Source organism: Lissotriton helveticus, chromosome 4_1 (assembly GCF_964261635.1).
Source record: "Lissotriton helveticus chromosome 4_1, aLisHel1.1, whole genome shotgun sequence".
Taxonomy (NCBI): Eukaryota; Metazoa; Chordata; class Amphibia; order Caudata; family Salamandridae; genus Lissotriton; species Lissotriton helveticus.
The window spans coordinates 553,077,890-553,340,946 of record NC_136063.1 but is presented as its reverse complement, the minus strand read 5'-3'; the positions used below and the strand labels follow the sequence as shown (position 1 = coordinate 553,340,946).

Here is a 263,057-nt window from a genome sequence, read left to right as displayed (position 1 = left end):
GTGGTCTGCTTAATTCAGGCACTCTGTTCATCACCACCCCCTTTTCTGAATCATTTTGTCCACCATAAGCGTGGAAGGGTATACTCAGATGTGAGTTCCTCAGCTCATTGCACCATCAGGATTCAAGCAAGCCGGGCAGACGACGCCTGAAATGGCAGAAACCGGTCCCCGGAAGCTTGTTTCCTTCCCAGTATAAGAATTGGCTTGGTAGTTTGGTTTGCCCTGTTCCCATCATGCACTGGGACAGGAACAGACTAATTTGCATATAGCCAAGTTCTGAGCTGGGATGGTGCAGTGAGCTAAAAAACGGTGATGGATCAAGCCCTGATCTTTGGACTGGGTAAGAGTGGTCTGCTTAATTCGGGCACTCTGTTCATCACCACCCCCTTTTCTGAATCATTTTGTCCACCATAAGCGTGGAAGGGTATACTCAGATGTGAGTCCCTTGCTCATTGCACCATCAGGATTCAAGCAAGCCGGGCCGACAACGCCTGAAATGGCAGAAACCGGTCCCCGGAAGCTTGTTTCCTTCCCAGTATAAGAATTGGCTTGGTAGTTTGGTTTGCCCTGTTCCCATCATGCACTGGGACAGGAACAGACTAATTTGCATATAGCCAAGTTCTGAGCTGGGATGGTGCAGTGAGCTAAAAAACGGTGATGGATCAAGCCCTGATCTTTGGACTGGGTAAGAGTGGTCTGCTTAATTCAGGCACTCTGTTCATCACCACCCCCTTTTCTGAATCATTTTGTCCACCATAAGCGTGGAAGGGTATACTCAGATGTGAGTTCCTCAGCTCATTGCACCATCAGGATTCAAGCAAGCCGGGCAGACGACGCCTGAAATGGCAGAAACCGGTCCCCGGAAGCTTGTTTCCTTCCCAGTATAAGAATTGGCTTGGTAGTTTGGTTTGCCCTGTTCCCATCATGCACTGGGACAGGAACAGACTAATTTGCATATAGCCAAGTTCTGAGCTGGGATGGTGCAGTGAGCTAAAAAACGGTGATGGATCAAGCCCTGATCTTTGGACTGGGTAAGAGTGGTCTGCTTAATTCGGGCACTCTGTTCATCACCACCCCCTTTTCTGAATCATTTTGTCCACCATAAGCGTGGAAGGGTATACTCAGATGTGAGTCCCTTGCTCATTGCACCATCAGGATTCAAGCAAGCCGGGCCGACAACGCCTGAAATGGCAGAAACCGGTCCCCGGAAGCTTGTTTCCTTCCCAGTATAAGAATTGGCTTGGTAGTTTGGTTTGCCCTGTTCCCATCATGCACTGGGACAGGAACAGACTAATTTGCATATAGCCAAGTTCTGAGCTGGGATGGTGCAGTGAGCTAAAAAACGGTGATGGATCAAGCCCTGATCTTTGGACTGGGTAAGAGTGGTCTGCTTAATTCAGGCACTCTGTTCATCACCACCCCCTTTTCTGAATCATTTTGTCCACCATACTAATCTGTGGTTTTTTCTTTAGAGGAAGAACCACCGCTTCTTTCCAAGTTAACGGCACAGTACCAGATCCAAAAGACAGCTCTAACAGGTATCTAATGTACGGTGCTAAGATCTCAAAGTTACCTCCCAGGATTTTAGCTGGAGCGGGATCTTTAGGTGAGCTGGATTTCACGCCCTCGCAACTTTAAGCAGCAGGTCAGCGTCAGGGACCCTGAACACCTTCAGACAATCTTCTTCCATTAACCCACCCATGGGTATCTCCTCACTAACAGATCCAACCCTAGGCTCCCTAGGGAAGGTAGAGTAAATATCCTTCACTTTGGTGGCAAAAAATTCTGCTATCTGATTGCAGGATTCCGCAGAGCCAACCTCTGGTTCCCTAATAGAGCCAGAGAGGATAACTCCTTATATACCAGGAACAATTCTTTGGCGGAACAATCCGCCTTATCAATCCGCTCTGCATAATAGGCCGATCGAGTTTTCCTTATCAAGGCATGGTACTCCTTGAGGTAGGATTTATATACCCTCTCCGGTGCAGGCGGATAACCATTTCTCCAGCTTCTCTCCAGACGCTTACAAGTAGTCTTAGCCTCCCTTAATTTAGCATTAAACCACACGTACGATTTAGTTTGCCGTGTGGGGCCCGTACTAGACCAAGGCGCTGTTTTATCCAGAGCGAGCTGAATACGATGGTTCAGAGCCTCACACGCACCATCAATCTGAAAGCCCAAACTTCCCGGGGACCCACCCTGAGCCAAGGCAGTGCAAAAGTTCTCAGAAGAGAACTTAGCCCATTTTCTCTGCCTTTTATTAGTGCCTCCCGCTTTTCCAGCGGTGCTACCCGGAATATAATTAATTTGGATCGGAACCACAAAATGGTCCGTCCAGACCATGGGTGTAGGAGGTTCAATTTTGGGAGCTTCCCAATTGCAAAAAATAGGATCCAAAAGGTGTCCCATCCGAGGTGTAGGAAGCTCAGATTTTAATAATAATTGCAGGGTTAGCAAGTCCTGTCGAAGCTCTTGGGCAGGTACATTAGAGGCATCCTCGAAGTGCAAATTCAGATCACCCAACAGAATGAACTTCTAATATCGCATGACGGGGGGGCATTAAATTCTGAATGAGGCTCGCGGTAAATTGAGTATTTCCTCCCGGCAGTCTATAGACTAAAAGGCCCTTAATTATATAGTTATTCGGCAGTGTTATGGAAAAGGTACCTGCTTCACTGTCAGACATTATCGCTGGCACGAAGGTACACTTTATGTTGCCCTTGTGTATCATAGCGATCCCTCCCCCCCTTCTGCAGGGTCTATCCAGCCTACATATCCCATACCCTGAAGGTAATGCATCCAATATTTCTGGAGCCAAATCCTCATCCAGCCAGGTTTCAGTAATCAAAAATATATCTAGCTGACTATCGACTAAGTAGTCACGTATTTCCACCCTATGTTTCTTAAGTGACCTGCAATTGATCAGGGCGCATCTGAGCTCTTTATTGGTCTCACAGCTCCCTAAAAAAGGATTAGTAGAAAACCGGCAGTACCTACACTCCTTAATTTGATCAGCCCCGCTAGGGTCCATAACATGTCTACAATTAACCATTGCCCCAGTACGGAGAGCCAGCAGCTCCTGTTGCGAATAAGATATGCTTACCTGAGCTCCTCCAGGGGTCCTGGCCCCGGGCCCCGGCCGGGGGCGGCCGGGCGCAGACGGGCTTGCCTTGTGCGTGCCTTCGGTGCGCCAGCTGGGTGGACGCTGGGGCATGTGGAATTTATGCAGGATTCTCCCCTGCAACTAGAGCGCTAACCTGCTAAAGCGGAAGTGGAGACGGTAGTGACTGTCTCTACCTACCACACCCTCCGCGCAACGGTACTAGCTACCGCGTCGGACCAGGGCGGGTAGGACAGGTCACCGTTCCACCCAGGTAAGTGCTGAGAGCCCCGTTAAACAAAAACCCATTGATTGAACTAAACAAAAATGAAACGTATTAAAGTCCCATCCTCTTCTCCCACAACCTCAAAGCACCTTGTCTTCAACTGTCCTTCCCACCTTCTCCTCCAACAGCAGGCCCACCCTCTCATCCAAATCCAACTTACTCCAAAAACACCCTGATCCTAACTGTCCTTCCTTATAAAACAAGCATTTGCAATGCAACAGGTCGCACATTTATGAGAGTTTGAGCTATTGGCATTGTAATTGACAATGTCTTTTATTTATGTGTTCTTTTTAAACAGTTAAATAAAATACATTGTCGTTTAAAATGCCAATAGCTGAAACTCTCGCAAATGCTAGACCTATTGCATTGCAAATGTGTGCTAAGAATTAGGAGAGAGTGTCCTGCCTGCAACAGCAGGCAGGACAAAGCTATTTGAGAAAATAGTACTCTGAGGCAGTTATTAAAGCCTACCGAGCAACAACAGTGGGTGTCGCCATGAGAGGGTACAAAATGAGACAAGGCAGTACTAAGGAGGGACTACTAAGCCTTTTGACCAATGAACAGCCAATGATAAATGTGGGCGGAGCTTCGAGTCCCTATCTCAGTACAGCATGCCTCGCAGAGCAGAGAACGCGCAACCCATGCTCGACCTAAAATAGGCCTCCATAGCCTTCACCTGGTGCAAAGGTTTCTGCTGGCCTCGCTTTACCTCGTCCAGGTTCTGCACAATGTTGTCGAGGATGGTAGAGTTGATGCGATGGTGATGGTGGTTGGGGGGTGGTTTGGGTGGCTGGGTACCTCGGCTACCTGCAGTGGTGGCAATAGCGTGGCCGGTCGTCCTCCGGCTGCTTGCAGGGTGCCTCATCAGCACCACCAGCCTCACCTCCTAGAGCACTGCCAGCCTGTGGTACTCCACTGCAGTAGGCTCCATTTTGTTGAAGAAAAGAACATGAATTGTAGTACTCAACCCATTGTACAGTAGCACATCATTGCTTTTCCCCTAGGGCCATACATATACGTTTTCCTTTGGCTATAGGACAGTGTAGGGTAAGGTTAGGGAAGATAAACAGCAAGACTTGGGCCATTCATATACTAGTAGGCTTATTTGCATGATTAATGGCCGGTATAAGAAAGAACAATAATAAAGCCACAAAAGTAGTCAGTTAGGCAGAAACTATGGGAGAAATGTGGCACATGGCGGGATGGGATTGTAATTTATAGGCTGGGTGGAACAGGATTAATGGGGTTTGTTATACACAGGCACCCTCTCGCCATCTTGTATAGGCAATATCTACACTCAGAGCAAAGAATGGTTTCAGTGACTGGAGGGGTATATCCTCCTCAAAGAGGGCCCTGAGAATTAGTTAACAAACCACTCTTTACCACATCTGTTCTTTTAAGGACAGTGGCAACTGGGGACTTTTGAAAGTTGTGGGGCATTATAGTTGTTTCCAATTTTCAGAGGAGGGTTTAGTGCACTGGAAGGCAGGTAGTTCACCGAGATACGTTTGGTAAAGAATTCATGTAAAAACCTAAAGCTTGAAAATACAGTTTGGATTAGAGAAAATCCAGGACTGTGGCAGTAACTTAAAGTCAGTAGGAGAAGTAAATGAAAACCTATGGCTCCAAGATGGTGAAGAGGAGTGAGCAATGAAATTTTAGACTGGTCTCAATATATTTTTTTATTGTGGCACTCTGTCTGATTGTAATACTTTAGGCAGAACAAATAGACTATTTCCAAAGCACATTGTTTCCCATTCACCAGGCAGGCAAATGTAAATAGATTTATTTTATGAGTGGCTACATGAGTCTAACTATAGGATAGTAATTTGACGGGATGGGAATGCAAATTATTAGTGCTTTATTAAACATCATGAAATAAATTAGGCATACATTTAGCCTTATGCAACATTCACCATATACTATGTGCAATGCACTACTTTATACATATTCACGGAAAGATCCAGGTATATATTGTAAAAGTGTGTGAGTGAGTAACAGGCCTTTATGCACAAAGGTATTTTTTATCAACAGAAAACTCTAGCTCTCAACCTCTATGCAGCGTGATGCAAGTGCTTCAGGTAATAATTTAATAAAAGGAAAGGGTATTATCCCTGCATTTTAACCATAAAACAACGGAGCACTCCAAATGTTATAAAACATTTACTGTTTACTCCAAGCCCCCTAGTATGACTATTGATGCAACCCAGGGTCATATGCAGAAACTATTTTTTCCTTACACAATGTGTTCAGGCTGAAAATCATTCAGAACTCCATCTACTTTGATGGACGATGTTTTTACTTCTTAGTACCACAAAAATCAATCAATATCATTGTTGTAATAATAATACTTCATGTACAATTTAAACCACCAAACAATAACTACAGATGTATTGATAACAATACTTCATAGATGATTTCAGCTGACACAAGTATCGTCCCTACTTGGAACTTTTTCAAGGCTATATCTGTATATCTCGAAAAATGAAATTGGTGGGGATATATGTTATTCTTCTTATATGATGATATAAATCACAAATGCCAAAAAGTCTCAAGCTCATATAAAGTGAACAAACTAGTAATGCTGGGGTACAAGTTTAGTTCATTCTTTCACGATCTGACGAAAATGTGCTTAGTTCATGAACAACGGCTGCCAGTCCCATTTATTAGGTAATGACGAACATGAAACATACTCAAAATTGCCTAGGACCTTGATACGTCCTTGTGAAGGCCGTGTCTCGGCATTGGTGTGCTATAGATCTTGACCTCGAGAACCAAAGTTTTAGGCCTGGTGAAATGTTTACTTTGCAGGGTCGAATTGACAGTTTAAAACTGCACACTGGCTGCATTGGCAGGTCTGAGATTTTGAAAGGTTACTCAAGTGTCTGGCACAATATGTGTTCCAGGCCCACTAGTAGCTTTTAATTGACAGATCCTGGGTATTGTTGTACCACTTTACTAGCAACATAGATGTAAATGAATGTGCCAATCAGGTGCAGGCCAATTTTACCAGGTTTTAAGGAGAGATCACAAGCACTTTAGCTCTGGTTTTGTCCCTGCACTCACTCGGCAAGGAAGTATATAGATAGGTCCTTCAAATGTTGTGTGCACAGTGATGCGTCATTTTCATTTCAGTTTACACTTTACTTAACAGTATTATTTTACATTTGTTGGATTACTTTTTGCCCGTTTGTGATATTGAGACAGTGCATTTTTTTCTACAGATTGCAGGAGTACTTTTGGTTTATTTCCAGATGATAGTGACCAGTGTTATGCACTGTGGAATTAGATTACAATGGCCCGGCTATGAAGAAATTGGGTCACAAGCCTCCTAGGAGCAGTTTGTCCATGCTGGTGTACACTAAGGGCCATATTTATGACCCGGTTTCTGTCACTCTTGCACCATGCGACGTCGTGCAAGAACAACGCAAACTTTAAGTCAGATTATTGAAGCCACGTAAAGCCACTTTATGTGGCTTTGAGTGGCTCAAAACGTATCGAGTAATGCAACGAAGCGCAACGCACATGGTTGTTGACGCATTCCCAAATTTACCTTCTAAACCTCAGAATGTGCCAAAGAGACACCTCCCCATGAGAGGCGTAACGAGGAGAAATATCTTTATTTCTCCTTGTTTTTTCCTCTTTTTATGTGTGCTGCAGAATGCAGCACACATAGAATGAGGACAAAGCCTCTCAGTATTGTTTTTGTGTAGGAAGTTCCCCCCTTTCTTCACAAAAACAATACTAACTACAACACAGGCACCCTTGCACCATGGTGGACGGGTGCATGCGTTGACACTAGGCAGCGCAAGGGAAAAGGACAGGAATGTGTGATAATAAGCCTTCTTGTTTTCCTTTTATTCCTCTGTACCTTTAATTCTTGGAATCCTTCTAGGGGTTCTGCTCTAGAATGTAGACTTCCTCGGAAGTCAGTTGATATTTGAGACTTCGTGGATGAGGTTAATAAATACCCACTTACCTACATCTGATGTCTCCTGCTTCCTGATTTATGTGGTAAACACCACATTAATTTGGCGACGAGGATGGGAAAACCTCAACACGAAGAAGAAGAAGAATTAATAACACCCCTCCTCCAGCGGCTGAATTCAAAGAAGTGAAGCGGTGACTTCTCGGCGGCAGAAAGGACGTTAGACACGATTTCCCTGCGTGTCATCATATGGTGAGGAGAGCGGTGGGTTTAAACTAGTCTCGGCACAAATATATAAATGTATTTGTTATTTCACAAGCCGTGACAATTTAAAAGAGGGAAGCGGAGCGCGAGCAGTGACAGGCGCGAGCAGTGACTGGCGCGAGCAGTGATAGGCGCGAGCTGAGAAGAAGCGCGAGCTGTGAAGAGCACGAGCTGAGGAGAGGCACGAGCAGAAGAGCGTGCTACGCATTCTAACATCATCTGCGTTTCATCAGTGCGTTCCAGCTTTCAGGGAAACAGTACAATAGCGTGTTCCAGGAGGCAGTGGAATAGCGCAATCGTCACAATACCTCCGTTCCAAGTTATTGCAGGCTCTAAACAAGAGAGAGGGCATTGTTACCTGATATTTCTCTGCCTGTCTAAGACAATTAACCGTTCTAGCTGCGTGTAGACCATTTTTCTTCTTTTATTCTTTAGTGAATAAAGTTAAAGGCAATTGTTCTTTCAAAAAAAAAAGGGGGAGAAATTTATTAAAGAAACTCCAACATTTTACAGGAAGAGAGCTTGTATGTGACGAAGTACTTTAAAAAAAAAAAATTAATAATAATAATCAAATTAATTTTTGAAAAAGAAGAAAGCTAAAAGCATATAAAAAAAAAGAGAAAGAAATTTTTTTTAATTTAAAAAAAAAATGCAGAATGTTACTTAACCTGCATTTTTTTTAGTCAGCCCTGGAGAACCAAATGTAAAGTGGAAAAAGTGGAAAAAAATCTTTGCGAATTATGCCAGGGTATGTGGTACAAATTTGAGCGCGGAAAGGAAGCATTCTCTTCTTCTACATTGTCTTGGCGGTGAAGGACAAGATGTTCTAGAACACCTGCCAGATTTACCTGCAGCAGAGCAAAGAAATTTGAATGAATATGAGATTGCCATAGTACAATTAGATCGTCACTACTTGCCAAGGTTGAGCACTATAATGGAACAATATAATTTCGGTTTGAGGGAACAAAAGAAAGATGAGACAGTTGAGGAGTATGTATCTTCACTAAGAAAATTAGCTTCTTCGTGCAACTTTGGACAAACTCTAGACGAAAGAATACGTGATCAATTTGTTTTAAGGTGTGCACATGACGACATTAGAAAGGAGTTATGGTTGAAAGATGAACCTCCACTTGAGGAAGTTATTATGATTGCAAAACAAGTGGAACATATGACTAAGTGTGTAGGCGAATTAAAGAAAGGAAAAGAGAAGCCTGAAACAAAAGAAGAAACTAAGGTGGAAGATGTTGTATGTCAAGTAAAGAAGCAGGAGGGTGGTCTTGGGCATGAAAAACAGGGTTCTATGACAAATGTGATGAATCCTAATATGTCTGGTACTTTGTATTCTTCTCAAGCCAATACGTTTTCTTGTTTCAGATGTGGTCAAACTTCACATTTAGCAAATTCCTCAACGTGCCCTGCGTTAAAAGTTTTATGTAACTCATGTGGAAAGAGAGGGCATTATGCAAAGTTTTGTAGGACAAGAATGTTTAAAGGTGATGCAATGAAAAAAAAGTGGTCTCAACCTCAAGTCAGAACTGTGAGTTTTGAGATAAAATGTACTAAGACTGATCATCCTTCACATTTAGTGAAGGTAGAGAATAGGATGATAAATTTTACGTTTGATTCTTGTTCTCGCATTACCATAATTGATGAGAAATTGTTTAAGGAAACTTTTCCCCAAATTTTTTTTTAAATTGATGAGATCTGATATAACGCCTTTAGGATATAATGACAAGCCTATTAAAATCCTAGGGTATTTCTTGGGTGGGATAGAATTGGGAAGTCGTATAACTGTTGGCAAAGTATATGTAGCACAGAAAGGAGATGCATTACTGGGGTGGTTACATCAAAGGGAACTCGGTGTGAAACTTGATCCCAATGCCTCACCTCAAGTTCAAATTCAAGAGGTGCATGAGAGTGATGACAGTTGTGGGAGTGATGATTTGTGTAAAGTTTTTTTAGGAAAATTTCCAGATGTTTTTAAAGAAAACTTGGGATGTTTGCGTGGTTATAAACATCACATTAAGCTAAAAGAGAACGCTATCCCTGTTGTAGCAAAAGTGAGGAGAATCCCTTTGGTGGAACAAACGAAAGTTCAAGAAGAAATTGACAAACTGATTAGTAATGGGATAATTGAGCCAGTTGAGGCAACTGAGTGGTTGGCTCCCATTGTTGTTGCAAAAAAACCGACAGGTGAAATTCGGCTTTGCATTGATTTGAGGTCACTGAATAAGGAAGTTGTTGTGGATAGGTTCCCATTACCAAATATTGACGAGTTGGTTGGCACTTTGGGTGGAGCAAAATACTTCACCACTCTTGATCTAGCATCTGCCTACCACCAGGTAGAGCTGGATGAGTCCTCCCAGGAGCTGACGGCTTTCATCACTCCTATGGGAACTTTTAAATACAAAAGAATGCCCTTTGGTCTTGTTTCGGCGGCTTCTGTATTTCAAAGAATCATGGCTAAGATTTTGAAAGGTTTGTGTGGTGTCAAGTGCTATCAGGATGATTTGTTGATATTTGGGAATGATTTGTGTGAGCATAATGAACGTGTGTGTCTTGTTCTTAAACGTTTGGGTGAAGCTGGTATGTCCCTAAAGAAAAGTAAATGCAAATTTGGGGTACAAGAAGTAAATTATCTTGGACATAGAATTATTGGTGGGGGCGTTTTCCCCAAAAAAGAACTTGTAGAGACAATTTCAAAGATAAACGAACCTGTTAATAAGGATGAATTACTTTCTTTTTTGGGAATGGTTGAGTTTTATGGAAAGTTTATCTCTAATTTTGCGGAAAAGACACATAATCTGAGGAAGTTGACTGCTAAGAACATTGTTTTTGATTGGTCTGATGACTGCAGAAAGGAATTTGAAGGTATAAAGATGGAGTTAAGCAAAGCTCCCTCTCTGCATGCATTTGTTCCTGGTCTTCCGACTTTTGTGTTCACTGATGCCAGTGATAAAGGCCTCGGAGCTATTTTGCTACAAAGAAAAGATGGGCGAGATTTATTGATTTGTTGCTCATCAAGGTGTCTTAGGGGTGCAGAAACAAATTACTCGATAATAGAGAAGGAGTCTCTTGCCATTTTCTGGGCTTTGAAGAAATTCAGGAATTTAATTTGGGGATCCAAAGTGTGTGTTTTATCGGATCATAAGCCTTTAAGAGAGGTATTTTCAAAGAAAGGTTTGGATGCCATATCTTCAAGAATTAGAAAATGGGTGATCTCATTACAGGAGTTTGATTTTGAGGTAGATTACATTCCTGGTGTGGCTAACAAGTCAGCGGATTGTTTATCAAGACTAGTTTGTGTTGAGAATTTTCAAGAAGAAGATTCTTATGTAACAGATGACAATATCAGTGTATGTGAAGTCACTGAAGGAGCTGTTGATGAATGTGAGTGGAGGACTGAGTTAGAGAAAGATGAAGAGATTTCTAAAGTTATTTGTTCCCTGAAGAAGCATGGTCGTTTAGAGAAACCATGGTTATTGGTTTCGGATGAACTTTCTATTACTAATGATGGTCTTCTCACTCGTGGGACAAAGTTGATTCCACCAGGTGGTATTAGGAAAAAATTGTTATCTCATGCTCATTCTGGACACTTAGGGATTGTAAAGACAAAGGAAATTCTCCGTTTGCAGTTCTGGTGGCCTGGAATGGATCTAGAAATAGAGAGAATGATGAGAGATTGTCCTGAATGTTGTGCAAGTGATAACATTTTAAAGACTAGACAGATGCCTATGAAGAAAAGGACTTTACCCAATCATCCTTGGGATGAGGTTGCCATCGACATTGTTGGTCCTTTATCTGGAGTTTCTGATACACCATATTTAATTGTGTTGATTGACTTATATTCGAGATGGATTGAGGTTTCTGCTGTAAGAGACATAACTTCAGATGCGGTTATCAAATTCTTGGATGGTGTTTTTTTAAAGGAAAGTTTTCCCAATAGCTTACTTTCAGATAATGGGCCTCAGTTTTGCTCGAGGTTGTTTGAGGATTATTTAAAGAAGTGTGGTGTACGCCATCAGAGATGTTCGTTGTATCATCCCGAGTCGAATGGTGCCGTCGAGAGAGTTAACAAGACTCTCAAAGAAGCTATTCAGTTGGCAAGGTCATCAGGTTTGGACTGGAAAGTATCTCTTAAGGACAGAATTAATAGTTATCGTATGGCTCCTCATTCCACTACTGGAAGATCTCCTTTTGAGTTGTTCCAGGGCAGAGTTCCAAATACTCTGTGGTGTCCAGGTTGGATGAAGTTGAACAAAGATTTAGTTGATAATAGTGTTGGGGATTGGAGACGTAAAGAATTAGACAAACAGATTGCTAGGAAAGAATATTTTGATAGTACAAAGTCTGTATTGTTTCAAAAGTTAAAACTTGGCGATCTTGTTCGCATCAAAGCTCCTGTGGGGTGTAGGCCGTGGTCTAAATTTACTGAAGTTCATTCTGTGGTGAAAATCTTCAAGAATGCTGTCAAGACGGATGATGGAAGGATATGGAATAACAGTCGTGTGGTTTTAGTTGGCTCAAAGTTACCTGTTGTTGATATTGCTCATGGTGTTTGTGGTACTTCAGGCAATTTCCATTACTGTTCTCCTGGTTCTACTAGTTTGCCGTGTTCTTCTACTATGAGTCAGAGAGTACGTAGACCTCCTTCTTACTTAAAAGATTATGTTTAGTTTTTTTTTTTTCCTTTTTCGCTCCTTCTCTCTTTCTTTTGTTTTGTTAAGAAGGGAGATGTGTGATAATAAGCCTTCTTGTTTTCCTTTTATTCCTCTGTACCTTTAATTCTTGGAATCCTTCTAGGGTTCTGCTCTAGAATGTAGACTTCCTCGGAAGTCAGTTGATATTTGAGACTTCGTGGATGAGGTTAATAAATACCCACTTACCTACATCTGATGTCTCCTGCTTCCTGATTTATGTGGTAAACACCACAGAATGCACCATATTGGATAAATGCAGCGCATTCCTGCCCTTTTCCTGTGTTGCAGGACAGCGCAGGAAGTTCACTTGTTGCGCCACCCTGCACCACAAAAGTCATAAATATTCCACTGAGTGAGCTGGTTTAATTAAAGATAGAATCAGTGCCAATTAAACCAAAAGCGCACAACTGATGCTGGCTATAACCATAAACCTTTCTCCATGTGTTTTCATGTGCCTGCTGTCCTCTTGTTTATTTGGCGTCATTTATGTTTTGGTGGTTTGGGCGTGCACTGGTGGGTGTAATACAAGGATGTCCTGTTCTGTTGATGATGACCTTGAGTTATTACTGGTCGATGCTTGCAGTTTGTGGTGAGCTTGAGCATCAGACAGCTGGCTGGCGCAGTCGATACATGACTGCCTTTTTTAAAGCAAGTTCTGTGGAGGTCATATCAGGGGATGAGTGATTCAATTTACACTTAATTGCTCTGCATTAAAGATATAGGGGCTTATTTATGAGCCCTTGCGTCACGTTTGTGCCACCAGTGCATCACTTTTTGTGACGCACCAGCAGGGTAAAAAAATGCGCCAGGTTGCGTCATATTTACAAAGTGACACATCTATTTAGATGCATCACTTTGTAAACCCCTGCGGCACATTATACCTGCGCCAGGTATAATGTATGCAGGGTGGGCGTTTCTGTTGCAAGTGAGCACCGTAGAAGTGACGCAGTGAAATCTATGAGATTTCACTGAGTCACTTCTAGGACACAAATGCATCAATATCTTACGCCTGCCTCACAGCAGGCGTAAGACTGACGCAGGCACATTTGAAATTGGACTTGCCCATGTGAAATGACCCATTGATGGAGTTGCGTTACTTTCGTGACACACTCCAGCAATGCATCATGTTTGCGCCTATAGATACGTCAGAACTCCTTGCGACATGATGCATCTTACTGTAAATATGATGCATCCAGCATGTCGCAAGGAGGGCGTAATGAAAAGTGACGCATCACTGTTTTAATGCAGCGATGCGTCACTTTTCATAAATGAAGCCCATAAAAGTTTGTCTTTCACCTATTGCTACGACTTCACAACACATCATTGAATAACTCACACTGTGTTCTTTATGTGCAAGAGGTAAGATAAACTATTGTTTGTTTTTTGTTTTTGCTATTTTATAAATTGTAAACTCGACCTGAAGGTATTGCTTTACATGATCACTGCTTACATGGTCTACTTTGATGTAGGAAGAATGTACTTTTGCATTTGTATATCTGAATGTATTTAGCGATGCTTCACTTAGGCACTCTACCCAAGTCAAAGAACTCATTGAGAGCCATGCACAATCCATACCTGCCAACTCACACGGTGTCACAGTGTGACACACAAAATCAGCTCCCATCACACGGTCTCCCAGCGAGGAGCCGATATCACATGGTGGCAGGGAAAAAAAGCTGAAAACTACATTAAATAGTGTTTTTGTAGCTCCCTTTCTGAGGCTTTGAACTTCCGACTCCCATTTAGCGGTGTGAAAACACCACAGGACATGGGCATTGCCCCCAGCAAGCTTTTTTTTGGGGGGGGGTATTAGGGAGCTTGGGGTTAGGGTGGGGTTCAAAAGTGTCTCATACCTACTTCTCGGCCTGAGGCCCAGCCCCCTCAAGGCCCGCCTCTGCCTCACGCAGTGAAATTGTTCTTCACGTTTGCAAGTATGACAATGGAAAGATCAGACTTACACACCAACACACACACACACCTGCTCTCACACTTATATGCATATCAAGGCCATTGTGAGGCCCCTGATGAAGAAGCAGAATAAATCACCTACCGATCTTGCCAACATGCGCCCCATTTCACTACTACCTGTCCTTAGTAAGATCACGGAACAGCTAGTACATGGAGAGCTAAAATCATTCGTAGAAACCCACAACATCCTGCATCCTCAGCAGTCGGGATTTCGCTCCGGTCACTCGACCGAAACAGCTTTGATCGAACTAGCTGATTCAATCAAATTCCTGCAGGATGATGGAAGGCAAGCCGTCCTCATCCTGCTGGATCTAACAGCAGCGTTCGACACAATCTCGCATGTCATCCTGACTAATAGAATGCGAGAGATTGGCGTAACAGACACAGTCTTGGCATGGGTTAAATCTTTCCTATCTAATAGGTCCCAGACTGTGTCTTTGGGTCCCTATCTATCCAGCGAAAAATCTATCACATCAGGGGTGCCCCAGGGGTCTATACTAAGTCCTCTCTTTTTTAACATCTATATGGCTCCCCTCCTCGCTGTGATAGAATCCCATGGGATCCTCGTCACGTCATATGCTGACGACACACAACTTGTCGTCACCATTGATAAAAAGTGTACGGATGCTGACTTACGATTTCAAAATTGTCTTTCCGATGTATTTCAGTGGTTGAATAAAATTCATTTAAGATGCAATAGTGCCAAGACTGAAATTATACCATTGGGTAAAAATCTATCTTTCTGTCCGAAAGAATGGTGGCCCATAGGATCAGAGGCCCCACCCAATACAGTATCATCAGCACGGAACCTGGGTGTGCAATTCGATTCATCCCTCTCCTTCGACGACCATGTCAGGATTACTGCCGGCCGCTGCTTTGGACTCATTAAATCTTTAAAAAAAAAATTTGATTTCCTCCCCATTGCAGCCAGGAAATCAGTCGCGGTAGCCTTAATACTCTCCCGACTTGATTACTGCAATGGATTAATGGCTGGAGTGAAAAAGTCCACGCTAGACTAGTCTTAAAACTCCCCAGAAGGTCATCAGCCTCAGCAGCACTAAATTCCTTGCACTGGTTACCTCTACATAAGAGAATTCTCTTTAAACTTCTTCTTACAGTTTTCAAATCCACGAAAAACACAGGGCCCCATTATCTAGCAAACCGTCTCACGCGTTACAACCCCTCGCGATGTTTGAGATCATCTGGGACAAATCTTATTACAATTCCAAGATTTAAGTACAAAACCAAAGGTGGGAAAACTTTTAATGTTCTGGCAGCTAGGGCATGGAATAATCTACCCATCCACCTCAGACTTATTGAAAAGGAGAGTCTTTTTAGGAAACTCCTTAAGACATGGGTATACCAACAACCTGACACCTCTGTATTGGCAGCTATCTAGTTTCAGTTTTCACCATGTATCACCTCTTAATCAGTTACTGCATGCTTGCACAGCGCCAAGATGCTCCCTTTGGAGCGAACGTCTGTGCTTTATAAATACCCACAAATATCAAATATCAAATATCAAGGTCAGTTAGACAGCCGGCACTCATTTAGTCTACTGCATGGCAGGCTCTCTTCTCCCTTAACTGACTCTAGCACAGAGTTTGACGCCAGGTGTGACAATGGTCTTTCAGCCACTGCAATTTACAGAACAGTGTCATGCATGGTGTGCTCCGTGCTGTAGGCAGCTAAAGGGAAAATAGCCTACTGTGCAGCAGACACAAAAGAGGGCTGAATGGCACTGATTACATTCATACACAGCCCAGTTATGACACACCTGCTGTAAACATTCTGGTAAATCTCATGCCATGGATACATTTGGTTTTAAAAACAGCAGTCACATCAGCAGTACGCAAAGCACTCACGATCTGTGCACAGAGAGTGCCTACCAGTGAAAGGATTAAAAGATGCCGCACACGTGCACTACGGAAATCCCATGAGTGTATACCAACAGTGACTCCACCTAAGCCCTTCGCAAATCTAACCAGTAATAAATGCATAATAATGGGACAATTCCAGCAGCCATACTGATAAAATGCTCAATTTTTTAGTATTTCAAGAGCAAGTTTATTTGATGCAACCATCAACGGGATCTGTACTTCAACTGAATCTCTTTCCATTGGAATGTTTCATCTCATTCTATGATGTAGGCACTCCATGTCCCACAGGGAAAATAGCAAATCACAACACATCCCCCTCACATAGTAATCAATAAAACAAAACAGAACATAAACATAACTTAATAATGAAAGAAAAAAACAGGTTAAACAGCAAAAATATCAATACAGGACATAATCCTTGAACTTTCCAGGCAATTGTTTGTCTTTTTACCCCAAAGCTAGTGTTCAAGTTTGGAGAAATAACCGTGGAATCACCCTTAGGTTCAGTGAACTTTGTCAACCTAGACATGTTCCAGGTACAGCCATTGTCTAACGTTACAACATTCTTTCTTATTGCAACAATGATGAAAGGACCACAGAAATTGGAGGTAGCTTTGTGACCATGCTTAGGTTTTTTCACCAACACATGATCACCTAAGTTCCATTTCCTCACTTTGACTGCCATCCTAGCATCATACCGTTGTTTGTATTTTTGCTGATACCTAGCTAACACATACCTTCTCATCAAATCACCAATCACTCCATCCTCACTGGAAGCCAAGCTGGGTTGAGTTTGGAATTTGCTACTCTACCCCTCAAGGCCTCAAAAGGAGACTTCTGCATGATAGCATTAGGAACAGTGCGATGTGCCCACCACGTTTCCCTCAACACACTGCCAAACGTAACTTTAGATTCCAAAGCTCGTTGAGCACAACTCTTCACAACCCTGTTCATCCTCTCTGTAAGACCATTGGCCTCGGGCGAGTATAAAGCTGTCTTGTGATGAACAATTCTAAGATCCTTAAGAAAAACATCCATCTCATTGGAGGTAAATTGTACCCCGTTATCCGTGACTAAGTACTTGGGAATCCCTTCTGAAACAAATACATCTTTAAGAAACTCAATCACAGCCTTAGAATTGACCACACCTATGCACTTCGAGACCACCCATTTTGAGGTATAATCCACCAAAAGTATTACAAATCTCTCATGTGAAGGCATCAACTCAAAAGGACCGGCTATGTCAAGACCAACTTTGGTCCAAACTGCAGCAGGAACTTCCACAGGCGAAAGGGGAGATTGATTAGTGGTGCGTGATTTATCATTTGCAGCACATAAATGACAATCTTTAACAACCGACTCAACCATTCGGTCCATCCCAGGCCACCAATACCTTTCCCTGACTCGTGCCTTAGTGAGACTTCTTCCCAAATGACCGTCATGGGCCAAGTTGACAATCCTTTCTCTTAAATCACTAGGTGGAACTACCCTCTCACCTCTCATTAGATTATCTTGCCAAAAAGTGAGATCATCCTTCACTGTCCAGTACAATTCCAAATCACCATCAAGTTCTTCATAAGCAGGCCAACCTCTTGAAATGACACTTTTGAGGGATGGAAAGACCTTGTCATTCTTGACACACGACAACCATTCTTCTCTGGACACAGACGATTCAATCACCCAATTCAAGCTTTCAACAACTTCTAAGGTATGCTCTGTTTCAATGGGTAAGCGCGACAAACAATCAGCAGGTTTATTGTTCTGACCTGGAATATATTGCACAAGAAAATTAAATCTGGGAGTCATATGATCATTGTGATGACATGAAAATATCTGCACAAGAGGATGATGATCAGACTTCACAACAAACGGAATTCCCCACAGATAAAATTTTAAATGATGAATTGCCCAAAATACTCCCAAAGCTTCCCTCTCGATACAAGAGTAATTCGTTTCCGCTTTTCTAAGAGCCCTTGAAGCAAAGGCTACAACAATCGCCTCCCCATTCACCACTTGAGAAAGGCCTGCCCCAAGTCCCTTAACCCCTTCCACGCTCATGACGAGCTGGGCTCGTCATGAGGTAGCCTCCTCGCACGCACATGACGAGCCCAGCTCGTCATGGTACATGTGTTTTTGCATTTTCCAGCACACAGCGGGAAAATGCATAGCATTGATGTGGTTAAGACTGGCATCAGTTGTCAAGATGGTTTTCAACTTCGAGTCAAAGTGGCCTAAAGTTGGCATTTTCCCAATTTCCAATTTTATGGTGTCAAAAGCCTTCTCACAATCACTTGACCATGCAAATCACACACCTTTTTTTAAAAGAGCTCTAATGGGTTCAACAACACTCGCAAAACCTCTGACAAACTTAGAGTAAAACTCAGCCATACCCAAAAATGATTTAACTTGTTCCTTATCTCCTGGGGCCGGGGCTCTAAAAATGCTTTCAGCAAGTTCCAACTTCGGTTGTATCCCACTTCCTGATATCACATGCCCAAGATATGTAACCGATTCTTGGCCAATTCGACATTTTTCTTTTTTAACTGTGAGTCCACTTTCTCCCAACTTATCCAACACAGATCTCAACACCCTTTCATTCTCACACATATCTTTCCCAAAGATCAAGATATCATCTTGGAAAAACGTCACATTACGTAGACTTCCAAGGACCATCTTCATCACCCTCTGAAAACAAGCCGCTGCCGAGGCTAACCCGAAAGGCATCCTCAAAAACTGGTAAGCTCCCAGGGGGGGTAACAAAGGATGTTAAATGCCTCGAGTCTTTGTGGAGCACGATTTGGTGATACGCCGACGAAAGTTCAAGCACACTAAAGATTTTTGCTCCTTTCATAACACTGATAGACTCAGAAATGTTGGGAAGCGGCTGGCGATCAACCCAGATCCATTCATTCAATCCGCGCAAGTCCACACACATTCTCACTGACTTACCACCATCCTTGGGCGCCAAAACCACCAGAGCCAACCATTCAGAAGATTCGATCTCCTCAATCAGCCCCAACTTCAATAACCTTTCAATCTCCAACTTCAAGGGTTCAACCATCATATTAGGTACTCTTCGCACCTTATGAACGCAAGGTTTGGCAGATTTCTTAAGAATAATTCTGTGTTCAAACCCTTTCAAACAACCAAGTGTATCCGAAAACACATTGGGATAATCATTAAAATATCTGTTTGTGTCACACACCGTATCAACCGATGCAGATTGAAAACCACCAATTAACTCTTCCATTAACACCACTTGATTTTGAGGATTCTTAGCTCCTGGGTTGAGAACTATCCCCAAGTCATGTTGGTGTCTCCGGCCAAGGAGATTGTCACCCCTCACCGCTGCATATACACCTTTCCAGTTGTCTCCTTTCCTTTGAATGTGATCTTTGCTACTACATATCCCAGGATGTCAATTTTTGACCCACCGCAGCTTACAGGAGCAATGTCTGGAGGTAAGAGTGACACATTCTCCATTCCCACGACTTCATCCCAAATTTTGTTACCTATCAAGGTAAATGGGAGACCCTGAATCTGCCATGAGTTTAAATACTTTGTTATCTATTCCAACGTCACAGAAGGGCATACTGATCTGCTATGAATCAATCCTTTCTTCACTCACCTTCACATTTGATACCACTACTGTACGAATAAAATCTGAAACATCATCATTCACATCCTTTTTCCAAGATGACTTACAAACACGAGCATAGTGCCCCTTAACACAACAATTATTACATATGATGTCTCTTGCATAACAGTTGGGAAAATTCGAACTGTGTAAAAAACTTCCACATCTATAACATCGTATTCTTTGATGAACAGATGAGCGTTGTTGGCGAACATCACGTTCCTTAACCAGAGGAACTTCTCTACTAGAAGAAGGGCGAGATTGGCTGTCCGAAGCGTTCTTCTGAGAGTGAAAGTTTTTCTGCACAAGTTTATTCTTTGCACTAACAGTCACCTTGGCAACTCCTTAAGGAAACTATTCAATAATATCACTGTCTTCCAGAATATGCACATTATCCTGGCTTTTCTTCTTGCTATCACTACTAATGTGATTACCATCTTCCCTGTTTTTCCTTATTTCCTTGACCCAAGAGGAAGTATTCTCCATGCCCTCCACAATGGCCAATGCTTCTGACAATGTAGGGTTTTTAGGCAACAGCTTTTCCTGAACTCTTGAGCTGTTCGTGCATCTTACAAGTTGGTCTCTCACTAGTGACTCAGACAACTCTCCAAACTCACATGTACGTGCCAGAGTTTTAAGAGAAGCAATATACGTCCCAACACGTTCAGTAGGACCTTGTACACGTGTAAAGAACCTGTGTCGTTCAAGGACAACATTGATCCTGGGACCAAAGTAACGTTCCAGCATGGTCATGGACATCTCATATATGTTCGCAGGTTCTCCATCACCTCCACCAATGGGTATAAGGTCCATACTATCATAAGTATTCCTACCTTCCACACCCAAATTGTGTAACAAAATTGCTTGTTTCCTAAATGCAGAAAACTTCTCCCCCCAATGGCCACCAAATAAGAATCAAATAAATTCCTCCATCCCTTCCAAGGAAGAATTGGTTCTCCTTCTTCAGAGAGAAATGTCGAGGTTGCGACATACTAGTAGCTGTGGTCATTATGTCAACAAGTACAATAACAATAAAGAGAAATCAAAAGATCTGCTTCCGAGTTGTTGTTTATTCTTATCCTTGATGTGTATCCTCCTACTCTTCTTCAATTGGATTCCAACAATGGCACAAAAAGAATAAATGTGACTACCTTCTAATGATATGACGTAAAAATAAAAATATCTGCATAGAATACGTCAATGTACAAACACAAGTGGAAGTCTGACCGTAAGGTTGTTTGCCAGTTAAAAGCTGATCAGCGTATTTAGAAATGTTGAAAAGTCCGTCCGCTTCTTGTAACGTCAGATAGATGTCTGGACGAGTCCAAAACGTAACCAATATGGCCACTGTGTAGTCGGACGTCGTGCGCTGCGTGCGCATAAGTCGGGGTCAGAGTTGACACTGTGAGGTCACGCAGATTCTCCTCCTCACATCAACTCTGACACTCGAAGATGGAACGTTCTTCGCGAACCCTCCTGCAGTGACCAGCACACGCGGCAAAGTCAAATCATAACAATGCGCGTGTGAAGGCACGAGCGACACCAGCCATTACGAGTAAGTTTGGAATATACAAAAAAATACCAAAATTATGTGAGAGAAAATACATACACAGATCCTCTCGCATTGATCTTCTCAACTATTCCGCCGACCATATCTTTTCAAGCGTCTTCTGAAGTTTCTTATGCTCGGTACACACAGATTCAAACCCTTCCAAACCACATAGCATGGGTCGAAAATATGCGTGGTACCAGTACAAAAAGTCTCAAAAACATGTGTTGCCAATCTTCTTGTTCCAATGTTGGTAGTCTTCTTGTTCTGTAGATTCCTCTTCAAAATTAGTAAAGTCAATTGTAGTCCAATATCCAATCCAATTCACAGGGGAGTTGATGGTTGAGAGTGCTTGTCCTCAATCAAGCTTTTTCCTTCGTCGCCAGTGATAAAATGCTCAATTCTTTAGTATTTCAAGAGCAAGTTTATTTGATGCAACCATCAACAGGATCTGTACTTCAACTGAATCTCTTTCCATTGGAATGTTACATCTCATTCTATGATGTAATGCACTCCATATTCCACAGGGAAAATAGCAAATCACAACACATACCCAACCCGCAGAGGCCACCCACCCAAACCATAGCCCCGCCTCCTGCCTCCCACAGCGCTCTCTGCTCGTCATACGCTATGTTGACTATGCCCTGAGTAACAGCAGTCAACGCCACAGGGCAGACAAAATCAATAGAACTAAAAGAAAGACACACGCTACAGCTGACCTCACTGCCCTTGCTTCGGCATAGAGGGGAGCCCTTGCCTGAAAATGCCCATTAACACACCTGCACAAAAAATACATCTTCAACCCTTTTTGATACGGTACAGCAACCATTTTGCTGAGGTGCTCATGCGTTCCCACCTTTTTCCTTCTCACCTTCTATGAATAGTGGAGCTCTGCCCTCCATGCCCATACACACCAGCTGCTGCTGGTAAAGAGAATGAGGTACAGAAAATATTTTGGAGCACCTTTCCTCCATCACAAACTGGTCTGGAAGGGTGTATGGATTGTGCATCAGTGGCGGTTCGTCCATTGGGGGCGTTGGGACGTTGCCCCACTAGCCATGGACGACCGTCACTGCATACATACCAATTACCGAGTCATAATGCCTTTATTTTAAGCCTAGGTCGGTCGGAGTCACTAACTATAGTGACGTCATCGCGGAAGGGTGTGGGGGGCGGGCCTGGGACAGTGAGTGGCATGCTGGGCTAGCAGATTAGCAGCAGCGTGGCAGGGAGGGCAGGGGGCAGCAGCAGTGTGTGCGCATTTAGGACAAGTCATTTTTATGACTTTCCCACGCTTGCGCACACACGCAGTAGCCCCTTCCCTCCTCCTCCTCTCCTTTTACTCACACAGGCAGAGACCCGGGGGAGCCGGGTCTCATTATGGGCAATTTTAGCCCTGCTCCATGTAGTCAATGATTGGCCGGCGCTGTTGGAACGTCACCACGCCCTGGCGTGGACAGGAGGACTGCTACAACAAGAACACCAGAGTCACGAGGAGAGTGATGGCACGCGCTCCCCCTTGAACCTGATACGGCTGAGCTCTTAGTCAGACGGATGGAGCGAGGATTCCTCCTCATAGTCATAGTGAGTGAGTTTAGTTAATAGTTAGTATATACATAATTTATATTTTGTAGCTGGCAGTGACACAGAAACAATGTGGTGCACAGCGTTGTGATTGGTGGAGGGGAGGGAGGGAGGCTGTTCTATGACAAGGGCTGCAGGTCTGAATTAGAAAATGGTGAACGGCGGGAGCGGGAGTCGGACTTGGGACCCACCCAGAAGCAGGACAGTACGTTTTTTTAATAGTTTTCTTTAATTAAACCCCTCCCGCCTCCCCCAATCTCTCCCGCGATGACCCCCCAATCTTTCACCCCACCTCCCACCCGCCCGTCATGCCGGCAAATTGCATGCAGTCAAATATAAGCATTGTTGGCGCCATAACCATGCTTATATGTAACCAGCAGACTCCCTTTGCTGATGATATATGTAACAGTAATAGCAGCACCCGTGGAAATACATTATCGTGAGTGATGAGGCTTAATGTTATACAGTGCATGTGCGAGTTGGCATGCGAGTTCTTACCCACAATGCATGAATCAGTGCCTCCCCCGGCCAGGACTCAGTGTTCAAACAGTTTGCTTTTATGCATAAATTCAAACGTACATCCCCAGTCATAGCTTCACGTATTTTTCCATTACCGCGCCGATTAACCGTTTGGTTTGAGAAAGATACATTTTCAGTCTCAAAGTGTTAAATGGCGCTGCCTTTCATCTTATGCTCCGGCCTATGTGAAGTTCAATTCAGTGTAGGCAGCACCAGTAAAAGCATAAGTCACATTCAATCTGTTGGATCGTGAAAATACTCAAACGAAGGTGCAGCATTATTCAAAAATAAAAAGCAGTGCCCGAGCAGAGTCAATCATCTGTGTGTATTTTTTTATTTATCACTTTCAAGAACAAATGTTACATCAGCAAATAAGTGAGTGCGGAAGAGTTGGGTCACCGAGGGTCCTGCCAACTCTGCATTTCATCCTAATGGGCACATCAAATCGAAGCGTGTAATTAAAAATCAAGCATGCTAACGCAAAACCTGGCTTTCTCTTGGCATCTGGCTATTGCAGCACGAGCCTGGGCTCAGAGCAGTGAAAAGCTCTGCCAAGTCAGAGCCACAGTAGCGGGACAGAATTCTGGTCAGTGGCATGTGTCACCTTATGGAACTCACTGCACCTCGGCAGGGGCATGTGACACTAGCCAGATCGGGACACTGGGGCACTGGTCAAGGTCTTGTGTGCTTGTTATGGTCATGTGACACAGTCCAGGGCCCTGTGAGGTTAGTCAGGGAAGGTTATCTGAAACTGGCCATGTGCCACCAGCCAGGACCCTATGACACTTGTCATGTAACGATATCTAGGAGCCTGTGACACCAGTTCTGTGAAGTTGGAGTCTGAGACATGGCCATATGCTCAGGGGTCACCGAGTGCTGGGTTCTGACAGACAGGGAATCATCTCATTGTAGGCAAGCTCTCCCTAAAAAGAGAACCTGCTTTAAGGGATATCTGGGCCCTCCATGCTAGCATAGTGGTGTACCAAATTAAAAGAGGCACAAGGCAGGAGAACAATTAGCCGGGAGGTACTTGGAATGTTGAGGACTTTCTTGGTAGCATTAAAGTATACAAAGAGACAAGCAAGCCCTGACACAAGTTAACACAGATTTCTGTATGCTATTCATTTGCAAAGTGCAGAACACTACTACGTCTTGCATTTTTCAATCACACAGGCAACATTTCTTCACAGCCCCTAAAAGCTAAGTGCATAGTTCAAGGGCATGTCTTTGTAGTAGTAAAAGAAATGGGACACAGCTACCAAATAGCCTCATGAAATGTGCGTCATGCTAAACCAAGGACACTTTTCATGATGTTATTTTAAAGCCCATAAAAAAAATGCCTGTAAGAAATATGCATTTTCGTAATTTATTATAGACATTGAGCTGGACAATGCACCTTTTTACAACCCTTTTCCATAAAGATTCTCTGCGGGAGAAACTTTCCTAAAACAAATTCCAGCTTGCTCACATGTTTCCCAAAGCTCATTAATTGCTCTTACGCCCCACTAGTTTCAAATTCCACCAGCCGCCACTGTTGTGCATGTCTGCCAGAAGAGCCGTCTCCCATTTGGGATCATCATCAAACCAACTCACTGCATGTTGGCGCTGGATGGCTGCATAATACAAGAATAGGTCCGGGATGCTACAGGATGTCCAGTTTACTTTGCTTCTTTTAACAGCCCACACTGTACACGGCAATTCATCCAACTGATTAAATGTATTAGTTGGGATCAGGCATAGAAGCAATTTTCCACCTTGCTGTACCATTTCACACAATACCCAACTCAAACTTTCCTCGGGTTGTCTTGGATGTCACTTAGAACCTCATGGTGAAAAATATATAGAGATTTGGATGGGTGCCCTTTCAACAAAAGGTTTTTTTTCCACAAAGGAGTTCCAAGTGGCATCAGAGTTTGAGCTGTCTATGATATCTCTTAGAAACCCAAGGAGGAAAACTCTGCATCCTTGACAACTAACCCTGTACAATTTTATGTTATGTGTGGCCCCTTCCAAACGTTTTTTCACCTGCTAAGATTAGCAGCACAGGAGTATGGAAGTCTTGGGAAAGCCATGCACAACACCTCCCTCAGCTCACCAGCGTGTGCTATACTTTAAAAACACTTGGGGTCCTACTGCACCCCCACCATGCGCAGCTTTCCACTCCTCTCCCATTTAGTAAAAAAAAAAAAGAAAATCTTGCTTGGTGTCCTTCCAACATGCCCGTCCACCCTGTGATACCTTTCCCCACCCCAACAGAAAAACTGTGGTAGCCTGTCAACCACCCCATCACATTCAGTACATTTCCTCTCCTCTCTAGTCAAATCCACATTCTCAGGAGAGCTGGCATCGGGCTGACTGCGGATCCGTGATAGATGTTCATAATTGTTAACTGAATTTAATTTCTGCTGAGGGCCTGTGGCTAAGAGGGGGAAAGGTGACTGGTGGGCACTTGGGATTCCCCATTTAACTTGATTCTGCAGAAGCTCTGGAGAGAGCACTGGCTTTGGAGTCTGGGGTTTCACTGCTCTGACATCAGAACTGTGAATAACAAGGTTTCAAAACTTATGCTCATGAAATGGCTACATTCATACGCAACAACCTCATTATTAATAGCTTCTCATCTATATATTTAGCCGATTATGATATACATTAGGCATTCACCAGTGATGCCAACTTCGGTATTGTAGTAAATGCAAATATTTTTGTTGCACATACATAATACTCTTAAACAAGCCACCAATTAATTCTTCTCTAGTTTTTATCTTTCTAAGGAATCACTCCTAAAAGGATCGTACTGTGAGTCTTAGTACACTCTCAACCTTTAAAAAAAATGAATATAAGACAGGAGCGATGGAATCACACGTGGTCCAATGGAATTATTTCCAACCTATTCAAACTATAAGGAGAATTTATTAAGGTTCTATGTGAGAATGTTAACCTTTTTGGCCTAATCACCCCCATTTTTGACTGATACTGGTGGTTACTGACTCTGATTCGCAGATTGCGCCCTGGACCCTGCTAACCAGGGCCAGTACTCTGTTTAAAAGGTGTATGGTAATTACAATTGATTCTGACATCCTACCTGAAAGTCTCTAGTATATGGTAGGGCATGTAGGTTTGTGAGCCCAGCGGATTTAATGCACTTAAGTGTGCACTGTTGTGGTGCCTGATGTCATTTAAAAAGCAACTCTGCTTTAAAGGCTGCTTAAGAAAATGTATGTCTAAATTCGACGTTGTAATTAAAAGTACTTCCAAAGTCTTATATTACCTTATTTTCACTTATAACTCACTACATAGGTCTGCCCTAGGTGCCCATGGGTATGATGCATGGTTATCATACGTAGTGACATTATAAAATATGCTTTTTATACCCTGGTGAAGATAGAAACTGCAATTTTTGTGTTTCACCATTGTAGTGTGCTAGCAGTATGGGCTAACATGGGAAGGCGTTATTAAACTTTAACAGGAGTGAGTTAGAACAATAATTCAAAGTATTAAAATAATAGTTACAATAACTGTAACAACTTACCAAGGTTAGATTTACTATAACTATTGCAGGAAAGTAGTTTCAGAACTGCTTTCCCAAAATTACATAAAATCAGCCTTGTAGCAATCTCTTCTAATTGGCCTTCCTTTAACAGGCTGAGCCAAGCTCCCTTGATTAGGTGTAAAGTAGCCTGGGCTGAGACAGAGACCATCTGGTGGGAGGAGATCTGCTGCTGCAGATGCCAGGACAGGAAGTGGGCTGGGTATCCAAACTGGTTTTCAAAGGGAGAAAGACAATGAGGACAGAAACTCGCCGCCCAGTCCCGATGGGAGCCCCTTTAATTGAATTAGAAGAAGGGTTGGAAGGAGAGTGTAGGGAAACGTTAGCCACACCTGTGGGTTGGATTAGCCAGACCTGAACCTCCAGGAGACATTTTCTCCATTTTGTTTTTTGTTGAGAAGTGCTTCCTGGGGCAAAAATATTCCATACCTCTAAGGAAGTTGTTATCACCCCATTGGTCAGCGGTCCCCCCCGCCCCCCCCACCCCAGAAAATGAAAAAAATAATGGAGAACTGCCCAGCAGGACAGATTCCTGCCTTTAAACATCAATAGAAGAAGGAATGCCCTGCTGAACCCCTGGTCTGCACCAAGAAAGGACAGTACTCTAAAGGACTTCACCTGCAGAAAACTCTGGGCTTCAAACAAGAGGCCTTTGCCTTGTTTCAAACGTTTAAGGCGTAGACTCCCTGAAAGCAACAGGTAGAAAATAGCTTCTAAAAGTCCCCTGCATCAACTCCACCAAGACAAGCCCAGCTGACCAGCTTTACCTGGACTTTAAAGGATTAGACCAAGTGCATTTATTTATAGGTTTGTATAGCGCTGGAATCGACTCCTGGAGGAGTATCTCTGCGCTAAATTCAACTGACAGATAGAAGGCCAAAGCTCTTAAGATCTAGAGGAGGTGCTAAGTTTGAAACAAGAAAGTTTTCAACAGTTTCCTAAATGCAAGATGATCTGTGCAAAGCCTGAGGGTAGCAGGCAGTTTGTTCCAGAAGCAGAATAATAAATTGTAGTTGTTGAAATTGTAGTCTCAAAACTCCAAGAGCTTCTGGACCCTTGACTGGTGTTGTGGACCCTCAAAGACGCAAAGGAGACCTTCTGGAAGAAGATACAGATGTTTGGAATCTTTTGGGCAATTTAGTCAGAAAGCATCATAAGTTGACTGACCCCGATGATGAGAATGAAGCCGGCGACGTCAAACAGTGACTCGGTCTGAATTCCAGGTTTGCACTGCTAAAAGCTCCGGAGCTCTTTGCCATCGATGACGAAGACTAAGACCTACATGAGTCACCGAGGCATCATGCTGAAGCAGGCCTCTGTTGTCGAACTGAAAGGCGGTGTGCCGAAGAGGCTAGCTCGACATTGAGGGAAAAAGAACCAAAGAAATGACTATGTGAGAAGGGAAAAGTTTGACCGGCCCCAACCACCCAACGTATCTGACCGACACTCCATGGCGGTCGGGCGAAAACTTTGAGTTGGTCCCAGTCAAGTGCGACCAGTTAGCCGCGGATGCCGCTTTTCACTTATTGGCGCTGGAAAGCAGATCTTTAGATTTAATCTTTAAAAATTCATGTCTCCGATTCCCTGTTTGGATTTTTGGTTTTGTGGGGTCATTTTAATGATACAAATATTTCCTATTTTTATAAATTGGTGTTGGATCTTCATTGTGTGTTGTGTCTTACTTATTTACTGTTTTGATTGTTTTGAGTGTCTCCTAAGTTAAGCCTAAGGGCTCATGAACGAAGCTACCAAGGGTTGAGCAAGGATTCATTTAGTAAGTCTTGACTGGACCTTATTTGTGATTGTGGTGTTATTACTAGTTGTGGGCACCTACCTTCACCTACTAATAAACTACCTTCCAACATTCTACAAGCCCTGTAGTAAGACCAGTAATACATTACAGGTCCTGTGCAAAACTGATTGTAAGAGTACGAGGCAAATATATTTTGATCCTATGTAAAAGACTGCAGCATTTGTTTACACATAAGCTATGCAGTTAAATGGGTTGCAATTGCTTTATGTAATGTCCCATGTCAAAAGGCAACATTAAAATGGTTGATTTGACTTTTATGCAGTTTAGGAATATGAACTCATCCCACTTTCTGCTTTGAAATCACTTTTATTAAACATGACTATGTCCGGATAGACCCTAAAATGTCCTTACAATAAGAAGTACCCCATACTCCACCGAGGCCTAAACTGTGAATTGATTTCTTGACTTGGTTTGGAGTCTCGAATAAAGTCTTCTATTATTAAATCTAAGTAATCTAATGCAAGTACACTCTGAGTGCCGTGGGCACCTTGCCACACCACAACTTACCAGGCTAAACAGATGGTGTAGTGGCTATAGCCTGTTAACAGTAGCATATAGCAAGGCCAACATGGCCCTAATGCAAGCAAGAAATTTGGGCCCACAACCTCTGGTTTACTAGTCCAAAAAAATGTGCCACTAATTGAGGGTCTTTTGGCCCATCATACTAATAGTATTGCAAGTGGGGGCCTGATGAGACCTGTGCTACATTTGTAAATGTCATGTCCCACACCCCAGTCGTGCCCACTACCCGCGGCAGCCTGCAAATGAGACACTGTCCACTCAGCCTGGGAACAGCATTTTTGCTCCTGTTTACATTTCATGTTTTATCTACTCTTAACTTCTGTCAGAGTATTTGCTTTTTAGGTGGTGTGCTTGTGTATTTTTTCCATTCAACATATTTCTCATGTATTGTGAGTAGTGTGAAAAGAATTGCTCATATGTAGCTGTGTAACTTAAGACTGTGCATGGGCCAGCCAATCCTTGGCCTCTTTGCAGAGCGCACAGAGCAATCGTCGGGTGTGCGAATTATAATTGTGATTATATGAAAAAGTGTGTGAAGGAGGTACACAGCTGACAAAATATTGACAGGGCGATGGTTAAGGAAAACGCAGTGTGTACTATCTGAGAGGGTGCATTGAGTGTAGGGATTAGTGAAGTGAAGGAGCTGCAAAGAAGTGTGTGCAGGAGAGAGTAAAAGGGGTGATGAAGAAGAAGGAGAAGAGGTGTGAGACATACAGATTGAGTGTTTCAGAAAAATATAAAGAGAGAAAAGTGTAAATATCTAACAAAGAGACGACAGAAGAAGTGGTGTGAAGAGAACAGGAGTGATTGAGACACTCCGAAGACCTTGTACCTTCCACAGACCATAGGAACGTTTTATTAGCAATCTGCTTCAAAGGTTTAGGTTAGTGTGTTTGTCAATATATATCTATGTCACCACCATTGAATCTTCGGAGATCTAAGGAAAATTAAACATATGTACTTTACATGAACAGTGGGACATTGACTACTGTTGGACACTACGTATTTCATATGATTGATCAATGTAACAATGGCAAATAATTATTTAAAAAGATACTCTAAACCCTCAATATAATCATGGAAATAAAGGTCATTATGGGTTGATGGCAGTGGAATTCACAATATAACTGTGTCTCGCATCCCCCTTTTGACTGGCCATGAGCATTGAGACACTGGAGACATACGTAGCATTTTAAAGACATTTCCCTCCGCCAACATGGTAATGCGCCAGTTTAAACAGTTTGTGACATAATTGGTTCATACAAATAGAAAACAAAGGAAAAGAATTCAATAGCAATGGTGGTAATTGAAATCTCTCAAGTTTTGGTATTTGTACTTGTTTGTACGATCATAGATTAGCTTATATTCACCCTATATAGAAGGAGGTGATATTGTATGCGAATGTAAATGCAAATGTATTATTTGAGAAAAGGAAGTCATATAAAGAAGATGGTGGTACCATCTGGCCACATATGTATTGTGAGGAGGATGCGCTAGTCGTTGTAGAAATTGTGAAATTACTATTCACAAGCACTTTAAATGACTGATTTAAACCAAGAGAACTCTGTGTGGTCAATTTAAAAGTCATTGCCTTAACGCGTTGGCCAGTTTCATGCACAGAGATTCATAAAATAATTGAATACATTCTTTAATCAAACCCACACCTGTTGTCGTTATCGAAATTATATAACCCATGCTTAATTCTATGTAATCGCTAATTGTAGGTGGCTCTGTCAATTTTATATGTGGCCCCTTGTGTGCGTCACTAGGGACGTCACTGCCCCAACTGCACTATTGATAGCTTCGTCCCCGCCGTCAGGGTGCGGTAAGAGGATTGAGTCAGGACAGGAATTCATGGGGTTAGTGTGGGGTCTCTGGATCACATCCACTGATGCACGTGTGTTGCCCTCACATGGATCCACCTCCAGACACTATTTGTGTCAGCCACTTTCTGTCACTGGGAAAGGCTGCTGGGGACTTAGCCAGTGTTGAAGGAAACGTAACATATATTTTGCATATAAATGAGTCAGCAAGTGTAAATATCAGTTCATTTTATGGAAACACGTGTTGGAAAGCCCGTCCTATATCCAGCTCTGCTCTTCTTCCTACTAAGAAGCCATATGACCTTTTTCGCATTCAGTTGACTGGTTTAATTGTAAGTAACCAATATCTTTGACTCTAGCGCCCCTAGAGCCTCTTTGGTAAGAGCAGTAGCCTCCTCCAGTGCTTTCTTCTGGCCTGCAATGTTCGCTGGAATGTCAAAATAATAAATAGGAGAACTTTAAGACAACGGAGTTCATATGCACGTGGCCTTGGCATATAACTGCTGCATAATGTAGCCGTTCTGAGTATGTTTTGCAGACATCTGTGGTTTCCTCTGGTTCCTGTTGCTTGTGAAGTCACCTTAAAGTCTAACCAGATCTTATCTTTGCTGAAATGTTCTTGCATCTTTCATGTAAAAATGAAGCTGTGCACGACAGGACAGGAGCACTGCTCCACCCGCCGAACCTTTCTCCACGTCCCTTGACACCGGGAATTGCCAACTGCTTGCCAGTGGAGGACGCTGTTGCTGCGGAAAGACGAGAGTTACATTATTCACTGTGAAAAATGGAAGAAGGCAAACTTTCTTCTGTTTTCTGTCTTTGGAATAAGCCCCACTATATTTCATGCTAATTAAATCTAGGTTAACACGGCAACTCATACAACTGGAATGTAGTTCTAAACAGAACATTTTGGCAGAATGTCGATTCTCTTGTACCCAAAATGCCCATATATTGTGTGACCCACGGAGTCCAGCATACCCTCTTTTGGCTAGGGGCACACTTACCTTTACTTGAGAACTTGGAATGAACGTACATTAAATAGCCTCTGTTGGAAACTGGGACTTGGAAAACAGCAATAATGCCGCGGTCTTCTAGGAATTGGCACTGATACTCACCAGGCGTGATGGTATTAATGTTTACTCACACTGGCACACATTTTGGCTGATAGCACTGAGGAGCACTTGCGCGCTGGCACTACTAGGGCCGTATTACCGGTGTTCCCTGGGGGCACAACAAGCGTTTGTGCCCGCTTTGCCCTACCCCCCCACCCCCGGCACTTTAGTATTAAAGAAGGGGCCGCAGACGCTTGTTCATCCCCTTTTGTAATACCAGTAGTGCAGGCACACATAAAGCGACAGCACTATCATCAGAGGGTATTCCCTCATTTGAATGGGGGGCGTGGCCCCATGTAAATGGGGTGATCCCTTTGCCTATGCGCCCGTGCTGAGTTGCAGACGTAGGTGCAGAGGAAAAGAAGCTGTCAGGAGACGAACTAACAGTGTGCCACCTAAAAGGTGGTGCACTGTCAGTGTGCCCCCTGATGGCATCCCTCTGGAGGGGGAAAGGAGGTCCCAAAGACATCCCCTTGCAGGTGGGTGCAGTCATTCACTATACCTGCCTAGAAGGGGATCTCTAATCCCTCTTCAAAGTGCAAGCGGGTTGCCCCATGCACTGTGATGCACGGGCAACTTCAAAGCAGCCGCTCCATTTTTCACCTGAATGCGCTGCCCTGGAGGCTGCACATTCACTATGATGCTGCACATCTTCCTGGCAGCAGGTTTTGAAAGGTATGCCCAGCACTAACCAGGAAAATGCGCCCCATACGCAATACGTCTCCTAGTTGGTAAGGAATGGAAATGCAAAGGCAGAACTTAAATGGTAATGGCCTTCAGCATTGGCGCTGGAAAGTGCCATCTGACACAAATTTTGCACACACGGTGATAACAGATGTATTGTCACAACACTAATAATGTAAGGGCTGGCGGCGCTGTCGAGCACAGTCCTCGATGCAATAAATCAAGGGTCCTGCGTATCATTAGTGCTGCAGTACCGAAATATCACATTGGTGACGAGACTAGATGGGCCCCTAGTAGTCAAACATACACCTAACTATCATGCTACACATGGCCAGCCCAGGTGGACAGCTCGCCACTGAAACATCCTAGCTGCCCACCACCAAAGACAACCTAAGAAGAGACTGCAAGATATACAGCTCACACTTACCTGTGGCTATCGCATCCCTGCACCTCACCCAAGCAGTAAGTATCATGACCCAAAAAAGCATTGGCAATGCCAATAAGTCTGGCTTTAAAGGAATGTTTATGGTAATGTGAAGCAATACAAGTAAACAGCATGGGAATGGATATGTATTTGCTTGGAAGCAAGGAACTGCAGAATAATATTGATGTAGATTAAAAGGTCAGGTGACAGTTGCACTGTAAAGCTAGACCTTAAAATCTATATAGTTGAATTACTTAAGTCCTTCCATCTGTCATGCTGCTAGGGAAAAACAACATAAACGATCTAGTAATCTAAGATACTTTAATAGCATTGCAATGTAGAGTGTCTGCTCCTGAACGTTAAAGCTCAGACAGCTGGATAAATAAACATAATTATCACATCTCTGTGGAAGACCAGTAATATTTTGTGGAAGTACATATTCTCTGCCAACCCAAAACATTTACTCCTGCCTCCCAAAGTGGGCCCAAAAGCCCCTCTCCTGGTGATTTTCACAAACGTTTCTGATTTCAGCTGTGCTCTCAAACCAGACTATAGTTACCTGATGGAAAAACACCACACAACACACCCTTCCCTACTGTTGCGGAGTCCCGATTGAGCTAGCAGAATTCCAATCTTCCCATCAGCTGTCAGGTGGGTGAGAGCGATACGCACATACTCCCTAGCAGCTGTATTTAAGCACCACAATGTTTAAAATCCAGCACTCTGAGAATCTTCAGATGCCGGCAGAGAGAACAGCCCACCCAAAAAATCAACCAAAAGACAATATTTTGAAAGAGGCTCCAGATCACCAGGCATATGAAAAGGGTGAATCACTGACTGGAGCTTATTAACTCCTACTGTCCTCACTTACCACAGGTCTTCAAGCCAGCAAGTGAAGCCCCACCACACATGACTCTAAAAAAAACAGGTAATCCTGCTCATAAAGTTATTTCTGCGCACCCTTATTACACACCATTGAGTTATAGTTGATGTTGCCCAAGACAACAATGCTCCTGTTGAGGCAACTGCATCAGCACCACAACTTGTGCCTGTCCCAGCCCACCTCAGGCACTAGCAGCCGCCGCACGCCGCACAACAGATGTAGGCAGTGGGTTTTTCACTCAAACACCATTCAGTGAGCTATCTGCTGCAGCAACAGCTGTCCCCAACAGGCTGTCAGGATGGGTTGGCTAAATTAGACCCAGATTTACAAAGATTTTGCAAATGAGTTGCTCTGCTTTTTAACTCCGAACTGACAAAATACAAATTTATATTTATTAACCAATGCAAATAGTGAGGCTGGGATAGCGAGGATAAATATTTTTATTTCTACTTGTTTTTTCCTCTTTACATGTGTGCTGCCAAGCACACCAACATGAAGCCCAAAAATAAAATATGATTTTGAAGGCATCTACTGTGCTCCAAGAAGACCTCTCAGATGTAGAACAGAGTTAGCTATGCCAATTCAAGAGTCCCCTCACACTAATTCCCTGCACAACACTAAGAGTATAATTGCTACATAAATGCTCAGAGCAGTTGTTGGGGTTTCTCACCAAACCTGCCCCATGGACCCCTGTACTGGTCATGGTATTACAAGGGACCCGGATTGATCACAGGGGCCCTACTAGGCACAGATACAGAGAAATTGGTGTATTTCTCCTCCTGAGGCTAACTTATTTTTATAACAATTTCTAGAATCACAGTGCAACTAGAACTCAGGAAATAAAACAATATGCAATCTCGTATGTCTGCAGCAATTTAGTTTAAAATTATACATTTGTCATTCACTATTTTAGAGACAGATTTGCACTACGGAATCCCAAGAGATACAGGGGCAGATTTACAACTGCTGGCACATCTCTGCTAATCAGCAGGAATGCGCCAGAAGAGTTGCGACGCATCTGCCCACCCATGCGCCACCACTAATGCGCCGCATTTACAATGCGGCGCACCATGGCGCGCGGATAGGCAGATGCGTGTCGCATCCCCCGGCGGAAAGGTGGCGCATTGCTGGAGTCGCGTTGCAAGTGCGACGCAGCTCCAGCAAGGCTCAGGGTGCCCCTATTCCTAACATGCTGTGCCAATCCTTACGCCTGCTTCAAGCAGGTGCAGGGTTTTTACGAAACTTGGCTGTAAAAGTGACAGAGTGAAATCTTGTAGATTTCACTCAGCCACTTTTCGGAGGCGTTCCTGCGCCGGAACGCCCCCCCTGTACCGGAACGCCCACATGTGGCGCAGGGCTTTACAATGTGATGCATCTCCCTAGATGCGTCAAGTTGTAAATACCCGCAGCATGGCGCTGGCTTTGCGCCGCCGCTGCGTCACAAAAGTGACACAACGGCGGTGCAAATGTGGCATACAGGGCTTGTAAATCTGCCCCACAATGTTTATAGTACAAGTAAAAGTGAGACTCCGGTGCAATTGCTTGTAAACCTGGTGAAATATGAACAGAAAGTTTCTACCGGAAATGCTGTTATTTAACAACAAGGCAGGGCATTCAGTTGTAAGATGCAGAATAGTTACTTGTATCAGTGGTATTTCTGTGACCCCTAAATACTCCTCTGCTGTCACAAAGGAATGACTTCTACTGAAGTTTACCTACCTACCTTGCCTCTGTTTCTTCAACTGTTGGGGCCCACACCCCTTGAGATTAATGTTTGTGCCGTAGAGAAGGAACCACCATTAGGCCTATTGCTCTGAATGGTGGCTTCTCTAAGGAAAGCGACCTTATGGAGAAAGAGAGGAGCTGTGATGGAGAGATGAAAGTTCCATAGAAAGCACTGCAATAATTGAACTTGTTTGTAAACACAGTAGAAAACCGTCTCTGGAGACTTTTTGGGGTGCTGGAAGATATAAACAATGGTAACCACTGATTCCAAAATTATGAGAATACTGGAAAATATCCACTGCAGTTCACAGAGAATAAACACTGAAACAGGAGAACCTAGTCATGGACAAGGAGCATTTCAGAAACTCAAACTGAAGCCAACACTACTACCCACTGACACCTTCATCTATGCATACGGAGCGCCATTTCTTCTTCTTTCCAGAGTTTTCAAGTCCACAGTTCCACACAAAAGCAACCTGACCAAGAAAGGTCTTTGTTGAATACAGTAGTGCAAGAACCCTCATCAGCTGTGTCACGGCTACTATGACTCGTCCCATTCAACCACATTATCAGAGACCAATACGATATTTTAAATGTGTTCCAGGAGCTGTTTTACAGACTAAAGTGACTCAAGCCAAAGCCAGTGTAGCTACACATTGACGGAGTCATTCACAGTAGCGTGTTACTTTACTGTCACCCAAACGGCAATGTCAATTTTGCAACACTATAACAGGTGGGAGTTATTGCAAAAGTAACTAGCTCCATGCCGTGGATCTCACCCAAGGTAGTTGCATCAAAGACAAGACAACCTAATGTCATATGCTTAGGCATAGACATGAGACAGCCCAATTTGGCCTTAAGATAGAGAGGCACGACACCCGACAACAGATGAAATATTGCTGATATGGTTGTAACTAGATTTGTTCAAACACTTACGATGACGTTAGTTCATAGATAATTTATTATTATTCATTTAGGGGATAGTGCTAGGTTGGTGCTATCATATGGCATTTAATAATGCTGTAATGTGACTTGACAATTTGTTGATACATTTTCTAACCCTATGCTGACTGAATAATTTCCATTGCTTTCAATTGTAAAATTTATTATAAAAAACATGATTTTGGAGGTGAGCCAATTTGTTTTGGATCTCTACTAGGGATGCTGCCCATTTCTCTATTGATTTGATGCACACTCTGGACTTGGTCTATTTATCGTATTTGCCCAAAGCAGCATCTATTTTGAATACAAAGAGCCTTTATGGCAATTGTTTTCTGAGTCCTATGACTGATTTATTGAGACTAACTATATTTCGCCTTGTGTAATGCACTATAATAGATTAATAAGCCTTCATGGTTTTCTAATTTACTGATCTTGAGCCCTTTTTGAGTCAATCATTATTTCATTAAAGTTACTGAAATGCTGTTTTGAACGTTATCTATAGGGACACATTTCCTCATCTATTCTTGAAGACAACACTGTCCTGATCCCGCATAAGTGCGTAATCTTTTTTATGCAAATTATCTGAGATATAGCACAGACACTGGATACTACAAACTAAAGCTCTCTGAAAACAGTAGATACATCACAAAGTTTTCAAAACAAGTTTGATTAAGAAGATATAATAGCGTAAGAGTATTTGCATCTACCGATGTATTCCAGAACGCTATAAGTGAAACTTTAACTGGCCACATCAGCATCATCAAGTGAGGACATACTTATTCACGCTCTGATCCTTACACAACAATACCTGAGACTCTGCAGCACTCTGACAGAATAAAAGCTATTTAGACACGTTACTTTGGAAAATGCTAAATCTATGTATTCTTAAACCACTGGTTAGGTGTCAATCATCAGAAGGTTGATGACAGCCATGAAGCTTTTGCATCCAGAGGACGTCTCAGCTCCCACCACCAAGGATCAAAAATGGCCTCTTCAGCTACAGAAATATACATTTGTGGTACTGGGAAGACTATGTTCTGACAAGTTGGTGGATTACCTCTCATCACCTGGCAGACTACAGATCCAAAGATCAGGTTCTAACCTTCTCTAAAGAAGAATTTGTCTGCCTCATATCACAGACTTCATGTCCATAGATGAGATAGGACAGGCATCCAGAGAAGAGATGTGTCTACAACTCACAAGCACCACAATACTCTTTGGACAATACCAGGTGGTCCCTCTTAAAAATTATGGAAATCACAACATAGCTAAGCCTCGTTAAATGGCTAGTCATTCTTTGAGGTAACACGTTGTTGATCCCTAAGCCTTTCAAGATCAAATGGTCCAACTGGCCGTTTATATCGAAATGTATGGCCTGGTCCCAAAGGGTGTCCAGGACTCTAGCGCGCACTACAAAAACAGTTCAGATTATTCCAATTTTCTGGTTACGAATATAAGTTTATCAAGAGTTCAACAATATTACACTTTGCTCATCTGTGCATTATATTTTGAACATTTTCACATAAACAAATAAATGAACAGTTACATTATTTGTATCACAAATGCATATTTACAAAACAATACGTTAAAAAACCCAATGCATTTTGGGTCTGAGGCCCCTTCGTCGGGGGTCCGTTAAAGGAAAGAAAGAAACTTCGTTACTAATGATGCCGTGGGGGCTGTATGCTTTAGATTTATCTATAATTATAGGGATTCTTACCACTGACGCAAGGTAACTCGATAGCAATTATATCGAGAAGATAACAGTCAATCTAAAAATAAAATAAAGGCTTCTTATTCAAAAAATATTGGCAGAGATCTTGTGTGTCTCATTGCGAGCGTATACTGGAGAATAAAAATCATCTTTATAAGCTCACCTGCAAGTTTAAGTTGAGTCGCTATGAACGGTTGTCCTAAGAAGATGGAAAGTACAGGAGTGTGACTAAGTATGTTATCTAATCCGAATTTCAGAGGTTCGTGAAGTTACAAAAAAACGTCATTTACCTGCGAGCCTTCGTTATCGTTCTAGAGGTCTCGCTGAAAGAATTAAGACGGTGCAGCTGAAAATAAGAGATAACCGCTTTTAATAAACAAAGCACGCGGTTCACCGGCTGCAGATGCTCACAAATGAGTCTGTTTAAAATCTTACCTGCGAGCCTTCGTTATCGTTCTAGCGGTCTCGCTGAAAGAATTAAGACGGAATTAAGACGGAATACCAAGAGGTCTGAGGCTGGCGATTCGACCAATGCTCTATAGATTGAATAACAACCCACAATTTATGGAAAAATGGTTTGAAATATTGAACAAATGTTCTTTGGATTTAATATTATTATTGATTGAAGAGCTAGCCAAAACAATAAGAGATCTCGAGGAGGAAATATTTAATGTCAAAAAGGAATTGTCTGCCAAAATGGAAACAGAGCCATGGAGTAAATATCTAGAGGAAATAGAAATAAAATTGGATAAATATGGAAAGGAGCTTCAGGAAACAAAACTACGCAAGTTCAAACGCGATACAATCGATTATAAGTTAAACGAAACCTACACTTGGGCCGAAGTATATGCCACAAGAAGATACACTGGCAAAAAGCAACAAGCTTCTTCCTCACAAGAAAGTGTGGTGTCTGACAGCGATGTCAGTACCTCTAGACAACCTTTGATCCAACAACAACTTCGCAAACCAGGACAGCAAGTAACAACTAGTATAGATCTAGCATCCACATCATCATCTGATGCTTTTTTAGAGAAGGGCCAAGCACCAAGCAAACCCCCGGACCAACTCACAGAACAACAGAGCGACAAAAAACGCGAAGAGGAAAAGGAAAAGGAAAAGGAACAGGCCAAAAAGACGGGCCTGAGGAGCCAGAGCAGAACCTAGTGATTAACATCTCCAAATATTTGTTGCTCCCTAGCACACGTTTAGTATTCTAATTAGTTGTTAAGTACAAGTGTTTTCACAATTCAATTCATACAGCAGAAAAAATAAATTTCTTAATCCTTTTGTTCAGGGTTTTGTCGTTGTTTATTGAAGGAGACGTCACAGCCAACACGTGTTTCGTCGTTCTGGGGAATGTAACCCCCGACTTTTTCAAGGCTGTTTAAAGAAAATGGTAATGTTGTAGCACATTACTATAGAATACGACATTTGTTAAAATTTCATAAACAACATTAGATACTTGTTAAGATAAGGCGGTGGTGCAATAATCCATTTACATCTTTATAAGCATGGTGGTATTCAGTATTGTTGGTTACCACATTTGGTGCTTACTTATTGGTGTTGTTAAGGATTTGTGTACACGATGTTATTTCTTAACATCATCTAAAGTATGAGCCCATTAGAAGGTATGGAGATACCGGTGAGGGTGTAATTATCATTATCTTGGGGGTGACATGCAGAATCTTATCCTTGTGATTATTTTTGTGAAATTTATCGTGGGTTCATGCTTATATAAGAACCATGCCATTTGATACCTATTCTCCGATGCTGTAGCTCGTTCTGTGAGAGGGAATATTGAGGCAAGATATAAGCTTGAAGTCGTCCTGGTTGGAACAGCTTATTTACACAAAGGCAATATTTTTATAAAATTTATAACTCTACTCACGTTGATTGAGGTGATACTTCCAACCCTCAGTGGGGTTCTGGTGTTAATGTCGTTGGTATTACTCAAGCTTCGTTGATGTGAACACCAAATAATGGTTCACTCTCTGCAAGCTGTAATTAATGACAAACTTTAGTTGGTTGCACTTTAGACATTTCTGTTTTCACAGAATCCCACTGAGGGTTGGAAGTATCACCTCAATCAACGTGAGTAGAGTTATAAATTTTATAAAAATATTGCCTTTGTGTAAATAAGCTGTTCCAACCAGGACGACTTCAAGCTTATATCTTGCCTCAATATTCCCTCTCACAGAACGAGCTACAGAATCGGAGAATAGGTATCAAATGGCATGGTTCTTATATAAGCATGAACCCACGATAAATTTCACAAAAATAATCACAAGGATAAGATTCTGCATGTCACCCCCAAGATAATGATAATTACACCCTCACCGGTCTCTCCATACCTTCTAATGGGCTCATACTTTAGATGATGTTGAGAAATAACATCGTGTACACAAATCCTTAACAACACCAATAAGTAAGCACCAAATGTGGTAACCAACAATACTGAATACCAGCATGCTTATAAAGATGTAAATGGATTATTGCACCACCGCCTTATCTTAACAAGTATCTAATGTTGTTTATGAAATTTGAACAAATGTCGTATTCTATAGTAATGTGCTACAACATTACCATTTTCTTTAAACAGCCTTGAAAAAGTCGGGGGTTACATTCCCCAGAACGACGAAACATGTGTTGGCTGTGACGTCTCCTTCAATAAACAACGACAAAACCCTGAACAAAAGGATTAAGAAATTTATTTTTTCTGCTGTATGAATTGAATTGTGAAAACACTTGTACTTAACAACTAATTAGAATACTAAACGTGTGCTAGGGAGCAACAAACTTTTGTGGCATCGCCTAACTAGAAGAGGGAAAGTGGTTCTCTTCTCCTTTTAGCACCGTGAAAAATCATTGCCCAATTACTTGTATATAAGAAAAGTGCACATCTCCCAGTGGCGCCGTTAACCTAGTACAAACTACCACTATTCTAGCAATCTAACATCTCCAAATACCCACAATCTAATTTTGAAGAACGTTTGCTGAACAAAGGCAGATCTTTTGTAAGCACATATCGCACAAATGAACTTGAAACTGTTGAAAGTGGCAATGTATATGTACATAAGCGGCGTTCATTTGTGTTCCCTGTACCCCTTGTTGTAAGCAGAATGGATATCACTAAACACTGACTGTGTTATCCCGCCAGCATAGACCCATGCACACACGTACACGACAGCCATTTTAGACACCATGGCCTCTCTGCCCATCTGTTCCCGGCACCCCTCCCCGCGCGCACTGCTCATACATCGGCCACAAGACCCTCTCCCTCTGCGTGACCCTGCTCTAGAAGTAACCCTCCTGCTTGACCCACACCCCCCATTTCCTCCCGAGAACACCCTTCCCCTCAGCTGACGAGCCCCCCCCCCCGGCTGCACTTGGCCTCTCGACCCGGTCCCAAGTCCTAAGACCAAGCCTCGTGAATGTACACCCCCCCCTTTTCCCTGCCCAGCATAACAAAACCGTGATACACCAACCAACGTGCCCGATCTTATCGCCTGCCCAACCTTTGATCTGATCATCCCCTCGTGTCCGGTAGGAATGTCCGGCTGAGAGATCACAATCTCTTGTTACATTCAGGAGGGGAGGATGACATTTGAGCGACTGGTATGGGAATAGGCCTGAAGCTGGGATTCCAAGCATGTTTTTTCCCTACTTCAAAGTGTCTTTATTGTAATAAGGAATGTTTGTGCATCATAAACATGTGTATAAAAGACGAAGCCTCAGAGAAACTTGTTAGAGCACCTCCTGAAGACACTATGCGAGTGTCCGAAATGACAGGCTCTCCTCATGAGAAATAAACTCTGTTCTTGTTTTCCTGCTTCCAGCGCCCGTCTCTTTATTTGGTAATTGTTCAAGATGGGAACTAAGAGGCGTCCTGCACCAGCAGCCTGGGCATCAGGTGTGTTATGGGCTGACTTTTCCACAATTGGCGCCCAACGCGGGGTCCATCAGCGACATAAGGTCCGGTAAGAGAGGTCCAGACGATGGGGTGAACATCTAAACGATTGGAGTATACCTGCCTTGAGGGGGCCCTCGTCCGGCTGCCGATTGAATGAACTTCACCGATTCCGAACGGACCTCTCTCAAGTGACCTACTGTCCTGACTGGAATCCCACAGGAATGCTGCGGTAAAAACATGGAGAAAGAGAACGATTGGGCGCTGGAAAAAGGAAGGCGAAGAATTGCCCACACGGTCCGGTCCGGGTAAGGTTAAGTAGGACGTCTTTACGTCCGATTGGTAGGATGGCTTTATCCATCTGATTGATTGGTTGATTGTATTTGAAGTATTGGTTCTCTTTGAGACATTTTCCATTTGCAAACAGCGATGAATAGGAACGTTCCTCTCTCTTTGCAAATAGTTAAGGATAGGTAATGCAGACGTTTGTCCCCTATTGTAATCCGTCATGCCTATTTTTCTCCCCACTGATTGTTTATCGATTTTTATCGATTATTGCTCTTTGAGATATTCCCTGTCTACAAACAGGGAAGAATAGAAATATTCTGCCCCCTTTGCAGATAGTGAAGGATAGGTAATGCAGATTTTTGTCCCCGTTGTAATCCGTCATGCCTGTTTTTCTCCCCACTGATTGATTGATTGTCTGGACATTTATTGTTCAAGGAATAGTTCTTTTGAGGTATTCTCTGTTTGCAAATAACGTAGAAAAGAAATATTCTGTCTAATCTTTGCAAGAAGTGAAGGGTAGGTAATGCGGACCTTTGTCCCCCGTTGTAATCTCTCGGGCCTATCTACTCCCCACTGATTGGTAAACTAGTTCCACCCGGACCATTTATTAGAGGTAGGTCATCTGGCTCGACCAGAGGGCACCCCCTAATAAAAAGGACATATGCAACAATAACGAAGTAATAACCGTATCCTGTTAACAGAAACTTTAGCATGAAACACGCTAGGAAAAAAAAAAAGGGAAGAAAGAAATAAGAAAGCAAAATCAGTAGGCCACTGATGAGTTTTTGATTTCGCTACGAATAAGTAAACCTTAGAAATAGCTGACGATAAAACACATGATTTCGCTAGAAAAAAGAAACGTTAAGAAATAAGTCCGTAATACGAAACATGAAAATGGTGAGAGAAGCCAAGCTTGACATCACGACAGCCACAAGGCAACCAGGCTTCGCCACCCCTCACTGCTCCACACATGTCTGTCCCACCGCCTGCCACGCCCCAATAACGGTAACATGAGACAGATACAAGTTAACAGATACCTACCCCCATTCTGGAAACTCCCGAAGTGCAACAGGTTCGCGGCTACGCCCATCCGGAAGACGAGATCTTCGGCACGTATAGGGCGGGTCCTGCTGCCAGCCGCCGGCCGGAGGTCGTCGAGTAAGGTGGGCCAAAAGAGGAGCCGAGGCCGACGGGATCCGGGCGTCCCCTCTTCTTTCTTCAATAATGGCTGCGACAACACGGGGGGATGTCTTGCTCATGCCACCGACCCCCCCCCCCTCGCATCTCCTGGTCCAGCCACTGCTTGGTATGAGCTCCCCGTTCGGCCCTGAAGCGGCGCCTTGCAGGCCACCGGGGGGGGATGTGTTGCCTATGCCTCCGACCCCCCCCCCCCTCTCATCGCCTGGTCCGGCCATCATGAATATTAGCGCCGAGAAAAACGGCGTGGGGTGCGCTGGGAGGGAGAGGTGGCGCAAACGAGCCTCTCCCACCTCCCCAGGTGGAGGCCCCCAGTGGCACCCCCAACGCTCCACTCACCCGACGAGGGTTCGCCCACTCGTAAAATGGCGGTCGACCATGCTGGAGCGGGCCCGGCGTGAAGAGATGGCCCGGTTGCTTGTTGATTAAGAAATGAGTCTCACAATCAAAAGTGAGTCGGGGGTCCGTTAAAGGAAAGAAAGAAACTTCGTTACTAATGATGCCGTGGGGGCTGTATGCTTTAGATTTATCTATAATTATAGGGATTCTTACCACTGACGCAAGGTAACTCGATAGCAATTATATCGAGAAGATAACAGTCAATCTAAAAAGAAAATAAAGGCTTCTTATTCAAAAAATATTGGCAGAGATCTTGTGTGTCTCATTGCGAGCGTATACTGGAGAATAAAAATCATCTTTATAAGCTCAACTGCAAGTTTAAGTTGAGTCGCTATGAACGGTTGTCCTAAGAAGATGGAAAGTACAGGAGTGTGACTAAGTATGTTATCTAATCCGAATTTCAGAGGTTCGTGAAGTTACAAAAAAACGTCATTTACCTGCGAGCCTTCGTTATCGTTCTAGAGGTCTCGCTGAAAGAATTAAGACGGTGCAGCTGAAAATAAGAGATAACCGCTTTTAATAAACAAAGCACGCGGTTCACCGGCTGCAGATGCTCACAAATGAGTCTGTTTAAAATCTTACCTGCGAGCCTTCGTTATCGTTCTAGCGGTCTCGCTGAAAGAATTAAGACGGAATTAAGACGGAATACCAAGAGGTCTGAGGCTGGCGATTCGACCAATGCTCTATAGATTGAATAACAACCCACAATTTATGGAAAAATGGTTTGAAATATTCAACAAATGTTCTTTGGATTTAATATTATTATTGATTGAAGAGCTAGCCAAAACAATAAGAGATCTCGAGGAGGAAATATTTAATGTCAAAAAGGAATTGTCTGCCAAAATGGAAACAGAGCCATGGAGTAAATATCTAGAGGAAATAGAAATAAAATTGGATAAATATGGAAAGGAGCTTCAGGAAACAAAACTACGCAAGTTCAAACGCGATACAATCGATTACAAGTTAAACGAAACCTACACTTGGGCCGAAGTATATGCCACAAGAAGATACACTGGCAAAAAGCAACAAGCTTCTTCCTCACAAGAAAGTGTGGTGTCTGACAGCGATGTCAGTACCTCTAGACAACCTTTGATCCAACAACAACTTCGCAAACCAGGACAGCAAGTAACAACTAGTATAGATCTAGCATCCACATCATCATCTGATGCTTTTTTAGAGAAGGGCCAAGCACCAAGCAAACCCCCGGACCAACTCACAGAACAACAGAGCGACAAAAAACGCGAAGAGGAAAAGGAAAAGGAAAAGGAACAGGCCAAAAAGACAGGCCTGCGGAGCCAGAGCAGAACCTAGTGATTAACATCTCCAAATACCCACAATCTAATTTTGAAGAACGTTTGCTGAACAAAGGCAGATCTTTTGTAAGCACATATCGCACAAATGAACTTGAAACTGTTGAAAGTGGCAATGTATATGTACATAAGCGGCGTTCATTTGTGTTCCCTGTACCCCTTGTTGTAAGCAGAATGGATATCACTAAACACTGACTGTGTTATCCCGCCAGCATAGACCCATGCACACACGTACACGACAGCCATTTTAGACACCATGGCCTCTCTGGACATCTGTTCCCGGCACCCCTCCCCGCGCGCACTGCTCATGCATCGGCCACAAGACCCTCTCCCTCTGCGTGACCCTGCTCTAGAAGTAACCCTCCTGCTTGACCCACACCCCCCATTTCCTCCCGAGAACACCCTTCCCATCAGCTGACGAGCCCCCCCCCCGGCTGCACTTGGCCTCTCGACCCGGTCCCAAGTCCTAAGACCAAGCCTCGTGAATGTACACCCCCCCCTTTTCCCTGCCCAGCATAACAAAACCGTGATACACCAACCAACGTGCCCGATCTTATCGCCTGCCCAACCTTTGATCTGATCATCCCCTCCTGCCCTCGTGTCCGGTAGGAATGTCCGGCTGAGAGATCACAATCTCTTGTTACATTCAGGAGGGGAGGATGACATTTGAGCGACTGGTATGGGAATAGGCCTGAAGCTGGGATTCCAAGCATGTTTTTTCCCTACTTCAAAGTGTCTTTATTGTAATAAGGAATGTTTGTGCATCATAAACATGTGTATAAAAGACGAAGCCTCAGAGAAACTTGTTAGAGCACCTCCTGAAGACACTATGCGAGTGTCCGAAATGACAGGCTCTCCTCATGAGAAATAAACTCTGTTCTTGTTTTCCTGCTTCCAGCGCCCGTCTCTTTATTTGGTAATTGTTCAAGATGGGAACTAAGAGGCGTCCTGCACCAGCAGCCTGGGCATCAGGTGTGTTATGGGCTGACTTTTCCACAATTGGCGCCCAACGCGGGGTCCATCAGCGACATAAGGTCCGGTAAGAGAGGTCCAGACGATGGGGTGAACATCTAAACGATTGGAGTATACCTGCCTTGAGGGGGCCCTCGTCCGGCTGCCGATTGAATGAACTTTACCGATTCCGAACGGACCTCTCTCAAGTGACCTACTGTCCTGACTGGAATCCCACAGGAATGCAGCGGTAAAAACATGGAGAAAGAGAACGATTGGGCGCTGGAAAAAGGAAGGCGAAGAATTGCCCACACGGTCCGGTCCGGGTAAGGTTAAGTAGGACGTCTTTACGTCCGATTGGTAGGATGGCTTTATCCATCTGATTGATTGATTGATTGTATTTGAAGTATTGGTTCTCTTTGAGACATTTTCCATTTGCAAACAGCGATGAATAGGAACGTTCCTCTCTCTTTGCAAATAGTTAAGGATAGGTAATGCAGACGTTCGATTTTTATCGATTATTGCTCTTTGAGATATTCCCTGTCTACAAACAGGGAAGAATAGAAATATTCTGCCCCCTTTGCAGATAGTGAAGGATAGGTAATGCAGATTTTTGTCCCCGTTGTAATCCGTCATGCCTGTTTTTCTCCCCACTGATTGATTGATTGTCTGGACATTTATTGTTCAAGGAATAGTTCTTTTGAGGTATTCTCTGTTTGCAAATAACGTAGAAAAGAAATATTCTGTCTAATCTTTGCAAGAAGTGAAGGGTAGGTAATGCGGACCTTTGTCCCCTGTTGTAATCTCTCGGGCCTATCTACTCCCCACTGATTGGTAAACTAGTTCCACCCGGACCATTTATTAGAGGTAGGTCATCTGGCTCGACCAGGGGGCACCCCCTAATAAAAAGGACATATGCAACAATAACGAAGTAATAACCGTATCCTGTTAACAGAAACTTTAGCATGAAACACGCTAGGAAAAAAAAAAAGGGAAGAAAGAAATAAGAAAGCAAAATCAGTAGGCCACTGATGAGTTTTTGATTTCGCTACGAATAAGTAAACCTTAGAAATAGCTGACGATAAAACACATGATTTCGCTAGAAAAAAGAAACGTTAAGAAATAAGTCCGTAATACGAAACATGAAAATGGTGAGAGAAGCCAAGCTTGACATCACGACAGCCACAAGGCAACCAGGCTTCGCCACCCCTCACTGCTCCACACATGTCTGTCCCACCGCCTGCCACGCCCCAATAACGGTAACATGAGACAGATACAAGTTAACAGATACCTACCCCCATTCTGGAAACTCCCGAAGTGCAACAGGTTCGCGGCTACGCCCATCCGGAAGACGAGATCTTCGGCACGTGTAGGGCAGGTCCTGCTGCCAGCCGCCGGCCGGAGGTCGTCGAGTAAGGTGGGCCAAAAGAGGAGCCGAGGCCGACGGGATCCGGGCGTCCCCTCTTCTTTCTTCAATAATGGCTGCGACAACACGGGGGGATGTCTTGCTCATGCCACCGACCCCCCCCCCCTCGCATCTCCTGGTCCAGCCAAGGCTTGGTATGAGCTCCCCGTTCGGCCCTGAAGCGGCGCCTTGCAGGCCACCGGGGGGGGATGTGTTGCCTATGCCTCCGACCCCCCCCCTCTCATCGCCTGGTCCGGCCATCATGAATATTAGCGCCGAGAAAAACGGCGTGGGGTGCGCTGGGAGGGAGAGGTGGCGCGAACGAGCCTCTCCCACCTCCCCAGGTGGAGGCCCCCAGTGGCACCCCCAACGCTCCACTCACCCGACGAGGGTTCGCCCACTCGTAAAATGGCGGTCGACCATGCTGGAGCGGGCCCGGCGTGAAGAGATGGCCCGGTTGCTTGTTGATTAAGAAATGAGTCCCACAATCAAAAGTGTTCTCCTCGACTTTGAAGATTCTATAAAAGCCACGGGGGCCCCCGACCCCCGCAGACACCCCCGATGGGGAATGACTGCCATGATTACCCGCGGAACGATGAAAATGTAGCCGCGAGACGTCGGCGCTCCCATGCTGACGCCAGCCTCAGTTTGAATGACTAAAATCCTGCAGACTACAGTTCGGATCAGTTCCGGTGAAAAACCCAGTATGACCCGGTAGGAAAAAATTTGCTGCCTCCCTCCCCCTTTTTGACTGATGGTTCATACTGCCGATCCTTTCTGTTGCCCTTTAACGGAACTTTTGGACTGCCGAAAGAGCCTCTAGGCCAACCACGAATTGGTGGAGACTTTGACTATGCCTAGATCTGCCTGGCTGCTCCCAAAATGGCGCTGGTACAAATGAAACTTTCAACTCCTTGTTGTACCCCGATTGCTCAGCCTTGGTGTCATGAAATATGTATGCAGTTTTTAAACACAATGAATTGATATGGGATGGGTACTGATTATGTGTTCGGACAATGAATTGAAGTGAAATGGGTACTGATTGAACATTCGGACAATGAATTGTTGGTAAGTTTTGGCGCATCATGATTATTGAAAGTTTGAATTTCAACACTTATGATACTCGCTCACACTGAAGTTTCGATATGATTTTATTGCACCTGTCCCACTTTTTTATGAAATCAACGACCACCGACTCCATTAGGTTTTCCACTAATAAGTATCCCCACATGTACAGTTCTGGCCGGCCCACGGGGTTGTAGGCCCGTATTTATGCACCGCATTTGTATTAAAGATTTTTGGAAAAAGCAAACGTAGTTGTCACTCGTAAATTGGTAAGTTTCGAATAACTGACCACTATTTCCGATATAACCAGATTACAGGTGAAATGGCTCAGCTCGACTAGTTAAGGGTTAAAAAGTATTGTACGCAGAAATATTGCAAATATGAACGGTCCAGGTTTTTGTTGTATGTGTTTTGCATTTTACTACAGCCTAAAGCAACCGCTAAAAATCCTGGTATTTAGCCTATACGTTATATGCTACCTGTATCAGGAAAGTTGTTTTAAAATTGCTCCTAAGTCGCCCCAAAGGAGTGCCACCTGACCCCCCCCTGGTACGAACAACAAACGACCCCGTACCCCTGTAGGTTATCACTTTTCCTCAAAAGAGAGCACGAGCTCGCCCCCCCCCCACGTTGCACCGACTGCCCTTTGTTCTGACCCCCCCCCCCCTGCGCACGATCCGTAATACCACACTTGGGCGACCTATGCTATCCACAGGCTTCCGATAATCATCTCTCCCACACTGAATGGTCCACCTGGGCTTAAGTGCCAAGTTGGCAGGGACTGCGTCCAGTGGAGATAGCCCGAGTATGTAGTAAGTAAAAGCCTTTTCGGGTTTATGCGCGCTGATGTGTTTTTAAAATGATGCCCCCGCCCCCTTCTTTTCCCTCTTTCTGCAGGTCACATCGGAACGTCGACTAAAGAACGAAAAGGAAAATGGTGATCTAGCGGACAAAGATGGGAAAAAGGGGTTCGATTATGGTACCTACACACGACGAGCGAACCATGACTATTTCTCTCCCTGAACTTAGCGCTTGGGAGGACAGACTGAAGCGGAAACTACGAAATATGACTTCGCTTGGCACCCCGAATAATACAACCAGGAATGACGTGCACTAATGAATGAATTCCTACGTTTAACTAAATAGGGAAAGTTTAAGGAATATTCCGAGGTGAGGTTTACCCAAGTACCCTCCGTTCGGAGAACTAGGAATGTTGCCAGTGTTTAAAATCTACTACCTCCTTTCGCACCCTCATAGACATGAAACTCAAAGCTGCCCCGTTGTTCTCACAACTGACACCCACTGTTGCCTCAAGCCTGGAAACATCCTAGCCCGACAAGGTTAGTTCTTGACCAATTGCCAAAGGCATATAAGTGTATATAACTAAAGCCACCGGTAAAGGCAGCCGACGATAAAAGAGAAGAAATAAGTAAAAAGAGCTTAGGATGCTAAGGATGCGCAGCATACAGGCAGAGATCATTTTGGCCAATAACTGTTCTATGTTTTGTCTTGGATTTTTGTACATAATACATGTACTGTCTCCCCTGCCTGAGTTTGTGTGCACGTAATGTATGGGTCTACGTCGTCCCTCTGCCTGTGTTTCCGTATTACTTGACCCCTGCTGTTCTGTGTTGTGTGCGCACTGAATGGCCCATTATTGTACACGTTTCTCTCTCTCTCTCTCTCCCTCTCCCTCCATGTCATACGTGTACCGAATGGTTCGTTTAGAGTGCAGTCTCTCTCTCTCTCTCTCTCTCTCTCTCTCTCTCTCTCTCTCTCTCTCTCTCTCTCTCTCTCTCTCTCTCTCTCTCTCTCTCTCTCTCTCTCTCTCTCTCTCTCCTCCCCCCCCCCCCCCCCCCCTGTTCCCTCCTCCCTTGTATGGTAACGTTGTGCCCCACCGGCACAAACCTAATTGGGTCTCTTCGAACACAAAGGTGTTCGGCAAAATTGACAGAAACTAAAACGATTGTAACTTGCCATATTACTACCTCTCCTTTCTGCGAAACGATAGAACCCAAAGTTGGTAATGAAAGAAAGGACAGGTAAGACGACTGATGTCCCCTAATCTGGCCTTTTTATAGGGGGACTATAACGTCAATGGTCTTCTGTTTTTCAGTTTGTTAGAAATGCAATCCCCAATGCCCAAGCCTCACCCCTCTGCACTTAAGTGCGGATGTCCAAAGCGTCCTCGCTTCCCTCGATTGACCCCAGCTCCCTGTCCAAAGCGTCCTCGATTGACCCCAGCTCCATATCTGCTATCCCCGAAGCGTAATTGATGACCTTGATTAGCCGTCGCTCCCCAAGAAAAGCATGTTTAACCTCTGCCCCCCCCCCCCCTCATGATGATAACCCCTGCTTGCAAGAGTTAGCCGACCCCGAAGGGAAATGTAAGATTGTCAGTACTTGGGTTAGAAAAAAGGGCGAGTCTCTACCTAAGGACTCGATTTCGAGTTTGATAGAATACACTGTTAATGGGAGTCCGATTTCTGTCCACGTACGTCACGAATGAACGCCAAATAGGTATACGAATTCAATAGAAATGACCCTCCTACATACTCCATAAGTGATGACTTCTGACTGTGACTGATGAACATATCCCCCACCTACTTAGGATTGGGGACGGAATTGAGATGTATAAATGTCTTCTCCTGCCAGTTTTTCTAAAACTTGTTTTGTACCCATTCAAAGATACAATCACCGGAGGAGAGGAGCTGGACGTGACGCACAGCCTGGCCACAGATCATGAAGCACGTGTGACCTCGACCAAAGGTGGAATCACAGAGCAACGAGACGCGGGACGAGGCACCACTCTCAAACTCAGCAGATAAAGGAATGAAGGGCTGCCTTGAAGCCCTCGATTTGCTGACCCACTCGTGCCTGAAGTCCCCGTCCCTTTTGAGCCCGACTGATGGGCCTGCCTGCTCGTCATCCTTTGCTCCTTTGGTCCCTTGGTGTGCTCAAAGATCTGATCCCACTCCGCCCTCTCTTCTCTCGATTATTCAACAACATCACCCTTTTTCGCATAACTTTTGACTCAGAAAAGAAGAGCAACATTTAGATAGAATAAGGTTTTGCCACGGAAGAAGAAAGACACGCAGGTGCCCAGCATGAGGCACCCCTAAGAAGATCAGTTAGGAAACAGGACTGTGATCTAACAGCAGAGGACTGATCGCACCCTGCAACGCGTAAGGATGAATCCGAGCTGGACCTATAGCTCCACCGCCGGTGCTCAACAGCGCCAACGAAAGAAGACGGACTCTGTTAAAAAGACACTGTGACAAAGACCCCCCTTCCTGAACTTTCTGCCCACCCCTTCACTAATTGCTTGTATCGAACTGAATTCCTCCCTCAACCATTTTGTGTTGCTTTCAAAAATGTTTCATCGGTCACTCATGTATTTAGTTTTCCAAAAGTCTCTTATAGCACTGACAAGACCCGAAGGTATCAGAGCACTTTTTACTGTATGTTGATGTCACCGGAGAGAAAGTCTGAACTTGATTCTATAATGTTTCGGAACATTTTTCTTGATTGACCCCGACTAAGTATTATGCCGATCTCTAGACTTGTATGGAATAACCCAACAAATGTAAAATCATATGTACCGCATTCCGCCTATCGTATCGACTGTATAGAACTGAACTAGCTTATGTAAAAAAGCGGCGACTGTTGAAAGTGGCAATGTATATGTACATAAGCGGCGTTCATTTGTGTTCCCTGTACCCCTTGTTGTAAGCAGAATGGATATCACTAAACACTGACTGTGTTATCCCGCCAGCATAGACCCATGCACACACGTACACGACAGCCATTTTAGACACCATGGCCTCTCTGCCCATCTGTTCCCGGCACCCCTCCCCGCGCGCACTGCTCATGCATCGGCCACAAGACCCTCTCCCTCTGCGTGACCCTGCTCTAGAAGTAACCCTCCTGCTTGACCCACACCCCCCATTTCCTCCCGAGAACACCCTTCCCCTCAGCTGACGAGCCCCCCCCCCGGCTGCACTTGGCCTCTCGACCCGGTCCCAAGTCCTAAGACCAAGCCTCGTGAATGTACACCCCCCCCTTTTCCCTGCCCAGCATAACAAAACCGTGATACACCAACCAACGTGCCCGATCTTATCGCCTGCCCAACCTTTGATCTGATCATCCCCTCCTGCCCTCGTGTCCGGTAGGAATGTCCGGCTGAGAGATCACAATCTCTTGTTACATTCAGGAGGGGAGGATGACATTTGAGCGACTGGTATGGGAATAGGCCTGAAGCTGGGATTCCAAGCATGTTTTTTCCCTACTTCAAAGTGTCTTTATTGTAATAAGGAATGTTTGTGCATCATAAACATGTGTATAAAAGACGAAGCCTCAGAGAAACTTGTTAGAGCACCTCCTGAAGACACTATGCGAGTGTCCGAAATGACAGGCTCTCCTCATGAGAAATAAACTCTGTTCTTGTTTTCCTGCTTCCAGCGCCCGTCTCTTTATTTGGTAATTGTTCAAGATGGGAACTAAGAGGCGTCCTGCACCAGCAGCCTGGGCATCAGGTGTGTTATGGGCTGACTTTTCCACAAAACGGAAGTGGCATTCTATAAATTTATGAGAATCCTGAGATTAAAGCATTTCTTCACTATATTAAATCCAATTGCAACCATGGACAATACAACAGACCAGTTTAAACCCAAGAGTAACTTCATAGCTCCAGTGTCCCATAAGAGCCTCGACACATTTGAAACACTAGTCAAAGCTGACATGAATAAACTACAATATAAGAACAAGTTAAACAATTTGACACAAGCTGAACGCAGCACGATACAAGCTTTGGCTAACAACAAAACAATAGTTATCCAGAAGGCGGACAAGGGGGGAGGCCTAGTCATTATGGATTCAGAGTTTTATCTGCAAAAGGGAAATGAACATGTTCAAGATGCAAAAACATATGCTAAATTGGAAAATGACCCAACGGTAGATATTTCGCAAACTTTAGACAAGATCTTAGAAAAGGCAGAAGAATTGAACTGGATTAGTAACACAACGAAACGCTACTTGAGACAAATCTATCCAAGAAGACCAAGGCTTTACTTTTTACCAAAGGTACATAAACATCTACACAATCCCCCCATGAGACCGATAGTGTCCGGATGTTCATCGATTTTTAAAAATTTGGGTATCTTCATAGATGCACACATGCAACCTTTCATTCACCAATGGCCAACATATCTAGAAGACACGTCGGATTTCCTAAGAAGTCTATCCATGATTAAACTAGAAGGATGCATGGACTGGTTACTATGTACCATAGACGTTGTATCCCTATACACGTCATTTCCTCATAAACAAGGAATGGAGGCCATGAAATGGGCCCTACTCAGAACGGACAAACCAGATGAACTGAAATACCTGATAATGCAGCTCTTGGAATTCTGTTAGAATAACAGCTACTTTACATGGCAACATGAATACTACACCCAACTTAGTGGAACCGCCATGGGTTTTTCCCGGAGCATGTATTTATGCTAATATATTTATGGCGAAGTTTGAACTTGACTACATTCTAGAGGACAGTACCTGGCAAGAAGGCATCGTGTATTATAAATGATACATAGATGATATTTTCATCATTTGGAAACGATCTGAGTTAGATCTCAAGCGGAACATTGAAAGTTTGAATTTAGCAAATTCACGAATACAGTTCACAAGTAACATGAGCGCAACTTCAATACCATTCTTGGATGTTCTGGTAGAACTAACCGATAATGCAATTCAAACAAGAATGTACAAAAAGCCAACTGACAAGAATACAGCACTTTTATACGGTAGTTTTCATTCAATTAATCTAATCAACAACCTTCCGGTTTCACAATTCATAAGGATAAAGAGAATCACATCTGATGACGAGACATGCAAGAAAACTCTAGAAGTTCAGAAGCAGCGATATTTAGACAGGGGTTACCCCAAAAAACTTTTGGAAGCACACATTGAGAAAATAAAGGCAACACCAAGAAGTGAACTACTGCAAAAGAAAGTGAAAACTGTGAACAAGAGGATGGTTTTCGTGTCAAAATACTCGACAGCTTCGAGAGACATAAAAAAGGATTATACTGAAAAGATGGGAAATCTTGCAAGTTGAGAATGATTTTGGTTCACTGTTCATTGATAAACCCTTATTTGCCTACAAAAGAACACGGAACCTCATGGAACTACTCAACAAAGCAACAGGACAAGAGGAGATCAGTCAACAACACGAAACCTATAAAGGAACTATGCGATGTTACAATTGCAAAAATTGCAATAATGTAATACCAGGCGACACCTTATTACACCCTCGTACAGGAGAAGGAATCCATCTCAGGTACACCACCAATTGTAATTCAGAACACGTAGTATACTCAATTAAATGCCCGTGTGGACTATTGTACATCGGTAAGACCGATCGTAAAGTGAAACTACGACTTTCAGAACATAAGAGTCGCATTCGTAACAAACATTACACATCCCCACTTGCAAAACATTGGATGGAAATGGGTCACACAATAGCCCAATTACGATTTCAGATCATTGAACTTGTTCCTCAGCGTTTGGGAGTCGATAATGCTAGAACCTTGCTCCAAAGAGAAACCTTTTGGATACGTAAACTTCAGACACTGGCCCCGAACGGGCTAAATGACAAAATGGAAATGGTTTGTTTCCTTTGAATTTCTGAACTATGATTTCTTGTTCCTTGGACTCTCAAGGCCTTCCAACACACAGCGATATGTATATACACAATACATGACCCTCACACACACAAGCGCTTCAGCGAAATAGTGTTATCATTAGATTGTAAATAGGCAGAAAATTGCAATAGTATTGTCAAGAAAAATGTTACAACTCATTGAGTTTTTGATGTATTATCATATTTTATTGGCAAAACGATCTACTCTTTTTTAAAAAAAAGTCATTTGTTAAAGTTATGAGCTCCCAGTGTATCGCTAAAATCACACCGTTTTAGGGATAATCACCACTATTAGCCATAGAACCCCCATAAAAATATTAGGCTTTCACTTTTAATAATGGCGACCATTTAACATCCTCCATCAGTCCTTTGCCTATTGCGATTAGCCAAACTCATCAGCGCTAGCAACATAGAAAATAGACTACGAACGTAATGGTTGAATGCCAGAGAACGCATCAGTCGTTAACGCTGTACCCAGCACGATTATTTTCACTACCGGGGGGGGGCGCTAGAGGGCGCACGAGCGGAATGGCCGCTTAAACAAGTAGCTCCCGCGCCTTGGTACTAAATCCTCTCATAATCCTACACTACAGGGTGCAGAATCGCCAGCAAAACCCATCGCTGTGCGCAGGCCAACATCCTCTGCCCTCGTTCCGACTTTGGAGCCGCTGCAGGATTCAGGACCGGAGATATCGCGGCCGTCGTATTTGCCGAGGTTTTGCCCTGGAGCTAGCAGACGGTGACTACCGGGGTGACATCCTACGCGAGGCCGCGGTCGGCCACGAGGGGCTGGGCCGCACCTCCGGATGGCCGCCTAGACTCACGGAGGAGCCCTGCGCTGCAGCCTGTGCCGGAGGTGAGCTGCAATCGACCCGCTGCCAGTGCTGACCCCTCGTTGGTGTGGATCCCCGGCGCGAAGTCCGGGGGTGGGCCTTCCCCGCTCCGCCCGGTGGGGAGGCGGGTGTCGCAACGACCAGGAGCCGCCTAGAGGGGCGGCCGCCACGCTAACCTGCTGGTGTCGGTAGGGTGCACCGGGATTACCCTGGACCGCGAGCTGGACCTGCATGCCTGATGACCTGGGCACTGGGGGGTAGCACACACGAGGACGCCATCACTCGCATGGGCCCCATAAATGTCGCGGAGTGAGGAACTCTTTGCTGGCACCCCTCATGTGTTACACCCCCACAGGACAACACCACCCCCGGGGCCCGTGCTGACACACATTGGACACCACCCACGGAGAGGTACGTGACCACTCAGTGCCCTACCTGGTGGGCCGGCTGCGGCCTGGGTGCTGATCTCCTTACGCTGTGTTTTGTGGACTATTGCATGGCCATCTAGGCTACAGAGCCTCACTCTGCCTTTGCTCTTATTCCACTGACACGGGCATACTTGGGACCGTGGGGAGCGCGTCAGGCTCGCACCCTTCTCCTGATAATCACTGCGATATACCGTCCTGCCAGAAGCTGCCTCACCGAGGGCTGCCGGAGCTGACTAGGACCCCCCACTGCCTGGTGGCCTGCTCGTGGCCTCCAGGGACACATAGAGCTTCCCAGGCCCACAGTATTGACAGACTGCTCCCTTCTACGACCATGGGACGCCTTGATGGGCGGCAGGCGAAGCTGAGCTTTGATGGCGCTAAAAAGGGCGCGAAATCGGTGACTGGTAGCCCTGGACCCAGTGGGACACCTCCGACGGCCACTACACCCCCCCCATCGGACCTTGATTTTCAAGCCCTGTTCCAGGAAATGAGGCAGGGGTTTGCGACAGTGGTTGAAAAAGTTGATGGAGTCACTGCTCGTCTGGACGCCCTGGTCCATAAGGTGGATCGTCATGAGGAAAGACTGACGGCTGCAGAACAACGAATCTCCACTACCGAAGATACTGCCGCGTCACACACGACGCAGCTGGCACGGATGGACAATCTGCTCCGAATCATAGCGGCGAAAAATGAGGATTTGGAGGCTCGCAGCCGTCGCAGCAATATACGCGTCACGAATGTACCGGAATCTACGGACACGGGTAGGATGGAACTGTTTATTGAGAAATTGCTTAAGGGGTCAATCGGAGAAGATGCTTTCACTACCCAGTTCATCGTGGAGCGGGCGCATCGATCCCTTGCGCCTGTACCCAAGCCCGGATTGCCGCCTCGGCCTATTATTGCCAAACTGTTGAATTATCGCGACCGCGAGGCAGCGTTGAGAGCGGCCCGAACTCAACGTGACTTGCAGTACAACGGCATCAAGTTTTCCATCTATCCGGACTTCACGCCGATGGTGCAGGAGGAGCGCCGTAAATTCCTACCCGTGAAGAAAAAACTGCGAGAAGCCCAAGTGGACTATGCCCTTTTATACCCGGCGAAGCTGCGCATCACTCATCAGGGACGGCAAAGGTTCTTCACAAACCCGCAAAAGGTAGAGGTCTTCCTGAAATCACTCCGAAGAGCGCGACAGGAGGAACAGGGTGCTGCAGAAGAGCTGGGACGCGATGATCTGCCACCGGAACAGGACGAATGACACTGGCCTCCAGAGATTGCGTTGGCTGCTTTCCCTGCAATGTTGGAACATCGCTCATCCTGTGGCCCATGGTGCCTGCACTAGACACGGACACCGACCTCGCATGGCCTCTGCACACCTGTGGTAATGTAAACCAAGGCCCACTCTCTTGGCTCTAGGCTCCACCAAGGGTAGTACAGACTGGAGTTATGAGCCGAGAGGTGGCTGTGCGTACTCTATGTTTTACCCCCACAGGGTGCTCCCCTTCCAGCTGTTGCTGATTGTTTGGTTACTACGTGGGTTAGAACTGGTGGGGTGGGGTGGGAAATGCTGGGTGGGACTCATTGGCTACTGGCATGATTGGGATGCTGGGGTGGGAGGGGGGTTGGACTGTTATATGTTGAGGCTATACTTCCTTGGACTCTGTAGGCAGCTAGTACGAAGGTATGTGTGACCCTGGCGGGAAGCCGCTGCAGACCCGAGCTTATTACTCTGGCTGCTTCTCCTGTTTCTGTTGAGAACCGAACAATGGCCCTACCGACTGCTAATGTACATTTAAATTGCTTGTCCTGGAATGTCCGGGGGCTGAATGATGCTAGAAAATGTCGCAATGTTCTTGCTTACCTTGATAGACACCACGCTCAGGTGGTTATGTTACAAGAAACCCACTTGCCGCCACAAGATAGGATCACCTTTGCCAGTAGATGGGCTGGGGACAGAGTCTTTTCTTCTTATTCCACGTATGCGAGGGGGGTAGCTATCCTTGTGGCCCGGAATGTGCCGTTTCATAGATATGGGGACCTTGCTGATAGAGAGGGGAGATACGCACTTTTGTGGGGCAGACTAGGCCGGGACACTTACACATTTGTTGTGGTATATGCGCCGAATGTGGACACACCTACCTTTTTCACCACACTGTGGCACAAAATCCTGGCTGCGGGCTCCCGACACGTCATTTGGGGAGGCGATTTCAATTTGGCACTGGTACCACACTTAGATAGAGCTGATGGAGTGTGCTCCTATAAACCTAGGGCTCGAGAGGCGCTGGAGGGAGTGATTACGGAAGGGGAACTTCTGGATGCTTGGAGACACTTACATCCGTTGGGGAGAGAGGGCACTCATTTCACCTCGCACACGGGGACATGGGCACGTTTGGACTATTTTCTAATTACCAAAGGGGTTGCCGCGGAGCTGGAGGGGGTGTCTCACCTACCTAGGACGCACTCTGATCACAGCCCTGTTGTCCTCCACCTTCGTGTCCCTGGGTGGGATAACCAACGACCGCATTGGAGACTTCGCCCAGAAATTCTGCTAGACACTCTGTTTCGAACCGAACTGGGGGAGGAGATAGCTGCTTTTTTCCCCAGAAATAAGGGATCAGTTGACTCTGTGGAGCATGTTTGGGAGGCATTCAAAGTAACTATAAGGGGCTATTGTATTTCCAAAAGCTGTGGAGTCCTACGTGATATCCGTCGCACTATTAGCAAACTGGAGAATGAGCTGGGCGTTCTAGAACGCCGCATGGTGGATGATCCTGACCCTGAATTGCATGCTACCTTTAGGGAAACGCTGTCACAATATGAAGAAGAGGCTGCTAGGGAGTCTAAGTTAGTTCCGAGGCAAGCATTGGCAGGCCCGAAAATATTGTGAGGGAGACAGGCCTGGGAGGGTACTTGCTGCACTCACTCAACCAACACGTGATCGCAATATCATATTCGAACTTACTGATACCAATGGCGCCCCTCTCAGAAACTCGGATGAAATTCTCACCTCTTTCATGACACACTACCTGTCATTATACACTTCCACTGTGGGGACTACACCATCTTATACCGATTACCTGCAGGATGTAGCATTATGTTGGCTTAGCGATGGAGATAGGGCCTTTCTGGCTGCACCTTTCGAGCTCGAGGAGATCCGGGATGCCATCATGTCTCTTCACAATGGCAAGGCCCCAGGCCTAGATGGCATTCCTGCCGAGTTCTATAAAACATACATTGATATCATGGCCCCTGTTTTGCGCGAGGTTTACTCGGAGTCCCTTGATGAAGGCGTTCTGCCCTGCTCTATGCGCGAGGTTGTCATCACCTCCCTACTGAAGCCCGATAAGGACCCCAGCTCCTGCAATTCATATCGCCCACTTTCCCTCCTCAACTGCGATGTCAAGATACTTGCTAAAGTTCTGGCTACTCGGCTATCGCTGTTAATGACCAGAATTGTCCTGCCTGATCAGTCTGGATTCGTGGCTGGCCGATCCACATCGCACAACCTTCGTACCCTGTTCTCTCTCCTACGTACCGTGCATCCTGAAACGCCAGTCGCAGCGATTTTTCTCGACGCGACCAAAGCCTTTGACTCAGTTGAATGGCCCTATTTATTCTCTGTCTTGACAAGCATGGGATTCCCACCCTTGTTTATATCCTGGATCCGCCTGCTCTATACCCGGCCTACGGCGAGAGTGCTGATCAATGGTCGCTTATATCAGTCTATTGACATCACCCGAGGCACGCGCCAGGGATGCCCGCTATCGCCCTTATTGTTTGCCATAGCTGTTGAGCCGCTAGCCTGCCGCTTACGTCAGCTTCATCGAGATGGCGCGATTCAATGCTTGCAGCGACAGATTGATGTGTCCCTGTATGCAGATGACATGACACTATATGTCAAGCACCCTGAAATAAACCTTAACCCTCTACTCAGGGAGTTCCTTGTGTTTGGCGGCATGTCAGGTGTCCACATCAACTGGTCCAAGTCCCAATTTTTCCCCCTCACTGAGGCGGTGGGCGACTTTTCCCTTGATTATCCGTTGGAATGGTGCCGGACAGACCTTCGCTACCTGGGGATACGCATTTCCCGGGACAGGGAGGAGACGTTACGAGCCAATTATGGAGTGGCTATCACAAAACTAATCGCTTCCGTGGATCGCTGGCTTACTCTGCCGCTTTCTATGTCCGGTAGGGCGTCCCTAATCAAAATGGTTATCCTTCCTCGGTTCCTCTACCTCTTTATCAACATTCCTTATTTTCCCGGTGCTTTCTTCTTTAAGACACTAAAGGCTGCACTGCGCAGACTTTTTTGGGGAGGTAAGAACTCACGGCTTCAATGGTCCACGCTTACCTTGCCCTATGACAAAGGGGGATTCGATATACCGGACTTCGAGAAATATTACCAGTGCGCTCAGGCACACTTTGCCTACCACTGGATGGCTCCTACACCTTACATGCCGCATATTGCGGTTGAGGATTGGATAGTACGACCCCTCCCGCTGTCGGGACTACTCCACTGCCCGGAATCATCCATAACCACGCCGAATACATCTGTATCGTGCACGATGGATGCATGGCGGCGAATAGCCAGGAGCTTATTATGCCAACTACCATATTCACCGAAGTTGCCACTTACCTACCATCCGGAACTCACCCTGTTGCAGGAACAGGGATTCCGCACGCTGTGCGCAGCACTACGTATCTCCTGTTGGGGCGACTTGTTTGTCAATGGTCAGTTCAAAACGGCGGACCTTTTCTTCCAATCGCACGTCTACACTCCGCTAGAACTCTTTTATTACGTGCGCCTACGTGCAGGGATGCGGGCCATACTCCCCAACTTTCCTGACGAGCCTGAAATTTTGCCTCCGCTCCACTTCCTGTTGAACTCCCGAGATGGGACACATTTGGTATCTGGCCTCTACCGTCAGCTCAGGGCCGCTATGCAGATGCCGGACTCCAATGCTGGAGCACGCTGGGCAGCTGAATTGGCTACTGACATCACTGATGCGCAGTGGCAATACTGCTGTGCACTCACCTCCCGCCTATCTGCCAGCAGCAGATTTAAAATAATACATTATGAATACCTGCAACGAATGTACTATACCCCGGTGCGCAAACTCAGATTTGGCTTGGCGGAAGACGACCGATGCGTACGTTGCCATGCAAGCCATGCGGATGTTTTACATTTAGCGTGGGAATGCCCACAGGTGGCACGCTATTGGCAACAAGTGACAAATGCCCTTACGGACATGACGAACACTACGGTGCCTGTAGACCCCTTGGTCACGATTCTTGAATATACACAGCAGATCCCTAGCTCTAGCCGGAAATTTGTCGGCATTGCGTTGCTGTTGGCCAAACGTCGCGTGGCCTGTAGATGGGGCCGAGGCAGGGCACCCAAATTTAAGGACTGGCTAGCGGACTTGACCTACTGTCAAGATCAATATAACACATTTGCTGACTTGTTGCCTACATCCTGTAAACCTAGAGACATATGGGGTCCCCTAGTGTGCTACATGCTCCAGCGATCGGTTGAGGAAGACACGCCTGAGAAGGACACTGCCCCTATCTGAGGCCACATTATTACGACCCTAGAGCAGACCTGTACGTTAGCTGCAGCATCCACATGTCACAGGAATTGGCCCGGGTCGTGCTTTACCTACTGCGGGCGGGTTGGCCTAGTCAACTATCGTTACCGATGCCCCTGTACCTGCCACTGAGGCTCCCCCCCACTTGGTAGCGAATTTCTCCCCTTCCCTCCCCCCCCGGACTCTTCCCCCCCTGAGTTGAACCACTGCCCCCCACACCACACCTTGTATGCCCCCGGACACATCTTCCACTCTAAGGCGCTACATGCAACACACGGTACATATCATCGCCTCCGGACTTGCTGGAGAACCGTTCGAAGTGTGGAGCTATAGCCGCTGGGCACTACACTGCACTACTTACCTACACCACTGCCTTGCTGATTTGACAGGTTTTATTTCCTTTTTATTTTCAAGGGAGAACGAAATGCCTCTTAGTTTATTTTATGTTGGTAATTTTTTTTTTTTTTTTGTTGCTATTGTTCTATCACTGAATGTTGAAATGGATAACACTGTTCTACTGCTGCTGATCCTCTAAGGGCCCCACAACGCTGGCTGATTTACTATCATCTCTCATGCTTATACTTTGCCGCCGGGCCTCAGGGATGCCGGCTACAAGGCTGTGTTTAAATCACTATACCACGCTGCCAGCCTCCGGGTTGTGGGCTCGAAAAGCTGTGTATTCTAGCTTGTATTATGTAATAAAGCAGTGTTGAACTCAAAAAAATAAAATAAAATAAAATAAAACTATTTTCACTACCGGTAAGATTTTAAACAGACTCATTTGTGAGCTTCTGCAGCCGGTGAACCGCGTGCTTTGTTAATTAAAAGCGGTTATCTCTTATTTTCAGCTGCACCGTCTTAATTCTTTCAGCGAGACCGCTAGAACGATAACGAATGCTCGCAGGTAAGATTTTAAACAGACTCATTTGTGAGCATCTGCAGCCGGTGAACCGCGTGCTTTGTTTATTAAAAGCGGTTATCTCTTATTTTCAGCTGCACCGTCTTAATTCTTTCAGCGAGACCTCTAGAACGATAACGAAGGCTCGCAGGTAAATGACGTTTTTTTGTAACTTCACGAACCTCTGAAATTCGGATTAGATAACATACTTAGTCACACTCCTGTACTTTCCATCTTCTTAGGACAACCGTTCATAGCGACTCAACTTAAACTTGCAGGTGAGCTTATAAAGATGATTTTTATTCTCCAGTATACGCTCGCAATGAGACACACAAGATCTCTGCCAATATTTTTTGAATAAGAAGCCTTTATTTTCTTTTTAGATCGACTGTTATCTTCTCAATATAATTGCTATCGAGTTACCTTGCGTCAGAGGTAAGAATCCCTATAATTATAGATAAATCTAAAGCATACAGCCCCCACGGCATCATTAGTAACGAAGTTTCTTTCTTTCCTTTAACAGACCCCCGACGAAGGGGCCTCAGCCCCGAAATGCATTGGGTTTTTTAACGTATTGTTTTGTAAATATGCATTTGTGATACAAATAATGTAACTGTTCATTTATTTGTTTATGTGAAAATGTTCAAAATATAATGCACAGATGAGCAAAGTGTAATATTGTTGAACTCTTGATAAACTTATATTCGTAACCAGAAAATTGGAATAATCTGAACTGTTTTTGTAGTGCGCGCTAGAGTCCTGGACACCCTTTGGGATCAGGCCATACATTTTGATATTTACAGTGAGCAGGCACTAATCCAGCGCAGCACACCTACCGATTAAATATATTCAACTAAGTAAAAACCGAGTGCGGTACCCACACTCATTCAATTTATACAACTGGCCGTTTAGGCACATGTAGGAAGTGCCAAGACAAAAACATTGCTCTAAGAAAGGTCTAGTTTCCATGCATGGACTCCTCTGCGAAAATGCACCATGCCATCTGAGGGGCCTGTGGTCTGTCTGAATTCGGAATGGAGACCCAAACATGTATGGTCTCAACTTCTTCAGTGCAAATACCACAACAAAAGGGTTTTCTCTCGAGAGCACTCTGCCTCTGTGCCCAGGGAAGTAACCTACTTCTACTGAAGGCTACAGGCTGGTCTACTGCCCCTATACCATGCTCTGAGGTGTTATTTTGCACCATAAATGTCTTGGAAAAGTCAGGGGCCTTGAGTGCAGGGACTGTGCACATGGCCTGTTTGTAGGAGTCAAAGTCCTTCTGACAGGCTCTGTCCAGATCACCTTTCTTGGCTGCTTCTTTGAAGTCAGCACAGTCAAGTGAACAACATTGGTGCCGTACCCCTTAACAAACCTCCTATAGGAACCACTCAGGCCCAGTAAGGCCCTCACTTCTGTCTGCATGTTGAGAAGTGCCGAGGCCATGATAGTTTGTATTTTGGCCTGAAGAGGCTGCACCTTACCCATGCCTATCTGGCATCCCAAGTACACACCACAGACCCCTGCCTTATCTGCAACTTACTGACCCTAATAATCAGACCTGCCTGTTGCTGAGCCAGAAGCACCTCCTGGAGGTGAAACACGTGGTCCTCCCAGTTGCTATTGAAGACAGTTATGTCATCCAAGTAAGCAGAGCTGAAGGCCTCCATTCCAGGCAAAACCTGGTTCACCAGCCTGTGGAAGGTGGCAGGCACATTTTTCGGGTGAAAGGCAATTTCTGTAAAATTGGAAGTGGCCCTCTGGTGTGGTGAATGCTCACCTTTCTTTAGCACCCTCAGTTAGGGCAATCAGCCAGTATCCTGATGTTAAGTCAAAAGTACTCAGGAACTCGGCACCCCCCCCCCCCCCTCGATCAATGAGCTCATCAGCTTGGGGATGGGGGGGGGGAGCATCAATCTTTGTGACTGAGCTAACCCCCCTGTAGTCCACATTGAACTGAAGTTTTGATGTGGTGCCTGAAAGGGCAGCCTGTGTAACCAGCACCACTTGGCTAAACCAGGGAATATTGGAATGCTCAATCACTCCCAACTTCAACATCTTGGAGTACTCTGTCTTGATGCTGGTCCTCACCTTATCTGGCAGTCTGTAGATTTTGTTTTTGACAGGGGGACTGTCACCAGTCTTTGCTCTTCTTCGGCTGCCCGCCCGATCCGGCCTGGAAGTCTTGGTGGCCGTGTGCTATGTCTCCACCTAGCACTGTTTCAGTAAAGGCGAAAAATCTTGGCTTCTTGTGTGATGTCGACCTTTCCCTGAGACCTCAGATCATCGGGCTGACGGGGAAATGCTTCGGCATCCTCAAGATGCTACGGAAATTTCTCCCTTTGCTGTCCCTTCATCACAAAAAAATTACGGTGCAGGCCCTGATAGGATCACGTCTCGATTACGTGAACGCTCTCTATTTGGGCCTTCCTAAATATCTGATGGCCCGTCTGCAGGTGGTGCAGAATTCGGCGGCCAGAGCCATCTTTGGACTCCCCCGGAGGGCGCGGGCTTCGGAGCTTTTAGAGCAACTTCATTGGCTTCCGATCGCCAAGAGAGTCACCTTTAAGATCCTGACTCTGCCTTTTAAGGCGCTCCACCGAATTGGCCCTAACTATCTCCGCAGGCGGATCGCCTTCTATGTCCCCAGAAGAGCTCTCAGGTCTGCCTTTGAGGCCAAAGCCGTGGTTCCTTCCATCAGGCGCACTCGAATCGGAGATCGCTCCTTTCGGTACCTTGCTCCTCGGTGCTGGAACGATCTCCCTCGATCCTTAAGATTGGAGACCAATCTGCTTGCCTTTAGAAAGCAGCTAAAGACCTGGCTTTTCTCTCTGTAAATTCTGTCTTTTCTGGAGCACTGTCATGCTGTATCTCTCCTTGTCTCTCTCTTCGCCAAAGCGCCGGGACACTCCTCGGAGTAGCCGTGCGCTATAGAAGAGCCCATTTAACATAACATAACATAACCAGTGATCAATATCATGGGTATACAAGTTTGTAAGCCCAGGGGTGAGGGAGAACAGAGAGGCGAGCTGTCCCAGTAGCTGGCAACAGTCAATCTGTTGCTTGGGAGTCAGGCTTAGGCAATATAGAATCCACAGGCACTTTGTCCGAGAGAATCAGTTCCTCTTCCTGAACTGGATGAAATTTGGCCATAAACGTAGGCAAGAAACATATTGGGTCCTTCCACTTTCGCTGAATAACAGACCTCATAGAGTGATAAGAGAAGGAAATTGAGAACCTGTTGGCTGGTCATATTTAGCATAAATCCTCATCTGCAACAGGAAGACTCCTGGCTGAAGAAAGTCCCACATTGGCTCACACGTGCTCCAGAATCAATTTCACTGTTTCTTTGGGCATAAATCTAAACTGAGAAACTCTTTCAGTATCATAATCTTTGAACAAGGTATAGACTAAGTTGAGGAGGAATACTCCCCTGAGACACAACCTCTACCACAGCATCACTGATAGTAACTCTTAATTCCATCTGAGAGTAAGGCACACTTGGATCAAAATGGTTGGGAGAATGGAGGGCCGTATTGATAGTGAGAAGCGGTGCTGACTAGGTGATGGGGATCGAGACCTTCATGGAGAACTGCCCCATCTGACCCTTGTGGACTTTTGCAATGCTGTAGGCATCTTTGGATAAATCTCCATTTGAAGGAGAGAAAAACACCAAATAGAACGTTACCTACCATCCTGAGGACATTATTTCTCAGTCAAAGACCCTGAAGCAGACCGCCTTCTACATTCGCTCACGAGCTGCCTGACTTTCCTGTCTACTTCCAAGTGAGTCTCGAAAGCAGGAAAAAAGATCCACACCAGGAGACCTGGGACACCGTCCCCCTTGGCTTTCAGTGAGTTTTGCTTCGATTGCCAACAAAACCATAATCTTTCTGAAAGGACACATTAAATAAAACAAGAGATGTAGCTGTTCTTTCTTTTTTGTGGGAAAGCTTCCTAGGAGGGGAGAGGCAAGAGGAGGTGAAACGTAATTTGACAACTTAATCAGAAGTTGGGTCTTCAAGAGTCTGGAAGGAGTCAGAGCCGCACTATTTAATGGGTGGCGCAAGGAAGCAAAATGAGGAGGTAATTGGTGGTGCTGGGTTTGGAGATAGAAACAAAAATATTCTAAAGTTTCCGATGATCCCCAATATTCCATCAAGGCGTTTGTTGTGACCCATGTCTTGACCAGCTCCAAGTCTAAATGTGAAATAGCAAATACGTATCTGTTCACGTTGTATTACAGACAGGCGCCCCTCTCAAACAGTTCATTTTTTCCAAAGATGCCATGGCATATTTACTGTGGGATGCTGAGGTCAGGAGCTGCTCCTTTAACCAACTCAATAGCTCCTTTTAATAAGAGCTACCGGTTAATTTTGTCTTGAATTTACATTGAGGAAATTGACATCATACCCAATGAACCTCAGAGTCACGAACACTATCTAGACTTAACATGCTATTGTGATCATGAGAGCTGCAGGATTATCCGTTGATTTAGGTTTCAGTGATAATAAATCGTACATAATTTGCCACAATAAACATTACCACATGTTTTGCTGCAGTTACACATGCGGTATTACCAGAAGCCTTTTGCTGGGAGTGATTTGCCAATGTATACCCTAGGTGCAAAGCTAAGTGTACCTGGCTGCACACTACACATGCTTGTTGGAGTCCATCCGGCAAGTTTAGACAACATGTGTATGATGCCACCTGTTAGTAGTGTAAGGTACATTGGCGCCTCTTTATGAGCCCTAAAAAAAATGAAAGATTCACAGAAGGCACGGACAAGCAGGTTGGGTGACTGTCCCTTGCGGTATGGATCCAAGAATTATTTGCATATGTGTTCCACTGCCTGTAACGATACAGGTGTATTTAACTAAAATGAAACGCAGCTGAGCTATATTGTCATCAATGTAGCATTTCCCTACCAATTTGCGAGGTCCAACGTCCTTCTAGTGGACAAGTGACTATTTACTCCGTTTCTTATGTAGCCTAGAAGGAAAGTTTTGGTGCTGCCTATGGAGGAGGGGTGTTGGTGTGGTTTGTGATGGAGAAGGCAAGTGGTGAAACAGTGTGATGAGACTGCAAATTCCATAGACACACAAGTAAGATCTTGTCGGTTGGATCGAGATGATATTATACTTCAGGAAGCAGTCAGGTCTTTTAATGCCCTTCGAAATATTAACCCATTGTTGATTGTCCTCCTATCCTTTGAGAGCATGTTCCTTAATGTGCACCTTGGCACAGCAAATGGCTTCCTTCTCAATGTTGGAATTTTTTTAAATGCAGAGATGGTCAAAAGTTGAGCTATTCTGGATCTAAGGTTCCACTTTAGAAAGCAGAGCCTGAGTTTTGATTGAAAAGAAATATGCCCCGTACATGCATGAGGGCATTTGGTGGTACAGACAGTACTGAATGAGATTGTTTTACTAGTGGGCAGCCAGGGCAGGCATTGGCACAGGGAGTGACGTGCCAGCGGCTGCTCGGGTCATTTGGGTTACATTCTGTACTATGGTAGAATATAACAGGATGTTGGCGGCTGATTTTACATACGTTTTGGCTCCATTATTTGTGTTTAGTTTTCTACGCCTTTGTTAAAGCTCTACAAGCATTTCCTATAATTGATAAGTGTGATTGTAGCACTGCAGCCAGTTCTGTTCCTGAAATGTAATCAGGCCGCTGCACTGCCCTCATAAGATAGTGGGGCAGAATTAGCTGCTGTGTTTTCTTCAGCACACGCTTATGTGGGATAATTGGGAGGGCTACGTCAAGGGTGAATTCCAAAGATTTCACTGTTGTCACATGAAATTTAGGATGCAGAATTAGCAGTTTACCCTATGTTTATTAAAGTAGTCTCCAACAATATATATTATCAATTAATTAGTTGTGGGTCTGTAAAATTCAAAGATTTAATTGTGGGGCATATTACCAATAGACGGCTATAAACATCGCAAAGCACGCTTAGCGCTTATTTCCTTATCGCCGTCTATCGCTGGAATGTATCGCCCGGTTAGCACGTTATTACCAGCGCGTATCACTGAGGCGAAAAAAATTCCAACGATAGAGGGATATCGCCTTTTATCCATGGAACAACGTTGGTTTTCCAGTGATGTTCCATGGAAAACGGCGATATCCTTGCTGATACGGCCTGTTGTCTTAGCCACACAATCCACCCCCATGTCAGGTATGCCTTAGTCTGGAATTTAACAGACGTTCAATTCCAGCGTTAAGGCCCAGTTAGCGCTAAAGAAATCAGCGCTAAACCGGACGGGGCTTTGTTGTAAACACAGCGAAGCACCATTGGCGATATTTTATAATGTTGTTGTGAGCGGCACGCCTACCTTGCATCTCATTAGCGAGGCGAGGCGATAGGAAACCATGCCCTAAGGCAAGGAAACACGCACTAGCGTGTCCTTGTTAATAAAGCGATAAAATCATCGCCACTTTTCGCCCGAAAACGGAGGCTAAAGCGGCGATAATGTTATCGCCAGCACTTGATAATATGCCCCTTATTGTGTTCGATTCCTAAGATCAAAATGACAGAAGGAAAGTAGAAGCCATGGAAGAAATCATGAAATTGCACTTAAGTCCAGAAAATTAAATAATATGTGTGTGTTATCTTGAAGAGTATCCTGCTCATTCTCAAAGTTGAATGTTCAAGGTTATGTATGCATCAAACTTGGAATCTGTGTTTAGTAATTCATGTCTGCTATAAACAGGAAAATTCCCTACCATCAACTATTATCCATCAATACTAAAGCATGAAATAAAAAGAAATGTGACAAATATTTGGGTTAAATAAATGAATCGTCAACATGTTAAACTGTATATTACAGTGTCTAAAGGAAGATAATAATTCCACATATTACCCATCGGTGTCCAGTCCATCCCCTGTGCACCGCTGGCTTCCATCTTTCATCGCTGGGTACTGGCAGGCCACACACACGGTGTACCCCTCCCGCAGGTACTGCATCCAGCGAGCATAGGGCCGGCTTTCTCTTGTGCAGTAGACGGATAGGGACTCGATCTTAAATTCCACACAGAACCTAGTTTGGAGACAGGGAGACCAAAGTATTAAAAGCAATTCTAATTATAAAGAATAACAACCATTAACCATCTATTGTGAAGAAGAAGTGGTGGAAATTTCAGTCGACCATTTAGAAAGGGTTTCTACGGAATTTTAGTAATTGACATTGCAGTTTTGGGACATGTAATATATCACTGTAGAGAAAGTTCATGTTCATCCCAAATTAAACCTTTCAATCGGATAACGGTGAGTAATGGTGTCTCTTGGTTTCCGCTTGTCATTTTTATTTACCATGTAGATTGCAAATATGGGAATTGTTTAACTTTTCTATGAATCACAAAGCTCCCCTGAAGCATGGATGGAAATCATTGTGAGTCCTTGATTTCCCTTGTAATTCTGCACCCCCACACGTATTCCAGCATGTGGGACCATCCACCCGAAGAGTGCAGAAAGGCGTATTTGCAAATGTATCTTTTTTTTTTTTTAAACATATTTTATTAGGGTTGGTTCACATCCATACAATGTACAACTTGTCTTCATATCAACATTTACTGGTGTTTTGCTATACATCTTTTCAATTGTTATAGAGCCATTAGTGCAGCGGTTCTAAGGTTGTTAGTACAGTATCATTATAACTTACATGTGTTTTCTTTTACATATTTGAGCAAACAAAAGCATTTTGCACAATTTGTCATGTTATGCATCCTTGGTATATCTTGTAATCTCTATACCATGCCAAGCAAACTTTCCCTCATTCTATACTACCTAAAAAAAAAAACAACGATAACTGAAATAACTCATCACCCCTCCCACCCTTTCGGCCGTATTGTTAATTCATTCAATTGCAGCTAACACCATTTTCTGTACGTTACTTTGTAAATTCGGTCTCTTTAAGTTCTTCCATTAATAGATTCCAGTCCAATGAAATTGTTTTTTTTCCGCAGCCCACGCCTTTCTTCTCTTTAAATTTCTGTACCCTATACAGTACCCCAACAGAGTGCGTCATTATACCAATACTGGACCACTGGTCCTTTCCTCGCCTTCCAGCGTATTAATATAGTTCTTTTTGCTATTAGTAGCATTAGATTAAGAAAGCGGGTTGTGGGGTTCCCAGTTTCCTTATCTGTAAGATCCCTACCTATTTCTGTGGTCCACCTTTCTCTAAGAGACTGTAGTGATGTTGCCGTATGTGATTTGATCCCATGTGCCAGCCACTTTGTTAGATGGCTGCCGTTTCCCATTAGGTACAACATGTTCACTAATTTGTGCGTTGGGGGTTCTTGTCCATACGGCGCCCATCCCTTGCGTATAAATCGAAGGATATGTGTGTGCGTCAAAAAAAGTGTATTTGGTACTCCTTGCTCTCTTATAAGTATATCATGATCTACCAGTGTACCGTCCACAAAGAGCATGCCTATTGTATCTACTCGTGCTTCCAGCCAGACTGAGCTACGTCGGTGGGATACTACCTCCATAGATCAAGGGATACCCATCAAAGGAATATTCGGGGCGTACAGTCTTTGTTGGTTAGTATATTGTAGCGCCTTCATCCAGTAATGTAGAGTCACTTTAAGTAGTGGAGGTGTATTCGGTGGTATCTTTACGTTTGGCATCAGTAACTTATGTACCTTACCCCCAGCCCACTCCCTCTGTGACAGTCCTATTTCTTGTCAAATTCTGCCTGATAGCCAGTATGCCATCCACTGTAGCTGGCTGGCGTAACAGTATGTTTTGAAGACCGCTCACCTTAAAATCTGATAGACAGTGCCACAGTGTGGTAGATTGTCATTAGAACTTGTGTTAAGAATTAAAGGCCAGTGTCGAGCACGGAAACCACTGGCTCAAATTAAGCACTTGAACAGCCTCTCTTTCAGGCGCATTTTCAGCCTCCAGTGCTGAATTTAGCACAGCGGATAATTTACTGTACCAGTGCATTTTCTGTTATAATAAACACAATCTTCAAAGGCCCTGCTTCTGTGACTCAGTATCTTATAGTATGGACGGACACAGGTGGTCACTTTTTTAACAGAAAGCCCGAAATTCTGGCTCAAATAGCATAATGCCCAACAGTCCATGCGCATAACTAAATCCAGGAGAAAACATTTGTCACTGATGAACTGAAACTTCCACCAAGGGCTTCCTGTTCTTGAAATAAAATCTTACAACTCTTAACTCTGTCAGGACACTTATTTTTTAATGTTGAGAACATATAGGGTGGTGAACTAGCAGTTACAAGTCTTTCTACCTCAAAAGCAACAAATACTACATAGTCTTCAACTTAAATCATGCTTTGAGCTGTAAAGTTTATACATTCTCTGACAAACCCATTTTTCAATTCAGTGAATTATTGCGACAAAAGCATTGATTTGTGGTAATGTAGTATTCGAGGCATTTATTACATTCTGTTGCTCCAAATTTGGTGGTGGTCTAAGCAGCTACCAAGTACTATCTTGCAGTAGGATCACCTCTGCCACCACCCAATAACCTGTTGGCATGTTATCAACTTTTTCTAGTTTATGTTTTTTTACCAATCATAAAATTTCAGTGTTCTATGTGCTATGTGTCCAAGGCCTTAATCTATATGTCTCAGTATGTATATGATTCAGTCAGTCAGTAGATAACTTTATTTCGGCCATTCGGGTCATAAAAGTGCATTATTACAATCATAAAATCACCGGCGACAAGATAAAAATTAGATAACAACAGACAATACAATCATATGTTTACATTTGATACACTATAAAAATATTGGCTGGCGATTATCCTAAAATCTGATAAAATACAAATATACAATTCATTTAAAATTGCTGGTTAAGATGGAAAAAACTAATGGATAGAGCAAATGTGCTCATTGTGTAAACATCCATAGATTTATCAGAGGAGGGCACGATTATAGTTCTTTGCTTGATCACTTCAAAAAGCCCCTGCGCTTACACCACATTCCATTCAGGAAGCACGAAACAGAAAAAACAATGGGAGGATGTGTGTCTTGTTTTAATATCCTAAAGGCCTGGAGACAGCGCCTAAACCCGAGGTTTTTGCATATTGGGGCTAACCATCGTTTGCGAGGTACAGAATATGCAGGACAGATGAACACGTGAATTTCAGACTCTACCTTATATTTGCACGCCGGACATTCTTCCTTCTTCTCTTTGTCCCATTTACTGGTGAATAACATGAGTGGAAGTATCCCCATTCTAAATTGAGCCTAGAGTTTCCTAGCCAGGGGAGGATGGATCACATCCAAATACTCTTCTTTTCTATATTCGGTCTTTATTTGAAGAAACTCTAGTGTCAACCGGCCGCCGGTCGATCTTTCTTGGAGGATTGTCAATTTATAAAGTCTGTAGAGCCGCACAAGGTCTGCCCTGGTTATCAGTGGGCACGATAATTCAGGTGTTTTCCAAAGGTCTTGCCTTCCTATCTTATTACTCAAGTCCCTTATATGGTTAAGCCACAGGATTTTCTTGTTAGGTAAACAATGTAGGACCTCTCTAAGTTCGGCTCTATAGCAGGCCAGCTCTGGTGTTGCCCAGAGCCTATGCCAGAATGTGATAGGCCTGAGGGCGATCTTCTCATCGATATGTAACAAGCCCAGATCCAAGCGGAGGGGGACTAGGGGGGTACTACTAGGAAGGCCGACTATTCGTCTCATGAAGTTATGTTCTGTTTTCATGAGTTTAGAGGGCCTACAATGACCCCTTAAAATTTCAGTGTGATATGTGCTATGTGTCCATGGCCTTAATTTATATGACTCTGGAGGTATATTATTAATAGAGGGTAATTGGAAGTGTATAAAAGGAACCCCTTGATCCATGCGACATCCACTGAGGATTGGTGGGAACACTGATTGTCTCAAAAGAAAACTAATAAGAAAAGTGGAAAAAATAAAGGCTCAACATCCGATGATTCTGCAACGCTGACCAGTGCTAAAGTGCCTATGCTGTCTCCTTAAAACATGGTAACTTTGACCTATCCGCAACTGGCATATTTAATTTGCTTTAATTAAATGCTACTAGTGGGCCTGAAGCAGGGATTGTGCCACCTTCTTAAGTAGCCCTTAAACATGTCTCAGGCTTGCCATTGCAGAGCCTGTGTGTGCAGTTTGAAACTGCCATGTCGACCTGGCAAGTTAAACGTCTTGCCAGGTGAAAACCTACCTTTTCTATCCATATGTCACCCCTAGGTGAACCCCTGGAAAGCCCAGAGGGCAGGGTGCAATGCATTTAAAATGAAGGTCATGTACTTTTACATTTTGCATGTAATGGTAGTGAAAAACTCTTAAATTCGTTTTTCACTACTGAAAGGTCTATATCTCCCATAGGATAACATTGGGATTACCATATAACATTTTATAAGCATCATTTCCAAATGGGAAGATATCACTGATTCATGTTTGGTGTCTATGGAATCTTAATTTACAATACTAACTTATGGTGGAGTTGGATTTAAATTACAATTCTGAAAATGCCACTTTTATAAAGTTGGCATTTCTTGCCTTAATCATTTGGTGCCTGCAGCCTGTCTCTGGTCACATGACTGGGGGTAGTTGGCAATTGGGCTTTGTGTATTACACCTATCGGTGTAGCAGACACTTTCAGCAGCGCCAGTACGTTTGTCTGAATTCGTCCCGAGCAGCAACATGCAGGCCGGGTGGGGGCTTTCTTATTTCAAATTCCTACTGACCCAGGACAAAGGCCGAAGTTAAGAGGCCATCAGGCCTCCTTTTGTTTGATTATACTGGCTGAAAGCTATATGGAACCTCACACTTAGATTCATTGGAGGAAACAAAAGCACACAGATGATCACTTCACAGGTACTTAAGCATGGCATGTTTTTTTACTTTGTTCAGTCTCAGTATATAATGCACTGCAAGAGTGTCAGATGCGTTAGTCTGTCCCAGTGTTTACACAAATAACAATGTAAATACCACTGTTTTGTTTTTTTGCTTTTATAGCACTACTCATTCCAATGCAAGGTGTCAGAGCGCTTTAAATCATACGTAAACATTATACATTGACAATAATCAATGTGTGTATAATTCAATGTACAGGATGTGTTATATAAGACAGCGAGGGTCACAATGTGTAGGAGTCTCATGCTTCTTTTAGCTCACTGTGCTATATTAGAACGATTACAATTTACGAACTGCAAGTAACAAGGATCTTTGTGTTAAAAGCACTGACCCACTTACCTAGCTACATAAAATAAAAATCTGTCACCTGCATGTTACATGATGTGCTTTGCAGGAGATACATTAACCCACTATGCTATTTTGATTCAAAACTGGGGCTAGACAAATTACAGATCCCTCCAGAAAATGCATTAACTTCCAAAGTTATCTTACCATTATTATTGTTCCCTGGGATTTGCTGAGCACACAAAGATCTCTGCAGCAGGTGCCTTGAGCCCATAAGATATTTAAAAAGGCAGACTTTGCAACCAATTTAGCAGAATAGATATTCTTCCACATTTCTCCTTGTTGCCAATTTCTTGTGGCAGAGTTAAAAAAAATAGACATATAAGTTGAGGCCCACATTTTGCGTCAGGGTTGCATCCTTTTTTAGGCACAACCCTGACGCATGCGTTTGCCGCCCTGCGTCAGCTGCATGTAAGAGCTAGGGGGTGCTGGCGATTCCTGCATTTGCCACCGCCCACGACAGCTGCAGTTCAGAGTGGAGGGCAGGCGGCCGCCCCCAAAACTCATGCCTCCTGGGGTGAACCCCTCCTCTTGGTAGGCCACTGCCAAGTGGATGTTAGGCCATTTGTCCATGATCTGCCTCACATTTCCTGCCATGAGATGAAGTTGGCAGCATTTCTTAGCATGGAAAAGCATTGAGATGTGCTAGCAAGGTAACAATGCTCACGTTATCTAGCCAAGAACCCACACTGAGGTGAGAATTTGTACTTTTAAGTAACTTGGCGCCTGTAATCATTGTGAATGTTATCTTTACGTGTCTGTGTTGAGGTTCGAATATCAGCAAACTGCAATTTGTGTAGGAGTCATACCCTTCAATGATGCACAGTTTGTATATTTGATACCCAATTCTCATATAATAATAATAATAAAGGTCCCTCTTTTCGAATTGTTTAAGCACGCATGGTGTAATGGACTTGGGAGAGTGTGTACACAACGCTAGGGGCCTGGCTCCAAGGATCTGTGTGTTCCATCAGTGTAAGGCATGCATAAACCTTAGCGCGCCTTAAGCATGGGCTTAGTTTATATAATCCTGACAGATTTGCAACAAATCAAGATGTTGTATAAGCGTTTACTGCTCAGCTCGTGTGCCTTTAGGAATGCCTGCCCTGCTGGTATCTGCAGTAAGTGGTTGGCGAGACTCCCACAGCTGTAAACACACTGAAGGCTGAAATCAACGCCCAAACACCTCTGACAATAAATCACACATCTGAAATAAAAAAACACCTGTGAATCAACCTGCACCTGTTAACCGAATACTTAAAGGATAGTAATTCATTTTAAACAGTCTATAACACCCAAAAGTTGGAACCGAGGTAACAACACGAAAAGGCCGACAGAAGTCCTAAGGAAACAGTGTACTTACTGCGAATCCTCGTCAAGGGAAGACCGAATAGGAGATAAGGCGCGTCTTTTTCTCTCCTTGTTGTAATCAGAGGTTGTAATGAACGCAGGGACTGCAAACAGAAAAGTACCATGATGTAAATGAAACACGTGACCTGTGTCAACTTCACAGATAGTGGTGACATCTTTTGCTTTAAGCTCTCGGTAGCTTGTGAAAGAAAGTGTTTGTTATGCAATCACAGAGTATCACTGCATCTGGGACTAAGGGGCCATGCTGGACGGTTTTAAGGTTCCTATCTAAAAGGCCCTAGACACCAGAGGTATGTCCAAACGATGGCCACACCCCCGATAAACACAGCGCTGTGTGCATATTTACAAGGCGATCGGGAGAAACAATGATGAAGCGCAGAGAAACATTTCCCGTAAAAAGGACACAGCCTACTAAACCAAGAGCCATATGTAGGTAACCCAATTGCAATCGCAAATGCAGAAATTAGCAGAATTTCAGCGTTTGCGATCGCAATTTGGCCAGGGTGGTATGTAGCACATAAAAACCCACACGCAAAATAAGGAATCGCAAAATTAGCGATTCCTTATTTTGCAAATGCATTTAAGGAATCCCAAATTGCGATTCCTTAAATGCAATGTAGGAAGCACCCAAGTTGTGCAATTTTGGCTTAAGGAATCGCAAGTTACCACCAACTTCATACAAGTGTTTTGATTTGATTTGATAAACACTGTCACAGCTGATAGGTCTCTATTTGTGGTACTGTTTTATAATAGTTGGGCGACTATGTGTGTGTTGCCCCAACCGTCATAGAAGGAAAGTCCCTTTATAAAGTACCATCTCAGGCTATACTATATGAAAGCAGGGAGTGGGGTCCCTTTCCTAAACAGATTGCATTAGGAAGTTTTAGGTGTACCCTTAAAAAAGAGTGTTAAGAAAAGGAGTCAGAAGAGTAAGTAGTGAATTTAAAAAGCATACACAGAGTGAAAACCACTTACAAATTGTAAATAGCATAAACAGCAAAAAAATGCGTAGAATATACATTTGACAAAGGGAAGGTGATATTGTGCAAGTCTTTTCTTTGTGATAAAAAAAACTGTAATTCCAACAACATGACAGCAAATAAAAACTTATTGTTATGTCATGAAAGTAAATACATCGAAGAATACACACTTGCTCTGATGTTACATCAGTAGTCTAACAAAGGGACTACTTGATACCTCATCACCAAAACCAAATGGAAATACAGATGGCCAAATGTAACCATCTGCAAAATACCATGTCCTTGATGGACAGCCCATCCATTCAATGACAAGCCATGAAAACCACTCTGTGTAGGGGGCTAATTCAGACCCCACTTGTGGTTTGTGCTAGTACTTATTGTAATGTTTTGAAGTGTTGATGACAAAAGTGCCTCTAGGCAGCTAAACCTGTCAACTACCAAACCTAAAAATAAAAAAAGAAGCATAGGCAAAGCCAGTAGATTTGCTTTTTGCAAAGTAAAACATTTGGTGTTCTGATGGCTCTACCCCATTTTGGTAGGAACAACAATGGAGAACATAACTTTAAGGCCCAGGGTTTGGTGGATCTTCATTTTGGTCAATAACTAAAATGAAGAAAATGAATTTCCAGAAATTCCTAAAAACATGTCAACGTGAAGTCCTGGCATTGGAAATTAATTTTAGGTGTGGTATAAGATACCCAAACACAACATTTCAGATACTTGCTAAATCATTAGGGATTGCAAATACAATAAAAAGACGTGTATAGAAGCAGTAAATAAAAATAGGATGCAGTTGTGTTTTTGTCAATTTCTCCGGTGACCGAACAGGAAGGAGAACTGGATGGTCAACAGGAACAAAGAATAGGAGGGATGAAGAAAAATGTGGCAGACTTTAGCAGTGTCCATGATTAGGCATAGAGAGACAGGAATGAGAAATATAGACAAAATACAGAAGTAAGAGCAAGACGATAAAGATGAGACAAGAAAGAGGAGGAAGAAACAACTGCAGTGGAAGCAGTGGATGGGCTACGGTATAGTCCCCCTAACATACGGTTGAAATGTGAAAAATAAAGAGTAGCAGACAGGACAGCAGGCGAAGAAAGAAAATGAACCTGGACCAGGGCCTGGGAATGAAGAGGAATTTATTGGGTCCTACAGGGTCTCTGTTTTCACTCTAAAAGATATAAAGGGAGAGGAGATAAGTTCGAGTACAGGTGGGAATGCAGTTTGGCATCTAAAAGGTAAATATTTTCAACATTAATGGCATTCACACGTTTCCTGTCAAACACATGGTGAATGTCTTTCAGTTTGAAAAATAAAAGAGCCTTGTTACACCTGGCATCGTTGGTGTGGTTTCCCCTGACTTTTTTTGCTTTCTGACCTCCTGTTTTGCTGACTTCATTTTTGCTGACTATAGGATTCTGGGCTCTTTACCACTGCAGACTGGTGCTAAAGTGCAGGTGCTCTTTGCCTAAAACAAAGTAGCATTGGCTTATCCATAATTGGCCAAATTTAATATACTTATAAGTACCTAGTAAAGTGCACTACAAATGCAGTGGCTGTAAATTAAATGCTACTAATGGGACTGCAGCACTAATTGTGCGACTCACTACAGGAGCCCTTTAATACATGTCTCAGGCCTACTATTGCAAAGCCTGTGTGTGCAGTTTAAACTGCCATGTTGGTCTGACATGTTAGCCCACTGGCCAGGCCCAACCCTTCCTTTTTAATACATATATGTCACCCCTAAGGAAGGCCCCGGTGAAAAGTTGGAAATGTACTTTAATTTTTACATTTCCAGGTAGTGAAAAACTCTTACATTCTTTTTTTTACTATTATCTCGCCCATAGGTTAACATTGGGATTGCCTTATTTCATGTTACAAGTGTAATTTTCAATTGGGACAAGATGGAAATTTTGTGTTTGGTGTCTCTGGACTCACAATTTAAAATTCCAACTTATTGAGAAGTCGTATTTTAAATTGTAAGTCTAAAAATGTCACTGTTAGAAATGCGAATACTGACTCTACTTAACCAACACAATGATTTCTATTTGTGGTCACAAAACTCAATTACTGCGATCACCATTTATTTTCATAATTATTTGGGAAATACTTTTCATTTTGCATATAACTGTCATCAACAGAGGAACAACATTGTCAAGAAATGGATCAAATAACATTCATTATGTGTCCCACATCAAATAAAGAACATTATTACATTACCGCAAAAATGAATTATTACATAGAACACAAAAACAATATAAAACATGTACCAATAAATGTCATGAACTTCAAAACAGCCAAAGGAGCACTGAGTGGAATGCCTGTAGAGACCCTCGTTTTTTGGTTTTCAGTGACCACAAATACACATTGTGTTAGTTAAGTAGAGTCAGTATTGGCATTTAGATGTTCCAAAAATATGTAGTGGCCTAGCCTTGCTGAAGTTAAGTTGGCCCAACCCCTTGTTGCTGTCAAATTTCAAAAAGTTGCTATTTTCTTACTTTACCCATTCTGTTCCTCTGCCTGTCTCTGAATACACATCTGGGATGGGTGTCAGCTCGGCTTGGTGCATTCTCTCTGGACAGTCACACACAAAGAGAGCTGAGGTGTGACATTCACATCCTGATGGCCAGTCACCAGGCTGATGGGCATTCCTGAGCTAGATGGAGGGGGGATCTGACACTTGCACCTGAATAGGGTTGTGCCTGTCCCCACACAAAGAGCTGCATACCTCCCTGTAGTGAGTTTGGACCCAGGATAGGAAGGGCAGGGAGCTTGTGGACTTCAGAGGCCTCTCTTTGAATTACCCCCCACTTCAAAGGCACAGCTGGGTATAAGTACTGGACCCATGACACCACCAACTCAGCACAATCTGGACCTGAGGACACTCTGCCAGGATGGAGGACTGCTATGCTGCTGAAACAACTGACCCTGCTGACTCTGCTGGATTTGCTGGAGTGCTGCTCTGCTGCCTGCTGCCCCTTGCCTGGTGGTGAGAAGGACAGGACCCAAACCTCTACATCCCCAGAACCAAGTGACTCCTGGGGTTTTCTGGCTTGCCTCCTGTTCTGAAGTCTCAGAGACATCAAAGACTTCATCCAACCCTACTGCACCCTCTGGACTCTGCCACCTGTGTGTCCTGCCTTGCCAAGTGGTGCCAACCCAGCTCTGGACCCTTGGAGGTGTTTTTTTCTGGCTGCTTCTGTAAAATTTCACATATCACCTGCTCTGCCCCGGTTGAAACTGATGCATTTGCCTCCGACGCCGAGGCATCACCGCTTCAAGGACTCTGCAGCATCAACAATGCCGCTCAACAATCGATGATTACGCATTGCCTTCATCACCCAGAGCTCAACGGCGACGTGGGACCCGAAAACCGATGTATCTCCTACAATCCCTTGCATTGATGACAACGCATTGCCTCCTCCGCTCAACGCAGATCCCCCTTGATAACAACGCTTTCTCTCTGTGAATGTATTGTTTCAACGCGGCCTGCGTGGCTTCTGTATGTGACATGCACTCTATCATGGTCAGCTTGACTTTTTCAGATTTGATCTAGCCCAGTGTGACCAGATAGCCTCTGTAGTTGCTTTATGACTCTAAGCACTGTAATTCAAGATTTTCTTTAAACATTCATGACTCCGTTTCTACTTATTGGATGTTTGTTCTTTCATTAAACTAAGCTCTATTTTCCTAACCTGGTGTGGCTAATTGTTGTGTGGTGTTTTCCCTGTTTCATGGTATTAAGTGCCTCACAAATGCTTTACACATTGCCTCTTAAGTTAAGTCTGACTGCTCTGTGCCAAGCTAACAGAGGGTATGCACAGGTTAATAAAGGGTGTGTATATGACTTACCTTCACTAAAGAGGTGGTCCCCAGGGCCGGCTTTAGTGCTGGTGGCGCTCGGTGCGACAATCATTTTTGACGCCCCCACACCTTGGGACTGCCTCTTCAGATTCTCTCACCACCAGTGGGCTAAAGTACCCCTCATCTCTCCAATCATAAGTTATTGCTAAACACAGTGCTCCACCCAAGTTCAGCGCCCCTCCATAGGTCGGCGCCCAGTGCAGTCGCACCAGTCGCACTGCCCTAAAGCCGGCCCTGGTTGGTCCCTACTTGGACAGGGGGTATACCTCTGCCATCTAGAGACCCGATTTCTAACAGGTATTGAGAGAAAAGTTTCTCTAAAACAAGTCTTCACAAACTGAATGCACTGACGAGCTAGCACTGAGTTAGTCTGGGCCCACAGATACGTCCCACCGTCAGGTTTGCTGGAGGCTGTCAACGTTTGTAAAAACCCCTGGTAATAAGGGGATGGACTATTTCAGGTGCACTCCCAGACTGCAGAGTTTCACTATAAGATCCGTTCATGAGTCTCTCTTTCCTGGGGCTCAGTTTCCGTTAACAGCACTTGTTGCCCTGCCCAGTATTTGACACCCTGCTCAGGTGGGGAATTTATTCAGCAGACCTGCCAGCTCTAACTAGCAGGTGGAGCTTTAAGAGCATTCTGTTGCTCTTCTTTGCTTCTGGGGTTGTGTTATTCCAAACACCATGACAGATTAAGGGCATATGCTAGCAGAGTTATGCTTACTAGGTGCATACAGCATATCTGCCACTTGCCCACCTCAGCTACCTCTCACATTAACATGGGGATCCGAGCTCACCATTGATTGGCATAGTCAGCACAAGTATGAAGCAGAGCTATCTCTCGCTTGGCCAGGACAGCAGAGTTAACTCTGTCTCAGAGTGGACCGTCTAACTATCTTTCACACTGCACAGATCTAACACCTGGGGGTGCATAGATATTATGACAAAGGGAAGACTGTGCACAGATTATAATTTAACTTTGGGTATGTTTTTCATGTCTGATTACTAATGCCTTGCTCTTTGTGTATACTTTATGACTGAGTTGGTGCTGCACACAGTATATGCGATATCAATGCTTTCGTCAGAGAATATTCAGAGTGAGTGCAGACTATTGTGTGAGATTAGTTAAAATCATTACAAACAAGGAAATACAAAAAGTGAATCTGAATATCCCAGCACTGAAAACAACATGATTTTCCTATATAAATTGTGCTGCAAATACATATTTCAAGAGCATGGGAATAAGTTAAGTTTGTAAATTGATTTCAAAATAGGACAAATCTTTACTGAATTAGAAGACTAGATAAGGCTAAAACAACTCAAACGGTTATTAGGGAAAATTAGAACGTTTTCTAAAACTTTAGGAGCTGGACTTCATTCAGATAGTTCAGTGTTTTGGTATTATTTTAACATTATTATACATGTGAGATTCTGTTAGTAAGAAAAATCTGTTTTAAAAAAGTGTCTCTCAGTCTTAATCCCTAGGCAACAACATAAAAGATGCTACATTGTTTCATGTTCATAATCACACAGCTGGCATTGCTGATTAATAAAAGGTTGTTTATTCCACGGTGACATAAATTCTTCTATAAGGTATAACATAACATGCAAATGGACTGTAATTGTCGGCCTGGATTGTGTATTGGCTCCCTCAGATGATGCTGAGCAGACATAGGGTGATATTAATCAATAATTAGATTAGCATGTCGAGATTTGTTGAGCTCTGTGACATCGCAGCATGGCTGAGCAGCATCAGTCGTGATTTTGTTGATCACTTAAAAGCCATTACTGAAGGATAATCCTTCCAAATTATATTTATTTGAACTTCCTTAATAACAGCAGGCAGGTACTGAGACCGTTGGGGTATTATTTTAGATACTGCTTTTCAATATTTTGTAGGATAGCAATATTTCGGGAAGGCTTTCTACATGCTAACTCCTGTCTGTACAGTCCTAATTCCAGTCAAATGTGTGCTCTGTGTGTACTCTGAGGTAAGTGAAAGAGTTTCCTGAAACTGTTTGCACTGTACCAGGTGCAGTGGTGGCGAGAAACGACCAGGAAACGCTAGGGGGCTGTACATTCAGGCAAGCAAGAGTTTTGCATCTGCCACTTTAAAGATCACTCTATCTGACGGGATCTGTAATCTAGCATTGATTCTGGACACTACAAATGTTAGAGTAGCACCTCAGTGCGTTATGGTTGACAGGTCGTACCTCAGTAAAGCCATATGTCAACTAGGGGCCAGATGTATCAAAGGGTTTTACCCATTCTGTGTCCATAAGAAAATAAGTTTCTACATATGGCCCCAGGTTCCCAAGTAATCATACGCAGAAAAATAGCGCAGGGAGGAGGGGCTGAGACTCCACAATTTCTTAGTTTTTTTTTGTATATTTATGAAAAATCATGGCTTTGATTTATTCTGATTGGCTTCCAACTTGTTATCTAGTTTATATGCATATAATTCATGTAATGCTGTCCACACACAGATGTATGTTTGATCCAGCATGACGATGGCCTCAGCATTTCGTAGGATTTGTAGCTGCTGACTCGATATACTTGAATAAAAATGATCTGACCCTATAGAGAGCTGAACTGTCTAACCTCTAACGGATGAATAACAAGGGGTCTAAAACGCACCCCTTTCTGAGCTCTCCGTTGATATTTATTCGTTTTGATACACTTAAACCATTGCCAACATTAATGCTCATCCAGGTATGTGAGTACAGGGAAATTGCGGCACTCAACATGGGCGCGCGTTTGGCCGCAATTCAATCAATTATTGAAAGAACAAAATAATCAACTCTGTCGAACGCGGTGGAGTTATCGATGAACAGGCAAAGCGAGAACCTCCTTTGTGATCTAGAGCCTGGCAAACCATAAATGTGTTACATTGTGTTAGAATGCTGCTTGTAAAAATAAATTATTTTCTTTTCCTCCTCCTATGTTTCTAGTTCATCTAATAAATGTTTGGTGTAAACTTTCCATCAATATCTAAGTGTGCAATCAAACAACAGAAGACTGGACTGGCTCTGCTGCCCTTTTTGAAAAGAGAGAATTAAAATGTAGCCTCACCATGAGTCAGGTATAGTGGACAATAGGAAGTCAAGGGCCGAGGAAACTGAAGGAACCAGAAGGTAAAAACCAAACAAGCATTGGCATTGCCAATAGGTCTCGCTTTTTGGACCCTATAAGTATTTAGTTATGCAGCAGAATATCCTTGGTGCAACCACACCAACTATTGCATGACTAAACACTTATAAGTTCCCAAATGCGAGACCTATTGGCTATGCCTATGCTTGTTTCATGTAGCATAGGCTTGACCTTATATATATGGTATGATAAACTTTTGAAAAGTGTATACATCAGTATTCTGTCCCTTCCATCAATTCAACTCTCAGTATCCGGATTTGGCAATCAGGTCACCATGTAGGTGAAATCGAAAAACGGTCTAATGCATGGATGATGTATGACCTCAAAGTGGATATTCTCTGTCTTCAGGAATCTGTTATGTCTCTCTAAGGACAAGGATGAAAGAGGAGTTTACATGAGTGGAAGACATTTTTAGCAACTAAATAACAATATAACAATTCCCTATATAACCTATAAATAACAATTCCTTAAAAGGTTAATATTAAGACATGCTATCTTTAAAATTCAATTCGTCAAATTCTTTTCTACGTGCTCCCGTATTGTGGGAGCGTGTAATACAATGCTTTAGAAAGTGGCTGTGGTTAATCAATAATCACAAATAACCATCTAGTTAACCCCTTCGATGCTTGTGACGGAACCATTCTGTCATCAGTCACGGTTGAGCTGTGCTGATGACGGAATGTTTCCGTCACGACCACACCCTGTTCTGGAATGTCCAGCACCGGGGGGAAATCGGCACCGCACGCAAGGTGTTAAACATCGTCATAAACCCATCAGGAGGTAGCTGGGCATTACACGTCTCCTCAGACATGAAAGCTGGTCGACCTCGTCATGTGATCAGGGTCAGGAAGCTCATCACATGTTCAGAGTCTTGACGGTAAGGTCATGGTGCAACCCGGAAGTTGCCAAATCTCCAGTCTCCAGGACACGGGGTGAGCCTTCTTTAAAGGGACAAAGCTAAGCCCCGGACCCCGAACCGTAAACGTGAGTGACAGGAATACAACGTACGTCCACCTCCGGCCCCGTCTACATCAAGGGTGACTCGCTTTTCCACGCATCTTTTGGGGACAGCCTCGCAGTCTCGTGACCATATACAGTACTTATTGCTAGTTCATTTGCAGCCTTCATCTTCATTATACCTGCTGATGGCGTCCACAACTGTTTTCCGCTGAGAGCCAGTGACTGCCAATTGATGCTTCTCAAAAAAAGCAATGGAAGCGTGATAGCCACAGAGAGCCACAAACTGACATCAAACATAAATCTGCATGCTCCTGAGATAGCATAGTGTAGCGCTCCTGCTCAGTACACAGAATATTCCTGTTCAGCACTTTCCATCCAACTTTGCAGCTGTAAATGAGAAGTATAACTTGTTGAATGAGAAGTAAGGACAGTCCACGCACTGAAACAAGCAATGGCCACGTTGCCGTGAAAGTGGCACGGCCGGGTGGCGCGAAACTGAAACAAAAATGAAGAGCTGACGAGGAGGGAGTGGGAGACGCCAGGGGGTAGGAGATGGCATTCATGCACGCAATCAAAGAAACCAAATGGCAGCTGTGCATGTCGCGCGCGCTCTTGTGCGCGTAATAGCAAGCTGGTGGCCGGCAAGGTAGCAATTTTAAATGCAGCTACTAAATGTCTCGGCCAGAACATCACATGCGCTGGATCAGGCGAGACCTAAAAAGGTAATGGAAGGAGTAGGCCGAGTGCAAACTGAACCTTAAGTGAAGGAGTTGTAACAATCGCTGTTGCCAGACAGGCTGCCAGTGTATAAGGCAGATCTTTATAGTAACACTGCCTCTATTGACTTAAAAGAGTGACTTGCTATTTAAGGTTCTAGTGAGGCTGGAGCAATATAACTGATCTGTTTGTGTGTTTTCCCTTCCTATGCATGCGTGTATTCTCTATTGCCCTGTTTTCCATGTACTCTAAGTTTGATATTGTTGGGATCTTTTCTGTGCTACAGTGTCTTGGGAACTGACAAGAACTTCCTGGGGGTGTCCCCCATTATGATAATAGTAATATTGTAAATTAGACCTATATTTTTCTTTGGGGCAAAAAGTAAAAAAATTACTTGTTTGGGAGCGTGTTTTTTTAATGGTACTACTTAAGTGGAAGGTTACACAAAGTACATAAATTATTTTTTCTGTGCTAAGGTTCTAGCAATTTGTTTCCCATTGTAATGCATTGTAGTGAATGCCTGGTTGTGGGTGTCACTAGATGGAGCACAAGGAAAACCCGTTAATATATTTTTGTCAAAATAAAAATCCTTTATTGAGGGAATCATATTAATTATTGGAACTGTAGTGAGTACTTGATTTCACATGTGAAAGATGCTGATCATTTTCTGGAATTTCATGAACAATCATGATTTTCTCATGGAAATTAAGGTTGCTACTAACAAAGCTAAAATGAGGAGGTATTTAATATAAATATACAGATCTCTTCTTCACCCATGTGAGAGAAAAAAAAGTCTGAAATGCTGAGTAAAAGATGTGCTTCCACAAGCGGCAGCAGTCTGCCAGATTGGTTCCATATTGTTCTACTGCAACTTCACCGCTGCACTCTACTGAACAACTAGAGTGCTATCTTTCTACATTCATAACAAATGTAAGGCATACCCGAACGCCATGTTCCTTCCTGATTAGGAGCCGTTGAATTTATAGTTTTTTGCTAGAGTATTCTGAAGGAAATGAGCAGCGAATGCTTAATACAGATAGGAAAACAGCCATTTAAAAAATGTGAGGAGAAGTAAGGGGTTGTAATAGTTTTTGACATTATAATATATATTTTGAAGGCTTAAATAGTTAAAAGGAATATATTTGAACCCCCATAGCTAGTGAGTCATCCTACAAAGGGCTGTTATTTCGACATTTCATTTTTATTTCCTTTTACGGCTCAGACCTCCTTTCATTATTATTTGCGCTACCGTGCCTGAACATATACTGGCTTCAAACCTTTTTGAATTGTGAGCAAAAGAAAACAAAATAATTGATCATTTTTTAAAATTATATAGTCAATGTCTATAAAAACATATCTTAGTTTGAACGACTACATCAAAGTTAATTAATTAGAACATTTTAAAATGAGCTATTTACAGGTGTTGCCTATGAGTGTCCTTGGTAGACATTGACGAGCTTGAAGTTAATCAAAATGCATCATGATTTTGGTAGATTTCAGCTGCATGATTTAGAGTTTTAGGATGACATCTCTTAACACGACATTTCCGCAGGGCTGAAAGGCTATTCATAGTCAGCAGTCCCAGTGATTCTGACAGGGGAAACAGGATTTAAATGATCATTGCCCTGTCGCAACCAAGGTTGGAGTATTCATCACAAAGGAATGGATAAATACATTATTAAGTAATCAAAAGGCTGTGATGGCTCTAGAAGTTATCATTTTATTCAAATAAATCACAGAGGACCAAAGAAACTGGACATATTTTGAAAGTTGGTAAAGAAATAGAATTCTCTACACTATTGGTGTTGACAGTGATTCTTTCTGCTACTATGTAATCATCATTTATACTTTAGGGATGTGTCTGTCCATCTTGCAAGCACTTAGAAGAGTAGGGGTGCTAGAATGTTTATAACAAATATGAATATGAACATGTGTTAGCGGGCTATACCGGCTATTAAAGGCCCACTGAATCGTTAAAGGCCTGAGCCGAAGGCGAGGGACTTTAACGAGACAGCGGGACTTTAATAGCCGGTATAGCCCTGCTACAAAGGGCTAAAAGGCTATTAGAACATTCTGCCACTAGAGGGCAGAATGTTCTAACAAATTAAACAAAGGGTTCTCGAAGCTCGAGGGGATATAAATACCCTCAAGCTTCGAGAAGCCTTTGAAGAACATTGGAATGTTGCTCTGCGGGCCTTTACCGGCCCGTAGAAGCAGGGAGCACTCCATTGTCCGCAATGGAGCTCCCAACATTCCAATGTTCTAATTATGATTTCTCCCTGGCAATCAGTTTGCACCTGATCCCTGCCTTACTTATTGTATAGAAATGCAGCTCTCTTAAACTCGCCCTCCAAAAGTGTGAGATCCCTTGTCCTGTTACTCTGAACTTTGTTTTGGTAATACCTGCAGTGCGCATTGAAGGTAAAGTGTAGTGTTACAGCATTGGCAGCTACCCACTGCAGGGACAACACAGCTACGTACTCCTTGCTCAGTACAAACAGCTAAGCTGCTCCTCACCTCATGTTTACAGCAGAGCTATCATTCACCACAGACACCAGTGACAGCCCTCACAAAACATTCTGTAGACAGCGGCAGCATTATGTCTCATTTACTGCCGACAGTAGAGCTGCCACTCACTCTTCCAGCAGACATCAGAGCTACGCTTCACCCGCCAGGAGAGTTTGAGATCATTTCTTCTCTGGCATTAGAAGGCAGACCTATTCCATTCCTGGCACTGACAGTAGATGTATCCATCTCTGTGCCTTCATGCCCCTTGGCTATCCTGCATCCCTCACTCAGACTAGGTAGAAGACTTATCATTCAATTGCCGTAGGCAGCAGAGCAATCCCTGTCTAAGCTGACCTAACCCTTGCCTTGTTCGTGCAGCGGAGGTATCGTTCATAATCAGAACAGCAGATTTACCCCGCAGTCGTTGAATACAGCAAAACAAAACTATCTCTCGACGCCACACATATCTTTTGCTAAACTGATTTATTCTTCAATGATTGCAATCCCTCACTCACTGTAGGCAGAAGAGCATCCACTGTGTGGCAGACTGAGCTCTGACACTACACATATAGCAGAGCTTTTCCTGACTTTTGATGGAAAGAACAGCTGCACCTGGAGCAGAACTATCTCTGAACACCAGAGCTATGCTTTGATCAGCTGATTTTAATCTGAGTCTGGTGGCTTAGTGGACTAATGCATCCACTGCAGGGACATGTGTACGACCTCATGGTCACAGGTTCAAATCCTGAGGGGTCCACTCAGCCTTTCGACCATCTGAGGTCGACAAAATGAGTCCCATTGAGTTGGGTAACAATAAACATCTGTCCATTGTGACAGATATCAATGGACCTCCTCACCCCAACTTCAAACAGCAAAGTTATCCTATGTTGATCTGATTTACACCTCACTCAGTGCTGGTAGGACAGCTGTCACTCACTAGTTACAGGCAATTCCTCACAGCGAGGCTATCCTCCAGTGAGACGAGTTACCTCTTGATCATTGAACATAGCTGTGCATCATCCCATTGGCAGACAAGCCTAGAGTAGGATTGCCTGTTAGCATGCAGGTCAGAGTGGTAGGTTAGAACATTATTCCTATGCTCAACCCTTAGTAGCTTGGCTGAGAGCAGGCAGGCTTATCTTCCAAGACAGGTATGTAAAGCATTTTAAAATACCAATTCAGTAAATAATTAAGACACAATACACAATCAAATTCCAACACCAATTTATAAGAATAGGAAATATTTTTATCTTTAAAATGACACTAAACGACAAAAGTCCAATGTAGGGAACAAGAGATACGAATTTTAAAAAATGTAGCATTATCGAGCACATAGAAACATATAGCACTTTATCAGGACATCTGTTCGCGATAGACCAGGTCAAAGTCAAAGTTTCATGCTGACCGCGATGGAGCTCTGCGCGGCTACCCCTGGCGGTAGGTCTCGGTCAAAGGTTTTACCTTCTCACTTAGAAACTTTTTTGGAGCTTTTCTTCCCGGGGTATCTCTACTAGACCATTTGCTTGCAGGTGAAAATGTGTGGTGAACTTGTAGTTGACACCACACTCATCCCACATAGCAGTCACACAGTTGGACAGAATGTTTGTGCCCCTATCTGACACCACCTCTTTCGGAAAACCCACTCTGGTGAACACACAAGCAGTGCTCTAGCCACTGCAGGAGCATCAATGTTTCTAAGAGGGAATGCTTCAGGGTACCTAGTGAAAGTGGCCAAGCCCCGACAGGCGACCTGGGCTCACACGAGCACAGCATTAAAGGGTTAATACTAATGTTATTATCAACAATTCTCAGTATTTGACACAATTTTCAATCAAGAAGTACAGTAGTCGCTTCATAAAATTTTAATCATTGCATGATATGTAGTATTTTTCTTTTCGCTGAACATATTCAAAAGAAGCAACTATTATACATGTTTCATTACAATTAAAAACAATCAAAATACATTCAAAGCAATGTACAAAACAAAACAAAAAGCCCAATGCATTTCGGGACACCTGTCCCTTCTTCAGGGGCGAATCTGAAAGAATATTAAGACATCAATCATTGATACGTTTTCAAAGCACAGAGGAAAACTGTAAACAACATCCAAGACACTTATTCAAACGATGTGCAGGTCAAGTTAAACCAGAAACACCTGCAATCCAGCGTACCAAGCACAAATGCTGGAAACCCAACTCTGGCCCTATACTCATGAGATTACCATCACCTAGACACCAAACAGGTGTGTATCAACTTAAACTTGTGCCCAATAACCGCCATAGATAAGTACAAAGACTAGGGTCATAATGGAGGAAAACCTAGTGTGGTAAAAAGGTACCTTAGATAACATTCAGCGCGTAACAGCTCCAGACAACTAAATAGCATCAAGACTCTGTAATAACAGAAGAAAATACAACAAACTATGACTGAGTGCAATGTCTACAATCAGTAGGCTCAAGGAACTGAGTTATCACATGAAATGCCTACCTCTGTGTAAAGGGACATCCACAAGGGTACTCGTAATTGCGACCCCTGGAACCAATATCTAAAACCAACAGAAACTCTTATTGAATGACAACGATAAAAACAGTTTCGTGTTAGAACTCCTTGAATTCTGTTTGATGAGCAGCTACTTTGAATGGAAGGAAGACTTTTTCATGCAATTGAATGGAACGTCTATGGGTTTTCCGGGGGCAAGCGTCTACGCCAATACTTTTATAGCGAAATTTGAGGATGAGCACATTATGAACAACAACGAATGGCAAAAGGGCTTGGTTTTCCTGAGACGTTACATAGACGACATTTTCCTAACTTGGAAAGACAGTGAAAATACATTGAACCGCAACATCACATATTTGAATTCTATTGATGAGAGAATTCAATTCACGAGCATCATAAGAAAAAGCGGGATCGCTTTTTTTGGATACATGGATTGAAATAGAGGAACAACAAATCTCTACAAGAATTTATAGAAAGGAAACCGATAAGAACAACACGTTGGAATTCAGTAGTTTTCATCCACCTTCTTTCATCAAAAATCTCCCGTATTCCCAGTTCCTCAGAATCCAACGAATCACCACGAATCCAGTCGTAAGCATGGAATCCATGGAAGAACAGAAAAAGAATTACCTAGCACAGGGTTATCCAGATGTTCTATTGACACAACATGTCAACCAAGCCCTAAAATGCAAAAGGATGGAGCTCTTACAAAAACGGGCTAAAAAGACCAGCAACAGGATAGTGTTTGTGTCCAGATTTTCGACAGTCCTCTATAGATAGGTAAAAGTGATAGAAAAATGAAAACTCGCTTATCGGAACACAATAACAGAATCAGAAATAAGAATAGCACTTCGAGTTTAGTGGTCCATTGGGAAGAAGCTAGACATACTATTGCTCAGGTGCAATTTCAAATCATCGAGCAAACTAAGATACATCAGGGAGTAGACAATGTGAAACTTCTATTGCAAAGAGAGATCTTTTGGATCAAAAAATTGGACATGCTAATGCCGAACGGGCTTAATGATAAACTAGACATGGCATGTTTCCTGTAGAGAGTCACCACAAAGTACCGCCATAATACATTATTCTCTGGTCACTCCACACATTCATGGACATTAGTCGTCACGCCCATCAGTATGGCCACATACAACTGTTGAGTTCACATAAACACTTTATTCAATTATACAATGTAGCACTAGGATATGCAGATACCACTATGCGCGTATTCAGAATGAGGTTTGATGTTGTTTAACAGCATTTTCATGTAAACACCCAGACACTGAGGGTGGCACATGCGTGGGGGCGGTGGGCGCCGCTTCGCGTGCCGGCCACAGGCTGTGATTCCGGTCCTTTTACCAAGCACAATCATGCTAAGTTCTTTATGAGACCATAGTTATTGGATCACTTAGTTGCAGTCTTTTCGTTTGACGCACGAGATTTCCTATTCAGGGAATCTTATTTTCCGGGTATGATTGATTCTATTAGAAACCCTTGTAGGGATAGATCACCTTGCATTCAGCTTTATTGAGTGTCCACGAGCCTTAGGAACATGTTCTTCTTCTTTTCTTCTTTTTTCTAACCAGGATGAGTTAAAATGATGATCAGTTGCTTTACCAACTTAGCCTCTATCATTTACTAGTTTAATCGCTTAGTCTTTATTCGCACTAAGGAGTTGGGCATGTTAAAAATTATAGAGAGGTTTATACATACTTGTCCACGCTTGCTAATGTAGACGTTATTGGCTCCAAGAGGATTTGGGCATGTTAGAAATTATTGAGAGGTTTATACATATCGTGTCCACTCTTGCTAATGTATTTTAGGTTTGGAGTCCCAGTCCAACATGGCGGCTCTGGAAACTCGGATCCTTGCGTAGTCCTTCGTTGGTTTCTCTTATCCCGGACATGTTATTTTTAGTCCCGCGGTTGCGTTCCTAGAAACAAGCAAGACGAAAGAACGAGCACCTGGTAACCACATTAATAAGGTAAGAAGTAGGTTGTTATTTTTTAAACCGCAGGCCTCGTTTGGGTCTCTAGTGCGGAATACTGACCTCGCATTTCATTTTCGGCAGCACTACACGATGCGGAGTCCACTGTGTAACAGTCAGCTTGTCATGCAGCCGGTCATTGTACAAGCAGCGCAGTTAGGAGCATTAGGTAACAACTGGAGATTTTATTGGTTTAATGTATCACCAAGCCCCGTTGGTACGATCATTCAATGAGTGTCTGTTGGTTTTAGATATTGGTTCCAGAGGTCGCAATTACGAGTACCCTTGTGTATGTCCCTTTACATAGAGGTAGGCATTTCATGTGATAACTCAGTTCCTTGTGCATACTGATTGTAGGCATTGCATTCAGTCATAGTTTGTTATATTTTCTTCTGTTATTACAGAGTCTTGATGCTATTTAGTTGTCTGGAGCTATTACGCGCTGCATGTTATCTAAGATACATTTTTACCACACTAGGTTTTCCTCCATTATGACCCTAGTCTTTGTACTTATCTATGGCGGTGATTGGGCACAAGTTTAAGTTGCTACACACCTGTTTGGTGTCTAGGTGATGGTAATCTCATGAGTATAAGGGCCAGAGTTGGGTTTCCGGCAATTGTGCTTGGTACGCTGGATTGCAGGGGGTGGTTGTCCTGCGGGCGGTCAAACCAGTCCCTTGACATGAGCTATTTCAGTGTTTTGGGTTTAACTTGACCTATACATCGTTTGAATAAGTGTCTTGGATATTGTTTACAGTTTTCCTCAGTGCTTTGAAAATGTATCAATGATTGATGTCTTAATATTCTTTCAGATTCGCCCCTGACAAAGGGACAGGTGTCTTGAAATGCATTGGGCTTTTTGTTTTGTTTTGTACATTGCTTTGAATGTATTTTGATTGTTTGTAACTGTAATGAAAGATGTATAATATTTGCTTCTTTTGAATATGTTCAGCGAAAAGAAAAATACTACATATCATGCAATGATTAAAATTGTATGAAGCGACTACTGTACTTCTTGATTGAAAATGATGTCAAATACTGAGATTTGTTGATAATAATGTTAGTATTAACCCTTTAATGCTGTGCTCGTGTGAGCCCAGGTCGTCTGTCGGGGCTTGACTACTTTCACTGTTCTCTTACATGTTAGGTTAACATGATTCACACGATGCACGCAATATTTTTGCAAACAATTGAACATTGAGAACTCACATCAGATCATAGGTGTGCGCAATCCTCATTCGCTTTCAGGGTACCTAGTAGCATAGTCCACTACCACAAAGATATACCTATTCCCTGATGCAGTAGGTGGGTCCAGGGGACCAACAATGTCCATCCCCACCCTGTCAAAAGGAACCCCAACCACTGGCAATGGTATTAGGGGAGCCTTTGTCTTGCGCCCTGCATTGCCACTGGCCTGACAGTCACATGAGGCCAGTAGAAATGGTTGACCAACCGGTTCCATGTCTTTGTCTGTCCCAAATGTCCTGCCAAGGGGATATCATGATCCAAAGTCAGGATAAACTCTCTGTACTTCTGGGGCATCACCAACCTCTTGGTGGCACCCTCCTTGAGGGTTCTGACCTCAGTATAAAACAGTCTATCTTCCTAGTAGATTTTGTGAAACCCACTGTCATCCCCCTCCTCTTGCTTAGAGGCAATCGGCCTCACGCTCTCAATGGTGGGACAGTCTTTCTGTCCCTTACTGAACTCCTCCCTGGAGGGTCCACCTGCTGCTGTCAGTTCTGCCAAATGTGACAGCTCTAGCAGGGATGGAGTCCCTCCCTCAGAGGCCAGATCCTCCCCATCCGGGTTAGATTCTTCCTGTACCTCTGGAGTTCCCTGGGGTGGCTCACCAGGCCCAGTACCCTTGTCCTTGGATGCTTGGCCTTTTGTTCCAGGGTCCAAGTGTCCAGACCCTCCCTCTGGCTAGTCTGTGACCTAGTCACAGCCCATACCCACTCAGGGAGCTCCAATAACTCCATATGGAGTCCTATCTCCACCTCTGACCACTCAGAGGCTTCAAGATCCTTGCCCAGTAATCACTGGACTGGGAGCACCTTTGACACAGCTACCTTCATAGGACCTGTCACACCTCCCCATTCCAAATCCACCACAGCCATAGGATAGAGTTTGGTAGTGCTGTCTGCATAGGTCACCTGGTGAAACTCACCATCTAGCAACCTCCCTGGAGGCACCAGCTCATCCACAGCCATAGTTACACTAAAATCCAACACCAATTCATAAAAATAGCAAATATGTGTATCTTTAAATTACACCAAAACGACACAAATCCAATGTAGGGAATTTGAGATATGAATTTTCAGAGATTTAGCATTATCTAGCACATAGAAACCTACAGAGCCTAATCAGGACATCTGGTCGTGATAGACCGGATCAAAGTCAAAGTTTCAGGCCAACCGCAATGGAGCTTTGCGCGATTACCCCACACGGTAGGTCTCAGTCAACGTTTTTACCTTCTGGCTTAGAAACTTTTCTGGAGCTTTCTTTCCGGGGTCTCTCGAAGCTCTCAGCTGGTCCGGATTTGGTGAGGGATTGCCGGATTGCCTTGAGACAAGCTCCCGGTCAAACTTTGGGAAGTCTAACCTCAGGAGCGTTCCAGCTGGATTAACCAAGGATCCAGGCTGACGTGGTTGAAGGCAGGTGGCTTGGCTTTCGCGGTTGCTCCCGATCACCTTGTCTTCGTTTGGACTTAGAAACCTTTACGGAGCATTTTCTCGTGGGGTCCCTCGATGCTCTTGACCAGGCCGAATTTGGTGAGGGTTCTCCGGCCTCGGAGTTTGACTACTCCTGGTCAAACTCAGGAAGTAGGACCTATGGAACCTTTCAGCACGACAAAAATGGACGGCAGGCCAACTCTTAGTTGAAGGCAGGTGGCTTGGCTGGCCAGGTTGAGTCGGTCCCCTTATGTAGCTTTTTTCCAAAGTGGCTCCAAAGTTCTCCAAACTTCTGAAACTTCTTCCTGAAGTTCCCCAAAGAGTCCTAATGTGTCTCAAACTCAGTCAAGGTTCTGGAATCTCCAAGATGGTCCTTGAAAGTTTAGGACTTCAGTTCCCACAATCCACGTGGACAAAACCCTTACAAATCCACTAGAAGTTCTCCAGGTTGAGGATTCTTGGTGGCGATGTTCCAAGTGAACTCTGTTAACCTGTAGCCTTTAGGGAGTCCACTCAAAAGTCCTTTATCAGCAAGGTAGTCCACAGGGCAGTAGTTCTAGATGGCGCAGAAGGTGCAATCTTCAGAGTGCAGGCCTTAGTAATTACCCATCAAACTTCTCAGCATCGCCCGTCTTGCTTTTTTAAGTTTCAAGCAGCAGATATGAGTGGCTCTGCCCCTCTCAGATAGTTATTACACGTTCTCTGGGTCAAGCAGGAGGTCACTCCAGTCCAATGGGGTGTAGGGTACCGCCCCAAGGTATGCCCACTTCCTGCAGAGTGTGTCACTATTTAGTCCCAGAGTGCACCAATTCTTCCAAATTTACAAAGGCTGATTTTCCAGCAGGGAGAGAAAAGCTGGCTAAACACACCCCTAGGATGACTAATATCCATAGTCTCTCCCCCTTACATCTGCTCATTCCTTCCTTAAGCCTAGCATCTGTCTGGGTTCAAAAGAGTAGAGTTGTAAATGACACTGATGCCTTCCCCTTCCCTTGAAGTCAATTGTTTACAATGTCTCCTGGCATTCCTGTGTAACAGAACACTGCCCTCCCAGCAGAGCTGGTCAACCCCAAGGGCTCTTTATCACCTCTTCAAAGAAGCCTGGCTAATTCACTTAACTCTGACCAATCAGGACAGACTACTAGAAGGCTGAGTCTGGGCTTACAGACAAGAAAGTCTTACAACGTCTTGTCTGTACATTTTAGGAGAAATTCAACAATATCATATTGTTGTGTCTATTAATACTATTCTGGGAAGTCTTTGAATTGTATTTTTAGCCTTCTCCTTTCAATAGTTATTAGTTAATAACTTTTTGCCATGTTAACCTATGTGACAGGGGATTTGCAATGGTAAAATGACTTGGGCTATTTTTCCAGCACCAGGGCTTATAAAAACATATTTTATAAGTACTCTGCCTATATCTACATGACTCCCACCCCTGGAACACCTAGGAGAGACTTTAGGGGTTCTGAATAGGTAACAATATTGCATATCCAATAATCGCGCTATTGCCAAGACGCCGGTAACGCTGTATCGATAGGAGCAGGGAGGCCGACCCTGAACGAGAAGTGGGAGGTCAACCCCCAAAAAGTACGGTGCCCAAAGTGACAAGTCAGAAGTCTGCGGCTACATCGTTTTTGACATTAAACCATTTTGGCCTTACCCCGTCTTCCACAAGTACGGACTTTGGTGGCTCCTATCATACAAGCTCCAATCCGAGTTAACCTCGGTTAAGATATATGAACTCATAATTCACTGAGATTGAATCTATTCTTCATCTCAACGCCTAATATGCTGCTTGACTGATCCAAGTCAGAGGAATTTTTAATACCCTCAGAACTGGTCCTGAAGAAGGTTTTTTATGTAAACCCACAACCGAAACGCTGCGTCGACCTCTGTTCTGATGAACATTTTTAACAATTGCTTTTTTGATGTTTTTATAAATGTGTATCTTGAATGTATTTATTTTAAGTGATGATTTAACCAGTGATAGTAACAAAAACGATAATATGACTAAATAAATTTTGTACCAACTTGCACAACAAATCTCCCTTTTTATTATTTTGTATCATTTATTTGATTGTGGTATTTTGCCTCTATGTATAAATATGTATATAACCAGTTGATAACACAGTGTGTCTCCATTCTGGTGAAATTTTAATTCTCACATACCCCATCGTAGGTAACAAAATCTGTGTGATTGGTATTGTTTAGAACAACGAGGTACCGAGTGCTAGTAGAGATCTTTTTTGTGACTCATGTAGGGACCTTGCTACATATTCTAACAATATTGCATATACTTCCTCCATAGTGCTCCTAGCATCAAAGGCGAGTTTGTGCAGCACTTTATCACAATGTGTGGAATGAAATGTGCAATTTCACTTAACCCAGGGCATATAAAACTCATTTTATAAGGGTCCTCCTTATAAATATCTGACTCCCCACCCTTGGGACACCTAGGGGAGACCATGGGTGTACCTAATATGCCAAAATATTGTAGGATATCCATTTTTAAGTGACCCAAACACCAAAGTTGAGTTTGCACACAATTTACTTTTTAAAAGCAGTCCTGCAACACAGGGCTACTTTTAAACTAACCTCAGGCTTCGTCAGTGCACACATGCAAGTGCAGAAAGGGCTGCTGGCGTCTAAACTGCCATGCCCGATTATATAGTAGGGACTGAGAGGTAGTTTCAATCCCCCCTGCCCTATTATGTACTAGGGCCTTATAGGCTAGGTCGTGCCAATCACAGGGGAACCCCAACCCATAGTGTACCCTAGTGTATGTAGGTGTTTTCACTGTGTTCTAAGTGTCTCTTTCAGCATAGCACTGGCCCTGGGCCTGGTTAGGCAGAGCCCAGGGTCAGTCAGAGTCAGTTATCACCAGTACCAGTCAACAAAAAGTCGGGGGTGCCCAGGGCACAGAATGACTTTGCAACAAGCTAGATCTAACATATACACCAGTCAGAACTACAGAAAACTCAAGTGTATATGCATATGCACGATCACTTTTATTTTACTTATAATAGTCTGACATGAAGAGCTAAAACTTTCTTCAGCCAGACTTACAAATGAAGAAATTCCCACCAGAGCTATAACTATGTCCCCTTCCAGGAACCCTGAGGGCCTGCACCTTCATTTGGTAGACGTTCTTTAGGATGCTGATGGAAGAGTGTGGCATTCCAGTGAAAGATGGCAGAACTTGGTTTTAAGTATCATAACAAAAATAACACATATGATGAGCAGGTATGGAAACCACACGGTCAAGAAATCATGGACCTGTTTAATATGTAAGTAGGTTGAGGTGCAAGGTAGGAGCAGCAGGCCAACACAAGACAGAAAGGATGCCATAGCCCACATGAGCAGGGAGCAAGATGTTAAAACGTATGACAGTTCCGGGCTAGATAACTGCTGCGGAAAATCTGTAAAACACCCTATTCATGGGCAGAGTGGATTATCTGGAAGCAGAGCCATGTAAAAAGCAGAATTAAAGAGAAAGAAACACTTTACAGGCGTGCTTGTCTTTGCATTAAGTCTGTGAATATTATTTTTACCAACTTTGCCAAATTTCCAAGCTGAATGCCACATTCCAGGGTGTGCCTCACAAGATTTCTGAAGAATGAAAGTGAATAACTTCATGCTTTCCATTGCTCTGTAACCCATGAAGCGTGGGCAACTCCAGAATGCAGCCCACACCATGACATTTCAAAGTGCACATTGAGCTTGTTACAAATATAGCTGACCTGAGCAAATCAGTGTCACAACTGGAAATAAGGGTTGCCAGTATGGTCAAGTCATCAATATTAGCACTCATTGATTACATTTTTAAGTTGAAATGCACCTAGAGATTACAGCAAATACTAGCATGGAATCATTTTCTTCCTGTTCTTATGTAAAGTGGTTAAGGGCCAGATGTAGGTAATTCCGATTTACCGACTCTTAAATACCGACTCATACCGAATCGGTATTTAAGAGTCGGTAAATTGGAAGGAGGCAGATGTAGGTAAAAAATTACCGAATCTGTAAGAGTCGGTATTTACCGATTCTGCTAAATACTGATTCTGTATTTCCCATTGATCCCTATGGGCCTTGAAGCCCATAGGAATCAATGGGAAATACAGAATCGGTATTTACAGAATCGGTAAATACCGAATCCTGCAAGGGTGCAGGGGGTGTCACTTTGACACCCTCTAGCACCCCAAGTACAGGCTAGTGTGACATGTGGCACACATACATGCCCTAAGGGCATGTCTGTGTGTCACATTGCACAGGTGTGCATGCACAGATGTGCATGCACACCTGAATTCGGTATTTTACCACCCAATAGGATTGGGTGGTAAAATACCGACTCTTAAGGGCCTGTGGCACTCTTAGGAGTGTCACCTACATATGGATTTACAGAATCGGTATGTTTACCGAATCTGTATAATACCGAAGTGGTAAATTTACCGAATCGGTAAATATACCGATTCTGTAAATAACTACCCACCTACATCTCAAAAGCCAAATACCGGTCGGTAACGGCCGTATTCGGCCGTTACCGACCGGTATTTGGCTACCTACATCTGGCCCTTAGTCTCTTAAAGATGCAGATTAAATCCTCTCCTAAAAAGTTGGGAGATATTTGAGGTGCAACAATGTTGGCTCCTGAGATCTTCAGCATGCAACTACAAACGACCCTGAGGACAACCACCGGATCCAGAGAGGTGCAGCTAAATTGAAAAGCGGCATAAGCACTGAACCTTTGGCAACTTTAGAATTAATATATACACCTAACTACTCCCGATGTTTTTTGTCAGATTATTTCTTCAGCTAATCATGATTTTGTAGCAAAGATGTGTAGACTCCTGCAGGCACATGCATCAAGCAAAAAATGCCCTGCAAAAATAGCAAATCACTAAAATAGACCGTTAGCGAACGCAAAACAACACTTTCCAATGCAGGAACCCAAATACCCAAAAACCAACAAAATCGCAAAAATAAGGACTCGCAAAATTTGCAATAACCAATAATGCGAATCCTTAATAGCGAGTCAAACAACAGCCACCGCAAATAGCGATTAGCAAATAAAGAATCACAATGCAATGCAAACTCGCAATTAGCGATTTCGCTAAAAGCGAAATTGCAAATAGTATTTTTCCATTTTAGCGCATTGCATTTGGGGTCTCGCAAATCGTGTTAGCGATTTTTTGCAAATCATTTTATTTTCGCTAACAGCTTCATGCATTGCGGATAGCAATTTCTAGATTGCGATTCCATATTTCTCGCATTTAGGAACCGCTATTTTTGAGTTTGATGCATGTGCCTGCTGGTATCTGTAATGTACTTTTGAACATTATCAATATATCCTAAACAAAATCATGCATGAAAGGTGATCGAGGCTCAAAATCAACTTCGACAAAAGGCATCACTCATCACATGGGGTACTTGACAGCTCTTTACACAGAAGAATTGATTGACACTTATTTAGCACCGGTTTCCACCATGAACTCATTTAGTTTTGAAAAAACGTTTGTAAAGTTATTCTACATAAAAGTTACAAAAATTAGTTTAATATGAATAAATCCAGGCAGCTAGGGCCAGAATAAAAATATTTTGTAGGAAGAAAACTGTTGTAATTGTAAATTTTACATCCTGATTCAAAGAATTTTAGGATTATAACGTGCATCACTAAAGCTGGTGTTTCTCCAAAGTTTAATTAATGTGAGACAGGGGAGGTTCCGTTTAAGCTACCCTCAGAAATAAGTGAACACCAACAAACTCATATGCTTTTAATCAAAAGCCAATAAAAGGTAGGAGTAAGTGCCTTTCCAGGATGGGAAAAAGATGGGCACACCTGATTGTCTAACAGATTTGTAGTAAGTGAATAATACTTTTGCATGTGGAGATCAAATAAAAGAAACATTATTTGTTCATAACAAAGCATAATTTACTCACACCGAATTCCACTATGTGGATTATTTTCATTTTGGTAATTTGAGTACTTTGGGAAATCTATGCTTGTCATAAACTGAATCTCTTCTCCAAACGTGAAGTTATATTTTAGTTGCATGATGCTTGGTTTGTAGGAATATAAGAAGAGAAGCTAATTAAGCAATAATTAAATAACACCGGCGTGGCCTAGCCGACAGCCAAGCCAGATATGGGTGGCATCTGCCTCCCTTGAGTCCTCAGAGTGCATCCACTACCACCGCAGTGGCTACCGCTGCAACATACTGCGCATTGGAGGCAACGTAATACCCCTGCACTGCTTTATCGTCATGGGCTCCTAGCAGGCCGGCCTATCTCGGAAGCCCCGCGGTGAAAGGTGTCGTGGGTGAGCCTGAGGTCAAAGGCCAACGGGCCTTGCTGGGCCCACTGGGTGGCTCACACGCTCCCTAGCACCAAGTGCAGCGACTTTCCACCTGCTGTCCCCTGCGTACCTATGACCCACTGGGCGGCTTTAGGGTGAGTGTTATGGTCTGATGATCGCCGCTGAGCCTGGCCTGAGTGCTACGGCCTCGTGGCACAGCCTCTGACCCTCTGACCTGTGACGCCGCCCGAGTGGCCCGCTGCATCGGAGAGTCGCTGACATTTTTGCTGCAGCTGATTTCCCCAAACCAACTGCTGGATTATACCTGGTACTGGGGGGGGGGCATGCTTGTACCACATGATTAATAGCCTAGACTGGGGGGCGGAGCTGCTTGGCTGGGCCGCCTCATGCACCTCTGAATGCCCTCGCTATGCTCCACTGTTGGTTGGCTGCGTCCTGGAGAGCCGAGTGGGCCTGCATCTGATCTTTTCCTGGAATGAGCTGCATTGCCTCGGCCCCTGTTACCCATGGGGGGCCAGCGGCCTATTCCTGTGTGGCCTGTGGGCAACATCTGTGCAGCACTTCAGCAACTGTCCTCCCTCTACTTTGGTGCCCAGAGGCCTGGTGTGGGGCCTTGAGCATCGCGGTGTTGGAGGGGCCGGTGGACTGCGGCCTTGGAATGTGATGACTGGCCCCTGCTGACCGGTGGTGCCCTCCGGGTGATACCTTAACCCTGTGGATCCCCCAGCGGTGATCGATGACCTTCACCTTCCTGGCTTGCAGCCCTGCTTATGGTTCGGATCTCGTGTCCAGGGCTGTACAGGGGAACTACCTGCTCATCCTTCTGGGCCCTGGGGAGGACAAAATACCTGCCTTCACCACCCAAGAAACCCCAGAAAAACCTTCCACCGCCCATCACCTGCTTGTTCCCCTTGCCTGCTCTATGAGTGTGGCCCATTGGTCTCCCTGAGCAGCCGCAGCTCCTAGCACTGTGGGCCCCTCCAGTGCATGCTCTCCTACCTCTGACATATATGGCCCACATCTTTTCATTACTGCTGCCTACAGCCTGGCCACCTGGTGCATTAGCTACCCGTCTCTGATCTCACTTTGACAGGAGAACCAGGGTTGCTAGCAAGCCTTCTGGGACAGGGATATCTCATGTCCTGGGATCACTTCCCCCTGTGCCCCTGTGCCCCCCCTTGCTGACAAATTGCACTCTACACCCAGAAGCGTGCCTGACATTGCAGTGATAGCCCCCCCTTCCGTCCCCACCCCCTCCCAGCCCACTTAACCTGACTGCCTGGCTGCAGTGCTGTCCAGTCTGGTGCACCAAAGCAATGTAAACTGTCATTCAAGAAGTCCAAAGTCGTCGACGCGTCGGAGTCTGTGTCTGATATGGAGGCGGGTGCAACTGGGTTCCCAGCACAGGTGCGCTGTCTGGCACCGATGCTATCATGGTGGAATTAAAGGATGGATTCCGGGCTATAGACATCAAGTTTGACACCCTTGCAAATTTCTTGGACCGCATGGCTGCTGCAGGGCGCAGAAGAGCAAATTTTTAGCCTCATGGTAACTTATACTTCGACAACTAAGATGCTGCAGAAGCTCGAACTTCACCTTAAAACAATGGCCATCAAGAATGACGATCTTAAAGCATGCAGCCGCCGCAATAATCTCTGCATAGTAGGCATTGCAGATAGACCAACTCTAGTCCCCTAGACTTCTGTGTGGAACGCTTGCTCTCTGAACTCTTTGGCCGTCAAGCATTCACTTCACTTTTGTTGTGGAACTTGCTCATAGATCGATTGGCCAGTTCCCTTTCCCTGGCGCTCTGCCGCGGCCTATTCTAGTTAGGCTCCTGAACTTCCTGGACTGCGATATCACCCTGAGGCTTACACATGAACAAGGCCCACTTCAATATCAGGGATCAGAGATCTCCCTATTTCCCGACTTTACCATGGCTGTGCAGGAGGTTTGCTGATGCTAAATCAGTGAATACTGGGTCTCTGCTACCCTGCCCGCTTGTGGGTGGAGGTTAATGGCAAACCACGACTCTTCGTCAACCCAGCCGATGCCCTTGATTGTGAAAACAATACTGCAAGCTCACTCCACCTCTAGACACAACGCACCCAAGCGCACCCTGCCTGACCTCAATACAATGTTGAGCAATGACCTGTTCCCACCAGACTGAGATGTCCTATCGGTGCCTATGCTCTACTTTGACACCTCCCCTGCCCCCACAAGTTGGCCTCCGTAATTGATTGCCTGAACTGTTTGGTGGCTCCCCGCTTTGTTGCATCCTGGATCCAACTCTTTTGCTTACACTATATTGACTGATCTCCACTTCCGCTCCTCTTAACTTATGCAGCCTGCGGGGTTCAGTCCGCTGTGGTGTTACCCCCGAGGTGTATACCACTCTGTTAACCTTGTGAGGTTTTCTATTTCCATTTGTGCTCTATTATGATGTATTGGGCTTGCTTTTGCCTAGTGTGAGTGGGGAGTTGGAGGTGGGTGTCTGGTTGGTTGGTGTGGAGTTGGCGGGCGCTAGGCCCACATACTCAATAAAGGAGCACACAGACACAGTTAGTATGGGTCCATAACTGGCACAGAGCACGTGTGCTCTGTCCCTTTTATTGTCAGGGTCACCCGACTGGTGATGCCTGTGGTGGGTGGGTGTATCCAGCCGGATACTACATCCCTCTCAAACTTTAAGGAAGGTCCAAACAAATGAAGTTCGAACCTGTGGGAGAGAATACAATTTGCAATCAAAACATAACACAATAATGATGACTCCCACGTACTCTCTTTCGCTGCTGGTCAACCGCTGACGATGGTGTCCTTGCCTCCAGGAGCACTAGTTCTCCTTGGCACGATGTCAGGGTGCTCTGTGGATGTAGTCTTTTCTTGGATTTGCAACCTGGAGGTGGGATCTAATGTCTCTCTATTCCTGTTCCCCATCCAATGAAAGTGCAGAATGAATAATGGTGGATTAGTTATGTGTTATTTCCACTCTATAGTCCTGGGTGAAGTGCTTTCTCCATCTGGTGATTCTCTTCATCCAACGGGATTCGCAGTTGCAGGACCTCCCTCTCACGGATGCCCCTCTCTCGTTGGTGACCCCTCTCACCGGACGACCCGGAGGCCCTTTGCTGCCAGGCTACCACTGGATCGGTGGGCTGCCGCATTGTCGCTCCAACAGCGTTGGAGGAATCGCTAAGAGTCCTCTCTCCGTGTCCGAAGCTCCACCTGAAAAGAGTGTTGTTGGCACTTGTTCCTTTGCATGCTACCTTTGTTCTCCCAGGATTTTCAGAGCGAGCTTCAACAGTATATCTCTCGTGTTGGGACCAGCTGCCACCGGTGTCCCAGAGGCCTCTGCCCCTTGGATTTCCGTGGCCCTGTGTCAGTTCCATCCCAGAGGTGGTTGTTACCAATGGAGCAGCCTGCTCGCCTCTGTCGTCAAAAGGTGACCTTTGGGTTCGCACGTAGATGTGTACTCCCAGTGGTGCTGATGTTGTCCAGGCACCGTGTTCCGATGTTCTTGCACCTTCGCACATTCTTCTTCAGGTGTTTTCCTTTCTGGTGTGTGAGTTGGCTTGTCCCGCACACCTCTTTACTCTTCTCCTCTCCTTTTCATCTTTCGCCATGGCGTCTCGCCACTCAAGTTCTGTCTTCGCTTTCTTTCGCGGTCTGGTCTTCTCTCTTGCCTGTTCGCTCTAACCAGGCTTCTCCGTCTAGCGTGCACTCCACACGTTTCCCCCTGGTCGTGTCCAAGCACTAGGACACTGTCTTCACTTCGCTCTGTAACTAGACCTGTCGTCGCGACCTTCTCTCGCTTGATTACTTCTGAATTTTTGTTGATGTCATTAGACTTCTCTTCTGTCTCTTCCTGGTCCTCTTCACGGACCTCTTGTCAGATCACTTCGCTCTCTGACTTCTTGCAGGTCAGCATCATCCTTGTGACCATCTGGTACGTTGGCTTCTTCTTCCTTGTGACCAAACTGGCAGGTCGGCTTCTTTTTCCTTGCGACCAAACTGGCAGGTCGGCTTCTTCCTCCTTGCGACCAAACTGGTAGGTCGGCTTCTTCCTCCTTGCGACCAACTGGCTGGTTGGCTTGTTTCTCCTTGCGACCAAACTGGTAGGTCGGCTTCTTCCTCCTTGCGACCAAACTGGCAGGTCGGCTTCTTCCTCCTTGTCGGGTATTCGTGCTTCTGGTGGTCCGCGCAACCACTTCTTCCTCTTTCCGCAGTCGCATTGCTTTGGCACGCTTCTGGCTGCGCTCTTCTGTCCCTTTAGTGACATGCTGCTTCGTGCGGTTGTCTTGTAGTCTTGCCTCTGCGGTGATCATCTATGGCCACTAGGCATCACTGCACTCTCCGTCTTCGGCCCTGACAGTCTCTGTTCAGCTGTGAGTTACCTTTCATACTTCCATTTGATATCCCCAGGCGTCTCCGGTTTTCCCTTGCCAAAGGGGGGCTTGCTTACTTCCTTTCCAACGGAATGACAATGTTTTAGGGGTCTGCCTGTCCCTTCAGTCGAATCCTGTTCGCTGTCCTTATTATCTGCTTTGGATAGCCACAGTTGCCTCTGTGCTGTGTTCTTGTACTTATGGCGCGTTCGTGTGCCTTGTCTCACCATCTCACTGTGTAGTGACTGGCATCACTCTAGCATGGCAGTTTCCTTGCGCATTCACTTTTATGCATTTGGCAGTCCTCGCCATGTCCTAGTAAGTGTTGCTTTTCTTTACTCAATCACGCTGGAGCTGCCTCTGCTTGATCGCCCCCTGTGCTCCCTAGTTACTCTTTCCCAGTGTCTCAGTTCTGGGGCACTTCCTTTACTTCAGGGGCGCAGTTGTGCGAGATGGCCACTAGACGGTGCTGCTGCTCTCCTTTCAACGCACCGGCAGCTTTCTACATGCTGCAGTCTTCACGCTATCTCCCCCTCGGTGGTTCTCCTGCTTTCCTCTCTGAGGGACACACCAGCTGAATCCTACCACTAAGCTTGGCTGCTCCTTATCACTTTTCCCACCGGGCACGGGCACTCACATCCGGGTAGGTGCTTTACATACTTTTGACTATCCACTTTGTGTAAATGCTTTTTTTTGTGTGTGCACACGTGGCCGGGCACTTCTCTGCTGCTACTGTTCACAGGCCTTGCAACACTCTACCTTGTTTGCGGCCGCATGGGGCCTCTCACGCTTTTGGCGGTAGTGGGCGCACAACATCCTTTGGTGCTCTCTGCCCCACACAGCAGTCTCCTCACTATTTTCAGAGGCGCTGGCCGCATACGGTCGTTTCGCCTACTTTCCGCCCCTCGCAGCAGGCCCTTTCAGTTCACGGGCTGCGCAGGGGGAGAGGGGGGGTGTTCTGATGTCACTTTGATCGCAGCAGGCCGCACACTTTCTTCTTTGTGCTCCCTTCCCACCCGCAGCAGCTTCATTCAATTCTCACACTGCGCGGGGTGGGGGACGGAGCTACGTCCTGGGCACTCACACCTCTGGCTGCTCTCTCCACTGCCATCAGCACCTTTGCCCACACATGCCTCCCGGGACACCCATGGGCGGCCAGACGCCTTAGGATACCTCCTTCTTTCGCCACGCTGGGGCATGGGCTGGCGCCGGCCAGCTCTCTCTCGGACCCAAGTCACTTTTGCTCGCAGGGGACGGAGGAGTGGGTAGCTACTCCACTCACCATCTGCCTCGCAGCGGGCTCATCTTCGGACCGGCTGGTCAACTCTTCGATGCGGGTGGGCTCCGCTTGGCTCTTCCACACCCCCGGTGCTCTTCACACGCCCGCAGACAGTCAGGGCGTGCAGTGCTTCGATACGGGGAAGGCACATTTGCTGCAGGCACTTCAGGAGTGGGGTGGGCTCCCAAACTCCTTCTCATGCTGGGGGCTCTTCCTCTACCCCACGGCGATCATCACGTCGGTGCGGGGTGGGCTCCTGGTCACCGTCTTCTCGCTTGGGGCTCTTCACATGCCCCGCAGGCGATTAGGCATTTCTCGTCTACTCAGAGGGGGTGCCCTTCGCACGGGCAGCTCTCTCCCCCTTTTCCCCATCTGCTAGGCTGCTCCACACACGGGCGGGCACATCCCATCCTCGTAGCCAATGTGGAGTTGGTGGGCCCACATACTCAATAAAGGAGCACACAGACACAGTTAGTATGGGTGCATAACTGGCCCATACAGTTTAACAGTAAGAGATGCATTGCGACTACATCATTTCCCCATATTAGGATGGCAGCTTCATGGTGGTGACATAGTATTTCCATCGGTACGCCGTTGCCCACAGCCCCCAAACCAAAATAACACACAGACACCAGTTATTGGAATGAAGAAGCTGCAGGTTTATTTGTTGTACAAATAAAAGGTGGGTTATCTTACAGGCGACCCCGTCCGCCCCGCAACCCCTTGTTGCAGGGTACCTGAAGTTGAGCCAAAGAACACCAGCGGCCATAGCCCAAGTGGTACCTGGGAGGATAAACTCCTCCCACCGGTGGACCTTTCGTCCACCCACTGCGCCCTCTGAGCATGGGAGAGTTAACTGGCACCTTCCCCAGCCGGGCGGAGCGCTATATGGGAAGCCCCCAGCTGCTCAGGCTTACAACCGCCCTAAGGACTAACGGGGCGCCGTCGTACCCCAAGTTCCCAAGAAGGACCCCTTGGAGTATGTATGACTCTGCACGGTGCGCTTTGCACTGGAGGCTTCAGGTCCTGTTCCTGCGCCTGTCTTGTATAGGGATCGCCCTGTAACTCCTCCTGCAACAGAGACAATCATTAATACATCATACTGTCCCCCTCCCCTCTTCCCCCCTTTTCAGCGGGTGAGTGGTAGGGAGGGGAGATGAAAATGGGTCTAGAGTCCGGGCAGGGAAGGGGGGCTGCCTAACGGCCGGACTGCTGAGGGGAGCAGCCAGGGATGCGACCTATCTATGGAGGGGGGCAGCAGCAAAGAGGGCGCGCGATAGGAGGGGCCACCATATAAGCCCTCCCTAGGCCCCACCCCTTATCCCGCCCCCTATGGCTCGTGCCGCACCACCCCACACCCCCCCCCCTCGAGGATGGGCTGCCCGGCTGCCCACGGCCATACTACGGGGCCTGCCCTCCTATGGGGTCCCCTGCAGGGTCCACGGGCATCCTGCATAGTATTTCCATCGGTACGCCGTTGCCCACAGCCCCCAAACCAAAATAACACACAGACACCAGTTATTGGAATGAAGAAGCTGCAGGTTTATTTGTTGTACAAATAAAAGGTGGGTTATCTTACAGGCGACCCCGTCCGCCCCGCAACCCCTTGTTGCAGGGTACCTGAAGTTGAGCCAAAGAACACCATCGGCCATAGCCCGGGTGGTACCTGGGAGGATAAACTCCTCCCACCGGTGGACCTATTGTCCACCCACTGTGCCCTCTGAGCAAGGGAGAGTTAACTCACACCTTCCCCAGCCGAGCGGAGCGCTATATGGCAAGCCCCCGGTTGCTCAGGCTTACAACCGCCCTAAGGACTAACGGGGCGCCGTCGTACCCCAAGTTCCCAAGAAGGACCCCTTGGAGTATGTATGACTCTGCACGGTGCGCTTTGCACTGGAGGCTTCAGGTCCTGTTCCTGCTCCTGTCTTGTATAGGGATCGCCCTGTAACTCCTCCACAGCCCTGGGCGTGGCGACCGCTGCGCCCAGAGCCCCCACCTTTAGCTCCCTAGTTCTCATCTATTTCCCCCCGCTTTTCCCGAGCTTCCCCCAGTCTGGTAAGGATATACCATGCCCACCTTGGACCAGTGTTGCTTTGGCAAAGCATTTCACATGCAGAAGGCCGTGCCTTATGAAACCCAACCCCGCATCTCCGTGCACTTGCGCTTGGCTGCGTTTGCGCGCTTGCGGGCAACTACCAACGCCTCTTGGAATCTCGCCCCATGCCATAAGGGTCTGGGAGTGAACTCTGACCCCAGAGGCCACACAATCCCGGCTCACTGTGTTTGCAGGGCCAGCTGTGTATTACCTATGTGTTACTCGCTTGGTGTAGGGTACATGCACGGCGTTCTAAAATTATTTTGCACGTATGAGTGTTGCATTGAGCGGACTCTGGTGAATGGGATGAATGCCGGCTGAGAGGCAGCACTTGTCAATCTTGCTGATACTCATCCGAGGGGCAAGTTTTCATTGTAACTAATAGACGAAAAACCCTTGAACTGGCATCTTATTTTTGGGCTGTGCTTGCTTTCTACGCTGCCCCTTCCAGTACCTTGTTAGTTAATTAATTCTTTACTTGCAGCAAGTTCCAGTTTACAAGTACCCGCCATATCTCTGTGACAAGCAAACCAGAAAGTGAGACAAGCAATTCGACCTCCGGCCCTATTAATACAAAGATGGTCGGCTTCAATACAAGTGCCTAAATAACTTTATGTTAGGGGGACCAGGCCGGGACACTTGATCATCAAGGTAACCGGCCCGGGGTCCAGAGGCATGAACTGTGTGAGTGAAAATTGGCAAGCCCTATTCCTAAGGCAGCATAAGCAGTGAACTAAAGCGAGAACATTGTTTTACCTCTTTTTATGCTTCTCCTGTAACAAATGAATATTTCCTAGTCTTTGTAACTAAGCCGCCCCTAACCAAGGACCGCCTATCAGTCCCAGGCGGCTCTGTGACGGTGTTGCAATTCAAGTCGCCTGGATACATTCTGAGGACCTCTAAATCCCATGGAAAATTAAATTCTTTCTTGGCGCCTGTTCATGTCACTTTACCTATGATATATGTTATGTACATTGCCTTACTAATCTTTAAGTAAGCCCTTAAAACTGTAGCAAGTGGCTGGCCTTCATACTGATAATGTTCCAGTATAAACTAATTGCCAGCACTTCTAAAATTGTTGAGACGGGATCATTCGAGGGCACCCGGATCTGTATAGAGGCTACATTCCTCCTGGTACGAACCTTCGGCGCACTCTGAATACGTTTATGCGCGACAGATATGTACACCGACACCGTTGTAAAGTTGCGCATGTACTCTATATCTGTACCCACCTTCATCTAATCTAAGTGACCTACATCTTCTAACTTCTAAGTTCCCGTTGACATTGCATTGGAACCTGCATGTGTCTGAAGGCACTAAACGCACCTACCGTGGCATCCTACTTCTGATATTGTTAGATCAGTGAGCCCAAGCCATTCCCTGGGCCCTAGGCCTTCCCTTCCTTCGTAACTTGGTACTTAGACCCCTTTCTTAATATATCGTTTGCTTGGCCCCCGGGCCTAACCGAGTCTTGTTATGTGGTATTCAAAGCGTTACATCTGGTCAAACAGCTGGCTTTGTACGCCCTCTAGCGTCTTTCACTCTAAGACTGCTCTGTAAACTCAGCTTAGGGGCGTCCCCAACCCCCAATGGACAGGAGTGACCTCCTGCTTGGCCCAGAGAACATGGAGTATCTGAGAGGTCAGAGCCTCTCAGATTTACTTCTTGAAACCTAAGAAAGGCGACGGGATAACAAATTGAGAAGTTTGCGTGCATATCCTAAGGCCTGCAATTTGAAGGTTGTACCGTCTGCAACATCTCGAACTACAGCCCTGTGAACTACCCAGCTGTGAAAGAACTAAACAGTGGACTCCCTGCAAGCTACACGTTAACGGAGCTCGCCTGAAACCTCACCACCAAGAATCGACAACCTGGAAAACTACCAGTGCATTTGGAAGGGGTTTCCAAGTGGCTTGTGGGAACTGAAGTCCTCAACTTTCAAAGACCATCTTGGAGATCCAGAACATTGGATAGAGATTGAGACACTTTGGGACCCCTTGGGGAACTTCAGGAAAATTCCAAAAGTTTGGAGAACTTTGGAACAAAGCTCCATAAAGGACAGACACGACCGGGCCAGCCAAGCCGTCTGCCTTCACTGCGAGTCGGCCAAGTTTGTCCCGCTGAAAAGCTCCATTGGTCCTGCTTCCAGCGTTTGACCGGGCTTGCCTGGTGCAGGGCATCGAGGGACCCCGCGAGAAAACTTTGGAAAAAGTTTCTAAGTCCGAATGAAGAAAAGGTGACCGGGAGCAACCACAAAGCCCAGCTTCCTGCCTTCAATCGCATGTTGGCCTGGAACCTTGGATCGTCCCCCTGGAATGCTCCAGGGGTCGGACATCCCCAAGTTTACCTGGAGCTTGTCCCAGAGCAATCAGACGAACCCTTACCGAATCCAGAGTAGCTGAGAGCTTTGGGGGACCTCCGGAAGAAAAGCTCCCGAAACGTTTTTTAAGTCAGAATGTAAAAACTTTGTCTGAGGCCTGCCGTGGGTGTTGCCACGCAGGGCTCTATTGCGGTTGCCCTGAAACTTTGCTTTGATCTGGTCTATTGTGACCAGGTGTCCTGAAAAGTCGCAATAGTTTCTATGTGCTAGATAATGCTAACTCTTTGAAAATTCATATCTCCTGTTCCCTACATTGCATTTTGTTGTTTGGTGTCATTTTAAAAGATAACAATATTCCTATTTTTATATATTGGTGTTAGTTCTTTATTGTGCCTTGTCTCTCAATTAATTACTGAATTGGTGTTTTAAATGTTTTTAAAATACCTGTCTTTGAAGTTAAGCCTGCCTGCTTGCAGCCAAGCTACCAAGCGTTGAGCCTGGGAATAATTTTTAAAGACCTATTCTACGCCCTGTACTTTGTTCTAGGCCTTATTGCCAACAGCAGATATATATTAGCCCCTACTAATAATCCACTTTCCAACGGGGACCCTTACATTATTTTATTTGTGTAAATAGTGTTGTAAAACCACAAGAATAAGGGGCTGATTTAAAAATCATCCATTGCTACGGACTGTGTCCTGTCAGCCGAAAATAAGGTGAACAGCGCAAGGGCTTATTCTTTAATTCCTAGCATTTAGGCTTGTCTGAGCAATTATAATCCACTGTATCAGAGGCTGCTGACGAGTCGAGGAGAATCAGGGTTGCTGGCAGCCCTTGCACAGTGGGTCTAGAGTGCGGGCGGGGAAGGGGGGCTGCCTAACGGCCGGACTGCTGAGGGGAGCAGCCAGGGATGAGACCTATCTATGGAGGGGAGCAGCAGCAAAGAGGGCGCGCGATAGGAGGGGTCACCATATAAGCCCTCCCTAGGCCCCACCCCTTATCCCGCACCCTATGGCTCGTGCCGCACCACCCCAAACCCCCCCCCCCTCGAGGATGGGCTGCCCGGCTGCCCACGGCCATACTACGGGGCCTGCCCTCCTATGGGGTCCCGTGCAGGGACCACGGGCATCCTGCAAATGCTGCTGAGAGGTTGATAGCTGGCATCTCGTTCCTTTCGTGCTACGTTAAGGGCCTCAACAATCCTCACTAATGGAAGTTGGTACTTCAATGGATGGCCCACCATGGTCTTACTGCAGAAAACACACCTCCTCCCAGGGACCTCTCATGCTTTAGCTTCCACATTGAGTCCGCATAGATATTTCTCGAGAGATAGCATTTATTCACGTGGAATTTCCACACTGATACACAAAAACCTCCCAGTCCACCCCATGGACAGTATTCTCGATGAGGACTGTAGATACATCATAGTTTCAGGTATCTGGGTGGGGCTGCATGTGCTGCGGGTTAACATATGCACTCCGAACTGTGATGCTCCAGTCGCTTATGTCCCAGATGGGATGCATGGATGCAGACCACATCATACTTGGTGGTGACTTCAACATGCTTTTAGATCCACAGCTAGACAGTACGGAGACAGTGGCATCCTCTAAGCCCACTCTCTGTGTCCTGCACAAACTCTGTGACACATATATGCTCTGTAACCCATGGTGCCTGTTACACTCTTCCTCAACTGCGTACATGTTTTAGTCTGCGCACCATAACACGTGGACCCGTATTGACTACTGGCTTCTTTCTATCTCTCTCACCCTGTTGCTGGGCAGTGTCTCATACCTTGCATGGACATTCTCCGAACACTCCCCTGTCCAGTTGACCTTACACAACCCGGATCGCGGCGGAGTAGAATGGCAGTGGCGGTTTCCAAGCATGGTGTTGCTTGAAGATGAGTTCCAGTCTGAGCTTCACTCAGTGGTAGAATACTTTGAGCTTCACTGTGGCTCTTTTACCATGCAGGCTGCACACTGGGAGGCTTTCAAGGCCTACATTCAAGGCATCAGCATTTCTAAGCATTCTGGGGTGCTTTGCAATATGAGTGGGACCCTGGCTCGCTTGAAGGCTGATTTAATGGATTTAGACTGGAAGGATGCTCAGCAGCGGCCCAAGCCACAATTGTTGAGGCGCACCACTCTGCTGGCTGAATAACGCAATCTTGCTGACTATGAAGCAATTTTATTAGGAAAATACTCAAGTGCCCATTACTACGGGAAGGGGGAATGACGGGGTCGTACATTGGCTAGACTATTGCACCCACCTATGGGGGCAACCTACATTCCTGAGCTACTACAGGTGGCTTGAATAAGGGTAGCCAACAATGATGAAATATCGGCCAGGTTGCTCAACTACTACACTGACCTTTACACATCCCAGCTGACGGGGGAATGCTACTGCCTTATCCTCATATTTGGCTGAGGTAGCTATGGTCTTGCTCAGAAGCAGTGCCTCAGTGATCCAATCTCTAGTGAGGAGGTGGTACAAGCAATCAATTCTCTCGACGAGTCCAAGGTCCCTGGCCTGGACGGACTCACTGGGGCCTTTTATAAAACCTATAAGCTAGTTTTAGCTCCATATCTGCTCGATATGTATGCAGAATCGCTGGAGGCCGGTGTACTTCCCCCGACCTTTCGTGAAGTGGTAATTAATCTAATTCTGAAACGTGGCAGGGACCCTCGACACTGTAGCTTGTACAGGCCTGTATCGCTACTTAATTTTGAAAATAAAATACGTGGAAAAATCCTTGCCACCCGCCTCTGCTTGTGGATCGCTTTGCTTCCCCCGTTCATTCAGGTTTCATCGCCCACTGTTCTACAGCTCTGAATCTGCGTACGGTCTTCTCGGTGCTTAACCAAATCTCCCCAGAGGTCCCGGCTGCAATGGCCCTGTTGGATGCAGAGAAGGCCTTTGACTCCCTGAAGTGGCCCCTCCTGCGGGTCACACTTGTTAAACTATGCATTCTGTGCGGTTTCCTCTTGTTGATCATGCTTCCATACTCCCAACCGATGGCTCAGATTCTGGCCAATGACTCTCACCTCTCCCTTTGCTATGACTAGAGGGGTGCGGCAGAGCTGCCCCCTGTCCCTGCTGCTATTTATAATGTAGCAATGGACACCTACATCGTGGACTGCAATTTAAACCTGGCCCCCTGCTACTTTCGCTCAATGCAGACAACATTTTACTATTTGGATTTCAACCTGCCGGAAATCTTCCCCTGATCCTCCTTGGGATTGTACGTTTCGGAGGCATATCTGAGATCCGCATCAACTGGTCAAGATCCAAGCTATTCCCCCTCATGGACACCACTGTGGCTTTACAGAGTGAATTCCCACTGTCCTAGTGTGACAGACCAGTTAAATACCTGGGGATATACTTACACCGTGACAAAAAAAAAGTAATTCTGCTGAACTATGGTCCCACCATGGAGAAACTGACTGCTGCCCAAGTGGAATGGTGGCTGCACCTTCTCTTTCAATGGCGGGGCACATCACGATCATAAAGATGGTGGTCCTCCCCCATTTTCTCTATCTGTTTTTAAATACACCCATCCCTCTCACCAATTTGTTTTTTGCCTCCTTGCAGAGGGTCTTATTGAGACTGATCTGGGCAGGAAAGCACCCTCACATAGGATGGGACACCCTCATTCTCCCATACCAGCAGGGTGGGTTTGGAGTTTCACATTTTCATTTTTATACTATTGCAGCGCAGTGCCAATTTGTGCATTATTGGTACCATCCTAACATGCATCTCCCCTACCTAAACCAGAGTGTGATCATGTTGCACCGAGGGCCCTGAGCTCTTTACTTCCTGCAAGGATCCCCCTATACCCTACGGATATTGAAAAATTCTCTACCACCAGCTGGGCCTGGCAGAAACTTCTCTGGTAACTGGGGGACTTCTGTACTCTCCTGCGCTGCCATCGGTGAGCAATCAGTGGTTCCGTATGACTCAGGAGAAGCTGGTCCACGTGGCATGACATTCACACTTTTGGTGATCTTTTCCCCAATGGTCACGTTTTCCCAACGTTATCCACATGGACCTCTTTGTCTTCCGACGCCTCCGTAGTGCCCTCCGAGCATTGCTACCACCTTACCCATTGGCCCTGGAGAAATTCATCTGTTTGACACTTGTGGTCACGGACGATGATGGCTGTAGGTTGGTTTCTCGGCTGTATGGAGCATGCATAGCATTTTGAGCCCCGCAGGATGGGAAACTCATGGCAGGCAGAACTGGGACCCCCAATCTATATATATATAAACAAATGTATGTCTGTCTGTTTGTCCTTTATGTATTACTACACCATTCATCCGATCGCCATGAAACTTTGGGAAGTTGTTGAGTACACTCCCACGAAGGTTTCTGGCATAAACATTTTTTAAATATCGGCCCCCCAGGGCCCTCATAATCTTTCGAATACTGATGTATGCACCATACGGAAAACCAAAAAATTGTGTATCCACAAGCACCCGAATAAATAAATAGAATTAAAACAGCATTCATCCGATCGCCAGGAAACTTTGGGAAGTTGTTGAGTACACTCCCGCGAAGGTTTCTGGCATAATTTTTTTTTTAAATATCAGCCCCCCAGGGCCCTCATAATCTTTTGAATACTGATGTACGCACAAGACGGAAAAACAAAAAATTGTGTATCCACAAGCACTCGAATAAATAAATAGAATTAAAAAAGCATTCATCCGATCCTCAGGAAACTTTGGGAAGTTGTTGAGTACACTCCTGCGAAGGTTTATGGCATAACATTTTTTTAAATATCGGCACCCCAGGGCCCTCATAATATTTCAAATACTGATGTACGCACCAGACGGAAAAAAAAATCGTGTATCCACATGCACTCAAATAAATAAATAGAATTAAAACAGCATTCATCTGATCGCCATGAAACTTTGGAAAGTTGTTGAGTACACTCCCGCAAAGGTTTCTGGCATAAAAATATTTAAAATATCGTCCCCCCAGGGCCCTCATAATCTTTCGAATACTGATGTACGCACCAGACGGAAAAACAAAAAATCGTGTATCCACAAGCACTCGAATAAATAAATAGAATTAAAGCAACACTTTGAAATGTTTTCCATATTAAAATGAATAAGTTTCAATAAAAATGACACAATGTAAATTGAATGTTATCATAACGAGTTTCATTGAATTTCCTTTCTTCGGAGATCGCAGCTACGCGCGACGGGTAAGCTAGTAACCTATAAATAACAATTCCTTAAAAGGTTAATATTAAGTCATGCTATCTTTAAAAGTCAATTCGTCAAATGCTTTTCTACGTGCTCCCGTATTGTGGGAGCGTGTAATACAATGCTGCCGAGAGTGGCTGTGGTTAATCAATAATCACAAATAACCATCTAGTTAAACATCATCATAAAACCATCAGGAGCCAACTGGGCATTACACATCTCCTCATGTGATCAGGGTCAGGAAGATCATCACGTGTTCAGAGCCTTGACGGTAAGGTCATGGTGCAACCCGGAAGTTGGCAAATCTCCAGTCTCCAGGACACGTGGTGAGCCTTCTTTAAAGGGACAAAGGTAAGCCCCGGACCCCGAATGTTATCATAACGAGTTTCCTTGAATTTCCTTTCTTCGGGGATCGCAGCAACGCGCGACGGGTAAGCTAGTAACTGATAAAATCTGGTATGCCTGCTCTCCCCAAACTCACCTTGTTTCCCCTAACCCTCTGCACAATCTTCTCCATTACAAATTTCTATGCAGAGCATATGCCACACCTAGCGCCCTAGCCCGACTAAACCCCACTATGTCCTCTAGATGTCCTAAATGCCATGCTGAAGGGGCGCATTTCGTGCATATGACATGTTCATGTAGCCTTATAGGATCCTTTTGGGTCAATGTCCACTCGCACTTAGCCCAACAGATTGAAATGGAGATGTCACCGGACCCACTGATAGCGATGCTGGGATACGTTCAGGACATTCTGAAGTGTGACCGACGATAAATAGAGCTTGTGTTGCTCCTGGCTAAACGCGAAATTGCCATTCACCGGGTTAGCAAACTCCCACCCACTGCCAAAGCCAGGTTGAATTGTCTAATATACTGTGACCCCCCCAGTAAACTGTATGCCCCCCCCTTCTATGGCAAAAGATAACTGGCATCTACTAAGAAACTACTTGTGGATCACGGGGCAGGATGCTTTACCCCTGGGTTTTTTAGGTGTGTTTTTCTTCAGTGGACTTTGTGACTCTACTGCCCTGAGGCTCCCCCAATTTGATCATTACCCTAATGATGTACCCCCCATTGCCTCATGACCTTGTCGTCACCACTGTACTATTACTGTACTATGTGTATCCCTTACGCAATGTATGCATGATACTCTCGTTGCAATATCCCTCCAACCAGGGGTTACTGTTTGATTTGTTCTTGCTATTCAGAAAATGATAAAGTTTTAAAAAGTTATAATTAATTAACTATTAATTATTATTTGTAAATTATTAATTGAGTTTTAAACATGTAAAGTATGGAATACTTATGTATTTTAATTATATTTTAGTTGTATGCTGCTAGGTATGTAGAGGTCTAGGGTGGGAAGTTAATTAAGTAATATTTATTAACATTGCGTTATAAATTAGTAATTTAATAGATTGTTAATTATATAAAATATGAAATACTTATTTTTTGGCTATATTTTAGGTGCAGGTTGGTTGGTTTGTAAGGATATAGGGTGGGAAGTTAATTAATAATGGAATAACAATTATTGATATTTCATTTTAATTATTAAGTTTTATATTAAGAATTTAAAAAAATCTACATTTATGGGGTTACTCATATATGTAATGTGTTTGAAGTGAAGTACTTTCCCTACTCTTGCTTAGACTGCAGTAGAAATAGTAAAATTAACCAAGCACAGACCTACTGTGCAGGGGCATAAGCTTGCTCCAAAAGCAAAACAAGCACTCTAATTTTTCGGTGAAAAAACACATCTGCTGACTTATCTGAGGGTTGAAGAGTGGATGATCAACATGTGGGTAGAGGCCTTCTCTCACTACTGCTTCTTAAATCGTTTTTTGGTAATCGCATATGGTTAGATGACTGTAGTGTTGTCAAGCCAGACTTAAAAATCAATAAGTAGAAAATATGGCGTTGTGGGGACAGGCAAAAGAGGGAGGTAAGTCATGCACTCCCCTTGAGTCCTAAAGAGAAATGATAAAATAGTCCCAATATGTATGTCAGCAGAGGAATGATATAAGCCAGCCAATCAAATTGATGGGGAAAAATCTATGCTCTAGGGACAGGAGCGAAACCAAGAATAGGGAGGAAACCCACCAAATTAGGAGCAGAGACCTGATATAGGTAGGAAAGCCCTGCAACCATGAGCAAGTAACTGACCCAAAGCACACTCTGGGCCATATTCACTAAGGATTTCCGCACTTGAGGTAGAGGCCCCTCAGTCGTGGCAGAATTTCCATACTGCAGTTACCCATTGCGGGGCCCCTGCCACAACTGTAGGCCTTCTCGCCATGACGGCGGTGCCTCGTTCGCAAGTGCAGAGGCCCTTTATGAATTTGCCCCTCTATCAGCCGCCGCCCGTGCCGGTAAGAGCGGTGGGGCCGGGTGGGGGAGGATTTTGACGGATGATGACGAGGGCAAATTAAATAAATCATTAATTTTCCCTCATCATCGTCTGTCGAAATCCCCCCCAACTGGCCTCACTGTTTTTACCTGCTTTGGCCGCAGCTGCACTCTTTGGGCCTTATTTATAAGAAGTGTTGCATCGCTATGACAAAGCAGCAATGCAACACTTCTCAGTGCGTCCTCCTTGCGACACCATATATGCGGCATATTTACAGTACAGCGCATCACGTCACAAGGAGTTACAGATACTTCAGTATTACTGACGTGTCTGTAGGGTCAAAAGTGACGCATTGCTGGGGTGTGTCTGAAAGGATACACAACTCCAGTAATGTGTCCTTTCACATGGGCCAAGCCCCATGTGAAAGGGCCTGCATCACCCGTAACGCCTGCCATGAGGCAGACGTAGGGTTTTGACGCAATGGCGTCCTAGAAGTGGCGCACTGAAATCCTATAGATTTTAATAAACCACTTCTACAAGGCTTTGATGCGGGGGAGCGGCCACCCTGTATACATTATACCTGACTCGGGTATAATGTAGCACAGGGGTTTACGAAGTGACATATCTCCCTAGATGCGTCACTTTGTAAATATGGCGCAAAGTGGCGCATTATTTGCGCCGCCGCAGTGTCACAAAAAGTGACGCAACAGCGGCGTAAATGTGATGCAGGGCTTCATAAATAAGGCCCTATGTTTATTGTGTTGTAGACAATTGGTCTTTGATAACAGACAGCTAAAGCAGTATGTAAGTGAAGACTTAAAAAGGACAGGGAGTGGCGATCAATTTGAGCCCCTACTCCAGTGCTTCCACCAAACCGATTTCTCCATAATCCATTGTATCCTAATGGATGTGAAAAATCACAATTTATTGATTTCCCAAAGACTTGTATATTCTTTGTGCTTTTGTAATGGAGACTGGATCACTAGTGCCAAATCTTCCACCACAGTAAACAGGTTTGATAGGTGTTCAATGTAGGGTGGACATTTGCATTTTCCTAGGGGACTGATTTATTCTTGAGCAAAATCCATTTTCTAAAACGAGCCATGATTTGACTTTTTTTTAAGAGTCCATGAAACTACGTGGCATCAAAACCTTGACTGGACTTCAACACAATGCATACTGTGATGTAGAGCTATGACACAAGTGAATGCATCCCCAAACACACAAAGAGAAACAAAACTTCTGAAAGAAAGCACACAACATTTATAACATAAATCTTTGTATATAAATTATGCTTCATGATCTGAAATAGGAAATGTCCACAGTCAACAAAGATGGTGATACAATGGTAAATAAATAATGCTTAACAACTACCGTAAGACTGTCCACATTCTTTGCTCTGGTAGGTTGTGTATTCCAGACATCCAGCTTTCTCCTCTAATGGTGGACAAGGTTCGCCTCCATTTTTGGGTTCCAGCTGCACATTGCGCCTTCTCATTCTAAGAGTTGGCTTGCATTGGTCTGCACAGCCACTCCAGGGGCTCCACTCACTTACCACACAAGGCTGAGCTGCAAAGCAATGGAAACAAGATGCTATGACTGATTAGCACTACAGGCCACATTATAAATATTTTAAGCCATACTCACTCACTTCTTTCTTAACATAAGTGGTAAAATATTATTCTCATAAGTTTACATTTTTAACCAAGCTTTATTATGCTTTCGGTACTGTTACATTTTCTACTCATCAAATTTGTTACTTCCAAATTCAGGAATAATGCTTATTTTGATACCAAACTATTGCGTTGTCAAGTCCAGTCAAATAACTTTATTCGGTTTCATGTGATAAAACCAGCACAATATAAAACACAGGATAAAATGTGATACGCACAATCCAGATAGGAACATCCCTAGTTTAAACATTGTCATATACAGTTTAGAAATTATTATAATATATATGCACTTAAAAATATATAGTTGCCAAATCACCACAAACACACTGAAAATACCTGCTAAACAAAACACTCTAGGTGGTGCAATAAAGCCTTGCACTTAATCAAATTATTGGTTAAACAGGCTAGTGGAACAAGGTAGCACATAAAAAACAGTGTTTCCCGTCAACATTTGAAGAAAGAGAAAGGCGGGCCGTACTTGTCTGAAATTGGCCTGTTTCTAAAGAGGAGTTAAAAAGGATTTTCTAGGTGTATCATAAAATGGGCAAAACATTGTGAAATAACCATGTCCTGCAGAGATGTACCATCGCAACCGCAGGACGAAAGAGTTTGCTCTTTATTCTGACTCCTGGGAAGGGCAAGAAGAAGGTGGAAAAGATCGAACCGAAACCTACTGCGTTGTTATTACCAAAATATAGCAATAGGTCAAAACGTAATAGACTATATCATATATTTTTTCTCCTTGCACTCAGGGCTCCTAGGATCATTTGGAACACATCTTCACCACTCCTCCTGCTGCTTATATGGCTGTTACTTTTATCAGATGGGTGTGCATGTATTGATCTCCGTAACCACCTCCAGTTCCATCACCTTAACTGGAACCAGATCACATGTGTTCAAACAATCACACCCACTCTGCATCATATACTGCTTCTATGATAATGTACTGCACTCCTTCTGTTCCTATCCAGACACCATCTCTTTTGATAACTTATTGCACTTCTTCAGTTCCTATCCGAGACACTATACCTTCTGAAACCTTATTACACTCCTTCATTTCCTATCCAAGATACCGTCCCTTCTGATAACTTATTGCCCTCCTTCCGTTCCTATCGAGACACCATCCCTACTGATAACTTATTGCACACATTTTTTTGCTATCCAGGACACCATCCTTTCAGATGACTTATTGTACTACTTATGTTACTATCAAAGATGCCATACCTTCTGATAGCGTATTGCACGCATTCACTTCCTAACCAGGACACCATCCCTTTCTGATAACACGTTGCACTACTTTAATTCCCATCCAAGACACCATCTCTTCAGAAAACTGCACTCCATTAAATCCTATCCAAGATACCAACTCTTTTGATAATGTATTGCACTCCTTTAGTTCCTATCCAAGACACCATCCATTCTGATAACTTATTGCATGCCTTCAGGTTCTATCCACAACACCATCTCTACTATTATTCCTATCCAAGACACAATTCCTTCTGATATTTATTGCACTCCTTCAGTTCCTATTCACGATACCATCCTTTCTGATAACTTATTGCACTCCTTTCTTTCCTATCCAAGACACCATCCTTTTCTATATCTTATTGCACTCCTTCACTTCCTAGCCAACACACCATTCCTTATAATACCTTATTCCACTCCTTTATTTCCTAATCAACATATCACCCATTATGATAACTTATTGCACTACTTCTATTCCTATCCAAGACAACATTCCTTCTGAAAACGTATTGCATTCCTTCAGGTTCTATCCACAACACCATCTCTACTATTATTCATATCCAAGACACAATTCCTTCTGATATTTATTTCACTCCTTCAGTTCCTATTCACAACCTCATCCCTTCTGCTAAATTCCGCACATCTGCTAAGTTATTTTGCTACTTCAGTTCCTTACCAAGACACCATCCCTTCTGATAACTTATTGTTCTATTTCTGTTTTTGCCCAAGACACCATCCCTTCTGATAACTTGTTGAACTCCTTCAGTTCCTATCCAAGACACCATCTCTTCTGATATTCCTAACCAAGACACCATTCCTTCTAAAAATGTTTTGCATTCCTTCAGGTCCAATCTAAGACACCACACCTTCTGATAACTTCACTCATTCTGTTCCTGTCCAAAACACCCTCCCTTCTCATGACTATCCAAGACAACATCAATTCTAATAACAGTACTCCTTCCATTCCTATCAAGACAGCATCCCTTCTGATAACTTATTGCACTTTTCCATTCCTATCCAAGACACCATTTCTTCTGATAACTTATTGCACTCTTTCAGGTTCTATCCACAACACCATCTCTACTATTATTCATATCCATGACACAATTCCTTCTAATATTTATTGCACTCCTTCAGTTCCTATTCACAACCTCATCCCTTCAGTTAACTTACTGCACTCCTTCAATTCCTATCCAAGAAACCATCCTTTTTGATATCTTATTGCACTTCTTCAGTTCCTATCGAAGACACCCTTTCATCTGAGACGTTATTTCGCTACTTCAGTTCCTAACCAAGACACCATCCCTTCTGAAAACTTATTGTTCTACTTCCAATATTGCTGAAGACACCATCCCTTCTGATGATTTGTTCAACAGTTCATTTCCAAAACACAATCTCTTCTGATATTCCTAACCAAGACACCATTCCTTCACAAAATGTATTGCACTCCTTCAGGTCCAATCCAAGACACCACCCCTTCTGATAATTTCACTCATTCTGTTCCTGTCCAAGACACCATCCCTTCTCATAACTATCCAAGACAGCACCCCTTCTGATAACGTATTGCACTCTTTCAGGTCCAATCCAAGACACCACCCCTTCCGATAATTTCACTCATTCTGTTCCTGCCCAAGACAGCATCCCTTCTCATTACTATCCAAGACAGCACCCCTTCTGATAACGTATTGCACTCTTTCCATTCCTATCCAAGACACCATCCCTTCTGAAAATGTATTGCACTCCTTCAGGTCCTACCCAATACCTCACGCCTTCTGATATTTTATGGCTCTCCTTTAGTTCCTATCCAGGACACCGTCCCTCTTTGATATTCTATCCAAGATGCCACCTATTGCACTCCTTCTGTTCTTGTCCAAGGCATTATTTGTTCTGATAACTTATTGCACTCTTTCCACTCCTATTCAAGACACCATGACTTCTGATAACTGCACTCCTTCTGTTCCTACCCAAAACACCATCTCTTATGATAACTTATTGCACTCCTTCTGTTCCTGTCCAAGACACTATCTCTTCTGAAAACATATTGCACTCCTTCAGTTTCTATCCAATGCACATTCCCTTCTGTCATTTCTATCGAAGACATTATTCCTTCTGAAAACGTATTGTACTACTTCCGTTCCTATCCAAGACACCATCAGTGCTGATAGTTTATTGCACTGCTTCAGTTCCTGTCCAAGACACCATCCCTTCTGATGACTTAGTGTACTCCTTCTGTTCCTATCCAAGACACTATCCCTTCGATAACGTCACTACTTCTGTTCCTGTCCGTAGCACCATCCCTTCTGATAACTGCACTACTCCCATTTCTGTCCAAGACACCATCTCTTCTGAACTTTATGCACTCTTTCGATTCCTATCAAAGACACCATCCCTTCCAATAATTTATTGCACTTCTTCAGTTCTTATCCAAGACACGATTCCTTCTGATAATCTGTTCAACTCCTTTAGTTCCTATGGAAGACACCGTCTCTTTTGATATTCCTATCCGAGACACCATCCTTTCAGAAAATGTTTAGCAGTCCTTCAGTTCCGATCCAAAATATCATCCCTTCTGATAACTTATTGCACTCCTTCTGTTCCTATCCAAGACAATATCCCTTCGGATAACTTAACTCCTTCTGTTCCTGTCCAAGAAACCATTGCTTCTGATAACTATATAAGGCATCATACCTTCTGATAACTGCACTCCTTCTGATAACCTATTGCACTACTTCCTCTGCTATCCAAGACACCACCTGATAACGTATTGCACTGCTTCAGTTCCTGTCCAAGACGTCATCCCTTTTGATGACTTAGAGCACTCCTTCTGGTCCTATACAAGACACTATCCCTTCAGTTAACTTCTGTTCCTGTCTGAAGCACCATACCTTCTTATAACTACCCAAGGCACCATCCCTTCTGATAACTGCACTCCCTCTGTCCCTGTCCAAGACACCATCCCTTCTTATAACTACCCAAGGCACCATCCCTTCTGATAACTGCACTCCCTCTTTTCCTGTCCAAGACACCATCCCTTCTTATAACTACCCAAGGCACCATCCCTTCTTATAACTACCCAAGGCACCATCCCTTCTGATAACTGCATTCCTACTGTCAATGTACTGCACTTCTTCCTCTCCAATCCAAGACACCATCCCTTCTGATAACTGCACCCCTTCATTTCCTATTCAAGACACCATCTCTTTTGATAACCTATTGCATTCCTTCTGTTTCTCTCCAAGACACCATCCCCACTAAAACAAGCTGATCAGTTGCTCGGATCCTGCACACATCTGCACGTGTGTGGATGAAGTGAGGTCCGGATATCACAATAGCAGCCCTCATTTCCCACCTAATCACCTGACCACTGTTCAGCTTCTGGCCTCAATCGGAATGACTCATTAACAATCTAAGGATAACTTCCACTACTTCAGTGCTTGCAAAATGAAGAAGCAGCTGTGTTTTCTTTTCATCACTCTTGTTATTATTACCCCGGAACATTCCTTTAGGAATCAAATAAGTAAAATACTCCGGCCACATATTCAAGATTGCAAACTCAGGAGACAGAAGCATGTTTCTATTTATAGTTTTCATTGCATTGCATCCCCAGGAGAAACCCCGTAGCTTAATATCTTCCCAACGAGAGCCCCCTCCCTACAAACACTCAAAGCCCTTCTACCACACAGTGATGAGATTACAAGTTTAATGTTGTTCCTACCTCAAGCACATTGGTAATAATTGTTCGAATTACATACTCGTTTCAAATTGATTTATGGTTGTATTAAAACCTTTTTATAAAATGTTTGTATACTTGTACAAGAAGCTGATTAGTTATAAATGATTTAATACTTGTTTTTTAACTGTTTTACATGTATGTATATATTGTATTTTATGTCTTTTATGATGAACTAATCGAATAAAGACTTCTTGAACTTGAAAAAAAAACAGATCCCTGTTTGGTGCCCTCCCTGTGATTAGAAAGGGTCACGTGGGTTGCAGAAGGAAGGGGCAGGCACAAGACCCTCACCATGCTAGAGAAATGCCTTACAAAGAATGTCAAAATGCCTGTAAATTATCCTTTTTTGTATTTCATTTAAATTATTTTCACAGTTTCAGGTCATCGCAAAAATGTATTTCCTGCCCAAAAATAGAGGTTTAAACAATCCTACTAGAGACCATACGAAATAATCTATATAAAAATCCACAATGCATTGCAATGAAAATGCACTCGTCATTACTATATGAAGTGCTGGAAAAGGTGCATTATCTTGAATTCATCTTTTTAAAATACAATCCACACGTTTTTCAATCAAATCCAAATAAAGTGCTGCTATACAGAGCTCTCAATTCTACCTCCCAAAGTGCTTTCCATATATCGAATGAAATATTGCTAAACTTTAGCATCTTTTTGCCTCCGCCCATCCTTTTACATACTAACCACAATGAGTACATCTGCATACGTTTGAAATTAGCTTCGCTCAACATCTAGGCATTAAAGACTGAAATTTCAGACCAGTCCCTCTCAGCCACATTCACTCCAATCTCCTTCCTCCACTTTTCTCGAGAAATATGAAACATATCATCAGCTTCTTTGTAACAAATATGGAGCCATCTTACCCATTGCCAAAGCTTTTTTTTTTTGTATTTTTATATTTATATAGTACGTTCGCTCTCTCCCTTGTTTCTTTAGCTGAAGCTGGAGAAATTTCTTGAGTACGCTTTGTATCTAAAGATATTTAAGGATATTAAAGACCTGGGATAAGGGAGATCTTGATGGCCCTAATTCCTAAGAAATTATTTTATTATTATTATTATTATTATTATTATTATTATTATTATTATTATTATTATTAATAAAAACAAATCTCCTATTCCCCCCCAGATTATCTCTTTCCTACTTTCTTAGTGTTAGCTGTTAATTCTGAGTGACATAAGAATTGGAGGAGAAGCACTACGTGGATCGGTGGGACGCCAAGATATTTCCATAGTTGTTTTTGCTTCTGCTTAAATAGTTATATATTGTCTTGTATCCATGGGTATGGTGAGAGCTCCTTTAGCATCTTTTCCATATAAAAATGGTCTACCACTGACACCTTGGATATATTGGGGATTCTAAAAGGCGCCAAATAATACGCTTTCCGATCTGGGAGTGCCATCCCTACTTTCCAGCAAAGTTTAGCTTTGAAATGCTTATTCGTGGATTGGCCTTATTCCATATAAACTCAGAAATCCTCACATTATGTTTTGAAATAAAAGCATTAGTTAGGTGAACTGGAATAGACATAAATAGAAAATGCAATAAGGGCAAAATGTGCATCTTAATCATTGCAACCCTGCAAACAATCGAAATATATCCCTAAATAAAGGGATATTATTCAGATTATAAAGATCATCAAGATCCTTTGTAACTATAATCCTCAGATACCTAATGGGACAAATACTGTAAACCTTCCGAAGAACTTCAGGCATGTTCTTCACATCTGTGTTGAAAAGCAGTATCTCTGTCATTGCAGTGTTTATGGTATAACCTGCAACAGCTGTAAAATGTCCCAAAACTTCAAACACTTTCTTAAAAACTGCAGGGTCTGATTGAATATATAGAACCAAATTGTTCATATATAGCATGAGTTTAGGAGAGTCTGGTACTGTTGCTCAAACACCTTCCATCTGCCTCAGGGCACAGGCAAGGGGTTCAATAGAAACCACAAACAATAAAGGTGACAATGGACGCCCTTGTCTTGTGCCCCGAGAGAGATATATATATAGGTTGACATTTTCCTGTTTAATGCCAGTTGTGCCTTGAAACCTTGGCATATTCTGGCAATTGTCTTAATACGTTGATCAAGAAATGCCATTGTTTTCTGAGTTCTAAAAAAAACCTTTAAGTTCACCAATTCAAAAGCTTTTTCAGCATCCACGAACAAGACTACTGCTGGAATCTGGTTAGTTGCATAGTATTCCAGAGCTTCAATGAAGAAATGTGTGATAGAGAAGGCACGACCCCATTATGCAGACCCCCCAGGATATTGTGGCATGGATTAGCAACTTTAGCGGCACAAATATGGAAATTTAGTGGCACAAATATGGAAATTTACCGGCACTTTATTTTACTCATAATCATTCATTTTCAGCCTGCAATCAATGGAAACTGTTTTGGCAGAGTATTACACTTTGAAATAGGTATGTTTAAAGGGTCTGCACCTCTATGAAAGCACATCTCCAGTCCTAACCTACCTCGTAGGAGGGAGCTGTATTTCCTCCTGGGATGTTCACACTTGGCCAGGCAGACAACAACTGTGATTTAGCCATTCACTAACACACCAAGACCCCCCCAAAAAAATTGAAGTCTAAAGCACCCAGGGCACTACCTCGGGTCCCAGAATCTTCTCACCGGTGGGCAGTCCCACAATGTATACAGCAAGGTCCCCCACTGACCGCAACCCCTCAAGCATAAGGCAGATTCTCCATGCCCCGTTTTGTACAACCTCTCCCTCGTATAGTACACTCTACGTAGCAAATTCAGCTGCACCAAGTGTGAACCCGCTCGTATTGCCACCCATGCGTCTTCCTCTAGCCTGTCCAGGACCGGCTCCCACTTGTCTCTTACTGTAACCAGCGGGGGCAAACTATGGGCCAACAATATTGTGTAGATCTGGGAGATAGCATGTGCATGTAGGGGCAAGACAGTATCTGGAGCTCCAGAGGGGACTCCTCCTGTAGATCCACAAAATTAAGCCTAGTGCTTTCCAATGATGTGCTGCATCTGCACATATCTTAGATATTGAGCCACTGAGAGATCATACTCCACCTGAAGCTCCGGGAAGGAAATCAGCCCAGTCCTCCAGACATCCCTCACCACCGAGATTCAGTAAATCATAGCATCTGTGACCCTCAATCTCTCTCAGCTCCCTGTCTGTCTCGGACTCCACAAAGGCTTGGACAGAGTAAGACTCCCCTCGCAACTAATAAGCCCTATAGCATTCTGCCATGTATCTACCATGAGTGCAGTCGGTGAGGTGAGCAACTTATTCTCCCCTGGTCATACAGATGCCTCAGGCCAGATTCCCTTTGGTCGGTGAAGACCCGGTCATTCACTACCACCAAGTGAGCTGCCCAGTTACACAGTTTCAGGTTTGGCAGGGCGATACCCCTGTCCCACGCTTTCCTGGTCAGCGTCGCCAGGGCAATTCTGGGAGGGTTCCTATTCTATAGCAGAGCTCTGGTAAACTAGTCTACCTCACTGAAGAACCCTTCCGGCACCATGTATGGAGTGTTCTGAGGGTGTAAAAAACGTAGGCAGATATATCATTTTGTAGTGCGCTGCCCTGCCCATCAACGACAAAGTGGCCTGTATCTCTCTTATAGGCCTCCAAAATATTCCCCAAGTTTCTCGCAGGTAGTCACGTAAATACCCAGATACCAAAACCCCGGAGGCTCTCAGCGGACTGGGGGGTAGTGTGGCAGGGGGGTTGCCTTGTCTGACCGGAGAAATGCCACTGATTTGCTCCAGTTGATACAGAGTCCTGTATAAACCCCAAAGTCATTCAGGATTTCCAGTATGTGCTGGAGCAGAGGATTATTTTCCTTTTTGGGAAAACAAATTAAGATTCCTCTCTTAAATAAAGGGAGTATGGTCTCCCTCTCAAAACATGGTTAAACAGCTATGTAAGGGGATTCTTTAAGTATTTAATCATCAATAAGTAACATTCATAGGGGTAGCCATCCTCCCCCGCAGCTTTACATCTTGGAAGTTCCCTTACCACCTCAACCGCCTCTTTTATTATAAGGTGTTAAAAAGGGTGTCGACGGCGTTTCGATTTTTAGATCGTGCGAATCATCATCAGGACATGAGGTTATGCCTAAAGATAGCCCTAATAGCCACGGTTGGGGACCAATATCGTCGTGACCTTCGGTGTGAAGAATGGTCTGTACCTAGATAGGTACGGATCCTAATGTTAATGTCTCGTTTCCTCTTGATAACCGATATTTGGAGTACGAGCTCTTCCCAATGACCGTCACGCCCGATGGCAGAGAGGTGTGACACCTCTCTGCCATCGGGCGTGACAGAGCTCGTACTCCAAATATCGGTTATCAAGAGGAAACGAGACATGGCTATTAAGGCTATCTTATACTGTACAAAAGATGATAATAGGAATGTAAAGGTGTTATGGTTTACTGTCTTGTAATACTTCGCCAGAATTGAATTGGAAGTGTTACAAACCAACCGCTTTTTGTCTAAAAAAGCCCCTTGTGTTTTGTTTGTATGTATATGTCTTAGTGTGAACGGTGGGCCACAGGCTTGTGCCCCACTTTGTAATATTGTCTAAAATTCTTGTAAATTTATTTTACATAAATACATTCAGACCCTAGCCCGGCTGGGCTGGACTTAAAATCAAATATAGCTACGATTGTGTCTATATTTTATTGTTTCTTTTCAAACTCACTTTTTGCAATGGACCACTGTTGTTGATAAAGTATTACTCCCAAGGTCCATGGCCGAATCCTTAGGGTCCCCTTGTTGTTAAAATGCATACGGTTTAATTGGGACAAAACTGATGTGCTCTGTTGCTCAAGGAACTCGATCTCCCATTCACTTCCTGGCGATGTTTGGCCCTCACCATAAGGATTTCCTTCTTCCCCACTGTGTGTAGTCAGAAACCTTGGTGTTTATTTGGACATTGTTCTATCTCTTGTCATCTTAACAGGTTGGCGTCCTCTTGTTCTGCTCTCATTGATCTTGTAAATAGTGCTCACACTTCTACCTCTTCATCTTTGACCTTAGGTGATTATATTTTTATATTAAAATGTAATGCTTGATGCTTTTGCATCCCCGGGACAAGTCCCAAAACCTGCTAGTATCACCCTGAGAGCACCCTACCCTACACACACAAAAGCTCTTCTCCCACACAGCAGTAAGCTTGCAATTTGAATGCTGATCTAACTTCCAGCACCCACGTAATAATCAGTGGCGACTGGCATTCATGGGGAGTGGTGGGCGGGCAAATGGTAGGTAAAAATAAAAAATGAAAAACACTTACCTGCGACATGTCTGATTTTGACCCCTTCCTCGCTACACGTCTTCCTCCTGCAGTGCGAGCCCTTGAGAAGTGTGAGAGCAGTGCCCTGATTCGAGGGAGCAGCCTCACTTGCCACTCCCAAGCACACTGGAGCCCTGCAATTACTCTAACCTGGGTAAGAGGTTTCAAAGTGCGCAGGTCTGGCTGGCCGTAGCAAGACAGCCAGCCAAAAAGGCATGCGTACTTTGAAAAGTGCCAGAGAAGCCCACCCTCCTCCCTGCTGCTGTCACTCAGCAGCGTCCCTGCCCCTGTCCTGATTCAAGTGTCAGGACGGGGTTACATTGAAAAATAAAATGGTAATAAACCAACTTTATCCTCATTCTATTTTTAAATTCTGGGGTGTGGTACAGAATTCCTTCTTCTGTAATTGCTAACATGTTAATTGTTAGCCTGATGTAGCTGCATACACGTTTATTCATAGTTATGTACCATTTAATGTTAATAACGGAAAGTAGCCTTTGTTTCTTCTTATAAGTTAAGTTGCACAGTAGTTAGAGAAACCACACTAACGCCATTTTACATTTGTCGAAACGGTCCTGCGTAGTGATCACGTGTTGTTTCCCTGTTACCGAGCAAGTCCCAATTAGTTAAGTTACAAGACAGCTGAATTTGTGATGTTTTCTCTGCTCCAAGGCTCAAGGTTGCATCTGGCTTTAGAGGTGATAAGCATATTCTTGCCGGCGCTGGGCTGTTACTCCCATGTACCGAGGCGAAAGGGAGTTACCCTTTCTGACCTTCCCCATAATAGCAGAAACAGACTTCTGAGCAGGCTTTGTGTGCCATATATGGTCCTTCCTTAAGATCCTGTATCTATTGGTAGGCTGTCAAATATGGTTATTTCATGTAATGTAACTATGGTATAAATGACTTGTCTCATGTGTAAATCGTCAGTCTTCTGGGCGCACTGACTTGGTGTTGACGGGGAGTCTCCTCTGCGCAGAGTCGTTTTGTTTATAAACGATTGCCTTTTCTTCACTGCCAACTGACTGGTTATTTGGTAATTGTTATTGGGCTATTGGTAAGTGTGGCCCTTCTCGATTTTTTTTCAGTACTACAGTTGGCGACTCTGCTGGAACTCTGCGTTTGGGGTCGTCCTCCCGTAATACAGGGTGAAATAAGGACATTAGGAGGATTGTTCTGGTCGAGGGGGTGGACGGACTAACGATTTTGGCTGAACTCCGCTCTCGCGATCAGAGAGCCCCAGCTGCTAGTGACCCCTCGCCGGAGTCCTACGGGTGTAACCCAGGAACTGATCTGAGTTGATCTTCAGGAGGGGCCAGTGGAGAACTCGCAATCCTACTTGAGTGCACCAGGTGAGTGTATTAGTTTGTTGTTTGTGGATTGTGCTGATGGGCGAAGTTTTGGAAATAGTTAACTGATTTTGGTGGTTTGGTGGTCGGCGTACCACGAGGAGTTTTGGAGATCTGATGGGGCAGCATTGAGACTGCACGGGCAGATGCTCCGCGGATTTGTTTGGTGAATAATAGGGGTTTCAATCTGACGCCTCGGTGTGGCATTTCTAGTGCACACCCGGCCGGACTGTCCTCGGAAAAGCCCGTGGTTGTACCTGGGTGACTTCTGGACACATCTGAAGCGGCGCTAAGGTAGCGGGCTCAGTCAGAATAGTCCTGAAGGTGAACCAGGAATATTGCGGGATGGTTTGTAGGCCTGTGGTAAATAAATAAATAATACCCTATTTTTGACTAGGCATAAATCATAACAGATAGCTCAATAAATAAGAGTCAAGATTCGAGGTAGTAGGAGTTTCTGCAGGTTTATTACAGCATAAGGACAGGATCAGGACAACCTGCACGGGAACAGAATGACAAGGCCCGGCAGCTGCCGGGGCTGGGTCTGGGATGAGCGCGCTAACTTTTAATAACAATACATGAACTTATATACATAGCGCGAACACATAGCATTACATTGCAGTAGGCGTAGCAGTGGGTGGAAGATAACAGTAAAAGTAGGTGTAACTGGGCGTATACATAGACATGTGGTGCAAACGTAACAGAATATGTCATGAACGGGGCGGAAACATAGGAGGGGGCTACCTAAGGAGCCGGGACCTCTAACCTGGTGGTGCGCGTAAACTGGCAATGACGTATTACTAGGAGAAGCTGGGGGCTATGAACTCTGTGCTAGGAGCAGAGACTAAAGTCTGGAGGGTCGGAGCGATATGTACCTAAACCCTATCTGGTATCTGATGTTTAGGGAACATGTTGATATAAACTAGAAGTCATGAGGGGAAAGGCTAACTTGCTTCTAAGACTGGACCATGCATTATTCTACATGTAGTACGTGATGAAGAATATTAAATGACCATTAAATACAGTATTTCTCTAACGTGGAGCCGAGAAGGCTAGACAATGACGGAAACTATTGATGCAGTTCAGTAGCTTAGGAATGCAGAGAAGGAGGACTGAACTGATAGCTGGAACTATAACATACTTTTGGCAGACTCAGAGGCAGAGCCAAGCTGCACCGGGCACTGCGAGGCAGGAAGTAAGTGAAGGGTCGAGGATACAGGTGGGGGCTGTATCGCTCCTCAGCGAGGCTTCAGGAGACAGGAGCTGAATCTAGGGTCCGGGCCCTGTTGAGGCCTGGAAACGGGGACTTTACAATGAAATAACGTGCACACTGGGAAACGTGGCAACGTAACTTTACATAGGCCTGATATTCGTAGTATTCACGAGGACTGGAAACTAACGTACTAGAGGTGGACACAACTGTAATTGCGTCATTAATCGGACATGGGGAATAACATATGCATATTGGTCATGCACACATAACATATGATGGATGAGGCGTAGGGACACAGAACATGGCAAAATTTACTTTTCCACATTCCCTCCTTGTCACTACGTTTCCATCAGGAAACATCAATATTCATGATACCATCTATCATTTCATACAGTACCATTTGCTCGTCTCGAATTATCTTGGAACGGGATTTAGAACGGGGCTTAGGACTAGGAATACAAGAGGTAGCACACATGCTGCAAATCGCAGGGCCACATTGTATACAGAGGCAGCAGCTAAATATGATCGCTACTGCAATACTTAGAAAGGACAGGAATTTCCATCCCCATGCGGAAATTATATTCCAGAACCAACCGGACCATGTCCAGGTGCCTGGATCTTGATGTAACAGATGGGCAATTTTATGGAGTCTGGTTATAGCTGAATAAACAGACGGCGCGTTATTTGGAATGAAAATGCAACAACTAGATCCGATGAGTCTACAGGCCCCGCCCCTATCGGCCAGTATGACGTCAAGGACGAGACGATTCTGTAAAACGACAATTCTCATAAAGGATTGCTCTTCAGTTAAGTTACCTAGAGCGGAGGCAGTCTCATCTACTACTGCTTCAAGGGTTCTTGTTAACCTACGGATTAGCTTACTGTTTACAACTGTACCTAAATAAGGGAAAACACCTTTATCTATATCAATGAATTGCTCTGCGGCAGTTTCAGTATAATCGACAATCGGGAGATTTCTTTTGTGTCTAGTATGTACTAGGAAGGAATTCCTATGGTAGTCAGGTGGGGCTAGGAAAACAGGTGGCAGTAGGAAGGCAATGTAACAGGTTCCCTCCCAATCGAGGGGCAGACGAACATATGCGGTTTGACCACAAACAAAATAAGAATGACGTGAAGCTTTGAAAATAGATTTCCCACTGTCACTATACTGAATAACAGTAGTACATTCACTATGGCCTACGTGTACAGAACCATAATTACGGACACATAATTCGCCTTTGACTGGTAGTACTGAAATAGCAGGTGAGTCTGGAGTAGTATCAGACTGAACATTCAGGACCATGAAATTCGACGAATAATTACCTAAATTATACACTTCATTTTCTAGATCTAAACCTGTTCTGTGGGGGAAACCTTGCTTGTCTGGGAAACATGTACTGTTAAGAAAAGACATATCTGTTGCGGATGACGTTAACGTGGACCATGCTCCACACGAACCATTATGTGAAAATGGATAAGGAAACAGTGGCAGAACTCCCTTTGATGTCTGGAAAGGGGGGAGTCGACCACACACCCAACAATTAGTGGCATTGCTGGTCTGGTGTGAGTAATGTAACATACGGATAAATGTGTTGTTACGCATAGCGAGGCGGTAAGAATATTCGTGAGGAGGCAGATCACTAAACGTGTGCTCTACTGTAACATTAGAAGGCGTATTTACATGAGGAACTGGAAAATACAGGAAAAATGCGTAGCTAGTGCAGGAAATCATTATGCTGAGAAATAATATGAAACTCAGAAAAACGATACATTTGATTGAGTTTAGACTGACTCTCTCACTATGGGGGTCTATTTTATACATGTCAGAAACAATCTAACCGTTTCACCTAGGGGAGGACTTATACAATCAAACTGACTGACTTATTTTACTAGACCGTAGTTTTAGCTTATACTCCTGTTGCGGAGTTTTCTCTAACAGGGAAGGGATTGTGTCAATGTCTTTTGCGGGACAGTCCTTTAAAACAATGTCTTGGCAGTCTTTAAAATCTTGGGAATCCTTGGAAATGTTTTTAGAAACGGGTTTCAATCCATTGAAAAGTTTTACATGAGAAAGGTGGTCCCACCCCTTCCTGCCTTCCAGCTTGACGGCAGTACGGGTGGTCAAGAGGACCTGACGTGGCTCTTTCCAACGAGGTTCCAGCGGACTTGATCTGTCAAAATTCCGGACCATCACAAGGGAACCTGGAACGATTTCATGCGGTGCCACCTCGGTATTGTCTGGAAAGGCGGCAGCAACCTGTGAACGACATGAGTTGAGGGCAGACATCAAGGAAGCTAGGTAATCTGTCAACATATTACATGAAACATCGGTAATACTTCGGGGTCTAGGAGTACCCCACATGTTAGGGGGGCGGCCGAATACGACCTCATACGGGGACAGACCTGATCTGGAATGTGCGACCATGCGCATATAAAATAGAGCAACTGGCAGAGCTACTAGCCAGTCCACACCTTTTTCTTTACAGACTTTTGCAATGCGGAATGGCTGACCGTTATCAGAATATACGACTCTAGGGAGTCCATATCTAGGGAAGAATTCACGAACCAACTGCTTGGCAGTGGTCGCGGCTGTGTAATCTGGGACTGGATATGCTTCTGTCCATCTGGACAAAGCGCATACAACTACAAGGACATAAACCTCGACATCGCTCCATTTGAATATAATCCATCTGGAGGACCTCAAAAGGGTGGTCAGGGGGCTGAAAACCACCTTGTTCCACCGGGACACTTTTACCTGGATTAAACTGACAACATATCATACAGGTACGGACTTTCTGCTTGGCTGCAGCTCGTAAATGTTTGTTGAACCAAATGTTCTGGATACTGTCTAACATAGCTTTTTCTCCTAAATGTGCTGGACTATGTGCGGTATTGATAATGACTTGAACCATAGAGTCGGGGAGAAACCATGTGGCTCTACCCTTTGTTAACCATCCTTGATCTGTCTGGACCCCTCCTTGTTCGGACCATTTCTTGATTTCCTCGGAAGTAGCATGTAACTGGATATCTATGACATCTTGAGTAGGGTCCTTAACTGTCATGCATGTAGTCGGATCTGGAGTGTGTGTCTGATTAACTGGAATGTCTAGAGTCTGTGCTGTAAGCTTGGCTGTGCGGTCTGCTAGATCATTACCTTGGGAAATAATGTCAGTGACTTTCGTATGTGCTTTGCATTTCATGATAGCAATGGATGTCGGTAAGTGTATGGCATCTAACAGGGCTTGAATAAGGAGACCATGCTGAATCTTGGTTCCATGAGAAGTCATGAAACCTCTCTCCTGCCAGAGCACTCCGAAGTCGTGTACAACTCCGAATGCGTAACGTGAATCTGTATAAACATTAACTTTCAAGTTCTTGGCGTGTATACAGGCTTGTGTCAGAGCGACTAGCTCTGCTGCTTGAGCGGACAGGGTATCAATACGGTGTGTTTCAATAACTTCGGTGTCAGTAGTCACTGCATACGCGGCGACTAGTTCTCCTGTACTAGTTCTCATACATGAACCATCCACATAAAGTGTCAGGTCAGGATCTGGTAACGGAATATCTGTCAGGTCTTGTCTTGGCTTTGTCGTAATGTTAACTACTTCCACACAGTCATGTGGGTCAGGGTTCAAACTGACTGATGGTAACAGTGTAGCAGGATTCAGGACGTTGCAGCGTCTAATTTCTATGGGTGGCTGGAACAGTGTCAATTCATAACCTGTTAAACGTGCAATTGTCAAGTGCTGAGTTTGTGTTCGGTTTAAAAGAACTTCCACGGAATGTGGAACTTGTACTGTCAGGGAATGTCCTAAAACTATGGAATCACTTTGTCTGATAGCTAGTGCGGTGGCTGCAACTGACTTAAGGCACACAGGCAACGCCTGGGCGACTGGATCCAATGTGCTAGAAAAATAAGCACAGGGCTTGGATTGTCCTGCTTGATCTTGTGTGAGAACAGATAATGCTGTACCTTCACGTTCAGTAACGAAAAGTGTAAAAGGCTTACTGTAGTTCGGTGTAGCTAGAACTGGAGCTTGACATAGGGCTTTCTTTAACTTGTTGAAACTAAGTGTATGGTCAGATGTCCAAGGGAGGACAGTCGATACGGCTGCCTCCTGTGTCGTTAACTGTATCAGTGGCTTGGCTAGAAATGCATACTGGGGAATCCATTGCCTACAATAAGAAGTGAGGCCGATAAAGGCACGTACCTCCTTCTGGGTTCTGGGCTGGGGAAGACTCGCTATTAACTGGATACGGTCGGGTGTCAACTGCCTACCCCTCTTGGACAGTAAGTGTCCTAAGTATACCACTTGCTGGACACAGAATTGAAGCTTCGAAGGGGACACCTTGTGCCCCATCTCGGCTAGAAAATACAAGACTGTAAGTGATGCTCGCTCGCAAGCACGTTCAGAACGGGCTGTGATCAATAGATCATCGACATACTGGAGCAGGGCAGTGTCAGTTGGCATGTGAATATTGTCTAGTTGTCTCTTGAGTGCTTGACTGTAAATACTAGGACTTTCTGTAAAACCTTGAGGAGCGCGTGTAAACATATAGCTCCTTCCATTTAAACAGAATCCGAAAAGAAACTGGCTGTCTGGATGAATAGGAACACTAAAAAATGCATTCTTGAGGTCTATGACAGTGAAGAACATGGCTTCGGAATCAATGGCTGTCAATAGGGAAGAGATATCTGGGACAACTGGGTACTGCGGAATAATACATTTATTAAGCTCTCGTAAATCAATCACTAATCGATATACTGGGGGTGCATTTGGATCAGTACGTTTCATGACTGGAATGATCGGAGAATTACATACATTGGAGTCAGTTTCTACAACTACTCCTTGAGCCATGAGCTCGTCAATAATTTTGGATAAGGCTGCTACAGCCTCAGGTGGCAATCTGTACTGTCTGATTCGGGGTAACACTACACCTGGTTTGAGAGTCACACGATAGGGTGTGATTTGCATATAACCTACATCAGTTGACCTTGCGCCCATAAATGCTGCGGAACTTTAGACAGTCTGGAATCAAAATCTCGTAATACATAGTGACCCTTAAAGTCACGTAGGAACAGACGTATTCCCTCTGGGGAACAGCAAATGACTGCACCTAACTCTTTCAGTGTCTTAATGCCTAATAGATTTTCTGGACATGACTTAGTAAGTAACAGATCAGTAGTGCGGGACAATGGACCTACTTCTAGAGTAACTGGCTTAGATATCTCATTTATAATGGGTTTTCCTGAAAATCCAAGGGAAACATTTCTTGAGCCTGAGAGCGGAGCCCCTGGAACTTCGGCATGACTAATTGTGGTCCTACTTGCCCCTGTATCGATCAAAAACTTTCTGTCTTTCCCTAATACTTGACTGTGAACATAGGGACCTTCTTGATCTACAGGTATCTCGATGAGAGGCAAGCCTACCTCCCTCTCTAGGCTGTTTCATGAATATGACTGGTACTCTGGATACTCGGACTGTGCATACTGGTACATCTGTGATGTAACGTGCTGTGTTGCAGCAATAGGCTGCGGTACTGTAACTGTCTGCTGTGCATTCTGTGACTGAGGAGTCTGTGAAACTTGTTCTTGTCTCGGCGGACGTGGTCTTTCTTTAGTCTTACCAGTAGCTATGTTGTGTTTCAGAACTGCACACTCGTTTATAAAATGACCTGGCTGTTTACAATAATTGCAGTTCCCTTTAACGGGAGCTGCAGGATGACTGGCTTGATTCGGACCCCTCTTCTGACTGTCTTGAGGAACGGATTGTGCAACTAGTACTTTCATTTTCGTGTCTTTCATACGTTTTCTCTCGTGTTCTTGCTCTTCCCTGATTCTATTCTGGTGATACTGGAGCATCTGGAGCATCTGGGACGGAGTATTTGCTTGCCAGGTGCTTTCGACTTTCAAAACTCGATTTTTAATTTGTGGACTTGAATTCTCGACTAATTTAGTAACGAAAAGGTGAGGGTATGACTCACTACTTGTCTTGAGACCACTGTTGATACTGAAACATTTTTCAAACCTAGAATAAAAATCACTAATATCTTCGTCTTGTTTCTGTTTACAGGCTGAGATTGCATCCCAGTCTTCTTTTCTAGTTGTCAATAATCTGGGTAAAACTTGAATCAATAATTCTGGTAATTCTTTACATTTATCTCCAAGACCGGTACCTGGTACTCGTGCCTTGTCTTCAGCTTCTAGAGCTGTCCAATCGATCTTTTTCTCTCCCACCTCCCATTCTTTTTCCTTTAACTTTTCATACACCCCTGCGGGTAACAGGACCTTCAACATTTTAATGATATCTGGGTAAGTGTATTCTCCCATACGGAGCATGTCTTTTAATTCTCTATGGAACCCTGCTGGATCTTTGTCATGACAGGGAATTAATTTCTTCATTTCAAGAAGTTCCATCTTTGATATTGGAGTGTATACAAATACTCGTTGCATTTCGCCACCCGTCCCTCTGACTGGGTGGACTTCTCGTAACGGATTCTGTCTGTCTATGTAGAATGGTTTACTTTCTGGGGGTGAGACATGAACAAAATGTGGGTTCAAGAACGTTCTATATTTGTGGCGTTGTTCTAGAATGACACTAATTAAATCGGTACCTAGACCTTTCCATCTATACTGGAGTAACTCGTTCAGGATATCATGTAACGGACCTGGATCAGAGTGTTGACCCTCATACAGAGTAATGAGGTGCTGAATCATATACATACCCACCAGTCGCTGCTCGGCTGGGGGCAATTTCAGGAACATTTGTGCCACTATTTCGTCTGGAAAAGTGGTAGAATCAGTAATCCATCGGACTGCTGATCGGGCTAGTTCTTGTTCATGCATGGTACTTAATTCACTATAACCGATTCGTGATTTCAGAATGTGATCGGTAGCTTGAAATACTTGTTCTAGAGAACCTTGTTCTGGAGCTGGATGATGGAAAATAGACTTGTGTTCTAGGCGTAAATGGCGATCTGGAAATCTAGATTTTCCTACATACGCTATTCTGGCGGGATTCTCGTCTTCCTCTTCAGGATCAGAGATACTTTATTTCTCGCTTACTTGTGCTGCTTTACGCTGTTCGTGTATCTTTATTATCTCTTTACGGATTTTCTTGTACATACTCTCCATAGCACCGACGGTCTTGTGCTTACCCTCGGCTATATTATCACTCCACCTTGTCAGGATTCTCATTTCGGCTTGATCTTTAGACGGGTAATCTTGTTCTCTTATTAGACAATTGATCAGGAACTTTAATATCATGAGCTGGATCTCGGCTTTCCTTTGAGACATAGTCTCGCTAATACTTTCTGGATCATCCCCTGTACGGATGAAACGATATATTCTGTCTAGATCTTCTTTCATATTCGGTAAGGTGACTAGATACTCGGCCACCTTTCTTACGCGAAATGAATATAAAACCATATTATCCTCGCCTGGGACTGGATCATAGCAACATTCGGCAAGGGATTTTCTTATTTCTGCAACAGACTGATACCTAGGCGTACGCTGTGACGCTTGTGCATGTAATTCGGCTAACGTTAAACGCTTGTGTGGCGGCGGGGTTTGAGGAGGACCTCCTCCTGCGGCCCCTAAACTGGAGTCGTCTACTGAGGCTCTACGTCCTGGCAGAGTGGGAAATGGAAATGTAGGCTGGACTTGTATGACGGGCTGGACCGGGGGTACCGTAACAGGTACTCCGGTGTCTAGAGAAGCGGGAAGTGCCTGATTTACAGGGACTGGCGGAGCGCGAACAGGATTTGCATATTCTGGGACTGTGTCGTCCAAATAGGACGAAATAAAAATATCAGCTGCGGTCTGTTTGTGACGTAGCTTGGTCGGAACTAATGGTGGCGGGAAATTACTAGATACCTCTGGGGTCGCTTTTGGCAAGCCCTCGGCAAGAAGAGGATACATGCCCCTAATAAGGGCATGCCTCTGTCTGTCTGACTGTTCGGCTTTGACTCGTTCACCTATCTCGATTAATTCTCTTTCTTGGGCTCGTTCTTGGGATTCTCTACTTAACTCTGACTTTCTGACTTCCTTTTCCGTTCTTTTATGCGCTTCTTTACGCCATAACTCGATGGCATCTTTCTGTGACTGTCTGGCTTTCTTTTTCCATAATGCTTCTTCTACTCGCATGATACATTCGGCATCCCATGTACCCGATACGGGCCATCTATACTTTTCTTCTAACTGTTTGGTATACTCTACCCATAAATCTAGATACAATATGGCGCTTATGCCATGTTTCTGATACATAAAGTGACCTGGACTGTCCCTAGGCGGGACAGGAACTGCTTCTTCTAATAAACCCTTTCTAGTTTTTAGCTGACGTAATCTTGAAAAGAGCGGCATTGTAAACTTGAATCGGAACACAATACAATACACAATAAACACGAAATCACGTCACACTCATACCACAACATTACAATACATGAAGAACATTGTAAATAACAGTTCGAACAGAATATGACCTGGAATACTGAAAACAGAAATACAAGAATTTTCTCGAGAACGGAACAGACTAGAATTACTGGATGCACTGCTGTAACAGTACGGAACATACCGGTCCCATAAAGGGACGCATCAAGACCCGTATCCACCTAGGTGAACACTTCGTTTGTGAGTCTGGGCACCACCAACCCACGGACCAGGAGTCAATTTAGATTGGTCCTGTCTAGATACTACCCCAGCAATGGTACTCACCGGGCAGCACGGAACGGAAGGCCTCGGACTGGACTGGACTTCTACGACGACGAACTATGAACTTCGGACTTCAGTTACGGGTGGGCCTCCGGATACCTCGGACCTTGGACTCTCGGCTTGGGCTCTGGTCGGGACTCGCCGCGTTCCTCCACCGTCTCGTTTGGATGCTGGACCGCCTCCTCCGTCTCCTCCGTGGGCCTGAGGGATACTTGGAGCAGAAATATCTGCCAGTGCACGGTATGGTTCCGTCACGACTGCAGAGGGTCAGGGGGTCGGCGTGGCTTCACCGACGCGTGGGGAAAGGGCAAGTCCCTATTCGGGCGCCATTATGTGGTAAATAAATAAATAATACCCTATTTTTGACTAGGCATAAATCATAACAGATAGCTCAATAAATAAGAGTCAAGATTCGAGGTAGTAGGAGTTTCTGCAGGTTTATTACAGCATAAGGACAGGATCAGGACAACCTGCACGGGAACAGAATGACAAGGCCCGGCAGCTGCCGGGGCTGGGTCTGGGATGAGCGCGCTAACTTTTAATAACAATACATGAACTTATATACATAGCGCGAACACATAGCATTACATTGCAGTAGGCGTAGCAGTGGGTGGAAGATAACAGTAAAAGTAGGTGTAACTGGGCGTATACATAGACATGTGGTGCAAACGTAACAGAATATGTCATGAACGGGGCGGAAACATAGGAGGGGGCTACCTAAGGAGCCGGGACCTCTAACCTGGTGGTGCGCGTAAACTGGCAATGACGTATTACTAGGAGAAGCTGGGGGCTATGAACTCTGTGCTAGGAGCAGAGACTAAAGTCTGGAGGGTCGGAGCGACATGTACCTAAACCCTATCTGGTATCTGATGTTTAGGGAACATGTTGATATAAACTAGAAGTCATGAGGGGAAAGGCTAACTTGCTTCTAAGACTGGACCATGCATTATTCTACATGTAGTACGTGATGAAGAATATTAAATGACCATTAAATACAGTATTTCTCTAACGTGGAGCCGAGAAGGCTAGACAATGACGGAAACTATTGATGCAGTTCAGTAGCTTAGGAATGCAGAGAAGGAGGACTGAACTGATAGCTGGAACTATAACATACTTTTGGCAGACTCAGAGGCAGAGCCAAGCTGCACCGGGCACTGCGAGGCAGGAAGTAAGTGAAGGGTCGAGGATACAGGTGGGGGCTGTATCGCTCCTCAGCGAGGCTTCAGGAGACAGGAGCTGAATCTAGGGTCCGGGCCCTGTTGAGGCCTGGAAACGGGGACTTTACAATGAAATAACGTGCACACTGGGAAACGTGGCAACGTAACTTTACATAGGCCTGATATTCGTAGTATTCACGAGGACTGGAAACTAACGTACTAGAGGTGGACACAACTGTAATTGCGTCATTAATCGGACATGGGGAATAACATATGCATATTGGTCATGCACACATAACATATGATGGATGAGGCGTAGGGACACAGAACATGGCAAAATTTACTTTTCCACAGGCCGGTCTGTGGTTAATTCCTGTCGGATGACCTCTTGGTAGTCTCCGGACTGCCTGTTTTCTTTGTTTCTGTTTGGTCCGATGGCGGGAGGTTCACAACTTCTCTATGAACGGGAGTCGATGGGCTCCGTTCTTTGGTACTTTCATATTGATCGAGAATTGAAAAGAAAAATGTTTTCCCTTTTGATGTGAAAGGTTGTGTGTTTAAATTTGTGTGTATGGTTGGTATGGAGTCAACGAAAATAGAGTGTGAATGAAACATGGCCATGTTTTGACTGTTTGTGACGAAGTGTGAAGAGTGATCACTTTAAAATGTCGTGTTTTAGTAACATATGTTTCGGATGTTGTTGTCGGCGGAAAAATACACGATTAGATGAGTCAGCCTGCCCCACCAGAAGGCAGTTCAAATTTTGATATGTATGTAAAACATGGCCTTACGCCCATTTTATTTAGCAATCTATGGCATAAATATACCAAGGATAACGAAGAATTACAAGGGCCCATGACTGGGTATTTTGATGAGAAGAAAATACAGTATTTACAGGATCGTTTGTTCTCTAAAAGAAGTTGACAGGGAATGTTTGATTCTTTGCGATTATGGCAGAAGGAGGCAAAACGTCGCCGAATCAGAGAAGAAAAGTTGTTAAAAATACAGAATGGTCAGACCATAACTCAAAAGGCTATAGCATATGATAAAGAACAAACTGAGAAAAATATAGAATGTTTAGACAGACAGTTCAGATTGCAGGAAGATAAAAGTTACACAGCTTGACCTGAGGATGAAATAGAGGACTTATTAGATACGCGCCCTCCGCCCCCTTATGCTTCGCAACGAGTGTATCCTGCGATACCTCTGGCTAGTTCCCCCGGTGCACCTGTTATGTTAGCTACGGTCCCTGTGACTCCTGCTACTACTATGTCAACAGGAACTATTTTTACTCCTTCCTCTACGATACCTGCTATGGCTACTTTATTGACAGACGATTCATTGACTCCTGTCACGTCCCCAATGACATTGATCTCACCTTCGTCTTCTGCGGCTTGGCCTTCCCAGTCAGCCACTTCAACTCCTGCTCGAATAGATTCGACCACCTCCCATGCTCCCGGAATGGGGGGCGTTCGACGATTATATACAAGTGCTGTTGTAGGATGTAAGGAGAAGCAGATGGTGATAGATCAGGCTTCCCAGTGGGTGCGGAATGCTATTTACACTATTGTGGACATTTGGGGAACTATGAAGGATTACGAACCGGTTATGCAGCAATATGCCTTAGAAACTATGGCTAATCGGTTGATTTCTTTATGGGAACAGTGCTTTGAGGACGGGAGAGCCCCGCAGGTCCTATACGATATTGTGGACCGGGCCCATAAGTTTGAACTAGGACAGGAACATGTGTATGGAAATTTGGTAACCATTATGCGATATCGGCAAAGATTATTTACAAAATATCCAACATGGGATTCCCAGCATCCCATGCGAGAAGTCCATCCCATTTACCATCCCGAAATTCCGGAACTTAAGCATAATGCCAATCAGGTCATTCAGGCCCGTGCTGAAGCACGGTTTCAAGAGCAGTGGGTATATTCTGCTTGGAAAAGGAGCGAAGTCCTCTCCCTAAAATCCCATTTACCCAATCCACGCAAAAATCCCACTGCCTATTATAAGGAGCTTACTGAAGCGGCTTCTTCAGCTGTGATGACTTTGGCTGAAATAGAACTATTTTTTGGACTGTTGGTTCCAGTTGATGTGTGGCGCCAGGTACACGACCAACCTCACGCTGAGTTAGGGGGAACGTGGGAGCAATTTAAGGCTTGGGATGGGGAACGGAACCTGGAGATAAACCTAGGGCCGAAATTTTGGCCCTGCCAGGTCGAATTATTGCATATATGCACACTTTAATCCCACCCCGAAAAGTGGATTGGGATAAACTGACTGCTTGTAAACAGAAAAAGGATGAAAGTGTATCAGATTTCTTTAATCGATTCGAAGGTGTGTTTATTGATTTCAGTGGACAGTATTTATTGGTAAAAGGGGGAATAATATTGTTTGTTAATCGTTTTGTGACTAATTTATTGCCAGAAATATCAGCAGGGCTCCAGGCTGCCGAAAGTACTTGGATCACCTCTACTCCCTCAGTTATATTGAGTATGGCTCAATATTATGAGCATAGGAGAATGAGAGTAAAGACAAGTCCAATAAAAAGACTAAGGATCTTAAAGCCATGTATTATTACAACAAGTGGCCCGGGGACATGGCAGGAACGGAGGAGGAGGGAAGGGGGTTTGTTCCAAGAGGGGCAGGGATAGGACGAGGAGATGAGGTCCGGCCGTTGCTTTGGGCCAAAATCAGTGTGCTTAATATAAGCAGGAAGGACACCCTGGCGAGCTCAGTGTCCTTTCCTTTTAGCACAGAACGGAGCTGTGAGAGGCAGAGGTAGAGGTAGAGGGGGAGTGGTGTCGATCGTGGCGACATGAAAAGAGACAAAGTAATACGAGGTGATTCCAGAGGGAATTATCTGGATAATACCAATGGAAGCAGTATTACAATGAAGATTATGGAATGGACAAATCAGATGGATATTTTTATGCATAGGACAGCCACGGACAGAGAAGCGGCCAGTGTGAGTACCCGTTGACCAAAAGGGGCTTATGTTAAAGGACAAATAATGGGAGTTTCTGAAAACTCTTAGTGGACACGGGTGCAATGAATAGTTCAATTGCCGTTCATTGGTCCCAGGGGCTGCTCTGTCCGGGCATAATAATGTTTCAGTTGGATTTTCTGGTATTCCAGTAGTAAGCCCATTTCGAAGCCACTCTCATTCACGATAGGTCCAAGTCACAGTAGATTCTCCATTTTTGTTGACTTCGCAATGTGGGGAAAACTTATTGGATTGGATCTGTTAAAAAGATGCATGCTAAAATGTATTGTTCTCCGGATGGAGTATATTTGACAGTTCAATCACCAGAACAATGTACTAAACAGAATTTCACGAAAAACAACCAGCTCCCTCCGGAGCTGGCGGCCCTTCCTTCTACGTTGTGGGCAACTGGTGATACTGATGTGGGCTTATTGAATATTCCACCAGTTTCCATTACGTTAAAATCAAATGCCCGGTTGCCTCATATTCCACAGTATAAAATCTCCCCAGCAGGTGAAAAGGCATTAATGTCGATAATACAGGATTTGATAGACAAGGGCGTACTGGAAGAGACAGCTTCTAACATATGTAACAGCCCCATATCACCGATTTTGAAGAAGGCTCCTATAGGGAGCAGTCCTGATTATGCTGATACGTACCGCTTTGTAATTGACCTCCGAGAGGTTAATAAGGTGGTAGTACCACAATATCCAGTGGTCTCGGATATTACAACGATACTTACTATGATTCCCCCTACTGCAAAATTTTTCTCAGATATTGATTTAAATAATGCTTTCTTTAGCATTCCTATACACCCTGAGAGCAGACATATTTTCGGCTTCTTGTTATCAGGCTGTAGCTTTAGATTTTGCCGTGCTCCTCAGGGCTATACAGAGAGCCCTAGTATTTATAGTCAGGCTTTGAAGGTAATTTTGGATGAATTGACCCTACCCCCAGGAAATGTCCTTCATCAGTATATCGATGACCTATTGGTGGCGTCTGATACGGAGGAGGGCTGCAAAGAGGCTACTGTTAAACTATTGTCCCATCTAGCAGCAAATGGAAATAAAGTATCTCTTTCTAAATTTCAATATTGTCGACAGGAGGTGACCTATCTTGGTCATCTACTGTTGAAAGAGGGGAGGAAGTTGACTCCCGAGCATGTGTCTGCTATTTTTAACATGCCTGTTCCTCGTACTCAACGAGACGTTCATGCATTTCTTGGCATAACCTCTTACTGTCGCCAGTGGATACCTAATTTTTCTCTTCTTACTAAACCATTGTAATATTTGATTACGAAAGAGGTGCATGAACCTTTACCTTGGACGGATGAGTGTCAGAAAGCTTTTGACTCTTTGAAAACTGCTCTTTGTTCTGCATCTGTCGTAGGAACTCCTGACTACCGAAAACTTTTTGTACTTTACGTGCACCAGGTGGACGGTTGTTCGCTTTCAGTGTTAACGCAAGGATTTGGTGGTAAGCAAAGACCTTGTGCTTATTTTTCGGCAGTATTGGACCACGTCGCTAGAGTACTTCCTAGCTGTCTGAGGGCTACGGCCGCAGTGGCGGTGGCCATTAGGCAGTCGGAAGGACTTGTGCTAAATTCTGACCTCACAGTGATAGTACCGCATGCTGTGGACACACTCTTGAATAAAGCGAAGACACAGCATCTTACTAGTGCACGTCTTACTGGATACAAATTGACTTTGTTTGCCCCTCATATTACTATAAAAAGGTGTGCCACTCTGAATCCAGCCACGTTACTACCCCTCCCTTTGGATGAACCAAATAATGACATACATGACTGTATATTTCGGACAGAAGAAGAAACGACGGGACGGGTGGACCTCACAGACACACCCCTATCTGACCCCCAAGGGGAGTTTTATGTGGATGGCTCTTGTTTTAAATTACCAGATGGCACGACAACAGCTGCATACGCAATCACCACTCTGCGTACTGTAGTCGAAACGTCTCGAGTTCCCTATCATTCTGCACAGACAGCTGAGCTAATAGCCCTATTACGAGCATGTGGGCTAAGTGAGGGACTGGAGGTAAACATTTATACTGATAGCCAGTATGCCTTTGGGGTGGCTCATAGTTTTGGGAAGCTGTGGGCGGAAAGGGGATTCTTTACTTCTCATGGCCACGAATACAACATGGCCCTTTGATATTAAGGTTGTTAACTGCGTTAACCTTGCCCCAGAAAGTAGCAATTGTTAAATGTAGGGCCCATAAAACCATAGTGGATACAGTGGGAGAAGGAAATGCTTTCGCTGACCAAATTGCAAAGGACACTGCTAAATCTAAAATGTCCCTGATGTATGTAAATTCAGCTAGGCGGGTGGAGGAGTCTGATATGTTTGATAATACCATGAGAGTGTCCGAGAGATGCAGAAGGAAGCTACCCCTGCTGAATTGGCCTGATGGGAGAATGAAGTAGGGAGGTTGGACAATAATGGTTGCTGGGTTGATTTAAGGGACAAGCAGCGATGGATGCTTCCCAATGCTTTTGTTAATGCAGTAGTAACCATGGCCCATGGGACTGCACATATAGGAGCAAAGGGAATTTGTCATTTATTGGACCCAGTTTGGAATAATCCCAATATTTCTAAAATCTCCACTCATCTGGTTCAACACTGTATGGTTTGTTTATGATACAATCCTGGAGGAGGAGAGCCTGTTCTTAGTGGGAATTTTGCCCCACCCTCTTTACCTTTTGAGGTGCTCCAAATGGATTATATCCAACTGGAGAGAGTGAATAACCTGAAGTACGTCTTGGTGGTGGTTTGTGCGTTCAGTAAGTGGGTAGAAGTTTACCTTACCAAGGAAAATACTGCACTAGCAACTGCTAAATCTCTAATCAAGGAATATTTCCCAAGATACGGGGTCCCTCGGGTCATATGGTCGGACAACAGGACCCATTTTAATGCTGATCTTATCAGGCATATCTGTAATGGATTACACATAAAACAGAAATTTCATGCTGCGCGACATCCTCAGTCTGCTGGGTTGGTTGAAAAATATAATGGGTGTTTGAAGTTAAAGATGGCTAAAATTCAGGAGAGTACCGGGTTGTGGTGGCCGGACACGTTGCCTTTGGCTCTGATGTCTTTACGCATGACCCCCATTCCCGTTCAGGTCTGTCCCCGTTTGAGGTTATTTTTGGACGACCAGCTAATGTATGGGGCGTTCCTCGTCCGAGAAGTTTTAGAGAAATAGATTACCCAATGATGACAGATTATTTGTATGCATTGACTAAAGACCTTCGTTCTATCCACCAACAGGTATCTGATGTATTGCAGCCCCTGCCGAAGGGTTCGGGACATCGTTTGGAGCCCGGCCAATGGATAATGGTGAAGAATTATCCGCGAAAATCGAGCCTTGAGTCTAGGTGGACCGAACCGGTGCAAGTTTTATTGGCCACCCGAACAGCGGTGAAGGTGGCTGGACGGAAGCATTGGATCCATGTTGCTCATGTTAAAAAGGTGCCTCTTCCTCTTCCTTTCGATCGTCTGAATCCAGAAGGAATATTGACCCAGGAAAGTGAAAGAGTTCCTTGCGTGGTTACTTTTTCTGACGCCCAGGAAAGTGAAGGGCAAGAAAGGGGAGCCGAGGGCGCGAGAGAGGCCACGTCACCAAGGGCAGAATTGGCCTCTGAATCTGTTGCCCCAGTGGTTGAACGAAAAGTTCATGGAAAATTTGGCACCTTGGATGCTTCCTCATCTGTTTTATTTAATGATCAAGAATTGCCAGGTCAGGCTCGATACAACCTGCTGCCCAGAAACCGACACGGTACCCCCAATAATTGCAGGAGATAGGGAAAGACTTTAGTAATAGGGGCTTGCTAGAGAATCTTGGAGGTACTGAGCGAGACACTGGACTGAACCCGTTGAGAGCTGGAACTTTGTGTTGCTCTGTTCAGAAAGAAAGACTGAGAAGCAAAGAAAAGTGGCCCAGGTTGTAGTTGGAGAAAATAACCAACGAGAGGGTTTGTTCTTTTGATGAACGATAGGAGCCTGCCTGTTAAGGCTCTAGACGGACACAGGAAAGAAGCACCCTCTGGCAGGACGGACTGCACTTGTTTAGAATAGTTTGGACTTTAGTTAGAATGTACCTTTTTGGTCGATTTATTCCTGAGGAGGAGCGTCCCCTTGCTCCTCGATATATGCCCATTTATGTACCTATGTTTTCATCATGGACAACCTGAGTGAAGGTTGCCTTCGTGATAACTGTTGCAATGTTGTTTATCATAATAATGAGTGTGTTTTTATACTTAGAATGTCATCACCCCCTGCATACCGTGATAGGGACTCCTACCCCACCAATAGAGCATCATTTCTTTACGTTAGCTCCTCATAAGGAAAGACATCGTCAGACATATGTTAAGAATGTATTTGTGGAAATGCTGCATCAGACTCACAGTGCTACCAATACGACAAACTGTTGGGTTTGTGGTCTGTTACCCTCCGTAATGCATCAACACGATCTCTTTATCTCATTACCATCATCTTATTTAGGCAGTTGTGAAGCCTGGTTCAAATTGCTCAGTATGATGTATTTGCATTACACCGTGGATACATCTTGATATACCGAGAGGGATTAAGAGATGATTTTGACTTATATAGAATTACGCCATGGTTTTGACCCGCAGGGGAATAATGGGAAGGGGTCCCTGGACCCCAAGGCTTGCATGAATATGTATACTGAATATGAGAATGTCACATGGTTGCAAACGGAGATATTGGATTTTGTTGAATTTAATTTCACCCAGTATTTCCAACACTTCCAGGATCGAAATGTTACTGATGATAAGCCAATCCCGGTGCCCATATTAAACAGTACCTCTGCATTTTGTGTACAAGGAACAGGACATATTCCTGTAGGAGACAGCCGGTGCAATTACACCTATCGATTACGTACCTTCAGTAGTCCGCCATTAATAACACCCCCGAATGTTTATTTTGTTTGTGGAGAGAACGCATATACTTGGTTTCCCCGGGGGTGGATGGGTCGTTGTTATTTATCCTTCCTATATCCACCTGTGTATATAGCGCCCTCAAATTATCATAAGGATCATCGGTTAGATAGACAAGGGTCACTAATAAAACACGATAGAAGAGAATTGGACATGTCTGAAATAGATCAAACTGATACTCCAGAGCAGCATTTCGTTGACATAGTAAAGGGAGTGTTTCCTATCTGGGGACCCATAATATCCAGTAAGGAGGTGAGACGATTATCCAGAGTAGTTGAAAGAGTCATTAATACCACTGCCGGTATATTGACCAGTTTGACTGTAGAGCTTCAAGCTACGAGACTCGTCTCTCTTCAGAATCGTATGGTGTTAGACGTCATCTTAGCAGATCGAGGAGGAGCTTGCCGGGTCATCAGTAGCTCCTGTTGTGTATATATTCCTGACTCCGCCCCCTCTGTCCATTTAGCAATTCAGAAATTACACCGGTTAGCAGCAGAAATACATGCTGATACAGGAAGTTGGTCCCTCTCCGGCTGGTTTTGGGGCCTACTGTCAGCCTGGGGATGGAAGATCTTAAAGGTACTAGTAGGTATAGTGGGTGTCCTTTTCACTTGTTGCTTATGTATACATTGTGGGCCTGCCTGCTGTTCCTATTGCGCCAGGATAGTATCCTCTGCTCTGGTACCGCCACCCTCGATGAAGGAAAAATCTCAGATGGTACAACAGGAAATTCGAGATTTGATGCAGATAGATGAAGGTATCTTTGAGGATTAATTTAGCTACATCATGCTAAAAGGGCAGTTCTGTGGTACAGAATTCCTTCTTCTGTAATTGCTAACATGATAATTGTTAGCCTGATGTAGCTGCATACACGTTTATTCATAGTTATGTACCATTTAATGTTAATAACGGAAAGTAGCCTTTGTTCCTTCTTATAAGTTAAGTTGCACAGTAGTTAGAGAAACCACACTGACGCCATTTTACGTTTGTCGAAACGGGCCTGCGTAGTGATCATGTGTTGTTTCCCTGTTACCGAGCAAGTTCCAATTAGTTAAGTTACAAGACAGCTGAATTTGTGATGTTTTCTCTGCTCCAAGGCCCAAGGTTGCATCTGGCTTTGGAGGTGATAAGCACATTCTTGCCGGCGCCGGGCTGTTACTCCCATGTACCGAGACGAAAGGGAGTTACCCTTTCTGACTTCCCCCATAATAGCAGAAACAGACTTCTGAGCAGGCTTTGTGTGCCATATATGGTCCTTCCTTTAGATCCTGTACCTATTGGTAGGCTGCCAAATATGGGTATTTCATGTAATGTAACTATGGTATAAATGACTTGTCTCATGTGTAAATCGTCAGTCTTCTGGGCGCACTGACTTGGTGTGGAGGGGAGGCTCCTCTGAGCAGAGTCTTTTTGTTAATAAACGATTGCCTTTTCTTCACTGCCAACTGACTGGTTATTTGGTAATAGTTATTGGACTATTGGTAAGTGTGCCCTTCTCAATATTTTTCCAGTACTACAGGGGCATGGAGTGACATTTTAACCAGTGGGGCGATACCCCTCCGCTCAAATGAAGGAGCCGCTCCTGTAATACTAGCTCTGTTTATTTTTAGTTCAAACTTTGGCGCTACTTTTTTGGCCTCCATCTTTGTCAGAAGCTAATCTTTTGGTGTGGATGAAATTTTGACTTGTTTGGCTGGGAGGCAAAGCCTTTTCTGTGCCAGCTGTCTGGCTATGGAATGGTCTACCCCTATCTTTACATTCAGTCCCTGACTTACTTCACTTTATGAAGGCGCCTAAAACTTGGTTGTAGAGCTGTTACTTCTGCTTTCTCATCTTGGGGTTCTGTGGCCGTTTTACAATTGATAGCACCAGGACACCTTAGGGGTGTTTGAGGGCAATAAGAAATAATCCGTAACATTCACCCTTATGCTCTTATATTTATATTTTTTTAAATAGTCCTTCTTTTTCTTTGATCTCTCTTTTCTTTAGGAACATTAACTTGATGGTTGACATTATGATTGCCTTTGGAGCCTAGGTACCGGGCCTTTTTTTGCTTCTAGCCACCGTCTTTTATTTGCTTTATGTAGCTTTACATAACATCATAGTGGTAGCTGTACTACAATGCTAATGTCTGTGCCACCACAGGATGCCATCTATAAATTAAAAGGTAGTGCCTCCAATACCTATGGTAGTGCATTTAAATGGGATGAAACCTGGGAGGAGAGCTGACTCTGTCTAAATCTAAAGAGATGTGTAGGTTGACTGGGCAAACTAGACTCAAACACTCATCCTGGCTTCTCAACACAACCAAATTGTGTGACTGTGCACAAATCAGCTTTAATTTGGCTCACTCACGACTAAATAATTAATTCTGCATAGTTAGTACTAAAGCACTGGAGAGAATGATCTATTTTTCCCAAGAGTATACAAGATAAGAAACTGCTGTGAGAATCTTTTTTACTTCACCTGTAATAATTGCTGGTCAAGCGCTTCTTCAACCAGGCTTTCTTAAGGCTTTCCCATCTGTTTAGGGACATTTGACACAAGGTTATCTCCAGGGACTGTACATCCCTGCTGATCGATCGACTGGTTTCCAGCCAGGGGTTCTAGCAAACGTACCATAATTCAGCTCACCACTCCCTCTTACATGCACCCCTACAACTAAGCATTCGGAGGCCAGCACAGGATAGTTGGGAGCATGTTACAAAACTTCCCAAACAATAGTTTTTACCCATAGGTGAACACCATCTATTTCAATCTTTTCTGTTCTTGGTTTTGCAGCACCTTTAAAGCCTTTGCAGAGTAGGCGTTAGCTCCACTTCATTTAACTTTTTAAGTACTTGACCTCTTCACTGAGACTCTTGCCCCCACCACAGAAGTGGGCATTCTCCATTGTTATTCTGAATGGTGCTGCCAGTATGCCACCTGAGTACAAGATGACTTCCGGGCTCCAGAGCCATCTGGGATCAAATTAGGCTGGAATATCAACATAGCCACGCAGTTCCACATAAAACAGTGATTTCAACCTGCCACACCACAGATGCAGCACTATTTTTATGTGTACCACAATTTTACGGGCGTGTTGTCCCCCAGAAATTCTAAGATGCTGCAGTGGCAGTGCGTTAGCCAAAAACGTGGGTGTTCTCCATGCAACATAATTGTGGCTAGTGTGTCGCACTTCGAGGCTGACTTCAACATTCCAATGAAGTGATTCAGCTGCACCAAAAGGGCATGAACTAAACAGTAAACATCAAACGCCACTGAAAGAATATGGGCTTATTTCCAGCCAGTAGCTCCCAGACATGATAGAACGTTAGCCAAAACCGAAGGCAGAAAATTCCTGACTTTAATTTCTAGGAATAGACTATCCTCATTTCAGTTCTTACATACATTTGCTTCAAAAACATAGCATGAAGTCTTCAAACCTAAATACCATTAAACTGATGTCTTGTAAAAAGGTCATATGTTTAGAGATCCTGTTCTCTAGAACCATTGCCGTAAAAAGATACATTCCTTTAACATTGACTGCATCTCTATGAATACAGGCCAAAAGAGGCGATATAGCACAAAATGCTTTTTCCTTTGTCACTGGCAGCACCCTTTAGTAGCCCCATTCCGAACATCTCTATATGTTGATGAGCTTCATTGTTTAATCTCGCTACATTCCTCTCTGCTTTTCCTCATCAAAGTCAAATCATCAAAATGTCACGGGTATCAAAAGGGCTATTGTGTGCCCTTTAACCCCCCCCCCCATGCTGACATCACAGGTAGCGACATCATATTAGCATTGAGTGTTGTTGGAAAATTCCACTTTTTTTCCCCTTTCTGCAAGCTCATCTCAATTGTGTGCTCAATTTTCTTGCAGGTTTTCTGACGGTGCACTGGGACTCTGCTAACCGGTCTTGGGTTGCTTGTGTTCTGGTTCAGGAAGGACCTGACCTAGCAGTTCGAGCTGGACTGGTCCCATTGGAGCAGGGTCAAGACTGAATTCCACATCAGTGGTTCCAGACTAAGGTGACATAGTGTGTAAAATAATGGTGGTTAGGGATGCAACATGACGTGGGATCACTGCATAGCGCAAGGGTATACAACCAGCCCAGTGGGCCATGCACATGGCCAATTTCATATATATACTTGAACATTGCGATTCACGAAATTCTGCAGGTACACGCTCCAAAGCGCATGCCAGGGCATCTCCCGCAATGGAAAGTAATACAGTTTAGGTTGGGATAGAGTTTGCAAGGTGAAGGCTATAGCAAACCCTTCACCTGATTTGACTACAACATCTTTCTTGTCACATTAAGAGGTAGCTCCATCCCCAAGAATAATGTTTGGATGTGCAGCTGTTCCAGTAAGGTGTGCACTTAAGGTGGGTATAGACGGGAAGGAATATGCTCTAAGATGGCGTTACCCTTAGTATGTACTACCACCCCTGCCTTCGCAAAACATTAATGCATTGTTTTGGAAAACCTGAAACGCCATGAACAGGGGATTTCTCGAGGTGTAGGGGGGTGGCATTGAAAAACGATATGTTATTAACATTGGTGCTTCAAAACTTGGTAAGGCCTCTGGCGATTATACAATATTTACAACAGAAAACTGGAAGGACAATTTTACTATAAATCCATTGACATAATTCTACGTATGCTGTGCTCACACAGCTAGAAATCGTATTGAATACAGGGTAACTTTCACATTCCCACCACTTTGCGTCCTGGGACAAATATCACAGGTTTTCCATTCGGGCGAGCAAAGAATAACTTTTGGAAAAGAGCCAGAAAGCGAATTCATGAGTGTTAAATTCCAAACTGGGGTAACTTTAAATACTTATAACCCCTGGAATGTCAGTACCCCTATTATTTGGGGCAGGCGAAGGGAGCGCAGGTTAAGAGCTACTCACACGCACAAAGGTGATGGGAGGAATGCTAGGCTTTTGACCACCATGCCACTTTTAGATTGGGTGGGAATTGCGGTCAGAAGTACAAAAGCTGTTATGCTTCCTCTCTGTACGCCCAAGGTCGTTGCACGATTTGCGACTTGGATGGGGGAGGTTATTATTAATTTTGTTTTAAGCAGTGTGTTCCCCCCTCGAAATATATGTAACAGTTATTCATGGGTCAGGGAATGATAACAACTGGCAAATCGAAGAGTGATACTATCATTGTAAAAGAGAGTTGGGAGTTGTTCAGTGTAAACAATCTGGAATGATTGTCACGGGTGATCGTGGTCAGGCGCTTCATGCGCCAGGAAGCCTATGGTGAGCGAGTATTCTATAACTGCCAATAACATGCTATAGCATTATACTCGCGTTTCCCATCTTTGAAAGTTGGATTAGGCCCTCGTATAGTGCGCATGTCCATGTATGAATATGATATTCGTCACCACTGTCTCAGAGTAAGTGAGTAGTAAAGCAGCAATGGCAGAATGAACTTGGTCCATCTAAATTTGGAAAATATTCAGAAACATGTAGCACTGGTTGCAGAATTGCATTACTCTTTTCATAGCGCTTAATGTAATAGAGGCAGAACCACTAGAAACAGATTGTTCAGTGGGTCAGCTGCCATGGTGTACAATATGTGACACTGTATTACCGAGCTGGCAAGAGGTTTCACAATTTTGTTGTACAGATGGGCTGCCTAACCAGCAAACAACGGGTCTCAGTTTTCAATGCGAATCCCTGGGAAGCCACCATTGGTTGTATGTCACCACCGTGTAAACGATCTCATTCGCAGCTGGGCCTGGCAAAACAACCAAGTGGCAGAGGTGCGTTATGCTTTCAGCCTGTCGCCACGCCCGCTACCCGCCCTCTGTCTTCAGCTAGGGATAACAACAGCACCCACACGCTTGTGAGGATCTGTATTTACAGCAGTAACCTGATATTTACCACTCTCCCGGGATTCCCATAGGTAAGAAGTATCTGCAGCGGAGTTGATGAAACGCACATTCCCATGGGCGAGTGGAAGTTGTGCAATCCTGAAAATAATGCGGACTCAAAGCCATTCACACCCCCGATGGAATAGTACTAACACAAAGCATATCCTGTATCAAGTAACAAGCTACAAAATACAAATCAGTCACCTGCACGTTACATGATGTGCTTTTCATGGGGGGCACTAACCCTATGCCAGCTATATTCTTAACATTGTGTCATGCCATTGTGCTAGTACAATGCATGCAAAATAGGCATCGTGTCACTCGGCTTGCGAATGGCGTCCACAGGAGGTGGGGTAACCATGGGCATATTGCACTATCACGACTGGAGAAACTGTGCCCATTCATGTCTCCCATATCAGTGTTTACCAATATCCTGCTAGCACCATCCGCATTAGATTGAACATCGGGAGTGGCTTCAGTACTTGGAAATGGATCTAGCAGCAATGCCATATGTACACCATGAAGTTGGGATGTGGCCTATGTAACTAAAGGTGTGGCCCGAGAACCGTATCTGAGAAATCTCTGTAAGAGGAGTGGCTATGTAGCTAAGGGCGTGACCTATGAACCGCATCTACGCAATTCCCAGTAGAGGTGCGGCGTATGTAACTAAGGGTGTGTCTACGCAATCCTCATTTGAGGTGCGGCTTATGTAACTAAGGGCGTGTCCTAAGAACCGTTCTAAGAAATGTCCATAGTGGTGTGGTGAAGGGGACCATGATAGAGGTGCACGAAGCAGCGTCAGAAAGTAGCTAGGTGGGTGGGGGGCTCTGTCATCGACGGGGGCCTCCTCCAGAGCTGTGGCGGAGTACATGGCGATCTGGAAGCAGATGGACAGTAAGGGTACCTCTGCGGCAGAAGGATACAGTCTAGATACCTCTGCCTGGCACAGTAAGGGTGCCTGAGCCAAGCACCTGGAGCCGAAGGAGGTTCCAGGAAACAGCGTCGGCGCCCCGTTAGTCCTTCGGGCGGTCGGGGGGCCTAAACCGACCGGGGGTGTGCCTCATCGCTCCGCCCTGACAGGGGGGGGCGGTAGCATAACGAAATGGTAATTTACTGCACCGTCAGAGCATCGTCTTGCCGTGCAAGATGGCTCCTTGGGCATGCGGGTCAGCGAGGGGCTGCCGCATTGGATCGCCTGTAAGATGACCCACCTTAACTGCTACCTGTGTTGTACGAAATAAACCTGCAGCACTGCTTTCCCCACAAATATGTCTCATGAGTTTCCTTTGGTATGTAAGTGGATAATGTGCAATGCGGGGCGAGCACTGGCGGTGTGGGCACTATGCCGCTGACCGCGCGACACGCAGGGGAGCATGGGCGGGCAGCACCCTAGTCCCGTACGCCGGGCGAGCAGAGCCCTTTGCGCAGCACCCCTCCCTGAGCCTACCTCCTACGCAAGCAGCCAATAGGGAGGGGTCACCTGGGTGAAGGGGCGTTCCCTATGGTATAAAGCGGCCCAGCAACCAGGCTCGGCCTCTCTTTCCCGCCAGGATTCCCGTAGGCTCTGCGCTTATCCCACCCTGAACCCTGACCCAGCTGCAGAGCGGCGGGGTAAAGTTGTGAAATTTTAATGGTCATGTTTTGTGTTTGCAGGCGGAGTCACAGGGCGATCTGGAAGCAGATGGACAGTAAGGGTACCTCTGCGGCAGAAGGATACAGTCTAGATACCTCTGCCTGGCACAGTAAGGGTGCCTGAGCCAAGCACCTGGAGCCGAAGGAGGTTCCAGGAAACAGCGTCGGCGCCCCGTTAGTCCTTCGGGCGGTCGGGGGGCCTGAACCGACCGGGGGTGTGCCTCATCACTCCGCCCTGACAGGGGGGGGGGGCGGTAGCATAACGAAATGGTAATTTACTGCACCGTCAGAGCATCGTCTCGCCGTGCAAGATGGCTCCTTGGGCATGCGGGTCAGCGAGGGGCTGCCGCATTGGATCGCCTGTAAGATGACCCACCTTAACTGCTACCTGTGTTGTACGAAATAAACCTGCAGCACTGCTTTCCCCACAAATATGTCTCATGAGTTTCCTTTGGTATGTAAGTGGATAATGTGCAATGCGGGGCGAGCACTGGCGGTGTGGGCACTATATGAATACAGGCCAAAAGAGGCGATATAGCACAAAATGCTTTTTCCTTTGTCACTGGCAGCACCCTTTAGTAGCCCCATTCCGAACATCTCTATATGTTGATGAGCTTCATTGTTTAATCTCGCTACATTCCTCTCTGCTTTTCCTCATCAAAGTCAAATCATCAAAATGTCACGGGTATCAAAAGGGCTATTGTGTGCCCTTTAACCCCCCCCCATGCTGACATCACAGGTAGCGACATCATATTAGCATTGGGTGTTGTTGGAAAATTCCACTTTTTTTCCCCTTTCTGCAAGCTCATCTCAATTTTGTGCTCAATTTTCTTGCAGGTTTTCTGACGGTGCACTGGGACTCTGCTAACCGGTCTTGGGTTGCTTGTGTTCTGGTTCAGGAAGGACCTGACCTAGCAGTTCGAGCTGGACTGGTCCCATTGGAGCAGGGTCAAGACTGAATTCCACATCAGTGGTTCCAGACTAAGGTGACATAGTGTGTAAAATAATGGTGGTTAGGGATGCAACATCAGAAATTGTTAGGGATGCAACATCAGAAATTATCAGTGTCTGAGATTAATTTAAGCATTCCATCCATGCCTTTCTTTATGCTTCAGTATGGCATCTCTAGGGTGAGCACAGGATCTATGTACAGGCTTAAAAAGGCTTTACCATGTAGGATATAGGTAGAGAAGGGCATTGCGTGCTGTTTTTGCAGTAAGGCACACAGGAACTACGGCAATAGTTGATAGAATTAACCCTGGAAACACTTTCCCTATTGGTGAGGCAGGGTCCAGGAGTCACTCCCGCCCACAAACCCACAAACTAGTGCCAGGCATACATGTGGGAACCCTGGGCACCCTCTTCGGAACACTAATGGACCTTTGGAAGATGGAAGAAAGGCTGCATCTGCTGTTGAGACCTGAGCAGAGACCTGAAAGACTGAACCTGCTCCCACTTGTACCCAGAACAAAGAAGTGGACTCCAAGAGTCAGCTAAATGGACAAAACAAGCTACTAGCAGCCCTTTTCCTGAAGAGGCCAGCTGACCAGACAGGCCCTGCACTGGACCCTGCTAGTGGTTTCTGCTGGAGTGAGTCTTGACCCCACAACAGATGCTCCTGAGGTCTGGGGACCCTTAGCAGTATCAAAGTGTGCTCCTTCTAACATCCTGAGAAACCTGGGACTTAGAACTTTTTTGTCTCCAAAAGATCTTGGGAGGAACTGGGACAAACCTGCAAAGTCAATTCGATGAAGGTTCATTGCTCCTGAGCCAAAAATTCAGTTTGCTCCTGCTTGTTGCTTTTCTGCAGGAGCAAATCTGTTTCAGCCGGACATCACCAAGAGGGTATCGGCCTTTTGGAGCCCTGTTCGGCTAAAGCTTTTTGCCTTGTCCCGCTCAAGGATTCCGAGCTCCAAAAAAGTGACTAAGTCTAAAGGGAGAAATCTTCGCTGAGTGAAGGTCCCAGAAGTATCCGGTTGGAATTTTTTTTGAATTTCTCTGTCTCAGAGCTTTCAGCCAAAACTCAACAACTTCACCGGGACTTCATCCAATGGCTATTTGGCCTTGTGGAGCCCGTCTTGGCCACATCCTGCTGCATTCCTCTGTTCCACTGCTGAGGACTTTTGACTTCCATTTCAAAGAGAAAGTTAGAAGGGAAACATCTGACCACAAAGAACCTGCGGGCATGTGTAGGTAGGCGTTTGCGATTCGGAAACGCAGAAATTCGGCGAATTTCGGCGTGCGATTCCTTATTTTGTTCAAGCATTTAAGGAATCGCAATTTTGCGATTCCTTAAATGCTATGTAGGAGTCAATTAAAAAATGCGATTCAGGCTTAAGGAATCGCAAAATACCACCTACTCCAAGTAGATGGTATTTTGCGATTTCCTTTAAAAATTCATTTTTTTTTTAATTCAAAGTGCCATGTGGCGCACAGATATGCCCTTAGGGCATGTCTGTTCGCCACATGTACTTACAGGCACATTCCAGGGGTGCAACAGGTGTCCTTTGGACACACTGGTACCCTTGGAATTGCGATTCTCAAATTACGATTTTCTCATAGAAAATCGCAATTTGAGAATGTATCCCCCTTCATTCCTATGGGCCTCTTGGCCCATAGGAATGAATGGGACACTCATTCCTTAATTGCGAATCGCAATTTGCTAATTGCAATTAAGGAATATTAGGTAATCGCAAAACAATTGCGAATTATTACCTACATTCCATTTTGCGATTCTCAAATAGCAATTCCTTAAAAATCGCTATTTCAGAATCGCAAAATGGAGATTACCTACATATGCCCCCTGGTTTCTATATCTGACCCACGCTCCATCACGGTTGACATTAAATCGCGCCTAGGTCTCAGTCAAGTAAACCAGATGATCAATATTGGTGCTCAACAATTTTTGCCATTTTTCCCCTTTAAAACTTTAAAAATTCATATCTCTGGTTACCCATTTAGGATTTTTGTTGTTTTGGCTTCATTTTGTTTATTATATTGTTCTCGATTTGTATAGATTGGAGAGGTATTGCTATTGTCTTGTATTTTTGACTTTTTCACAGTTTTGGTACTCCTAAAGACTTTACACATTTTCTTAAGTTAAGCCTGTCAGCTCAGTACCGCAGCTACCAGGGGTTGAGTTCAGGTTAATTTACTGAAATCTTTACTGCACCTAACAAGAAGAGTGACCTTATTACTTATGGTGGACAAATCTCCACAACCAATAATTAACTTTCTCACAAGAGGAATGAACGAATGGATGGATGCATGAATGGATGCATGATTAGATTTATAAAGCCTGTAGCTACTCCAAGGCATGTCCCGGCACTAAAGTTCAGGGAGTTACTGAGTTAGGACGTAAATAGGTGAGTTTTCATGGCTTTACAGATGGTTAGTTCTTCAAGGATCCTGGGCAGCGAGAGCGGAAGTCGATTCCAAGCAGCACCAGCCAATAAAGAGATGGAACAGCCTCCACATGTTGACCAACGGAATCGAGGGATGGATAGAAGCATGGCGGTGGTGGAAAGTAAGTCTCTACTGGGCACACAGTGTTGTAATCACAAAATAAGATATTTTGGGCCTTTATGATGAAAAGCATGATAGGTGATTTTTAGTTCAGAATAATTTTATTGAAATTGGAAAAAGTGATAAAAATGGACAATACAAAAAAATATATTAAATAGCAGTAAAGTACAATAAATTGAGTAATATGCATTACAACCTAGCTAGCATATATCAATAAAATACAATAAGAGAATGGTAGGTGATTTTAACAGCATTTCAAGGGGATTTTCTTGTTTAATGGGAGCCAGTGTCATTTTTGCAGATGATGAGAAATATGATCTCTTCAGAAAAGGCCCAAGATAAAATGGGCTGCTGCATTTTGCGGAATCTGGAGCTTTTTATTCAGCTTATCTGGTGGGTCGAGATAAAGTCCATTAGCAAATTCCAATCTGGATACGATCAGCTCAAGCACTACAGATCTGCGTGCAGGCATCAGCAAAACATTAAAACACATGCATAACAATCACAGAAGGGAAAAACAAGAAGCTGCAACAGAATTATTTTGAGAGTTAAAAGACAGTTTGTTGTCAATTTTTTTAGCCCTAAATTCCTTACTGAAGAGGCAGGCTTCAAAGGCTGCAGCAAACAAGGTAGGACTGGGACAGAAAATAGGCCCAGGCACCAAAATAGTTGTGACTCCGATTAGAGAACCAAATAGTTAGAAAGGTCACCCAAATTTGCAAATGGGGCAGTTTTGAACTTGTAACAACATGTTGTGTCGGTGCTTTGCAAGGTAGGGCAGAATGCATGAATTTGTGCTTGTTAGAGGCAATGTTTGTGGCATTATCTGGATAATCAACTGTAAAAACCGGCCCACCAGACCATAAAACAGGTCCACAAATTGCCTAAACAATAGCCCACCACTGACCTGTCAGACCAGCCTCCAGAAACTGCCTGTTTGCACCATAGGCCAGTCCGACACTGGCACAAAGAACCGATGATAGACGGAATGCTGGACCAATCAAACATTCACCCTCAGTGACAGATCTGGGTTAAATCCATTGTTTTTTTGTACGCCACGCCACTCCAGTTTAGACCCAGCAATATGAAAATCAGCCTTGACCATGGGAACAGTCCAGCCCTAACTGCCAGGCCAGTTCCTCCCTGGACCTGAAACAAGCATCCTGGGACCGGTTTCGGGGTTTCATCCCTCATCAGCCAGGTTAGTTTGAATCTGGTGGTTCCCAGCCCGAACTGCCAGACAAGGTCCTCCCCGGACGAGAAACAAGCATCCTGGGACCGGTTTTGAGGCTTCACCCCTCATCAACGAAGTTTGCTTGAATCTGGTAGCATAGCGATAATAGGATCCACATCTGGGCATACCCTTCGCACTTAGTGTGACAAATGCAAAAAGAACAGTGATGGATGGAATACTGAATCAGTCACCCCAATCACAGATCTGAATTAAATTCATCGTTTTTTGAAAGCCATGCCATTCCAGTTTAGACCCAGCCATATGCAAATCAGTCTTGACCCTGCTCCCCACGGGAATAGTTATGTTATTTTATGTTATGTACTGTCTCTTCTATAGCGCACGGCTACCCCAAAGGGTGTCCCGGCGCTTTGGCAAAGAGACCTGAAGCTGAAAAACACCACACAACAACTCACCGTGATCTAAAGAATTTAAACAGAAAAAAGCCAGGTCTTCAACTCCCTTCTAAAAGAGAGGAGATTGTTGGCTTTCCGAAGAGTAATTGGAAGCTCGTTCCAATGGCATGCCGCCAAGTACCAGAAAGACCGCCCTCCCATCCGGGCAAGTCTAATGCGCGGTACATTGGCCTTAGCCAACCCAGCCGACCGCAACATCCTCCGCGGCGCATAAAAAGCCATGCGCTTCCTGATGTAGTTCGGGCCAACAGAATGAAGGGCCTTGAACGCCAAAGTAAGAATCTTAAATACGATTCTTTTGGAGATGGGCAGCCAATGCAGCCTTTTAAGCAGATCCGAGGCTCCTGCTCTCCGTGGAAGGCCAAAGATAGCTCTTGCCGCTGAATTCTGCACTATTTGCAGCCTGGCCATCAAATATTTAGGCAATCCTAAATATAGGGCATTGGCGTAGTCGAGTCGCGACCCGATTAACGCCTGCACAATAATTTTTTTATACTGCAAAGAAAGTAGCGGAAGAAATTTTCTAAGCATCTTCAGGATGCCAAAACATTTCCCGGTCAGCCCCATAATTTGGGGTCTGAAGGAGAGGCCGTCATCACACACGACACCAAGGTTCTTAGCTTGTGTCGACGCCTTCTCAGGGGGAAACATGTCTTGGGGCCACCAAGATTTCCAGCAAGGATCAGGAGCACATCCGAAGAAAAGCAACTCAGACTTATCTGAGTTGCATTTTAGGCTGTGCCGTTGAAACCAAGCAAAGACCGCACTTAAGCAGTCTTTGATCCTGGCGCCATCAAAAGCCTCTCCCTTCCTGCAAGTGAACAGAAGCTGGGTGTCATCAGCGTAAGATATGATCTGGGCACCAAAAGCCTCCGCTACCTCCGCCAGAGGGGCCATATAGATATTAAAAAGGGTGGGGCTCAGAATGGACCCTTGTGGAACCCCCACCTCTAGCGGTGGCATTTCAGCGGAGAACGGAGGTGCCCAGATCACCTGTCGACTACCCGATAAAAAGGATTTAAACCAATCCAACACCGTCCCTCTCAACCCGATCTCCCAGAGTCTTAAAAGGAGACCGTCATGTGGGACGGTGTCGAAGGCCGCCGACAGATCGAGCATGACGAAAATAGCCTTTCCCCCAAGATCGAGAATTTCCCTGATAGCTTCGGTGACCTCAAGAAGGGCTGTCTCCGTGCTGAAATTAGCACGGAAACCAGATTGAGACTCATGGAGGATGTTGTTGCTCTCGATGAAGTTGGTAATCGAGAGCTGCACATGTTTCTCAACCACCTTCGCCAGAGCAGGAAGCAGGGAGATTGGCCTATAATTAGCCTGCAACAGGGGATCCAGAGTAGGCTTTTTGAGCAACGGCAGAATCAGCGCATGTTTCCATGCCCGCGGAACCGCTCCCGTACTCAGGGAGAGATTGAGCAAGGGGTTCAGCAAGATGTTAACTGCAGAAACCACTCTCCCCAAGCATTTCGCTGGGCATGGATCCAGAGGTGAGCCAGACCGAAGCCGGGACAGCAGATCATGCGATGTAGCGCAGGACATTGGCGGAAAGACCGATAATATGGGCCCTGTCTCTTCCAGTAATGAAGGTAGAGACCTTAGTTCAAATGTCAGCGCATTGGAGTCCTCAATAGGAAAAGACTCCTGAATAGTCTTAATTTTTAAGTACGAAAAAATCTGCAAGTTGACTAATCCACTCTTCTGTATGAGAGTGAGAGGGTGAGCAAGTAGCTGGAGAAACAAACTCCTTTACTATTCTAAAGAGGTCCCTACTCATATTGTCCGCTTCATCAATTCTGCGCTCTAAAAATCTTTTTTTCCTTCAGAAATACATTTGTGATAAGACTTAATAGCATCGCGATATTTTATTTTGTCCTCCACCTCATATTTGCGCCGCCACACTCCTTCGGCCTTTTTACATTCTTGGCGCATGTTCCGTAGAGATGGAGTAAACCATGGGGCGGACACATGGCCAAGAACAGACTTAGCTGGTGCCAGTTCGTCAAATCTGGCTTTCAACCACTTATGAACCATGTCTATGTTAGAATCCAGATCGTCTGTAAGCTCGCAAGGGTACCGACGAAGCGCATCTAACAGCATTTCCGCCGTAACTAGATGAAAAGCTCTAGATTGGCGGATCACACCCTTCTGCACTCGCTGACCATTCGTGGTTATAAAAGGGATACAAAAATGTATTATAAAATGATCCGACCATAACACCGGAAGTGGCGTAGACACGACAATCTGCCTGGTAGAAAAAATTAGATCAATTGTATGGCCTTTGTTATGGGTAGGACTATCAACATAGTCCGGCCCGAACTGCCAGGCAAGGTCCCCCGTGGACCACAAACAGGCACCCTGGGACGGTTTCGGGGTTTCACCCCATATCAGCTGTTATCGTTTAAATCTGGTGGCGTAGCGAGCAAGGGACCCACGTCTGGGCATCCCCCTCCCACTTAGGGCTTGAATCTGGTGGCATAGCGAGAATAGGATCCACATCTGGGCATACCCTTTGCACTTAGTGCGACAAATGCAAAAAGAACAGATGATAGATGTAATACTGAACCAGTCACCCCAATGACAGATGTGAATTAAATTAATTGTTTTTTGCAAGCCATGCCATTCCAGTTTAGACCCAGCCATATGCAAATCAGTCTTGACCCTGCTCCCCATGGGTATAGTCTGGCCCGAACTGCCAGGCAAGGTCCCCCCTGGACCTAAAACAGGCATCCTGGGACAGTTTCAGAGTTTCACCCCTCATCAGCTGTTTTAGTTTGAATCTGGTGGCATAGCAAGCAAGGGACCCACGCCAGGGCATACCCTTCCCACTTAAGGGGACAAATGCAAAAAGAACAGATTATGGACGGAATGCTGAACCAATCAAACATTCACCTCCAGTCACTGGGGCAAATCTGAGGGCCAACAGCCAAACAGCCATTCATCTTTTATATGGCCCAACAAAATGATTTCAGTTGTATCCGCATTGCAAAGCAAATGGTTAGCCTTCCGCCAATGCAAAGTAGCAGTAATGTCATTACAGTAAATACATAATGTGAACTTTGACTCTGATGACAGTACAGAAACATACATAACTGAGGTAAACTGAAGAGCAAGCATTTATCTGGGGTTTTCCTGGTGCTTATGCCACAGCTTCAAGGGGATACCAATAGATTCTTTCCGAACAGTGTTCTGAACTAAGCAGAGAAGATTTTACTAAATTGGTACGGGTATCCACTTCCCTAATTAATAATCCCATTCCTGACAGGCACTCATTATAACTCTGATGAGGGCAGCAACAACAGTTACCTGCCCCATTTGAATTATATATATTTTTACTTTCATCGGAAGTGTTCTGCTCCTAAAAGCAGATGAAAACTCCAGCTGTAAGATGGCCCAAAATGAGGAACTATCTGGAGAATCGGACATGTAATTATCGATTTTCGAGTCATTCTTCATTTCTTAGTGGAATGTCAGGGCCCAATGTAATTGGCTGGATTATCCCTTCACCAGAACAATCACAAATGCCCAGTTACAGCCACATATCTCCAGTGAAGCCTCACATGTGCAGACAAAGCCCCAGAAGCTGAAGTGTAGCCCACAAATGCTCATATACTAACACATACCCTCATTTCCACCACATATATGAAAGTCAATCCTCATATTGTCAGGTATGGACCCATATGCTCAGTAAAGGCTAGTTTACAGGCTAGTGTTTGAGAGCATATGTGACTCAGGGTCAATTGGGTATTCCACATGGCAGGTATTGCCAGCTGCCCCTGTAACCAGAGGAATCAGATACTAATCCAAGAGGCCAAGAACCTCCTTTTTGACCTTTGGTTTTCAGTGGAGTGCATGGTGAAAGAGTCAAGGCTTACTCTTGGAGTGTAGTGTGGGGTAAGACATCAGATACAGGTAGTGCAAAAATAATGTGTAATATTTATATTGCCAAGACAACGAAGTAACATTTTCAAATATGATAAAACTTATTTCTGTAAAGTTCAGCTGCTCGGTCATAATGTATATGGCCCAATAAAATTCAGTTGCAGACTTTTGCAGAGACCGGGGTAAAAGTAGTTGCTAGAGACCCCAGTTGCAATCTCCTACAGAATATCGGCAGGTTGTTTAATTGTTTAAAATAACCTTTTCACAACAAAGTCATCATTATTTGTTTTAAAAGTTTATTTTCTCTTTAAGAGATTAGTTGGTATTTTTGTTACTTTTTATTTAGATTAGTCAAATAAATCAATTACGGAAATAATCAAAATAGATTAGTTAGAACAATCATAGAAAATAACAGCAAGTTCCATTCAGAATACAGTCCCTGTTCTAAACTAAAAGACCTATCCTATCCTAACAAGACCCCAAAAAGAATTCCATCTGGAAAAGCGCTAGCGCTGGAGTAAAGTCAGATAACTAAGAAAAGGATCAAGCTCCCCATAGAAGATAGTTCTGGAGTCTCAGCTGAGTACTCCGAACAGTTGCAGTAGCAAATGTCTAAACAGGAAAGAGGGCTTGAGAAATCACAGCAATTCAATTCAATTCAATTAATTTATATAGCGCGCTACATACCCAGAGGGTCTCAAGGCGCTTGAAGAAGGGTGGGGGATTACTTGTCGAATATCCATGTTTTAAGTTGTTTTCTGAATGCTAGGTGGTTCTGAGTGAGGCGAAGGTGAGTGGGAAGTGAGTTCCAGGTTTTAGCCGCCAGGTAGGAGAAGGATCTTCCTCCCATGGTGGTTTTGTTGATGCGAGGTACAGCAGCAAGGGCTTTGTTGGAAGAGCGAAGCTGGCGGGAGGGGGTGTAGAAGGAAAGTCGTGTGTTGAGGCATTCGGGTCCAAGTTCGTAAAGTGCTTTGTGTGCGTGGGTTAGGAGGCGGAATGTTATCCTCTTATTGACGGGGAGCCAGTGGAGGATTTTCAGGTGGCCAGAAATGTGGTCTTTACGCGGGATGTCTAGTATGAGTCTGGCTGATGCGTTCTGGATGCGTTGGAGTTTTTTCTGAAGTTTTGCGGTGGTACCGGCGTATAGGGTGTTTCCGTAGTCCAGGCGGCTTGTAACCAGAGCGTGGGTGACCGTTTTTCTAGTTTCGGTGGGGATCCAGCGAAATGTTTTTTTGAGCATGCGAAGAATGTTGAAGCAAGATGATGAAACGGCGTTGACTTGTCTGGTCATCGAGAGTGAGGTGTCCAGGATGACGCCCAGGTTCCGTGCGTGGTCCGTCGGGATAGGTGCTTTTCCAAGGGCCTCTGGCCACCAAGAGTCGTCCCAGGCGGAGGGGGAAGTACCTAAGATAAGGACTTCTGTTTTGTCTGAATTCAGTTTCAGACGGCTGTGCTTCATCCACTCGGCTACTTCTTTCATCCCTTCATGTAGGTTTGTTTTGGCGGTGTTAGGGTCTTTGGTGAGTGAGAGGATCAGTTGAGTGTCATCAGCGTAGGAGATGATATTGAGGTTGTGTTGGCATGCAATGGCCGCGAGGGGGCTCATGTATACGTTGAAGAGGGTGGGGCTGAGTGAAGATCCTTGTGGTACGCCGCAAATGACTTCAGTGGCCTCTGACTTGAATGGTGGGAGGCGGACTCTCTGAGTTCTTCCGGCAAGGAACGAGGTGATCCATTCCAGTGCTTTTCCTTGGATTCCGATGTTTCTGAGGCGTTGTAACAGGGTGTTATTACAGACTGTGTCGAAGGCTGCGGAGAGGTCGAGGAGGATGAGGGCGACTGTGTCACCATTGTCCAGTAGAGTTCGAATGTCATCTGTTGCTGCGATGAGTGCAGTCTCAGTGCTGTGTTTGGCCCGGAAGCCGGATTGTGAGGAGTTGAGGGATTTGTTGGTTTCGAGGAAGGCGGCGAGCTGGTTGTTGACGGCTTTCTCGATGACTTTGGCCGGGAATGGAAGGAGCGAGATGGGGCGATAGTTTTTGAGTTCGGTGGGGTCAGCTGTGGGTTTTTTCAGAAGGGCGCTGAGTTCGGCGTGTTTCCAGCTTTCCGGGAATGTGGCGGAGTTGAGGGAGCAGTTGATGACGTCTCGGAGGTGTGGAGCTATGATGGAATCTGCTTTGTTGAAGATGTGGTGAGGGCATGGGTCTGTGGGGGATCCTGAGTGGATGGAGTTCATCAGGCGAATGGTGTCCTGAGTGGAGATTGGGTTCCAGTCCTTAAGGATGTTCAAGGGGGGTGAAGGTACTGCAGAAGGTTGGGGTTGTTGGTCTCCGGGTTGGTTGCCAAAGCTGTTGTGGATGTCTGCGATTTTGTCGTGGAAGAACGAGGCTAGGGAGTCGCAAAGGGCTTGAGAGGGAGTGATATCGTTGGAGTTGGCTGTGGGTTGGTAAACTCTTTGACGATGTTGAATAATTCCTTGCTGTTGTGGGCGTTGTTGTCAAGTCGGTCTTTGAAAGCGGTTTTCTTGGCAGTCCGGATCAGTTGGTGGTGTCTGCGGGTGGCGCTTTTGAAGGCGTCCCTGGTGCTGGTGTTTGGGTCTTTTTTCCAGGCCTTCTCAAGGGAGCGGCAGAGTTTCTTGGATTTCTTAAGATCATCGTTGAACCCGGGGGCGTATTTGCTGTCTAGTTTGATTTGACGTTTTTTCAGGGGTGCCAGGTTGTCGGCGCTGTTGGTTAGCCATTGAGTGAGGTTAATGGCTGCTTGGTTGGCGTTTGAGGAGTGGGCAGGGGGTATTGAAGAAGTGATGAGGAGATTTGGTCGATGGTGATTTTGTTCCAGTTTCTTCGCAGAGTGGGTTGAGGGTGGTTGTGGGTTGTGGTCTTTTTGTAGATAAAGTGAACGCAGCTGTGGTCCGTCCAATGGAGAGCTGTGGTGTGACTGAAGGAGATATGTTTGCTGGAGGTGAAGATAGGGTCGAGTGTGTGACCTGCGTAGTGAGTGGGGGTATTAACAAGTTGTTTGAGTCCGAGGTTGGCGAGATTGTCCAGAAGGGTGGTGGTGTTGTTGTCGTTGCTCTTCTCCAGGTGGAAATTGAGGTCTCCCAATAGAATGTAGTCCTCTGAGGGGAGGGCGTGTGGGGTGATGAAGTCAGTGATGTCTTCACTGAATTGTGCACTGGGTCCTGGTGGCCTGTAGAGGAGGGAGCCTCTGAGTGTGGTCTTGGGGTCGATGTGGATCTGGAAGTGAAGGTGTTCGGCGTTAGCGAGGTTGACGTCTGAGCTGGTTGAGATGCGGATGGAATTCTTATGGACGATAGCGATGCCTCCTCCTGTTTGGTTGGTGCGGTCTTTTCGGATGATCTTGTAGCCTTCCGGGATGGCGATGGTGATGTCTGGGGCTGAGGAGGCGTTCATCCATGTTTCTGTTAGGAAGGCGACGTCCGGGGAGATGGTGTCTAGTAGATTCCAAAGGTCGATGGCGTGTCTGTGGACCGAGCGAGTGTTGAGCAGGATGCATTGTAGGTGGTTGGTGTCAGATATCTGTTTGGTGTTAGTGGAAGGGGAGTTGGTCTTGGTGCTGTCATACTTGCAGGAGTTGCATGTGAAGGGTCCATGGGTGTGTCCAGGGGTGGCTTGGGCGCAGTTGGGGAGTCGACCTGGGTTTAGGGCTAAGAGGGTGGCGGGGTCGTATGTAATGCGGGTGGGATGAGTGGTACAGGGGCCAGGGGGTCTGGCGCTGGGCGCGGTCCAGGTGCGGACGGGCGCAGACGGGCTTACCTTTGGCGCACCTTCGGCGCGGCCGCAGCGCGTGGACGCTGCACGTAGGTCCATCTGTCCATAAATGGAGTGTCGGGGGGGCGGAGCGTGGGAGGGTCAGCTGGGAGGCGGGAGCGGGGAGGAGACACGGGGACAGGTAAACAGCACAACAACAGCAAAATGGCGGTAGGGTAGCGCGAGCCCAAGCAGGGGTACAGTCGTCCTTCTAAATGCCCAAATACAGTACACGCGTGATTAAATAAATAATGTTACCGCTATGCAGGGGAACTGAGCGCAAATTATTAAATTAATAAGGCAAACGATACCAGGCGCTATGCGGGAGCACTGAGCATAAATGAATAAATTAAACAGAGCTAACGATACCAGGCGCTATCAGGCGCTATGCAGGAGCACTGAGTACAGAAGAGTGAATTCTTCAGTGCGAACGATACCAGGCGCTATAAATCTCCGAGGCACTTTCTGGACAGGCAGGGCTCGAGGGGGAGCGAGTGGGAGCGACCGCTGAGTGCAGGATCCAGACGGTCACAGAGGCAGAGGGGGACGGGGCCTGCAAGGGGATACTAGTGTGTGGGAGGGTCAGCTGGGAGGCGGGAGCGGGGAGGAGACACAGGGACAGGTAAACAGCACAACAACAGCAAAATGGCGGTAGGGTAGCGCGAGCCCAAGCAGGGGTACAGTCGTCCTTCTAAATGCCCAAATACAGTACACGCGTGATTAAATAAATAATGTTACCGCTATGCAGGGGAACTGAGCGCAAATTATTAAATTATAAGGCAAACGATACCAGGCGCTATGCGGGAGCACTGAGCATAAATGAATAAATTAAACAGAGCTAACGATACCAGGCGCTATCAGGCGCCATGCAGGAGCACTGAGTACAGAAGAGTGAATTCTTCAGTGCGAACGATACCAGGCGCTATAAATCTCCGAGGCACTTTCTGGACAGGCAGGGCTCGAGGGGGAGCGAGTGGGAGCGACCGCTGAGTGCAGGATCCAGACGGTCACAGAGGCAGAGGGGGACGGGGCCTGCAAGGGGATACTAGTGTGTGGGAGGGTCAGCTGGGAGGCGGGAGCGGGGAGGAGACACGGGGACAGGTAAACAGCACAACAACAGCAAAATGGCGGTAGGGTAGCGCGAGCCCAAGCAGGGGTACAGTCGTCCTTCTAAATGCCCAAATACAGTACACGCGTGATTAAATAAATAATGTTACCGCTATGCAGGGGAACTGAGCGCAAATTATTAAATTATAAGGCAAACGATACCAGGCGCTATGCGGGAGCACTAAGCATAAATGAATAAATTAAACAGAGCTAACGATACCAGGCGCTATCAGGCGCCATGCAGGAGCACTGAGTACAGAAGAGTGAATTCTTCAGTGCGAACGATACCAGGCGCTATAAATCTCCGAGGCACTTTCTGGACAGGCAGGGCTCGAGGGGGAGCGAGTGGAAGCGACCGCTGAGTGCAGGATCCAGACGGTCACAGAGGCAGAGGGGGACGGGGCCTGCAAGGGGATACTAGTGTGTGGGAGGGTCAGCTGGGAGGCGGGAGCGGGGAGGAGACACGGGGACAGGTAAACAGCACAACAACAGCAAAATGGCGGTAGGGTAGCGCGAGCCCAAACAGGGGTACAGTCGTCCTTCTAAATGCCCAAATACAGTACACGCGTGATTAAATAAATAATGTTACCGCTATGCAGGGGAACTGAGCGCAAATTATTAAATTAATAAGGCAAACAATACCAGGCGCTATGCGGGAGCACTGAGCATAAATGAATAAATTAAACAGAGCTAACGATACCAGGCGCTATCAGGCGCTATGCAGGAGCACTGAGTACAGAAGAGTGAATTCTTCAGTGCGAACGATACCAGGCGCTATAAATCTCCTAGGCACTTTCTGGACAGGCAGGGCTCGAGGGGGAGCGAGTGGGAGCGACCGCTGAGTGCAGGATCCATACGGTCACAGCAGTGGCTATGATCAGCATAAAGACAGAAAGACTCCTCAATTTGGTTAAGATAAATCATAGAAATCACCAACAGCAATAGCTTATGGCAATTTGAGCCCGCACAACAAAGCGCTAAGGAGCATGGCAGGGTAGGAGTCATAGAATGCCTTGACGTTTTACCTAGGAACACGTACTCTATAGAAAAGCAACTAAACACGTTGCAAAAACAGGTGAATATGTCATCAGCGTCCAATGGAGGATGATCTTCCAATAGTCTGTTGTCTTTGTCCTCTATTCCCAGATAAACATCCATTTCGACATGAACTTATTCAGGTGGTATTACAAAAGTTACTTCTAAGTATGTTGTCATGGGAACCCTTTGCGAGCCTACTCTATTATCAATTTGGTGTCCCATCGTGTAACAATGAGCTACTCTACTGAATGAAACATTTGAATTCTGGTATGTCCAGGTTAGATCACAAAATGTAAGCTGCATCAGGCATTTTCTTTTCATTAATACGCTTGTTCATTATGAATATGTGGAAAAGAAAACAATCTAAATACAGTGAAGTCCTATGGTGTGAGAAAAAGAGAAACACATTTTGCAGGAAACAGCACATTTCACAGAAAGGTCAGGCTCTATAATTCAGTTAAAACGTTAAATCACTATTTATAAAAGGCATTTATTTTTCTCAAAGGGATAGAGAAGAATAAAAGAATAGTGTAGCCTAGCAGTTGGAGAACAATAGAAATTAGTCCTTTCTGCAAAAATTAAGCAGCATTTTCCACTTTTACATGTTTAATAAAAGCACATTTCATAGCTTCTACTTTATGATGCATTTGTGTGTTAATGTTTAAGCATGTTTCTGTATTATTATTATGTGGTAAATTTTCATAACATTTTTCAGCTTCCTCACTATTACTTGTTCCCTGACACCCAAATGGCTCTCTTCTATCCAGGTTAGAATATAATATTAGTATTGGGAACCCAAGTGCATTTCGGATACTCCTTTTCCCATAGCAGAAAGGTGACTTTAGGCCATTTGAAGCAAACTCAACCTGATGTTGCCATATGTGCTGATATGGTGAGGCAGCAGCCTACAATGCATCATCAATTGCAAAAACAACAAATGGATGGAATGTTGCACAATGGCAAAACATTCACCCCCAGTCACAGATCTGGGTGTAATCCATCGTTATTTTGCTCACCACACCCACCCAGTTCAGACATGGCCAAATGCAAATCAGTCTTGACCCTGTGCCTCATGGGACCAGTCCAGCCCGAACTGCCAAGCCATATCTTCCCTGGACTGGAATCAAGCATCCTAGGACCGGTTTCTGGCTATCAGCCGTCATCAGCCAGAATAGCTTGATTCCAGTGGCATGGAGAGCATGGGACTCACGTCTGAGCATACCCATCCCACTCGGGGTGACAAATGTAAAACCAACAATTAATCATCAGCACTGGGCCATTTTGCCCCAAAGCGAAGTAGCTGACAGATGGTCCAACAAAGTCACTGGTCCCCAATCCCAACCTATTTATACATTTCAATGCCAGACCTTGGACCCAAAGACAGCTGTGCTGATGCACTTGAATCCTCATGTACATCATTTCTGACCATTATCTTTTTGAACTCCTGCTTGCCTATGAGATGCTAGGGTTGGGGTTTGGTCTGTGTGATCTGGGCAGATCATTCAGCTCAGCTCAGTGTCATTCAGTTTGGCTATTCATAAACAATGCAACAATGTTTTAAAGTAAACTGATGCTCATGGTCGGCTGAGGGATGCAAGTACCATTGTCTCGCATCACCTGGACCGACAGGAAAAGTTGATGAAGCATGTAAAGATCTTCGCTCCTAAAGAAAAGGGGAAGGAAGAGGGCCTCTGGTGTATCCACATAATGCGCTCTCTCCACAATCTTCTCAAACTCTTCTCCCAGTCACCTGTCAGCTTGCTAATGCAGTGCTTCTGCCCTCTCTCGAAGAAAGAGGATTTGGGGAGTGCCGATCTTAGAGTGGGCTGGAGCTCAATTTGTCTGTGACCAAAGATACCAGCTGGAAGGCGACTGTAATCACAGCTGCACCTGGAGCAGCTGATCTTGTAGTTCTAGTCCAAACAAGAAAGGTTCTGAACACACAAAGCAGCCTGTCTCCTCCTTGACCATGCCTTAGCAACAGTGTGTCTTCAGCTGCGGTCTGTGCAGGTAAGAGTAACACTGGGCGGTGAACCCCACTCCGGTCGTGGAGTTTGCAGAGTTTCCCTCATTCAGCGTTACGCGGAGCTCGCGGAGTTCTGAAGAACTCCGCTTTGCGCAGTGGAGCAGAGTTTTTATCTCACCCGCGTTCATCAACATCAAGTTGGCGAGCGCGAGCAAGTAAAATACACCTCCCGGTGAGATTTTTCCTTGTTCACGATTGCCAACATCAAGTTGGCAAGCGTGGAAAATAAACCTCCCGCCGAGATTTCTCAACGCGGAGGGTTAGGTTTTTCATTGCGAGTGGTCGCAAATGCTCGGGACCGCTCGCGTTGAGAAACTGCCCGTTCGTGTTGAGAAAGCTGCTGCTCAAGTAAAAATCTACTCGAGGAGCAGAAAAGGTAAGCTTGCGCTGTACATGGTGCTGTTCGCAAGGATTGCACAGTGCGGATAAGCATTCAGCACTGTGCAATCTGCGTGAACAGCATTTTTCTACCGTACTCCACTGCTTGCAGAGCTCCGCGTAGTGCTACTGAGTTGTTTTTGCACTTCGTATAGCTCCGCGTAGTGCAACTCCACGAACTCCGCCCAGGGTTAGGTAAGAGCGGTGGAGTCAAGTTGGGGGGAATTCGACAGACAACCACGAGGGAAAATTAAATAAATAATACATTTTTCTTCGTCTTCATCTGTCAAAATGCCCGTACCTACCCCCAACCTGGCCCCACCGATCTTACCTGCACGGGCCACGGCTGTGTGTCTTTTTATCAGTCCTGGATTATGTTCCCCTTCATGAGAAACAACGATGCTTCCTGTTTCTGGTTCAGCGTTTTCCTCTTCACTGTTTCTCAGAGGTCTTTGGAATAAAATGGCAAATGTGTGTACATGCTCAAATTGCCAGCTTATTTGCAGAACAGTGGCTGTTGGTGTACAGCCAACTGGCTACTACAATACAATTACACTCAGAATTGTGGATAGATCCAATCAATTACAAATACAACTTCCTGAATGTATAGTTTGGGTCCATGGAAACAAGTCTCTCAAAAGGTGCGTGGTCACTCTAGTTGTCTTGGTGATGGCAAGTTTCCCATAATGTCAGCTTTGAGTAACTCTCACAGACATTCCTGCCAGTCCCTGGGAATTGCTGCTTTCAGCTCTCACTGTCAGATCTGGACACAGAATGAAGGATAGGAAGCACTTATCTTTTGAAGAAATGTTTTTCAGTAGACAAGAACATCGTCACAGTATTTTGTTCATGTGTTCTTTTCTTTCAGGCCACAGTATAACCAGCTGAATTTGACTTATCACAAAACGCTAGCAATGGCAAAAAAAGCATGATGAAGTACGCATACATGCAGCATGATGCTATGAAGGCCCAACATGATGACGTAATTGCTCACATGCGTCATCATACATGTGCATACATATAGCATGATGTAACTGCCATTTTGACATTTTTATTTACAATTTCAAGATGGCGGACCTTTATTTTAAATGTGCGCCAAAGTGCGTTTATAAAAAGATGAGGCCTGGCAAACATTTTCACTGCCAGGCATCCTCCCCAGAAGAAAAATGTTTGTAACTTTTTTTTAAGTGCGCCAAGATTTCTAAGGGAGGTACATGGGAGCAACAGAGGAGCTGTAGGGGGTGGATTCATCCAAGGAAGGATAATAGAGCAATGGGGTAAGGGAAGAGAAGGGAGTAGCCAGGGACGATTAGGGATCCTCAACTGTTGTATACCTTTAGCCAGATCCCAAAGGGAATACCAAAATGCAAGAGATTGTGGAAGTGACATCTTTTACCCTTTGACTACCAAGTGACATTTGAGGAAACTACATCACATGACATTTGAGCCCAAAAATACAAGAGGTAGTGTTACATGACCTCTAGCTATGATGGCTTCTTAACAACTAACACCTAAGGCACAGATTTATCAAGGGCTTGTCATCTTTTGTGTGTCTTTGCGTGGCATAGTAAATATGGAGTAACACAGTGCAGCGCAAGTCCCTGCCTTGCGTTACTCTGCGTTGGGAAGGCATTACATGGATGGAGCATGGGTGTTCCCACGCATCCACCCATGGTGTTTGGTGCATTCTCAGATTTATTAGGACTAGTAATCCTGGAAATGTCTCAAAATGCTACACTTTCCCAAGTGAGGCATAACGATGAGAAATATGTTTATTTCCCCTCATTATTTCCTCTTTTTATGTGAGCTGCATTCTGCAGAACACATAAATGCCTCTGAGGATTTTTTTTGCGCAGGAAGGTGTCCCTTTCTGCACAAAAACAATCCTTCCGTAACACAGACTCCCATGCACCATGGCACCAGGGTGCCTGAGTTGGCACTTGGCAGCTATAAGGCGCCAGCATAGAGAGAGAAAGCAGGAGTACGCAATAGCGTAGTAATTATAGCACATCCCTGTTCTCCATTTGTCATAGCACAAAGCACATCAAGCTGTCTTGCTGCGCTGCGTTGAATTGCGCCAAATGTTGATAATCTGACTCAGATCATTGAAGTTAAAGCCCTCCAAAACGTTACTGAAGCTGGTGTATCTTTTTCATTTTTTAACTGTATAAGAAATAGTGTGCTGCCATAATAATACAGTGTTGCAGACGTGGCATTTAGATCAAAGGCACAGGCATCCCATACCCAAATAAAGAAATCATGTGTCACATTTAGTCGCCATCTGATGAAGCACTGACTCATAGGTTCAATTACAGCCTCAAATGCCGAGGCCCAATCATGTGCCTGCAAAGTTTCTAATGTGCTGCCACAATCTCAAATTCCAAGAGAAAGTCTCACATATCCAGAAATGGTCTTAGATCTGCAGAAACAGCTTTAAATATTCAGGTACAGCTTCAAATACTTAGGCAACAATTTGGGTGCCACTCACAGCTTTAACATTTCCAGGATCACTCGAAAATGCCCGAGCATAAGCAGGTACAACATTTTCAGAAGACCAAACACTGGCTTAGGGGCACGGAAACCATTTGCAACCTTGCAATTACAAGCACAGTCCTCAAATTCCGATCAATGCTTCAAATGCTCAGGAAGAAACATCAAACACAGAAATCAGATTGATTCGCAAGAGAGATATTAGGTTTTACTATCACATTTTTCTTGAGAATTTGAGTTGATTCTGTTGCACCTTTGAACTTTCGCTGCATTCTACTGTCACATCCGGGCGCACCACAGTCTTACTGGCACACCGCATGGTATTTCCTACCTACTTACTGACACATTTTTGATCTTCAACTTACCATCAGGCTAATGACTTTTCACTGTTCCCGACAAAGCCTGAAGGAAGCCAAAAGTACATAGGCACACAGGGAGAAACTTGATGGCTGAAGTTCAAAAATAAACATGATGTACTCAACATGTCAAGACAAATGTGATAATAAAACCTAATGCCATCCTTGCAAATAAATTAGTTTGCTGTTCTTCATAATACAGAAATCTATTTCAATCAAGTATGTGCAATATGACATTTAAGCTCTGTTAGAACCGGGAGTCTCTGGTTGGCAAAGGTAAGTACCTTGGCCCAAGTAGGGACCCCTAGCTCCGGTCAGGGCGACGGAATAACCCTCTGAGATAACCCCTGCTCACCCTCTAGGTAGCATGGCGCGAGCAGTCTAGGCTAAACTCGGAGGCAATGTGGATAACATTTGCACTTAACACAACAATAATTCCCAATCCACCACAAACTGAGACCACACAGGTAAGTATATATAAAATATAACTTTATCTAGTTTCAGCATGTAAATGAAGCAGTCGCATGATAATCACTTCTTTAAAACACATAGCATTTTTAGCTCAAAGGTTGCACTTAATTCTTAGTAGGTCTTGTAAATAGGCAGTTCTCAGCATAAAAATAAAAATAGTCTCTAGTCTCTCAAATCAGCACTTAAAAGAATATGGCCACTGATTTATATGCACTTCGCTCTCAAAACGAACCAAGGACCATGCCAATGTTTTATGCTAGAAACGCTCCTCAAAAATGAGCCAAGAATCATGCCAATGTTGTATAACGTAAACGGGACCCGGCCCCTAGCGTCAGGGACCCTTCGCGCTTCTAGCGCGTCTCACCGCAATGCTGTTGGGAGGGGGGATTCCCTTCCAGGCGCACCTCGCGGCGAGCGCTCACTAGCGCTCCAGCCCGGCCGGTCTCAGGATGCTCCACCGCCCGCTCTCGGTTCTCCAGGGAGCAGCGGGGAGCAGAGACGGCAGGCCGGGGGCTGGAGCACTCTTTCAGGTCCCTCGGCGAGGTCAGGTCAGTCTTCCCCGGGCCCGGCGGTGATCGCGGTGAATTCTCGGCTCCTCCAGTCGAGCGGGCCAATCCAGACGCGGCAGAACGGGCGAGCCTCCACAGCACCCGGGAGTCAGCCTATGGCAGTGCGGCTCCCGGGTCAAGCCTGCGATGACGCTCCTCGCCCTAGCCAATCACCACACGGCAACAGTGATGACGCTGCGCCGCACGGGCCAATCCCGTCGCGGCGTTTGGTGAGGGGGCCCGGCTCTCTCGGCCAATCGGAGAGCAGCGGGCTCGTTTTCGGTCGCGTTGGTACCAGCAAGGTACGGGGCCCTTCGTCGGGGGTTTACTGACCCCGGGTCGCGGTGGTGAAGCTGCACACAGGTTGTTTTAGTGCGCTCTGCTCGGGGAAGGCTCACAAACCTTCAGTCTGCACCTAACACGTGTCGATGAACACGGCGACCTCACAGCACGGCACAGCAGCAGGTTGGGCAGACAATGCACAGCGCAGCACCCTCCAGCCAAACAGAGGGCCGACGGTCAGGCAAACAGCAGGGCTTCACGATCTCTTCAGCCCACAGCAGCTTCAGGGGACACAGCAGATTCTTGTGGTCCTTGGGCAACCTTTATGTTCCTGGGTTGCAGACAGGGAGCCAGCTCTTCTCAGGCCCTTGGAGATTCGGGTTGCAGACACAGCACACAGCAAAGTCTTTTTAGTTCAAGTAGGCAGGGTCACAGCTCACAGCAAAGTCCCTTTCTTCTCCTTAGCTTCCAGGTGGACAGCAGAACAAGTCAGCCCTTAGAGCACACAGCAAGGCAGTCTTCCTTCAGTTCTCTAGCTGTCCTCCTTCCAGCGAGGGTTCCTTCTTGCTTGCAGAATTTCAGAATCTCATCCTCTGCAGACAGGGGTCCTTTCCTTATACCCCCCAATGTCTTTGAAGTTCTTTGTGCATGGAGACCCTGGGTCCAGTCTAAACCAGTTCTGGGGGTTGCGGAGCACTGAGGTGTCTCTGGCTTTCTTCTTCCTGTCAGCTTCAGGGCCAGTGGGGTCAGTTGACCACCAGGAGAGAGCGAATGTGGGGGAGGTAGGCAGGCACAGCCCAGCACTTATCTGGCATTCCTTCCTCCCTCCTCCCAAGCAGGCAGATGTGCCCTTTCATCCCCGGGATGGCTCCGACCCTCTCCTCTGGGGCTCTGCAGCCCCTTCCTGTCACATCCAGACCAGGCAGACATTCCACAAACCCAGGCACACAGAAAGGTTTAGACAAGAGAACAGCCACTTTCTAAAAGTGCTATTCTCCAACACAGGATTTAAAAACACCCTTCACTAAAAGATGTGTCATTAAATTCTGAGTCCAGGGATATCTTTCACTTATGTCCCATCTTGTTCCTATGGGGAGATAGGCTGGTATCACATGGGCCTAGCCCCCCTCCATGTTACTCTATGGAGCAAGATAGCCTTACAGCGGTGAGCACACAAAATGGCTGTAGCCCACTACCAGAGCATAGTACCTGCACTAGCACATGCTCTACCTTATCCATACACTGCACCCTGCCCAGGGGGGTACCTTGAGCCTTCCATAGGGGTGACTGATGTGCACAGACAGGGAAGGATTAGGCCTAGCCAGTGGGGACACTGGCCAGGCTGACATGGCAGTCACTGACTGCACACAGGCCCTGCGCTGGCAGGCCTGAGTCGCCTTTTTAAAGCTACTCATGTGGGTGGCGCAATCTGCGCTGCAGGCCCACTAGTAGCATTTGTCATCACCAGCCCTGGCACACACAGTGCCTTCTACTTCGTGGTGATACAAATATGCCAATTAGGTATACTCAATCAATATCACAATTTACAGAAGGAGCACTTACACTCTGACACTGATCAGCAGTGGCAGAGTGTCCAAAACATCTAAATCAGCAAAAACGAAATCCAGCACAGCATCAAAACACATGAGTCAGAGGCAAAAAGATGGGGGAAGAACCACGCCAAAAGGTGTCAGGTCTAACACGTGTCCCCTCCAGCAGAAAGTGGGGAGAACTACCCAACCTCTTGGGAGTCCTCATCACTAAGGCGGAAGAATCTGGACAGACCGTCAGCGTTGGCGTGTTCTGTACCAGGGCGGTGCTCCACCGTAAAGTCCATCCCCTGTAGGGAAATGGACCACCTCAACAATTTTGGATTCTCACCCCTCATCTGCATTAACCATCTGAGGGGCCTGTGGTCGGTCTGAACACGGAAGTGAGTCCCAAACAGGTAGGGCCTCAGCTTCTTCAGAGCCCAGACCACAGCGAAAGCTTCTCTTTCAATGGCACTCCATTTTTGTTCCCTGGGGATCAGCCTCCGGCTAATGAAAGCCACAGGTTGGTCTCCTCCCTCATCATTGATCTGTGAGAGCACTGCTCCCACGCCTTGCTCTGAAGCGTCAGTTTGCACAATGAACTCACTTGAAAAGTCAGGTGCCTTAAGCACCGGTGCTGTGCACATGGCAGTTTTGAGGGTGTCAAAAGCAGTTTGACAGGCCTCAGTCCAATTCACTTTCCTGGGCTGATTCCTAGATGTCAGCTCTGTCAAAGGGGCCACAATGGTGCCATAGCCCTTGACAAACCGTCTGTAATACCCGGTGAGACCTAGAAAGGCTCTCACCTCAGTCTGGGTCTTGGGGGGTTCCCAAGCCAGAATGGTATCAATTTTTGCCTGTAGGGGCGCCACCTTGCCGCTCCCCACCTGGTGTCCCAAGTACACCACAGATCCCTGCCCTATCTGGCATTTACTGGCCTTGATAGTGAGGCCTGCCTTCTGCAGAGCCTTCAACACTTCAGTGAGGTGTTGCAGGTGTTCCTCCCAAGTGGAGCTGAACACCGCAATGTCATCCAGGTAGGCTGCGCTGAATTGCTCCAGCCCTGCCAGTACCTGGTTGACCAATCTCTGAAATGTGGCGGGGGCATTTTTCAACCCAAAGGGCATGACACGAAACTGGAAGTGTCCTTCCGGCGTTGAAAATGCTGACCTCTCCTTTGCCCCGTCAGTCAAGGCAATCTGCCAGTACCCTGAAGTCAAATCAAAAGTACTCAGGTACTGGGCAGCTCCCAACCGATCCACCAGCTCATCAGCTCTGGAGATGGGGTGCGCGTCAGTCTTGGTGACCGCATTGAGCCCACGGTAGTCCACGCAGAACCGAAGTTCTGGGGTGCCACCGGGGGTAGCAGCTTTCTTAGGCACTAAGACCACTGGGCTAGCCCAGGGGCTGCTGGAGGGCTCAATAACCCCAAGCGCCAACATCTTGGAAACCTCTTCTTTGATGCTAGCTCTGACCTTGTCAGCCACCCTGTAAAACTTCTGTTTCACAGGCATGCTGTCTCCAGTGTCCACGTCGTGGACGCACCATTTGGTGACACCTGGGGTCAGGGAGAACAGTGGGGCGAACTGACCCAAGACTTGGCGACAGTCCTCCTGCTGTTCTGGGGTCAGGGTGGGGGAGAGGACCACACCATCCACTGACCCATCTTGCTCCTTGACTGCCATGAGGTCAGGGAGAGGATCACTATCCTCCTCCCCTCCAACATCTGTAGCCATGAGCATAGTTACTTCAGTCCTCTCAAAGTGGGGTTTGAGGCGGTTCACATGTAGCACTCTCAGGGGCTGCCTGGGAGTCTTCAGGTTAACCAAATAGGTAACCTCGCTCTTGCGCTCCACCACCTCATATGGGCCAGACCACTTGTCACGGAGCGCACAAGGCTCCACTGGCGCCATCACCCACACCTTCTGACCAGGTTGGAACTCAACCAGAGAAGTGTTCTGGTCATACCACCTCTTCATTTCCTCCTGGCTAGCCTCCAGGTTCTCTTGAGCGAGCTTCCTGAAGCGCTTGGTCTGGTTGCGAATGGCCAGCACATAGCTGAACACATCCTGAGGGGTTTTCCCACGGGATTTCTCCCACCCCTCCTTCACCAGAGCCAGAGGCCCTCTGACAGGGTGGCCATACAGCAACTCAAAGGGACTGAACCCTAAGGATTTCTGAGGCACCTCCCTGTAGGCAAACAACAGGCATGGCAACAAGACATCCCATTTCCGCCTCATGGGCTCCTCCAGGCCCATGATCATGCCCTTCAATGTGCGGTTGAATCTCTCAACCAAACCATTTCCTTGAGGGTGGTAAGGAGTGGTGAATTTGTAGGTCACCCCACACTCACTCCACAGGGACTTCATATACTTAGAAATGAAGTTTGTCCCGCGGTCCGAAACGACCTCCTTCGGAAATCCCACCCGGGAAAAGATCCCCATCAGGGCACGGCCCACCACTGGGGCGGTGACTGTCCTGAGCGGAAGGGCTTCCGGGTACCGAGTGGCATGGTCCACCAAGACCAGGATAAACCTGTTGCCTAGGGCTGTCTTGGGATCCAGGGGCCCCACGATGTCAATGCCCACCCGCTCAAAAGGGGTGCTCACCACGGGAAAGGGTTGGAGGGGTGCCACGCGCTTCCCTCCACTCTTGCCACTGGCCTGACAAGTCTGACAAGACTTACAAAAGGCAGAGACGTGCGTCTTCATCTGGGGCCAGTAGAAATGGGTGACAAGCCTGTGATAGGTCTTGTCTTGCCCCAGATGTCCTGCGAGAGGCACGTCATGAGCCAGACCCAGTAGGAAGTTCCTGAAGCGCTCCGGTACCACCAGCACACGGGCTGCACCGGGCTCAGCGAACTTAGGCTCACTATAAAGTAAGTCATCCTCCCAATAGATCAAATGCTCCTTGGACCCCAGGCCGGCGGCCTGGTCGGCAGCCTGCTGCCGCACACCAATGAGAGAAGGGCACTCCTTCTGAGCCTGGCAGAATTCCTCCCTGGAGGGACCACCCTCTTGCTGCCACTGGGACAGCTCAGGCAATTCCCCTAGTTCGGCCACCTGCTCCCCTGTAGGTTCCAGGGCATCCCCCTCTGGGTCTGCCTCCTCCTGGACCGTGGGAACAGTGGGGGCCGGTTTCCCGCGCCCTCTACCCCTTCCTCTCTTGGCAGGTCCCTGGGCCACTGTTCCAGGCTCCAGTTTTGCTAGACCGCCCTCTCTGGCTGTCATTGCACGGGTGGACACACAGATCCACGCAGGCAAACCCAACATCTCCAAGTGAGTCCTGTGCTCCACCTCCTTCCATGGGGAGCTCTCCAGGTCATTACCTAATAGACAATCTACAGGCAAGGCATCACTTACAACAATCTCCAAAATACCGGAGACTCCTCCCCACTCAAATGGAACTTTCGCCAGCCTGCAGTAGCGCACTGAACTGTCAGCTGCCACCACAGGCCGGAGTACCTGGGGAACAATTTGCTCTTCAGACACCCACTGACACCTAACAGATGTCACGCTGGCCCCTGTGTCTCTCAGAGCCTCCACCACCTGTCCATTGATGGTCACCTTCTGCCCGTATTTCTTAGTGTTTTGGGGCAGCAAGGTTTCCTGGGCCATCTCTCGGTCTCCTAGAGAGACAAGGGTCATCAATGCTAACCCCTCCTCCCCACTAGAAATCAAATCCCCTCCCAAAGCTACACTGGCTATCGCCGGAGCTGGAGCTGGAGCACCAGTGGGTGCAGATTTCTTCTTTGGACAGTTTGGAGCAATGTGCCCCACCTCCCTACATGCATAGCAAGTGAGGGTCTTCTTGTCCTGCGGGCCCTTATGGGGCCAGGACTTCTTAGACTTGGGGGGTTGAGACACCTTCTCTTGGGAACTACTTTGGGGCCCTTTAGAAGACTCCTTTTGATTACCCGTGTCCCCCCCACTCTTCTGCTGGGGACCCTGTCCACCTTTGGCTGGGGTACTTACCACCCCCTTGTGGACCCTGGTGCTAGTCCACCGGTCCGCCTCTTTAGCAAGCTCACTGGGATCAGTTAACTTACTATCCAAAAGATGCTGGCGCAGCTCTGGGACACACAAACTACTTAAGTGCTCCCTACTAATCAAGTGACACAACCCCACATAATCAGTAACTTTGCTGCCCTTCATCCAACCTTCCAGTGCACGCGTGTACATACTCACACACTCCACCCAAGTACTTGAATCAAGCTTCTTGAAGTTCCTAAACTTCTGGCGGTACTGTTCAGCAGTGAGCCCATACCTGAGGCACAAAGCCTCCTTCATGGCGGAGTAGGATAAAGCATCCTTTGCGTCTAAGGGTGCCAAAACATCCCTCCCTGAGGCCTCAAAATGCTTCCACAATCCTGCTCCCCAATTCTTCTCAGGCACCTCATTCATCTTTAAGGCAAGTTCATACGCTCTGAACCACGCATAAATATCCTCACCCCTCTGATAATTCTGTACCAGATCCTTTGGTATGTATACCTTACCCGCCTGTACTGGTTGTGCGCTGCCACCATTAGAACTGGACCCCCTCTCTTTATATTTGAAGTCCAACTCCTTCATGCTCCTCTCATGAGCCAATTGGAGCTTCTTTTCCTCCAAAGCGAGAGCATGCCTTCTCTCCTGTGCCGCTCTCTCCTGCGCCTCTTTCTCAACTTCCAGGCGCAGTCTCTTCTCATCGGCTTCCGCCTTGAGCTTCAAGAGCTCAATCTCATGGGCCCTGACTCGCTGATTCTCCTCTATTTCCTCTGGAGACATAACCCTACTGGAGTGGTCGCTGCCGGTCCTAGACCCTGGCTTCCTCACTGGCAATTCACTGGGCAAAAACCCGTTTTCCGGTGTGTCTCCCTCTCCAGTAGCAGCTTCCAGGTCACCATGTTTGGCCTCCCACCAGGCCCTCAGAGCTGTCCGTAGCTCTTCCTTATTTGCGCCGCCCCTCACTGGGCATTCAAGCTGTCTGCAGAATTTTCTCAGTTGCTCCTTGTTATAGGTGAGCAACTCCTGGACTTCAAATTCCACTTCCCCTTCTGCATTCATGCTTTGCGCGTTCTGAGACATGGTACCTCCTACCCTTTTTCAACTAAAAAGGTTTCACCAAAAAGAAAAAATCCTGCGCAACCTGTTCCGCTAAACTAGACTAGTGATGTACAAGAAATCACTGCCGGTCAAGTGCAATTATTAGTTCAAAATCCGCACCGCGAGCCACCAATGTTAGAACCGGGAGTCTCTGGTTGGCAAAGGTAAGTACCTTGGCCCAAGTAGGGACCCCTAGCTCCGGTCAGGGTGACGGAATAACCCTCTGAGATAACCCCTGCTCACCCTCTAGGTAGCATGGCGCGAGCAGTCTAGGCTAAACTCGGAGGCAATGTGGATAACATTTGCACTTAACACAACAATAATTCCCAATCCACCACAAACTGAGACCACACAGGTAAGTATATATAAAATATAACTTTATCTAGTTTCAGCATGTAAATGAAGCAGTCACATGATAATCACTTCTTTAAAACACATAGCATTTTTAGCTCAAAGGTTGCACTTAATTCTTAGTAGGTCTTGTAAATAGGCAGTTCTCAGCATAAAAATAAAAATAGTCTCTAGTCTCTCAAATCAGCACTTAAAAGAATATGGCCACTGATTTATATGCACTTCGCTCTCAAAACGAACCAAGGACCATGCCAATGTTTTATGCTAGAAACGCTCCTCAAAAATGAGCCAAGAATCATGCCAATGTTGTATAACGTAAACGGGACCCGGCCCCTAGCGTCAGGAACCCTTCGCGCTTCTAGCGCGTCTCACCGCAATGCTGTTGGGAGGGGGGATTCCCTTCCAGGCGCACCTCGCGGCGAGCGCTCACTAGCGCTCCAGCCCGGCCGGTCTCAGGACGCTCCACCGCCCGCTCTCGGTTCTCCAGGGAGCAGCGGGGAGCAGAGACGGCAGGCCGGGGGCTGGAGCACTCTTTCAGGTCCCTCGGCGAGGTCAGGTCAGTCTTCCCCGGGCCCGGCGGTGATCGCGGTGAATTCTCGGCTCCTCCAGTCGAGCGGGCCAATCCAGACGCGGCAGAACGGGCGAGCCTCCACAGCACCCGGGAGTCAGCCTATGGCAGTGCGGCTCCCGGGTCAAGCCTGCGATGACGCTCCTCGCCCTAGCCAATCACCACACGGCAACAGTGATGACGCTGCGCCGCACGGGCCAATCCCGTCGCGGTGTTTGGTGAGGGGGCCCGGCTCTCTCGGCCAATCGGAGAGCAGCGGGCTCGTTTTCGGTCGCGTTGGTACCAGCAAGGTACGGGGCCCTTCGTCGGGGGTTTACTGACCCCGGGTCGCGGTGGTGAAGCTGCACACAGGTTGTTTTAGTGCGCTCTGCTCGGGGAAGGCTCACAAACCTTCAGTCTGCACCTAACACGTGTCGATGAACACGGCGACCTCACAGCACGGCACAGCAGCCGGTTGGGCAGACAATGCACAGCGCAGCACCCTCCAGCCAAACAGAGGGCCGACGGTCAGGCAAACAGCAGGGCTTCACGATCTCTTCAGCCCACAGCAGCTTCAGGGGACACAGCAGATTCTTGTGGTCCTTGGGCAACCTTTATGTTCCTGGGTTGCAGACAGGGAGCCAGCTCTTCTCAGGCCCTTGGAGATTCGGGTTGCAGACACAGCACACAGCAAAGTCTTTTTAGTTCAAGTAGGCAGGGTCACAGCTCACAGCAAAGTCCCTTTCTTCTCCTTAGCTTCCAGGTGGACAGCAGAACAAGTCAGCCCTTAGAGCACACAGCAAGGCAGTCTTCCTTCAGTTCTCTAGCTGTCCTCCTTCCAGCGAGGGTTCCTTCTTGCTTGCAGAATTTCAGAATCTCATCCTCTGCAGACAGGGGTCCTTTCCTTATACCCCCCAATGTCTTTGAAGTTCTTTGTGCATGGAGGCCCTGGGTCCAGTCTAAACCAGTTCTGGGGGTTGCGGAGCACTGAGGTGTCTCTGGCTTTCTTCTTCCTGTCAGCTTCAGGGCCAGTGGGGTCAGTTGACCACCAGGAGAGAGCGAATGTGGGGGAGGTAGGCAGGCACAGCCCAGCACTTATCTGGCATTCCTTCCTCCCTCCTCCCAAGCAGGCAGATGTGCCCTTTCATCCCCGGGATGGCTCCGACCCTCTCCTCTGGGGCTCTGCAGCCCCTTCCTGTCACATCCAGACCAGGCAGACATTCCACAAACCCAGGCACACAGAAAGGTTTAGACAAGAGAACAGCCACTTTCTAAAAGTGCTATTCTCCAACACAGGATTTAAAAACACCCTTCACTAAAAGATGTGTCATTAAATTCTGAGTCCAGGGATATCTTTCACTTATGTCCCATCTTGTTCCTATGGGGAGATAGGCTGGTATCACATGGGCCTAGCCCCCCTCCATGTTACTCTATGGAGCAAGATAGCCTTACAGCGGTGAGCACACAAAATGGCTGTAGCCCACTACCAGAGCATAGTACCTGCACTAGCACATGCTCTACCTTATCCATACACTGCACCCTGCCCAGGGGGGTACCTTGAGCCTTCCATAGGGGTGACTGATGTGCACAGACAGGGAAGGATTAGGCCTAGCCAGTGGGGACACTGGCCAGGCTGACATGGCAGTCACTGACTGCACACAGGCCCTGCGCTGGCAGGCCTGAGTCGCCTTTTTAAAGCTACTCATGTGGGTGGCGCAATCTGCGCTGCAGGCCCACTAGTAGCTTTTGTCATCACCAGCCCTGGCACACACAGTGCCTTCTACTTCGTGGTGATACAAATATGCCAATTAGGTATACTCAATCAATATCACAATTTACAGAAGGAGCACTTACACTCTGACACTGATCAGCAGTGGCAGAGTGTCCAAAACATCTAAATCAGCAAAAACGAAACCCAGCACAGCATCAAAACACATGAGTCAGAGGCAAAAAGATGGGGGAAGAACCACGCCAAAAGGTGTCAGGTCTAACAAGCTCTGAGTCTGGTATTGATCTGGAGACATGATGGGATAAAAGCCAACACAGACATCAGAATAAAGACACATTCAATATTACCCTGTTTTTGGTTTAAAAGAAACATTGTTTAGTGGGATATCACTTACCATGGCATTTTTGATCCATTGAGCACAGCCATGATATACTGATGTGTAACAACAAATGGCTGTGCGGATCCTGACGTCCCCATGCAAAGCACCACATGCAACATTAAACACAACACAATCGAAAAGATTCCTTTGCACACAAAAGAGTTGACAACATACAACCTCCGAGCATCACTTGATACATCATACAACATTTGGACTAGGGATCTGTAGTTCACAAAACACTTTTTGTGAAATACTAAAATCCCATCAAAAAGATTTTATAAGAAAAACAGACATGTAAAAATCTTAGAAACATATGCCAACCAGCATGAATGTATCCCAAAAGAAGAGCAAAACAGGACAAACACATGCAGAAAAGAAACAAAATGGATAAACTGTAAGAAGCAAAAACCTATATAAAACAAATACAGAAAGCAAACAAAAACAAAGAGTTACAGGAAACGACATATAATACAAAGTTTAACAATTAGGCAATATCAGAAGATAGTTAGAAAAAGAAGCCCAAGAGAACCCTAAAAATCATAAGTAAATAGAATCAGTGTACAGCAGTGCATAACACCTTTTACTACTCTAGAGGTCAAACGTGTTACAAAGGTACCGTTGTAGATTGCATCGGTAAACTCTTACCAGATTTACATAGCAAAACAACATTCTCCAAGTTCCATAAACAATACAATGACCTGGCAATGCGTGATGCTGTTTACTGGTGAACACAACTCAAGTCTCTTCCCGGGCCTGCTATTTCTCAGCATCTTTCCCCTTCCAATGTTTCCGGGGACCTACCACTTGTTACAATTGTTCAGTGAAAGACAGACGCCTTCTTACAGGTCTGAACAACTCGCATTTACAATTCGTGCACTCAAGTTTTAGTGTGGAAAAGAAACACACATACACGGAATCTAGAATGTAGGTGGTGTGCCTGTAAAATGCCTAAATATAGCTTGTGTGTTGTGTTGGTTTGGTTACCTTGCGAAATGTATACTTTGCTCAAAGGGTGACATTTTCATGGCTGGGTGTGAAAGGCCCACATAAGATGAAAGCACCAGTACATCCGGAATGTAAACCTTCTTCCTTTCACACACTGGCACAATGTAGTATTCTCAACACTTTATTGTCCTCACTGAATTAAGGTGTCTAGTCCCAGAATAACTTCGTACAATATTAAATGGCATACTGCATATATAAGTAAATTCAATATGTTCTCATACGCTAATAATTGTTTATGATGAATGCATTTCAGAAAACATGTTTATGTTGAAATTGTATTTTTGTGTCCTTTTCATTCTTAATAGAAGCCCCAACGAATAAACACATTGCTGTGAAGGCACAGGGATAGCAACCTTTAGGGGACATGCCTCTGGGTAGCTTGGTCAGGTGTTTTAGACCCATACTATTCTGATGCCTTTAAATAAATGTAGATGTGTATAACAATTTTTTATTTTTATTTTACAGAGTTTTATATAGCGCGAACTTGACCCGAATCGGGTATCAGAGCACTTTACATAGCACCAGCTACATTACATGAGGCTTTCAATTAATAAACCATAAATACAAGTTTTAACCTATGGACAAAAATATTACCTTTACTGCAGACAGTGCCCTTCCCTGATCCATTACATGATGCTCGCGGTAATAAATCTGCCAGCATTATATGGCCAGGAATGGCTTGTTAACCCAGAATCTTTGCAAGGCTTTAAGTCAGAATACCATATATGGAAATATCGTAGGACATGAATGCCGTGTCCTAAATATCGTTCAAGAAAATATACTGTGAGGTGTAGATGTGCGATTATCTATTCCACTGTGGAGACATTCAAAACACAATATTCATGTCAGATGATATTCTGAAACAATATTTTGGTACCCCGACTTTTGAAAATACTTTAAATTGCAACAATGTCTGTTAATTGGGGAGAAGAAATTAGTTGAGAGGAAATGGAAATTACTATGTCTAGATAGGAAATTCTTCCTTCCTGTGCTATGAGCAGAAAAAAAGGATAACTTTTGCTTTACGCAAGTGTCTTCGCATTTCTTTAGTAGGCGCCTCTCCTTAGACACGCCTTCTAAAGTATGTAACCAATTACCAAGACTTGGACTCCACTTTACAGTCTACCAGCCTGCCATCATCGGATACTCATAAGGGGATTTCCGAGGGCTTGAAGAAACATTTAACACTGATGACAACAATTGGATGGGTGGAGGTGAGAGTTTGTCTGTTGTTTATCTATATAGTTTTGCCCATGTATATTCAATAAAGGCCCCTCAGAACCTTGGAACATTGCCATTAATGGTGTTTGTATTTTTTCTTTGGTTGGCTCCTGCCTCTGCCCTTTGCACCCTCTTCTCTTATACCTCTACATTTGGAATCTTCCAAATTTGGTGAGTCCTTGGTGAGTCCTTGTTGTTCTTTCTTCCCTAGACCTGCAGGTAGTGAACCGGCTATTTTAATGTTTGAGAATGAGCTGTTGCTCCTGGACCTGTACCCTATTGTCGTTCAGCATAATCTCAACCAGACTTCAAAGTATGTTAACACCAAGCTGAGCTCACACTGTAAGAGTATCTGCTGGAGGTTGTAAACAATATACAATTGTGGTATGATTTTCTCCTGAAACTTATATGGCATGTGTAAGAAATTGAATTATTGGTTGATGAGTAGGAACACTACTCGGGCAACAAACACAATTCTAGCCATGGTGAACCACAAAAGTCACTACATTAACCTGTGCTTAACCCTCTGGTAGCTTGGCATATCAGAAGTCAGACTTAACTTTGAAGCAAATAGTGTCCTGGCACTCGGAAGTGAGTAGGAAAACAGGAAGGAAAAGGAGCCTAGAGTGTAAAGAGCCACATCTTGAGTTTCTTTTTGAAAAGAGAGAAGAGATAGGCCTTGGAACAGTGAAAAATGACTGAAGGAGATTTTCATTGCCAGGATATGTAAAACTTAAATACACATATCCTACTTTTTAAATACAATGCACCCTGCCCTGTGAGCCTTTAAGGCCTATCTTAGTTGTGGTGACTTAAAAGTATTAAAAAGAAAGGTTTTAACTTTGCAACTGCAATACAGGCTACTTTGCTGGCTGGCACAATGAGTGTTGCAGACCTACCAGTTGCATTTAATTTACAGGCCCCCGATATGTGTAGTGCCATTTACTAGAAACTTACAAGTAAATTACATTCACCAGTTAGGTGCAGGCCAATTTTATCATATTTTAGGATAGAGCACCAGCACTTTAGCACATGCTAGCTGTGGCAAAGTGCAGAGAGTGGTAAAGCCAACAGAAACAAATTCAGCAAAACAGGGGTGGTAAAGGCAAAATGTTTGGGGGAATACCACGCCAATTATGTCAGGTCTAACAGTGTGTACATTTTCAAAAACAAAAGGTTTTGATTGCTGTGAGAAGCGGCCTATCGGCATTAGATGCATCAACAAGTGGTAGCGGTTTTCAGTTACTAAGGGAGGTTTATGAGGCAAATATTCCACTCATGGTACTTTATGGAGTTGAGTGGATCCCTCTTCCCCAGCTGCTCTCAATGTTAAATTCTGTAATGGAGAAAATAAGGAAGACTTTAGCAATGCGGAGTGGGTGTCTAAAGAAGGTCATTGGTTGAAGATGGGTTTATATTGCTGTACCTACCATGGCTATGCTAAAGTGTTAGAGGCCATTTTATCAACTTTCTCTGGCCTAAGCCAGCTCCATTCACCATTTGATGTTTTTACAAATTGATGGGGATCAGAGAGAGAATGTGTTGACTGTAAACGTGTCATTATTTGTGTGTTACAGATGTTGAGTCTTCCCAGTTAGATAGTATTGGATTATTCCTCATTCGCTTACTTGAATAAAGTGTTGACATCAAGTATCGTGCATTAAATCTTTAGATTAGATATGCTGCATTGTTCAAATGCCAAGCCTTTCTCCCCAACATGTACATTAGCCATCCAAAGTCTCTCATAGTTCTAGCTTAAGGCCACTCTGGAGGCCGAAGACAGACATTTTTATTCAAAGTTTAAATTAGGAGGGCTTCCCTGGCCAACGATTAAGAATGTGGATGGAGTTGCATGTTCAAAACAGACTGTGTAAAAGGAGGTAACAGGAGCCGTTACACGTTTTGTTTGCTTGATCGGAAATATAAGGCACCCCGCTGTTAGTTTATAAAACCCATGTTTTCTGGAAAGTGGATACGAACTGTGAATGCAGCAAAGGGCTATAGTCAGTTACAACACTAAGGGGCCGATTATGATGGCGGACGGACCTGAGTCCGTCCGCCACCATAGAGTAGGGGGGAACGTCCGCATGGGCAGCGGCGTTCCCCCCGTGAAGATTAGGATGTGACCTCCAGGGTGGCGGTCACATCCTCTATCTTTAACATTGCGGCGGGTGCAGCTTCAAGCTGCACCCGCCGCAATGTTAAAAATGCATGCATTGCATTTGTATGCAGAAAGCGGCAGGCACCACGTGGTGCCTGCCGATTTCTGCATACAAATGCAGGGGGGTACCATAGGTACCCCCCATGTGCACCCCCACCGCCCCCTTCACCTAGGGGGCCCGCAACGGCCCCCGCAGTGAAGTTCCACATGCTTTTCCACGGTGGAAAATCCGCCGCGGAAAAGCATCTTTTCAAGCACTTCCTAATATGGTGGACGGTGTCTGAGAGACACCGCCACCATATTAGAGCTTTTCCGCCGCGGTTGTAAGCCAACCGCGGCGGAAAAGCTGCGGACGGAAACCAGGACCCACCAGCCATCCTAATGTGGCGGTGGGTCTTTGGTGGGTCCGTTGCGGTTTTTCCGCATCCTCTGGGCTGGCGGTGGCTTCTGCCGGCCCGGAGGATGCGGAAAAACCGCAATCATAATAGGCCCCTAAATGTTTGTAATCACCTGTTCACATTTTGAACTTCATTTTAACTTAGTCATTTGAATGCTGTTGTTCTGTTTTTATGATTGAGTAGGTAGTATATTCAAATGTTTGTGTAAAAGAGTGCTTGTAAAAAATGCATTTGCAGTCACACTTCACGACTATTTATACTGTTTTGAGTCCTGAGGTGCACATAACCTAGGGCGACCAACTGGCATAGGTGCAAATTCAGGACAGTGGGTGTAAAAATTCAGGACAGAGGGACTAAATTCAGGACAAAAATTCAGGACAAAAGGTGAAATTCAGGACAAAAACTTTGGGACAAAAGGTACGTTTTATAGACACGTCAGAGGTGGTCGTGCAATAGTATATAAGTAAGTAAATAAACAACCACCTAAGTACAAGTCAAATAAGTTTATATTAGGTTGAGACAATCATACACTTCACGGTTTTTCAGTATGGCCGCAGCTTGCTACCTTAGACAATTCAAAATTCGCATCTCGCTCCAGCAGGTACATTAGTCACCAGACAATGGTGAACCACATCTGAATATAAGTGAGGCCGCTTTTATTGTTGATTGAAAACTACTGGATATACAAGGAACTTTGCAGTGCCAGCCCACAGTAACAAAACCACCCCCTCCTTTCCAGCCTCCCTGGGAAACACCTGATGCTCCGTCTCGCCAGTCCGACCTTGCTACCACCCTCCAATGGTGCCCCTCATCTTCACTTAGACGGTCTCTCAGGTGTATTTCTTTCTTTTATAGTGTTGCTCATCCCAAGTATGTAGGTCAGGGTGTCTGAGTGCGTTACATCACACACACATTATATAGAGCCAATGACTCATATTAACATGAAAGTCAATGTATAGGAAATGTTACTTAAGATAATGGGTGCTACAAGGTGTAATCATTCTTTCATCCATCATTCAGTCTTTCACCATTCATTCTATCCTTCCATCTGTGTGCCCATCTATATCCAAACATATTCAACCATTTGCAAACCTATTCACCATATATACTTCCATCCATCATTTCACTCATCCATCCCTCCATCCACCCTTTCACTCATCCATCCATTAATCTACCCACCCTTTCACCCCATCCATCCATACAGTCATCCATCCACTCTTCCACCCATCCATCTAGTCACTCACCCATCCAGCCATTTGCCCTTTTACCCATCCAGCCATCCATTCACTTACTCATCCATCCACCCATTCACTTACTCATCCATCCACCCAGTCACTTATCCTTCCACCAATTCACCCTTTCAGTCATTCATCCTCCCTTTCTCTCTTCATCCCCCTTTCACTTATCCATCCATCCACCCACCCATCTACTCATCCATTCAGGAATCCATCCATTGATCCTACTATTCATCTATCCTTTCACTCATCCAGCCATCCATTCTCTCATCCATCCACCCTTTCACTTCACTCATCTACCCATCCTTTTGTCCATCTACCCCCTTTCAATCACTCATCAATCCTTATACCCACCTATTCCCTCATCCATCCATTCACCCTTTCACTTATCAATTCATCCATCCACCCATTCACTCGCCCATCATCTACCCTTTCACTCATCCATCCATCCTTTCACACACTCATCCACCCTTTTACCTATCCATCTACCCTTCCACCCATACATCCATCTATTTACCTTTTCTCTCATCCATACTTCCACTCATTCACTAATCCATCCATCCATCCTTTCATTATCTATCCATTCCCCCTTTTATTTATTCATTCATCCTTTCAGTAATCCATCCAGCCATTCACACATTCCTTCACTTGTTTACTCACCCACCTTTTCACATTATGAGCTGAGCCTTTGTCTGCAGAGTTGCAGACAGAAGAAGCCCATCAAGAACTTCACCTTGCTGTAGTTCCGAAAGCAAGGAGTGGGGTGCGGTGGGGGAGAGTTCACTATGCCCCTGCACTTAGGTAGACTGAAAACGTAGAAGTCATGCATGATGCACAGTGCCAGGATGTGAGGTGACTGAGACATGGTGTTGTTTCCAGGGCTTTAAGTGGTGTAAAACCTGGGGGGGGGGGGTCTCTTCAAAGGGGGTGTTTGATGTAATTAAGAGCGTGGTTTAAAACACCTAGGCTAAAAATCTGTGCTTAGCATAGAGTTGCACCCGACTGGTATTATGTTATTTCTGTCATTGCGTCCAGATATATAATACAGCAAGTATCATTACACCAACAACAAGCCAGGACAATTGTCTTTGTCAATGGTTGCTAGTTCTTTAAAATAAAAAAGCAGAACCATGGCTTTGTTGAATATAATATTATAATATTGAAAATACTTCAGTTCTAAAATGACGAGACAGTGAAAGAACGATAACCCGTTCTTTTTAACTTGTTTTGCAGGCTTCTTTAAATAAACTGTTCTCTAACGTTGAGGCATGGGCGTTTTACCTTTTATCTAACAGAATGCCCTGCTGTACACTGAGGCAGGAGGAGGCCACCACATGCTTTAACACCCCAGACTGCCCCATTGACATTCTGTATGTGGCACTTACCCGGCACACAGAATGACAATGGGCGGGTAGGGCTGCTCTTCTGCTTCAGGAGGAGTGCCAGGCGGCCCCATTAGGGGGGGGTGGGGCCTCTCACTGGGGATCAGTGCTGCTCTCCTGTGATGGCCAAAATTACGGACAAAAGGCGTCCGCAAAAGGGATCCTCACGGACAACGGACTTGAGGTCCCAATTACGGACGGTCCGTGAATTTTACAAATGGTTGGTCACCCTAACATAACCCCTAAAAAATTTTTTTTAAAGAAATTGTGGGCACCCTTGCTTTGTTTAGGGTTCTCCGAGTCTCCGAGTGAAAGACTACCCACCACAAATAATGGAATAGTCTCAGCTGCCTACAAGACGATTAGGAATGGAGTTTTTGCCTTTTTTGTTACTGGTTGCAAATGTTGCTTTCCCATGAGTCTTTTTGTGAGAAGCTCAATATTGGGCTGCATTCACCCCAATTGTTTTGCTTACCTCTGTAATAGTTGAGACTTGCACAAAACACTTTTACACTAAATATGGCATACCTGCCATTTTGGTAATTCAACTGTGTGAGGGCAAAGCTTTCAAGGAGTTGTACAAGATGTAGCTACGGTATGGTATTAAGGGGTGAAGCAAAATCTTTTCCCACTTGCACCTAAAAATGTTAGATGTGGTTTTACAAAGAGCAATTTTTTTCTGCAGGAAGGCTGCAGAGCATATTACCAATGCATGCCATCGAGTACAATTATATTTTGGGAACCTTTGATATGAAATTGCCATCAAACCACAATTGTTGTGTACACACAATCTAGTATGAAAAGACCTTTGGTGTTGTCTAATTATATTACTTAATGTGCATAATCAATTTTGAAGATATTAAATATAGTATGCACAAGTTCAGCTGCAGAGCTCAACACATGAACATTCACTGTCCTGGTGGAACTACTAATATTCATACCTCGTCTTGCCTTCGACTGGGTGAGCCAGCAGCTGACACTTCTAAAGAAGGCCAAACAACACATCAAGGTAGCATAGGAAAAATCCAGGACACATCAGCCTTTAAAAGGTACACAGAAACAAATGTCTGGAGCCAAACGCCACCAGAGGACTGTGACAAAGGGAGTTTGGGGATGAATTTATTTGATGCTTGCTAAGAGTAAAGGTACAAACACAGAAGACGGGAGAACCTAGCATAAGAGAACACAGATAGTTTTGCACCTCAAAACATATCCTTTGACCGGGACTGAGTCAAAGTGCTGTAAAACCTGGAAGTCAGAAGTCCAATACATTTAGGGGCAGATTTACAAGCCCCTTGCGCCACTTTTGCGTCACTTTTCCCATGTTAAAAGTGACGCAAAAAGGAGATAGCTCTTCCTCCTCCTTATAAGGTATGGAGTGTTTCATATTTGGAAGACGTCTCTGTTGATTTGTTTTATCCCTCTCTTTATAATTTATATAACTATGTTAAATCAGCTTCTTTACAGAAAAAACATTTCTTTGTGGTAAATAGATTGTATTATACCCCCAAAAGAAATTGCTAGATTTATATCAACATCAGCTCCTAAATGTTCTAGCTGCGGTTTAGTAGAGGCTGACGATATACATATGTTTTTTTAGTGTATTTCTTTAAGAACCTTTTGGGGGAATTTGGGGAGGGCATTAGAGGGAGTTTTTAAAGTTAGGTTTAATCTTAATCTGACACTAGTTATATTCGGTATCGAGAATAATCCTATATACCAACTATCTAATAAGTCGACTGGTTTATTTTTGTGTTTGATATTAGTAGTCCGTAGAGAGATCTGCAGGCTGTGGAAAGATCCTGAGCCACCGCAATATGAGTCCTGGTTAAGAGCAGTGTTGCGCATGGCGAGATTGGATCAAGGGGAGGGAAACATCTGGGGGCCACTAGTCACTTGGGGCACTGAAATGAGGTTAATCTAAGTGTATATGGTCCAATGATTACACCAAGCCTCGCACAAATGAAGCTGGCCTGGTAGGCCGAAAAAGCGAATGCAAGATTATAGACCCAGGGCGCCCAGTTTGGAAGGTGGACTTTCCTATGCGAATTTGCAGATGCTTACGGTGAAATGAGGACTTAAAAAAAAAAGGCAAAAACAAAAGTGACGCAAAAGTGGCGCAAGGGGCTTGTAAATAAGCCCTGAGTCCTATTCACTCGAGTCTCACCACTAATAGCTAACTGATTTTACCTTTTAAATCACCCTTTGAGTCTAGGCCCAGGTTGCTCCCTGGAACATAAGAAGAAAATAATTCCCGGATTTTCGCTCTGAATCATTCCAGCTGGCATAAAAATGGTCAGTGAAGAGAAATGTCTTCAACTCTGTCTTGAATCTCTGCGCTAGAAAGCGGTTCAAGGGCTTTTGGTGCAGACCTATTGCTGACCGAAGACACAGGATTCCAGGTCCTAGCATTGAGGCTGTCTGTTCCTATGGAGCTTTACTCTTGGGTGCAGAAACGCCTGTAACAGAGGAAGCTGTGCATATCTGGAAGAATACGAGTTACAAGTAGAGATGATGACGGCTACGGTGGAGTTCCACACCTCCACGTAGCACCTGTGCACCTTGTTCCTTGCTCTTCCCCTCCACGAGGATGATGGCGGCAGGTAGCTGGCGTCTTGGAGGCTCCCGATCTCCGTGATTGATTGTGTGCTTTTCGGCGCTTGGGAGAAGCGTTTATGAGGCAGTATGTAGTAGCAGCGGTGAAACCTCCATATCCGAGGCTAAATTGGTAAAAGGCAGCGATTATTCCGTGCCTGCCCTGAGCCCTACAGACCCTCGGACTTGCAGATGAGAGACGTGGACCGCTGACTGCCGTCCCGCGGACTTGTGGGCTCGCTCCCTGCCCCAAACGACTTCCATCCCTCAGTATTGGCGGCTTTGGGTGAGTCTCACACATTATCGCACATAATTAATTTGTGCGCAGCGGCAGTGGCAGTGGCAGGCTCGGGGCTTGGGCACGAGTGAAGGAGGTGGAAGAATTCTTCTGTGAATATTTCTTCTGTGTTTCGATATACTTGGATATACTGCCTAGATTACCCGCCTCGATTACCACGCCTCTGGTGGTTTGGTGTCAGCAAGCTTTCTGAATTTTTGTGCTCAGGACTTCAGCATCCAGAATCCTTTGCTTCCCCCTTTGTTTTTTGTTTTTTTTTATTTTTGCTCAGAGACTTACCGCTGGAGAAGCCAAAATATGGGCAAACTTCTGAATGCGCGAATTAAGGCGAAGGCCCGCTGTCAGCAGGCTAAAGAGGCAGCAGAAGCTGCTAAATTAGCGGGTAAAGACGATTGCAAGGAGGAGGCCTCTATACACTCTTCTTCTGAGAGTTCAGATGAGTTGGAGGGGTCCCTTACAGTTTTACCTACTCAAATTAGTCCAGGAGATAATTTGGTGCTAGTGGAGACAGGGGAAATGAATACTGGCTTGGAGGTGGCTCAGACTGGGCAATCCGTTCAAGATGGTCTGAAGGAAGCAAAAAAGGTTAAGACACCGGGGGCCCTCAAAGTTTCAAAGCAATTCCCTCTGTTTGAGAAAAAGCCTATTATGATTTCTGCTAGTAGTCCGGTTCAGCCTGTTGTTTTTTCGGGACTAAGCCACTCTTCAGAAACATCAGCTGCTACGGTGTTGTCAGGCAACTTGGGTCCTGTCTTAAATCTGGCAGCTAATACAATGTCCGCTACCACCTCACCACATGGCAAAAAAAGTCCACCACTTGTAGGTCAAAGAGGGGATGAATTGGTAAATGCCGCAGTGTTACAAATTGACCCTAGATCTGCGGGTTCTGTGGACCCATTCAGCCCTATTCTTGATATGGACACCGAGACTGTGGGGGAGTTGCAGATGTCAGTCAAAGACATGCTAAATCTGATTTTAGATGAGGTAAGGGAGATGAAAAGGTTCCAAAAAGCTGAACTGGCTTCAATACACCAGCGATTGGATAAAATTGAAGATTTAGTGTTGACTTTCCCTGCTCGTCAGCAAGAGGCTGAGGGCAGAATTTCTAATTTGGAGGATCAAATGACAGAGGTTAAGAAAGATGTCAAAGTTATGTTTAAGACCTCAAGGGCATTGGAAACAAAACTGGCCGATCTGGAAAACTACAATCGAAGATCTAATCCCAGAATAGTGGGGGTTCCAGAAGGAATAGAGGGATCTAATGTGGTCCACTGGGTCACCTCTTTTCTACAACAGAAAGTGATTCCAGAATTTAAGGGTGACTTAACGATTACTCGAGCTCATCGGGTCCCGGCCCAGCCGTTCCCTAATTCCACACTCCCCCGCACAATTCTGTTAAACTTTTCAGATGTCCGGATAAAAGAAACAATTCTGTTCAAGGCTATTCAACAGAGACAGTTCGCAGTAAATGAAACTATTAAATGGCGAATCTTCTCCGATATGTCCGCAACCGCGGCTCGTAGAAGGAAGGAGTTCGTTAAAATTCTCGATTTGTTTAAAGCCAAGGGAGCCCAAGCCACGATTGCCCAGCAATCGAAATTGAAAGTTTTGGTTAATGGCAAATTTTATATCTTGTCAGATGTCGATGAAGCGCAGGAGATTTCGCATGGTTAGAAGGGCTAGATATTGTTAAGCTAGCTAAATTATTATTTTTTTTAAAAATTTGAAATGCTTAAGATGTGTCCTTAGAGGCTCGTGGAGAAGGAGGGGTGAGGGGAAAGGGCTCCGGGGGGGTTAAGGGGTGTAATAACACAACACCTCAATGTTAGGGGTTAAGGCTCTGTGGCTAGCGTGGGGTAGGGAAGTAGTAGTAGTAGAAGGGCCACAGGATGGGAGGGGTTGTGGGGGTTGGGGCACGGGTTGGGGGGTTGAAAAAAGAACTAAAAAAATGAAGTCCTTGGTGCTATTTTTTGTTAGCCTTTTTTTTTGGGCTGAGGGTTTTTTTTGCCGGTTTTCAAGTGACAAAAGAAAAGGGTGGATAGACAGAGATTGTGTAATGTTTCTGCAATGTTTTTTCTAAAGATTATATGATTTTGAATGTCTACTAGAATGGGTCTGAAAATAATTTCCTTTAACGTCAACGGTTTAAACAATAAGAAAAAAATGCAAGCTATAGAAATGTGGATCAAGATGGAAAACTCCGCTGTAATACTGTTACAGGAGACTCATATTCCAGTTACAAAAATCGAAGAGTTTTCTATGTTTAAATCATGGGCTTCATATCGAGGCTTTTCCTCGTTTACTGAGTCTCAGCGGGGGGTTGCGCTTTTCCTAAATAAGAATATATATGCCGAAATTATACAGACAGAAGAGGGTGGTTGAGGTCGTTGGTGCTGGGCTACATGTAAAATTAAAAACAGACTAAGACCTATTACCTTTGTCAGTTTCTATGCTCCAGTAGATGATAACTTTGTGATTTATGAGGACCTGTTTCAATCTTTACTGATGCTGGGAGGGGATATTGTTATTGGAGGCGATTTCAAAGTTCTTTTGAATATTCCAATTACATGACAGTACTTGATCTTTGTGACCCATGGCGTACGCAAAACCCATTAAAAAAAAGTATACTTGTTGGTCAGGTAGATTTAAGTCCTCCTCCTGCATCGATTTTTTTCTTGTTTCTAGACAACTTAATTTTTGCTATCAGAAAACTTTGCATAATGGGTTTTCTGATCACACAATGCTATCCATTGAGTTTGCTTTGGGGGAAAACACGAAAGTCCCCAAACGATGGGTGTTCAATAAAACATATTTGTATGATGAAGCATGGGTTGCATCATTAATATTAGAGATTACAGATTTCATCGCCCGCAACATTGAAACGGCTCCCCTTAACACCTTGGCTGCTTGGCAGATTTTTCCCCTGTGCTGGGTCTCATTGTAAATGGGTGTGGTCATGATGAGCTCAGCTCGTCATGAGCACCCTAGAGGTATACCTCATGATGAGCTGAGCTCGTCATGAGCATGGAAGGGGATAATATTGTCTGGGATTCCTTGAAGGCCTTTATTCGGGGTATAGTTATAGGGAAAGATGCAGCAGAACTGTCTGCTGCTCGGAATATAAAGAACTCGCTCCAACAAAAAATACAGGTTCTAACGGACTTAAGGCAGCAGAACCCCTCTGGAAGTGTTCAAAATCAATTAAATGAAGCCAAGCGGGAACTTAGCGCAAATTTTTTTGCTCAGAGTGAAGAGATTTTTCGTAGGCAATCGTAAAAATTTACGAAGAAAGCAATTTTACAGGGAAATTTTTAGCTTAGCAGGCTAGAGAACAAGCCACCGCAAATTTGATTCGTTCCTTAAAGTGCCCAGTTACTCATATTGAGACATCAGAGTCGGCTGAGATAGGGATAATAATGATTTCCCATTACAATAAGATTTATAGTAGGCAACTTAATATAGACCATCAAAAGTTAACTGATTTTTTAGGTAAACATGCACTGCCTACTCTCTCCCAAACAGACCAATTGATAATGGCGAGCCCATTTACCAGGGAAGAAATAGAGCTGGTGGTGAAAGACCTCCCAAATGGTAAGGCTTGCGGCCCTGATGGGCTTCCTGACGAGTTTTTTAAGGTTTTTTTTTAGTTCCTTTTCCGATCTCTTTTTGCAATTATTAAATTCTATGTTGGATGGCGGTTCAATTCCAGATTCCTTTCGGGAAGGAACCGTGGTGAGCTTTTTGAAGAAGGGGAAAGAAGCTAAAGATCCTAATTCATATAGACCTATCACACTATTAAATTCTGATTATAAAATTACCACAAAACTATTATCAACACGTTTTAATTTTATTTCAGCAGATTTGATTCATCCTGATCAAAATGGTTTCATCGCAGGTCGACAATTGATAACTAATACACATTTTTTGATTGAGGCCTTAGATTATTTTGACACACGGGGGGTCCCTGCAGTAATTTTGTTATTAGATGCAGAAAAAGCTTTTGATTTGGTGGTTTGGGGGACACTTTTCATTATTTTGCAGCATTTTGGGATCCCGAAAAAAATCACAAACTTAATTCTGAATCTTTACACGGGTGCCAAAGCCAATGTCATTATCAATACAGCCATGGTGGGATCAGTGTTAGTTAAGCAGGGCACGAGGCAAGGATGCCCATTGTCACCTGTTCTTTTTGCATTTTTCATTGAACCTCTCGCAGTTGCAATTCGGAATTGCGTAAATATTTCTCCCCCGTCACCTCTATGGCCCAGATTAAATTATATGCTGACGACATCATGTTGTTAATCAAACCTGACATGCAATCTCAAGTACAGGCTCTGCAGATTTTTGAAGAATTCGATGCTTTGGGGGATATCGGATCAATAAAAAGAAAGCGGAAATTCTGGTATGTGGTGGTATAGATCCAGAACTTCATCCTGACATAGGCAGCTGTATCAATAATAGACCCAAAAGATATCTAGGGGTCTTTTTCTCTGCTTCAGTTAAAGATTTGTATATACTTAATTTTGATCCTCTTCTTTAAAAAGTTTGTACAATGCTCGCACGGTGGAATTCATTGCCATTATCTATTCTTGGCCGGGTCGCGCTGATAAAAATGTCCGTCCTCCCCTTATTTAATTTTTTGTTCCCCACCATCTCCTGTTTTTTGCCCGGCGCGTTTTTTTCTAAAGTAGAATCTTTGTTCTCAGCCTTTGTTTGGGCAAAAAAGACACCTCGAATCGCAATAGGAACTCTTTATGAGGATATGGATCAAGAAGTCCTTTCCCTACCAAATCTTAGGGATTATTACAATGCATATTTTGCACAGTATCTGGCAAGATTGAAAAACCAAACCCACGGGCAGAATTTATTTATAATTTTTTTTTTTTATTTAATTTGCCTTGAGATTCAGATACCCTCCCTCCTGCAGGAACTTAAATCACCCAAATTTGTTCGCTATAAGACATTGACCTGGTTTTTTAAGAGGCGCTGTGTCATGCTTAAAAGATATTCTCTTCCCCTCTTTAATTTAACAACTCCCCTGATCAGTCATTCATAGGGATTAAAATAGGACCAGAGATAGTTGAAAATTGGGGGCGGGCAGGGTTTACTAAGCTAATGGATTTTGTAAGGAATGAATCGTGGATAACCCTGACAGAGATAAAACGTTTAATCCATGGGAATTTTTTGCTGATAGGTTCTTATAATTTGATTTATAAAATGTTGGGGCAAATGGACCCAACACAGATTAGTCAACCTATCCAATTGACTAATGATCTTTTTGTGGATTCACGGGTAAGGAAATCCGGGGAATGGAAACGCTGTTTAGCGGAGAGTAGGGAGGGGGATCTAAGTTTAAAAGCAATTAGAAAATGGCAGGAACAAGAAAATCATGGGTTATCTCTGAATATTTGGAAGACCATTCATAAATTTAATTTTAGTGTATTAAGGGGAGCCAACTAGTGCAGAATGTTATTTTTCAGTAAATGGCTTCTGTATCGTACACCGGCGGCTATTACTAAAATGTATACCAATAATCCATCTAACTGCTTCAGATGTTTAGAATATGCTCCGACCAACTGGTCTCACATAATGGTCCAGTGTTCTAAAATTAAGGCATTCTGGGATGGAATCTTTGTTTTTCTTCAAACTTATTATAAGATTATGATTTTCTTGAATGTTAAATTAATGTTGTATGGTTTCGATCCGGATCTTAAGCTTCCAGACCAGTTGGCAAAACTTGTGTATATCGCAATGGCGGTGGCTAGATCGCTGCTATTGTAGAATTGGCGTTCAGAGCGGATTCCCTCTGTGCTGGAATGGCTTCAGAAAATAAAAAGAGTTAGAAAAAGCGAACAAAGTTATGCTCAGAGGATTGGGGGTGAGAAAATTTGAACAAATTTGGGGATCATATTTTAAATAATTGTTTATAAGATTTTGTAGATCAAAATGAATGTCAACGGGTGTTTGTATTCCCCGGCTGACCATGTTTTATGATATGAAATTTGCTACATTTGTTTTTGTGTTATGGTTAATGGTGTCACTAAAGGACTTCAATAAAAAAAAAAAGAGTTACAAGTAGAGATTTCGTGTCCATGTCCCTTTGGAACTTTTTTCCTGTGTTCGGCGAATGCAGTTAGTCCTGCTGAACAATTAAGCATCTGCTGCTGCAGACAAATCCCAAGGAGAAGTTTGAATTGGACAATGTCCTGTGGACCTGAACTGGATTTGTGAGGAAACATGCTGCAACTGGAATCCATGGACTGGACCAGTTCTGAATAGTTTGAGAGTTTCTGCATCAAGAACCATTTATTATAGCAGAAAAAAAGACCACCGAAAAGAATGAAATGTGAGCCCTTTTTTCAACCACATCCTTAGGAACATGGTATAATACTTCTGAGAAGAAAGTTATTGAGGTTTGTTTATTTCAAGAGTCGAGGTACCATTCACAAAAGAAATTGCCGACAATGCCTCCAGTTTCACTTGACTGAAGTCCTTAAATTCCTTAGATATGAAAGACGTATGAGGGGATGAATCAAGAGCAATATTGAATTCCCAAAGTAGACCGAGGGCTTGATTTAATATTTGGCGATCTGGCCGTCCTCTGCCAGTGCGATGAAGTACATTACTCCGTCAACCTCGTGGAAGTCCCAACTGAGAAATTTTGAAATGTCCATTGGGCCTGCAAACATTTCAACCATTGACAGGAACTACCTTCAAGGCAGTTCTTCCAATGTATTGTAACTTTGCCGTACTACTCCATCTAAAATAATGGAGTCATAAGTCACAATTATTATTTTGTTTTATTATCAAAAACAAAACCCCAAAGCAGGATTTTGTTTTTTAAAATCAAAACAAAAAAAACAATGCTCCTCACCATTGCAGTTATCCTTCATTGGCGAGGAGGGCATTTTGCAGTTTTCACTGCCCCTTACTTCCAAGGTTTTCCTTGAGGTGACGGGTAGTGAAAACTTACCTGTATGTCTGTCCACATAAACTATATGAGTGGACATACAGGTCAACCTCTGACATTTGTTACTTGATTGGGCATTTTGAGGGGTGCAACCAAGGCAGAGACAGAGTAGTCTATGCTGCAGTTTCACTAAAGGTCCCCCCCGTATTTAAATCGGACAGGCAGACCAATATGTTGGCTGAAAGGATACTCTGTTGCTGTTGCGAAAACATGCCTTTCCCAGTCTAATCATTGTTATAAATGGACTCTGGCACTACCTTGATGATAGGATTTAACAGCCAATGACAAGATGTGACAGTCCTGTTAGCTCATGCTTAGAGCGTAGAAAAAAATAATGCTGTCTTAAGTGGAGAGAGAGATTGCAGTCTAAACCAGAGAATGGGTTGCACTAATTGTCTCTATGCACTGACACCTCTGAAGTACAAACATGAATGAAATATATGAAATTAAGGGCCATATGTATCAACATTCCGTTTTGCGATTCCTAAATAGCGATTTTTAAGGAATCGCTATTTAGAAATCGCAAAATGGTGTGTATGTAGAAATGCGCTTCTTTTTAGCGATTTCTTAATATTCCCTAATTGCGATTAGCAAATTGCTAATCGCAATTAAGGAATAATTTCCCATTCATTACTATGGGCCAGGAGGCCCATAGGAATGAAGGGGAACTGTGCGATTCACAATTTGCTAATCGCAAATTGAGAATTTGCGATTCCTTAAATGCAATCGCAAGATAAGGAATCGCATATTTTGCGATTCTTTATTTTTAATGCAGATTTCCTTTATGCATACCATTTGTCCAAATTGCATTCGCAAACGCCGAAATTCTGCGAATTTCGGCGTTTGCGAACTCAATTTGGCTTGATACATATGGCCCCAAAGATCAAAGCACAAAAACTGTATTCCTTATTCTCTCTCCCAGACAGCATTGCTATGTTCCTAATGATTGCATTAAGCACAGGAATGGATCAAGTCTTTCACCCAAAATATTCACCATTGCAGATTCCCTATATCTGACCCTAGATTGCAATCTTAACCATTGACGCCTGTAGGTAAGGCTACTGTATGTATTTTTAATGTTACACACAGTGCAAGTCTGGTTGTTAGATAACATGATTACTGCTATTCATGCATTTAAAAAAAGCTGGAGCAAGTCATGCAGATATGGCTAATAAATGCGGACCTCATTGTCAATTTATAAAATCATGTTCAGAGAAGGACAATTTCCAATTTCTGATTCACTCACTGTTCATGAATGTGGAAACTGAAATGTTGCTGCAAGAAGAGATGCCCTTGTGTGTCCCATCTTGTAGGAAGTAAAAAGAAAAGTAGCAGTACGCTTCTGCATATTAGTATATATTTAACAAGAAGCACCATTCAGTATACTTTGTAAAGATACAGGAGCAGAGCCTGAGCCACGCCTCAAGCCAACTCCTTGATTCAGCCCCTTCTTGCTCCTTAGAACAACACGCATAACAAAGCTATATAAGATGCATGTGTAGGAATGGGGTTACCCTCTGGACCGGTTGCTGGATGGGATGTTGAAAAATTGAGGGGTATATGTACCAGAACTGCCTCTAACTAACACTAGTGCTTGTTAGCGGCAGTTTTCTTAACGTGGCCTATCAACAAAAACTATTGCCTTGTTAGCGATGTATTTACAATACGTCGCTACATGGCGATAGTTTCAGGTAGCCACGGTGAAAACTGCCATTTACACTACTGTGAAGGCGATACAAAATCTGCGTTAACTGACGAAAGGCCCATTACCGGCAAAAAAACTCATGTTAGTCAGCGTGACTTATAACCTATAAGTCCACCTCCAATGAAAAATTAGAAACTAAATCAATGGAATGCAGAATAGAGCAGCCAGGGCCAAGTGCAGAACAGATCAACCCTCCCCCCCTCAAACACCCCAACAGCCAGGATGACCAGCCGGAGTCCTAGGGAATATGAAATGCAGGGCTATAACCATGAAAGGCGCATCACCAGGCAAAACCAGTGATGCATCACTTATCATTACTCACTCCTTGCATCACCATGGCATCCAAAACCTTGAAAGCGCGGACAGTCCCCGGGGCCTGGAGGTCTAGCTGGGCCTGCGTCTGGGACCCAAAGTGGGATGCAGAGGTGCTGTGGAGTTGCTGGGCCGTGGCGGTAGACATTTAGGTGTCGGCGATTGCCCTTACCTGGTGTTGAAGTCTGCCAGGTCGCTTGGAGACACGTTGCTGACCTATGTGAGAAGACTGCCTGGTGCCCCTTTGCCCTGTGAATGGTAGAGGTGCCCCTGTGAACCAACGTAGGGAGGTCTGCATCGCATACCATGTGCCACCACTACATCAGGGTGTACGGAGGAGATTACGAATGGTGGGCCACGCCTCTGCATCACAGGCTGGAGGATGTTGCGCTGACCGGATGCTGTGGAGGGTGAGGCCCCTGAGCTGTGCCGAACTTGTGTGGTGGGAGCATTGCAACTTCACACCTTAGGGGGCCCTGTTGCATCACCTGCATCGGAAGGTTACCCAACTGACTTGGTGGTAACTGCTGTACCCAGGGTTGTGAAATCCCACCTGGCTGAGGCTCCTGCTGGCTGAGTCACAGATTTGGAGAGAGTGCAGTGGATTACACCACGGTGTCAATGTCCAGGTGAGGAGAAGGTGGTATACGTAGCGGAGGAGGCCTGGGGGTTGAGTCGAGCCCAGGCCTAGCACCTGTGGGTTACGCACCCCCAGTGGCGGCTCATCTGCTATGATGGAAGAGCGTTGCCCCACTGCTTTCAAGCAGTGCAAGAAGAGGAAACATAACATAATGATAACTTTCTGATGTACTCATGCTGTCTCATTTGCGGACGGGAGGGTGGGTGGGGCTGCTCTACTCGTGGTGCAGGAGTGGAGTGGTATGCCCACTCAAGTGCGCAATGACTGTTTGGTCGGCCTACACAGGCTGCCCAAAGCAGTCATGCGCACATCCCTCTTTGCAATGCAGGCTGCATTACAGCCTACATGGAGAACATGCCCACCCCTCCAGCCCCTGGCTGAATGCCTTGTTGTGGCGTTCTAAGAACAATCACAATGCTGCATTGCAGCGTTGTGATTGGCTTAGGGAAGGGAGCCTGGCTGCCTGCTTCCTGTTCCTGGCAGCAGACTCAGGAGGGCAGGACCACACAAGACGCGGGAACGGGCCTCGGGGTAAGAATTAAAAATATATATATTTACAACACCCGCCCCCTCTAGTGTCCTTTCCCGGATTTCTCGCCTCCCTAGCTGTCCATTCCCCCCGCAGCACTACATAATGGCAACCGCTGTGCAGCCATGCGCAGCAGTCATACCACTGGTGCACCACAGGCAAGCCCACCTGTGTCTGTCTGCCCCTTGACCACGCCCAGAACCAAGGACCCTTCCTCTTGGACACTCCACCGCTACAACGCTAGCACCCTCCTCACCATCAATCCTGGACGCCACACCGCCTGCCATTTAGCAACACTGTAGAATTCTCTTGCAGCCTGTGCCTGTCAAAACTGCAAACGCACCTTCTACTACATCAGCACACCAGCTCCTCCTGCTGCCCAGCCAACCAAAAGCACAGCCGACTGGCTCAACTGCATCCTCCTCAATCTGTGGTCCCTCCACAAAACATGCAACAGAAATCTGGGACCTCCTCAACACCACCTCTTCATACGGATGTACGACATTACAACGCATGCTTTTACCACGCATGCTTTTACATCGCGGTTTTTACAACGCATACCATTACAACGCATAGCGCTTTTGGGTGCTGGATAGTGAATAGTTTAATTTACTATTTTAACTCCAGTCCCCGTGGACACTAGGGAAGGTTATTGGATAGTAAATTAACCTATTCCCTATCCTAGAGCGCCCCCCAGCGCAATGCGTTGTAATGGTATGCGTTGTAAAAGCTGCGATGTAAAAGCATTGCGTGGTAAAAGTTGCGTTGTAAGTGATGTTTCCCCTTCATACATCGCCTTCTTCACAAAAACCTGGACCAACCTCTGCTGTGGACCAGACATCGCCATCCATGGCGGCTACAAATTCACCCACACGGACCAACCCGAGTGATCAGGGGGAGGCATTGCCATTGTCTGAAAAAGCACACTCCGACTGACCAAGCACTCTAATGACCCAACGGTGACCATGCAACCCCTCCACTTCTAGATCCGGACCAACCCCAACACCTCCCTCCAGGGCACCCTCATCTACAGGCCCTCCGGGCCACGAACCCCCATTCAATGATGCCATTGTAGACATCATCGCACCCCAGGCTCTCCCATCCACTGACTACATCCTACTCGAAGACCTCAAGTTCTACCTGGAAAACCCCAGTGACTAGAACACCACCCCCTCCTGTGTCTCAAGCAGCTTGTCACAGCACCAACCCACATAGCCTGACACACGTTCAAGCCCATCTTCTCCACCAGTGGGAACTTCAACTGCAGACACACCACAGGACTCTCCTGTACCGACCATCATTGTTTACATCACGCCTTCCCCACGACCACCGTGCACCATCACCATCATTGTTCCCTCGTTGCAGCTGGATCACGGCCACCGTCAACTCCCTCAGTACCACCACTACGCCAACGCTTACAGACGGCAACACTGCAGCGTGCAACCTCCACCGATGGATCTCTAACTGCGCCAACACCCTGTCACCCCTCAAGAAAAGACCAGGCAAACAACACGCCAATAAGGCCAACTGGTTAACTCCTGCCCTCCACTAGTCCAGCCCCACTTGCGACATCTCTAGAAGAGAAGGAGCAACAACATCAATCAACTCCGCAACACAGCCACTCTTGCACCATGGTGCAGGGGTGCCTATGTTGGTGCATGGCAGCCATTGTGTACCAACGTAGAGGAAGAAGAAAGGAGAGCTTATTCATGAGCCCTTTCTGACAGTTTGACCCTGCTTGTACGTCATTTTCTTGCCCTACATGCAGCGTGATTCTTGCAACATATTTGCAAAGTGACGCATCCAGGCATATGCGTGACTTTGTAAAGCCCTGTGCCACAATATACCTGCATCAGGTATGATGTATGCAGGGTGGGCATTCCCACGCAACAAAGGATCATAGGAGTGGCGCAGTGAAATTCATCAGGTTACACTGCAACATATGTAGGACGCCACTGTGTCAGTACCTTATGCCTGCCTCATGGTAGGCGTAAGGATGACGCATTGCCACAGGGATAGGTTGGCCCCATGCTTTCTTGGAGTTGCGTCATGCTTGTGATACAACAGCAGCAATGTGTGATTTCAGACGTGTCTGTCATTAACTGCAACATGGAGCGCTATAAAGTGAATACAGCACATCCATGGTGTCACAAGAAGGGCATAGTGAAACATGTTGCAACGCTGTTTTGTTGCAGCTATGCAACACTTTTCATGGATGAGACCCAGGAATGCAACATATCTTATTGATGGTGCGCATTCCTGCCCTGTAGTTTTGTTGCAGGGCAGCAACATTCCTTGCAGCGCTGTCCAGCACCAAAACCTTCTGCAATGAGGCCCCAAGTGCTTGCACCATTTTTAAGACCAGCTAATGTCTGGTCTTAAAAAACTGCCTCTAACTGGATTTAGAGGCAGTTTTTTGGGTTTTCCACCATACAAGGAATTCCTTGTAAAGTGGGATTAGCAGCAGTTTTTGCACCGGAATGCCTACCTTGCATCTCATTTTCGTTAAGTCCCGCTAACAGAAGTGGCAATCCTAAAAATTCACATTTACGCCGGTAAACTGCAGCTAACTGCGGTTAGCCGCAACTTATAAATACGGCGATAAAAAAAAGTCACTGTAACATCAAAAAATGTACGCTACGGCAGCGTTAACTCCTTGTACATATGGCCCTGAGTTCAGGCACAGACATTATAGTATGCGGGCATGAATTGGCATAGTATGAAAACTAACAAGTGTTACATCACTGGTTATAGTTTAGGGAGGATTTTAATTAATAGGATAGGGATATTTGAGGTTTGATTGGGGCCTTTTTAAACATTGCCCTTTATTTGCATAATAACACCTAAGTTGTTTATATTTACGGTCATTCTAATGCATATGATTTGTAGACAAATAGGACATTATAAATAATCATATAGTGTAAAATTCTAACTATTCGGTGTGCATACTGATTTCAGGATATGTGTTGGGCCTCTGTACTTACCACCTAGAGATGAGAGATGTGTTGACAGGTCTGTTAGTTTCCTAGAACTTCTGCCTACAGGAGCATAACTCAGTGGGGTAGGAGTGAGAAACATCTGCCAGTTTTCCTTCCTCTCAAAGGTCCTAGATTCCTTTTGGGGCTTAAGGACTATACTGGGAGTGACTCCCAATAATTTCCTCCCAAGAGATGATCTAAAGAACACAATCCAAGCTATGGCCATCCTTTGAATCGAACATGGGAAAGTGTTACTCAAAGGTCACACCAAGGTTCAACTTGCACTCCTCAAAACAGTTGTATGCTCTGCTGCCCGGGCAACTCTAGAAGGAAGAAATTCAATCACTTTACACTAGTTCTGGCCTCAGTTAGTTCACTATTTCTGCACACTAGAAAACTCCTGATGCACAGACTATATATGGTAGAAGTAAAGACCCAGGAAACAAATCTCTGTTTTTACTTGAAATCCTCAAGTTCATGAAAGAGCCAACCCTAAAGCACTGTCTCTCAGGCAATGCCTCTACGATTTGGAATACCTTCCCACACCACATTCATCATTATGCTCCCCTTAAATAATTTAAGATGAGCGTAAAGTAGGCCTGTGTGTAAATCTTGTAATGCAAGTGCACAGATCCCACTTTCTGCATCTCTCGAAACGTGTGTGGATTCCTGTGTTTTTCACATCTACACTGATCTTGTAGCTTTCCCTCAACAACACTTGGTTGTGAGAACAGTGAAACCGGATGGCTGTTATGTTATTTTCTCTCACTGCATGTCTATTTAGGTAACCCATAAATAAGCTTTTTGTGAGTGAGGGCATTTTTCTAGTGAGTAACAGAGTACTGAAGACCTCTTGTACTTTGCCTACTTAACATAGTTTTTGCAGTACGCCAGGAAAAAAATAACAAGGTTGCACACTGCTAGTCTAAATAGCCACCTGAACTAGCAGACAGGGGCGGCTGGTGACATTTGAAAGTGGAGGGCGTAAACTAATTTGCATATTGCACCGCAGCGATCGAGCGCAGCCCGAACCACCTTGCATCCATCCATACATCATTCATGCATCCACCCATCTATCCACCCACCCACCCTGCATCCATACATCATTCATTCATGCATCCACCCATCCATCCATCATGCATCCATACATCATGCATGCATCCACCCATACATCATTCATACATCCACCCATACATCCACCCACCCATCCTGCATCCATACATCATTCATTCACCCACCCACCCATCCATCCACCCATCCATCCATCATGCATCCACCCATCATGCATGCATCCATGCATGCATCCATCCATACATCATTCATGCATCCATCCATCCACCCATCCATCATGCATCCATCATGCATCCACCCATCATGCATGCATCCATGCATCCATCCATACATCATTCATGCATCCACTCATCAATCCACCCACCCACCCTGCATCCATACATCATTCATTCATGCATCCACCCATCCATCATGCATCCACCCATCATGCATGCATGCATATATACATCATTCATACATCCACCCATACATCCACCCACCCATCCTGCATCCATACATCATTCATTCATGCACCCACACATCCATCCATACACCCATCCATCATGCATCCACCCATCATGCATGCATCCATCCATACATCCATACATCATTCATGCATCCACCCATCCATCCACCCACCCACCCTGCATCCATACATCATTCATTCATGCATCCACCCATCCATCCATCATGCATCCACCCATCATGCATGCATGCATCCATACATACATCATTCATGCATCCACCCACCCATCCTGCATCCATACATCATTAACACACTGAACTATCTCAAGTCATTTGTGCAAGCTAGTTTACTTGAACACCGAAAAACACACACTCTTACCTTGCTGCCGGTCCCGCACACGTCACAGGCTCACAGCGCCCCTGGCCAATCCTGGCGCCAGGGGCACAGGTACCCTCTCGCCCGCAGCACGCCCATTAGGGCTCCTGATGGGCATGCGCAACGCCGCCAAAACACAATTGCGCATGCGTGGGCACGGGTAAAAATTCACCCTCCGTCCCCACGCATGCGTACTTGTGTTGCCGTCCGTAAAAACATGTCAATGAATCAACATGACGCCCGCCCGGCGGTCTGACGTCATGTTGATTCATTGACATGATTGTCATGAGGGAGCTGCGGGCGGCGTCGGGCAGGGGGGCTACGCCCCCACGCCCCAATGGACGAACCGCGCCTGCTAGCAGATCCATGACACAAATCAGAGCTATAAATCTGAACATATTAATCTGCTGGGTTCTGTTACTGACAAAGATCTTATTTGAGAAAGGCGATTTTTAGGGCTCCTTATTTGACCCAGATTTTGAATAACAGATCTGGTGCGGGAACGGCAAACCCAGAGCTCTTTTCAAAATCCACGAAGAACCCCCACATATTGTTATATAGCACATGGTACCACATTCACATAATATGGCACCTACGTGCTCTTTCTCAACTGAAGCTTATACTAGCTGCCTTTAGCTGTTGGGTATGTTTCTGCTCTGAAAAGCACTCTACCACTCATTTGAGGGAAGATGTTTTATTTATGCAGCACTGGCCCTGGCTGGAGGTCTCTCTTGATTGACCATGAAGCTCACAATTTGAAGGTGGCTCTAAAGGCGGAATAGAGGCCTTGAGGGGCTGAGAGTGTTAGGATGAGCTCCGAGGTCCAAGGTTTGACCATGACTTTGAGCTTAAAAGTTCAGGTTCCAATGTTTAAAGGTGGGAGGTGAGAGAGGGGTTTCATTTGGGAAGTATTTGTACTTGTTTAAGATGTACACTAACTCGTAGTGGCAGGGGGCTAGAAGTTTTGTGCTGTGTTTAACTTCTGTATAATGCAGTCTTTCACGAAGGCCTGCAGCAACTTTAGATACGCACTTTTTGGCTGCTCGAATGGCTACTGAGTTAGGGAAAACGTGCATTTCAGTTAGTAACATTGGTTTCACACTACTGCGGAAGGAGGGATTTTTAACATAACGTATCGAGCGTCAAAGTCTCGCATTGGCTAATAGTCTGGTGCTATAAAGTTGCGTGTCATGCGCATGCGCCGGCTCAGGGCGGCAGCACGTGCTGTAGTCAAGCACTGCTCCGTATTCACAGGAGTATTACAGCTCCGCCGCCTCCCTGCAGCCATAATCCGTGCCTTGGAACAAGCAAGCACATCCCCGGTGTTTGTCACCCGAGCTCTGGCTCCCAAAAGACTGGAAGCAGGAAAGCGAGAGCGGGACGTCGTCGAAAAACAACCTATTCCCAGCTTTGTTGGATGCATGTCTGGTAATCAACAGCCACAGTCATGGGTGCTTAACAACAATGCAGTTAATTGTCTAACACAGTAATGGTGGCATGCGCCGTGTTCCTTCCTCCGAGGACGGCGTGCACCGAGACCCACACAGTGAAGTGCTTCAGAGCTCAGCTGAAAACGCATGTAGTCACTCATTTCCTCGAATTCTTTTAGTCGGAGTCGAACAGCCAAGGACAAAGAAAGCTTGAAACACAATTCAGTGCTCGCTCGTGTTAATAGCAGTTTCGCGGACTTAATGGCCAGGGAAACACTTCTGATTGGCAACACTCCCCCTACTGATTGGTACTAGTCTACCCAACCTCCCACCGCAGGGGAAATGGAGGTGGGAGAGGCGACGCACTACCAGGAATATCAGAGCCGAGCCGAGCCAAGGGTCGTCAATGGGGCCAAGAGCCAGTGCACGAGCCAAACCTTGAAAATATTGGGCCTGTAAATCATGCAGCAAGCATCATGTTAGAATACGATGTGGTGTCTTGAAAATTCAAAAAAGTGTATTTCTTCAACACGATGAAGCGTTTTATATCAGATTATATCTCTGCAGTGAGAAATATTTAGTAAAATATTATCGTTTTAAACATGCACTGAAAACCATTCCTGTCCCCACCCTAATGACGATTCTAACAGGGAAGCCCTTTGTTAGGTGTACTCTATATATGGTCCAGACTCTTATTACAGATGGAGCAATATTATAGGCAATTAAATCAAACACAAAAGAGGTTTTTTTTCAATGCACAGCCTGAACTCGGACGTGTTCACATATATAACAATGAATAACAAGGACTTTCAGTGATATATTTTATTTGCCTAGGAACAAACACTTTGGTCAAGCAGAGAAGCCAGAATAGATCTCTGGTTTTCCAGCTTCACATGGTACGATTCAGCCACTACATGGGTATCTTGTTCTCACATCAAAGTTTAATGCAGTGTCATTGATTCGTTTAGCATGGAGTTAGAGTGTGGTTGACAACAGTTGAAATCCACATTTTATCTTTGGCAGTTTTGCATGGGGCAAACATTGCCCAAAGACATGAGAGCACTTTACATCAAACAAAGACTGTCGACACAGGAAAATTTGAAGGGGTTCACAGGACGCTGAGGCAAGGCCAGGACTCAAACCTGGTTTCCCATTTTGTATGATTATCAGCTGTAACCACTAGGTCACATCACCTTCAGTGAAAGATCTGCTGGTTTTGGGCTCCAGGTACACAAAGAGACCTCGAGATTAACCCGTACCATTGGACTGGAGCCTGGCTAAAGCTTGAAATGGCTACCCACCTCTAGGCAATACTCAATCATCTTGTAAGCATTACCACCACATCATAGAATGTGTTAGAAATAGGGGTCACTAGTTGGCAGAGGTGTGCACCTTGCCCAAGTAGGGACCCTTCCTTTTAGTCAGGATAAGTGACTTACGCACTTTAGGTAACCTCTGCTCACCCCCTTGGTAGCTTGGCATGAGCAAACCGGCTTATCCCAAAGGCAATGTTTAAAGAATTTGCACCCAGACACACAGTAACGCTGTGAAAACACTACAAAGGGACACTACACCAATTTAGAGAACTCAAGGGGATTATTTACAAGCCCCTTGTACCACTGGTGTGCCACATTTAATTAGGCAAAAAGTGACGTACCCGGGGTGCAAGGGGCTTATAAATAGCCCCTAAAGTATTTTTATCTAAACAAAACAAGCCCAAAATGATAAAAAAACAACATACACAATTCGAAATATGACTTTTAAAAGCTTTTAAGCAATTCTGTCCATGGAAATCTATGGTTTACTGATTTTACACAATGTTCCTTTAGGTGTGTAAAAATTAACATTGCCAAACAGGCAATGAGAAGGGAAGTGTCGAAAACACAGCGATGCCCCAATTCCTGAGGCCTTGGGGAGGTGAAGCAACAGTTCTGCTGCATGCAGGAGAAGTGATGCATCGAATCTGGACTGTAGGGGGAAGTGATGCGTAGATTCCAAGACGGTTATGGTCTGCGGGTGATGCTCCAGAAAACTTGATGCACAGGTTTTATGTGTGGAAATCCTGGATGTGCTGGAGGTCGATGCGGCAGCGGGAAACATGTGCTGACTTGTGCTGTCCTACAATGCGTCGCTACTTTCAGCAGCACAACAGGGCCTCCGTTGGATTCATTACTGTGATCTCGGACTTCGGAGGTTGGTGTACTGAACTTGGCATGTGGCAGATTTTTTAGTCGCTGACAGGTACTGCATCGATTCTTTGACCACATGGCGGTTTTGTGTGGAAATCCTTCCTGCACGGCGGTGCGGCTTCAGAAAAAACAGGGCCTGGAAGAGCGGTGAGACGATTTTCTTGGTTTCTTCAGCTTTTTCAGCTCCCAGCAACAGGTAGAACCTTGAGTGCACCAGACTGGAATAGGCACCTCCTGGCAGGCCAGAACCCCCAGAAGTGGAGTTAAAGGAGTTCTTTGTGTCCTGAGACTTTAGAACAGGAGACAAGCCCATACAAGTCCTTGGAGATTCTTCACAAGCAGGTTCACAGCAAAGTTCCAGTCTTTGTCCTCTCCTTGGTAGAAGCAGCAACTGTGGGCCAACCCAGCAAAGCAACACACAGCAAAGGGGAAGTATTCTCCTCACAGCTCTTCAGCTCTTCTTCCTTGGCAGAGGTTCCTCTTGATTCCAGAAGTAATCTAAAGTTCTGGGGTTTTAGGTTTAATATTTATACCCCATTTTCTCTGTGTTCTCTTATTTGCAAAAGTCTCTGAGCTCAGTAAAAACCAGTTCTGTCCCCCCTGGTCCAGCTTCACTACAGGTTTAAGGTTTAAGGTTTCTTTTATTGTACAGTTAATAAAAACTCACAATTTTGAAAAATACACATTTTAAAAGGTCAATGTTTTCTTAAAAACAAGTAAGGTGCAATAGCTCAAGTGTTAAAAAGTATAAAAGTCTCAGCTTTGGTTGCATGAGAATCAGTGGGGTTTTCGTGGCCTTGATACTTTTCAAAATTCGAAGACTGTGATAGCCAGGGGTGTTTACTCTGTTATTGTTTTTCTTTTGCTTGAGAAGACCCTCTGGATTTTTCGTTCATTCTTGTGGCCACTATATCAAAAAAATGTGTTGTTCTGCAGTTTAGCTGAGTTTCGTCTGGATTAAAACAGAGCAGCACGGCCTGCCTGCAGCTCCTTATGCCCTTCTGGTTCCTTAGAGCCCGAAACAAGGAGCGCCTTATGTCCTGGAGGTTTGTGCAAATGCAGATAATGTGTATGAGGTCCTCTTTCGCAGAAAGACAGAGGCGGCATTGATTTGCGGGATTCTCCCTTGTGCATGGAGCCAGGTGCGGAGCTATAGGAATCCTGCCCATGCGCATATTAAGGAACTTATTTTTTGTCTTCTGTGTGAGGCCCGTCGTTAGATACTCTTGTGGTTTTAGAGCCCTGTAACCTTTCAACACGACCCATCCGTGAGCTCTCTTAGCTAGGGTGGCTTTGTCCTCGATTGATGAGACCATCTTGGTGACTTTTGACACCACTTTTTTGAAGGTGCCAAGGTGGATGGATGGATGGATGGGTTTTTATATAGCGCAATATCACCGCCAGGTCTCAAAGCGCTTTGCATTGGGAACCCGTCCTGGTTTTTCCCTGTGAGATAGCCCCTACTGGGTTCCCCAAGGTGAAAGCCAGGCATCCCGCCGCAGGGGGCCGTAGTGGAGATTAAGCAAGCTATTGCCCAGAGTTGCAGAGTGTGAACCTGTGATTTGAGTAGGCACTGAAGCGAGAATTACCGAGTCCGTGCACATTTTGGGCTCAAGACCCTGCCGCGTCGGGAATTGAACCCTGGTCCCGGGTCTGATCTCGGCTTCCGGGTCTGCCTCCTCTAACCAGTGAGCCACACTTCTCCACCAGTCAGTTGCCGACTCCCATAAGTCTGCAAGTCCTAAGACCTTCAGTGATTCCATTAAGTAGGTCCTTGCAGGTGAATTGACTCTGATGGTTAGTTCGGTCCAAAGGTGGGCGTTTAAGGATCCGTGGTCGGCATCTCTGATTTTCCGCCAGCTTTTTAGATATGCGCCTCTTCTCTCCACCGCTTGTTTCTGGAGGCCGAATTCGAGGCGAATTTGTGCGGGTGATGAGTTGGTGGGGAGATGAAATATTGCCCTGTATGCTCGACTGATGGTTTTATCTAGTGTTGTTGCATCTTTGCCTCTCATGGATTCGCTACCGTAGGTAAGCATGGGCTGTAGGCGAGCTCTTAATACCTGTAGGAGAGGGCCCAGTGATCGATCAGGGAGTGCTTTCTGCAGAGGCTTTATCGATAGGTAGAATGTCGTGCCCTTTCGACGAATGTCCTCTAGTTGTTGTTTGAAGGAACCATTGCCGTCTATTGTGATGCCTAGGTATTTATAAGAGGCTACCTGGTCTAACCTCTGTCCGTCCAGGAACCATGCGGGTTTCTGTTTTTTTTGGGATAGTTTATTGTCATTACTTTTGTTTTGTTTAAGTTAATTGTTAATGAGTTGGTTTTCGAAAATGCGTTTGTTTTGTCAAGGAGATGTTGGAGACTGACGGGGGATCGACTGATGAGGACTAGGTCGTCTGCATAGAGGAGGTTTGAGAGGGAGATGTTGCCTAGTCTTGGGGCGTGGGATTTAACTGTCTCCAGTTCACCAGGGAGGTCTGCAAGAAAGAGGTTGAACATCGTGGGGGCTAGCACGCAGCCCTGTTTCAGGCCTTTAATGGTCTTGATTTGTCTCGAGAGGTGCGAGCCAGAACCCAGTTTGATCCTGACCCAGGTGTCGGTGTATAACATTACCAGCTGCTGTAAGAGTGGGCCTGGGATTCCCCATTTGTCCAACTTCCGCCAGAGTTTTTTTCGATCTACGTGGTCAAACGCAGCACGGTAGTCAATAAAGCACGTGAAGAGAGAGCTCTTGGAAGCTTTTGCTGCGTCGGACAAAAGAGTTAGCGCCATGATGTTTGTCGAGGTGCCCTGGCCGCTGCGGAATCCAGTTTGGGTTGCTGGGATGATGTTATTTACTGTTGCCCAGGATGTTAATTCCTCCAAGATTAGGCCTGCGTAGTATTTTGCCTCTGTATCGATTAGGGCTATAAGGCGGTAGCTACTTGGGTCGTTCCTGGTTCCCTTTTTGTAAATTGGGCTTATTATCGAGCCTCTCCAGGATGTTGGTATGGTTGCTGTTTCTCTTATTGCGTGGAATACTGGTGTCAGGGTGTTGCACCAGAAGGCAGTGTCTTGCTTGTATAGTATGGGCGGTATCCCGTTGGGACCGGGGGCCCCCTCAAGTTTGCCCTTTAGAATTAGTTTTCTTAATCTGTCCGGTGTGTCCTGGAATGAGTTCTCTTCTCGAAGTACGGTTGAGTCGAATGTTGGTAGTAGGCGTTTAGCCTCAGTTGGGTTTTGGTCCTTGGTTGGTTTCCGCCTGCGGGCTTGGATTTTATTGTCGGAAAATATGCCAAGGTTGTCGGGGAACTGCATCTGACCTGTCTCCCCCTGTAGGCTCGACCTTTGCAGGGTCGGCTTTATTGAAGTGAGCTGATAGGTAGGTAGCCCAGTCAGATTCGGAGATGTTGGAGTTAATGCCTTTGTGACCTGGTTGTTGGAGGCTGTGAATGATCTTCCAGAAGCCGGAACTATTCTTCTGTTTGGAGTTGTGAAGAATTTTTACCCAGAGGTCCTCATTTAGTTGCCTTTTTCTTTCCCAGGTCTTCTTTTTTAACAGTGCTTTTAGCTTGCGGAGATTCTTTTGGGTGTTTTCGGAGTTCTTTAAGAGTCTTTTTTATTTCTCGCTTTATGTTTTTTGTCTCTGCAGTTGTTATTTTGCCGTGTGTGATCCTGGCGATGTTGTTGCCTTTTTGAGTTTTTATCTCTGTTGCGTGTTTGGCTCCTAGTTCCGTTACGAAGTCTACCCAGGCGTCAAGGGGGTTATTGTTTGAGCTGGATGTCTGGTGTATAATTATTTTAGCGCTATTTAGAAGTTTCTCAGGCTCGGTGGGCTTGCATCTTATTCTTCTGTAGTTGGTGGTGTGTTCTGTGACAATGTATCTTTTTGCAGCTGCTTTGTTCACGCAGGTCAGTCCTAGATTGGTTTCTAGCAGCAGATGGTCACTTTGGGAGCTTTCTCCTATCTTGAACGAGCTTATTTTCTCATACAGTGGAAGTGATACAAGCATGAAGTCAAGGTGTGAAAAAGTGCTTGATGAGAAATATGTTGGTGCTGGGGGGATATCCTCAATGAGTCGTCCGTTGAGCACTCTTAGGTTTAATTGCTCAAGATCTTGTACTAACTGGGTTGAGGTTTTGGTTTGTTTGTTTCGTGGGGGGAAAAATTGGCTTGGGATTTTCCAGATGGTGTCCATTTCTTTTGTCATTTCGTCCATGGTTTTGTCTCCGAAGAGGTTGAGGTTGAAGTCTCCTGCCACAAGTATGTTTTCCATATCCCCCTCGACCATGAGCCTTGTCAGTTCTTTGACAAGTTCCCTTGACCCAGATTTCTTGTGCTTCGGGTGAATGTATGTGTTTATGACGTGTAGCTGTATGGTGGCCTGTTCGTTTTTGACTGTGAGTGATATGAGCTGTATTTCATTTGGTGGGGTGATGTTTGCTCTTTTTGCTTCCACTGCACCAATGGTAGTTATTGAGGTGAGTATTGCAAGTCCCCCTGAGCTTCGGCCATATTGAGAACCTCTGGTTGCCGGATGAGTCAGCCTAGTGTAGCCCTGTAAAGGAATGTCGTTTAGTTCCCATGTTTCCTGGAGGAGGATCAGGTCGAAACTATTTAAGTAATTTAATGTGTCTAGGTCCTCCAGTTTGTCTGAAAGGCCATTAATGTTCCAACTGCATATTTTGATTTTAGTGGAGGGGGTCGTAGAGTCAGGTGTTAAGAATGACACTTTTTGTCAGTTGGGGTCACCTCCAGGTATGGTGCGAGTAATTATTAGACTACTTGATGCTGATTGCTGAGTGGTGGGATTGTGAGAAAACGATGAATATTTATCCAACCCTGGGGAGTAGCTAAGTGCTCCTTTCAGTATTGATTTGGCCAGATGGGTGCGTTCTTGTTTCCTTTCTTCAAGGAGCAGAGTGGGGTAGGCTGGCTTTTTTTCTGCTTCAAGCTTAATTCCCCACTGTGAAAATGTAGGAGATTCGTTCATAATTAAATTTGCTACCTCCATTGATGACCATATGGTCTTTGTTGTTTCGTTTCCTTGTGGGTGGGGGGCTGGTTGGAATTCAAGTGATAGCATATCGGTGGTTTTTATATTTTTTATTTTCTCTACTGAATTAATTAGCTTTAAAATGTTACCCCTGTTTAAGGTGTCCACTCTTCCTCTGGAGATAAATTCGGGAATGAATAAGATTGTGTCCGAGTCCATTTCCCCAAGGGGGGGGTGTTTGCTGGTGCATTTGTTGCTTGGTATGGATATTCCCATGTGGCTTGTGGATGTGCGAAGTTGTTGTTCCGCTATTGGATGTCACCTCCTCCGATTTCTCCTTTGCCTGGCTGCTTTCTGAGTGAGCAACACTTGTTGATCGGCGATTCTTTGTTGTTTCACTGGTACTGGTCTCATTTTTATTGCAGTTGCATTTTTCTGGGAGATGTTTTGATGTAACTTCAGTTTGGGTTAGTTTGGGATCCTCTCGGGACTGTCTCTATTGAATTAATTAGCTTTAAAATGTTACCCCTGTTTAAGGTGTCCACTCTTCCTCTGGAGATAAATTCGGGAATGAATAAGATTGTGTCCGAGTCCATTTCCCCAAGGGGGGTGTTTGCTGGTGCATTTGTTGCTTGGTATGGATATTCCCATGTGGCTTGTGGATGTGCGAAGTTGTTGTTCCGCTATTGGATGTCACCTCCTCCGATTTCTCCTTTGCCTGGCTGCTTTCTGAGTGAGCAACACTTGTTGATCGGCGATTCTTTGTTGTTTCACTGGTACTGGTCTCATTTTTATTGCAGTTGCATTTTTCTGGGAGATGTTTTGATGTAACTTCAGTTTGGGTTAGTTTGGGATCCTCTCGGGACTGTCTACTTACTTCCGAGGTTAGTTGTATTGTTGCTGCTTGACAGGCTCGTTGCCCCTTTTGTTCCTGATCTAATGGCTTTCTGGTTGCCGGATTTAGTGTTTGGCCGGCGGGGTTCTGCTCTAAGTAGAGGCTAGGGGCCTCTTTTAAGAGTGTGTAGGATCCTGTTCCTGCTACTGTTAGCGTCTTTGTTTGCGATGGGTTTGTAGGTGATGGTGGGAGATTTGTAAGTTCTCTTTGATGCTTTCTATCACCTGGCAGCTTCTTATCGCTCGGTGTGATGAGATGACTGTGCTCTTCTCTACTTTCCGGTTCTGTTGTTTTCTTATTCCGGCCCTTTCTTTTTTGCTTTCGTCGGGCCCGGGCGTTAGGTGGGCTCTCCAGTAGCTCAGTTTGTCCTCTGTTGGGGATGTTCCGAGGGGGTTCTTCAGGTAGGCTTGTGGTGGGTGGGGGCTGGCACCACTGCATGCTTGTTTTTGTTTTGTGTGGGTCTTTGCTGTTTCCTGGTGCCCCTTTGATGTGAGGGGTATCGGGCCTTCCCTCTGTTGATAGAAGTTTTGTTGTAGTTGAATCTGTTTTAGTCTTATCGTACCCTTCAATCGTTGGGGGAGGCTTTATGATGTTTGTTTTTATGTCCTCCAGAAGATTTCCCAACATCATGGGTATGGATGATAGTTTGTCGATGATTGGCGAGCAGATGCAGTTGGTTCTTTCAATTTGAATTAAGTTAGCTGACTCCTGTCCTCTTTTTTATTAGGCCGTTAAGGTCAGCTAATTTTCTGTCGATCCCCATGGTGGCCTCTGCTAGGCTTTGTAAGACTGTCAGTTGTAAGTCAAGCTTGTCCGATTGATACTGAAGTGCCGTTGAGGATAGCTGTATTGTGTTAAGTAGGGTTGCCCAGAAGGAATTAAGGGGATCTCCGGTCCCTTCTGTGGCCTGACAGGAGCTTTCTTCGCTGATTCCGTTGGTAGGTCCTGTTACGTTATATGCTTACACTAGCTCACTCCATTCTTGGGATACCAGGAAGGTCATGTCCCTGTCTGGGGAGCTTTGATCCCCTCTTGCAAAGTTTGGTGACGAATTTGCAGGGTCGGGTTTTGATCCCGGAGTGTCAGGAGCCATGGTGTGGCCTTGGGTTTTTTGTTCTAGTTTTGGATGGGTGTTGGCTGCTTGGGGGGGATGCTGGTTCTTGGTTTGTTATTGCTTCTGCCACCCCTTGGTGTGTGTATGAGGAGGGTTTGGTTGGAGATGGATGTTTTTTATTACTATGAGGCTCCGGGGGCCCTTCCAGATCTGGAGGGTGTTTCCTTGGTGTGTCCTCCTTTGGTGAGGGACTTGTTTGGTTTGTTCTCTCATTGCGTCCATCAATGGTTCCCTCGATTGGTTCCTCTGATAACGGGGCTTGGCCGTTGATGCATTCTAGTGGCTCTTGCCTTCTGGTTTCTTTTGGCCCGTTGTCCCCTGCGCCGGCTTCGCCTCCGACAACTTCCGTTCTTTCCCTTAGGGTCGGTGCCTTGTGTATTTCTGCTACTATGTAGTTTTTGGTTTGTGGCAGAGCGTTGTTTGCGTTAACGGGTTGTAGTGGAGATTGGAGGCCCATGATGGAATCATTTGAGGAAAAGATGACATTTCCTGGATTTTTTTAGGAAGGCAAATTTTGTGTAAATTTTCGGCTGAAAATTGTGTTTTATTTCCGTTTGCTGTCCCACTACATTGATTAATTGGTGAGTGTTTTTCCTTTTGTTGCTTCTGGGTTGTTCTGGAAGCAGGGTTGGGCTGTGATTGATGTCCTTATCGGATTGCTGTCCACCGGTTTGCGAACCGTCGGTTGTGCTAGTATTGGTTTCCTTGGGGCTGTTTTCCGGCAGGGTGATGTCGCTTGTTATTTTGTCTTTTTCTTTGTTGCTGTTAGTAGGTCGCTTGTTTTTTTCCGGTGACGCTGAACTCGTGGTTGTGTTATTTCTTTTTCGTTTGGCTGGTTGCTTTATTGGAGGTCTTCGTTCTCTACCCGACCTCATGGTGATCCGACGAGTTCCTTCCGGGGGGTCTACAAGTCTCAGAGTCTCACTGTGTCTCCGTGCCTCCGTGTCTTTTGTCACCGAGGCTGTGCTGTTGCTGCTGCTACTGAGGACCCCCGTTTGTGTGCTTATTGGCACTGCAGTGATTTGCGGTTGGTTGCAGCGACTCGGGCGCTCCCTCCTTGCCACTCCGCAGCAGCTTCCGGGCAGAGACTTGCTTGCTATAGGTGGACTGTTAGTGTGGTGTGATGTGAGCAGTAGGCTGTAGTCTTTCACCCTCTCCTGCAGCCACCGCACTGTTACGTTTGCTCAGCCTCGGGGGGTGGGGGAGAGGGGGGGAGGGGGGCTATTGCCGGGAGCCTGCCACCGGGAGCCTCAGCCTCCTACCTATCGCCACCTCTCCCCACTCTCCACTCTTCTCTCGCTGACTTCTCTCACTGGCTGGTGGATGTCTAAGCTGGCGGTGATCAAGTCTCTTCAGTAATTCACCCGCCAGCCGTCAGAACACCAGTAGGGAGTAGTTGGGAATCAGTTAATCAGTTAATTGTTTTGGACTTTTTAGGGCGAGTGTGGGAGAAGAGTGAGAGTAAGAGTAAGGGTAAGGGATTTCACGTACTCACTCTCACCGCCGTGGTCACTCTCACCACCGTCAGTAGTCGTCAAGGTCGGATCCCGATTGTTGCCAGCAATCCCGTCGAGCGCCACGATGTTCTCACTGCCGCCCGCCTTCACTCGCGGGCAGATGGGTTGTGTCCCGTGTGTCGGGACCCGGGCCGGCTGGAGCAGTCTGGAACAGAAGGGCGGTTGCGTCCCGGCGTGTTGGAGCAAAGCCGTAGCCCCGCGTTTGTCCTCTATAAGTCCCTCTGTTGCTCCGTGATGCCTTTGCCCCCCTTTCCCGGTATGCTCGGTATGCTCGGCACTCAGCAGTCGGGTAGTCGGCTTGGCGCTTAGCGCTTGGCACCTGGCGGATGAAGACCTCTGCGCTCGAAACTGGCCGCCTGGTGGATAGCGGCGGTGGAGGCGGCGTCCTGCTCGCCCCGCTCGCCCAGCTCGCCCTGCTCACTGTTTCAGACTGCAAGGACTGCTCCTCTCCTCTGGCTCTCTGCTGCTCTCACTCTCTCTGTTGCTGCCTGGCTCAGCTTGTTTCTCGTGTCTCGAGACCCAGCTGCGGAAGGAGGCTGATGCGGAAGGAGGGCGGACCCGCTGGGCTGGGCTGCGCTGGGCTGCAGGGCTGTTGGCTATGGGCTGCGAACTGCAGCTTTTCAGTCCCCCTGCTCGTGCCACTCGCGCCGCTGCCGCCTGCTCCTCCACCGCTTGCTGCTTCTTCTGCAGGCAGCAGGCAGCCGGACCGACAGCCTGACGATGCTCCGGATGCACCGGTGCGCGTGGTAGGGTTCCGTGTGCCTTGCTCCGAGAGCCGGGTGCCGGGTTCCTAAGTTTTTGGCTCCTGTGCGGCTCTCAGAGTTCGGGGATCTGTTTTTTCGCCGCCCCACCTCGGTCACGGTACCAAAGCAGATTCGCCGACCGGCTCCGCACCGCCGCCGCCAACCCTCTCCCCGAACTCGATGCTCTCCGCTGTGCTCCTGTGCTCCGTGCTGTGGTCAACAGCGCCACCCACTGGTCAGCACACCAGTAGCCTCTACAGGATGAATACCTTCACTAGAGGGCATGGAGACAGCATTTAGCAGAGCAGACAGAGCCTATCCAGGTGCTCGTGAAAACTTCTCCAACCTCTCTAAATGCAGAAATGTCTATTCAGCCTGGCTATGAGTCACCTAGGAGAGGAAGGACACACCCCCTTGTTACTGTCTACGGTGAATGCACATCCCCAGCTCCCATCACTCCAAAACCAGATGGTGAATACACAAACAGGCAGAGGCACACACAATGGTTGGTTATACAAGAAAATGCTTACTTTCTAAAAGTGCAAAAAGAACAATTGAAGGACAGAATGCAGAAAAATATCATACATTCACCCCAGTACAGAGTTCTGGGCCTAAATCCATAGTTTTTTTTGCTCACCATGCCATTCCAGTTTGAACCCAGCCACAGGCAAATCAGTCTTGACCCAGTGCCCAATGGGAACAGTCCAGCCTGAACTGCCAGGCTAGGTCCTCCCAGGATTCAACTTAGATCTGTGACTGGGGGTGAGTGTCTGAAAAGTTTCAGCGCTCCGTCCATCATCTCCTTGTGTTTGCTACTTTCTAAAAGTGGCACAAGTTAAAAACCACCTTCACTAAAAGGTGGGTCATTGAATTCTGTATTCAGAGAGCCTAAACTCCAAATCTATATCTTGTCCTAATGGAATACTGCACTTGTAAGATGTTACAAGGCAGACAGCTCCCAAGTTAATCTGTAGGACAAACACCCTCTCAATAGTGAAAAGACGAAGTACTCAGTATTTTACTATCAGGACATGCACAACACACCAGCACATGTCCTACCTTTCACATACACTCCACCCTGCCCATGTGGGTACCTTGGGCCTACCTGAGGGGTGCCTTACATGTTAGAAAATGTAAGGTTAGGCCTGGCAAGTGGGTGCACTTGCCGGGTCGACGTGGCAGTTGAAAACTGTGTGCGCAGACACTACAGTGGCAGGTCTGAGACACACTTGCAGGGCTACATGTGGGCAGCACAACCAGTACTGCAGGCCCACTAGTAGCATTTGATTTACAGGCACTGGGCACACACATTGCACTTTACTAGGGGCTTACCAGTAAATCAAAAATGCCAATCATGGATAACCAATTAGAATCACAATTTACCCAGGGAGCACTTGCACTTTGGCACTGATCAGCAGTGGCAAAGTGCCCAGAGCACATAAACCAGCAAAAACAAAATCCAGTACACAGTCTAAAAATACAGGAGGTAGAGGCATAAAGATGGGGGAACCCAGGCCAAGGAAGCCAGGTTTAACAGAATGTGCCTAGCTTGAGAATCAAAGCTCTGCAAACACAGCTTCACACTCTGAGGAATATGACTGCTGTTATTCATAAGCACTGCTCCACTGTCTGAAAGAATCTGTTCTACACCTGAGAGGCACTGCCCTGCCACAAGAATACTGGCTTTGGCCTACATTAGAAAGGCTTCGCCTCCTGATGAACATTACTCCTTTCATGTGATGATCACTACTCCAACACTATGATTGAATATTACTGTGCTGCCTTCTGACAGAAATCACTTGACCACTTTAGGGGAGAAAAACCAACATGGAACGGAAATTGCCTTATGTCCTGAGGTAAACTGAAGCACAATCTCAACAACACTGCTTCACTGCACGAGGGCCATGCCCTACTTGACAAAAACCACCCCCATCAAAGTTACACTGCTCCCCTACCCTATGTGCCAAACCTACTTCAAATGAAGCACACAACTCTTCCAAATTAGATAAAACTGGGAATGAGGGCCTTTGTCCTCCATCTGAGGGACTCTGCTTGCTGATCTAGGTGAACAGTACACTCATTTCTTTTGCCAGATTAGTGCACAGCATTTAGGTGTTATGTCATGAACAGAACAAACATCCCCATACAATATCCTCATTTTAAATTGCTAGAATACGATGACTGTTGTGGGGTCACTAAAATTAAATCGACATGGGCCTACAGAGCTTTACTGTGCCTCTAGGGGTGGGAGCTTGGTGGGCCTCTGTTTAGATACTGTGCCCGGCAGACCCGGGGTGGGTTTGCACTGGAGGCTGCCAATTTCTCTATGAGGATGCAGCTGCTATTGAGGATGACATCCTCCCACCTGGTTCTGTTTGGCGGTACAGCTTAAGCAAGCAAGGACTGACTCATCCTCGCTTACCTTATACCTCGTGTCTACTCGCCTTGCTTGTATCTTGGCCTGCGAGCTCAGCCCCTGGGGCGGGGTTTGCCAGGGATGGCGAGTGGTGAGCCATCAGTAATGGTTGGCAACTGACCCTACTCCTCCCTGGAGGTGCCCTGTTCCCCAGTCTGCTCTGACTGCACTCCAAGGGCTCTGTGGAGCACTTGAGGTGGGGTCACTGCATTCAGGGAGGCTCGAGACCAAAAAGAGGGGATAGATATGCCAAACTTTGCTGCACCAGCCTGTGGGCGGGACAGGGACAATGTACCCCAGAGCATTCCCACTCTACAACCTGACTTGGTTGTGCACCCCTGGTTTCTTCCCAGAGGAGTCCTCAGCCCCTGGGGATCTCGCCTTCCACTCTTCGGCCTGCTACTAGTGCTAGGTGAGTCTTGATCGGTCATCTTCCACACGTCTTTGCACTTGGTTCACTGAGAGCAAAGAGCAAACTCTGGAGAGATTTGGGCTACTCATGCTATGTCACCAGCAGACAATCTATTCAAACTCAGGTGACAGTAAGTGGGCCAAAACACTCCTCCTTCTTTGTCCTTTTACCACCAGAATTTGCTAGAGGATGCACCAAGATTCTAAAAGCTAGCATTGTGCCAGCATTACCACCCTTTTCGCCATTTCCAGCACTTCATCGTTGGACCGCAACTAGTTTGAAATCATTCTTAAAGCAATCCAAACATCTTGAATCTCTGTAGAATCAAAATTAGATGCAATAGGGTAGACATCAACCTTCTGCGTGATGAGCATCGAAAACTGGCAAACCGTGTAACGTAATCAGAGAAAGCACTATCAGACCTCCAACCTCGCAATACCAATTACAGCAGCATCTGTGGAACCTAACTGAACATGTTTGCCTTCTTGAGAACAGGACTGAAGATGTGAAGGGTCACTCCCGCCATAGCAATATACGGATTGTGGGCCTCCTGGAGGGCATTGAAGGTAGCAAAATGGTGGACTATCTAGAAAAATGTCTCAAAGATGTGATACCTACCGAAGAAATAACACCATACTTCTCAATAGAAAAAGCCCATAGAGTGCCCGCTTGTTGTCATCCAAATGTGGCCCCTCCCTTCCCCTTGGTGGCCAAGATTCTCCACTTCGAAAATGAGGACACAATCATAGAAATGGCAAGACAATCAGACCCTATACTCAAAGATAACCACTGCATCTTAATTTTTCTGGACTACTCGCTGGTGGTCCAGCATCCACGGGACTCCTTCCTTGGAATCCAACGTAAGCTGGAGGAGATGTGTGTCAGTTATGCTGTTCTTTTGCCAGCAAAGTTTAAAATTGCTATGGATTAAAAGAAAACAGGCCTCAGACTGTGTTGAGAGCAGAGGCACTTCTACTTAGGCTGAGGGGGCCCAGAGGTGGACATCCTGACTGTCTAGATGTTGCTGGGCATGGTGACAGACTGTTAAAGCTCCAATTTCCTCAATGATTTCTTCTCAAGACAGGTTCAGATTGGCAGATGATCAGCCCTCAGCACGGTGGTGACCTTCTGGGACCCCGGGGGACCCTTCTGGCACTTTCTTTGATGACTCAGATCACGGGATTACCTCCTTATGCATCCTGGATGACCCAGGACCCCTCCTAGGGTGACCCTTCAGTTGGTAGAAGATATTATCTAACTCTTGCTCTGGCCACATTTCCAACCCATGCCCCATCCCAGATCCCCATGAGGTTTGATCCTGTGAGCTGCCCCTTTCAGGGATATTCTCCTCTATCCTGCTGAGGTTAATGTAAACAGCCCTCACTACCCCAACCTTTTAATGACAATCTTATTGTCAGTTCTGGTGGACAGATTACCAAGCTAGGTGGAGGTTATTCTCTGGCCTATACTGATACTAACCCTGGGACACCCATTGGGAGAACCTTGGGCCTCACTTGGTGCCTACCTTCATCCTTCTGAAATGGTTGGGGCCACCTGGAATAACCTCCTTCAAGCAGCGAGCCTTAGCACCCTTGATGCTAGGGTCTCAACTCCACCCTCCCTGTGGACATTGTTATGGAAGGTTTGGGCAGATGGTACATTGCCTTCTGCCTCTAGTATTCACACAATGTTTTGTTCAGCTCCAGTTCGTCCAGGTATAGTTTTACGAGAGCTGGAGACCCTTCCTCTCTTGACCCTACCTGGTCACACTAGAACTCAAATGGGAGATGGCTCCTGATACCCGCAAGGAAAGGGCTAGTAATACAATTCTAAATAAATGCTGAACACACAAACATTCCAAATAATCTTCCTGAATTTCATGGGGATGCACAGTCCATCCAAGCGCTATAAAATCCATAAAGCACTAAACAAAGTATTCCATATCAAACAGTCAGAAGGTGATAGACTTCAATTGAGATGGAGGGGTCAAATTCACACCAGCAGTTATTCTGCTTATAACAAGGGGACTCTCACCTGGAATAGAGCATATCCTCAATATTATCCAAAGATGAAACTAAATTGGATGGTTCTGTGCTCACACTAGGCAGCATCTACGCTGCCAATTCAGACCAGCCCAAAGGTTTACAGTGACTCTATTTCTACCCAGCAAAGTGGGGACATGTTCGGTTGGTAGTGGAAGGAGACTTCAACTGTGTTCTAGACACTTCATTAGGTGTCTCATCCTTTTTTTCATTGATCCCACCACCTCCAAATCACAGAGCCTGGTTTCATGGCTCCAACACATGTCCTTAAGGTATGCATGGTGCCGTCATAACCTTATGGTTTGTTTCAACTCATTTAATTATCAAGCCCACGATCTTTATTCCCATGTGGACAGAACTGTATGTTTAAAAACTCTCTGTTCCTTGGTTTCCTCCCCTTATTACCGCGGCATAGAACTATTGGACCATAATACGTTCTTGCTTGGTCTAGGCTGGGGTAGAACTCCCTTCCCTATCCCTACCTTGTGTCTAAAACCATGGATCCTCTAGGACTCTGCTTTCAGAAGAACCCTGGCGACTAAATTAGGGAATATTTTGAGCTTAATGCTGATAGTGCTTCCTCCCCGGCCATGGGATGGGAGGCTTTCAAAGTTGTTATCAGAGGCACCTGTAGCCACACGTCCCTGGATAAAGGAACAATATTATCCTGAGTACTACTTACAATGGGAAAAGAGTACATTGCGGTTGAGAGGCAAATAGTCTCCAATCCAATTCAACACACCAGACATCCAATCGCGGCCCGTGGAGGGAGTTCCATGGGGCAGACAGGCGGGGCGGGGGAGGGGCAGGGTGTGTGGTCGTAAACACCGGAATATGGATGATTGCAGGTAAGTAAACAATTAAATTAAATAAAACTAATTTTGTTGCGCGCAAAATGCGAAGCAGGGTGCACTACGAAATGCATTTTATTAATTTGTCTGCCCCACAGAACTCCCTCCACGGGCCACAGCAATGCAGCATTCAGGATCCAATCTCACTCTGAAGGGTACAGGTCAGGTGTTCTCTTGGTGTGGCTGGTAAATAGAGAATCCAAACAACCCCCAGTGAAAGTGCTTTGCCATTGCGACAGCAACTTGCGGTACTCAAAGTAAAACATGCATGAAATATTTGCTAACTTTTACAAGACCTTATACCACCCATCCTCTAATTTCCCAGGTGCCAGTTTTCGGTCCTTTCTACAGGCCATTCCCCCCCCTGGGCTTTCCCAAATAGATCCTGGCAAGATTGATGCAGCTATCATTACCCAGGATGGGAAAGAAGCGATCACCAAACTAGCATCGGGAAAGACTTCTGTGACCAATTGCCTCTCTATGGACTTCTACAATAAATTTGATAGCACCCTGGCACCCAAACTGACAAAACTGTATAAGACAGAGTTAGAATTCAGGCACTGCCCAGCCTCCCTTCGCGAGGTGTCCCTGGTGTGACTATTAAAGCCTGGAAAAGAACCCAGGGACCCATCATCTCACCACCTGATAGCAGTTGTAAACATGGATTACAAAATCATGAGAAAGACTTTTGCCCATCAAATCTAACAAGCTCTCTTCCACTTGATACATGGTGAGCAAAATGGGTACACCCCAGGTAGAAATGCTGCATTCAACATCTGGTGACTGTTCTGAATCATGAAGTTGAGGCGGGTCCATTGGGCCTATGCTGCTGCCCTAACCCTAGATCTACAAAAGGCACTCGATTCCCCTACCTGTTCCATGTCCTGCCCAGATTCGGTTACATGTGCCATACCGTCAACCGGGTCTGGCTACTTTACACAGATCCCACAATTAGAGTCAGGTCCATGGGACAGTCATCCAGTAGTCAGGAGTACTAGACAGGGTTGCCCCCTCTCTCCACTCTTATTAGCATTAGCAATAGAGGCCCTAGTGACCCATGCATGTCTCCAGGGGAGAGAGTGGGAATTTCCTTACAGGACGTGATACATGCAGTATCCCTATATGCACACGACATGTTAGTTTACCTCAAAGACATATAAGACGTTGACCCTAGCATCGCTCATCTTAGACACCTGTGCATCTATTTTGATATTGCAAGTGAGCTAGAGTAAGGTCTGCCTTTTCCCCTTGTCCCCTAATGTGATTCATGCACAGTTAGACTGGTAAAGTGGGAGGGTAACTCCATTCAAGACCGAGGAATCTGGATAGTCTATTCAGAGCACCATCTCCTGTATGGCAACCTTACAGTTGCAGTGACCTCCCTTCACACTCCAGTCACAATCTGGTGATCCCTCGCTGTATCAATAACAGGTCACATTGCAGTCTTGAACATGGTGACGCTTTCTCGCGTTTTGCACCACTGCGCCAATCTCCGGTCAGTACTTCCTCTGAAATTCTTTAGGGACCACAACAAATTATTGGGCAAACTAATTTGGTAAAACGGACACCATTAAGTGGCCCTTCCCAAAATGTAACTCCCTCCTGACAAAGGCTAGTTTAGGACCCCCAATTTCTTAATTTTATTATTTAGAACCCCAACGTCAATGGATATCAGTGCTTTCCCTTAAGGAAATGAGCTCCCTGAAATCCCACCCCCTTGCTCAAGCCTAAATCCTAGCTTAAATCCCAATGCTTGGTCCCTAGCACCCACCCTGAGGGGAATTACCTTGCCTAAACAGGGGATTATTGGCTACTATGGGCTTAACTCCCTACACCATTTCCATACCTTTCCTAGGTCTCCCCAGAAAACAATAGTATCTCACTAGCCCTGAGTCGAGTTTCTGGGTTCAGGCTGGAATCTCCTCACTCTGTGACCTTTTCCAAGATGACCATTTCCTACAATTTCCAACAATGATAATGCAATTTGACCTTCTCAAGGGTCAGTTCTTTATGTATGGTCTCCTGCGCCAAGTCCTCAGAGACTTAGGAATGGTGGGAGAGTCTGAACCAAACACTCACCAGCTTGTACACACCCTAGAAACAATGGACAATTGCCGCACACTCATATCCTGTCTGTACAAAGCTGTTGTAGCACACTCAGATCTCCTTACAATCCTTGAGAGAGAACTGGGAGGAAGAATTTAGCAAAGCCTTACATGACAAAGAGTGGAAGAAAGTACTGGAGTATCCCCGCAAGATCTATAGAAACACTCACCTAAAATGAATTCCATTTTACATATTAAACGGGGTTTACCTGTCTCTTAAGTGGCATCACAGAATATTCCCTGAGGCTTTAGACGCATGTGCCATATGCAAATGCCCAGCAGGAGAATTTAAATATGTGCTTTGGGATGGCCCTCGATTGGGCTCTTTTCAGGCTGAGGGGTCTCAAAAGCTGACGCACATTATGAAGATATGGCGGGTGGACACTTGGAAGATAAGAGCCTAGTATTATACAAATGCCCCAAGTAGTGCTTTAATGGCCTGGCCCTGATCATTGCAAAACACACCATTACTATAAAAATTAAAATCCCACAGCCCCCTCTATTGTAACCTGGAGACAGACATTGTGCACATGGGCTAGTGGTGAGGCAGCTCCATAGGGAAGAGGCTAGGGTCATACAGCGCTGGAACATCATCCAGGAGTGGGATAGATTGCTCACCGACCTGATGGCAACTTCCTATTAATTTATTTGGATGAGCCCTGCCATTTCTCATAATCCCCCTACCATCTATTTTGATCCAGGTCACCCCACAACACTGGATTCACTGTCCAAAGTATCCCTCCCGTTCTGCCATTGGCCATATCCCCGGCTTCCTATTCAGGAGCCTTAAACTCTCTCTCCCGTCAGAGTTACCAGCCACTCTCTGCTCTCACCCCCTTCCTCCCAGTTAGCCACAACATTTTCTAGACTTATTAAGTTTCATATGCCTGTGCATACCTAAGCTCCCTTTCGATGCATAACCTTACAGTTTCATGATGGCATGTACTATTGTGCCAGGCCAGGGAGATGTGTTCCAGTAGCACTGGCAGACCTCAAATCTAATGCTTTCTTCTCTCTGTGCAAAATAGATTTTTTTTCGTTCCTTCCTTTTTAACCCCTCCCATGCTCATGACGAGCAGAGCTCTTCATGACCGTTAGAACTCTCCCTGCGGGGCTAATTCCCCTGCTGTGCGAGCATTCTACACAAACGGGTGTGGTCGTGACGAGCTTAGCTCCTCATGAGCACACGAGCACCGTGGCTCATGACGAGCTGAGCTCGTCATGAGCATGGGGGCGCTGTGCGCCCTTCCTCCTCCCCAGCACAGCAGGGGAATCAGCCCTGCAGCGAAGGGGTTAAAGATGATAAGGAAATGTAAAAAAAGAAGTGAAACGTTTTGTGTTTTATGTACTGCCCTAAGTGGCATGAGTATGACCAAACATGGGTCCCATGCTCACAATGTCACTGGAACCAAGCTGTACCCAGTTGATGAAGGCATACCGAGGGAAAATCAGTCCTCGGTTGCTTGTGTTCCGGTTCAGGGAGGACCTGGCCTGGTAGTTCGGGCTGGACTGTTCCCAAGAGGAGCAGGGTAAATAATCATTTGCATATTGCTCTGGACAAACTGAGGTGGCATGGTGAGTAAAAGGACTAAGGGTTGGGGCAGGGCTTTAAGTGGGCCGAGTCCCACTGGTGCTGAGCACCGGCAGTTTTGTAAAGGAGGCCTCGAAACAGGTCTCTATCAGGTCTGTTTTGAGCCCTGGCACAGGCGGTCTGTTTTCTGGACTGCAATGACAGCAGGCACGTGGATGTGCACTGTTCACACTGCTCACCAATCACTTGTGGAGAAGTTACGGCACGGCGTCATGCCAGGTGAGAGTTGTTGGGGAAGGGAAAACCTTTAGAAAGAGTCATTTTCTCTCTAGAGTTCCCTTCTGTGTTTGAAACTCAGGAGCAGCAACATTGTTGTGGTGTCACAGGGCTTTAAGTGGAAGCTTTTTCAATATTATATACAAGCCACAGTTGCTGCTTATTTAGCTTATGCAACTAACAACCATTGACAAAGCCAAAAGTCCTGACTTGTTGTAGGTATGATGTTACTCGGTGTATCATATATCTGGATGCAATGACAGAAACAGCAAAATGCAAGTCGGGAGACACCCTATGCTAAGCACAGATTTTTAGTTTACGTGTTTTTACACCACACCCTTAATTACATTGCCCCCCTGTTTTTTTCATTCCACTTAAAGCCCTGGGTTGGGGTGCTACACCGAGCGAGTGCCAGTAGATAGATACATTGCAAGCATTCCTCCCATCCGCTTTTGTGCATTACACTATGCACAACATGGGCAGCACTATTTAGCTAGCACAGAGGGAGGTTTCTGCAATTGTCTATGATCTGTTTTGAATTTCGCGTGACCATGGCCCCTGAATTTGGCAATACTGCATTTCATCCTGCCTCACTAGGGTCTTATTCACTTTTTATGGACAGCATGTCAGGTTTACTGAGGGAGACGCCTGTACCCATGCCCGGTTCTAGCAGGTGGGCCAGGCCCACCCAAACCTGAGTCTGGCCTACCCATACAGGAGCCTTGGCCCTCGCAGTGAGGGCTTGAAGGCAGGCACGCAATGGCATTGGGCTCAAAGGGTTGTCTGTGTGTGCGTGCACCCGGGCTGAGACAGCTTCCCGGGCGCACACACACACAGACAGTTTTAGAGATTATTGCAGCTGCACCCGAGTACTTCACAGGTCTTTAAAAGACCATTGATATGGTAACAAGGCTTTGGTTTTTTTTTCACCCCTTCATCTCCCCATGGCAAAGGGCGACAAATCCTTTCTTAGACAATGGTTACCTTTGCCTACTGTTCTGCTGTGTGGATATTTCTTTTTCAATGCAGTGCAGGAGAAAAGAAGTTTGTTTATTCCTATTCACCTTTCCTGACCCCTGCAGCTGCTTATCACATCAGACTGTGGCACAAAGTTTGTTTTATGGAGTAGGTAAGAGAATGTGTTACTATTTGTTTTTCTTTTTTAAATCTGCATAGACCCAGTAGGACACATACTTCGTGTGTGCTTCATTTGAACAGTTTTTATCATTATCATGGCTGATGCAGGACAACAAGACAATACAAAATGCCCAGATAACGCTGGTGATTAATGATCTTGCTGAAGAGAGCAATCATTTGTCTGTTAGTAGTTTTTAAATTCAGATTAACTGTATTTTATGTGGAAGCTCAGTGGGTTACTGCCTTTGTCACAGAGATCCTTGTGTTACTTGCAGTTCAGAAGTAACAATCCTAACATAGGACAGTGACCAATGAACTGTCACCAAAGAGCTGCATACAAACATGAATGGTATAGTTAGAACTTCGCTTTTTTGTTTTGTGATATAGTTAGAACTTCCTCAGTCTTTCATTATTTTAATGTTGCTAAAATTAGTATTTTTGGACAGATATACATTTTTATCAGTAAAGCTGACCCACATGGAATACTCTCTAAATCCTAAGGTCGTGTTTCCCCAGACCAAACCCTCTTAAAATATACTGCCCACCAGTATGGATGACATGTGATTCCTACACCTCGCAATCCTCATTAGTTTATGTGACATTCCCTGTAGACTGATTTACATACTTGTATGATTGAGTGTCTCTTATTAATGTGTGCGTGGTGTAAACTACTGTGACACCCTTCACTGATATGAGTAGCGCTATACAACAAATGAAATGTATATGAGATAGCGGCTACCTAAAGATGAGGGGCACTGTTGTAGAGTGGCAGTGAGGGAATCCGAGGAGGAGTTAGTGGGAGGGGCTATGGAGTGATGAGGGGCACTGTTGGAGGGTGACAGTGAGGGAATCCGAGGAAGAGGTCATGGGGTGGAGGGGGAGCTAGGGAGAGATGAGAAGCACTAGTGGAGGGTGATAGTGAGGGAGTCTGAGGAGGACGTCATGAGGGGTAGGGGCTATGGGGAGATGAGGGGCACTTGTGGCGTGTGGCAGTGAGGGAATCCGAGGAGGAGGTCAATAGGGGGGGCCATGGAGGGATGAGGGGCCCTGTTGGAAGGTGGTAGTAAAGGTATTTACAGAGAAAGAGGTAATTGGTGTGGTGCCAAAAAAGACGATTGCATCAGCGCTAAAGCTGGCCCTGTCATGGACTTTCTGTTTTTGTTTATTTAATTAGCAGTCGGGTCATAAGGGCTACTGTGGAACATACTTTAAAGTGCGTGCTAATTATATTTACTGCTATATTCCATGTTTTAAGTTTCAAGGTGATTTTACTAATGTTTTTACCGAGAAAAATGAAAGTGGAGCCCGATGGTGCCTGATATGGGGCTGGGGCCCAAAGTCAGCTGTGAGATAAGGTGCACTGGAGAGGAGTAGTGGATAATCAAGCCTGTAAGGGGATGAGTGCGTTGCAGAGTCCGGAGTCAGTCAGTCATTCAGAAATACTTTTATTTGATCTCGTTAAAAATCATAAAAGAGTGGAAAATGTTCAATAATACAAACATGTTGAAGAAAATACATAAATAGATAAATAGATGAGGATTAAAAAGGTGCTAAAAGATGAAAACACAATACTGTTATGACCTAGATAATCATCCATAGATAATACATAAAATTAACTTTCATATTAAAATGACATTTTGAACAGTGAGAGGCGGTACTGTAAACAAGGAGACCAACAAATAATGTTGGTGCAGGAGAAGAAGAAGAAGAAGGGTCCAAGCAGTCTTTACGGAACCGCTCCAGTTCATTTGTGTTTGTTTTCTAGTTCTTTGGCTGCCGTTTTCCAAAGCATAATGGCTTTACAAGATAGTTCAATGGAGTGACCTCCAAGACATTGTATGACTGCAGCTCTGCATGTCCGTAGCTGTTTTTTTATCAACAACTTGCGGAGGACCCTTTTACGAATTTCTAGGAGTGCGGGGCAGATGCATAGGAGATGTAAGAGGCTCTCTTCTCCTTGTCCACACAGCCGGCATTCTTTTGTTAACCATACTTGTTTTCATTTTGGAGTTAGGTCCTTCGTGGGGAATGACCCCAACCGTAACATAGTCAGATAATGCTTTTTGTGTTGTGAAAAGTGTTCTAACAAGTATGTTTGTGGTTTAAGCGACTGATAAGAATGAATCACTGCCCAAGCGTGTTTTTTCTTTGAGAATGCAGTTTTATCCATTAGCTGCGAAATGTGTTTGGTTGCGCTGTTTACTGCCTTTTTGAAACCAGAGAAAGAGGTGTTTGTATGCCATGCCCCCTCGAGGTGTAGGTCCTTGAGTGATCCTTTTAGGACCGTAGCGTTGGAATTATTTAGCCTCGCTTGCTTTTCGATTTCTTCCCAGCAGGAGTGGGCTAATGTGTTATCTTCTGCTTGCCTCATCTGCCAATAGTATTTGATGTCCAAATACCATCCGTTGGACCTGGGGGTGCCTCAGGGCTCCTCGTTGAGTCCCACGCTGTTTAATCTGTACGTGCAACCGCTGGCTGAAGTCGCTAGGCAATGGGGCCTTACCATGGTTTCCTATGCCGACGATACTCAGCTGGCGGTTACGATCAGCGGGGATGCCAAGAAGGATGCCCTCAGGTTCCGCAGTGGACTGAGAGAGGTGGCCAGCTGGATGAATAACAACTGTCTCCAGCTGAACGCGTCAAAAACGGAGGTGATGATCGTTGGAAGGGATGCGGACCTCTGGGGAGATGGATGGTGGCCTTCTGAGCTGGGAACAGCTCCAGTCCCTGTCCTGGAACTCAGGAATTTGGGAGTATGGCTTGACCATACGTTAAGCTTTGTGACTCACACGAAGAGAGTGGCGGCCTGCTGTTTTGGAGTATTACGCGGGCTAAGACCCCTGCTTAAATTCTTCGATGCTCCTACAAGACAGCTGGTCATTCAAGCAATGATTATTTCTCGCCTGGACTATGCTAGTTCACTCCTTTTAGGAGCGAACCAAGCAGAGATACTTCGTTTACAGCGAGTCCAGAACGCTGCGGCTAGGGCGGTGGTTGGCCTGCCCCGGACCTGCCCTACCTCCAACACTTTGCGGTCCTTACACTGGCTTCCGATGACTAAGCGTATTCAATTTAAGGCCCTCACCCTGGTTTTTAAAATTCTTCGAGAGTCGGCACCTGTGTTGCTTAATAAATTGATTTCTCCCTATGTGCCAACTCGCTCACTCCGTTCCCTGGGACAATCCTTGGTGGTTGTTCCCCGGTTCAGACTTAGTCGGATGGGGGGACGCTCCTTTCGAGTGAAAGTGGCACTCCTCTGGAATGCGCTCCCTTTGGAAATCCGCCTTTTGGATGATTTGATATCCTTCCGTAGGGCTTTGAAAACTTTCCTGTTTTAAAAACTTCCCCTGTTTTAAGTGTTCTGCTTTTTTATTGCTGGTTTTAGTGTTGTGTTGTGTTTGCCTTTCCCTGCGCCAGGACGCTCCTTCGCTGGAGCATCTGTGCGCATTAAAAATGTTACATAACATAACATAACAACCGCCCCTTGTCTGGCTGGTTTCTGGTTTTTTAGCCCGTATTCCAGTCGAATCTGGGCTTGAGAAATGTGCTAAGGAATTGAGAACAACCTTTTGAAGAAGCTTGATTGGGCTTGGTTAAGGGCGGCTGAGTCTTTTGTATGCATTATTTCCAACCCATATGATATAGTTGGTATGAATTTTGCTGTGATTATCTTCAGCAGATGCCCTGTTGAGCAGCCTTTTAATTTCCTGTGTAAAATTTTGAAGGCGTAAAAAAGTTGTTTTGCTTTCGTTCTCACTTGATTCAGCTGATGTTTGAAGTAGAGGTTTGATCCCGTTGAAACCCTAGGTATTTGTAAGTTTCCACCGGGTTATTGGTTTGTCACCTAGGTTCCAGATAAATTTACCTTTTGACCCTTTTTTATGTTGTTTTGAGAAGCACAGCACCTTTGTTTTCTTGAGATTAATTGTTAATTGGGATGCGATGGTATAGGCTCCTAGTTGGGTCATTGATTGTTGCAGGCCTATCGGTGTTTGTGATAGAAGGATGATATCATCTGCGTATTGAAGGCTGGTGATTAGTGTTTTGCCCAGTTTTGGGAGGTCGGTTTGAACTTGTTGAAGGTGTTTCTCGAGGTCGGCGGTATAGATGTTGAAGAGGCAAGGGGCCAGCAGGCACCCCTGTTTCAGCCCGTTTTTAGTTTGGATCTTACTTGTTATGCTGCGCCCGTCTCCTTTTTTTATTTGGACCCATGTGTCCGAGTAAAGATTGATAATTGCCTCCAAAAGTTTTGTTGGTGCCCCCAAGCTTTGCATTTAGACCCATAGCTTTGCCCTCTGTACTTTATCGAATGCTGCTCTGAGGTCAATAAAGCAGGCGTAAAGGGAGCGGGATTTAGCCATAGCTTGATTAACTAGGAGTGTGACCACTGAGATGTTGGTAAGGGTGCCCATTCCTGCCCGGAATCCTGTTTGTGTATTTGGCATCAAATTTGTATAGCTCACCCAGTCTTCTAGATCTGCCAGCAGGTTTGAGGCGTAAATCTTGGCTTCAACATCGATGAGTGCGATCAATCTGTAGTTGGCAGCGTCTGAACGTGGGCCCAATTTATATATGGGATTTAGGATGCTTCCTCTCCAGGAGTCTGGAACCGTACCTGACAATAGTGTGTGTGTGAATAATGGGGTAAGGATGTAGGACCAGAATGAGGGGTCGTGCCGGAATAATGCATTAGGCAATCCGTTAGGTCCTGGAGCTCCCTCTGGCCTTAGGTTTTTTATGGTTTTAAGGACCCGGTCTTGAGAAATCTGGAGAAGTGGTTCTGGCAGTTCAATCTTTGATGTATCATAAACTATTGCTGCAATCAGGATTTCTTGATTTGTGACTCCTGAGGGTAGGATGTCATTATATGTTTGCTCAATGTGTGCTTTCCAGGTGTCCTCCATTACATCAGAGTTGAAATGCCGGTTCTTGCCGTTAGATAGCTGATTAATTATGTCCCAGAAGAGCTTGGAGTCTTTTTGGTTACTGGCAAAGAGAAGTTTTGCCCAGAGATCTTCTCTGAAGTCTTTCTTGGCCACCTTGGGGTCTCTTTTGAGGTCTTTTGTTAATTTTGATATTAGTGAGCGAATGTCCTGAGAAGATTCTGGGCCTCGAGTTCTCAAATGCCTTAGCTGTTTATTCAATTGATTTTTTTGTTTCCTTAAACTATTGGGGAACCACCCTACCCCTGCCGGTCTGCCTGCTTTACGGACATTTTTTGAGAATTCTTTGTTTAGGTCTTGAGTGAAGGTTTCCCAAGCCTTTATACATGATGGATTCACTTTAAAACTCTCCGATAGGGCTATACATGCGGCCATGATTTCGCCAATATTTTCCTTTTTCCAAATTAAACGTCTCAGGTTGTAACATTTTGTGTGTTGGGACATCACTTTGTCTTTTACTGAGTCGGCCGTATTTAGGAGTAAAGTAAAGGTTTGAGGATGGTGGTCGCGTTCTGACCTATCTTTGATTTCAAAGTTAGTGATATGTTGAAGAAGGTCTAGGTCTGTTAATGTATAATCGATGATTGAGCATGTTTTCTGCGTTACCCGGGTGTATGCTGGATGGCTCTCTGATGTCACTTGTCCGTTTAACACGCCCAATGAGCGTTCTTCCAACAGGGTAGCACACCTATTACCATGTGTATCACGTTGTTTGCTAGGTGGAACGTGGCCTGTTGGACTTTCTTTCCTGAGATTTAGTAATTTCATATTAAAATCTCCTGATAAAATAATATTGGAGTGTGGGTGAGCAAGTTTAAGTGTATCCAGTGTTGCTGCTAGGGTATCGATATTCAATCTCTTTTGTTTGGATGATGGGTGAATGTATATGTTCAGTATTAGTAAACTGAAGGATTTAGGGGCTGTTAATTGGATACATAGCATCCATGTTGTGTCTAAATCCACTTCCGAGGCCTGCTAAGAGATGTGGGTCGAGACATAGATTGAAAGGCCTCCTTTAGCTCTTCCATATTTCGAGTCTTTCTTGGCCGGGTTAAGATATTCTTTGTATCCTACTATTGGTGAAGAATTTGTCTGCCATGTCTCTTGAAAGAGGATTAAATTGTGCTGGTTGAAAAATTCCATGAAGTCTGGATCTTCTAGTTTTGTGCTTAGGCCATTTACATTCCAAGAGCAGATATTACACCTGTAGTCTATTGTTTTAGCTTTGGATGAGTTTGTTCATGCCGTACATTGGCGGGTTCCGGCTGGGTTCAGTTTCCTTTGCCCTGTGTGTTTTCCTGCTTCGATGGACGAAAGTTATGGTAATTTTCCTCTCCTCTTGATTTTTGCTAATTCTTGGGCTTTGGTGTTCTGGGCCTTTCGCGCCTCTCAACAAGCCCTCTGATGATTTTAGTTGTTGAAGTGGGGTTGGGTAGCAGGTGGAAGTAGTAATGAAGATGGATTCTCCCTGAAGGCTCGCACAGAGGGAGCCCGAGAAGTGTCACTTGCCTGATACTCCCACTTCAGAAACCTCCTCTTCCCATCAAAGGAACATTACATGGAAAAAACACTTTTTGAGAGTGATAATATTTAGAAAGAGATTTGGAAAAGAGTGCGTTTTACTGGGCCTTGTAAGACTAAGAAGAGACAAGCATTTACAATGCAATGGTTTTGCCTTTGTTAAAGTTAGAGCTATTGGCATTGCTCTTGACATTATTTTTATTTATGTTTTTTTAACATAAATAATGGCATTGTCATTTACAATGCCACTAGCTTTATCTCTCGCAAATGACACACACAAACACACACAGAGCCCCCCCACACACACACCCACACAGATCCCCCCACACACACAGCCACACAGAGCCCCCCACACACACAGCCACACAGAGCCCCCCACACACACAGCCACACAGAGCCCTCCACACACACCCACACAGCACAAGCAGGCAACAGGGGCACATGGAGGCACAAGCAGGCAACAGGGGCACACGGAGGCACAAGCAGGCAACAGGGGCACACGGAGGCACAAGCAGGCAACAGGGGCACACGGAGGCACAAGCAGGCAACAAGGGCACACGGAGGCACAAGCAGGCAACAGGGGCACACGGAGGCACAAGCAGGCAACGGGGGCACACGGAGGCACAAGCAGGCAATAGGGGCACACGGAGGTTCAAGCAGGCAATAGGGGCACACGGAGGCACAAGCAGGCAACAGGCGCACACGGAGGCACAAGCAGGCAACAGGGGCACACGGAGGCACAAGCAGGCAACAGGGGCACGAAAACGGAGGCACAAGCAGGCAACAGGGGCACACGGAGGCACAAGCAGGCAACAGGGGCACACAGAGGCACAAGCAGGCAACAGGGGCACACAGAGGCACAAGCAGGCAACAGGGGCACACGGAGGCACAAGCAGGCAACAGGGGCACACGGAGGCACAAGCATGCAACAGGGGCACAAGCAGGCAACAGGGGCACGAAAACTGAGGCACAAGCAGGCGACAGGGGCACACGGAGGCACAAGCAGGCAACAGGGGCACACTGAGGCACAAGCAGGCAACAGGGGCACACGGAGGCACAAGCAGGCAACAGGGGCACACGGAGGCACAAGCAGGCAACAGGGTCATGAAAACAAGCACAAGCAGGCAAAAGGGTCACAAGCATGAATTGTAATTTAGACGGGGCTGAAGTGGAGAACGGTCAGTTCGGGAAGTAGTGCGGCTGGTGCAGTGGTACCAGGCCGAAAGGTGAGAGGGGCTGTCTGCACCCCAGTTTGGACAGTTTCCACTACCTAACAGGGATTGGTGGGAGGGGGGCGTACTTCTTGCTTGCTTTAGGGCTGTTACTTCGGGGACGCAGTGCACGCTGCTGCCTGCTGCCGCCGGGACACGACAACAGGCAGGGAGAGGACAGGCTAGGAGAGAGCAGGGAGGGGACAGGCTGGGAGAGGGCAGGGAGGGGACAGTCTGGGAGAGGGCAGGCTGGGAGAGGGCAGGTTGGGAGAGGGCAGGTTGGGAGAGGGCAGGCTGGAAGTGGACAGGCTGGAAGTTTAAAGGCTGGGAAAGGACAGGCTGGGAAAGGACAGGCTGGAAATGGACAGGCTGGGAGAGGACAGGCTGGGAGAGGACAGGCTGGGAAAGGGCAGGGACCATAAAATACATAGATATAAAATCATTTAAGATCCCCCGTCTTGTAACCATGTAACAGACAGACATAGAAAGTAAAAAAATATAAAACATTTATTAATCTTCATAGCGCCTCGAGAGGCTTCGCACCTCCTCCCCTACAAAAAGGGAACGAAAGATACTTATGTAAGGAGAGGATGTATGCAATGCAGCGCCTTGAAGCGAGACCGGGGACTCTGAGATGTCCCCAAGCGCTGCCTGCCGAGAATGGATCAGAAAAGGTGTAACCGCAATGCAGCGCCTGGAAGCGAAGACTTGAGGCTCGGAGCTCCCGCCACACCCACCCTCTGCATAGAAAGTGCCAAAGTTGGTATACACTTAATGCAGCGCCTTGAAGACAGACTCTGGCCTGTCAACGCGGTGGGGGCGGGGGGAGAGGGCTGGGGTTAAGGCTTCGGCGGAGGACGGCCAGGGAGCCGGGTTCAACGGGGTCACCTTGACTCTGACCTTGGACATGTCTGTAGACCCTGGTGCAGCGCCTTGAAGCGGACCATGGGCTTCAGAGTCGCCCACATCCACAGGACGACATGGAGGAGGGGGGGGGGGGGGGGAGGAGTACGTGCAGCGCTTTGAAGCGTACCCCACAATCCACAAGAGTAATATCGGATGGGAAGGCAACACCGCGAGGACGTGGCCTAAGGACCAGAGCGGCTGACTGTGGCACTGAAGAAACAAGTTCGAGTCTCGCATCGTCTCAACATCCTGTGATCCTCGGCACACCACTATATCTCCTGTGCCTGAAATAGGATGTGACCGCGTGTGATGTCACCGCTGCTCATATAAAGCGCTCCAATACCTTCGGTCGAGATAGCCTATATAAAACTGAAAATATATAGCAAGCATTGGCAAAGCCAGGTCCCGCCTATGTAAGAGCTGTTGGCTTTGTCAATGTGTTGAAGCCTATTACACACCAGCCTGGCTGCGGTTCAGCATGGGAATGTAATTACCATATTGATTTGCACTTCACTCCGATCTGAGGCGGGCTGGGCTGTCGGGAGGGCGGTGTGACCTGCGGCAGGCAGCGTCGAGAGCCTGATTGCACGGCCTGAGAGCTGGAGGGATGCTGTGAATCAGCTAGAGCGGCAGGTTGGAGAGGCACTTCGCTACAAGCCGCGATTGTGAGGCGCTGGTGTGCCTGGAGCCGGGCCAGCCCCGCGGGCTCCGGGAGGGCTCTGGGAGGGCTCCGGGCCTCGGGGGTACCCGCCCCCCACCCCCGAGGTACCCCCGAGAGGGTGGAGCGGACGGGGGAGAGGCGAGAGAAGAGGCGGAGGTGCCACAGCGCCTTGAAGCCGGCTCAGCTGGGCGCAGATCACCAACCCTCAGAGTACAGGCGGAGGACAGGGACATAGCGCCTTGAAACCGGCTCAGTTGTGTCTACATCACTATCCCTCGGAGAACAGAATGACAGGGACACAGTGCCTCGAGAAGCGGCCGCAACCCGCCCATGAGAAGAGGGGGCAAGGAGAAAAGGCAATACAGCGCCTCGAAACGGGCTCGGCTGGGCGAAGATCACCAACTTTCAGAGCGCAGGAGGACGGGAACATAGCGCCTCGAGAGGCTTCGCACCTCCTCCCCTACAAAAAGGGAACGAAAGATACTTATGTAAGGAGAGGATGTATGCAATGCAGCGCCTTGAAGCGAGACCGGGGACTCTGAGATGTCCCCAAGCGCTGCCTGCCGAGAATGGATCAGAAAAGGTGTAACCGCAATGCAGCGCCTGGAAGCGAAGACTTGAGGCTCGGAGCTCCCGCCACACCAGCCTGGCTGCGGTTCAGCATGGGAATGTAATTACCATATTGATTTGCACTTCACTCCGATCTGAGGCGGGCTGGGCTGTCGGGAGGGCGGTGTGACCTGCGGCAGGCAGCGTCGAGAGCCTGATTGCACGGCCTGAGAGCTGGAGGGATGCTGTGAATCAGCTAGAGCGGCAGGTTGGAGAGGCACTTCTCCGGTCTCCCCGCGGGCGCCGCCATAGTGCTTGCCGTCTTCCTCTCCTTCTTCCCCGGGCTGCGGGGGGCGGGCACTTCCGGCCGGCCGCGCTAGGATTGGCCGGCCGGCCAGTCACGGGGCAGGAGAGACGCAGAAGTGCCGGCAATGCCGGACCAGACTCGGGGGCGTTCCCGGCGTCGCGTGACGTCGGCAAAAGGCAAAGAATGTCAGGAACGCCCCCGTGTCTGGTCCGGCATTGACGGACAGGCCCCTCGTCCAATGGCAAGGCTCCGTTTACGGAGCCAGCCAATCAATGACGAGGGCCGACCCAAAGCACCCTACAGTTCTCAACAGGATTTCGCCTGCGCGAAAAAGCTGCGCAGAGCGCAGCTTTCGCTAGGCAAAACCTAATAAAGGAGGGCCCTGAAGCAGGCCTGCCCAGACCTATATGCGACAAATCGAGCCTGCCGTGGCCCGCCCAAATGCACCCTTGGACCACCCAAATAAAAATTCCTGGAGCCGGGCCTGCCTGTACCTATAGCCAGCACTTCTTCCTAACTCACAGGGGCGTGGCTTTCATTAACACAGCAGGTGCAGTGGCACCTAGGCGTAGAGGACTGGAGGGTTCACTAAATTATAATTATTGCTGTATTTTATAATTCGAAGAGAAGTCAGGGAGTCCGTTCCTTCCTAGCACGTGACACACGGGTTACTACTGCCCCCTCACAGTGTAAAAGTAAAACTCCCTCTGGTTGCTGCCTTCATGGCGTGTGATGAAGCGCGCGCCTGCATCTTCTGATTCACAGTGCCGCTGTGCAGAGAGTGTGTAGGCGGGCAGCTCGCAGGGGTGCAGGTTCGTTTGTATCACCCCAAAGAAAACGCACTCCGCTATAATAGCGACTCTAAAGGTCCGGTTCCCCCGCCTTTGTTCCGCTGGCCGTGCACCCGCTGCAGCGCTCAGTCACAGTCACTACTTACGTTCCGATTTGACTCTGGTGTGTTTTTTTCTCCAATTTTCTAAGCACCGTAATTGAAAATTAATCGCTTATAAGAACGGCAGGTCAGGACAGAAACCCCAGTGTTATATGGTCCGAAGAAAACAACCCGTCAGAGACGGACTGTAAATCTAAATCAGCCCTGGGCACATCTTGAAACCAGCCCCATGCTACAGTAGGCCACCACCAGAAAGGAACCACGGTGGCATGGCTGTGCATGGCACCTCACCGGGCTCTGAAAGCAGAAACCTACTTTGGAAACGCCCGAGCCGTGAGGCTGCCAGTGGACCGTGGGACACCTGCAAAGCTGTTCTGTGGATGCCTTTAGGGGGATAAGTAAGATGAGAAATTGAGGTCCGGCATCAAATAACAGCCCCCAAAAGCATTTCACCTGTGTATAGGAATGTGAGTTATATATATATATGGTGCGCATGCATGAGTACAGATTGGAGCTATGGACGCCTGGCCTCTGACACTTTGTGTGATCTGCAACAACGCCCTCATCTTCTGCCTGCCCGGCCCGCCTGTGTTTTTGAAGGCGCAGAAAGAGTCCCCTGCGCACCCTGTGAATGTGACAAGCAGCGTCCACCTACCTGGGCAGGCCTGGGTGTAGTCGTAGCAGCAGTCCCTGGCCCGCGGGCACGCCTCGTCGCAGAAGCAGGTGCCGTAGACCCGGTCCAGCCTCCAGCCCTGGGTGGCACACTGGGGGTCTCTGCCAGGGCAGCACCTGCCGGCCTCGGCGCACCCGGCCCCAGCCGAGCCCCAGAGCCTGGCGAGGGCGAGGAGAAGCAGCAGCGGGCGCAGGCTTGGTGCCATGGGGGGTGAACGCATCAGGGCCCGGGAAGTCCGAGGGGCTCTCACACCGCAGCTACTGGGTGGTCCAAGTGGTTCACACACTGCCACCACGGCACACACTCCTCCCTGTGCGGGCTAATGGACTCTCACACGGTGGACACTGCCCCCTGAGCGCCGCTCCTACCACTGTCACTGTGAAGTCTCAGAGGCTCCCCACGCCACGCAGTCTGTGCACCGCCCACTCTGCCTTCACTCTGCGGTCCAAGGAAGGGGCTCGCACCGCAAACACTGCGCAGTACGAGCACCGTTCACACCACCTCCGCTGTGCGGTCTGAGGGGCTCCCACACCATACAGTCTGAGCAACGCTAAATCCACTGGGCAACCCGTGCCCCGCCCCCGTTCACACAACGAACACTGTGCATACAACCCGTGCCCGTTCACACCACTGCGCACTGCGCACTCTGTGCACCGTTCACACGACTATCTGTGTAATGTGTCCCCTCACACCACTGCCACTGCGCACTCTGTGCACCGTTCACACAACTATCTCTGTGTAATGTGTCCCCTCACACCACTGCCACTGCGCACTGTGCACCGTTCACACGACTATCTCTGTGTAATGTGTCCCCTCACACCACTGCCACTGCGCACTCTGTGCACCGTTCACACAACTATCTCTGTGTAATGTGTCCCCTCACACCACTGCGCACTCTGTGCACCGTTCACACGACTATCTCTGTGTAATGTGTCCCCTCACACCACTGCCACTGCGCACTCTGTGCACCGTTCACACAACTATCTCTGTGTAATGTGTCCCCTCACACCACTGCGCACTCTGTGCACCGTTCACACGACTATCTCTGTGTAATGTGTCCCCTCACTCCACTTCCACTGCGCACTCTGTGCACCGTTCACACGACTAACTCTGTGCAATGTGTCCCCTCACACCACTGCGCACTCTGTGCACCGTTCACACGACTATCTCTGTGCAATGTGTCCCCTCACACCACTGCCACTGCGCACTGTGCACCGTTCACACGACTATCTCTGTGTAATGTGTCCCCTCACACCACTGCCACTGCGCACTCTGTGCACCGTTCACACGACTAGCTCTGTGCAACATGTGTCCCCTCACACCACTACCGCTGTGCAATCTCAGAAGCTCTCACGAAGCCTTCACTCAGGATTTTGCTCTCTACATCCCATATGCAGTCTGAGGGCTGCTCACACCCACTGCCGAATTTCAGGAGTTGTGACAATACTCCACCCTGCTGTCCAGCTCCAGGATTCCCCAGGAAGCCCCAGCCAATGCTTACTCGTGTGCAAGTCACTCCCTACAGGCCCCAGCGAACACCAGGCCAGTGTAGACTTTAGAGATAGCCACCCCGGTAAAGACAACGTCAATACCACACCTTGCACTCACTCACTGATGCCCAATGCACCCAAACTCTGCACTGGCTGGCTTCAGGCCAGGCGGGCCAGGGACAAGACAATATGCAGACTCCGTGGTATTAACTCTGCTAACCATACAGGAAAACACACTCTGCCCACAACGGGATCCCAGGAGCATTCCCAACCCGGACACTCCTACCCAGCCCTGACACTCCTTCCCAGCCCGGACACTCCTTCCCAGCCTGGACACTCCTAGTGCGATCTCGAGGTATTCAGTCCAAGGGGTGTGAAGGCTCGGGCGCAGTCCCGACCTCCGCAGATTCACAGGCGCGCTTACTCAAACGTGTGTGATCTCTTGTGTCAGCGCACACGGTCTGGCCAAAGAGGAATTGGGGCCACCCCCACACTAACCAGAGTGAAAACTCGCCAGAACCTGCTCCCCTCCCTACCCCCGTGACTGAAACCTGTGCCCTGGCTCTGAGGCAGCGCCCCGTGAATATCTGACCCTGCTCTGCACCCCGGGTTCAGTCTCTCTCATCCCGCGCTCCTGGGTGACCTTTTTCGGATTCCCTCAGGTCGGCCTGCGCGGCGCTCCGCACTTCCCGGGGCTGTGGATGCTGCTGAGCTCGCGCAGGTGCTGTGGGTGCAGAGGAGAGAGGGGCGGAGGGTCCCGCTGTGGTGTGCGCCGCCCGTCCCCTGCCTGTCTCTTCCCCCTCTGCTGGGCTCGATGCCCGTGGTCCACGGTCCCTCCCCCGCTGGCTCCTGCTCTCACCAAGGGAAGGAATGCAGCACCTGGCACCCGGCCAGGCAGCCGGGGTACCTAGGGCCGAGGGAGGCGGCCGCTGCCAACCCGCGGCTGCTCGTGTCTGTGCCCTCTTCCCCTCTGGTCTCCCGGTGGCAGCGAAGACTGGCACGGCTTTCAAAGCCTCGCTCCTCTCCATCAGCAGCCGCCTTCGGCAGCCTCACATCTGAGGCCAGAGGCAGCCAGGCCGGCCACCGCTGCCAGCCCTGACTAGCACAGCCCGGCTGCCATCCCTTGGCATTGCTACGCCAATCTTCACCCCCACAGTCTTTGGCTGTGCCTGGGCTCCTAAGCACAGGGAGCATTTCTAGTGGGTGATGATTCCACGCTTGCACAAAGCGTGTAAAAACTAGCATCTCCGACTGATTTTTCCTCGTAACACCCACAGTCCATTGTTGCCTCTCTTGCAAGTCGTGGAGTGCGCCATTCTCGTGCTCTAATGTTTATGCATCTGCTTCAGACTTTTTGTTATCGCATCCCTCCCCCCTCCAGAGCATACACCTCCGAAGGTGTAATGCAAGTGATGAAAGGTGCCTATTTTACATAGTACTAAAGAGTGACTACCATTTGGTAAGCCAATGGAAGTTATGAAGAGAGTCCTCTCACATTTTTTGGAAAGCATGGTCAGTCTTGTAATTATAAATCCATTTATAAAGTGCTTACTACCCCTGGCAAAGCGCTTTTTCGGTGAGTAGCACGCTACTCTGGAACCCAAAAAGGATTAATGGTGAAATAGTATAGGGAAATATGACATTTATTTGAGCGTTGGATATGTTATTCTTTTATTTGGATTGAAAAGGATAGTGGAGGGATAAAAGAGGGAAGTGTTTTTTTTATAGCTCATAACAGTTAGGAAAAGGTTTGGGATGAGTAAAGATCCTCTCCGAGCGACACCCATGGACAGTTCTCGTGCAGACACTGTCTCAGATCCTTCACCATCAACAAAACTCCCACTATCGCAGAAGGCCCGCCGGATGCATGCACCACCGAAACCCGACATGCATCCTCCTCAACACCCGCTCCCTACACCGACATGCCTTAGAGATCTGGGACCTGATCAACACCCTCTCGCCCAATGTCGCCTTCTTCACGGAATCCTGGACCAACACATCCTCCGGCTCCGACATAGCAAATGTCCCTAGAACGAAGCCACAAGAAACACACGAATTAACAAATATACAGGAATCAAAGAGATTCACCCCATTGAATTATCCTAGTGAAGTTGTATCAGAAATCATTTAAGTTATCCGTTTATTCATCAACGTCAAGTATTTCAACTATTAGCAAAGCAGCCTTGGCTGAGAAAATGATACTACAACAAGATGATTCAGGCAAACTTCAAAACTTTCAACAGACCAAAAGGCAGAAGAAACGTGATAGGAAGGCCAGGAAAAAGCAACAATATAAAGGAAGTGTGATTCAAATGGTGAATAGATTCTATCCAATATTTGCCCCAAAACCCAAGGAGCAAAACTTAATTAATCAGGAGCTTAGGGATGAACGAAAATGCTCCATGGGGAATGCCATGCAAAAGGAACAATCAATTACAGAAATCAGGGCTGTGAAAAAGACATGTGAATCACCAGTCAATCTCACAAATTCTTCGATAAAGATCCTTCCAGAAGGAACAAAGACCGATACTGATCAAAGGACTCAGACCATGACAAGGTATGGTAACATTGAATATAATAACCAGTTCACAACCCATGTAGGCCCACTCGCAATTGGTCAAAACACAGTGCCCACAGTAATTGAAGAAATGAAAGAGGAGAAAAAATTGGACATAGCCCTAATCCATAAACCAAATAATAAGCTTTAAGTAAAACAACGGGAAGTGGTATTACACAATGCATCTCAATGAAGCCGGGATTTAAATGAGCGGTTACTAGTTAAAATAAATCCATCTGAGAGTACCATGATGCAACAATCACTAGGACAACACCCAATGAATATGGATCAGACCACACATCAGTTAATTCAGTTAAAAATAAGGGCCAAATACAGAATGCAAATAACCAGATTTTATTCAACCCATATAATATATCACAAGGTCCTCCGGATTGTTTGAACAGAGGTAATATTTTAAGTTTAAGGGCAGCTATCCCATCACTAAACCACCTTAACACGACCTATCTTCTCTCTATTGAGTTTATCAACCAGGGAAAAATGAACCAAGCTGAGCAAACTCTCTCTACATGGAAGTCATCCGAGTCAGTCTCATTAATTTTAAAAGCAGACCAGCAGTTTAAGGACTGGGGTATAACCCTCTCCAAACCTGCAAAGAGATGTTATCCTTTACCCCTCTTAGGTGTAACTAATATTTGTATACATACACAAAGAGCAACCTCAGTTTATTCTGTACTAAAAAATGCAAGAGGCGACTCGAGAGGCCTTGAGACAGAAACACAAAGAAAAATTGATATGGTAAATGATGGAACTAGAATGGCTAAGCGAAGAGAATGACATGATAACGACAGCAATTATGAATTCCAGCCGGCTTTAAAACTTTTATCGTGGAATATTGCTGGAGTAAAACAAGAACTTCAGCATAATGCGGCACCGGACAACTGGAAACATTTTGATCTAATTGCCCTTCAGGAAACCTGGCTGATCACGCCGGTACAGGTTGCAGGTTACACCTTACATCATGTAGAGGCAACGAAAACTCAATGATATGGCAAGCCAAAGGGTGGCCTAGCCGTTTATATCTCTACTGCATTAAATACTGCATCTGTGCAGTTGCCGGCAACAACAGCTGACATGCAGCTGATCAGCATTGGGTTGGGGCAGCGTAGTGTAGCGAATACCATAATTCTTATAAATCTGTACGCCCATCCAAGTAGCAAGAGGAACAGGGCACTATTTAGCAAATTAGTTAGTGTAATAACTGAAATAAGGTTCAAGAACCCTGAGTGTGAAATAATCATTACAGGTGATTTCAATTCTAACTTAATATATGCACCATAGGAAAATGGTCACTTAAATGCGGAAAATGAAATCTGGGCTGTGAAAACGCAAGCTGCACCACACCTTAGGCGAATTGATCGGCATGGGCAGAACTTAGTGACGAATCTAAAACACCTTGGTATGAGAGTAATTAATGGAAGAACTCAGAGTGATACTCCTCCAAACTTTACATACTATGGGGTGAAAGCACAGTCAACTACAGACTACACAATACTCACCCTGCCACTGCTCACATTAGTAAAGGATTATTCCATTAAATATACCATCAAAAGCGATCATTCATATCAGCGCCTCAAATTATTTTTTTTTAAAACAATTTTTATTGAACAGTTTGCAGAGCAGTTCAATGACGATAGACTTTACTGATCTTGTAAACACATTATAGCCAGAGACTCGTCCAGTCGCCGATAGTGTAAAGAAAACCACACTTTTACCACATTTCCCCTTTCCAACCCTCCCTGTCCCGCGGGGGGCACATTTCATAAGACTATACATCATAGTTTGCTCAAACACTCGTATCAGAATCTGAATTTTCAGGTTGCGGGGGTTCACATATGCCTCCTCGGTAGGTGTTCCATTCCCCCCACACCCTCTCCCACTTTTTTGGACATCCCCTATATATATAGACTGAACGCTCTGCAACCATCGCTAGGTCCATGTCTCTACACCACTGAGCGAGGGTGGGCCCAATCCGAGAACCCCAGCGCTGCGCGATGTTTCTTATTGCAATTGTCACACCTAAGGTCACCCAGTCATGGGCCGTTGTGTTTAAGTCTGTTGGGTCCCATATATTGAAAAGGCAGCACCTCGAACTTGGCAACACAGTGATCTTCGTCACCTGGGATAGCGTCCTCATCACTGCCATCCAGTAGCCTACTATTTTGGGGCAACTCCATATGATATGGTAGAACGTTCCCCTTTCCCCACATTCTCTGAGACAGTATGGTGTATCTGCCCTCTCTATTCTGTGAAGGAGTACTCTTGTATAATACATGCGGTGCAAAATTTTAAGCTGCACTAATCGGAGCTTTGAAGGAATGGCTGCTTCCCTAGGGGAAGCAAGCGCCTCTCTCCATTCCGCCTCGTCAATGTCTCCTACCTCTTGCTCCCACTTAGCTTTCAGGGTCTCTGTAAGATCTGGTCTATTGTTTATTATCTTTTTGTATGTTAGCGAAATTGCTTTTTTCTGTAGGTGATCAGTCAGGAGCCTATCCTCCAGTGGCCTCCTCCCCCCAGATGGGCAGGGGAAGCTTCAAAGGCATTCCGCCTTTGTGAGCTTCTCCAGACCACTTGCTGTACACAGCAACTGGCCCCACCAGTTCTGACCCCCACTCTGGCAGGAAGACTGGCAGGAAAACCTACGTCAGAAAGGGGGGTGTGCCAGCCTGTGCCAACTCCACCCCTCAGGTGGGAGAGGTGAGGTGATGCATGACCCCGGGCTCCAGCCATCTTGAAGATGGGGAGCCCTGCCCTATCACAGCTATGCTCCTGCCCCCCTCCAACAGGAGAGGAGCAGGCTAGGGGGTGTACCCACCCCAGGACAGGGACCCATAGGTCCCTGCCCTTGCCCTACCTGTAATGCCCCTAAATTTAGTATTTAGGGGCATCCTGAAACTTTTTCTACAGATCCAGATTACGAAACAAGAAAGAAGATCAAGGAACACGAAGACCTGCCGTGCAGCTGCTAAAAAGAGGAACACACCAACTGATTTGGCCCCAGCCCTACCGGCCTGTCAACCCTCAAACCTGCTCCTGTTAAACCCCGGCATCTCCAGTGGTCAACAACTTCAAAAACCCCGGAGGACATGACTGCCTTGTGTCTCTGAATACCTGGGTCTCCCACGAGCAGTGGTACTGCTCAAAGCAAGTAACAAGCCCTGGCATCAGCCCGGAACCACGAACCCTGCACACTCTGCACCCGCCAAGCCTGGCCTGTGCCGGAGTGAATCAAGACCCTGAGGACGTCGCCCCGGCGATTCTTACCTGGAATCCAGTGCCCAAGCACCCTCCTCGACGACCCCGACGACGCCTGCAGCCACAGGACAAAGGACCCCTCTGACCGGGACCAGTAGGGGGTAAGATTTCCCAGCCTCAAAAGACACCCCTGCATCCGGTGCCCCACGGCCCCCTGTGCCCCACTCCTGGGTGTCTACCTATCCTCCAAGATCTCAACTTACCCCTCAAAGTGCTGGTCGCTTCAGAAGATCCTCCGTCCCCGAGCCTGCAGCCTTTGTTCCCTTTTCAAGATCATCATTGAATAACATTGAGCGCCCGACGACTCAAAAGCACTCTGCACCCCGCCGCCCAATTGCCCCTGGGAGTGCAACCTTTGTCCTTTCCTACTTCCCCATTTGCCCTGAACGAGTGACCAGGAGCCCAGCTCCCACAGCCGCGTGGCCTGCTAGCCAGCAGTCACCAACTGAAGGTCCCCTGCCTCTCATTGGATATCATTGGGCCTAACTAACTCTGCACCCGGCCACCCCTGTTCCACTGAGGGTTTACCAACTGCACCTACCTGACCCTGGGGGACCCCTGATTCTATGCCCGGAACCTTAACTTCACCAGTCGAGTACTCACCTGAAAACCGATGACTCACTTTCCTGCCATAGGATAACATTGACTAGTTTGACTCGAGTGTGAAGTTTTGAAACTTTAAAACATTAATCTAAAATCAGCCGAATAACAAATTTCAAATTACTCATCTGGGATCAGGAGAGAAGCCAGTACTGTACCTTGTAGCCCAGTACTGAACCGCAAAAGTAATCGCAACCGTGTTTTCTAGTAATCTAAATTTCTGCCGTAGGAAACCATTGACTGTTTTTCTGTGAAAATTCTTCTAGAGTGTGAAGTTTTGAAATGTTAAAATATTCATCTAAAATAAGCCGAATATCGAAATCTGAAGTACTCACCTGTAATCAGGAGAGAAGCCAGTGCTGTATCTTTTAGCCCAGTACTGAACCGCAAAAGTAATCACAACCGTGTTTACTAGTATTCTAAATTTCGTCCATAGGAAACCATTGACTGTTTTTCTGTGAAATTTCCTGTCTACTTTTGAAAGTTACAAATATTCCTTAAAAATCGTACCAACTACTAAAACGTAATTACTTACCTGTCTTAGGTAGATACCCCAGTGCTGAACCTAGGAGTCCAGTACTGAATTACAAAAGTAACGAGAACCTACTTTACCTGTGCTTTGAATTTCCTTCCATTGGATAACATTGCTGGTTTTGCACTAAAAATTTTCTAAGTGTCAACTTTTAAAATACCTTTATATTCTTTAGAAATCATTGCAATAACTAAAACGTTTTTACTAAACTGTTTTCAGCTTGGACCCCAGGACTGAATCTAGGGTCCAGTTATGAAGTTACAAAAGTAATCTATAAAGTAATCAAGTGCATTTATGTAGAAAAACCCATTGAGCTCAATGTTAAATTGTGTTTAGAATTGTGTTGCCCACTGCAACCATTGTACCTATTGTGTTTACAAAGTTTATTGCCTCTTTGCAAAGTAATTACATGAAAGTACTCATATTGAGAAAAGTATATTTTGATACATGTTGGTTCTAAAAATAAAACAACTATATCTTTGGATATAAAAACAATTGGCCTAGAGTTCAGTTCTTGAGTGTGTGAAACCTTTTGCTGACTAAGTGTGTGCAACAAATGCTTTACACTGTCCTCTGGTACTGCTTTACCGCTCGACCAAACTACTACTTTAGAGAGTAAGGTCAGACCTGACTTTAACCTCTGTTATACCTCTGGGGATTGTGGACTTTATACACACTGTACCTTACTTTGGTCCAGTACATATAGAGCCACTTTCTCACAATTATGCAATGAGGGGTAGAGGAAGAAAGAGCCTAGAAAGGGTTGTTTTGGGGATCAAAGTAGTAAAATGGGGGTTGGGGTGATTCAGAGGGTGGAGGTAGAGGATATATTGAAAGCGGTATAGGGTGAGATATAGGGTAGTGCATTGGAGATGTTGAATTATAAGCAAAGTAATACATATAAAGGTACATATGTACATGGAAGGTAAATATGTATAGGAAGGTAATATATGTAGATTTAAGTTGTATTTAATAAACTCAGACTTTCAAGTAATGCTGTAGTTTAAGTTAACTTTTTTTCTTTTTTTCCAATTCCATAGTGAATTCCATAGTGAAGCAATTGATACATGTTAAACATGGAATAATATAACCATAAGTATTATGTACATTTGTTTAACAGAACTAATCAATATCTCTATATTTAAAAACAGAGGGGAATATTATCAAGCACGGCGTTAACATTATCACCGCGTTAGCGGCAGAAAACTGCCGCTAAAACAGCGATAATGGGCTTGATAATACGCAGTAGAGAATTCCCATAGAAGCCCATGTTCACACCAGAACATGGGCTTCTATGGGAATTCACAAGGGCATATTATCAAGCCCCTTATCGCCGCTTTAGTGGCAGTTTTCTGCCGCTAAAGCGGCGATAATGTTAACGCAGTTTCTTGATTATATGCCCCCTACTTATTAAACACGTTCATACAAAACAGTACATATATGTAGGTACACATCTGTAGTCCAAATAAATGCTTATATACAGAGGGATATGCTGTATTTATGTTTTAAGTGTGGTGGTTTTGTGGGGAAGAGCCAATTCTTGAGTAATTTTCAGAAGATAAGGTGGTTATCCGTGGATCTTATGTTTGGGAATAAAGAGTTCCATAGTTTGGCTGCTTGAATAGAGAAGAATGTGCCACCTATGTTTTTTTTGTATGGTAGGATTTTGAGGCAAGGTGCCAATCTTGAGTGGAGGTTCACTTGCTGATTTTATTCCTGATGAAGAGCAGTCCTGTTCCATCTATCGCTTTGGGGGTGATACAAAGCAGTTTGAATGTGGATCTTCTGGCAAACCGGTTACTAATGTAGGGCTTTCAAAGCAGGGGAGATGTGGGCTTGTGGTTTTATATGTAAGAGTAGTCTGGCAGCCGAATTCTGAATCCATTGTAGTCTTTTCATAGTTGTTAAAGATGATCTGTGGTAGAGGCTATTGGCATAATCCAGTTTAGACAGAACAAAAGAGATAATAGCCTGGACCTTGTGTGGAAATCCCAGATGGGGGAAGATGCGTCGCAGAGTTTTTATAGTAACGAAGCTTGATCTTGCCAGTTTTTCCACTTCAGCATTCATTGATAGCTTGAATTCCATGGTAATTCAGAGGTTTCTTACTTCCTCTGATACTTTAGGTGGTGTTCCCAGATCCTCAGGCCAGGCGGTGAGTGGGTCATAAGTTTTCCAATCGCCACATGTGAGTATTTCAGTTTTGGAAGCATTCAATTTGAGATGACTCCATATCATCCATTGATCCACGGCTCTGAGATAACTGCACATTTGTGAGTTTTCAATGTCTTTGGGGCTTCCCAGTTAAAGGAGTATTTGTGTGTCATCTGCATAGTTATAGCATGTGAGGTGAAATTGATTTTTCAGTGAAGTTAATGACTTCATGTAAATGTTGAAAAGCATGGGTGAGATGATCGATGCCTTGAGGGACTCCTGCTTTTGTGAAGTATTGTTTGGATGAGAAAGGGGCTATGGATGACATTAGTTCTGTTTTGAAGGAAGGATGCCATCCAGT

The 263,057-nt window shown here is 45.6% G+C and overlaps 1 protein-coding gene across 1 annotated transcript; it reads right to left on the bottom strand.

Moving 5' to 3' along the window:
• Nucleotides 1-30,600: 30,600 nt before the first annotated feature.
• On the bottom strand, nucleotides 30,601-252,648 carry SBSPON (somatomedin B and thrombospondin type 1 domain containing). Its single transcript, XM_078687144.1, has 5 exons — nucleotides 252,073-252,648; nucleotides 121,832-122,026; nucleotides 77,164-77,254; nucleotides 70,443-70,619; nucleotides 30,601-31,866 (listed from the first exon to the last, which is right to left on the bottom strand). Exons 1-5 carry the CDS (start codon nucleotides 252,308-252,310, stop codon nucleotides 31,749-31,751), a joined length of 819 nt encoding a protein of 272 aa, XP_078543270.1. The 5' UTR covers nucleotides 252,311-252,648; the 3' UTR covers nucleotides 30,601-31,748.
• Between the last annotated feature and the right edge of the window lie 10,409 nt (nucleotides 252,649-263,057).

Excerpts from the sequence above, each read along its gene's own strand:
- SBSPON (XM_078687144.1), bottom strand. The coding sequence starts at position 252,310 with ATGCGTTCACCCCCCATGGCACCAAGCCTGCGCCCGCTGCTGCTTCTC. Across the intron at positions 122,027-252,072 it reads CTACACCCAGGCCTGCCCAG|CTCAGCCTTGTGTGGTAAGT; the intron begins GTAGGTGGACGC and ends ATTGCTTTGCAG. Across the intron at positions 31,867-70,442 it reads GATGGACTGGACACCGATGG|CAACAGCGTCCTCCACTGGC; the intron begins GTAATATGTGGA and ends GTCTTTCCGCAG.